Consider the following 208,039-nt stretch of genomic DNA (forward strand, 5'->3'; position numbering starts at 1 on the left):
TGTTGCCCCAATATTGCTGCTGCAAAACCTGAAATAATTAATACATGTTCTGCAATTTCTTTGCAGCAACATTGCCGCAACACCTTTCTGGCAATATTGCGGCAAATCTAATTTACATACGAAAAACGATATTGCCGCAATATTGCTGCAATATACTGCCAGAATGTTGCTACAGTATTGCCGCAATACTTTTCTAATTTACATACGAACCAGAAGTCTCTGTGGAGACTGAAGCTCTACTGGCTTGTACTTCAGGAAAGGAAGAGAAAAGTTGGAAACTGAAACTTTACCACAGCAATAAAAAGAATAATGATCCTTGATTAAGTCTCTTTATGTTCTTAGTGTAGTCTACTTGCATGCCACATTACTTAAACTGTATTTGGAGTAGAATTTTGAGAGTTTTTAACAGAAATTTCTATTTTTAGTAACAACGGCAACACCGTTCATCGAAATCTAAAACCGATACACAGAATTATGTATTTTAGTGTAGTCTACTTGTGTGCCAAGTTATATTGAAATCAGACCAACACTGTAGGAGGAATAGCATTTTGAAAGAATTTCTCAGAAATTTCTATTTTTAGTAACAACGGCAACACCGTTCATGGAAATCAAAAACTGATACACAGAATTATGTATCTTAGTGTAGTGTACTTGTGTGCCAAGTTATATTGAAATCAGACCAAAACTGTAGGAGGAATAGCATTTTGAAAGAATTTCACAGAAATTTCTATTTTTAGTAACAACGGCAACACCGTTCATGGAAATCAAAAACTGATACACAGAATTATGTATCTTAGTGTAGTGTACTTGTGTGCCAAGTTATACTGAAATCAGACCAAAACTGTAGAAAGAGTAGCATTTTGAAAGAATTTCACAGAAATTTCTATTTTTAGTAACAACAGCAACACCGTTCATGGAAATCAAAAACCGATACACAGAATTATGTATCTTAGTGTAGTGTACTTGTGTGCCAAGTTATATTGAAATCAGGCGAAAGCTGTAGGAGGAGTAGCATTTTGAAAGAATTTCACAGAAATTTCTATTTTTAGTAACAACGGCAACACCGTTCATGGAAATCAAAAACCGATACACAGAATTATGTATCTTAGTGTAGTGTACTTGTGTGCCAATGTAATATGTACTGTGGGTTCTCCAGTCATGGAAAAAGAAATATATATAATTTTCCTTACGTTGCCTACGTCAATAATTGATTGGTAAAAATAAACTAAACGAGAATTACGTGGAATAAAATTTACTAAATTTGTACAAGCAATGATTCTCTAATGATTCCTCTAATGTTCCTGAGCTATCCTAGTGCTTTAGCTATCCAAGGTCTGAAATCATTTAATTGAGCTTCCAAAGCTCCCAGACCTTATATCTCAGAGCAGTGTTTCCAAACACCCTCTATAAAACTTATATTATTCCAATAGGTTTGGGACCTAATGTACCCCAAATGGTATGTCTGCAGTATATTGAGACCCGCAAATGAGGCACAATAAATTCCTTACCTTTTTAACACGATCCACGCTGATCAGCGGCCACTGGCAGACTAACTACGAGCATCAGCGCTCGCCAGTATTTATAGTTACCCAAAGACCCTAAGTCATCGTCTTTGTCTTAGTCATTAAAACGTTTAATGTTATATAGCTAATACACTAGGAAGCATCTGATTGACAACTAATTTGCATATAATTAATTTGATCAAGGAAATTTCTACTACATTACCCACGCCTCCGAAACATATGCGTCCCGCATATCACTTAAATAAAACATTTTTTTTTCTTCTTTTACTTTTCAATACACATACTTCAAATTCCAGTAATTATTTACAATGAGTTTTAAAGGTAATGCAATATCTCTTGACATTCCCGCAAAAAAAATAATAATCGAATGAGTCCTATCAATAAACATTTTGCTCAATGTACTTGTTACTCGACAGAACACAAAGTGTCATAAAACACTATTCTTCACTCCAAATAGAAGAATTCCTCTTCTTCGACAGTTTCCACAATGTTCTTTTGGTCATTGGTGTACGTTGACACCACCTTGTGAACTTTTCTTTTCTTAACGTATCTGTCTTTACAACCACAATTGGTTTGCGTAGCTCTCGTGCATGTACTTGTAGATCCAAATGAAAATCTCCCAAGTGGTGTTGGTTTCTCAGGAAGAGAAACAGGGGTCCTTCTCTTGGGTGCAAACACGGGTGCTGGAGCCGTGGCTTTTCGAACTACCCGTCCTTTTTCTTGAGATTTTACTTTGATATCAACACTTGCTTCTTCATTCATGCTTTTGACATCTTGTGAATCTTGTTTGGTTTCACCATGATCTCCAATACATGCATTATTCATTAGCTCACCAGCACCTTTATCACCATCATCATCCTCGCTACTCGAATCACCAGATTGGGAACTGCTCTCGCTGACACTAAGGGTCTCATGAATTACATCTCCGGGATCTTGTTCAAGCCATGATTCATCTTCCTCGTCTTTCTTTTCTTCACCAACTTTAACCTTCTCATCTGCTTTTTGCTGATCTTCCGTTTGTTCGTGGAACTTCCTCTTATGATGAATCAAATAAAGCCTCTTTTTGAAAAGTTTTCCACACATTTTGCAGGGATATCTCCCTCCATTGCAAGCTAGCAAATGTTCCCTCCAGCGACTACCATCTACTTCGCCATCACACAAGGGACATTTGTTTTCCTTAGCTTTTGTAATTTTCGTATTTGGCATCTTGGCTGAAATAATAAAGAAATAAAATAGTTACATCTCTATTCTAAAAACAAAGCAAATGTACTTATCTCTGCTACTTCTTCACTTAATAATTCTAAGTTTCATAATCATTTAACCATTTGGGTTTTCTACGAATACGTTTATGGTCATTTTCATCAACCAATTCTTCTACAGAATCTACATTAATTGGGCTTTCATAGTCAATTTCGTCAGACTCGTCTTTATCTATAGATGCTTCGTTGTCAATATCTAAATTTTCAAAGTTTAAAACTTGTTCCTTCTTTTTTCGCATCCTATCACAATGGATGATTTGCCTTTCACCCTTTCTACCACATGCAACGGCATAAAGAACATCGGACCATTGCTCAAGAACCTCGAATGGCCCGCGCCAAAATGAGGTAAGCTTGGGCGAACAACCAATTTTCTTCTGTGGAAAATATACAAACACCTTGTCACCAGGCTTAAATCTTTCCCATGCCATTTTTATGTCATGGTACCTCTTTTGCCGATTCATGGCGGTTTCAATATTTTGACGGACAAAACTATGTGCTCTTTCTAGCCTTTCCCGTAGGATCCAAGCCCAGTGGTTTGGACTTTCTTGCTTCAGGGGTTCTGGCATTTCATAGATTAAGTCCAGAGGTAAAGATGTTTCTCGACCTAACATCAGCATATTAGGTGTTAGTCCTGTAGATTTATGTTCTGCCGATCTGTAGGCCATCATAACATATGGGATTTGTGCATCCCAATCCCTTTGGTTCTCTTGTACAAACGCACTTAACATTGATGTTAAAGTTCTATTAAATCGCTCTACCATCCCATCTGACTGGGGATGGTAGGCAGTTGTGCGTGTTTTCTCAATGTGTAGAAGCTTACACACTTCACCAAACAGCTCACTCTCGAACTGTCGCCCTTGATCGGAATGTATTATTCTGGGTGTTCCAAACCTGGAAATAACCTCTTCTACAATAATTTTTGCGACCGTTTTAGATTCCATATTTGGCATGGGGAATGCCTCTGTCCATTTTGTAAAATAGTCAGAGACTACGAGAATATATCTGTTTCCATTCTCGGTAAGAGGCAATTCTCCAAGGATGTCTGTCGCTATCCGATCCATTGGCATCCCAGATGGCACTAGCTGCATGGGTGCAACCTTTTTCTTATTCGGGTTTTTGCGCCTTGTACATATATCACATCCAGTGACATACTGCCTAACATCTTGTTGTAGACCGGGCCAGTAAAATCGTTGCTGTACTCTGGCCAATGTTTTTTCAACCCCGAGATGTCCAGCTGTCTTTTCGTCATGACAATGCTTTGAAATATTCCTTCTCTCAAAGAGAGGTATCACCTGTTGCAGTTTGACTTCATCTGTCTCCAACACAGTCCACTGTCTACAAACAATTCCATTTACCAATGTTAGTCTGTGCCATTGACTCCAAAGAGATCTGAGGAAATATCCTTTGCATCTAATATCTTCAAAAGCTGGCCTGGTATTTGTTTCAAGCCATGATTTCACAAGGCATATGTCTTTGTCTTGATCTTGCATTTCTTGCACAGACATGTTACCCTCCGATGTCTTATCCTCATGTATCGACCGAATTCTTGCTTTAGGGTGAATAAATTTGCTGGCACACGACTCATTTCCACATTGTTTGCAAGGGATTCTGCTTAGAGCATCTGCATTTCTGTGCAAATTGCCTGCTCTATGTTGAATCTGTATTTCATAGGTAGATAATGATTCGATCCACCTAGCTATCTGTCCTTCCGCATCTTTCTTATTTAAGAGCCATCTCAAAGAACTGTGGTCGGTGCGTACCACAAAAGGTTTACCATACAAATAGTGTCTAAAATGTTTAACAAAGTTAACAATCGAAAGTAGCTCCTTTCGTGTAACACAATATTTGCGTTCAGCTTTGGTTAGACAGCGACTTGCATAATAGATTACTTTCTCATCCCCATCCTTTACTTGAGACAAAACAGCACCAATTGCTGTGTCACTAGCGTCGGTGTCCAGGATGAAAGGTTTTGAAAAGTCTGGGTGCGCAAGCACAGGGGCTTTCACTAACTTATTTCGTAAAATGTCGAATGACTCTTGACACTCTTCCGACCAAATGTACTTTTTACTCTGCTGGGTCAATGCATGAAGTGGTTTGACTAAAGCAGCGAAGTTGGGTACAAACTTTCTATAGTAGCTACAGAAACCCAAAAAGGATCGCAGCTCCGTGATATTTTGTGGTTGAGGCCAATTTCGGATAGCGTCCGTTTTCTTTGGGTCTGTCGAAATTCCCTGTTCTGAAACCACATGCCCCAAATAGTCAACACTGTTAGCAAACAGTGTACATTTCTTTGCTTTTAGCTTTAACCCTGCTGCTGCCAATTTATCAAACACTTTGGAACATGCCTTCAAAGGATTTGGCGTAGACAATGATGTCATCGAGGTAAATGAGGCAAATGTCCCATTGTAGACCTGCTAAGACAGTCTCCATCAACCTCTCGAAGGTAGCCGGGGCATTACATAGCCCGAATGGCATTACATTGAAATGATACAAGCCATTTCGAGTGACAAATGCCGTCTTGGCTTTATCTTTTGCGTCCATCTCTATTTGCCAGTATCCTGAATGGAGATCGAGTGTCGAGAACCATTTGCATCCCGCTAGCTGATCTAGTGTTTCGTCTATGCGGGGTATAGGATAGGCGTCTTTCTCTGTAATGGCATTGAGGCGCCTATAATCAATGCAAAACCTCGTAGATCCGTCTTTCTTCTTTACTAGGACAACTCGTGAAGCCCAAGGGCTCTTAGACGGTTCAATAACTTTATTTTCTAACATTTCTTGGACATGTTTATCCACCTCTGCATTCATGTGTTCTGGGAGCCTTCTAGGAACTTCTTTGATGGGCTTATGACTTCCTGTATCAATGCTGTGTTTAGTCATAGCAGTTCGTCCCACATCTTTATCGGATTTGGTAAAGATGTGTGCGTATTTACACAAAAGCTGTTTCACCATCTTTGCTTGCCTTTTACTGTGATTTGCTATTGTTTTCTTAAACAATGATGTCATGTGTTCAGGCAAAGTCTCACTGGATTCTGTTTCATTTAATCCACCCTCAAGTATCTCCTCTACTGGTGCCAGTTGGACAACTGCCAGTTGTCCAACTGCAGTGCCAACATGTATTGTGATATTTCTTTCAGTTGGGTTAAGCAAACGTATTGGAACACATTTATTTCCTTTCACTAAGGTCCTTCCTACCAAACCTCTATCAGAATTTAAATATGAGCAGGAGGGTTCTACAACACCAAATTCTGAACCAAATTCTTGGTTTTCTGGAACAATGACCTTCCCAGTGGTGACTATTTCACTCTTTGAAGGAAGTGACAACGTTTCTGATGTAACGATTCTGAAACAACCTATTGTACCTTCAAATTTCAAACAATGAGTTTCATCTCCCAGAATAAGTGTCTTATCGTATAGATTGATTACACCTTTGTTATTCTGCAAACAGTCAAGACCCAAAATCGCATCTACATTAATGTCTGCAATTAAAGATGTTTTGTATATGATTTTCTTCCGAAATTTGAACTTAATAAGTGTCTTCCCCAAAATACTCAAAGGAGTACCTGTAGCTGACAAGATATTTAAGTCCGTTTCAGCCAACTCTATCTTCTTATCACGGTTTATGACTTCAAATACCTTTTGTGATAGAAGAGTTACTGTTGCTCCTGTATCTACTAATGTTGTAATCGGAACATTATTAGCAGTCCCCAAGACGTACATGCCTGGTTCGTTAACTTTTCTCTGTACTCCAATACTACCTTTCTTGATTGGTCTACTGTTTTCTGAAGCTAATTGTTTTGCGGTGCCTTCTTTAGAAAAACCTTTTTTCTTTAGTCCTCCAGGTGGTCCAGAACCAAACTCTTCGAAATTATCTTTCCTTTTCTCTGTATTCTGCAGCCTACAGTTTCTCTTGAAGTGCCCAGGTTTTCCACAATTAAAGCACTTTTTAGTAGTTGTATCACTTGCTTTCTTATTGAAATTCCGTGAGGAATACGAAGGAAATTCCTTGTTTGGGAACTTTTGCTGCCCATGCTTTATTTTGTTAACAGCTTTTTGAAGACTCAGGAGCATATCTTTCATAGATTTCATCACTTCTTCCAGAGTATCCGACTTGGTTTTAACTGGTGGTTTTTCACTGCCTATCTCTCGAGCAAAATCATCACTATGCTTTTTGCGCTCTGCACCTATGAAAGCATCTAGTTCCACCGCGTGCCTTATAGCATCGTTCAGACTTCCTGGTCTTGATTGTTTTATTCTAAGACGCATGTCAAAGCTTGTTAGAGCATCTATGAAATACTCTTTGGCTAGTGTTTCACACAAGTCCCCTGAGGCCGTCGGATATGCAAGACGTGTTAGGCGTCTGATGTCTTGTCCAAACTGGGGTATAGTTTCTGTTGCTTTTTGACGCCTCTCTTTTAGTTGGGCTCTGTAGAGTTCCGTTTGATTGACAGGAGAAAAACGCTCCTCCAGAGATTTTGACAATTCTTGGAAGTTCATTTGTAACCTATCTGGAAGGTTTCCAAGCACACCTTGGGCTTGTCCGCGTAGGGATACTGCCAAATACATTCCCTTCTCTTCCTCTGACCACTTGTTTAATGATGCACAAGCATTAAAATGGGACCTGTAGTCTAACCATGACGTTGTTCCGTCATATGTAGCAGGTTTTAAGCTGCTTAGTTTATTAGCCCTGTATCCTGGCCCTTCTTCAAAACCATGCCTCTGAAATCGTCCATCCTGGCTTCTCCGCAATGTAATGTTACCTGCCTCCCTGAATGGTGTTTCAAGATATATGCCAGAATTCCGTGAACTATCGTCTTTTCTTTCATTTGAGGCAGAAGCGGATCTGAAAGCATTTTCTGTACCAACATTAAACTTTACTTTGGGTTTGGCACCTCCATAATCTTCTTCATGTTTTGATTCCTTTTGTCCCGAAGCACCAATTCCAGAATCTCTAACAGTTATTGGAGTAGATATCTTTTGATGTTCCTTTTGTTGAAGTAAAATACTTTCATTAGAAAGCGCCTTTACTTGCTCTTCCAAATAGCTTATCTCTTTATCTAGCGTATCTTCCATGACTTTGACCTAAACGTTTTCTACCTTAAGACTTTAAAACACGTTTGAAACTTACAGTTTTAAACTTAATGCTATCTCTTACTATTAAACACAAATGAATAAAAAAAAAATGGGATATGTACTTCAAATGGTTTGTCTGCAGCAATTTGAGACCCGCATATGAAGTACACTCCCGTCCTTAAAAGTTAAGCTCAAAATAACAACAAAAATTTGCTTCTCTTTTGTTTAGATCATCCCACCGCTGCCACCAAATTTTGTAATATGTACTGTGGGTTCTCCAGTCATGGAAAAAGAAATATATATAATTTTCCTTACGTTGCCTACGTCAATAATTGATTGGTAAAAATAAACTAAACGAGAATTACGTGGAATAAAATTTACTAAATTTGTACAAGCAATGATTCTCTAATGATTCCTCTAATGTTCCTGAGCTATCCTAGTGCTTTAGCTATCCAAGGTCTGAAATCATTTAATTGAGCTTCCAAAGCTCCCAGACCTTATATCTCAGAGCAGTGTTTCCAAACACCCTCTATAAAACTTATATTATTCCAATAGGTTTGGAACCTAATGTACCCCAAATGGTATGTCTGCAGTATATTGAGACCCGCAAATGAGGCACAATAAATTCCTTACCTTTTTAACACGATCCACGCTGATCAGCGGCCACTGGCAGACTAACTACGAGCATCAGCGCTCGCCATTATTTATAGTTACCCAAAGACCCTAAGTCATCGTCTTTGTCTTAGTCATTAAAACGTTTAATGTTATATAGCTAATACACTAGGAAGCATCTGATTGACAACTAATTTGCATATAATTAATTTGATCAAGGAAATTTCTACTACACCAAGTTATATTGAAATCAGACCATAACTGTAGGAGGAGTAGCATTTTGAAAGAATTTCACAGAAATTTCTATTTTTAGTAACAACGGCAACACCGTTAATGGAAATCAAAAACCGATAAACAGAATTATGTATCTTAGTGTAGTCTACTTGTGTGCCAAGTTATATTGAAATCAGACCAAAACTGTAGGAGGAGTAGCATTTTGAAAAATTGTTTACAGACAGACAGACAGACGGACAGACAGACAGACAGACGGACGGACGACGGACGCATTACTATCGCATAAGCTCTTCTGGTCTCTGACCAGTAGAGCTAAAAACGATATTACCGCAATATTGCTGCAATGTATTGCCAGAATGTTGCTGCAATATTGCGGCAATAATGCCAGAAGATGTTGCCAGAAGGTGAGTATTTTGGTAAGGGTTTTCGATACTTTTCACTCTGGCATATGTGATGAAAAAATTAACATAAATTGAAATTTTTCATATTCTAGCTATTTTTAATCATTTTATTCCAACACGAAAAAAGTTCATAGTTTTTTACTCACTGTCTGACTGCAGTACCGGTATTACTCCTGAGCATTTAAAGTAAGTTAGAATTTCTTTCAAAGAATCGTACCTATTGTATGCATTCCTTTATTGAATAATTTTTTTAGATTTAATATTTATTTATGAAAACATTCAAAAACAATAAAATAAATGAGAATAACGTACAGCTGGCATTAGAGTTCAAATGTCCATTCAAACAAAATCAGGAGCATGCAGAGCTAACACGGACCTCCAAAACATCAGAGGTTGGATCGGGTGACAATACAACAAAACCTTCTGAAAACTGAAACATTTCATCATATTTATTTTATGCACAATCCATGTCCAACAGTGTTTTTTTTTTCGGGAAATTCTAAAATTATAGAACCTTGCTCAATTTAAAATTTAAAATGCATCCCAAATCCAAAACTGTGAAGTCAATCCACTGTCCTGTGGGTGAAACAGAACGCATATATTACACGACGATCAGAAAAAAGCCTCAGTACATTAATTACCAAAAGTAGTTTTTGCAACTTTAGAGGGTTTATTATATAAATACTGCATGTAGTTACACTCAACTATATGCAATATTTATTATATTATACTGAATGTTTTATACAAATACAAATAATAGTGAACCGTGCGCATAAATTCTGCGCAGTCGCTATTTCTTGGAATATCACCCGTCGTCAAGCAATGTTGACTGTTGCTACGCTGGAGGGCGTGGCTTCATTATTCACCGGGTAAAAGTGTTTTTTAACAAATGTTTCTCGACCAATCAGATTCAACTAATTTACATGAAAGTACAATACATGTATTTTAAATTATTGTATGAAGTCAGACTTAACATATATACTAATTTTATATTCCTTGCAAATAAATACAAAAAAGACAATTTTCTTCAAAATACGAGTAAAAATGTACATGTTTAAAGATTTATACTTAACTAATATTAACATGAATCAGTTTTTCAGCAATATAACTGAAACAATAGGGAAATCAAAGGATATTTAAGAAAAAATTACTTTAAGGATCAACAAATTTAATTATAATCGGTTTAGAAAGGTCGTATATATATGTGCTTTCAAATACATTTCTTTGGATCTAAATATTCATGCTGAAAGCAAATGCAAGACAAATGTTCTTTTGCATTTAGAAAAAAATGTTGCAATTGCTAAAAGTTTATTTTCTTGAATAAAGGAAAGATGACATCCGTGTAATACATTGTAAAATGGAAACTGATTGGATACTAATTTATTTCGTTAATTTGGTGTGTGTTTCAGCTGTCTTCAAAGGCAAGTTTATTTCTTAATTTAACCATCTCTTGATTGTTAATATACATTTTCAGAATAATTTTTTTATACTATAATAATTTAGAAAGATTGGGAGGGGGTTGTCACTCGCTCATTAACAGGCACACTCATCTGTTTCCACTTCAATTTGAAATAAGCAATATCCTTTTAATCAGAGAACTTTTGTACCACAGAAAACATATAGGGGATAGGGTGGGTGAATAACCCTTATTATGTTATAATAAATATCTTTGTATTATTTAAATATATAATTAATTAAAGTAAAATTTTGAATTAGTTTTTTTTAACTTATATTTTTGTTGATATCTTTAATCTTGATAATAAGAAGGGAAGAAAGAGATTCTTTGCATTAATTTATGCAACTTAATTAGACTTGATGATGTCCATCTTTCAAAGGTAGACTCAAGTTTCACTCAATGATTTTAATCCTTCTCTCTTTTTTATCCGACAAAAATATACAAATATACAACTTGAAACTGAGTAATGTTTAATAAAAATGACTGAACGGATTGTTCTTAATTTATTTTTCTTGGGACTTAAAAACGACGGTACAAGTATAAATTATCAATTTACGATACTTCATATTTCAAAACTTGGTTTAAAGTCATTTAAAGTAATCAAGACCATATATTGTGTTATAATGAACCAAAGGTAAAGTCATAGAACAATCAATTTCTAGAGTAGTCTGTTTTCAGACGTTAAATCGCTCAATTCAATACAGTGAATCATTTTTGGCAAACAAATTGCATATACATGCATTAAAAAGTGTACGCACCCTAAATCACCTGCTAATCCTAATTTAAATGTTATTGCATGCATAGACATCTGGCCTGGGGGCCATGAAACATACACCAACTCACTTTTGATCTAAGTCTCAATTAATAACGGAAAAGTGAGACCGAGTTCAAAAGTGAGCTCGTCTAAGTTTTATGGTCCCAAGGCTAGTTCTTTAATAAATTAAGTTGCATTCAGTCTTCGAGTGTGCCATTTTTATTAATCGACACTGAATTTCTTTGATGTATTTTGATGAATGCAAGACATGAGTAAAGACGTTATCGAATCCTGATTAAAACAAAACCATCACATGAGGAAAATCATGACATTCACATAAGAACATAATGACATATACATGAGGAGAATCATAACATTCACATGAGGAAAATCATGACATTCACAAAAGAACACTGAACATATTCATATAATGATATATACATGGGGAAAATCATGACATTCACATGAGGAAAATCATGACATTCACATAAGAACATAATGATATATACATGGGGAAAATCATGTCATTCACATGAGGAAATCATGGCATCCATATGAGAAAAATCATGACATTCACCTTGTCAACTGATCATGGGTCGAAGTCATACCACAAACCACCTTCATTTCAAGTCTTTGTCCATTACAAAATGATTGTCCAGACAAAGATGAAAATACCTCCAATTACTTATTACAACGTAAGTGCAATAATAATTTTTGAAATCTTTTCCAATAAAAAAAGGTAGAGAAGAACCTTTTGCAAATGACTTTGTCTGTTTCAGATAAATGATACCCATACTCTTTGGTCAGTAATAAAGTCTTAGTTTTTTTTTCCAGATACGTAAAGGGTTACAGTTGCAGGCATACAAGAGGAATGTCAAAATCATTATAACCTCGCCCATTTAATGCTTTCAATGTCGCCCTCCTTTAATATTTTAATAATCTATTTATTAAGCTGCTTATGGTGTTTGTGTATCACACCTTTTTCGTTACTCAACAGTTTGCTCTAAATATGATTTTTTTTAAACCGAGGCACACTTCTCACAGATAAGTTGATGATAGGGGGATTTTTACAACCTTGTAAGCATTTCGTAAATTCTATGGTCGTTATAAACAATCGATGAATCTTATTTTGGCTGACCTAATGTTATGCTTTTGTTTTTATTTAGATTTGACAACGAAATGCATCCTTGATCAATTCAAAGAGCTTACAAATGAACACTCCTAGGCACCTGATCCCACCTCTTAAGTTTGGGGGTGGGGGGGGGGGGGTGGGAGTGTCTTATTATTTTAATTAAATAGACAAATGAGTATTCTGTAACCAAAGGTATATTTATCGGTATAAAACTAAGTCAAAATAAGACCCACCGATTTGTTGCAATAGCAAACAAGATGATTGATTTTGCGTTATGCTGACTATAAACGAGATTGTTATAAACCATGTAACATAAACTTCTTTGTTAAGAGTTGTTCCCGTTAAACAATAGATCGTACTCACACGCTTCGCATAGAGCAACATAACACTATGTGTCCAGCAGGGCTATAAGTAAATGAGAGGACAAACATGAACATTTGGTAGGATTTTGTTTTAAGTAATCAATTTCTTATACCATTCCCCTTTCTTTTTTACGTAGCAAAGACGTGGTCTATTCTATAAGCACTGAGACAAGAATAAAAGTCCATTAATCTCACACAAAAATTTTATTTTTTGATTTTTTTTAAAACAGATGTAGTCTACATAATGGACAAATCTGGGAGTGTGAAGGAGACAGACTTTGATGAATCCGTGGACTTTGTGTACAACGTCACAGAGTACTTAGCAATCGGTTCATCCGACATGCAAGTCAGTATAGTGGTGTTTTCCTCTTCTTATACCGAGGAATTTGATCTTAATGATCATACAGCAAAATCAGACCTACTGAATGCCATAAAGAACTTACGTGGCACAAGAACCACAGGGAGAACCTACACGTATGACGCAATTGATTACGTCAGAGAATATTCGTTCAGGTCTGCAAAAGGGGGAAGAAGTGGAGCCAGTAGAACAGTTGTGATTCTAACAGATGGATTGTCCAATAGCAAAAGTCGAACAATAACAGCTGCAGACAACCTTCGGACCGAATTAGGTGCAGAGGTGTTCGCTATAGGAATTGGGTCAACATTGTCAAGGTCAAATGAAGAATTGAAGGGAATTGCCAATGACCCTGATTCTTATTATGTCCACTATATTGATACCTTTGTCTATCTTTGTAGTCTCGTTCCAGCTTTGGTTCCAAAACTTGGTATGTCAATACACGACTTTTGCTACCTGTTAATTCAAAAGAGACATAGACAAGTTTAAATTGATAAATTTTTACTACTGTTTGCAGCTGACTGTAAAGTTTCACGTTACGTCACGATCTAGTTGACAGCTGCACTCAAGTAAATTGTACACGCCTCCTAACCGCAAGCTTTACGACTGGAACTTTCTTCTTATCCCTGATTGGTTGCTCGTGCAACAGACTATTTCCATGTCAATGTTGATAATATGATTTGACCAATCACACAGCAAGGGTGTGAATTGTTTACGCTGGATGCATCTGACGAAAAAGATCGTGACGAAACGTGAAACTTTACAGTTAGCTGCAAACAATAGTAATGTAACAATAACATTGAGTTATAAGTTTAAGAAGATTAAATGAATCTTGAATTTTGATATTACTTGAGGGAACTTAACTTTCTAATGGTAAAGCTGACTTTTTTCAGACAGTACCGTGACCCCTACCTTACTCGCTGATTGTCCTACCCCGCCAGCCACAACCCCTGACCCCTCGCTTACAACATCTATAAAAACTACTGTTACATCTACAACATCAACTACAACAAGTACAACAAGTACGACAACAATTGCTGATACAACAACAGAAAGAGATACCACTATAACATTACAAACAACAGAAACGACAGTACAGACACAAAATACAGGTATAAAAACTCACGTGCAACGATTTCACAACAGCGGATAGTTGAAGGAGGTTGATAAAATCTTGATTTTTGTCGGTATATGGTATCACACAATATATTTATTTTAAAAAGAAAACTCTATAATAACCCTTAATTCTTACCATACTGTTTTCTCAGGTAACAGTTCATATTCCTCTTCTGTTGGAAGTGGATCAAGTAAGTGTCCATTCTAGAAGTTAAAAAATTTCGTCATATTATTTCTACCGCAGAATTACAGAGCAACGTTAACCATGTTTTTTATGTTTTAGGTAACACGGCGGCCATTGCAGCAGGTGCTGTGCTGGGAACTCTTGCAGCTGCAGCTACTGTTACTGCCGCAACTAGTCTTCTACGACGTTGGTATGCCATTTCACTTGCAAAGCGTAGTTATTTTTCTTAATGGAAGTTGTGTTGTTCCTTCAGGGAGCAGTCCCGTCTGTATACATAAAAAATATTGTTTATAAATGGAAAAAAAAATGAAATATTTTTGTATGTTATCGTTTACAAAAAGAAATACTGTTCTTATAATTATTGTTGTTTCTAGGCATCTACCAATAAAGGATGACCCAGTGGTTCTAGCTGCAGTCGAACAGTACCAACAAGCACCTATAGGACCCTCCAAGCCAATATTCAATATTACATAAAATTTCAAATCTAATTTGTGTTAAAAAGATAAAAAGTGTTTTTGATTTCAAAGGTTTTGAAATAACTTGCTTTGGATTTTTACAAACCTTTACGCAATACATACATATTTTCCAAGCTAAATAAAAATACAGTGACTTGCTGTTTGAGCAAACTACCCTTTCGTTGATTTTATGTTTACTTGTATGTATCAATTCTTATTACACGGGATATATGTATCAGTATTTCTCTTTTTTAATACAATAAATATGCATTCTAGCTGACAATGATCAAACCAAACTGGTATATTTTGCTAATGCGGTGAATGAAGAGCTAAGTACGTCATTCAAAGCTCCTTATCAGGGGGAGGGGTCAAAATCGTCTTCTTCTTTTGTTTTACTTTGACATAAAATATGTCAAATGCAACATTATTGATAACCGAAAATCAAAATTCACGCTCACATTGATCACTGTTGATAGTATACATGTAACAGTAGGAGCCGCTGCAATCTTGACTCTAACGTTAATTGAATCACTAGAAGGATAAAGGATTTTGAAATATTTTTCACATTTGTAGAGGAGACAGATTGTTAGAAAGTAATAGATAATATGAATTGGGCCAAAATAAAATTATAGTTTGTTTGGAATTGCCTCCCGCCTCTCTGAAATACCCCCCTCCTGAAAAAATTTTATTGACCAAAAGTAAGAAGATTTTTTTTTTATTTAATCAATTTTTTTTGTCCATTACATGTATCACATTCACCATACAAAACACTGAAATATAGTCTCAGATCCATGTAAAATTAGATTTTTTGTTGATGGTAGATGCTTTTTTTAAGTCAGAAAAATGTTTTTACTGTTTACTGAGATTTTTATTAAAAATTAAAATTCATCTTCAATTAAAAAAAAAAAATAATTTCCCTCCCTCCCTCCTGTGTCTGAAACCCTTCAGGCGGCAATTCCAAACAAACATTTTTTTAAGGATGGCCTTGGATTATAATTTTTTAAAATATGAAGTCTTATAACTGCAATGGTGTATGCCAATTGAGTGATGCACATTAGTGTAATAAAAATTTGTTTGCAGTCTTTCAAAGAAAGATAATTCAAAACTTTGTGTAAGAGCTACATTTTATCAATGAAGCCGTAGTTGAATCATATTTTACAAATTGCCTAATCAGAACAACATTGTAAAAAATAATTGCCAACAGTTATTATGCAATGCTATATTTTTCAAATTTCTTCACAGTATTTAAATCAGTTTGGATTTATAAACGTTTGCACCTTAATATGTTTTATGTACATGTAGTTTAGTACTTCATAAAATCATTTCTGGGTGAAATGCATCACCATATCCTCTCTGTAATTGCAAACTGAAATTAGTTTTCATAGTACAGCTGCAAGCATCCCCCCATCTTACATACAGATATATTTAATATTTTTCTCCTCTTGATTTCAAATAAAGCTCATCTGAATCTTGAGCACTGAAGTTATACAGAATTTCTTTCAAAGTAATGTCTTCCTTATTTATCTTCGAAAATGTTTCCAACTGTTATGAACACAATCATTAAAAATACTTCCTTCTCTAAAAACAAAACCTGAAATATTTTAATATACAATTGTTTTGTCTGCCATGAATAAAAATTCCTTTTTTGGCAAAATTTTTCAAAGCAATCTACCTTGCTAATATCTTTCAGTTTACAAGCATTTCAATTATAGTATAATAAAATAAATCACAAAGAATATATAGTTTTTACCAGTTTATTCCAGTTTGAGTTATCATAAAAATGAGACAATACTGTGAAATTCTGGCCTTCTTGTATCACCTGATCCATGCTCTGTTTTATACCAAATCTGATACCAAAAATGATTCTTTTGTCCTTTATCTATGAGTCACATAAAAACAAATGATATTGCAAATGCTTCTTATATTTTTTTAAAAAGTATCGAGATATTTTTCTTTTTTTTTTTTCAAACATTCATCATTTTCACACTGACATTTATCTTTTTTTTTAAGTTATATTGCCGAAGTTCTGAAATACATAAGTATTTTTTTTTTGTAATTTCAATGTAATCCTCACCCACTTTTACTTTTTAAAATAAATAGCACCATTATAAATATTTAAATAAATAAAACATGATTTCTACTAAAAGTGATACAGATACAATATCATATTCATCTTGCATTATATCAGACTGCATATGTGAGACAGTAAATGAGAGTGGGAGATTTTCATGTCATCTTAACTATAAATACTAAAGTCATTCTCTGAATTTCTTCTTAAATATTTTTAAAAGAAACATACACACCTCACTACATATAACTTTTATAAAATGTACAAACATGGCTATAAAAAGACATCATTTAAAATTGCTTGTATAAAATGGGCAAAAATAATGCAATGTGCCCAAAAAACTCCTCCAAAAATGACAAATGAAATAAATAATATTTACAGTTTTACAAAAAAATATCAAGTACTTATTTCGCAGTGGCCTTAGGAATTTTGGATTCCACTTTAGGCTTAGTTGTTTTGCTTTTCGTTGGAATTAACTTCCGAGGCAGTCTGGACAGTAATTTCTTGTCCTCCTTGATTTTGTTAGCACTTTTTTCATTGGTCGATGTTGAGTTAGCACTGTCCAATCCCTGAGCCTGTTTCTTCTCATTGTCCTCGGTTCCCTGAGACTGTTTTCTGAACATTCGGAACCTCCCGGGCTGGGGATTTACTTTAGTTTGTGTCTTTGATTTATTAGATATTGCCTTTGATGGAGGAGTGTCTTTCTTAGAGGACCCATCATCGGCCTTTTGGGTGATGGATTTTGGAGATCCTGTGGGTATCTGTTTCACAGTACCATTTTCCTTCACAGGCGCAGGTTTTTGTTTCTCGGTAGCTTTTTCAGCTACCTTGAGATTTTTCTGTACATCTTTTCTCCCTTCACTACCGCTGACTCCTCCTTTGTTTGGCTCTTTGCTCTCCTTGGCGACCTTGACTTGTATTTTATTCTGGAGACTATCAGGGGAGGGCGACATGTCATGTAAGAAATCAAAGGCAGCCACAGCCTCCTGTTCTCTTTCTCCGAAATGCGAAAAATATTGAGAAAGATCTACAGCTGGTCTTACTACTGGAGTACATCTTACAGCTCCATTGCCTTTTTCTATCAAAACAGAGAAAGAGAAATATTCATATACATACTGATTTTCTTTTCCAAAGTGCATTTCATATAATACCAATAATTATTTACCTCCAATAAGCCTTGAGCACATGACATGATCAACTCCAATGTTGTCATCCAAGCTCTCCATGCTCTCTCCACTCAAATGAACCATGGCATCCAGACTTGATGACCCAAGCTACAAATGAGAGTAATAATAAAATTAAAATTTATATAAAAACACTTTATTTAAATACAAAATGTTATGAATAAATCCAAAGCTTCAGGTAAAGATGAGAATGAAGAATAATACCTTTGGCTTCTTGTTTTCCACTCTCTGGGTAGGTTTCTCCACTATTTTGATTGGAATTCTCTCCTCTGAAATTCTTCCCTCCCCATTTCCTGCAGTGGTGACTGGGTTTATCTCATCCTCCATGATAGATTCACACAAGGACTTAAAATCATACTTCCCATTTGGATTAGAAGGTGGCAAATTCCCATAGTATTCAAACTCATCATTACATGAAGTGTCATCCATATATTCATTGACCCAGTCTGCACATGCCCCTGTTTCCGAGAAAGGAGATTCACCCATGATAATTTCTCCTCCACAAGGTGTCAAGTAGAACTCATCTTCCACCCACTGGTATCCATCATTGTCTCGGAAATTCTCTGCTGTTGTTGGGAAAAGTTGGACTTGCTCTTCATTTGACTCAGTGTCTGAATCATGGCTATTCAGACTAGTTAGACTTTTATGTAAGGCATTAACGGTTTTTGAAAGACTTGCAAGCTGACGTGAAATCTCATCAAATTCCTGAGTGTTCCTTGCACTGACGCATGCCTGGCAGTTTTTCTTGTCCTTGGTTTCTTTACAGGTGTGCTTCGGGGCTTGCTCTGGTTTGTATTGCTCATGATCGCCATCACTGCTCCCATTAAATAAGCTTCCCTTTGAGCCAACCATACACAAGCTGTAATAGTCACTACGAAATTTAGAATCCACCTCCTGGCATGAACTATCACTGGATGGTGTCCCCTGCCTTATAAGCCTCTGTTCCACAACCATGCTTTCACTGTACTGAGCAGCAGACAGCATCTGATGCTTGTCAATACCCAAGCTTGGGATTTGAGAGAGATCTGTGTAAGGGGGCATCTGGCTCAAAAGATGTTGGTATCTATGCTCTTTTTTCTGTTTATTGGCCAAGATTTGGGTATAGCTGAGACTCTGGAAGTCATCCTCTGATTCACTCTCCATAGACAACTGAAATGATAAAAAAGAATCATTAATATGAAACTGTTTTAATTTAGGAACAAATGAGAAGGAAGAGAAATATTTAAACACATCCTTGAATCAGTGCACTTACCTGATGATAAATGTGGGCTTTGATGATTTCTTGCACCTGTCCAATAACCTTGACCTCATCTATCACCATCCTTTGACCATGTCTGCTCAAGGGTGGCGTAACTTTGACAGAGTGTTTCACCTTTGCCTTCCTTAGATCATTGAGAGAAGTTGAATGTTCTAAGGAGAGGTTACCTCCCTTACCACTGTTCAAAATTTCATCCAAGTCATTATCAGAGGCAGAACCTGTACACTTGTGCAAATCTGAATCAGACAAAGCTCTTGAAAGACCTTGAAGAGAGGACCACATGGCTTTATGCTTTCTCCCTTTAAACATGTGTAAATACTCGAGATGTTTGACATGTGGCTGATGATATTTGAAGCTACAGTCTAATCGATTCACACTTGAAGCTGTCGACATTTCACACTCATCTTTCTCCTCTGGAATATCAGACAAGAAATTCTCTTCACTCAAATGAAGAGGTTGAAAACTTGGTGGAGTTTCAGGTATGACTGGTTTGAGTATAGGTTTGGATGGAGGGATAACAGGTTCAAACTTGACTTCCGAAACAAATGTCTTTGGTGGTGGTGGGGGTGGCACATTCACCTTGACTTTCACCTGTTCACTTTCTTCTTCTTGCTTTGATTGAGTATTGTTAAATAATGCACTCTCGTCCCCTAGGGAGTACCTCTTCAGATTAACCTCAGGGTGAGAACACTTAGAACTGAGTGTACTGTCTACTGATGGCGATTTCCTGAGGGGAAAGCGAGAATTTGGACTGTCGCTAGTTTTCTGACACTCTGCCTCAAACATTAACCTCATAGCTCTCACTCTTCCGAGTGAGCCATAAGCAGGAGACTGGGGGGAGGGGGTGCCAGAGAAGTGAGGGGAGGAAACACTGGAGGATGTGATCTCGTCACTCCCACTGGCATGTCCAATCATAGAGTCCCCTTCACTCCCAGTACTGGACTTGTGGGATTTATTGCTCTCAGTAGGTGTCACAGGACTTTTGTCCTTGACAACTGTATCTTTTCGGTCTATTGAATCCACATTTATTTGTGCACTATCATTGTATTTTTCCTGTAGTTCTGGTTGAATATCACTTGACATGGTGGAATACCCATCATCTTTACTCCCTGATCGCTCCACCCTGTCCCCTTTATTGCTTTCAAAACTGGAGTCGGATGAAGGCACACACTTAGGATTGAGTTTTGATATTTCTGGAGTAGTAATAACATGATGTTGTTGTAGTGATTCAGTGGAGTTAGAATTGTCTGTCTTAAATTCATGAGGTTTAGGTATCATAGTCATGTTTTCCTTTGATATCACTGGAACCACTGCTGGTTTATTTTGCCTAAAACCTGGAGACTGTAGACCCATTCTTATCCCTGGTGACTTTTTACCTGTACCTGGTTTTTTAGGAACAGGAGGGGGTGGTCCTTTTCTAGGAAGAGAATTTAAACTTTCATTGCTATCTGTTGCATGGTAAGCACTAATTACCTCTGATTTCTGCAACATTTCTGAAGACACTGAGTTGGTTTTTGGCAGTTTTGGCACTTCGGTGGCGATCGGAGTTAGTTCTTGAGATGATTTCAGTGATTGTTTATCTGAGACAGATGAGGAATGATATGAAGAACGATTAGAAGAGGAACTACTTTTTCGTTTCGGTTTGTGATGCGGTCTGTTTTTACGCTCCATTTTTGGAGACCAGGTTTCATCACTCTCCGTACTACTAAGACTAGATGAGCTATATCCATGATACATGAATTGTTTTTCTTTTGATGCTAAGACAAGTGAGTTTGGCCTTTGAGTTTGATGCTTGCGTTTGCTGGGATGTTGCATAGATCTTCTGCGACTCATGAGTGGACTTTTGGCTGCAACGCAGTTCAGAGTATCTTTGACAATATCTGGCTTGCTTCCTAAACTGGAAGACTTTTCTTTCCTCATTTGAATCTCTTTAGATGAAAGACTCTTTGAATCCTCAAATGATTGTTTATTCACAAAAGATGGAGAATCGAAGAAAGCGAAAGCTTCAGCAGTAAATTCCTCATCCAGCAGTGTGTCGGTGTCTTCGTCCTCCAAGAGTTCATTTAGGGACACCGTGGACGTAGTACTGAAGTCTGCCGACACTGGACGGTTAAAGTCACTGTCTTCATCACTATATTCATAAAAGTACTGAGCCTTAGGAAGTAAGGAAGCACTTGCGGGATGCTCTAGATTTTCTGTAACGGCATCTACCCTTTTATCTGTACTGGACTGATCTAACTGTCCTGAACATGCTTGACGCATTGATGCTGCTTTGATTGCACTGGAGATGCTGGGAGCTTTTGAGTGTTCCAATGCTTCTGATGAAGACATTTTTGATACTGTTCCTAAATCTTTCAAAGTTCTTTCCTGTTTCACTAGCGGTTTCACAACAGCCTTAGAGCTTTGAGGTAGAGATGGTTGTGATTTCAAAGCATGTTTTACTGGAATACTTGTTTTGTTCTGGACTGCTTTACCTGAGGGGATACTTGATTGTACTTTGACAGACCTGGTAGACAGGGTTTGTTTGTTCACTCTGTTAATATTGTCTGGCTGAGACACACTCTTTTTGGAATTCACATCCAACTGATCAGCAGAAATGGACATCACTCGAGAATTATGAACGTCTGTAATACTCTTGGATTGCACTGGCTGAGAAAGTCTTGTTTTTTGTAGAGCATTTGTAGAGTTGATTCTGGTCGGTTTGACTGGACCTTGTAGAGAGGACACAGAAGAGCTCCGTTTGGTTCGGACTCGCTCAGCAATACTGATGTGCTTGACCTTGGGACTAGAGGGTGTGGCGGGGAATTCCGTTTCTATTTTTGTGTGAGGCCCAGCATCCTCACGGTGAGAAGATGGCACACAGCTTGAGGTAGATACTGATCTTGGTCTCTGTTCTTCTATTGGCTAAAAATGACAACAAACCATTTATGAGACTTAAAATATAAAAACAATTTAACATATATGCATATGTTAACATATCTTTCTTGCTTATAACTTTGAAAAGTATTTGATGTATGCATGATTATGCATATCTTTGATTTATAGTTTGCAATGTCAGAGTGTATTTATTTTTTTACTTTTCGAGTTTTTCTGTCATAAGTATTTCATAACATTTGTGAGTGTTATGAAATACTTGTGACAGAAAAAATCATAGTCTATCTATCCTCTGTAGTGATACGTACAAAGTCTGATGAAATGCTTTGAAGAGACTCTGTGCTTTCAGGAATGAAGTGCTGAAGACATTTCTGTGCCACCGTATTTTGTAAAATATATTGTGACATTGGCGACAGGTGCTGAAAAAGTAAAATGCAAGTGTCACTCATGTGCTATCATACAAATCTATAATCACTACTGAATGTCTTATCAAAACCACAACACAAAGCTGTGAAAACTTCTGTATTATTTTCTTAAAAAAAATCTTTGCTCCCTCTTACAGTTCTCAAACTCTTTTCTTCCACACTTAACAGATAGCAATAGTAAATGAAAGCCCCAAAAAATGTGTAGTCAAATGATAAAGATTACGATACAAACTGATAAAGTGCTGAAACACATTTATCAATAATGATTTAGGGAAAAAATTGAAGGAGTATAAAAACAGCCTTATACTTCATGTGTGTCTCATCTCTCTTAAAATGCCTTTCTGATTTCTTAGATTAGATATACCTCCGATAGAGGCGTCAGAAAATTTTTTATCATTAGTGGAGCATAATGACAAATCTGAAGGTATAAAGAGGAGCAAAGCAGTAAAAGAAGCACACTTGTGCAATCAATGAGGTATCAGTGAATGTACCAATCTCACAAAAGTATCTATGTGTGATTGGGAGATGACAGTAGAGCTTTGGGCTTACCGTAGTTGGTGCAATTGAGATAGGCAGTAAAGATTGTCTGTGTTTGTGCGAGACAGAAAAAATGGAAATTTCAAGAGTGAAAAAGCAGTAGAGAATTGAGCTTACTTCAGTTTCTGTGTGTAAAATGGTAGTAGAGATTTAGCCTATCATAGTTGGTGTCAGTGAAATTGTAGACTAGAGATTCAAGCTTACCATAGTTTGTGTGTGTGAGATGGCAGTAGAGATTTGAGCTAACCATAGTTCAAGTGAATGAGATGGCAGTAGAGATTTGAGCCTACCATAGTTTGTGTGAGTGAGATGGCAGAGTTAGATGGTAGTAGAGATTTGAGCTTACCATAGTTTGTATGAGTGAGATAGCAGTAGAGATTCAAGCTTACCATAGTTTGTGTGAGTGAGATGGTAGTAGAGATTTGAGCTTACCATAGTTTGTATGAGTGAGATAGCAGTAGAGATTCAAGCTTACCACAGTTTGTGTGAGTGAGATGGCGGCAGAGATTTGAGCTTACCATAGTTTGTGTGATATGGCAGTAGAGATTTGAGCTTACCATAGTTTGCGTGAGTGAAATGGCAGTATAGATTTGAGCTTTACATAGCTTGAGCAAGATGGTAGTAGAGATTTGAGCTTACCATAGTTTGTATGAGTGAGATAGCAGTAGAGATTCAAGCTTACCAAAGTTTGTATGAGTGAGATGGCCGTAGAGATTTAAGCTTACCATAGTTTGAGTGAGTGAGATGGCAGTAGAGATTTGAGCAGGAAGACTGGTGACACTGTTGGAACAACTTTGTTGATCACACAATGTGGAATTAGACATGCTCTGACTGGACGACTGAAAACAAAGGCAAAAACATCATGCAAGAGAGCCATGATACTGTAGAGAGGGTAAAAGTAGTGTAAAAACTTTTTTTTTCCCTCTGCCACTTCATAGCAATTGTCTGAATTAAACATAGAAATAAATTTTGTTTGAAAAAAAAAATTGTTCACTTTTTCATGCTTTTGTACCTTTCTGAGAGTGCAATTATATGTACACTATGACTTATTTTCCCCTTCCAGTTTTCACTAAATTTCAGAAATTTGCCACAATTTGTTTTATCTAAATGAACACTATACTGGATGTGGGTTTGGGAGGAGAACTTAACCAATCCCTTGTTTTTTAAGTAAATTACATGGTTAGGTAGCAAGTAAACAAGCATATTAATACCTTGATGAGGGCCTGAGATGAATACTGACTCTTCTGTTGAAACACATGGCTGAGCTCCATGTTTTGATTTTCTAACTCGTTCACTTTTTTCTGAAGTTTTACGCATTCCTCTCTCAAGGTCTGTCAACAAATAAACAAATCATTAAAACTATAAAGCAAGATGATTAACTAGAAAATTATTGATAATAAAAAGAAACTTCAATTAAACTTCACAGACAGACGAGAGAATCCCTGAAATTCTGTACCTATCTCAGGGGTTTAGAATTTTTATCTTATCTATTTCCTTTTAAATGCAGTCTGCATATGCAACTGCCTCCCTTTTTTCCAAGACATGGGATTTAATCAACATTTCCTGCTTCCCATTTTATTGATAAGTTAAGACTCCAAAAGCACTCCAGGGATACTAAGTAGTCATTACCTTCTGAGCCAGTAAAGCTTGGACCACTTGGTTGGCGATTTCGTCCAGACATTTCTCGTACTGTTGCCGTTGTTGTTCATTCTCTAGAACTAAGGAGGAATTCTCCGCCTCCAGCATCTTAAGCCTCTCCAAGAGGAGTTTGGATCGCTCGTCTGTCTTACCATCCATCTGGGGGTAAAAAAATGAGAAATAAAAATCAACATGCTACATCAGCAAACAATTCCCATAATAAAAGATTAAATAACCTGTCCGTGCCTTGAAGAAAAAATTCTCACACTAATAAAACTTTTTTAAACAAAAAAGGCTATAAAATAACAGATTTCTTCTCTTATCAAGTAAAAAATCCGACTATATTTGTTGAATTGTAACTGAATGCGCTTGAAGGCTTTGCTGATGTTTCCGTTCAAGTAGGTCTATCTTAAATGAAATCTATAAATAAGGTTTTGCAAAATATGTGCATGCATGCAGGCATTACCTGAACTATGAATTTAAAGCCATGCTGAAATTTCACGTTTACCCCTAGTCAATTCCTTAATCAAACACTTGATGCCAAGAGGCATGCCAAAGTGCCCTGCTTGCAATATATTGAAAATGATTATGTTTGGAGAAAATGGCACATAATTCAGAGGGACATTAAAGAGTCTTTGCTTTTTCCTTCACAGAAAAACAACCATTAAGCAATCAAATGAATTCTTTAAGATAAAACTGCAAAATCACCTAGTCAAGACTCCATAGGCCAAAGTTCTAGAGCCTTTTTAAACAAAAGACTAGAGAAATAGCTGACAAACACAAAATATTTCCTACTTCTTCTTATCACACAGGTGTAAAATATATCTCACCTGGGTCTTGAATCTCTTGACATCATTCAGAAGCATCATGTTCTCTCTTTCTAGGTTACTGATGTAATTCCTATACTTCTGTAGGTTGCTCTGTAGAAATAAATCAAGAGATATCAAAGATAAGATTACCACTGCCATCTGTTTTCATCCTATCGTTTGTATCGCACCTGTGTTTTTAAGGTCTACAGGACAATTACCTCATACGTGATGGACAGGCTAGACTTCTCCTGCTTCATCTGTTCTATCTTGGTCTTATACTGCATCATACTTTTCACCATTTCCTCCATCCTGAAACAAAGGAATCAAACCATGTCAGCCATTCCTGAAGGAAAACTGGGGGATTCAACACAGGAGTGCTTTGTCAGGAAGTGCCCCATGCAGCTGACACTCTTACACTCCCCATAAATTAACATCAACACTGTCTCTAGTGTCTAACTGCTCAATCTTACAGACCACAGTGAACAAAGTTATATGGAAATAAAATGGGATAAATTCCAAGCATTGCTCTCAAAAACTTACTCCCTTTTAATGTCACTAGTAAATGTTCAATTCTCTACACAATAATGAATTAACAATTGCAGTGCTTGTGGGTAGATCTCGATAATAAATATATAAATTTATACCAAACCTTTCAAAGAATCCTCCCACAGACTGATAAATCAGAAGTCAGTGCAGGTATATATCAGACAGCTATTAAACTGTTTACACATGTCTACAAGATGAATACACTAAGTACAGTGGACCCTCATTTATCCGGACGCTTTGGTTCCCAGTCAATTTGTCCGGATATGTGAAGCATCCGGATATATGAATCACCAGTTAAACAAGACAGAATAACATTTTAAAATTTCGTTCCGATGAAAAATCGTCCGGATACTGAAGCATCCAGATATCTGGCGTACGGATATCTGAAGGTCCACTGTATTTAAAATTTCTTTAAAAGATTAGAACTCTTAGTTCCAGTCCCAGGATCATATAATTAATAATTTTTGTCAATGCTTTCCGGTGGTCAAGCGGTCAGGTTCCATTATAAGAAATGAAAACAAGATTAACCCTATCAAACCCTCAAAGTAATGTATGCCAAGCTTTGAAGTAGCATCTGGGACACAAGAACAATTAGCAGAAAACACACCTGTGAATTTCTAATCCTGGATAATATCTTTGTTATCAAAAAGTCTCAGAACGTTCCGTTCAGTTTAAATAATAAATATCTGTTGACACAAGGACTTCATTACTGCTATAACTGGAAGTGCAGTTCTCCAATCCTTACACAATGCCACTTAAAGGTTCCATTCACGACTTGTATTTTTCTGATACAACCCTCCTAAACTATCGTATCTACTTTCCACAGAAGATAAGTATATAGGTGTCACACAGTGTAGAGTAAATTAGCACATGTCACAAAACTCTAACCGAGACTCGTAACACATAAATGTTTTTTTTAAATTTTCCCGTTGACAATCTGTCACCTACACAATCAAAACATATCCTACTGGCACACTTGACATTGAAAAGATTCCTTAATTTGCAATCCAAATTTTAAACACAAAATAGAAAACATCTGAAAATGAGTTCCTTTCATAATACATTATCTTCCTTCCAAGCAGTTTATATATACCCAACATTAGGGGGAAGCGTAATCTGTAAGTCTTCATCGAATCCTCCCCTCACTGTTTTACTTCTAACAGAGTGAAGTCGTGATATAAATACACTTTTCTTTACAGAATTTATTGATAAAACGTTTTATGATTTTCCCACTTGAACCCTGGATAGATCTTCTATTGAAGGACGGATTGAGTCCATACATAGAACTAACAACACGATATCAAGGCGGCAGATAAAATTGTGATTCCCTGCAAGATGCAACCCATACTGACTCATTTCAAAAAACTAAGTAATTCTCTTGTGCTTCCTCCAAATTCATGCCTTTTCAATTACATTTCCAACTGCTTTAATTAAATATAAACATGCAGCAAACACATCTGATTCAAAGGATTTATGTCAACATGAATCAAACTTAAATAATTAAATGATCAAAGGGGGATTTACCTTTCACCTGAACTCCCCGACATTTCTTCAACATGTACATCCATCACAAATTATAAATTGCATGACACATACATCACACTGTTAACAAAGGTGTGAAACATTTCCAGGTGGTTGGAGCAGGTTATTATTATTAAGAAATTTCTTAATAATTGGATGATATGTCTCTATGATTAAAATCCATGCAGGTATAGAGGAGAAAAAACATTGAAACTGGGACAGGCCTGAAACAAGATACTTGTAAATCATAAGCACTTCATTGTTGACAATTGCCAAGGATATTCCACTCTAGGCACCTAAATGTTCGCTACCATAACCTGGACTTCAAACAGAACACAATAAAATGTATTGGCTTTGTTTGCTCTGATTCTACAGAGAGATACCAATGAGATTAAAGCAGTAGATTTGTTTACATCAAAATATTAACCCAGATAATTGATTATGTTTACTGCCACTAACATACTATTCACTGCAATAACAGAAGAAACAGAAGAATTAAGGAGGACATGAATTCAGACAATTCCCAATGCATGGAGCTTTATATGATACTCTATAGAGAACAAGGAACATGCATGAACTGAACAATTCAATTGGCAAAACTTCCAATTCTTAAGTGTATTTGGTTCAAACAATCTACTGGCCTCTGGGTAGATTCTAGTGATATAGTGCATTAGATATCATCCAATAATTAGGTCAAAGACAAGGTAACCAACAGACTATGTAAGCTGTGAACAATCTCAACAGAAACACATATCATTACATCACAAACAAAACATCATAAGCATTCCTTGCCAACATTTTCTTCTTTGGCCTTGGTGATAAAAACAAGTTCAGTTTACATATAAAAAGGTCAGTTTGCTCCTTTGGGGGAAATAAAGTAAACGAACGAAATACAAATATTATCACCCCCCAAACCTTCTCAGATTCCACATCAAGTATTAAAAATTCCCTTGACCAGCTAGGAGCTATAAATAAGTAAAAGCTGCATCATTAAACAAACACTAGATCATCCTGAAGTATTCTTTGTATATACTACACACTGAGTGATCATCACTGGAAACTAGATAATGGCCACAAACTTCCAGGGGGAAAAATACAAGTCCGCCTTTGTGGAGCCATACAAACTTGACACAAACCATTTTTCCTCCCTCTCAAATAGGGCAGGAATTCTATAGCCCGAAAGAAAGGGAATGGACATTCATTCAGATTTCTCCTACCCATCAAATCTATTTATCCATCAACTTTATCTTACAATTAGATTCTGCTTTGAAGGACTTGGAAATAAATTGTTGATTTTCTGTCATTATAGATCACACAGTTTTGGCCAATCTGCCAACATTTGGTATAATACACTTAATTTGGGATAATATGTTTTGCGTGCAGATAACTACAGTTCTTCTCCTAGTGCCACTGTAATTCAATTTATTGTAATCTATCAAGGCAGTAGTCTACATTGATCTAAAAGATAATATCTACATGTTCTATAACAGTCACAAGAAAAACCCGAGAATATATTCTAATTTGCAAGTCAACTAGAAATACATCGATCACGGGATATGGAGACACCACAATATTGTTGTGTACGGCAATTTCTAAACTTTTTCACCTGTTGTGAGCTAAATCTATAATACATTTTTTTTGAACCTCGCAAAAAAGAAAAACCTTTCTTTTAATCCTTTTCAACTTGATGTCACTTGTGTGCTGAGTTAAAATACTTGTCTTTGGACATTGCCTTGACTACTCACTTTTTGAACTCGCCCTGTAAGGACTGGAGCCGAATCTGACAATTCTCGCTCTCGGTGGTCATATCTTTCAGCCTTTTTTCCGCTTCATGCCTTAACATTCTCTCCTGCTCCACTTCCTTCAGTAAAGGAGCCTCCTTCTGAAAACAAAACCAAGAGAGATGACTTCATAACCCATCAAAACCATTGGGACACTATACAATTTATTAATTCTGCAGATCAGGTCAATTGAGTCATATTCTATTTCTCTGAGTAAAAATTTTCATACTAAAACTCAGTATTGTAACACTAATTTCTGAAATGCGGCATTTTATTTTGAGTTATGTTTTATTAATGCATTGGATATGCAACAAGCCCAAAAACTGATAGCATCGCTGTTTTACAGTGCATCAGAACACAATCATCTTGTATTTTGTAGGAGTTTTCCACGGCAGCGTTTTGCAGGTCTAATTGTGTGGGGCAGATGCTCTTACAAATAACGATAAACTGTGACTGACAGACAAGTGCTGCAATATCAGCTGCTGAATCGACTGGGGTCCGATATTCCCATGCATTCTGTTTTTGTCCTCTCTGTGGCTTGATGGGTATTGACTGGTTATGAAATATTATGTTTACTTTTATACAGTATACATTGATTTTTGTCCCCTTGATCTCTTGGAAAGTTGACCTGTGATCGGAGGAGGGAGATGGGATTACTGCTAATTAGCGATAGTAGGCCGCAAAATTAAATCAAGTCTTCTGATATTTGTGCCATTAAATAGATTAATTTGTCATAAAAAGCATTTACTTTGAAAATTAATACAAACAGAGGAAAATTGAGCTAACATAATTTCATTACAAACATTTTGAGAACTTGCTGCAATTTTATTTTGCTAATACACATTGACTCTATGTATCTGAATAACAAGACCAGACAAATTATTGACAGTAGCAAACATACTGGTAAGTAAAAAGCTTATATGAATTTCACATTCCATTCACACAACAGATTGAGCTTCAGATCAATGATTGTGGGTATTAACCTCATAAAATGACAATAACCGTTTTCTGCTTTGTTCTAGGGATTAGCAGCTATTTACTTCACTTCCAGCCAGCTGATGAACATTTTTGCAAGATGAGCATAAAATGTAACACAAACATCTCTGGATCAAGTTGTTGGATCATTAACAAACTTGGCCCATAGACACTTCAGAAACAGCAGCCAAAGTTGATAATTGATCCGGAGGTACCACACACACTGAGTAAGGACAATGTTTGAACAGAACCTTGGGGCTGGAATTTCAGAAATCTTCCTCACATCATCAACAAGTCACTATAGTGCCAGGCTTTTTTTTTTAGCATCAGCACTGTAAATTATATTTCCTACCTCAACTTAAACCCCCAGATTTTCAATGTGTCCCATGTTGTAAGCACTCAGAGGGGCCTCAGTTAACTCCTCTATTGAAAGATCCTCCATGACCTCACAGAGCTAATGGACAGAAACCAAACACCAACCTCTTTTTCTGCTATTTAATGTTACATTTTTTTTGTCTTTGATGATTGAAAGAAAATACTTAGCATTTCCTCTATTCTGACCACACACAGAAGTTACAGTTAAATAATCAATCTCTTGTAATTCCCACAAAATCATTAAGAAAGAATCACTGTGAACTAAAGACCTTTTGAACCGTTTTCTAAATGGGGACACAGGAAAACAGATCGTAATTGCCTCCTAATGTTTATAAGCACACTTGGTCTCTGTTTTGTTGTTTGCTTTTACTGCCTCGTGGCTTAAAAAACGAGAGAAATATATCACACAAAGGGCCTGAATGTGTTTTATCTCTAACAAAATAATTTGCAGTGAAAAATAATTGTGCCCCACTCAGCTGCATAAGAAGCTATAGTATGACCAATTTATCAGATAACCTTCAAAATCTGAAGTTCTCTTCATGTAATGGAATATAAACAGACAAAGACATGAGACAAATAATTTAACCAATTTCTCAGAACTAGCAGAATGTACAATAAGGTACTTGAGAGGCCAAATGTATGGCTTGCAGGAAATGCAATTGGCTGTTTGAACTAATACTGACAAATTGCAATTTTAGATCTTTGTTTTAGATAACTGAAACTGCATATGGTGGAACGTGTAATGTAAACTAATTCAACTGTAGGAAAATGATAAACTCTGCATTTGATACCTGTAATTTACTATACAGGCATCTGGTATTCAGAAAAAAGAAAAGGAAAAACTGTTCATTCTCAATAGCAAAAAAAATTATTTCCTATTGTTGTAGATTTTTTTTCTTCAACTGTACATGTTCCTGACTAATGGTTATGCTTTAATCATGACATATGCTTTGACAATTAATTGTTCTTTTCATACCATAACCTCCATATCAAAAGGTCATTCGTTAATTTATATGCTATTATTTTTCATACAACTAAAGATTGAATCAACACAACAAGTCATTTACACAATAAACATTGGAGGAATAAGGGCCTGGGGATAAAATCAACCCATTTCAGAAAAAAATCCAATTTTTGACACTGTGAACTAAATTAACAAAAAATTAATGTATTTTTAATGTGAACTTATCGACATTCTGCCCCGATCATTTAACCTACTGTATTTATGATAAGGTGAATCCCCGATGAATAAATCATACACGATAAATTACAAAACAATCTAATATCAAAGCCCCCAAGCTTTTGGAGGTTAACTGATCTCAAATTAGCCAATGTTAAAAAAGACCATAGCTAATTAAGGTCAAAAGTTCACACCCATCTCTTACTCTTCCGATAACCCGCTTTTCCACCCTCCCTCCTTTTTTTTTTTTATTAATCTGGATCTGGCCAATGATGAAACATAGCTGTATTTTAGGCACACATAGCAAGAAATATTGCTTACTGTTAATGAGTAATTCAGCCCACAAAACCATAAAACATACCCTTTATATCATTTGAATATACAAAGCCAAAATTTAATCATCAATAGATTTTAAATATGGGGAAAAAAATATCCCTGGTCAATGTAATGATTTTAACAAGAGGCCCATGGGCCACATCGCTCACCTGAGCACTAACCGTAGGAAAAAGTAGAAAATGGCTTTTTATTGTAAAGTTTAAATCCAAAAGTAGTCCCATGACCAATCATGGATTTGCTATTTTTTAGAAAATGATTTTTAAAGAATTTTCCTATATATATCTTTAAAAACTTTGGTCGGCCATTTTGGCCCGGCCCTACCCCTGGGGGTCATGATTTGAACAAATTTGAATCTACACTATTTGAGCATGCTTCCATATATATATATGATGAATTATGGCTTTGTCATTCTTGAGAAGAAGATGTTTAAAGAATTTTCCAATATATTTCTATGTAAAACTTTGGTCGGCCATTTTGGCCCCGCCCTACCCCGGGGGGTCATCATTTGAACAAACTTGAAACTACACTACTTGAGCATACTTCCATATATATATGATGAATTATGGCTTTGTCATTCTTGAGAAGAAGATGTTTAAAGAATTTTCCTATATCTTTCTATGTAAAACTTTGGTCGGCCATTTTGGCCCCGCCCTACCCCGGGGGGTCATCATTTGAACAAACTTGAAACTACACTACCTGAGCATGCTTCCATATATATATGATGAATTATGGCTTTGTCATTCTTGAGAAGAAGATTTTTAAAGAATTTTCCTATATATTTCTATGTAAAACTTTGGTCGGCCATTTTGGCCCCGCCCTACCCCCGGGGGGTCATGATTTGAACAAACTTGAATCTACACCACCTGAACATGCTCCATATAAATATGATGAATTATGGCTTTGTCATTCTTGGGAAGAAGATTTTTAAAGAATTTTCCTATATATTTCTATGTAAAACTTTGGTCGGCCATTTTGGCCCCGCCCTACCCCCGGGGGTCGTGATTTGAACAAACTTGAATCTACACTACCTGAGGATGTTTCTCCATATGTTTCATCTTTTCTGGCACAGTGGTTCTTGAGAAGAAGATTTTTAAAATATGCCACCAAATTTTCATTAATTCCCAATTATCTCCCCTTGAATGAGGGCGTGGCCCTTCATTTGAACAAACTTGAATCCCCTTCACCCAATGATACTTTGTGGCAAGTTTGGTTGAAATTGGCCCAGCGGTTCTTGAGAAGAAGTCAAAAATGTGAAAAGTTTACAGACAGACAGACAGACGGACAGACTGACGCCGGACAAAATGTGATCAGAAAAGCTCACTTGAGCTTTCAGCTCAGGTGAGCTAAAAAAGGCAAATTATCTTCCAATTATGTCCCTTTAATGTTTAATGACATCATTGCATGGATGTACATGTGTATCTGTATATGCATAATTGAGTACATGTATTGGCATTTTGAAGTGGAGGTACCAAAGAGTTTGCAAGTCATTTTGTATCTTAGTGTTACATTGGCAATTGAGTCAAAGTGGTTTTTGAAAATTCAGTAAACTTATGGACAATCAATTTTCTGTTAACAATCACTCCAAAAGGACACAGCTCTAAATCAAAATATTGAATTCACATGAATTAGAGCTTTTATAAAATGAAATATGGATTACTCATAGGCACCGACACATCTTATCATAGTGTACCATCATAGCTAAAGCATTCATAAGTCATCATAGCAGTGATTCAACTCACTTCCAGAAACTCACTCTATCATGTGATTGTCTAAAAGAAAAAAAATTTCCTATGTTGCTGGTTCCTCTCTATGTAACTTTTTTTCTCCAATAAAGTCTATTATCAAATTACTTTTTGTGAAATTAAAAAGCTTTTTCAAAAACCTTGCAATGAGCATACCAGTTTATTTTAAGTTGACAAAGATCTCCCACTGCAACCATTAATAATAAATTTTGTGAGCTTCTTTCCACAATCAGTGAAAAAACCTACACACCGCTTCATTATTAAATTTGATCTGTTCATCAGTTGGAATTAAAATCACATGAAGATGAAGATAAAAGCAAACAGAAGCTGCTGCTAGGGATGAATCACCAGGTAGTTATTATCTGGATATGCATCAAAGCTTCGGTCCTCTTTGTCACGCGTAGCCAGGCCAGGCCTATTGTTCAATGTGATGACAGAAGTCCGCATGATATCATATTGCTCGCTTTAATGCTATGCAAATAACAGGTTAGCTACCATGCACAGGTGAAAAAATTCAAAACCATGGAGACAAAGAGATTATCTTGCACCAAAAATTGATTTTCAGACCAAAAAATCTTATTTCTAATTATCTCACAAGATTTTGATATTAAATGTATCTCTCCAGAAAATTACTAAAGCTTTCATAGCTGATCTAGTCATCTACCATGAACACCAGAAACAAACCATAACCTTTGAAAGGCCTGATAAAGCTAGGAGGATAATATGGGTATCAGAGCATCTTCCTGGGGATGATTCATCCTTTTACCTGCATCATCAATTATGCTTAAATGTGGCCTAGAGAAATCTCACTTTAATTAAACCCGGCCATAATTAGCAGCGAATGTGTTATCTGGCCAACAAAGTAAAGCACCCTTCCCTCCATACCCCAGGGCTTTATGGTAAAGCTCTGGTGGGGGAGGCATTCATCTTTTTCCTCCATTACCTTATCTTAATCTAATAGACTTGGTCTTTCAAGTGGTATAGCTCTTTAATCAATGTTATCACAGTTTCTGAGAAATTATCCACTTTCCATTGGAATTATAAAGACGAATTTTTAAGATGATTAACAAATACACCAATGAGCAGATTAACACTGTTTCCTGTATCATACATTTTCTTTGATGGTTATAGCACAATGAAGCTTATCTGAAAATTATATACCCCTGGTATGCATTGATCAGAGCCTCTATATTGATCAGATAAAAAATGCTGCATAAACTTATATACTGAAAATAATGAATGCATGATTATTGATACCAGGCAAATTAATTGTTTTTGTTTTTTTAACTTTTTGCAGTTTTTACTTGTAGTGCAAATTGTTGTACATGTATTTTATAGTAACAGAAAATTTGCAATTTTTGTTTTTTGGTTCATGCAATTTGATCAACTTCTGTGAAGGCAACAATTTTTCATTCCTTCACAAATGCAAGGAAGACTAGAAGCCAACCAAAGAATTGTCAACTTCTTCACAATGAATAACCCTATCTATTACCAATGCTGCAATTGGAAGCTGTTTTGTGAAGAAAAGAAATAAATGGATTAGCATCCTAAATTTTTTTTAAAAAATAATACGATATTAAAACAGAAAACATAGAATACCAAGGACAAAAAGCACCTGAATCAACAATAAAAGAAATGACACTTGAAGGGGAGGATTCACAACATTTAAGTATCTCTAACCTTAAGGGCATTCCTATTAATCCTCCAGTGATGTTCGCTTGAAATACAAAATGGAAGAACATTTCAATACAATGTATCACCTAATCAATCTCAAAACTGGTGTGTGTGTATCATTTCCTGTCAAGAAAATCTGGTCATCTTGGAAAAATCTCAAGGTAACATTGTACCAAAAGTCAGAGCCAATTTCCCTCACCAAGAGAATTTATTCTGAGCATCAGGAATTGAAATGTCAGAAACTGACGGGTAATCTTGTCTGTAAGATGTTTGCAACAGATCCGGATGTCAAGAGTCAGGTCATAGTCACCTCTACTCTTTCCTGACTGGACAAGGCTTTTGCAGAAGACATTCTCTACTTTACATAAGTCAGTCGATAAGTTCTCATCTTCCAGCAGAAGACCTAATTAGCAAGACTGACAGAACTGTCAAAAAGGCTTGTCCATCCTTGTCAAAAAAAGAACGTCTGACAAAGAATCGGCAAATCAACACTAATGCATTCATTGCTGCACATGCCTGCAGAATATGTTTGCACAAAAAATTGGAGAACAAAGACAATTTGGATAATTCTATTGAGCAAAAGTGTCCTGTCTCCTTACTGATAACAAGATTAATTATGACTGCAAATGAATCATTGTTGACTTTGCAATCATCTCCAAACTTTGCTTTCTTTACTCTGAATTCAATTAAAAAGGTGAGTAATGATGCTTTGTTATAGAGTAGTTCAGCCTGGTCATAAAGACAGCATACAAAATTCACAGCAGGGCTCTCGATTCTCTATAATTGGGGCCGATATTCGGCCCCATTCCCAACGTGAAAAAGGTACCTTTTTTCCCAAATTTAAGGGTAAAAATTCCCAATTTATGATTGCTTCAAATTCATTACTGTAACAAACCAGAAGTCTCTGTTGAGACTGAAGCTCTACTGGTTTGTACTTATAGCAAAGGAAGAGAAAAGTACTTAAGCAGTTGGAAATTGAAACTTTTCAACAGCAATAAATAGAATAATGATCCTTGATTAAGTCTCTTTATGTTCTTAGTGCAGTCTACTTGCATGCCACATTTATATTATAATCAGACTAAAATTGTATTTGGAGTAGCATTTTGAAAGAATTTCACAGAAATTTCTATTTTCAGTAACCACGGCAACACCGTTCATCGAAATCAAAAAACGATACACAGAATTATGTATCTTATTGTAGTCTACTTGTGTGCCAAGTTATACTGAAATCAGACTAAAATTGTAGAAGGAGTAGCATTTTGAAAGAATTTCACAGAAATTTCTATTTTTAGTAACCACGGCAACACCGTTCATCGAAATCTAAAACTGATTCAAAGAACTGTGTATCTTAGTGTAGTCTACTTGTGTGCCAAGTTATATTGAAATCAGACTAAAACTGTAGAAGGAGTAGCATTTTGAAAGAATTTCACAGAAATTTCTATTTTTAGTAACCACGGCAACACCGTTCATCGAAATCAAAAAACGATAAACAGAATTATGTATCTTAGTGTAGTCTACTTGTGTGCCAAGTTATATTGAAATCAGACTAAAACTGTAAAAGGAGTAGCATTTTGAAAGAATTTCACAGAAATTTCTATTTTTAGTAACCACGGCAACACCTTTCATCGAAATCAAAAACTGATATACAGAATTATGTATCTTATTGTAGGGCTAGTGTGCCAAGTTATATTGAAATCAGACTAAAACTGTAGAAGGAGTAGCATTTTGAAAGAATTTCACAGAAATTTCTATTTTTAGTAACCACGGCAACACCGTTCATCGAATTTAAAAACCGATACACAGAATTATGTATCTTAGTGTAGTCTACTTGTCTGCCAAGTAATACTGAAATCAGACCAAAACTGTAGGAGGAGTAGCATTTTGAAAGAATTTCACAGAAATTTCTATTTTTAGTAACCATGGCAACACCGTTCATCGAAATCAAAAACGATACACAGAATTATGTATCTTAGTGTAGTCTACTTGTGTGCCAAGTTATATTGAAATCAGACCAAAACTGTAGGAGGAGTAGCATTTTGAAAAATTGTTTACAGACAGACAGACAGACAGACAGACAGACGGACGGACGACGGACGCATTACTATCGCATAAGCTCTTCTGGTCTCTGACCAGTAGAGCTAAAAAGCATATCTTTGACAGTCGTAAAAGCATTGTTAAGGGGGATGTACAAACCAATTGGGTCTAGTCTGGTGTGAAATAAGAAATGCCAAGTATGCGCTTAATACTCGTCTAAACTAGCCCAAAGTTACTCAAAGTGTTAATGCACTAGTTACCTACTGTTAGAGACCAAAATTAGTAAATAATTAAGTTTATTTTGTTTTAATTAGGAGGAAATTAATCATTGTAGAACTGCGCAGCTACAGCATTCACGAGATAAAAAATGCATTGAAAATGGTGTTAGTGTGATTCATTGATAATATGGCTACAACCATTTGTTTCGCTTTTTTCTTGTCATTATCTAGAATTCTTGAAAATTTGATTTTTCATATGTGTGTCTTCCTGAGGCCAACCATTCCTCTGTCACACAAGTTAATAACATGATTTTAGAATAAATTCCATAAAAACATCAAGCCAAGAAATTACTAAGTAATAATCATTAGGTTATATTACTTACTACTTTTATTTGTTGCATCGCTTCGTCTGATTAATGAAAAAACGCGATTTTAACCCCACTCCAGCAAATCGGGAAAAACTGTTCTGCTAACAGCTCGAGTTTCCTAGTAAATATAATACACTGAGCACGTGTTTGACATGTGCATATATCTGCTGTGCATAGATGCGTTTATTACTATGATTGTATTTAATTTTTCGTGGAACAAGTCTTGATAATTTGTTGGTTTCTTTAAAACTCAAGAAAAAAGCTAAAAAATGCCCTAAACATATGTGTTTACGTCGGCCTTTTTTTCTGTGGCGATAGAAGTTATTTTGAAATGGGGCACTGCAAGGAGAATGCTTAGCATTTAATTTGAAAATGTTAAACAATACGCGGTGCATGAAAAAAAAAATGCAATTAGATGTCTTACAATCGAAAAGTTGGTACATATGTCTATTTTGTTTAGCAGTTAGATAGAAAAAAAAGGCAGTTAAAGGATTTCCTTCAGGCACCTCACATAAATAGCTTGATTGTTTGCAATGACCAACACATCGTATGGAGTAATGTTTGGACATAAAAACGCATCATGTCTCATTATGTTGACTACATTGTAAGCTCTCGATCATTGAACATACGAAGCTTGATAAAATATATAGAGTTGTTTTTTTTTTAAATTTAGAAGCAATCACAATGTTTGCAAACAAAGGTCCATTGCATATGCTATGTCTATCATCGCAAAGAAATGAGAGACTAACCCCCCCCCCCTTCCGAAAATCCTATGTTCTTTTTTCAAAATAGTGCCAAAGATTAAAAAAATTGCATTACTAAGTATGTGATGGAACATGTTCTAGCCTTATAAGACCATTTGTTGTAAAAATATTTGGTTGCCCTCTCTCCCGATCTACTGCCTAAAAATGGCCCGACTCAATTTTATTTTACATCCAATTACAGGATTTTTTTTTTCTTCCGTCAACAAATATGTTTAAATTTTAAGGAATTTTTTCTCACACCATAAATACGGACCCAATAATTTTCCCTGAGTTGGGAGGTCCACCAAACGTCATTTTAAAGATGGTATAAAATATTTAATTTTGTTGATTATTTTCTTTACTCTGTAAAATTGTAATTTTGACAAAATGGGCAAATAGAAAAAAAAAATTATTCATTAAATCTCCTAAGCCACTCTGAATGATTTTATTCCTTTTCAAATGTTGCTCCGCTGTAATGAAAATTGTAAATGTTTATTTGACAAAGTATATGGGGGGGGGGGGGGGGGGGGGTGATCAAAAGTAAACGATATCTTAGGTATTTGATAGTTATATTATTGTTGAAATATTCAAGTATTTTTCAAAGTGTAAATTGGAGATCTTTGATAGCATAATGCTTAATTAAAAACAACCCCCTTTTCAAATTTGCTTTCACCGGGCAACATAACAAGTATCATATTCAACCATCTGCCTTCCTTCACTAAAACGGTCTATCCAATGATTGATTGAATTATTAGGAAGTCATTTGTCTTAATAAACTATGAACAAATTTTTTTACGTTACTTTAAAGGCAGTTTTAAGATATACCATAATTATTTTAGTCGTGTGTTGAATGAGTTCCACTGAGACAACCATTTTTCGTCACAAGTACCTGCATAATGACTTTATTTTCACATTGTGAGCAAATCTTTATTCGGCATATGCTATTTATAGAACTTGAGTGTGCATCAAATTTGTTTCTAATCTAAATTGTGGTTTTGTAGATATAGAGATAGTTCGAGAACTTTTTGATCACTCCTAGTAGATACTAACACAAGGTTTTTCATATCGATTTTAGGTGTTTAATTTCATTGGTGATAATTAAATATTTGATAGATATTATAAGTTATCTGTGGCAAACTTACAAACTCTTAATTTTAAACTTTGATGGTGCTCATTTTTCCTTACCTGGAATCAAAAAGTTTATTTCAATACGTACACTATTTAACAACTGTTCGATAATAATACTAAATAAATTACTTCAAGCCACACTATAACACAATTCCTCTTTGAAAAGTGTTCATATTATTTGAAATATTTTGCAACTGTAATTCTCTTCTACATTTAAAGATTGTTATGTCCCTCCATATTAAGAAGAGGTCTGGAAAACAAAATTCTGTGCTAAAAATAGACCACGTGCTGCTATCAATGAACTACTTTCAGGGTTCTTTACACTCTTTTTGAAGACAACGATACCTTGTTTTGCACTTAAAATTATCATTTAAAAGTGCAAAATTTAGACATTTTCTCAACAAACGGTTGTAGAGAGAACATTAATGCACACTTTGCGTATTTTTTTGGATTTTTTAAGGCTCTGCTGAATTCTGTAGCTGCGCAGTTCTAAGGAGCATATCAAAAGCATTTTTTTTGCAAAAGTATATATTATATATGCACAACATGCATTCAGTTATGCATATTTATTGTATCTTTATCATAAGGGTTTAGAATTTGATCAAAATATAATGTACTTTAGCCATTTGAAGAAATGTTTACATTTTGTTCTCACTGCACTAAATATGGCCGTACATCCCCCTTAAGATATGAAGGAAAGACGTTCGTGTTATGAACTGGTAGTTTGTTTATATGCTGGAACCAGTTTAGAAGAAAAACGAAAGTCGTCTGTAGTGAAGTAGGTACGACTTGTTCATTCACAACATGTGGCAGAATGTGAAGATCTATGATGTCAGGGCTCGAAATTAATGGAAAATACTCTTTGAATGAGAATTAAAATAAAAAATTGCGAGTTAAAAGCGCCCTGTGTTCGCCACCTTTTGTCAGAAAAAAAAGGTTTTGTAAAAAATTCAGATTACCAAGACTGAATGAAAAGCACTAGGCCTACAGGTATTTTATTCACTATTTTGCTATTAGATTCCCTAACAATTAAAAATAAATAGGTACCATGCGCCTACAGTTTATAAATCCCCATAATCTTATCCATTTTGCAGCGCTACCTGTCTTATAATTTACTTCCAAAAACGATCGTTTTTTTTAATCTGAATTTCCTCCACTCCTTTCTTTATGGGACTTTATGGTAAATACAATCAGATACAATGTAACGTTAGATATTCCATTAAATTATTTACGATCTCTAAAACAACTTGAGTAAGAAAGTTATGTAATTTTCCAAAAAATATATCCCCAGTGTATTTAATGATTTAATTTTAAATTTATAAAGATGATTTTTTTTCTAATTAAACAACTGATTTACTCTGTATCTGTTCAGATTTCATCTGTAATAAAACGGCCTAAATGCTTCCAAGAGGTTAATTATAATTATTTTTTTTAAATAGATTATTTAAATCTTGTATGAATCACTATAAGGAGAAAAAATGCTAAGAAAAGTTCAAAATTACAATTTGATAGTAAAAATAAATCTGTCTGATATTTACTACAGTGGTCAAAAAGTTAATTATCCCTGCAAATGAATCATTGTAGAAAAAATATTGCTACTAAGAGCAAGACAATGGTGTAAGTTTAAATTATGACTGGTAAAAATTTCAATTTTTATAAAGTAATGATGCTTTGTTATAATTTCAATGGCCCTGGTACCAAAAATGGGTGTGACAAAATTTATAGCCAAGTTGAATCTCAATGAAACTAAAGCTAAAACTATTATGTTATTTTTGGGGGGAAGGGGGAGAAAAAAATGTTCTTAGCATATTTTAAAGAGAGAGATAAAAATGTCCTTACCTTTTTATGAAAATTATCTGAATTTATGATCCATAAAATGTTGCATAATAACTAGTCCACAAAACCAATTTCATGTTTCATTCTAACAGTTGCTGTGTTGTTATTCAATAGTTTTCCATCATTAATTATTAATCCATTTCTCCAAATGTTCAACAAATGTCATTTACAGCATTTAACTGGAAACTTTAGATCACTGTAAAAAATCTATCACTTCACAAAATCAATTTGCCTTTGGATCTCCCTGAAACTCATTCAGGACCGATTTAAGACAAATAGCATCATTAACTGCAGAAGCTTATCATAACAAGCCCCATTAACTAAACAATTAACAAAATGCAATCTCTTTACACCCAGTGCCTTTTTTCTCTGGCACTCCAGGCAACAAGCAATTTACTCCGTCCATTGGTCATTTAGGACAAGTTTATTACAGGCCATAAAAGTCTGGTCAGCATCAATTTTTTTCCGCCCTTCCCAGGGCAAAACTTTCCCTGCACAATCTCTTTCTCCTCATACAAAACCCTGCAGACACATGGTAACTGAGACAGTAGCTGTGTAGAAATTAATCCATCTTTACGGTAAATGTGTCCCTTGTCAAGAGTCTGACAGATGTGTAACACAGCTTGTTATAATCAACAAAATGTTTAGATGCAGAATATTACTCACTCTGTTCCCATAGTCAGGGCTGCACAAAGAATCACCAAAAAGTAAACACTACAGGCACATGCATAAAAAATTTAGGAAGAAAAAAGATCTTATGACAACGGATTTACCTAAACATTTGAAAAGTACTGAGAATATCAATCATATGTATGGAAAGAGAATGAAAGAATGTTAAATATGACAGATGGCTCTTCAACAAGGAGTAAAAAACTAGTTGATATTTATAAATATGATTAGTAAAATGATTATATGCTGGGGGTTAGAATACTAAAAAGGATTATCATTGGTTCATCCATGCATTATTGATTGCCCACATGCTGGGGTGTGTTCTCATGCTTCAGATGAAAGTTAAACCTTTATCGCACACACGAGTGACGATTGTCCCGTGTTGACAAAGACTTGGCTGGGTAGAACTCCTCAGCTTATTGATTATGCAAAAATCAGGAAAAATTGCCTCGGGCTTCCTCAAATGAAAGCTTCCTCCCCCAATGATAGCATTTCCTCTCATTAGATCACATGGCCTCCATAAAACAACTCTCCAAAACCTAATACAATCATATGGAACATTACTTTAACACATTAAAATGGGTTATTTAAAGGACAGTAAAATTTCTATAAATGTTTTAACAATTCAATGAACGGAATTCATTGTTTAAAAGAAACATTTCCTGCTATCAATACCTGGAAAAATCATAAAGGATATCATTCCCCCATCAACAAGAATGGGGAGAAATTCCTCACTGGAGAAATATAGATGCTGGGTACTAATCATAGAAAAGTGTGGGAATCATCAGATATTCCAATTATTTCACCAATTTCTCTCTGCTCTTTCCTTATCTCCCATAAATCTTAATGCTCTTAGAGGGACCATGGTAATTGACAGTACAAATTATTCACACTGCATGGAATTTAAAGTAAAAAAAAATACAATCATTTGACAGAAAGCTTACCTACCTAACAGATAATATTGAAAAACATATATCAGAAGCAGTCCATAGGACCACCAGAAAGATCCTTGTTCTAATGTCCAGTGATACAAGAAGTAGATAATATACAGCCAATCCTTGTCTTGTAATGACCAACGAGTAGCAAAGAGTGACCGAGGGGAAGGGAAGGATAATGGTTAATGGAATTCTGGTGTCTTTACACGCTGTGAGCTGTAGGAGCAATATGATAATTGTCCAGAACAAATGTTTTGTCACTGAGGCAATGGACGGAGGCGTCAACTGGAAATGGCCAGAAAACGGACTGGACCACAGGTGTTGGGACAATCCCTAGGGGCAAATGTCATACAATAAACAGGTGGCAAAGGACAAATTTCACCTGGACTCCAACTAATCTTTTTTTTATTATTAACAATATTAATTTTTTCTCCTTTATTCCTTTTCCTTCTTTCCTTTAAATTCAATTAATTGTCAGATTGGTTTTGTATTTGTTGAACTTATAAACAAAAAAAGTTTATGAATGATTCAAAAAACAAAAACTTGGCATGACCTTCGATGTAAAGCAACAAAGCATTCTTCTATGCATGAGGGAGAACAGAAATCAAAACAAATCAGATACATGCATACAAAGTGCAGAAGAAAACAAGTTTTGGTGTCAGAGGGGCTTGTTGATTTCCTGATTTAGTTCTTTTTTCTCCCTCCAAACTTCTGGTAAAAATACAAAAATAAAATAAAACAGCTTGGCAAGTGTTTTGACATAAACATCAACATTAATACTACACATCTGAGTCATATAAACATGAAGAATGTAGAAAGATCTGGTACAGAACAGAGAAGTGATGACCAGGGATGCTGAAAGTTCATCTGACCCTCCACAGTAATAAGGAGCCTATCGACCAATTACCCAGGAACAAGTGACCACTCAATTAACAGTGGGTGGAGTGGCTTAATTTCTGTCCAAATTCCACAGATACCTACCCTGATCCCTCTGGCTTATCTGCCCAGGACAAGTGCTGAGAGAATTCCCCTATTTAGATCCTCCAAATGGGGAGACCAGTGTCTAAGTCATCCCAGGCATGCATCAGGAATCCCTGATTGGTCATTAAATGCACTTAAACTAGCATTTTCTCTCCTCTGTTGTTCTTTTTCATTACTCTGTAATGGATTTTACAAGCAGAGAATGTGCATTGGGTTTTATGTGTCTCATATGTTACAGACACATAGTTACCTCTCTTTTATTTCTTGCTTGATGCAAAGCCAACTACTTGTATCAGCAATCAGGACTATATAGAATGCACTTGTTACTTCAGCAGTGACAGTAAAGGTTTTGGGATCCTATAACAATGCAGTATTGATACAGACTGCTTCTTTGCCAGACTTCCATACACTTCAATCTAAGTAGCTTATCCACTGCTGCAAAATTGCTTATTATAAAGCATTCCAAGAAGGAGAAATGTTGCCAATAATCATTCTTTTTTTCATAAATTAATGATATTTATACAGAAATAAAGGACCCCACAGCAGGAACTTCAGACTTTTTCTGATTGCTGGTCACTGCAGACAAACTTATCTGTCATTGGAGGGGCAAGCCTAATCAGGGGAGAGCACCCCCACTCTGCCAAATCGGATCATATGGAGAGTATCAAGGAGGGTTTATCATAGTTATCCTCCCTAGCTAACTCTTCTGTGATAAAGAATGACCAATTTCTACAACATCTGTATCAATTTGATAAAGTATGTACACCAGTGTCAAAAAGTGAATGCATACAGGCAAACAGCAATTCTTAAAGTAAAATCTTGTTTCAAATAACTGCCATGAAGAAATCATGTTTCTTTTCCACAAAGTATGCATTCTTCCCTTAGCAAAAACAAATGCTATATTTGCATTGATTTTTGATTTTATTTGTCTTGAAAATACATTGAACATTGGTTATGCATTTATTTTTGATTGAATCCAATTCAAAAATCTTCAGACCATTGATTTTGGAATGATTGAAATTTGATTTTTTCAATAAATGTTGTTTCAATGCATTTATTTTACATTTATTTTGAATTTATATGATGTCATACCAATAACAAATTACACATGAAGTGATCTCTTTGGTAAATCCATGATTGAATTTGTATTTATTTTCTGAAGCATTGATTCAGAAATAAATGGTAGCTTTATCAGCTGTGTATATTGCTGGTTATATTAGTGCTGACCAGCTGTAAACATATCCAGGGAGAGGCTGATAAAAATCACGTGATTACTCTACGTCACTTTATCAGCCATTTCAAATTCTACTGGCACTGCATCCAGACAAGCTAGAAGCCATGATGTACTTTGATGGAAATGATCAACATTTTGTTGTGTTCTTCCCTGTGGACTAAACTAATCATGTTATGGCAAAAAGTTGTGTTGAATCTAAGAATGATAAAGACAGCTAGTGTTGTTTTGTGACAGACAAGTAATATTGAAGGTGATGAAAAGATGGTGCTGTTGAAGTAAATGCCATACAAATAATGGATACCGGTACATTGTTTTCTCAGGAAGTAAGTTATTTCTTTTTTTTCTCAAAATTTATTCTGAATCACTGTTTATAGCATTATTTTACCCATCATTACACATTCTGTGGAATTTCAGAGAGGGGGAACATGCCAAGTATTAAATTTCACTCTCCAAGGAAGTCTTATGTAAACAAAGATCGGGGCTTAATTTCCATCACATATGCTTTCTGATCAAATTAAGTTAATCTATGCTCTTTGTTTAAGCAACACTGCTGGTGTCCACTGCTGAGCAGATAGTGCATGTAATAAACTAATTAGTCTACACTACAGAATTACTAATTATGCACCAAACCTCGAAACACCATGCAGTCTTGACTCTCATTTCTTTCTTATTTAAAAGATTCATTTATTTATCAAATGATAAATATCTTGAATGTGCATGTTTTTTTTTTCAGGGTATGTACATGCTACAAGTGCAAAAATTTGAAGTTAGATGCTGTGCCACCGAAAATGTTCAATAAATTTAATGCAGTCTATAGTTAAATGGAAAAAAAGATTAACTAATGCAGTTCCACAAAAACTACCAATAACAGTCCAGAAAGTGAGAAACTTATTTGCTGAGTAAAATAGGAATGGAATTCAAGGAAGTTCTTCAAATTGTGCCTTTGTGATATGTGATTTGTGTATGAAACTATACTGTTATTGTGTCAGTGATTTTGGGGTTTTATTCATGTCTCACACACATTCAAGTGTAACATTTAATTAATTATAAGTTAGTAATTCATTTAATTGAATTTATAACTGTACTGGTGAATTTTTAACATAAGTATTCAAAATTTTGGTAAAGATACATGTGATGGATTATTAGTTTGCATTGAGCATGATGCTGGATATTGTTTGTTACCAATGTATTTATTCTATGTTACTTCTCAAGTTTCATAACATCACTTAAATGTTTTTAATATATTCGATCAATGCATACTATTTATGCAAGATATATTACTGTATTCAGCGGCGGCTCACACAAATCGGTCCGACCAAAATAGTTCCATCATGATAAGTAGATACAACATTATTGTTCATGATAAGAATATAATGCTGTGTATTCATACGTACAAGAAACCAAAATTAATGTAAATTTTTTCTCCAAAGATCACTTTCACCCCTAAATGCAAATAAAAAATATTAATATTCCTACGCTCGCTCCCTCCTCGGCTTTTTTTTTAACATGTTTGATAACAGAGAATATCTAGGTCATTCTTCGATTGATATCTTTTCACCGATGAATTGATTATACTATATCACCAATTGTAGTATAATCATGTTAATTGTTCGTTAATCATCATATAGTTTCCTCTTAGAGAAAAAATTAATCATTCTATGTGTGTGTTATATTAATGACGGAATTTTCGATCCCTGAGCAGATACCTGCACTTGTGTAGACAAACTGTATGGAGTACCTATAAAATGTGCAACAAAACCCGAACTGGGCCGGAGATTTCTAAACTGACATTCGGGATTGTATAATTTTTATTAATCAGAATTTGTATTCATTTGATCTAATTAAGAAAAAAAAGTTTTGAATGCCATCATTACTTCTCGGCAAAACAAAACGCGTAAGACTCTTCGAGCTCGGTAGATGCGTTTGCCAACTCCATCGCACGTGTGTAGACCAAGGCTAACTGGTCTTGCGGACACAGGTATGTGTACTGTTTGTTTAGAGACTGGGTGACCGTAATGCTATGGACTCGCGAAATTTACACAAGTTCCAGTTTTTTTTATAAAAGTCATTAAACACTGTTTAACATATTAAATCTAAAAGTCGAATATCTTTGGATATGGGGTAACCCATATCCATTCTTGTTATATGTATTACTTAACATTTTTCTGTGATGTCACAATAATGCTAAGTGACATCAAATAAATGCTTCATACTGTATTTCATTTGTTTTGCATTGATTTTGCATTTTTCCGTGATGTCAAATTAATCCTTCATCTCATTTACATATTTCGCAAAAATCCAGCCATTTTCAATCAAAAGTCAATGCAAAATAAATCAAAATCCAATGTTCAATGCTATTTCAATGCTTTTTTTCCATACAATTAAGCATGGAGGCACAGTTGATTTCTTTGCAAATCAAAAAACAATGAAAATCCAATGCTCAGAAAACAACTACAAAATAAATCAAAATTCAATCAATTTGATTTTGCTAAGGGTTAGAGATAAAATTACATTGTCAGACATTTTTTTCTCGATTATTTGTTTTGATTTGTTGCACATTTGTTTATGTTTGTTCACTTTAAGATTATACAAGATTCTCAGCATTCATATTTTAAATCACTTATTATGGGGAAAATGAATTAAGACAAAGCATGGTGTTTATTTTAATATCAAATTTAAATTTCTTCAATCTTAATTTTCAATAACCAAAATGACATATTCTGACTCAAATTACAGAGATATTCTCATAATTCTATGAAAATCGTAAAACACCACAATTTTTTTTTTTTCAGCATTGCAAATTTACAAAAATTTCATATTGATTAGGTCACATGCTTTTTAAAATTATACTTTTAATGAAAATTGATGTGCAAGCTCCTTATCGATAATATATATGCATTCCGGTAATTAGCTTTAGATTTCAAATGTTCTAATAATTACTATTTACAGAACACTTTTTGAATGAAATTGGGTGTGAAAAAAAGTTCCCTATGACATGGATTTATAAGCTCAAAATAGCTGTTCTAAATTAAGAACCATATATATCCCCCCCTTCAACAATTATTTCTTCACCCTATACACTATAAACCAGAAACTAATGGAGACCCTCTGAGGTATAAATGGAGTAGAAATTTTGCTGGCAAAATCTACATGAAAAAGTAATTAAATATAAACAGAAAAGCTGACAAAATCCCCCAGAAACCTTTCACATCAGAGGGTGGAAGACAGCACTCCAAACAGGATTAATTATCTCCATGATTTAATGTTGACTCAGAAACTTTTGATTCCAACTAAAAAAAAAAAACTTGCTCCATTTTCCCAGCTGTTTATTTCTTCTTTATTTCCTTTTTTTCATTTTTATTTGGGGAGGTTATAAAATATCAATGCAAAATATATTCCAGAGCCTTATGTTGATTTAAATTACCTGAGATTCTTTATTTTTACCCAGGCAGGAAAATTGCTTACCTGTTGACCATCACAAAAATTATCCTTTCTTAGTAAATTCTCCAAAATGCACCAAACTGAAGAAAACCAAATACAACTTCATCAAGTCATAAGTTTCATAGTTCACAATTACATATAGAAGGTCTTCTCTACATTTTATGTCACAGCTATAGGAGAAGTACAGGGAAGACTGAAGTAGATTGAGGGAAGACTAGAGCAAAGGCTGGCACGTTGATCCTGGAAGTTCAAAGAGTGTCCAAATACCTGCAGGAGGGCTCCATGTTAATACTACATAAACAATTTACACATTATTTCAAACAAAAACTGATATGCCTTTAGATTGATGGTGCACATAAAAAGCATTGAATGCAAGTGTTCTTTCTCCTGGTCAATATAAAGCTTCATCATCCAGACAGACTTTATTAACAGTGATAAAAGCAGATTTTATTATGAAGAGAATCCTCTTAAATATTGAAATAAAAATTCAAAAATCTTTTTATATTTGTACTCTTTGTATTATTTATATAGCATGTATGCATTTTGTTCTTTGAGGTTGTGATTCCATTTTCATTATTCTTTCAGGTTAAGAATTCAAAAAATCCCATTTTCTTGCATTACATATTCAATTTCTCCTTCTTTTAAAACTGAGAGTTGATCAAACCTTTTAAACACTCGAGTTAAAAGGACCAAAGTTTGTCTGATACCTGATCAAACCAAAGTATCAGTTTAGAGGCAGAAAATAAATCGCTTCTCTGTTGGGCAAACACAAACTTAAGTGAGTCTCTCTGCATGTCTTTCAATTTAAGCAGAATGGCTGCTGATAAGCTGACTCAGATTAACTGATCCAGGAATTCCATAACCAATTAATGAAATCTTAATTAAAAAGTAATGAGCGTCACTTTTCTCAACTGCCTGTTATCTTTTGCCTCTCTTTGAAAACTTAATAAACTAGAGTTGAACCAAAGACTCTAGGGTTAATGCTTATTCTTTTAAATTTTTTAATCACAAATAAAGGTTTTAAATGCAAGTAATAATATCAAAATGCAAAAATAATTATATTTATATGCTACTTATTCAGGGGAAAAAAGTCAGTAGATGTATTTCTGAATCTTCATGTTTGATGTTTATGAGGTATTAGAGAGAATTGTGTTTTGACATCCTATAGGTCTATACAGAGCATCACTTGTACCTGGCTTTGATTAGCCCTAATTGTGCTTATACTCTTCTGATTATTTTCCCTGGCAGGTACAAATTGTCTGCCCTTTTAACAGAAGCACCAAGAAAAACAGAAAGCATTCCAGCTTCGCCACACACAAGAGAAACGCCACTGACCACAGTCAAAAGACGGAGACCTCGTTCTGTAAGTGAAACCCTCAACAAATGGCTAGGAGAAAGTAGCTGATCCATACACCATATGTTTGCATGAAATCAAAATGGGGTTAAAAGGACACATGTCACATTAGCAGGGGACAAAAGTTCAATTAAATACACAGTGATCACCCTAAAAAGAATATTCAATTGGATTCAACCTGTTACATCAATTTCTGCATCTCTTGGCAAGCTAAACCCGAATACACAAAGTTGTGTGTTTTTAAACTGCATTAAAGGCTTAAAAATAGTTATTTTCATGTTATATGAAAAAAAAAAAATCGAATTAATAAATCTAAAGCAGCTTTCATAAATGGAAGATATCTCTTTTTTGATATAAAGCAAGGACAATTAATATAGATTTTTTCCTCTGTTTGATTAACAAGTGCCCTTAGTCTGCACATACTTTATCTAGCACTTTAACAATAAGAAATGTCCTATTCAATACTTCAAAAACAATAAGCTCATTACACAAAATGGCCTTATATTCCTATAAAACATTATTATGTGGAGATACCAGCAAAGCATCCAGAGAAAGTGAGTAATTGAAATTGTCAGAATATCTGTTTAGGACTCCATGAAGATGCAATCAGACATTGATGATGGGGAGGACATGCAAAACCCATCCAGTCTTACCCCCTGGGAAAGATCAATACCCAATAAATTACGGGGAAAAAATAAACAGCTGCTGACTTTACTGCTTCACTGGGTGCTATGAATAGCTCAAAGGATATAAAAAATACTCTCTTCTACAAGTTTTTTATGTTTGGGACACAATATGTCAGCTCAAATCAGTGGATGAATTTTTCTCTTTTTTTCTTATCCTAATTTGGGGGGTGGTGGTCGAAAAGGGGGGGGGTATGAAGAGAGGTATGAAAATTAAAATAACATCATTTGCTTTATAAACATTAAATGTAAGTGTAGAGAAAGGCTTGCTGAAATATGGAAGAATTCTCCACAATGAATGGGCCTGGACTTCGCTTGAAATAACGCCAAAGTTTGAATGAAGACTATTAGAGTTATCTCTCTTTAACTTACAGACAAGATTTTCTGGCTGTCACTTTTGGCTCGGGTGAGTTCTCGCTGTAACTTGGCAACCTGTTGTCTCTCCTTTCTGTGCTGTTGTCTCTCATTGGTCAACTGTCGACTCAGGTCCTCAATTTTCTTCTCCAGCACATCCTGAAATTGATAAAAAAGGATGTATAATGGTTAGGATTCCAGTACCATAAGAGTGTGACATTATTTTCGTACATATCTACATCTTCCCAATGCCAGGGGTCCTGAGACAGGGTCCCATGGCAACGTGTTGACTCTGGAACCCTGGCATTGCAAGGATGACATATCCATAACATATTACATACATGTACATAAATAATCAAATTTATATACCGGGGTAATTTGAACTATCGGTATTTTATAACTTTAAATATTTTTTCACTGACATTTTTTTAATTCAATTTCATTTACCAATGTAAATCACATTTCCAGTTTAATTTTATTTTATAGAGTAAATGCACTGATTGGAGTCAAGGACTGGTATTGGCAACACATCTGATGCAGTAATTGTTTAGAAATCACACCTCAGACATGCCAAACGGACATGCTGCCAAAAATCAGGGGTATGAAAGTGATCACTGCCGAGTTTATTTATCCAAGTAAACCTGCCGCAAAAAAAGCACATACACGAGGTGCAAAAAGTCTACAGAAATCTGTTTGATTCAGTCACGACCACATTAGCATGTTTGTTTGTGTGCTGATAATATGCAGACCTTTGGCATCCAATGTGTTAAAGAGTTCTTTGTATCTGAAATGCTCAAAGAAATTAGACTAAATCGTCAGTAAACTGTACTGAAATTCCACAATTTTCTGATTTATACCTGGGCCAAACTTTACTGAATGGAAAAACTCAAAGCAGAAACCCACACTGGTACTTGAATTAGAACAAAGAACAGGAGCACCTAAGGTTTAATGTAATATTTTATGTATACATACTTGACCTTTTCTTAAAACTTTCCACCTTAATACATGTAGTTTCAAACCTAAATTATGTAATAGGCATTTAAGTATTTGAAGTTATCTGTAGAACAAATCAGTGAAAATTGGCTTGAACAGACATTCAATTCCCAATAATCTTGTTCCATCTTATCTTCCTCTGTTGGAAATGAAAAAATCAGACACCTATTTCATAATCTTGCAGACATCTTCAGGAATCCCTTACCTAATATATACTGTGATAGGTATAGAGAAATCTCGACAGATAATCTTTTTACCATGTCAGCAACTATAAATATTACAAAATCTTTCAATGTAACCGTGAACCTTACTAATCCCTCTCAATATATCCACAGAACATCAAAAGCGCAAATACCAGGTAAATGAGTATTATCATGATTATAGACAAATCTGTGTACAAAAATACTTGTACACTAAATTCACCTTGCAGACTCAAATTTCCAGATGAAAGAGCTTCTTAGGTGTCTCTAAACACCTAATTTTTTTTATCTTCAAATTTTCCATTTCTTTAACACATTTAAGAATAAAAGAAGATTTTAAACAGACTTTAATCTACTCCAAAATCAAATGTAATATCTCTGAGAATTGGGAGAAATAGGATCAAATGGGAAATAAAAATTGCATACTGACAGAAAAATAATTATACATCAAACATTGGGTATAGCAAACATGAAGAGACAACCAACATTGCATTGGGCTTATCTGTATTTATGCATCTCCATGGCACCTGTACCACTATTAGAAACTTATAGTACTAACAGAATGCTACAATACCCATTTTCCCTTTTTACTCAACCATTAGGAGATTACCATAAAATAATTCCTTTAATTTACAACCGAGTAAGCTCTGTAATTTTATTCACTTGAAAGAAAATCTCTCATTTGCCTTTGTATTCTTTTCTTTTAGTTTTCTTACTGCTTCATGAAACCTCAAACTACGTGAAAACTAAGCTACCATCCAAATTAACGTCCCATGGTTCATTTTAAATGAGTTTGAGAAATTCATTATGACAATCATAAGCATGATAAGCATGCAGTTATTATTTTTAAATTACACATTCCATGCTTTTTGTGTAATTTTTAACTTCCAAAATAAGTTGACAACAGCTTTTATCTAATTATACATGTACTGTATATACTCGCCTATAAGTCGGTTTTTTGGGAGTTAATCTATGGTCTAAAACTCTTTGTCCGACTTATAGGCGAGCTATTAAATGTATGGTTTTATAAAAGGTCAGTCCATCCGATATATCAGCTTATTAAATACAACTGACTTATAGGCGAGTATATACGGTACATGCAATTCTATATCAGTCGCAAATTCCATAAAAAAAAAGTGTTATTCATTACCCCTAAAATACAACTAAAATTTCATTGTTTATTGAAGGTGATAAAAAAAAATCCTTAAAATTCAACATAGATAGGTATCCGCTAAAGCTAGATACATTGTTAACAGGTTTTTCTGTAAAGTTTTAAAGTTCATGCAGTTTTATATCATTCACTAATGGTCAGTTAAGGAAGACAGCTGGGAGGGGGGTCAGGTGGAGAAATGGCTGCTTACCTCCCAGTCAGTACTAGAATCAGTGGAGGAAAAGAAATCAAAGTCAAACTCCGGTGGATAAGGTTTTCTAGGAGGCAATGTCTTAGATTTGGGAACATTTTTATTCCTTTTCCTCTCCATTGAATTGTATAATGATTAATGGCAGGAGATGTTCTGTCACATAAACATGATTTACACATCAGCCACAGATAAATTTGACTTATCCCATTTGCTCCTGCTCACTGCATTATGGGTCCTCAGGTTCCTAAATCATACAGCACAGAGATTCTGAAGAAACTGGTGGGAATCTTCATAACTCAGATACCAGTGATTAGATTTTCTCTGAGGCTTCATTTGAAAAGAGAAATAAGATGACTACCAGATTCTGTCGTTATTCTATGCACTCCATTCCTTAAATTCTTGCTCTCTGCGACATTCCTGGCACAGAAATCTTCCCCCCAACATCCACCAATGCTGACTGACCACAGTATGTCAGAAAGGAGCTCACACCAAGTGATTCTGGGAAATGTGAGCCCTCTGTGTACAGATGTTCCCTCAGCGAAGGGAGGTCTGATTCATGTTTACAAACTTCTACCTGCCCGAGGTACAAAGGCTTTCTATAATTACTATATGTAATGTAATGTTCTTTAAAAGCATTTAGCATGTTCACAAGCTTTCACTCACAGCGTGCAGATGTGAGGTCTATAGTTTGTTTTACAAAGAGGAAAAAAAAGTTGGGGGGGGGGGGGGATTTGTACCTTCAAAAATTATGAAATGACTATATATATAAGAAATGTATGTTTAATTATTTGTTAAAAAATATTTATCAATGCAATCATTCATTTATCCACTTATACATCAGCAACAAGATTAGAATTACAAAATGATGACAAAATTCAAACATTGGTACATGTTTTACAAAAGCCATCCATCAGACACAATGTGACAGAATTATTAATATTTTCCTACTGTGCCTTACGTCAATTGAATTCGATAAACACTGAGGTACATAATATTTATCTATGATTGATTTGGATGATAATGTCAAGTTTACAATCAAATGGTTTTTATTATCATTACCAAACATCAAATCATATCCAGATTGGAATCAAAAACTATATGACATAAAACTGCATGATAAATTGTTACATTGCCCAATGAATTTCATACAGTACACAAGACCAAAGTGGACTAAAAAAGTATGAGGGTGTCTTGAAAGTCTATTCTTGTACTGTTAACAATTAGCATGATTTGTCAGGTAAGAGTGCATCAAAATAAAATGACACTTGAAAAAAAATACACATCAAAATCAAATAATGGAATGTATTTCATATATCTACGATGTCCCATTGAAACAGACTTTAACAATCAGGTAAAAAAAATATTCTCTAATTTTAAGCATATGAAGGGAGAAGCCTTGGTGAATCTTTTTACATTACGAGACAGTATGAGATCTTTTCATCAAAAGGCACTTATCCCTATCTATTCCTGAATGTCTCCCCCCACAGCAGGATTCAGTTAATTTAACGAGTTTTACTAATTAAGAAGATCTCCCTCCACCGTGAGTCACCGGGCTACTGTAACGTGTAAAAAAGAATATGAACCTTCCTTCTCTTTTTTTGTAATTTGGTTAATAAGAAAATAAGAGCGTGAGAAAACCTCGTGCTAAGGGACATAACTCAGTGGGACAAGTGAAACACCAGTGCTGTTGATTTCACACTTGATCAATTTTTACTGTAGTTATCACAGAACCACTTTTTCAACATCTTTATCGGGTATATCTATAAATAAATTAACATTTGAAGTGTTATATTCCTAACGTTAATACAGCCAATCTGTGTGGTAAGCTGTGCTTAATACACAGGATTTAACTACAGTATAATCTTTGAATTAAGTCAGAATTTTGAAGATTAACTTAGGTAGTTAATTTACTCATTTTGTCTACCCTGTAGAAACTTTTACCCAGATGTTACATGGAATAATACAATAATTACTAAGAGGGAAATTATAATCTCTCTTATAGGGTGAAGGAGTATCAATTAATTAAATTCTTTGTAAAGTAGAGAATTATTTCAATATATACTGGCACCAGATTTGTTAATAAGCATTTAGTTTATCTGAAGTGTTTGCTAGAGGTATCAACAGGCCTTAAATAAATGAACGATCCTGAGTTTGGCATTACAGAGTTCCAATCCTTAACTCTTCAAACAATGTTAAAAATTTCATTTTGAGAATTAATTATAAATACTGGTTGCATAAATAAGTTCTAAACTTCCAGTACTATCATGCATGCATGTAACTGGTGAATTGGAATAACATATGCTTTTTATAATTCAGCCAAATGGCGAACATATTGTAAACATGACATGCTTTCCATGGGAAAGATATGCTAGACAAATAATCATTATATGAAACAATAAATACAAGAAGAAATTTTCCTCATCATCATATATTCAGAGATACAACATGAAATCTTCCGCAGCACATCTGAGTCACTTTTATGCTTCATTCATATTTTACTCCATCATATCAAACCTTATTTTTCTCTCGTTAGCTCAGCTAAGTAAACTGTTCTGCTGTACCCAAGTGTTCCTGTGTTACATTGCTATAATGAATTTAATTAAAAACCGAAAGTTTAACAGGTTAAAATGTATAATAATTTAAATCAGACATGTCTTTTTAATTTCAAAAGTAAATAATCAAACCTCGCCTATCTGATTAAGAAAGGATTTCATGAAAAAAGACTATTTACATCTCAATAACTGACAATTACAATAGCCCTCTCAAATCCACTCATATAACAAAACCTGATCAAGATCTTCATTTCCTTTGACAAATACCAAACAAAATTGTTAATTCTCTTTACATTCAAATTCATAGTTCTTATACTCAGTTTTAACTGCAGCTGTGACACAATGCCTCAAACATGTACAGAACTGCACCAGAAAAATTGATATCTTTTTGCATATGGTGGGGTATTCTGTCTATATTCATTATTAAAGGTACTTTAATCCAAAGCAACTATCATTTCTAACTTTGATCAGGTTTCCAAAACAGATGATAAAGATTAGGTATTCCGATAAATGAACTTACTATGTAACAGGGTCATTTCAATTAACCCTCCAAAAAGCAGATACTGCAATGATTCCATGATAAGATTGTTATTACATATCTAGGCTAAAGGATTAAAGAGAAGTCAGATGCAGTAGAGTTGAGGAATGTGACATGCAATCTTTTCAAGAATAGGGGGTACAGACACTTTGTCCCCAGATTATAAGTATAGACAATGTCAATAAAGAGAGATAATTAATTCTTACACAGTTGAAAAGAGGGATAAAAATAATTAAGGAATGTTAATGTTATTTTATAAGACTTGATTTTTCTTCATTTTCGAAAGTAAAGAAAGACATCTTTGACAATGATAATGCCTTTACATTAACAGTTTAACTTCTGATATCTCAATCACTGTCAAATATCACTATCAAATATCATGGATAATATCAAAGTGATTTGGAAGCCCTGACGGCTATTCTTTAGTATTTCAATTTCTGAAGTACGTATACCTCAACAACAAACAACAACTACAGATAATGAGGTTTGTCTGTAAATCATACATGTACTTTTAAAAATAAGATATTGTACATCCAAGGGTCCAGAATTTATTTGAATATGACAAAAATAATTTTTACCTATTACATGTTCATTTCCAGTGCATGTATTTAAATCTATGCAAGAGTAAAATTTTACATAACTTGATTTTTGCAATTCTTGATAAACAGAAATTCATTTGAGATTGGGAAAGCTCAAACAGAGTACTTCTATCAATTAAATATAGTCCCTTGCAGAAAAAAATCAGTAACTTTATGAGCTTTATATTCAGACAATGCTGCATGAATTATGAATATTTCTTCTTATAATGATAGTAGAAATATATCAGCCATGTGTTTAAAATGCAAAGTCTGAAGTAAATTATACAGTAAAATTTAACAATGCAGAAATATTTTTCACCCTTGAGTGTACAAATATATGTAAAAAAAATGAATATGCAATTCTGCGCAAAATATACTTATTGCTTACAAACCCAAGAAAATTTCACTAAGTGACCCACCAAAATGAGGACGATCTCTCAATAAACAAATGGTAAGAACAGGTGATTTGATGTAAAATTCTCCGTCAGCTGAATTAAAGATTCTCAATTAACACCTAATCCAGATGTAAAAACGTGTTAACGATCTATGTGTCGCCAAAATGTCCATGAGCTTCTCGTCATATTAGCTTTATGGCATATACCTTTTTTGGAAATGGCATTAAAAACTATTTTAAACAAGTCATTATGGGTCATGCACTAACTTGTAGGTCTAGTACATGTTCTGTCAATGATTTACATGAAATGTAATGTATGATAACTAAAACACTTCCCTACACCTGAAATTAAAAAAACTATTTATTACATCGACAAGAAATTCACCTGAGTACCTTGTTTTCAGAATTTTTCTTCACATTACAAATTTTTACCAAAATTCTAAGAAGTTCTTCAACATTTCAAGAATATATTCATACACATTTACAACAATTAGTCTCCTACACTGGTAACAAAAATGTAACTTTTCCTACTGATTAATGTCCTTCCTCTGTCAGATGGCTAGTGGTCACCACACCAAATTTTGTGAATGGTAAAGATCTCTTGAAATAGCCTGATAACCTTGACAACAGCACAGGAGGTAACTGTCAGCCTTATGATTGACATTAATGAGAATATCAATTTCCTGCAGTGTCACATCATGTGGTGACTACTGGTATAAATTAAAACAGCTCTATTAGTATAAGCAGAAAGGTGAGGATATTTCCGATGTTCTTAAATCAATTCTTTTAAATTATCTTCTTTAAAATCCTCCCACCCCCTCCCCCAAAAAAGGGAAACTGCAGCAATTTGAAAACAAATTCTCTTTTTCATTCTAAACAAAAATCTATGAGGCAAGCATTGCAAGAAGAAAATCTGTTTTAGTCAGTGATAATTCATAATTCAAAAGATCAGAAATTAAAATCTTACCACAACTCCCATAGTTTGAAAATCTTTTTAAATACATGTATCCATTATTGCAAAGCATATCCCTCAAATTCTTACACAAGATCGGTTTAGAGCTCAGTTAATCTACTACCAATCATTTTACTTGGACAAACTTTGTTTGCATTTAAACAACACAATGTGTTTGATCAAGCAATACCATTGTTTCCAGTTAAAAAATCATATCACATTATCAACATAATACATCTGCCCAAAGATCACTTTCCTATCTATCAAAATTTTCACACCATTAGAAGTCTGCTTTTCAGGTTTTATGGACCTATACAAAATAGTGTTATGAATGGGTGGGTGTTGAAATGAGACCAGCCTTTAGATAATCCCTCAGTAAAAGGGAGATTACTACGGTCCCTGCACAGGTTGTGCCCCCTGGTCAAACATTTTGAATTGGTGCAATACAATCCGTTTCCTCTGTATGTAACCATGAACTTAACTTTTGTAAATGCTTTTGTTAAACAAAGTCAATAACTTGGAAATGTCAAAGAAGATGACACACATACGTATTTGACATACATCTGTTCAAAGCCTTTCTATTTTGACCCAATTAATAAAATTTATGGAAATCATGTGCAATAAATCTTACCTAAAATAATTAATTCTTAACTGGATTAAGTTTCTTATTAAGAAATTGAAATGACCTTCCTATCAAGTTTTGTATCAAATGTTAATCTCTATCTATTGTCTATATCCAGACTTGTCAAGACAACTTATTGTAAATACACTTATGTATCAAATGAGTTTTCTTATCGCCTTTCAAATCACATTATTTTTTCGGAAATGAAGACGTGAAGTGATCTGCAAAATCTACTCTAAACAATTTTTAAACATAAAACTTTGATTTATGATGGGTGGATTTCAGTGTATATATGACTGATCTGATCTAACTATTGACTGAAAAACAATCATTACACTTTCTGTCAGATACCCAAGACAATGCAGAACATTAAAATTATCTAGATTAATAATATATGCAAAATTCAAATCTTAAACAAGGTTCATTAGCTGTGAAATTCTATATCAGTTCCTAGAGCCCACATACGTTAATGTCTATTTTGTCCTTCAAGCAAGGTGGTTTCGTTTACTTTAAAATCTACTTTTCTTATAGATCTATGTTTCAATACTTAAGTGCAAACAAGTCATATCAATGTTAATGATATAACATCCCATCATAATTGTCAAGTTTCATGAAAATGAATAAATCACATTCTTTGATTGAGAGGTATTTCAAAAACTTAAAGAAAAAAATTAAAATATAAAAAAATTTCACAATGTCATATTGACAAAAATTTTAAGGATCTGTCGTTAAATAAACAAACACATTCAAAACAAAGCATCTCTCGGGACATATCAAAAGGTCAAATAAGATGAATTTTAAATCATACATTTACCTGACAAACAGAGAACTCCATCAGAAAGTCACAAAGTTAGTCGTGTGACAGTTGCTTATGTCCGTACCATCATTCTCTTAGTTTGACATCTTAGTACTTATCATTGAAGCAGACAGTGGATGCATGTCTTTAAAAGTTCATTCAGGTATCTTAAAAAATTTGATTTATAATAAAAAGGTGAAATTTGTGTTTAAATGGTCTGAGGGCGTTGTATTACACCCAAGGTAAACACAAGCCTTGAAGGAGATTACTAAAATTTGTAGCAATCAGTTAATACTAATTGTTCATTTACAATAATCCAAATTTACAAAGGATTTACGCAATTGAAAGGCAGTATGTAGTGTTAAGACATCACATAATTGTGCACTTAAAACTCACGAATAAAGACCTTCCCATAACTGATCAGAACACTGACTGACTGTTTTAAGTGGTTTAAAACAAGCCAGGTATGAATCAAATTCCTTTTTCTCCTATACCCAACTTATCTCAGGGAGTATGGACTCTAAAATACAATAAACATGGCAATGTACCCATCATAAAATCAGAGAAAAGTGACAGATATCAAAATAATGTTTAGACAATTGAAGCAATTTTCAGACTCTATACTGTCAAATGAACATTCGCCTGATTAGGTCACTAAAGACTTTAAATACCTCCCTCTCCCCTTACTTACTCCTCCATACGGTACCCCCAAAAAAGAAAACCTGTCCAGCAGGTCAATTAAGTGATTACCAAATTAAGCCAGCTGTCTGCCTCTTGCAGCCATATTAGAACTCCTTTAATTGTCATCATTATCATAGATTATCATTTTCTGTCAGGTAGAGAAATTTGATCAGTATACATGATCTCTATGAATAAATGGCTAATTGCTGGCATTGTTAGATGAATTTAGGCACTATCCTGTGTGTTCTCCCTATGTCATTCTGACAGACATTATAGGTGTCAAGACCATGAGAGACTTATCTAATATCTCCTTCAAAATTATGTGATCGTTTCCTGTGCAGGTATCCATATGCCAGTTCTCGATTTGTCTGTCCACTTGAAATGATATCACAATTGCATTGCATGACCCCCCTGAAAACTTGACGTCAACCTCAAAACCACAGCTTTACATCTTATATTGAAGAATTGAAAGACATCTCTTAAGCTAAAATGGGGTTTAAGAGAAAGCTACTAACTCTATGACAAAGAACCAGAAAAAAAGCTGCCAAATATATCCTTATAAAGTCAGTGCCTCTATTTCCTATAGAGCAACAGAAAAAGGATGTACTTTAATGTACAGGTGACAATGAACAGAGAGGATGTCTATGTCAAACCAAACTTCATAACCTAATTTAGCTGGTTCAATCAAAGCCATAAAAACAGTTTCCTACCAACCATTCTGTCCACAATTTCATACTTATGACTTTGGTACAATAAAACTTGGAAATAACAAAGTCACTAGGACCTATGAAATTACATCGCTATATCGATCCATAATTTGTTATATCTATATAAGGAGTTCGTTATATTCATATGGCTGGGGATCCAAGAAAACTTCGCTATATCCATAAATTCACAATATAAGTGTTCATACTAAACAAGTTTTACTGTAATAAAGTAGTAGCAGAAGTGAGACTACCGGTATATTAATAGTGCTAGATATCAAAGACACATGACAATACTACAGTACAAAAATTCTCTTATTTTTTGGGAGAATTTTCAGATTACCAGAAATAATATCTGACCCAATTCCATCACAAAACAAAGTGGCCAAGAATTATTTTCTTCCAGTCACTGTTTATCATCATAAACACTTATAATTAGCTGTTATGAAGATAGATATCAAAGGAGATGCCTGCAGGACAAAAATTCTCTTTATTTTTTTGGAACATTTTCAAACACCTGTGAAAAACAAACCAGAGAAGGGCCATAAAACACCTGTAGGCCCCCTCCACCCTTCTTTTTATCTTCTACAAATTCCTCTCCGAATTCACAGTGGGAAACAGATACAGGAATCTGGCAGAGAACTATATCACCTACCTGCACTTCTATAGATCTTTAGTAGCTAAATCACAAAATAAAGATTATCGGTATATTTAGCATCACTTTCATCAATATCAAGAGCCGTGAAGTAAATTAACCTTTATAAAATTCAATCATCGCTCTGTCTCTAGATTTTGTGAATCCCTGCTAACTTGTACTTTTTCCATTCAAACAAAATCTCCATTCAAAATTTCAAAAATGGGTGACCTTTGTTAATAAAACAGGTTTATCTTTGACGGCTACTTGACATTTTACAGATATTATTAAAATGTGCTGATGTCACAAATACAAACTGGTATACATTCAATGTTATTTTGTGCATCACAGCAGGTATTAATTTTTACATTTAAAATTTATGAAGGTAAATATTTTAAGAAACAATGATCTTACAACCATCTTTTTAAGTTGACTTCAAATTCTAATATGACATAACTGCCATAATAATAGAATACAATGTGTGAAAGATATGAAATATATGACACATTTATGATCCGTTCTATTTAAAGATTACTTAATGGAAAATAAATGGTATTATGATCACTAAGAACATGAAAAAGTAATTTTAAATATTAATTTTTCCCATACACATAAGAATGAAAAACTTATGAGAGATTATAAGTATAAACTTCTTAGTAAAAAAACTTTCTTTTTATTCTCTGCCAATATTGCATCACAAGCCCTCTGCAATAAGTCACTGACTTGTTCTAGTAGATTAAAGTTACTAGAATTAATAAGATTAATTAAACCAAAAGAATGAAATACACTTACTTACACTCAAAGCCAATAGTACGTACATGTACTTCAAAAATGTGTCTTATGAAATAGTTATAGAATAGTTGTCCTTACCATGTTAACCATGCTATTGTAAATGTACATAAAAGATTACATTCAAAAGAACTTCCAAAAATTAATAAACGTAGCTGCTTTTGCATAGTGGTTAAATATACACCTATGCTGATCATCATGGTTTCAAGATCATAATTTTATCAATCAAACCACAATTTTTCTGGAAACATTAAAGATGAAGAAACCAATTTCAAAGTCATATTTTGCAAAATTTAATAAATTATCAAATTATTTCTTCAAAAAAATTATGAGATAAATGCATTTTTGGGAAGTGGTAGATATTAAATCATTCAAATGTTTTGCTCCATGACTTTGGAGAAAAGGACTGGAAATAAAAATCAATGTTCCAAGCCTCCTTGCTCTGAATGACACCTACTTATTGACAATCTTTTTATTACCTGTGGTATAGTCATTTGATATACAAAATAGGATAATGGCTCGAATTTCATCAAGTTTCTGACAAACACAATTGATAAAAGATGTGGGATTTCCTTTAGAACTTTTCTCCGATGGCAATACCAGCCAGTGTAAACCCTCATTTTATACAAAACTGGTTTAATGCACATTCTAATTGCATTAGAGGAGAATTCAAATGACTTTCAACACCTCTGAATCGGAATCTAGAGACATTTGTGTAAGAAATGTAACAGATGTTTGGTGCCAAAGTCACCAACAAACACTGGTACCCAGGTAACCAAGAAGAACAGTACATAAACTTATCTTTTACATACAAAGACTGCATTTTGTATCTGTCTACTGCAAGGTACAAGATAAAGAGGGACCATTTCTGGAGATAAATTTGGTCTGACTTGTTACTGGTATGTAATCTCTGTGTGACATGGTGTGGGGTAAATACTCCCTATATATCACTACAGGACAAGCCTGTTGTCTATGTTGTAAGGTCTCTAGCTGGAATCCCACACAGGAAGAAATATGTCTGACACCACCAGAAATTGAGGAATTCTGTCAAAATTGTCACATCTGACTTGAGATAATTTGAATTGGATAGTCTTGAAGTTAAGTCACAGGAGATTAAGTTTTACCAAACAAGTACGTACCAACAGGGCAACAGACGAATGTACACCTTCAGACACTGGTAAAAGAAAGGGCCATTATGGCAAAGTGTGGGATCATGTATTTAATGACAGCATAATTTTTTTAAGACCCTCATTTTCTTAACAAAACTCCAATGTTTAGAACATTGAGCCTTCACAAATGAACTTTCAAGTACCCCTAGACTAGTCAGTTCACGGGACTAAAGGTGATTGGGTGATCAATCACAGAACCTCACACCGACCACCAAAGACAAAGGCTCACATCCTTGCTATTCTTACAGCTCCCTTCTACAACATTAAGCAATCTCTTGTGCTTTTTTGCACCCAGACAGAGCCAACACACAGAAAGCACCAAAATCTCACCTGTCCATCCATCCAAGCACACCAAACAGTCTGTCTGCTGAATTTCTGTTCAAAACTATGGCAACTCTATGATAAATGATGACACGATAGCATTCACACCTTTGTTCTCATCAGGTATTTAGACAGAGGAATTACTCTTGCCTAGGAAGCTGAAATATTTCATAGTTTCCTAAATCCAAAAAGAAATCTCGTCAAATCTTGACAAACTTGGGGAGCTGTATAAACGCATCAAAAGTCTTCTTGTGTTGGCTAGCAGAAGCTGGTAAAACAATGCTGGTTAACCGTTATACATGGGTATTTAACCCCAAAGAAAAAATTGTTTGACAAGTGTTTAACCATCAGAAACATATCTGATTTTTCCGAATTTATAACCTTTGAAAGAAATACGAGATCAAAATAAAAAATTTGTTTCCTCAAACCTCATATAATACCCCTAAGAACAAAAGGTCTATTTGACGGTCACTTAATACAAACCCAAATAACCTCAGAACTGTGATATGTAAATTGAGTTCGGTATGAATCTGTCAGCACAACGGAAGGACAAAAGGGCCACAAATTCTTTAGGTTCATCTGATCCAGTGTCATTGAATCCACCCAATTAAAAGCACACCCCGCAATACAAAAGACACCCCAATAAAATTACTTCTAGCTAGGATATATAGATGAGACTTTAATTTGATTTCTTGAATTATCTACAAAATATCTTGATCAGATTGGTGTCTTCTGTGCCATGAAATTTGTTTGATGGTTGGCACACATATAAGCCTGGGTATACCCATTGCTACCACACAACCAGAAAGGCAACCAAACTTGTATTCCAAACAAAACTGCTAGTAACCTAATGTTACACTGCCAAAGTGTGGTCTGAACTCTGAACAATGGTTCAACAGACACAGAACTGGCCACACATGCTTATTTAGCTCATCAAGAATGAAAAAAAAAGTTAAACATTAATGATCATAATGAACATGCATCATTTACAGAATCAAGGAAAAAGTTTCCCATAGCCATAAAAACTCGCAGACTTTCTGTGTTTGAGCAGTCAGGTGTTGTACCTAGACACCCCTAACAAGCCTCTGACAATTAAGTCACAATGCGATCTTGAGGTCTGGGTCTAACAAGCCATCCACGTGACCACAATGTACCCAGTAATTAGCCAACATCAGGATGCAGTCCTCCCCCAGACCCCCTCAGCACCTGCCAGAAGTAAGGGGAGGGAGTTCTTTCTCTTTCATGTGAGACCTGACCTTCAGCTACTGACAGATTTTCTTATATTATTTTTATAGGCATGGGTCTTGGATATAATGGGAAATAAATCTATGAAAGAAAACAAGCTCTAATGAGAGTCATGTACTCTTACCGAGTCTGTCAGCTGATGCCAAGGTCATAGGGCATGAGAAAGACTTACGAGAGTTTCTACATCACAGAGTAATTGAACTCATAAAAAAAAAGAATATTGCATATGCATCATCATAACAAATACGAGGCAGAAATTCAATATAATGTTCCTACAATCCTAAATTTATGGCCCAGCCTCAAAAGTCAAGATATCACTAGGCAGCCTGCATTCTTGCCAGCTGATGTGCTGCATACCTGTACAGGACCTGTACATATGTGTCTAGCTGCTAAAACTTTGATTAAATGCAGCTCAGACTTTATACGACATATGTAACATGCTATAACAGGTCGTATAATGTGTCAATCACTCCCATGCTGAGAGGGTTAGGCCAGACAGGTAAATCACTCACACTTCTAATAGGCCTGTTAATTAGTCATTACCAGGTATATCCTACACATATTTCTGTGAAATATGACCAGGTACTTCCCTTTCTCTAGCTTCTATTTCATATATATTACCAGTACATGAAATATCAGAGCAAATTTGAAATGAAAACTTTTAGCAATTATAATGTTCTACAGTCAAGTACTTAAAAAGAATTTCATTCCTCTTGGCAGTCATTTACACTTGGAAAGTAAACTTCCATTCAAAAGCAAAATTAAGTCTCTCTTAAATCTCACTTACCAGCGTGTTGTTAAAGTACTGTTCACGCGGGACTAAAAAGTCCTAAATCAGCAATGGTATAAAAGGAGAGGAAAGTGACTTTTCTTTAAACAAATATCAACAAAGGCTCGCTACATTAGAACATTGACTGAAGTGACCCGTTTAACCCTGTGGTCATAATAACTCGCCTCAATACCTTTCTACCTGTCAAATGATAGATATCTAGGGACTCCCCATGATTTCCGACAGGTAGTCAGACCATGTACAATAAGCCCAAATCTTCTTTATTAATTTCACCATTATTAAAACAAGACCCGTAGAACTTCTATTGATGTAACCTAGACTAATATCTATGTTTTCTCATTTAATCTTTTTTCCTCCTGTCCTCTCGATGTCAGAGGGGAAGTGTGTACTGAATAGAAGGGGACAGGAACTGATTGAGGCTCTCTCTGATTTATAGGATTAAGTTTCTAGCCTGATTTATACCTGTTCAAAAATATGTCAGCTAGACTAGTCCCTTAAAGAAGTCGGAATTTATCAGGTGATATGACCCTAGGAAAGCCCCTGTTTAAATTAATGTATGTCTTTTTCATCTTGACATACTTAGTAAACCTAGCATTATCTGATTCAATATGATTACTGTCCTCGCATTCTTTGGAGTTTCTCATCAAACTCCCATTTTTCACTGTGCTCCTTCGTAATACAACTCTAAATGAAGAAGAGAGGTTGCGACATCAAAAGGATGAGTTAACCAGGTGTGAACAGGTAAATGTCCCTCTAGAACACCTGAGTCGTAAATATTCCTTGTTCCTGCATCTGTAATCTTAACTTGAACTGATTAGAACCTGAAGCACTTCAGAAGTATCCTAGACAGCAGATAGTTCTATATAAATTTAGTGCTTCTGTGGTTCACCTTACAGGTAAGATAAAGGTATTGGACAGGTAAAAAATCAAAGCAGCTCTCACGAGGAATCTGCTCCCCCAGAAAGGTCATCTTTTGAGTGACATCAGAAAAGAGTTAAATACAAGGAATTTGATTGATAATGTGGTCTAAATTATTCCATTCACTTTTTTTCTGAAATAAATATGCAATGTAAAAGGGTGTATTTGAGAGGTTTTTATCAGTTTTTCTTGCTATGTGCAATAAAAAATAAATAAAAAATGCACTGTAGAATATAAAGCAAAATCATTGAATTCACTTGTCAAAAAGCTTACAATTCCAGAAATGAGTCCAAGGTCATTGAAAATGTATACAAAAGGACATCACGAAAAGGAGAGCAAGGACTAGGGTAAGGCTTAGGGTTTTGAATAAAAATAGGATAGAGACTGTTTAAAAAGCTTTAAAATACATCCTGTGTTTTTCTACCTGTCACTCATTGAAATGACACTTTTATTTAAGACAAGGATTTTTTCACAGAATAATGAACAAATCACTGTATCACATCTGAAGTTATGTCGAGAGAACTCAAAGCTTGTATATTTAAGGACAAAAAATAAAATTCAATTTTAATTCTTTGATCAACAACTAACAATAGAATTTGGACACAGAACCCAGAACTAGGTTACCCCACACAGCCGGTACCACCGAGAACCAAGGGATCTGTCACTGTCATACATCTCAAGACTTTATTTGTTTGTGTATGAAGCTTTTTGATGAAGATATCAATCTTTTTAATAAGATACTCGATTATGAAATTATGATACAGCCAAGATATATGGGGCCGTTTGATCAAACTACAGCCTTATAAAGCAGGCATTGTTTTTCCCTCCACCTTAATAGCTATATAGAACTCTAAAATGACATATTTTATCATGTTAATCAAAGACATATCCTTATACATGTGATGTATATTATGACAAATTTGAAACCTTTCACCTATATTAGGAACGGCTGAGAAGTTTAAGGTTCCTTTAAGTTAAATTTGTTTTGTGAATCATCTAACTTTATCAAGTTATTTTATTGGCAATAATCCCCTCAGCGTTGCAAGTACCTGTCTGAAACATGCACTTGTGACCCTTTATCACTTAAGGGTTATCTCCCTTTGATTTCTGGGGTGCAAGGCCCTTAATTGTAACCCTTAACATTGATTGGGTCAACTATAGTCATGTCAGGTTGACAAATGATATACCCAGCTTATTATAAACAGGTGTTAATTAAATCAGAAAAACTTGGTATCACATAATGATAATATTACTATTAGTAATCTTCCAAAGAGTCTCAAGTTTTACTTTAAAATTAGAGGTACTGTGAGCACTGCAGCTCATAAAATAATACCCCTTCTTATAATAGTACGAGATTCCAGATACCGAGGATAAAATTACATAAAATACATATAGCCTTAGGAAAAAGTGAGACTTGTAAAACCCTTTTTTGAAATGGGAAAAACTATAGATATCTGTTTGATCAAAACATAAATAGGACATGCACATTTACACTTATATGCATTAAAGATTCTTTGAAAGTATCATTATATTTTGTTCAGTGGTAAAGAAGAAGTTGTGGATAGGAGATGGGTTGTTAGAGGTGTCATGGACGTACAGTTGGAAGGACATGCATTCAGATATACCTATCACTATCTCTAGTAACCCTCTGCTTTTCAGGTACGGACTCTTATATAAGAGTATTCCAATAAATCTTCAATTAATTTTAATGAAGACATATAAACACTGAAATTATTACCCCTCCCCCCAAACATCCTAATTACTACCAGAATAATTTGCCATTTTAAATCATAAAAAAAAAATCACGCATTAGCAGAAAGAAGGTTTCCTTTTGTACATGTGTGCATGTGGTTTGCAACTAGCTATTAAAACTTTATGAATACCTCACAAATATAATGAATGATTAGGGCAAATCATGCCAAGTCTGAATGACATTCTTGTAATACAAGTATACAACAGGATTAAAAGCAATCACAAGTCAAAGTGATGATGTATAAAGTATACCTGTACGTGAATGGCACTTACAATTAGTATTGAGAAATTCAAATAGAGAGTTCAAAAAAGGAACCGTTTTCTAAAACTGGGTTCAATGATTGACATATAAAAAGCTTTTCAAATCTGCTGACACATCCTCATATATGTCCACAGCTGGAAGCTTACATGTTTAAAAATTAACCACATTGTGGTGAAAGAGAGACAAAGATATTGTGCAAACTTTACACATCAAAGATGACTATCTTTTCAAACACTTCGGGTGCTGGATACTTTCAATATTTACCCCGTACAATATGTTACCCTGGGTTTTATCAATGACCCTCGATCCATTGATATTGACGAAGTTCGCGGACCTGACGCCACTCTGTAAAAATCGTCTTTCAGAATTTATTTACCCTTGGAACTTGATACAAATATTTATAGTCTGAATCTGTCAAAAAGCTGGCTTCAATATTTTCTGCTTTTAAAAATATGCTTGTGTTACATATAAATATGTCATTTTAATTAACTCTCACTTGTGATTAAGTGAATATACAATATCTTCAGTCAGTCTTATGAAATTCAGTCAGTTAGATGTGTGCAAAAATGCCCAATTTTGGAGCCTGGCATATTATAATTGTCATCGGAAATTACACTACATGTATATAATAATTCTATGTTTCCTTCAAAGAGGATATGTATTACTGGTGCTAAGCACAAACCCTTGCCTGGTACAATAAGAGACCCTGCATAATAGTTTACAGTCAGTTGTGAAATTTGTCATGTGCACCCATATTAATTAAACTTTTTTCAAGCTACAATTACAACACAAACTTCCTTCTCCCATTCAGAACTTCAATAATGGCTCAAAGTAAATTGAAAAAAAAATTACTGGATCATCAAAACTAGAAGTGTATTCAATATATTTGCTTCATCTCTAATTCTTTAATATCAAAAAAATATCTTTATTTCATGATGTATAGGAAAACCGCAGGACATTAAATCAGCAAATGTTTAACAAATTTTGATAATATGAAAGATAAAGAAGGTTTAACTTTATTTTAAAGCACTTAAAAGTCAGAGGAAAACACTTAAAAACCCTCCCTACAGAGATTGAATGAGATCAATAACCAAACAGCCTTATCGCTGTGACATTACTGTTGCTCAACAAGTTTGTCTCCTTACATATCAAAATTGGCCAGTTATCAGGAGGAAAAAAGATCTCTCTTTGAATTTGAACTTTGTTCTGTCTAGAAATACATTTCAAGCACTGCTTCAACCACTATAGTGTCTCAGGTTGCACAAATCAATGTTAAATACAGAAAACTTCAAGGATTTATGCAAATGAATATAATCTTTTTTCAATGAGATATAACAATTTTTTTCAAACAGCTGGTTTAAATTCCAGTATTTCATACCTCTTGCAACTTAGAAAATATATTTTTTCTGGATGGAAGTTCATTTCAATTGTTAAAATTACTTGTAAGAGACTGATAAGCCTACCTACTGACATTTTAACGTCATTTTATAGCAGGTGCTTTTTATTCAGACATCATTATAACTCCACTCGAATCTTCTCTGCTAACAAATACCTTCTGTCTACATGTATCAGTATAAAGTTGTATATGAACAACTTACCTTCAATTCATTTCCGAGCCTTCCATTCACCCTGCCCTTGTCACTTTGCCTTAAACTCATATCTGTTCCTCTTCATGTGAAACGTTCCCTAAAAATACATAGTCTACATTACACCCTCATTATGTCCATTTCATTTGAATTAATGGCATAGACATGTTCTGATGGACCGAAAAAGTGTCAAATTTATTGTCTCTTTTGCTGAATCCATGCTATACTAGCTCCCACTACATCTCAAAGCCATCAGAAAATTTAATCCAAGCATTTACATCCAATTTCCATTCAGAGATTTTCTCAAGTGTCTTTTCTTTATTCTTTCGTTGTGTCATTTCCTTTTACGGCTAATTCTAGTTTAAACAAGCAATTCAATCAGTAACTTAAAAGTCCCACTAAGCTAATCGCTAGTGTCGAGTCCTACTGAATGGAAAATTGTCGTGTAGATTGTGAAAGTGGTGATGTCCCTTAAGGCAAGATATATTATCTCCGAAATATCATGTAGCTTTGACAAGGACCGATGATAGACGTGGTGAAACCTATCATAGTAATACTGCCCCCTCCAATACACACGTTCAGAATGGAATTAAATCTACAGTCCCATGCACTGAATATTTAAACCCATGAACTTTTCTGAGAGGATTACCTACCAATCATACAATACTGGTCCTGGTCAATAACTTTTCCCCCTAGAAGGCAGGGGTTACACTAACTAATCTCAGACAGTCTAATTCTTAGATACCCATCAACTCCAAGACAATGTCACAACGTAATCAGCACTGGTGATCTACTTTCATACCAATAGCAAATATTTGTTCAAAGTTTGATTAAGTTGAATAATTTTTGACATGCTAACATTTAACAATAAATTGAACGGGCATTTGTGTGAGATAATATAGTGGTTTTAATCCTCGGTTACAAGGTCTTTATCACTCATTAAATACAACTTTCATGTCAGCATACCTGTTTACAGGGGCTGCTCAGGCATAGGTAAACACTGCAACTCAAACTAATCTGTGGCTACTCAAATTAATTGACCAAGCGTTAATCCTTCTTCTGCATTATATTAGAATAAACAACTCCATGCCATTCATAATTTTACATCTTTCTAAAAACAAAAATTGAGATAAAATTTTTGACACTGAACATAGGAAGAATTTTTGCAAGATTAGAATTTCCATTGCAAATTATTGGAGGATATCTATAGATTCATAAACCCAACAAAGCATTATAAATAGGTGGGGCTCGTTTTTAGAATGAAATAAAACATTCAACAAGATAAATTTTAAGTACATAAGATAAAATATAGTCATAGAAAAAATGCAGAAGAGTAAATGTTTAACCATCCACTTGAGATTTATACTAAAGCTTAAAATTGTTTCCAAATATCTTTTAAAAAGTGCATCTTAATAGTACATGTTGATAATTCAACTTTTCAGAGACTCCTAGCTAGCTAATGCTTATGTTATTTTTTATTCTGACAGAGGATAAAAATTTGTAAATAGAAAAATTATTTCCTGTAAAAATTAAACAAAAGTATAGATCAAATTAAAACTTAATTTACAGCTTACAGTAAAAAAAAATTCTTCCAGAAGAAATTAAATATTTATAGGCTTTCTTGATGCAGAATGGATAATATATAGGTATCCTAAAATAGGTGACAATAGAGCTTCAGTTCTATAAGCAATCTTGTCACTAATTTGAATTTTGTTGTTGCTTAAATTCTTTTATTTTTCATACTTCTAGTTATATATCTTATTAGTTCTGATTGTTTTATTATCAAAGCCAACAGTTTCTGCCACAAAATTAGGCAAAATTACAAAATAAATATTCAAGTTATGCAATTTTAGTTTTGAATTCATGATACAAAAAGTGCATGTGCATCTAGAAATACCCATTATCAAATGAATAATTACACTCTAACCTGAATATTGACTTGCAACAAAAAATAGACATAGTCAATTTCTAGTCTTTGGGATGATGCTAAAAGCCGGCCATTACTATTACTTAAAGTTTTTTTGACAAAATATATAAATATAAATACTATGTCATTGCTTAATATGTTTGTAAATGTTTTATGACATATACTTCCTAATATATACATGTACTGGGTATAAAATTAACATAATAGAATTTCTAACCATAATTCTAATTCAGAAATTCAGAAATTTTACTCTTTGCTCATGCTAACAAAGAGATTTTTTCTATAAGTATGTAAATATCACTGCCTGCTACCCAAACTTCAAAGTGAAATATTCTACCTTACTGTAAAAGTCTGGTTCAGTTCCCACGTAACAACTAAGCTTAATGATTAAACGTAGATGATAAACTTAACCCGAAAACCCTCAGATGGTGTAAGCTATACAAAGGTATTATTCAATATAGGTGTTGCATAATCTTTCTTTCATGCTTTTTTGCCAGACATATAATCGGGAGATCAATGGAGCACGGGCAAGCTTCAAACTTCAATGGCATGGAAACTAAATTTTACCTTTAAAAATCTCAGGGTAGGACTTCCATGGTCCAATGCCTAGTTATATAGGGATCTGCTGTGATTGACCCTTTTCTTTGTTTATCGCAAGGAATCCAGACCACTGGGGTAATCTCAGGGTACCTCAATCCTTTGGACTTTTGACTTTTTAACACTTACCAGATCCTTTAATGAATTTCAGGAAGCAATGAAAATCTTTCCATAACTCAGAAGGATTCAATTTTGAGATGATATCCATAGGTAAAATTGATTGCTGGTAGTTGGTGGTCAATGGAAATATTTACTTGTCAATTACTTTCTGTAAAATATCATTTCAAAATTTTTTTTTCTTAATAGATTCCAGTTTCATTTTATTTCAAATACTTCTCTGTAATTTAGAAGCCTATATGAATCCATATCTGACTGTGACATGAATCCAAATGACACAATTCTTATCTGAAAACAGAGGACCAGTACAGACCAAAGAGACATCACAATTATACTGTTCACATGTGTTCATGTTTTAAAAAAATTAAAAATTATCTGATGTCGATTAAAAAAATTCAGTAAAACTCTAATCATGGTAAATCTAAGAAATGTGAAATCTAACGAAAGGATATATACATGTAATAAATTTTAACCTAAGTGTATGAAGCAACAGATGTAGACTGTACTAGTAAATTGAGGTGAACACGTAGCTATGAGAACAACCTTCACTTATGAATTTGACTGAAAAAAGTAAAATATCATTGTAGTCATTATGCACATTCAAAATTAGAACAAGGATTAAATCTGGCGACAGCCTATAGCAGTAAAGAGGGGTATGACTTATCCTATGAGACAAATAATTATTATGATATCTAGATACAGAAATATTGGTATAGATTTCAATTTGATGAATTTAACATAGATAAGTGTAGTAATGGGATAAAATTTGGCCACATATTGCCCAGATTTTATCTGTGAGACCGGAATTTGTCTATTTATATACCCTACATAAATACTGAAATGATAGGTCATTTTAACACCGCTGGCAGACGTCCCTCTGTACAGGTGAAGACTTTGGTCGCGTTTTCACTTAATATGTACACTTAAGCTTCGAGTGCGTGCAAACACATAGGTAAATTTACCTGCACATATATATCTCATCATCACCTGTCTGTGACTGTCTGTCTCTGACCGCTGTATCGTCATGACCTGGAAACATTAAGGGGCTGGATTAACATTCAGCAAAAGAATTAAAACAAATTTTAACATCAATACATTAACTGGAGTAATTTGAGTTTCAGGTATCCAGAATATTTCATATTTTGAAATTATTGTTAAAAGTCAGCACATACTGATATCTTTTTACAAAAGATAGAACATGTAATGATGTTTTTACTTATTTTTTATTAATACTTGAATACTGCAGAGACAATTCTCTAGCTGACAGCATCTTTGCCACTCTGTTTTTCTGCTTCCTGCATACACCAATGACTGAAATATATAGTAACTATTCTGTACAATGGAGTCTGACATTTATTTTGTTTTTATTTTAAAAAAAGTATATTTTAGGATTTATCCATATGAAGAATATGTACATTACAATAATCATTAAGATTCAATCTGAAATGTATAAAACCAATCTCGATTCTCTACTTTTTATAAACGAAAAATCTTCATGATTATAAATGTACTCCATTTATATCTATGAAAAATTGGTTCAGATTACCTACCTTGGCATGAACACAGTATTTAATTATATCATTTTAATATTCAGAGGCACCTTGATGGAAACTGTGCACTGTATATATTCAAACAGATTAGCCTTGAAATACAAACACACTAAATATCTTTTTTGCCTCATATATTCCCAAATACTGGCTGAGTTTATTTAATTACTGCATACTCTATGTCATTTTAACAATTTTGAAATTTCAACATTCATATATACATGTATCCCTCTCTACATTTTGATACTTTTGATAACATTTGACATATATATCAGTTCACATTAACTTCTCACACAAGGCTTACGTAATTATCTCCCTTACACCTCCTCTTGCAAGCTACATGTAGCTTGCACTGCCACATGGTGACTGAAGATTGCCTCCCTTTCCCCACTACAATGTTTCTGGAAATGAAAGATATACATATATTATATTAGACAAAAATTGCAATTATATTTTTATTTTATTCTTAGACATATATCCACATCATAGTTATGCGGATGCAGACCACTGAATGACGTTTGATAGAGATCTTTATATGCATGTTCATATATATGCACGTTACATAAAATTGGACGTGTACGACAATTGACAGAAATTAATTTTTCAATAAGTTAGCATAGATTTGATTTAGCTCTTTCTGAATGTGCTAGATGTAAACTTTTAAGGTATTCCATCCCTAATAGCAACAACAGATTCAATGAACACATAATACCTGATGTGTAGCCTTAAAGCTGAATACATGAAGCATGAAGTAAATGGGGTCACCACATTATTAGCTCCTTCACGATAACTGCGGTACTACTCTTTTGCAGGCCAATTTATAACGTTTGGCGATTTTTTTATTGATAGATAATAAAATCAAGTATGCTCGTAAGACAATTACTTTTACGTCATATTTCGCCAAATACCATTTTGCCCTGCAAAAGAGTAGTCCCACAGTTAGTCCTAGAAAAAAAAATATGTTTGTTTCCGCTTTCGGGCTGAAAGAATATAGGGTAGGTAGGCAATTCTTTTTTTTTTTTTTTAATTTTTTTTTTGCTTCCTTAATCAAAATGTGTATAATAGTAGTAACATTAATGACTAGTGATGGGGAATCGGAAAAAAATCAGAATCGATTATCGGTAATAATCGGCTGGGCATAATCGATTATAATCGAAATTTTGAACTTTAATAAAATTAATATAGAAAAGTTGAAACTTATTCAGATTTCTGTCAGACTTTTACAAAAAAAAACATTTACTTAACATAAAATATTCAAAAATGTTAATTGAAATTTCTTTTATAAAAAGTGGAAAATAATATTTTGTTTACTTTAAACAATATAGGACTATATAAGACTATTGAAACAGAATGCGAATTTATTTTAATTTTTTTTTAAAGTCCATGCAATGGGCATTTTACTGATATTAGTCCCACCTTTCATTTAATACATGTATATTTTTCTTAAAATTAGTTTTAATTAGTTAAAATAATAAAATTGCAAGTCTTAAAAGTAATTATCCAGAAGTTAGACTTGTATTTATGATAATAATTACGTTTAAAGATTGACTAGACTAATTATGTTTTTCTTTGTATGGTAAAACCTTGCAATATTAGCGTTTCCTGGTACATGTATTAGTCTAACCCCAAATTAAATCATGGGGGTAAAAGTATCAACAAGACACGGAATCCTTCCATGTTTTCAACGTTCATCACTACTTTTATGCTCTTTGCACTTGGATTTGGTAATAAAATTAAAGTATACATGACTATTTTATTTTTTGTTAGCGATGTTTATTTTATAATCGATTAGTATCATCGAAGAGCTTCTAACGACTGACAATCGATTGTCGGTGACAATCGTTCCATCACTATTAATGACAAAAGAAATGGTGTTTTCAAGCATTTCTGTGAGTTAAAACTTATAATAGAAATTAAGGTGATCCAAACTTCTTTCTGTCTTGTAAAGCTTGCAGAGTTGGAGACTATAATTCCCTAGGTGAAATCTTGCACATCATCATGATCATGGGCCAAAAGCATTAAAAAAATATTTAGGGTCGGCACTATAAATTAGGGTCGGTCGGGAAAGCGGAAACAAACATATTTTTTTTCTAGGCCTTATCATGAAAGGGTCTAGCTATTCTTGCAGGGGGAAAGAGAAAGGCACTTTAATGCCTTAAAGAATAGGGGCTCCCCTATATTTTTTTGAGAAAAGTGATTTCTGTAGGAAGTATTCATATCTATCGATCTTATTTCATATACAGAAATCAAGTGAGGAATCACAGGGACTTGTGACAATCTTAGAAAAAACAAGAGGCCCATAGGCCACATCGCTCATCTGAGCACTGTGGCTAAGAAAAAGTAGAAATTGGTTTATTATTGAAAAGTTTAAATCCAAAAGTAGTCCCATGACCAATCATGGCTTTGCTATTCTTGAGAACAAGATTTTAAAGAATTTAGGAAATATATTTCTATGTAAAACTTTGGTCGGCGATTGTGGCCCCGCCCTACCCCCGGGGGTCATGATTTGAACAAAGTTGAATCTACACTACCCGAGGATGCTTCCATATAAATATGATCAATTATGGCTTTGTTATTCTTGAGAAGAAGATTTTTAAAGAATTTTCCTATATTTCTATGTAAAACTTTGGTCGGCCATTGTGGCCCCGCCCTACCCCAATAATAAATTTTCAATAATAAACCAATTTCTACTTTTTCTTAGCCACAGTGCTTTCAAGTTTGTTCAAATTATGACCCCCGGGGGTAGGGAGGGGCCGAAATTGATCATGTTCATGTTTTTAAAATTTACAAACTGTCATACATGTTAACTCTCCCGATTTAGGCGGGAGTCTACCGCTTTTTCACTCCATCTCCCGCCTACCGATTTAATTCTGAAATCTACCGCTTTTCTACAAAAACTGCGTCTAAAGTAGTTTTGGTTCGCTTGGGTATCCATTTTTGAAGCCACTCTCATAAAATCTCGCTAGATATCGCGTGATTTGACTCGGAATCATACAAACGCTTTTTTTGTATAGATTTCAAGCACGGATTTGACAACGACAACAACATAAGACTACCAGTGATTACATTGGTTACGATAAATTAATCAACATCCCTGCCATGAAAAAGGAGATACAGCTTTTAAGAATTAGATGAAAACATTTGACATCGTCTTTAAAAGCACAGAAGCTCACAACTTTATCAATAAAGTCAATAGAAATCCCTCGATTGACCAAGCCATACATCTCTACTTTCGTTTTCGATCATCGCGGGAAATCTGATTTATATAACGAAAAATACGAACTTGTTTTAGATCTAGATTAAACCATGCCATCATTTGTTTTGTTTAAAAACTGAATGAATATTCAGAATTATTGCTTCTAGGCTATTTCAGCAAAGATCACTCTTCAAAAGGCTAAGTAAAGCAGCTAATCCAAGCAAAATGATCAGTCAATAAATCTCCAAATCTCATTTTGCATGAAAATATTTGAATTTGTACAATTTATGTCAAACTAAAGGTGTTTCTGTCTTCTTCTTTGCTGTTGATATTTAAGATTTATTAGTGTAGGTACCTGATTTCATTTAAGGCTTATAGTATACATGTATATTACATGAAAGATATCGATAATCCAAGCGTTAAACAACACGCGCGCAATGCTACCGCTTTTGAGGTCTGAATCTCCCTCTTTTTCATCACAATAGGTTAACATGTATGCAAACTGTATTTATAATTAATCATTCCTCACACAGGGGCTTGAGACAATCTTAGAAAAAAAAATCGGGTATATTATGATAGGGGATTATTACATTACTATCAGGCGCGGATCCAGAAATTTTCTCCAGGGGGGGGGGGGGGGGTTCCACCCCAGTCCAAAAAAAAATCCAATCCCAGAAATTTCTTGACAAGCAAAAAAAAAAAAAAAAAAAAAAAAAACACTAAACTCGCCCAAACATCAAAAACCTATTTCGTGGTGGTGGTGGTGGTGGTGGGGGTAGTGGTGACTTCTATTGCCTAGCTCAAATCTTTCACTTTTCAATTTTCATACCCATTTCGCACATATTCGCGTTTACCGGGGGGAGGGGGGGTGGGGGGGGGTCAGCGTTTTCCAGGGGGGGTCCATGGTTTTCTTGTTTTAGTACATGTATATACATTTTTTAACCTGGTAAATTCCAGGGGGGTCCTGACCCCCCCAAACCCCCCTCTAGATCCGCGCATGACTATTATACTATATACCCGATTTTTAGCTCACCTGAGCCAAAGGCTCAAGTGAGCTTTTCTGATCACATTTTGTCCGTCTGTCCGCATATCTGTCTGTAAACTTTTCACATTTTCGACTTCTTCTCTAGAACCGCTGGGCCAATTTCAGTCAAACTTGCCACAAAGTATCCTTGGGTGAAGGGGATTCAAGTTTGTTCAAATGAAGGGCCACGCCCTCATTCAAGGGGAGATAATTGGGAATTAATGAAAATTTGGTGGCATATGATATTTTAAAAATCTTCTTCTCAAGAACCACTGTGCCAGGAAAGATGAAACTTATGGGGAAACATCCTCAGGTTGTGTAGATTCAACTTTGTTCAAATCATGACCCCCGGAGGTAGGGCGGGGCCAAAATGGCCGACCAAAGTTCTACATAGAAATATATAGGAAAATTCTTTAAAAATCTTCTTCTCAAGAATGACAAAGCCATAATTCATCATATTTATATGGAAGCATGCTCAGGTAGTGTACATTCAAGTTTGTTCAAATCATGACCCCCGGGGGTAGGGCGGGGCCAAAATGGCTGACCAAAGTTTTACATAGAAATATATAGGAAAATTCTTTAAAAATCTTCTTCTCAAGAATGACAAAGCCATAATTCATCATATTTATATGGAAGCATGCTCAGGTAGTGTACATTCAAGTTTGTTCAAATCATGACCCCCGGGGGTAGGGCGGGGCCAAATTGGCTGACCAAAGTTTTACATAGAAATATATAGGAAAATTCTTTGAAAATCTTCTTCTCAAGAATGACAAAGCCATAATTCATCATATTTATATGGAAGCATGCTCAGGTAGTGTACATTCAAGTTTGTTCAAATCATGACTCCCGGGGGTAGGGCGGGGCCAAAATGGCCGACCAAAGTTTTACATAGAAATATATAGGAAAATTCTTTAAAACAGACGGACAGCTAGACGGATGCCAGACAAAATGTGATCAGAAAAGCTCACTTGAGCTTTCAGCTCAGGTGAGCTAAAAATGTAACAGAAATGTAACAGAACTTGTCACACCAAGAGCACAGTTTTCTCATTAGGCGTAACAAAAAAATATGTTTGTTTACGGTTAACCGACCGACCCTAATTTTCATCGCCGACCCAAACTTTTTTTTCGTCGTAAAAATCCGGAAGTTACTGGCCGGTCAGTTTAACTTTTACATTCATCTTTGAAATCGAAATTGAAAGTACAAAAACAAAACCAGCAAGTTGGCTAATTGTATTCGGCGCGTCAGCGCGCCAGCGCGTCCATCTTATCCCAATATCACACAAGTATTTTCTCCCTGCATTAAAACACTCAAATGACAGCGATTTTATTTATAATTTAAGCTTTATCGGATATATTCAAGTCGACACCCCGAGCCCGATTGTATTTTTTTGATTAGGTGGATCCAGAAAATTTTCTTTAGGAGGTGGTGGCTCAAATCGGAAGGGGAAAAGGATTTGAGACATAGCTTTAGTATTTTTACTATGCATTGGCGGATCCAGAGGGGGGGTTCCGGGGGTTGGAACCCCCCTTTATTTTTTGGAGAGTGAGAGGGGATAAAACGTTTTCCGAGATTATTTACATTTGTATTTGTACGTCCCACTTATTTATTGAATACAGAGATTCTCACACATTAAGTTTCCTCCAGTCACCTTCTCTATTATACTTTTTTATGAGAGAATGGTAGAAAATATTCTACTTAATTTTATATATCTAGATCTTGTATGTAGCATGCGAAGTTTAATATGATATTGGATTCCCGCGATCTTTGGCTGTGTTGGCTATACTTGTACCGTTTTTTATCATATCTAGATCTATTGAAGGAACTAACATGTAACTCTGTTTCAAAGCCCACCCGCATCCCACCCCAAAAAAAGTTTTTCAAATTCTTAAAGAAAATTCTTTATACTCTTCGGAAATGATACAAATCCATTCAATTTTAAGGCATCCGTAGTTTTTGAAACGTGTTTTTTTTTTTTTTGGTTTTTTTTGTTTATTTTGTATTTGTTGATTTGTTCGTACTGGGGGTACGCTTTTAAAAAAAAAAAAAAAAAAAAAAAAAAAAGGCCATAAAACAAAGATAGTATTTAGCACAACCTTAGATATTTCCATACAAGTCTGTGAATCTTTGCTTGAGAGTAGGTATTTGGGGGGGGGGGGGGGGGAGGGGGGTAGAGGGGAACAACCCTGGAACCCCTCCTTTCAAAAATTGCTGGATCCGCCCCTGCTATGTCAATTAAAAAAAAAATTAGAATTTTCCAGGGATCCGGATCCCCTTTGATCCATGCATATCTAACCACGATTTGAGCAAGTGTAATCCGAAATTTACTGCATTTTTTTAGTTGACCTATTCTCTTTTTTCTCTCTCTCTCTCTACATACATATTATACATTAATAGTTATATCTCCAAACTTTAACTATAGCATTAAAAAAACATTTAATGCTTTTGTTTTTATAAATCAACTATATGCATAACACACAGGCATCGGAATCGGGGGGGGGGGGGGGTGGCTTATAAAGATGGACATCATCAAGGTATTCAACATTGGGGCGTAGGTTCATTTAGTCCCCCCTCCCCCAACTCTCATCAGACAAGGAAGTGTTGTCCTAGAAGAAGGGTAAGAGATAGTGTAAGTGGCAATGTTTGAAAGAAAATAATTGGTACTGAAAGAAGTTCGCCCCCCCCCCCCCTCACCCCTCACAAAATAGGATTTTCTTGTTTGGACAACAGACACATTTTACTTTTTTTGGGGGGGGGTTGCTTGCTAAGATTTTTCAGGTTCGAAATTTATTTTTTCTTTCACTTAACCCCCCCCCCCCCCTTTCAATTTGCTTCCGACGCCAATGTAACAAATTAAATTTACCAGTATTACATTATGACCCTATACTCTAGAGTTTAACCTCCTTTTAAAGACTAATTGTCTTGATTTTCATGGCAATAAGCTACCATACATTGGTATAAGTGTTTGAACAAGATGCCTTTTTTCTTTTTAAAAATAATACTACTAAAAGATTAACTTGTCTTTATTAGAGGATGGGGAGTAACTTTAGTTACAGAAATGTTTTTGCTATTACTAGCCCTTTTAAACAAACTTTAGGTCAGAAAAATACTTTGAAATTTATTGAAAATAACAGAACAGAGGAAAAGTCTTACTTTTTTTGGCATATCATTCTAAGGTTATAGTGATCAAAACAACCTTACCTTTTTGACTCTGTAGAATCTTTTTTCATTTATTCCTCACATCTTTCTTATGGAGCATAAATGAACATAATTTGAAAAAGTTGTGAACAAAGTATCAAACATTAAATGTTATGGAAATCGTCAAAATCAACTCCTATCGGTACTTTCAGTACTTTGATTAGTATAGAAATATCGAGTGAAATATCGAGCCCGATGCTGACAAATATTGTATAAGCGATAAATTTTATTTACAAAATCTGTTGCGCGAGCGCGCCGACGCGCCGAATACAATTAGCCAGCAAGTTCAATTTCTACACCAACGTCGAACGAGTTCGTTGCAATTTGCCTACCATTGCATGGCAGTTGCAGAGGTGTGCAACTAGCATCGCCTGATGCCCTGTGCTACCGTTTTTTGGGTAGTAAAAATTAAAATTATGCATATAAAACATGAGAAATACAAACGGTATTTTCACTCATTGTTTTTCTATTTAATTTCCAACTAATGAAACTTTTCCAGGCAGCATGCTCCAACTGTTCTTAAATTACTTTAACCTTATCCATTTTGAAGTACTACAACTTATATACTTCAAAAACGATCGTTTTTTCCTAATCCGAATTTCCTCCATTCCTCTTTTAATTAAGAAATAAGGTATCATTTTTTGAGTGTTATTGGGATGTAAAACGGGTTGGTCACGTGATCAAATCCCATAAAGCCCGAAGGGCTTTATGGAAGATTTGATCATGTGCCAACCCGTTTTACATCCCAATAACACTCAAAAAATGATACCTTATTACTTATATTTACATTTGAGACTCATTCATACTTTAAATTTGCCTGATTGTGACTTTTAACGTGTGAAATGCATTATTTTTCAAACCCAACGGCATGTATGTAATCCACTGAACGCGCGTCGACCCTTTATGACGTGGCACACGTAACTGAGAAATTACGTCGAACGTTTATCCATACGAACATCTATGACCTCTTGACCCCATACTTGTATTTACACAGTTATAAAAACGCTTGCTTTCAATAGTGTTATATAAAGGAAAACATTTGCAAATGTAAATATTGATAAATACATGCAGATATCTCTTTCCATTATTTACGGTCCCCCAATCAACTAATAGCTAAGTGCTATGTGGTTAAACTTTAATTTATATCAATTGTATTTAATGGTTTGAAATGAAACTAAAATGATTTTGCTTCATTTTAGACAAGCTTCACTGCTAGCTCACAATATGTTCAGAAAAGAAAAGATAATATAATTTCTTAAAATTTTTAAACTTCAACTTTAAAAGGGATGGCTTAGGACCCTGACTTTCTCAATAATGAACTTTTTACAAAATTTAACTTCGGGCTAGTAACTTTATTGCTGTTACAAGCCTGCGGGCTAGTACTTGATTTTTTTTTTATTGCACACCCCTGAGTTGTACGGCAGTTGGCAAGAAACTACCCATATTTCAAGCCAAACAAAAGTGAGGCACTATACAATGGTAAAACTGTTTTGTAATTCAACCAATTCATGTGAATTTGTGTATAAAAAAATTCAATAAAATAAAAAAAAATTCCTACCTACCGACCCTATTTTATTTCAGCATGTAACAGTAAACAAAGATATTTTTTTGTTTGGCCTTAAATGATTGACTAAACTACATTACCAAATATAGACCCAACCTGACAGAAAGCAGTCCCAGGAACTGTCTCTTCGACTGCTCGAGCAGTCCTACTGAATTAGTATATAGGCATCCCAACTTCGAAATAAAAATGATGAAATTATACGCAAAATACGTCCATTCTTCCTACCAGACGAACTCTGAGATGTGAGATGAAGATTTTCCCGCCAAATGTTGGTTTGAGAAACCGTGCCCGATGAAAATTCAATGCACCATATATGTCTCTGTCTCTCTATCTGAGAGTGTCTGTGATTGTGATAAGACCTTTCAATGAGTAAAAATATTTTTTATCTTTCGAGATTGACCTTAGAGTTTGACCCGCTTTCTAAACACTTTAGTCTTGGCCACAACTTTTTGAACACTGATTTTTTTTTTACCCGAAAATCGAAAATCCTATTTCGTGGTAAGTAGGTAAACTTTTTCTCAGTGGGGGGGTACCAATTCTAATTAACCACAGGCACTTGTTTCGTTAGCTGCAGATCTGTAGAGCTCTATGGTTTTATATATTTGTCTTTGACCATAACGCTACAGATCCCGTAGGTGCAATTTACAGCTACCTTTCACTCCCTAATTCTAGGCACATTATTTAACTAATCTGTATATTTTATCCATCTCCCAACCCTTTATAGTGATCTCTACAAGTAATAAACTCACTTGATTAAAAATATTTGTTAGATTGCTGAAAATTCACTTTAATGAGTTTATTGCCTGTAGAGACAACTATAAATGGTTGGGAGGTAGATTGGGCTGTTTATGCTATAGGAAATTGATGTAAGGGAAATGTAGTTTTGAATACCAAAAAAATAGGTTTTGAAAGAAGTTGGCATTGAAAAAAGTTAGCCTTAAACCACCCCCACCCCCACCCCTAGGATTTTCGAGTTTGGGCAATTTTCCCGAGTTTGGGCAATTTTCATTTTTTTTTTCAAGTAAGTAAAAAAAAATTTCTCTGGCTACCCTTCCCCATTTTCAGAAAAGATGCTAAGTGGCTGAGCTGTCTGTCTACCTGTCTTTATCTAGCTGTCTGTCTGTTTTTCCGCAAAAAAACCTTAACCTTGCCCAAAACTTTTGAATGGGCGGGGCTCTGCTTTCATATTTCACAGGTGTATTCCTTGTAACAAAACCTTTCTTCGGGTTCCATCAAAGAACTATGCACGATTACTTTCATTTCCCGCCTACATTTTACCTCCATTTTACAATGTAATGACAATTTGGCCATGAAATCTTAGTTTATAAGGGGGGGGGGGGGGTGACGATGTTTTCCATTGCAATTTGGCTTCGTATTGCATGCTGAAAAGAAATGAGCATTTCTGTTATGATTTCAGTGTTTGTAAACATACCCCCCCCCCCCAGTGAAACATAAAAAACATGGTATGAATTTGTGAAATACCGATCCGTCTTACCTGTAAAACGGAATTTTTATATCACGTTGGGGATGTTTAAAAAACTTTTTCTGGTTTACGTTGACTAAACAAAGTTTTTACAGATCTTTTAGATTGACTGGGAGTCAATCTAATTAAAATCAGACTTCTTAGATCTTAAGTCCAATTTTTTAAATTTGATTATCTAGTATTTAATTTTTTCTTTTTTTTTTAAGAGCAAACAAGCATACATGGTAGCTACACCACTGGAGGGTAAGACTGCATTGGCTCTCAAAATCAAGAACGAGTTGTCTATAACACGTATTGTTGCGAGGTGAATTACTTAACGTACGAGTTACTTAAGAGGTTAAGGACAGTGGACAGTTTGACAATGCATCTCCGTGTTTATTGTCCAAAAACAGACGGTATGTTTAAAATCTGAAGGATTTTTTTAGTGGATATAATAATTTCGATGTCATGTTATATTTCTAATGTTATACTTACAAGATAAGATATTTTAATGTGGACTTAATGTAAAAAATGAATCTTCGATGGGTCAATCCATATTGGATAGCCTACTTGCATTTCCCTGTTTTCTGGGGGTAATGTAATTAATAATGTTTGCAAATTATCGCTCCAAAGGAAATACTTATGTTACAAACTAATTGTAATTTGTCTTGGGTTTCAAAGTTGATCAAATCTCCAGTAAAGGTGTGTGTTATCTTTAACCAATACCTGGTATGTATGGTATAATATCCTATAATATCCTGGTAATTTGTTGAAATAAAATCCCTCATTGAGTCATTCCCTGTAATAATAGTAAGTTCTTGTTGATATGATAGGGTAAATCCTTGTGTTTGTTGGTAATATTACATTCTACAAGCAAATAAGACTGAAATTTAACAGACGATACTTTCAGTTTCAATAATATGAAGGGGAAGAAATAAATACAGATGGCTAGTGGATAATTAGATAAGTAAACAATGGTTTTTAGTACAATTGGTCCTACATTCAGTCTTAAATCTGCCATTTCTTGTCTGTGGTAATATAAGTTCAGTTGCAGCATTCAATATATTGCATAGTAGTAGTTAGTTAGAATAATCTAACTGTGTCTCGGTACAGGCCCTCACCACAGTTAGAATACGTCCCATATACTTGCAATGTAGCAAATCGGAGCGGATCCGCTCCGAAACGATTTTGAAGAATATAAAATGATTTGCACTGGGAATAACTAGCAAAATAATCAAAACAATCCTTCTTGAGATTGCTTATGCTTTTTATCCCAAAAAATAATCCATATAAATATGTAAATCCAATTAATTTTCTCAACGTTTTTCTCTCAATTCAAATTACCTGCCATGTTTACATTCGGAACTCTCTAGATTGTTCCTAGTAAATGCACTATGCGAGTTATCGCCCGTGTTTCTTTCTGCTACATTACGAATACACGGAACGAATTCTATCGTTAAATACCGTAGGACAATATCATTTTAACGATAGAACATTCTATCTAAGTAGTAGTATATTTAGTACTGTATTAGTATTGCAGTATCATCAGTGATTGATGGTGGCCGTAGAATGGTAGAAATGACATTAGGGCAACATAATTTATGATGATATTAATTTTATTCTTTTCCTTCAGAAAGAATGAGTATAGCTAAAACCATAAACACTTGGTTTCAGAACAGCATATTTTGTGTAAAATGTGTTTTATTTGGTATTTTTTTTAATGCTGAAATTTGCACTTTTTAAAAATACTATATTACTGTATTTAAAATGATGAAAGGTTTTACAGTTACCACCCTGGATTCCAGAGGGTGCCTCAGTTTATGCTTGATGAGATTCATTAAATATCTACACTATAATCAATATCCATACTTTTCGTATCAGTGTCAGTTAACATATACATGTAGTTTCAAAAATGATTGAATAACTCCCATTTTATCATGGCCGATTTGCACTTGCCATATTAAACATGAAGTAAACCAAAATGTCCTCAATACCAGGCACTGAAACTGAAACCAAGGGAAGTAATGATTTCAAACCACATCAAGTGTAGTGTAGAGGCATTCCGGAATTGCATGATGATGCAGAAAGTCTATAGTGGTTACAAATTGTGTCAGACTTCAACCTGTTCTTGCTACACTTTCCATGTGCAATACTAGAATGCTTCTACACATTTTTTCTTTTCATTTTGTCTTTTTTATATATGCAGTAAAATGATATTTTTAATAAGACATACCTAGAAAAACACATGATTCTAAATACACACCACCCTGAAACCAAGCGCTCATGCCTATAACAGTAACATGATCCAAAGAGCCAGGTTACATTCAGAACCCAGGTGTGAATTGCCAGATTAGATGAGGTGTTCCTGCTATCAGCATGAAGAATACAGAATGTATCAATTATTAACAATATTTATCATGTTTATTGGGAAAAAATTCCATACTGTAAGATGACCTGAAGTGATGTGAAAATTCTCTGAAAAATCAATTATTTTATTAAAATTTCACAAACAGCACATATTCTATTATTTACAATCTAGAAATAAAATGGTACAGTATCTATGTAACAAACACTCGGCAAACTAGCATACATAGGCCAATTAAGTTAATCATGTAAGCAGTTAATGTGAAATCGCAAATTTTTTGGTGGGGGGTTAATTTTTGTTGTTTTCGAGGTATAAAGCGACCACCATGAAATGTAAAACATTACAATCATAATTACTCAACAATTTTTTTTATACAGGAAATCAAATCCCCACGAACCAAGGGTTTTTCCTCGAACCACCAAAGTTTGACCCCATGAAAATATGTGATTTTACAGTCACTGTTAACAAGCAAAATAATTATTATTCCTACCCATATTTAGTCTCTCTATATCAAGTAAGACAACAGTTTACATAAAGCATAAATTGGGTAAAACAGTAATTTCTCAGAGTAGCTGTGCATCTGTTATGCTGCACTATAACAAGAAAAAATTGTCTCTTATTACCGGTACCAGTACATGCCAGTTATTATATGATGAAAATTTTGTTTAATGTACAAATAAGAAAAAAACTCCTAATAGGTCAAACTTCTAGATCATGTTGAAGGAGTAAATAATATTAGTATCACAGGAAAGGTCTTATCACGTCATTCACATGTTATGCAGATGTAAAGTATGAACACCCTAGCTTGGATCAAATGTTTGAAAGTTACAACTTATACAGCAAAACTTGTTTAGTACGAACAGAGATATTGCAAATGGGTAATGGGTTTAATAAACTTTAATTCAAAAAGTTGTGAACAAAGCAAAATACAATGTATACTTATCTTTATAAGATTTCTCTTCCCTTCCATATTTTTGTACTTTTTTGATAATTTTCAAAGATTCATCTGTAAGAGAGCTAGGTCAAAATATTACAAATTTTTATTCTAGATCTAGTCAACCATGGTTTTATATATGTCACATTTGTCTTTATGCCAGTTTATGATGGTTTGAATTTGATCAATAATGACATTATACAATACAAAGTATTCATGCTTAATTTGGCATAAGTATTGGATTGTAGTTTTTATTGTAAAAATCATTATTGAACTTGCTTCATAACATTGTTCTGACTCGTAAGTGTATTTATAAAAAGGCAAGTTTTAACATTAATCAATGTTAACTTAAAAGGTCAATATTTAGCATTCATTTGTAAGGGGCTTTTGTTATTAATGGAAATTATTGATTTCATTTTAAATTTATTGTTAAAAGTGCATCTTTTTTTTAAGATTCTGGTCTATTGTATATCTAAAGAAGGCCTACTTTTGCATTGTGGAGTACATGTATCAGATGAAAATTCTGTACATGTAAATGACATACATATATTTCCATTTCTAATTTTTTTCTCTGTGATAACTCTTTGAAAGTTAGGGGTAGTTTATTTCTTGATAATTCTGCCGGAATGTAAATTAGGCAGGTCGATAGGTCGGGAGCTAAGGAGGCCTAATACGCATGCAATTCTCGTGCGAATCTGTCTCTGTGTCTGACGCTAAGGAGGCCAAATATGCATGTAAATCTCGTGCGGCTGCCTTTGTTTTTGACGTCGGTTGGCGAGGACTATTGAAACTGGCATGGAAGTCATCATGTGATTTAAATCTATTTATCTACATTTTTAAAGTCTAAATCTACAATTTTATTTCACAATGAAATGAAAATATAAGGAATCACTGTCTAATGTTAAAAAGGGTATGTCAGGGACATCAACAATAGTGGGAAACGTGGGATAATTTAAGCATAACGGGTTTCGCCCGTTATGCAAATTATCCCATGTTTCGTAAACTATTGTTGATGCCCTGACATACACTCCTAACTAGACAGTGATTCCTTAAATTATATATGCTTTGTTAATTAATACTTTTTTTTTTATTAAAAAAAAAGAAAAAATGACAGAAAACAATTGTTGCAGAATATGGCATTTAAGTTGATCTATTATTTAACACTCAAGTTTGTAATTTGCATAAAAGCAGCTATAGTTCCTGCATGATCAAAAACTGGAATGCTTTCATTCCAGTCCCCTAGCTCTTTTGATATTTACATGGATCTTGTAATCTGGTGATATTTGTATAATGAAATGTTTCCTTAAAACCTGCAATTTTATCACATAATTAGATGGTTTGCTCTGATACCTTTTGGTCTATGCTGTGAGATTTTGATTTGGATTTGTGTGTTTTAAAACATTATATAAAGAGATCCCTGGTCATTGCCAATATAAATAAATGATTTTCACTTTGGAGGAAGTAGTACATATCTTTTAAAAAATTGTTGGTTGTTTGTGTGGCTGTGGTCACCTTTGTCCTCTTCATTCTTTGTTGTGGTAAACTTTTTACAATTTCATAATTTTCATCAGAATCATGAGACTTGACACTTCAAGCACTCCTGGGTGAAGGGAATACATGGTGTTCAAATGGAAGTCCACACCATCTTTCAAAGGGAAATCATTAAAAATTAGTGAAAATTTAACGGCATATTTTAAAATTCTACTTTTCAAGAACCATTATTGGGCAAAAGATGATGGGAGATGGGTATCATTTTGTGATCTAATTGAACAGAACCTTTAGTAATAAAATTATCAATTTTTTGCTGTTTAGTCTTGCTTCATGAATATGACAATGTGACATAGATGTGGTTTAGGATTAAAATCTCATGATCTTGATCTCACAAAGCTTTTAACCCCTTATTTATTCATGATCTAGACGTTTGATTCTGAACATTTCTCTGTTATGGTTGGGATAGAACATAAAACATGTATACAAGACAAGTATTCGTTGATGTTTGGTTTGAAGACAGTAGTTAAATCCTACATTTTTGATGATCTGAGCTGTACATGGATGTTCCCCACTGTATCTCCCTCCATTCTCTCTACCTGTGTATTGGTGTTATGGGATTGATTTTTACCTTGTAATTGCAGGTACATGTATGTATCAGTAATTTCATCTTAGTGAGGCTACATCCAATCAACAACTGGAGCTGCAGTGATAAAACAGTGGATCAGTGTTCAGGAAAAGTTGAAATGGTAAGATATCATTTATATCTGTAGATTAACAAATATGCACATTTGTATATAAATGTACCAAATATTTGATGAATTAAAAAAAAGGAACTTTTTAAAACGTTTAATATATATGAATCCATGAACCTGCACTTTTAGTGTAAGTTGTACTTTAAACACAGTATCTTTTATATGAAATAGTTTTTTAGCTCACCTGCTCAAGGGAGCTTTTCTGATTGAAATTTTTGTCTGTTAAATTGTTGTTGTAAGTATTGCCATAGTCATTGTAAAGTTTTATCTTCTCCAGAATTTCTGGGCCAATTTCAACCAAACTTGGCACAGAGTATCCTTTTGTGTAGGGGATTCAAATTTGTTCAAATGAAGGGCCACACCACCCTCTAAGGGGAGATTATTACAAAGTAGTGAAAAATTAATGGCATCACATTGCTCAAAGTTGCGAATAAAATGGTCGCATTTGGGACTAAAAAAATTATGTTGTGACTAGAAATTAAAATTAACTGGCATTTTGAAAAACTCCTTTACTTTCGTTTTTTCCATGAAGTAGCTTTAACATATGAAAGTAGAATTGTCTTAAGCACTCTTATTAAAACAATAAATCTGCAAATTCCCATGGCGTAAATCTTGTGGAAAAAATTATTTGTTGGAGGAATAGTTAACATGCACCTTTGGTTTTGTGCAGTCTTTGTTTAATAGATAAAAAAATTTGATCCTTAATTGTGTAAACCATGGGCACAAAGTGTTAAATACATATCAATCTGAAATTTTTATGGTCTGTGAATACTGAATATGGATTTCCATTTTTAAAAATTGGTTTTCTCCTTCTCTCTCGATTTGAAAATCTATAATTATCCATATCAAAGAAAATTATGTAACATAAAATTATGGTCTAAAATTATAATTGTCCATGAAGTAAGATTTCTGTCTCAAAGTATGGGTTCTCTTTTTCTTTCTCGATTTTAAAAATTCATTTCTTTATTAAAATTTTGGCTGTATAGATGCTGCAGAAATAGAGTTTGGAGAGTGAAAGCAATGGTATCTCCATGGCGATTGCGTTTAATTCCCAACAGTCGCCAGCTCTTGGTTCTAGCCTGTCTCCTGTTTTTGTTCTGGTGTATGACGCTCTATCGAGTCGCCAATATTAACCCCGCCAGGCAGAAGGAAAGTGAGGTACTTAAGGTTAGTATCAACCAACTGCATAATCAAAAATTGAACATCCTTGTTATGTTGAATATTGATGATTGAAAAATGTTGAAGGCAGGCTCTGGGGACATAAATTGAAGCGAGCTCACTTTTGATCACAGTCTCACTTTTTTAAAAGGGATTATTGGTGGAAGAGTGAGACTGAGTTCAAGGTTGAGCTCATCTAAGTTTTATGGCCCTGGAGCAAGATCAAAGTAAATCAATAGGCCATTTTCAAATTATTTCCATTGCAACTTCACCTTTTAATAAAATAAATGCAAGAGATAGAACATATTACTAAGAAAAATGGTACACTTCACTGGAATTGATAGTAGCTGTATTTTATTTTATAATTTAGAATTGAAGGGCAAGTTAAAATTGAGTTTGCATGAGCATATCAAATTTGATCCTTGTCTGTGGGCAAGTGCTTAAAAATTTATTTGTCACCCCATGTACCTCTTAGTATTGATAGAAATGATCAAAACATTATCAGAAAATAACTGGTAACTGCAGTGGAAATTTGGAAAATAATAATTAGCATTGATCTTGTCCTTTATTTATATCTTATTGTTTAAAAATTCATACTTGTCAATAAATGAAGCAGGATGTCATGTGGACCTAAAATAGACTTTTGTAAATGTTTGCCAATGTAAACACATAAATAACTGAAATTATTGACGATTTATTGATAATGAAGCCACAAATAGAATGAGCAGCACTTTAATCTTTGTAAATATTTGATAGTGTATTTTCAACATCCAGGAAAATAAACAGAAATGCATTGTTTCTCTGACTTTTATGAAAGTAGGACAGTAAAGTATTTTATGAACTTTAAAGAACTAAACAGTAGTTGCATATGAATTGGGCTACAAAAGAGCAAAAATTTTACAGTGGTGCAACCTCTTTTTAAAAAAAAAAATATGCAGTCTCAAACTCAAAATGTCTATTGTATAATCATTCGAGTCTCACAGACAGATATACATGTACAGTACTAGAATTTATATAAGCTGGTAGTTTAGTCTTTGAGACAGATTCTACAAATCATGGCTACCAGGATGTATGGCCAAAATAATGCTCAAAGTTTCCAGTATTGAGTGTATGCCAAACAGTAAAGGTGTTCTGTATGATTTAAAATATCAGACAGAGGGTCATTTGGGCCAAAAATTGTGTGATATTTTGTCATACAGAATTGTTGACTCACAAGAGAGTTTGATGAAAACGATGAAAACAACAAAAAATGATCAATCTTAAAAAAAATTGCATTCTGCAGACTGGGAATAAACATAAACCCCAGTTATCAATTGGTCAGGATGCCGTGCTTTATGGGATAATTTTTACACTTGACATACATTTTGTAAAAAGAGCAGATAGCTCATTTAAATCTGTTTAAAAGATAAAGACTGTGAAATTATTTATAAATTTCAATCTTGCTCAATGTATTTTACCTAACAGAATGAAATCATCAGTCTAAGTGAGAAATATGTCCGAGCACTCTCGCGGGAAAATGCTGATATTGTGGATGGGCCATATGCTGGAAGATTTACTGCTTATGGTAATTATATACAGTTGTCATGGTTACACAATACCTTGACCTATAGTTATATTGAGTCTGTATATAAGAGAAAAAACACATGTATATGACTTTTTCAGATCTCAAGAAAACAATGGCTGTATTATTGGAGAATATGTTAGAACGTCTTGGTCGGTTAGAGGTTCAAGTCCATCATGTGATGAATATATCCAACTCCTCCCTGGTCAATCTGACCCGCCCCCTGATGGCTGACCAGAGTGAGGACTCCCTCCACGCTGAAGGTACGGGGGTATACACTCATGAAAATAATGTGTAATAATTATATACTGTATGGTAATTTAAAAAATCGCGCTTCATATTTTAGTGGCTTTAGTGCAGTCAAATATGCACTAATTCATGACTATACAGCTAAGAAATCATCTATGAATCCTTTATATGGCAAATCAGTGTTACACCCTAATTCATGAATATGCCAAAATCTTGATATCTTTTGATTGTGATAAATGTTGAATACATCAATTTATGTACATGTATACAAACAAATCTGGACACAAAGTTCAAATCAAGTATGGATCTTCACATAATCTGCTCTCAATCATAAAATGAAAAATTTATTTCTTGTTATCTAGTTTACAATCTGTTTCTAATAAAATGAAAAAGGTCCGTACGTTGAAAAGCTTAAAATAAAAAATGAATAGATTATGACAGTCAAAATTATCTTTGCTGTACCTTTAGGCAACATGATATATAATTAATAACTTTTAAGCATATAACAGTTGGATACATGATATTGCCAGTATTTTGTTACTGCAAGGTATTTGCAGAATCGATTTCACATCAGATACATATCAAAATATTATGATAATAATATAATATCAAAAGTCATTGATAAAATATATCTTTATCATCTCAACAAAGTGAAGCATATTTGCTGATCAGGTTTCTTGATTTTTAAAAGTAAAATTATATAGGAAGTATATTATTTGTTTTAAAAAAGCACTATAATTTTCAAAATAAAAATGTTTTGAAGGAATAGCAACTGCATGTATATTTCATTTGGCTTCCAACGTTAGAAAGAAAGTAATGATAGCATGTGTTAGTTGAAGAATACTGTATACAGGGTTATTGTTGCCCTGTCTTATTTTTGCCTTTTCACTATTGCAAACAATTTTGACCTATTTTAAATTCACCCAATCACAATTTTTAATTAACTTACTGTTGAAAGGGCAAAAGGGGCGAAAATAAAATTGGGTGAAAAATTTCCATGTTTACAGTATTTGCATGTGGTATTGAGATGCATAACTATTAAATACATACATGTACTACGAACTTTCACATCTTAAATATATTCATAGTTTTAGTCAAAGGTGTTCTGTATTGTAAACCAACTATTATTCAAATCATCTTTTATTTGTGATTCGTCAGTTTGAAATCCATCCACCACAATTATAAGTTTTTGTGATGGAGGAAACATTCTTTACAAATACTAAGCAAAATGATTGGTTTCCGGCGATTGATATTCCTTAGTTAAAGAAGGTCACAGAAATTGCGGATATTTATATCACTCACCAATAAAAGTTGGTTTACAATATTCATGAAAGCTTGAGTTCTATTCTGATGATGTAGTAAAAAAATTATATATTTTTAGTCCCCATTTATCCATTGTGACTATTTTGTTTAATAAACCTTGGCTTTGATAATGCCTGTGGGTAATCTGGTATCAAATTTCACTTGTTAAAAAACCCCCTGATTTTGTTGATATATAAGAACAGGGAAAGCTATCCTATGTGGTAGAATTTGTAGTTATTGATCATTAATTTTCTCTGGCTTAACCATGGAGAGAACGTAAATTGGTGTTTAACGAAAAAAAAAAAATGAAACTATACAATATATACCGGTAGTTTTTGGTTTATTTTATTCATATTTTTCCTTTACAATGGAATTTTAAAATATACCAAAAATAATTTGTAGTGACTAGGTCTTCAGCCTTACAAGCAAATACCAGAATTGTTAAAATAAGGCCTCTGATTAGGAAAGAGAGTGTCCTAAAACATCAAAACAGCAGGGAACAACTTGGTATGGTGTGCTGTAGAGAAGAGCTTTTTCTCTTTTTCTGAGCATTAACATCCTAGCGATCACTTTAGCAAACAAATTATGCTCTTTTGATCTAATTTTTATATTTTTTTTTCTTAATTTAATATTAAAGTTCTGAATTTGACCACAGATCTTGTATTTTAAGAGAAATAAAAATTATAATTCAATCAGTATAAAAAGTTTCAGCTTTTATAAAATTATACATTCAGATGGACATACTTTTAAAAGATTCAATGTATTAAACTTTCCAAAGGAAAGGGAATGTGATGGGTGGGGGGAGACCTCAAAGCAGTATAGCTCATTTGGCACTAATGCCAAACAAAAACGTAATATTACAAAACAGGAACTTCACTTTTATCACCTCAGGACATTCCTATTTTAAAAGCTTTTAAAGTTACATGATCTGTGCATTTAAATATTTAGAATGTTTTTATTTTGCGAACACAAATTTTGACTGAAAATAACTAAATAAAGTAATTACATATTTATTTACATATGCATGCATATGTAATGCTGTTAAGGAAAAAAATAGGAGTATAACTCAACAACATTAAATGACTTGATTTCAATAGACCACTATATTCATTATAGCATTGATCAGATTTGATTCAAATGATATTAAGTTCATCATTAAAGTTACTAAGGAAGTGAAGCCTAATCTTTATAAAGCCATTAATAAAATGCTTGTATTTTCAGCATGGACAATTTTGATTGTGTTTCACTAATCGGATGGTAATTCAGGTGGTTAATAAATTTACAATTGTGTTTACTAACATAAGATTATAGGAAAATTATTAACATGTTTACTAATATGCACATTTCAGTCTATATACATGTAAATGGTAACTCTCTATACATACATACTAAAGTGTGGAAAAGAAGGAATGATATTCAAAAAAGAATTACTGCAGGTGTTAACTTTGAATACTTTAAGTTGTTTTTTCAAACTCTTGTAGAGCTTATATTACTTTGTTATTAATTGAAAACCCTAATGTAGATAAAGGGAACATTGAAAGATTGATTTTACATTCACTGACAGTATAAATGTCAAAAATGAGAATTGTTTATCAAGTCTGTAAACTCAAGGATTTGGGCCTATTAGGGAAGGGGGCCTATTAGATGGTAAGGGATCTGAGTAACTCTTATAAAAAAACAGTGTCCAAATAGAGGGAGGGGAGGTCTAGGGGCAACCCCAACCCCCATAAACCCCTGGACATTGGCAATTAATAATGAACACTGCTTTTGACATATAAATAAATGTAATATTTTTCTTGAGTACAATGAGTGAAATCTATCCGAATTTTTTTTTTTGTATTTGTTTTTAAAGGGGGTGCATGCCAGGAGCACCCCCAATGGAATCCATCCCTGGTAGAATATGATTTTGTCACCTCTTAATGCCAGTAGTTTGTTATTAATCTATTCTCTCTCTCTTTCTCTCTATCTCTCTCCCCTGCAGTGTGAGTCTTGGTACTAGCTGTCACCTGATCAGTTACTTGCGGTTTTCTCACTATAGTGTTCTTACCTCAATCAATCTTTCACCTCTCTTCCCCTGGATTTTCTGTGTATTATTTAAGGAATGTTTTTAAGTTTTGTGTGAGTTATTGGTGTGTGAATTACACAGACTTTTCATATACTAGGCATATTTCATGAAGCGCGCTAGCTCTTCATGAAAAAAATGCCTACGTGCAAGTCTGTGTGATTCACAAACAAATAATTTACACTAAACTTAAAAATATTCCTTATATTTACATTTACAATGTCTTAAAGCATTCAAAATTTACTCTATATTAGAATTTTTTGCTGTCCTATATCGTTGCATTTTTACTAACGTCGTTGTAGCCTCATTGTGACGTCACGTTAGCGCACGTTTCTCCGTGTATATTTCTACACGTGAGTATACACGAAAATGGTATTCAAATCAATTTCACCATTGGCTTACTAGAAAAACACAGCTAATGTAAATATTTTATTCTATCTAACCACATCAGAGATAATGAAATCCATCCCAAGGGGAGAGAACTGTACAAATAATACATCACTACACTTCTGTAAAATTTTAACATTCAACTATGATTCAGCTCACAGTATGATATCATACACTATAGTAGTACGATATATTGTAGGTGCTTCAATCTCCATCATAAATTATCATTTTCATCGAGCAGAGGATCCTTTTTCTATTTAAAAATGTAATAACTCAAGATATAGATTTTAATTTAACGCATTGGAAAAAGAAGATAATTAATCTGATATGTGTATAGTGACATTAGATTTGCATGCTTGTCATAAAAATGTAATCGTTTTTTTCCAGTACATATATAAATGCTATGATCATAAGGTAACTTTGCATGAATAAAAATTTTGATTTATCATGTTATTTAAAATTATAAAATATCTTCATTTGTTTGATTTATACAGACTTAATTCTTGGAAGGACGGAGTCTTGTACCCTTACTGAACAGGACAAACAAGTGTACACAAAATGTGAAGGAAAATTAGAGGTAATAGTTACAGCTTTAATAAAAGCTACAGGTTACATGCTGTAAAATCTCTCAATTTTCTTTGGGTCAGACTCAAGTGGTTTGGAGATAAAATATTTTTTTTTTTTCTTCTATTTGATTTCATGGTAGAAGAAATGTTAAGTTATTATATATTTGAAATATTATGTTTCATGAAAGACATGACTTTAAAAAAAGGGAAAAAAATATGAAAAATAGAATTGATATTCATCATTAAGAAAAATCCATTCTGACGTTCTGTACCAACTATTAATCGTGTCTGTACCAACTATTAATCGTGTCTTCTTTTATTCGCAATTTATCAGTTTCAAATGAATACAGGACAATTATTTTTCATGACTAAGGAAATATTTTTATAAATACAAAGCAAAATAAATTGTTTTCTGGTGTTAAATATTTATGAGTAAAAGTAGATGGCAAAACTTATGGATATATTTCTCACACTCAAATAGAATTGGTTTACAAAAATCATTGCTAAGATCCATGACCTCAATCTATAATAAACAATGAAGTTAACTCTGTAGCTTTAAAAATGACTAAATTCAGAAAATGATTTTAAAAAAATTTATTGTTTTTCACTTATATACAAAATATAATTTCTAACCTTTGCAGTGGATGAGACAGATGTGGCAGTCAGACCCGTGTTACGCTTCGTATGGAGTGGACGGATCAGAGTGCTCTTTTCTTATGTATCTTAGTGAGGTAGGTGTTAAATGTAAAATAGATGTCATCCCCAATATACTTTTATGTAAAAATGAAACAAAAAATATTATTTGGATCCTAAATCCAACTAAAGCTTTCTGGTTAATTTTGTGATTTTTAAAAAATTAATAGTCCTCGTTTTGTCTTTTTGCACTGACAGGTTGAGAGCTGGTGTCCCAAGAGGACCTGGAAGAAAAGTGTAAAAGTACCGGTAGAAGACTCTTCTAAAATCCAATATGTAAGTCATTGATTTCACGGAGAAGAGATTTAAAAATTAAGTAAATCATTCCTTTGACTTGCCTTTTGATACTGGTGCAATTCAAAGTAAATTTTGTCTGTTGTCATGTTATATTTTATGTGAAAAAACTGACAGAGTTTTACAGAGTATTGTACTTTTTGTACTGGATTACATATGAAACTTTTTAAAAGAAATAAAATTCAATATGGAGTTAAATATTATTTGATTAATAAACAATGATGATTTGTAGGTTGACATAAATGATGATATTGAAGATTTAATGAAGATTTTGGTGGATCCAAATGAAAGACAGGGTTATGCTTGGATACGAATGAGGATCCGCAAAATGTGGCCCAAGTGGGTGTCTGCTGCCAAAAAACTCAAATCAAAACAATATATGAAGAAACGCAGGCGGAAAAAGGTAACATTTGAAGTATTTTTAATACCATTATCCTCGCAATGCAAGGGGTCCTGAGTCATGGCATTGCTGTTTGACCCCTGGCATATTTTATAAGATATTCATGGCCCAACTGTAGTAACGTCTTTCAGAAAAATTAAAAATCAACTGTTTTTGATATCTCTCAGCCATATGATTTTAGAGTAGTGAGATGATTTGGAACTGTTTAGTTTTCCATGAAGTGGTAACTCCTTAGACCAGTTATTGTTTAATGATTTGTAAGAGATTTATCAGAGTTTTTCTTTTCCAGATTCTTGTTCATTTGGGACTTCTTTCCAAACAGTCTGGTTGGAGGTTTGCAGAAAATCAATTCAAAGGTAAAGCAGTATATTCTTAGATATGTGTCACATAGGCAGTGAAAAAATTTTTACCCGGTAATTGGAAACTTGTTTCAAATGAGAAATTTTGTTTTGCACTTTTTTTTCAAGTTACAAATGTAAATCACATGGTTTTAAACATATGCATTGCATGGTCATTTAACAATTTTAGCAAAATTTGAACTTGATTTTTTTTGGGTATTCACTATTAGTACATTGACCTTGAGTTGCAATAAAGTGATCATGCATGGGTTTATAAGAATGTTGAATCATTTTGATTGGAAAGGGGGGGGATAAGAACAACCAAAATTTTACTGGTTTTGAAGGAAGTTTTTCTTTGGTTCAAAAGATTCAATGTGGGGATGTAAATTTGTTAGTGAAGATGACCCACATAACCGTGAATCACAAGGAGTGATGATTCTTCAGTAATATGTGTTTTTACCTGTGTTAATTAATCAGGTGGTCCCCTGGGAGAACTTGTCCAGTGGAGTGATCTCATATGTACCTTGTATGTGTTAGGACATCAGCTGACCATCACCAGTGAAACTTACCAGCTGGAAAAGTAAGTTACATAACTACATGTAAATGAAAAAGTAGCTTTTTTACATTTTCTTGTTTGTTTATTTTTGCTAATGCATGTCTGCATCATACATAGTGGTTTTAATTGATTCTGTATTTCAGAGTTTTAAATTAGAAAAAATAAATGGTTCTCCATAGGTAATTCGAAACATTTCATTTTATCATGGACTCTGTATATGTCCCTTATTTTATATACCCTTTGATATATATTTAAAATTTAATTTTAGTTATACATGTAACACATTATTTGATTGGATAAAAGATTTTCTTTATATGTATAACATAAGTTGCCTATGTCACTTTGAGTTACGTCAAAAACGTATTACTCCACTTGACGTTACTTTCAAAATATGCTTTAAAAAAATTGTCTCATTGTTTCCACTGGAAATAAATTATAAGGAATGAAGCTTATTTTTTAACCTACCATATATACTCGCCTATAAGTCGGTATTTTGGGAGTTAAATATTGGTCTAAAACTCTATGTCCGACTTATAGGCGAGTCATAAAGAGATTGGTATTTTTCTGGTGGCTGAAATGTAGTATCTTATTTGCATATCCGATGATTTTCGAAGAAAATGTCTGAATATATGAGATTATTTATGTATTCTTAGATTATATAGATAGAGTTTAAGTACAATGTATTTACATATTTTAATAATTTTAAGTGGGCATTGCTTTTTTGTTTTATAATTTAAGATTAAATATCAGTGTCATTTCGAAAAATATTAATGGAAACCAGTTTAAAATATTAATGAATTTACATGAAATTGTCACTAGATTTTGGAAAAATTATTGTACCGACTTACAAGCGGGTCAATAGCAAATCCCCCCAAAATAACGTCAAAAAATACAACCGACTTATAGGCGAGTATATACGGTATGTTATACAATATAACTTAACTTGGGGTGCTTTTTTATAAACCGCTTTGCAGTTTATTAAGCATAAACTGCCTCAAGTTGTATGTTATATCGTAAACTTAAAAAAAATCAGCTTCATTCCTTAAATGTATCATTTTGTTTCTTTAGAGCTTTAATTGCATTGCTTTATTTACTCTTAGTTCAAATGGGTCATCATCTAAGTAAGAAAACTGCTTTTATATTTGAAAACTTCTGTTCTCTTATTTCTCAATTTTGTTGAACATTTATAAAATCGTTATGCTGGATTCAATTTTTTATAACTTTTATACATGTTTTATATGATTGACTTTATATTAGAGATATAATGAGCGACCACCATGACAGTTTTATTATATGAATTCTTTGTTGTCTTGTTTTAAATTTTGTATCTGTTTGGATTAAGATTATCATTATTACCATTGAATTATTATGTTCATCAAAGTTTATTAAAATTTACAGATGCCATTTGAACATCAATGCCAGTCAAGTGTTTCAATTTATTTCATCACATTAAAATTAATGAAATTTTGAAGGAAAAATCATAGAAATAGCTATTAATGAAAAAAGAGATCTATGGATTGATTATCATATTGAATTAACATTGTTAAAAATGAACCATATTGCTAAGTCAAATGATTTTTCTCTCACTGGGATTTTACCATATTTTTATCTTTGGTTCACATTACAAGACTGGGAGATCCTTATAATCATCATATATCATTATACATGTACAGTTAATTCTCGATAAACCGCCACCTTTTGTAATTTAGAAATCATGGCGGTATAACGAATTTGGCGATGAATTGAATTTTCCATCTTTTAGGAAATAAGACGTAGAGTTATCGTTCTTCGAAATACCATTTAGCGTTTCTATTCTTATTATCACGTACATGTATATATAAACATATTTCTAAATTTGAAAGTACTTCAAGTAATTTTTTTTATGTACAATTTCGCTAAAACAAAGTATTCAGTTATGAAATTAAGACAAGTATATGTGTATGTATGTAAATCTGCACGTCTGATATTGAAAAAAAAGTTGGGTCGATCGTCGTTATATACTCCCCGTCAATGAAAACGCAACACTCTACTTTTAGGGTGAAAAATTATATACGGGATATAACTATGTACTAAACAAGTTAGACATCTTTTACTTTGCCAAATCAGTTATTTAATGGTTGAATGGTTTTCATTCCATTACCGAAAGTTAATTTTTTAGCCCTCTTAATAGATAACATTTAAATAAAACACCCCCCCCCCTTCCGACAATTTAATCAAAACTTGCTAGTCCGCCATGAACAACATACATGTACGCAGTCCGATTTCTACCATGCATTAGGTTTATCAATGTCTTTATCTGAGCGAAATAAATATTCTTGGGCATTTTTAATTGCCTATTGTTCAGACCAAACTGCGGTCGAATTTTCTCTAATTTGGCGTAGTGTAGTAACTCTTGGACTTCCGGTCAAGAAACTGTTATTTATGCTATTGAAACACATGAGCCTGATGAGTCGTTAAATAGTGTACATTTGCATCGGCAGTTCTTTTTGTCTTTATTTTGAGAATCTCCAGCATTAGCAATGAAAATCAGTCATTTTGTGGACATAAAGGCATCACATCCGTTAAAGAAAGAAGGATTTTTCCCTGGATTTTAGTACAATACTTATGATAAACAGCTACAAAACCTTGAAAACTCAAAATATTGTTAAAAATTTCATTAAAAATGCAAAAATTTGATTTCTGTTAATAGGGCTGAAAAACAACTTCCGGTAGAGGAAAGAAATTCAGTCAACCGTTAAATAACTGATTTGGCAAAGTAAAAGATGTCCTAACTGTTTTGGTAAATTGTTATAACCCGTATATACTTTTCTCCCTAAAATTAGAGTGTTGCGTTTTCATTGACGGTGAGTATATATTGCCTAAAGTACGTACAATAAGTTCTTGAATAAATTCATTGTTTATGAAATCATTGTTAATGAAACGTTCACAATTTCTGACTTATAATTATCTTTTAAGCAAACCTTGCATTGTTTTTAAAAGCAGAGATCATCAAAATAATATCGTTATCGGCGAACTTTACAACGACCGCTTTCGTGGTATTTCTTTGACTAAATGATTTTATTAAACAGAAAACAAAATTATTTTAACAGTTCATGTTAAAATCAATTTTAGTTAATTGCATGTACCTTGATTGGCTTTGCATGCTTTATAACAGGATAGCGTCAACCAATTAGACGTGCTTCACTGACCACATACACCTGTGGCGGTATTATCGAGATAATTGACACTTAAAAATGGACGTTTGTTGTGAAAACAGGGTGGCGGATGGCGGTATGCGAATTTGGCGTTATAAAGAGAATTTTATATAGCAGGAAAAACGTTCTTGGGAAATCATGGCGGTATTGCGAAAATGGCGATGAATCGAATGGCGATAATTCGAGAATTGACTGTAGTTTCTTTTTTTATATGACTATGATCAAATTTATATTTCAAAGTTTACTAAACTATTTCAACATTATAACTATAGTATCTTAAGGTATATAGTTGTATATTCTGAAAAAAAATCTCTTTTATTATATATGTATATATTAAAGTAAGGGCTACAATAAAGAATCAAAGTTATGCATGTATATAGTCCTATTTTGAAAATAATGCTTGGGCCCCAGTCATAATTATATACCCTGATACTAAAATGGGGCCGTAATTTGGGGGGGGGGGGGCACAAAACAAAGGATAAAAAATGGCAGAAGTGTATTTTAAAAACCTCTAAGGGATAGAAGAGACATAGTGAATGAAATAGCCAAGTCCAGTTGATGCATATTTGTTATCTCCAGAACTGCTTGGGCAAGGAATTTCGGAATCAATTTTCAATAGAGGAATATGTTGATATTTACAAGAGCAACATTGCCATGATTTGTTTAGTTGATATTAAGCCTTAATGAAAAGTAAAGTAAATTGAAATCATTGATTATAATATATGGAGACTACAAGAAATGGATTCCTATGTATTCATTAGAGAATGCCGATTTATTGTTATTTTAATTAATAGACCTTAACATTTTATGTGTAAACAGAAATTCTTATGTTTTTGAAAATTTATATGTAATCAAAACAGTGAAAGTGAATATGAATTTCTAAAAAAAAAATTATATAAAGGACAGGAACCTCTAATTGTTCAATGTGTTGTTCTGTAGAATTCTGAGCCAGCTGCCTGCGGCTAACTCTCCCTGTCAGAGTAGAAAAGATCTCCCTGTCCATATCATCTACACAGACATTGTAGGGCTCAGGCAGTTCAAAAGATACATCAAAGGAGGCTACGGCAAATTCAGGTGGGTGAAGGAAGTCTTATATTGCAAGGAAAGTTAAACTTGGTGTTCGTGGGAATGATATTATGATATACGTGTAAATTAAGATGAATCAGAATTTTTCAATTAAAATCATCAATAAATATAAATGGATAAATAAGCTGTGAGACTATAGCAATTAAATGCAAATTGTTTGTCAAAGTGCTTTTATATTTCGCCTTTAAAAGTATGACCATAATAAGACTGACTGTGACAAGTCACAATACCAAAATACTCTGTGATACAAACATTCCTTTGTTTCAATTTCTCAACTTTTCAATTTGAGAAAAGCCTAATATTATTGAATATTTTTGTGATGTGTAAAATTTCAGTTGCTTGCTGAGGATTGTGGACTCCTTTGGTACAGAGCCGGCCTATAACTTACGAGCCTATGCCAAGGCCCACAAAATGTTAACCTCCTGGGGTGGACAGGACCTTTTACCTCAACAGTTCTTCACCATGTTTCGTAAGCTGATTTTTTAAATTTGAAAGATACACTTTCCTCTATAATGTCTTTCCACAGCATTCAGAATTTTCTATTTATTTACATATTTTTTTAGATCACCTGAGCCAAAGGCTCAAGTGAGCTTTTCTGATCACAATTTGTCCGTTGTCTGTCGTCGTCGTCGTTGTTGTCGTCGTCGTTGTAAACTTTTCACATTTTCGACTTCTTCTCAAGAACCGCTGGGCCAGTTTCAACCAAACTTGCCACAAAGCATCCTTGGGTGAAGGGGATTCAAGTTTGTTCAAATGAAGGGCCACGCCCTTATTCAAGGGGAGATAATTGGGAATTAATGAAAATTTTGTGGTATGTTTAAAAAATCTTCTCCTCAAGAACCACTGAGCCAGGAAAGATGAAACTTATGGGGAAACATCCTCAGGTAGTGTAGATTCAAGTTTGTTCAAATCATGACCCCCGGGGGTAGGGCGGGGCCACAATGGCCGACCAAAGTTTTACATAGAAATATATAGGAAAATTCTTTAAAAATCTTCTTCTCAAGAATAACAAAGCCATAATTGATCATATTTATATGGAAGCATCCTCAGGTAGTGTAGATTCAAGTTTGTTCAAATCATGACCCCCGGGGGTAGGGCGGGGCCACAATGGCCGACCAAAGTTTTACATAGAAATATATAGGAAAATTCTTTAAAAATCTTCTTCTCAAGAATAACAAAGCCATAATTGATCATATTTATATGGAAGCATCCTCAGGTAGTGTAAATTCAAGTTTGTTCAAATTATGACCCTCGGGGGTAGGGCAGGGCCACAATGGCCGACCAAAGTTTTACATGGAAATATATAGGAAAATTCTTTAAAAGTCTTCTTCTCAAGAATAACAAAGCCATAATTGATCATATTTATATGGAAGCATCCTCAGGTAGTGTAGATTCAAGTTTGTTCAAATCATGACCCCCAGGGGTAGGGCGGGGCCACAATGGCCGACCAAAGTTTTACATAGAAATATATAGGAAAATTCTTTAAAAATCTTCTTCTCAAGAATAACAAAGCCATAATTGATCATATTTATATGGAAGCATCCTCAGGTAGTGTAGATTCAAGTTTGTTCAAATCATGACCCCTGGTGATAGGGTGGGGCCACAATGGCTGACCAAAGTTTACATAGATATATATAGGAAAATTCTTTAAAAATCTTCTTCTCAAGAATAACAAAGCCATAATTGATCATATATATGTGGAAGCATCCTCAGGTAGTGTAGATTCAAGTTTGTTCAAATTATGACCCCAAGTGGGGCGGGGCCACGATGGCCAATCAAAGTTCTACATAGACATATATAGGAAAATTCTTCAAAAATCATCTTATCAAGAATAACAAAGCCATAATTGATCATATTTATGTGGAAGCATCCTCAGGTAGTGTAGATTCAAGTTTGTTCAAATTATGACCCCAAGTGGTAGGGCGGGGCCACGATGGCCAATCAAAGTTCTACATAGACATATATAGGAAAATTCTTCAAAAATCATCTTATCAAGAATAGCAAAGCCATGATTGGTTTTGGGACTACTTTTGGATTTAAACTATTCTATAATAAACCAATTTCTACTTTTTCCTAGCCACAGTGCTCAGGTGAGCGATGTGGCCCATGGGCCTCTTGTTTTGTACTTTGGTGTAGCTCACAGTCCAGATAATTCCTTCATGGGGTTTGTTGTGGAGCAGCATTTAAATGATTCAGATGTGAAGGGAATCAAAAGAGAGAACTGGGCATTAGTGTATGGAAAAAATGATTACATGTATGAGGTAAAAATGTCTTTGATTTGCTGTAAAAGTAATGAATAAGCTGTAAGAAAAATATGGGGATCAATCTAAATGTTTTAGATGATTTCGTTTGTGCAAATTGGAAGGAAAAATGCATATTAGAATTTTTGTTCCAGTTTTAACGAGGCCTTTCTTTAACTAAGGTGAATAAGCAATTTTCTTAATGCAGTATTGAATCCATCATGTAAAGAATTAAATTTTAAAAAATCAAACAAACGAAACAAAATGAGTATTTTAAACATAGAAGGTACCATTTACAGTATGTTGTTGTGGTGACCGTATAATAAAATCTCAAAGAAAAGAAAAAATAAATTGCCAATATGAATTTTTTTTTATTTATGATGTCTAATATTATTACAGGGAAAGGAGAATTACCTGAATACAATCAAAAAACACTTGGAAGTTCACGGTACAGTTTATGTTGATGAAAAAGCTAAAGACATCAAATCTAATGTACCCAGTTTTGTCAAAAACCATGGTCTACAAAAGCCAGAAGATTTTCACATATTGCTGAGGAAGTCTAAGGTAAAGATGTCTTAATTTTTCATTTTTATATTTAAGATGTTTTCAATATGCTAGTTTAAGTAATATTTACTTACATATATGACAGCAAATGAATATCACTTTACTTTGATTTAAAATAACCTGAAATTTGCTGAATTTTTTACTGTACATGTAATCAAATATGAGGTGTGAGGTGAAAGTTCAACTTGAATTTGTTATTATCCTGGGCAAGTTCATAATGTTGCAACATAAACAGACTATATCTTAAATTTATAACCTTAGAAATTGTATGATCAAAATATTTCTGATATATTTTTTTTAGATGAAAATTTCTTGTTTCAGGTTTTTGTTGGCTTAGGTTTCCCCTATGAAGGACCTGCTCCTTTAGAAGCCATAGCTAATGGTGCTGTTTATATCAATCCAAAATTTCCCACCCCTCATAGCAGTAGAAATACACCATTTTTTAAAGGCAAACCAACAGCCAGAGAGGTAAGATTATAACATTTCCATAATCTCGTAGGCCAGATAAAATTTTATGTTGGATTCCCATCCCTGCATACCCCTCTCTAAGAATTGTGGCCTGCTGTGTTTTTACAAACACAGCAGGCCAAGATACTTTATCAAAAGTTTGTATTCCATGCAATTGACATTCATTTAGAGTTATCCCTTTCCCCTCATTGTATCAAAAATAAAACAGCTAGAAAAGCAATGTGTATCAAGAATCTTGCTTAGAGTAAAATTATTTTTAATCTGAAATTAGAAAGAGAAGCATTTTGAAAGTGAATTATCATGTGTATCATGTTGGTATCTTATTTTCCAGCTGACTAGTCAACACCCGTATGCAGAAATGTTTATAGGTGAACCTTATGTATATACAGTGGATGTCAGTAATCAAAAAGAAGTGGAGAAGGTGCTGGATAAGATACTACTGGAGAGGGAAGTAAGTTTATCCACAAGTCACTCAGTAATTAAAATGTGTGTTCAGTTACCTTATTAGTGGAATTTTTAGCACAGTTTTAACAATTGACCACTAAAAATCACTATTTTATCAATTTAACCCCTTACATGGCATATACGCATTTCTACGCTTCTGACTTGAAGAACAAGTATAGTGTGAAAAAACATTCATAACTTTGTTAATACTGGAAATATCAGAATAAATCTTGCACCGTTGGAAAGAGAAAATAAATACGGTAAAATAATATACAGAGAATATTTTTATTGGTTGTACCAGGTTTTTGCTAGCTTGAGTAAAACTTTGCGCACTATTTCAGCGATTTTACCATTATCGAAATCAATGCGGGGGTAACAAGTTATATGTAAATATGCTAAATTTTGATGTTTACATCCCAACCCTACCCAATCCCCCAAAATAATTACAATTGGTTTGTAAAAAAAAATGTACAACATGTTCATAATTTTCAACACAACAATAAAATATTTTTGATGTATTTAACTAAGTAAAAAAAAACTAGAATGAAACTCATTATTTAATAAATGGAAATTCCAGTATGATTATAGTGTATTTCGTTGCCATGGCAACTGAAATGAAATTTTTATAATCATTTTAGAAACAACACAATACTTGCTTTCGTAATATATATATTTTGGTATATACAAAAATTACAAGAAATACCCCAAAAAATGCATTGAGATCTTAATATCAATTTATCTAGAAATGCTTAAAATCTTTGCCATGGAAGGGGTTAAGTGAAAAGTAAATCTAACAAATTTAAATTGCATAAAGATAACAGTAACCTCTAATAAGCAAAAAATTTTGAAGTGTTTTTAAATTTACTGATTTCAATACCCTGTTATAAAATACCAAATTGAATCCTTACAAAATTTCAATGTATATAAAATAAATAAATTGAGAGGTTTACAGATCAAATGACTGTATACAGAGAGTTAAATGACTGAAGATAAATTTTATTTAAATTGGGAACTTCAAAGTCATCTGAATAAGAGTAATTCAATATCTCACAAAGGTGTCTTGTCTTTCACTTTTTAAGTTTGATGTTTTTATTTTTTATAACAATTTAATGTAGAATAAGAAAAATCACGTAAGTCGATATAGCACCAAATTCACAATTATGCATTCTGCTTTATATTCTTATTATTTATTATGCTGACGCTTTGGTGTGTGTTTTAATATTTTTTACAATGTATGTGTGAGTCCAAGAAAAAAAAGTATAATGTATGTGTGAGTCCTAGAGAAAAAGTATAATGTATGTATGAGTCCAAGAAAAAAAGTATAATGTATGTACGAGTCCAAGAAAAAAAGTATCACAGTAAATACAAAGGCAACATTTAGCATGTTTGATTAGGAAATCTCGTAATATATATTTACATGAACATGATAGAGGGTTATACACATGTATATGATATTTTATTGGTTATTTTGTTTTACCAATTCCAACTTGAATAATGTGTGTGTTGATAAATACTGTATATACACATGTACTTGCCTTTAAGTAATTTTTTTGGGAGTTAAACTTTGGTCCGAAATTCTATGTCCAACTTATAGGCGAGTCATAAAAGACTGGTATTATAGAAGGTTAATCCCTCTAATATAAGCTTCAAAAATACAACCAACTTATTGGTGAACCAACTTATAGGGGAGTATATACAGTATGATGAAGTTCACTTCAGGTAAATCACAGTAAACCAACAATTTAGTATATAATTCTAAAATTTAATTTACAATAAATCAGTTGGAAATCACTCCAAAACTCTCAGTTTTTAAGACTGAGGAAACATACTTATGACAGTGCATTAACACACAATTATTTAGCTTATGCAGCATGAAATATTTTTGCGAGTAAAAACAAGACGGTGAAAATTGCAGACATTGGATATTTCAAGCACACAATTAATACAATACTGGGCTTAAAGTTTTTATACAATTGCTATCAGCTTTGTATGGATTTTTAAAAAATTTAAAAATTATATTTCAAAGACAGCTTTATATGGTGGGCTGAAGATGGTACACATGAGGACAAAAAATGCACACTTTATTCAATACATAACAGAGACTCTATGGACAGTTGGTCAACAGGCTGAATCTTATATTGAAATCATATTGCAATATTTAAAAGAGAATTGGCACTGACCTGTGAAAGTAAAACCTTCAAGTTTTTACAAATGCAAGGAGAGAAAATTTTTATCCTAATAATTCTTTTTTCTGTTATTAAGACTCAATAACAAGATGTACAAATGTACTCAGGATTTGTGAATTGTTTCAGTTCAAACCTCACATGCCATATGAGTTTACAGAGGAGGGGATGCTCCAGAGGATGAACGCCTACATAGAACACCAGAACTGGTGTCATTTCCAGAAACAAGGGGCAAAATGGCCGCCAGAGTCAGCCATTACTTATATCATGGGGGAAGACGGCCAGTCTTGTAAAGATGCTTGCTGGGGAAAAGGTATAGCTATTTTATATGTGTAGGAGACTGAGTATCTAAAAGTGGAGACAATATTGGTTTTATGAAGTAGAAAGAGTTTGAAGAAAAAAAAATTGCACTGACTTAGAACTTTCAATCTTTTATGTTACGTACCGTTTTCATTTTTTAAAAAACATCATTTTTCTTCCAGGGTTAATTTGCGATCCTAGTCATTTCCTGCAGATTAACTCAGCTCGTTCCTTGAAGCAAGCTCAGGTGGACTGCAGTCGAGAAGATTATGTGACAGACATTTTTGTCCCAGGCTACGATCCAAGCACCATGGAGTGTGCCTTCCAGCGAGAGGAGTTGTTGTTTAGCTGCGTAGGCAAGAAAAACAGTTTCCGTCGATACTGTCCCTGTCGAAATTACATCAAAGGACAGACTGCTCTCTGTAAGGAATGTGTTTGAGCCATATGTGATTGGTCAAAATATTATTGTTAAGTCATGTGATTGACAAAAATAATGTGTTTTAGTCATTTGATTGGCTTAAATATGGTGTTGTCTTTCCTTGAATCCAATGCAGCATTTAGCAGCCACCTGCTAGATAAGAGTATTTGTTCTTCCAATTAGTACGAGTCTTTTTTGTTGGTTATATTCAGCATTTGGAAAATATTTCAAAAGATGTAATTTTCAAATTATAGACAAATTATAGCATTATTTGCTGTTATTTATATCATCTTAAATCATTGTGTGAACATTGATTTCTTTTTTATATTCATTTATTTATAGGTTAAGATTTTAGGTTAATATAAGTACTGTAATGTCTGTTTTAAAGAACATTTTCTATCACAGATTCTGCAGAATTTGGGAATTCAGTCAAAGTTTGGAAAAATAGGGTTGTAAAACCTACCCGGTACATTCACGTTCGATTTACAGTAAAACACACTTGTAGCAGACATTTATAATGAATTTACGCTCATTATGGTGATATGGTTTTCATTCCCCTTGAATTAAAAATAAAAAATTACTGGATATTGTTCATTATGCTCATAACAAAGCAAAATCCTCCGTCCCTGGCACTTCTATATAAGTGCGATTCACTGTAATTTGGTATTATACCTGCTGTGTAGATTGGAATGAAATTTGCAAAATGCAGACATTTGAGTTAAACTTTTAAAAAATCAAATGTAAAAAATGCAAACTTCAGATCAATAGAGCTTATTATGTATATTATAGTAAAATAAGTGACTGCTATTTTTGGTTTTTAAATACTCGTAGCATAATCAAGTAGTAGTTAAAAAAAAAAAAAACAACTTTTAATGCATAATTTTTTTGTTTTTAAAATTGGTTTCTTTGTCAGATTGATCTCATGAAAGATTCTTGGTAGAAATGAAATTCTTATCTGCATTCATAAATGACCAATTTAAATGTATGAAATAGGTGTTTGCTCACAAAAATGTCTCATTCATGTATTTTAGTTCATTTAACATATTTTCGTATACTTTTAAGTACAAGTTTTAATTGAAATTTTAATCAGTAATGTAAACTTGTAAAAAAAAAATTGAAATTATAATCACTAATGTTAACTTGTAAAAAAAAAAAATTAAGTCGGCATTTATTTTAAAACATTTAGAGAAAAGTTCAAATCATGTAGTACTGTAAAATCTTTTGATTAATTTCAAGGGGTCTAATGTTTTGGGATTGAGAGAAAGATATTGGTTCTAGGGGATATGAATTCATGGTAGAAGGATACGTGTTAAACATATTATTTTATATAATGTCCTTTCATACCCCCCAAAACAATGGAAATTACCTGCCCCACCCAACCCCACCACCACAAAAAAATCAGTGATTACACAGGATTACTTTGTTACATACTTCACATAATAAGATGATTCTGTAAATGCGTAAAATTCAGTGATTTCAAGGTCTTATAAAGCTAGTCAGTATATATTACATTCCACAGTTTGTTCTGTAGTGAAGAATTATATTGTTCTGAACTATGGAGTATATAAAGTTATGCTGTCTCATTTGAATATAGTAAATGTATTTCAAAAGTTGTTCAGGTTACATCATTATAGGGAAAGGGTATTAAAATTGGGGAAAAAAAACTATCGAGGGAAATATTAAAAAAAAAATGTTTGGATTGTATTTTTCTTTTTCTGTTTTTATTCTGTTTTGATATGAAGTAAATAGGTTTTTCCAAAGGAGTGTATGATAATTGTGATAATATTGTTGATTGTGATTTTATTAGCATGTCTGAAAGTAAGCCTTAAATGTCAGTACCTAGAATGCTTTAATATAGTACTTGAAAGCTTTACAAACTTGTTATTGTTGTCAGAATAAATTGTTATTATTCTTTTAATATTCAATCAGTGCAATTTTTTTTTCCAGAATACTGTACATTGTTTATGATATTCATGCTGTTAATTTATATCGCTTGTTTTTTTGTAATGCATGAACATCAAAATAAGATGAAATTGTATCTGTGTTGTACCAATGTAATCTACAGGAAATATGTTTTGTAACTACACAGCAAACAGAGAAATAGATCCTTCTGTTTGATTGGAGTCATTTGAAATTAACCCCTCCTCCAGAAAAATTACTTTGTTTTGAAAGATAGGGGAGGGGAGGAAGAAAAATTGTACAAAAAATATTTAGATTATTGTTTATTTATAAATGCATGTTTAAATACGTGCTTTTTATAATTTTTGATTTGTCATATGGGTGCTACAAAATATATATGCTTAGCCTTACATTGATTTATTTATTTTCTTTCTTTCTTCTTCTTCTTTACAAATTAAATCATTTTAACAAACAGATTGAAACAAAGTGTTACTCTGACCAAATCTTTAATTTCAGTACTTGAGTTCATTTTTATATACATGTACATGCTTACCCACCATTCCTGGTACATATTATATTCTTAGTTCTTAGTCATAGAGTTGTAGTTTTTATTGACCATCAAGTCTTCATGGTGAATGTGCATGGAAGACTACATGTACCATTTTAATTTTTCTTCTTTTTTTTTTAAATATATGACCAAATCATAGAATTGTTGCTGTATTTAAATATATATTTTTAATTCTCAAATTAATTGTTCTCTGCTAATTATGAAGCTACCTCATAGTGCTCTGATCTTAAATGTCTAAATCTGATAAATTTATAATCTACTGACAAATCAAAATCAGGTTTCACATTAGTGCATAAAAAAAATCAGATTTTTATTTTTTGCAGGGGGTTTGTATGAATTAATGAATATCAATTTCTGTAGGTATAAACAGATAACATACAAGTTTATTTATTTAATTTTCATCAGAGAGTCAGTGGATCTCGATTTCATTGAACTAATTAACATTTTCATTAATTCAGCATATTTTCTGGTTAAAGTTGACTTTATGTTTGAATGAATACCTACATGTAGTACATGTATGTATATATCTGAAGTTTCCTGTGTCATTGTTATGTAGCCATTCCAATTTACCTGTCTTGGTACACTGAACAAATATTTTGTTCCTTGATTTATACCTTGGGTAGACATGATTTTTATTTGTTTTAAATTTAACAAACACCAGATAGGTGTACATTATACGTAATGAGTGTTCCTATGTAATTGTTGGTTTGTTTGAATTATAGTACCATACCTGTGAGAAAAAAAAATGAGAATCAGCATTCAACTTGTCACAATATATACATGTATCAAAATCTGATTTTTATTACTGAGAAATTGTCATGATTTATTGTAAGCATTACACTGAAAATAAAGTGGTTGACAATTATTTAGTTTTTGTTGTTGTTGATTTTACACTTAACAGTTGAAAATGAACAGTTCTCCACTAGAGACATAAATTTAAGTGATTTATGTACTGTATATGCACTGTTATATCAAAGATCCTGCAGATATTTGTCAGTACAGACCATCTTTACACAACTGAAAAACGTTTTTTGTTAAAATGTGAAAAGGTGTAAAACCTCATTACATGTATATCAATTTATATTCAACTCAAAAGAAATCTGCTACAATGGTTTAATATACTCTAAGGAGAAATGCTCAAAGCATTCTTAGGTCATGAAGTACCCCCAGGGTTGATGATTTGAATAGTTTAGAATGTGCAAAACCTCAGCAGGATGCTTCCACATAAGTTTCAGCTTTTCTGTCCCAGTGGTTCATGAAAAGATTTTTTAACAATCCCCCCTTTTTTGTCTTTTCTTGATTATCTCCCCTTGTATGGAGGCCTGACTCTTCATTTAACAATAGCCCCTTTCACGATAACTGCGGTACTGCTCTTTTGCAGGGCAAAATGATATATTTTGGTGAAATATGACGTAAAAGCAATTGTTTAAATAGCGTCATTTAATTATCTATCAATAAAAACTCCGCCAAACATGATTAATTTGCCCTGCAGAATAGCAGTACTGCAGTTACCGTGAAAGGGCTAATTTAAACTCCCTTTTACCAACTTTAATTAAAATTGGCCTAACTGTTCTTGAGAAAAAGTTGAAAATGTGAAAAGTTTACAGAGAGATAGACAGACAGATGGATGGAGGAAGGACACAATGTGATCAGAAAAGCTCACCTCTGTCATCAGAACATCTGACCCAGGAGCTGTAAATTTAAAGATTTTTTGAAGAAGCTCCCTTGCTCATCATAATACTTTTCCTTTAGTGCAAATTTAAGGCATTATTTAAAGCTCACCTTGTCTGAAATCTATCCAAAAAACTGTAAACTTTATTAATAATCTGGGCCGATTTCAACAAACTTTGCATAGATCACCTATGGATAAACTTGATCAAGAGTTGTTTCTATGAAGAGGGCCTTGTCTCTTTCCAAAGAAATGTATTCAATAAAAGGCAAAATTGGGTTGGACCAATATTAGTAAATTTGAAGAGATGTACTTTTTCACCAAGATTAAAACAGAAAAGCAGTAAATTCATATTCAGTTTAATTCTTCACAAAACTGGTTATAAAATTATACATCAGCTATTCAAAGTATGCTTTAGTATTAAATATTCACTGTGACGAGATGCTGAATTTTAAATCTGTCTTTATCAAAGTTAATACTGTACTTTCATCCAATGTAAATTAAGGTTTGTACACCTGGCACTTTGTACATGAATAGACTAACATCAACAGAACAGACACTTCCATCAATATATATGTCTCTACCCTCTACCATCAACAAGAAAGTAAACACATCAGACAGTACAACACATTTTGTTCATTAACACCACATATCTGGAATGCTTTTGAGATTCTATATTATGATAGACATCTGTGGAGTGCTGTTCACTTTGCACACTTCTCTATAAAGTTAGCTAATGTTACATCCCTGTGGGACAGGCCTCCATAGTCATGAGTACTGAGTGTTATTTGTACCTGTAAGTAAAGAAAGTACATAAAAAGTAAAAAAATATAGCACAGACAGGTGTTAAGTCTGATCTCAAAGTGAGGATGAGTTCATACATGTAACTAGGCCATTCCAAGTTTTTTCTCTGTTTAGCGTCCACCCATCTTTCAAAAACCTACCTACTATTTGCAAAAAACACACAAGCCAAAACATAAAACACAGGCTTAAAAGTCATAAAAATGACACCCTTCAAATGATTTGATCTAACTAAACTGCTTTAATAGAAGAAATATCTATTCTTAAGCAAAAACAAAGGATTAAATGCTTAAAATACACCCAATATAACTTACTGTACAGAATTATTTGGAGAAATTGACAAAATTAAAAATTTTGACTAAATTAATCAATTTCAGGACTCCTGATGTTGTCTGATTTTTCTTGTATGGGGTGTCAAAAACCAAGGCGCACGCAGACGCTAAACATAGAAAAAACTTGGAATGGCCCTATTACAAGGTGTGATAATGTTCTTGAATCACATATAAAGATTAAAGCGGCAATACGGCTGCAAATCGTGTGATTTTTCATTCAAATTTTAGGGTTTACAATTATAATGGAATATTAAGTAAAATCAATTCTGAGAATCAAAATATCTTAACTCTCCGGTAAATTAATAATACTTAACATATTAGTCTGCATTCAGACGAATTTAACATGATTAAGTACAAATGTTGACGTTTTGTGTATTGGGGTGCAGGAAAGGAAAATCCACCAAATCATACATCATCGCGGCAAAATGTCAAACATAATACCTTTCTGTAGTTCCAATACAATGTGCACTTCAAATGGCAATAAATTTTTTATGTCATAAGTGCATTTTAACGTTGAGTTTACACTGATTTTTGTTTCTTTGAAAGCCATGGAGATAAGAGAAATGATAGCATGTATCAACAAACCTGTAAAACCTTCGCAAGCCCCACGTGAATGTCGAGATCCCGTTTCTTCTTCATTCAATGATTATATTAATCTCCCAACTAAATTTTTGCCAGCAAAGTTGCTTTTTAATTTCAAGCCCTATTTTTGGTTTTGTTTTTCGTTTTGGTCGACTTTGTCAATGTAGCAGGCCTACCGAGCTTCCCTCTCTTACCATGCTGTTTTGTTTATGAAAACTATACGCATGCTTGATAGCATGGAATGTGGAACCTCGAACAGGTTTCGATATATATATTTATGTACCATAAATAATTATTAATTTTAATGAAATAATCAGAATTATTTACTTATGAAATTTGTAATTTTCTGAAAGTGTATACATGTATGAGTATGAAAAAAATTCCAAATCCTATAGGAAAATTTTAACAAGTCTGTTTTTGAAGAGATGCGCTGTATTGTCACTTTAATTTTGATGCATCATATTTGTTTATATAAGATATCTAACAGATTAAAATATAAATAGAGGAAATAAACCTCTATATTTACATTTGCAAATGTTTTCCCTTATATAACACTATCTGAACATGACAAATGTTCTCCCTTAAATAACACTATTTGAACACTGCATTTTTACATCTCTATAAAACACGTTCGTCATTTGACCATAAATTGATGTTTAGTCATAAGCGATCTACATAATTTCATAATGACGTCATAAGCGATCGACGTTATCATCACATTCAATTTATACCGTTGAGTTTTGAAAAAAACAAAACTTTTATGGATTTAAAACTTTACTCAAGTACCTTACTATTTGTAATAAATCAAACACAAATGTATACAAATATAAGTAATAAGGTATCATTTTTTTGAGTTTTATTGGGATGTAAAAACACGGGTTGGTCACATGATCAAATCCAATGAAGCCCTCCATTCGGGCTTCATTGGATTTGATCACGTGACCAACCCATTTTTACATCCCAATAAAACTCAAAAAATGATACCTTATTTCTTAAATATTTTCAGGCTCTTTTTGTGTTATATATACACTGGGACATACTTGAAGAAATGGTTGAGGACTACGACCTATGTGTAAATGTATATAAACTTTCTCAAATACCCCAACTAGACATTTAAATCTTGAGTTAATATTCAACTTTCTTGCTAAACATACCTTATTATAAACATTGAACCACTCTGGGTGATGATCCATCTTGTCTGCCTGTATTGCTACTCTTGTCATAAATCCAAAGGCCTACAGTCAAAAATAACATACAGAACATGGAATACAATGTATACATAACTAGAAAACTGACCAGTCAGCAATGGCCCCGCCTTGGGGTAGAATTAAAAGGGTGCAGCTTACGGAATGATTAAAAAATGTACGAAGAATAAGCAACAGCAACTGTATTCTTAAGATTTCAAGATAATTCCTGAATATTCAAAAACCTGAAAATAATATCCTTGTATTTACATTAGGCAGTAAAGAACAACTTAACATTGAATGTATATTTAAACAATTATGAAGCTTGTGTTATAATTAGAATGCCAGCCTTCAATGAATGCAAATATCATGAAGACTTGACCTTAACTTCAAACAAACAGCAGTTGCAGACAAAGGTTTTCATTAATCTTAAAGATAAAGAAAAGCCTACTAAATTTTCTGCAGCAGGCTAGATAATTAATCCCAAAGGATTAATTGTACCTCTCTCATCATTTTCTTCTAAAGTTACAATAAGAACTTTTTCAGTATTAATGATAGAATGGGGTTTTTATACAACTACCTTAAAAATTAATTAACATATTAAAAGTGAAACAAGAGGCCCAAGGGCCTTGAATCGCTCTTCTGATAAATTGTACAATCTATCACTTCTATTAGAAGCCTCCAACTCTATTAGTATCATAAGACCCAAAATGCATCAACTTACAAAGTTTGATAATATTTAGCCAGTTAAGACTGAAGATATTATAATGTAATTATCAAATACCATAAGTAGGTCAAAGTGACCTACCTTTTGATTGGAATTTTCTGAGGACTCAAGATACATTAATTGACAAAGACTGATGATTCTAATTAAATAAGTACCTGAGATATTCAAAAGTAGGTCACCATGACCTACTTTTTGGTCAACATTCTTTGAAAACCCAAGATGCATCATCTGACAAAGTTTGACAATTCTAAGCCAATTAGTTCCAGAGATAATTAAATATAGCCATCAAATGTCAAAAGTAGGACACGGTGACCTACTTTTTGGACGACGTTATCCAAACATCCAAGATGCCTAAACTGAGAAAATTTGCTGATTCTAAGCCAATAAGTACCTGAGATATTCAAAAGTAGGTCACCGTGACCTACTTCTTGTTGGACATTCAAAAAAACCGTAAGATGCCTCAACTGACAAAGTTTGATGATTCCGAGCCAATAAGTACCAGATATAATCAAATATAGCCAAAAAATGTCAAAAGTAGGTCACAGTGACCTACTTTTTGGTCGACGTTCTACGAAAACCCAAGGTGCCTAAACTGACAAAGTTTGATGATTCTAAGCTAATACGTACCTGAGATATTCAAAAGTAGGTCACTGTGACCTACTTTTTGGTCGACATTCTCCGAAAACCCAAGATGCATCATCTGACAAAGTTTGATGATTTTAGGTCAATAAGTACCAGAGATACTTAATTATAGCCACAAAATGTCAAAAGTAGGTCACTATGACCTACTTTTTGGTTGTCACTCTCAGAAAACCCAAGATGCATCAACTCACAAAGTTTGATGATTCTAAGCCAATAAGTACCAGAGATACTTAAATAAAGCCATAAAATGTCAAAAGTAGGTCACCATGACCTACTTTTTGGTCGTCACTCTCCGAAAACTAAATATGCATCCACTCACAAAGTTTGATGATTCTAAGCCAATAAATGCCTAAGACTGAAATATAGCCATAAAATGTCGAAAGTAGGTCATCGTGACCTACATTTTGGTTGACATTTTTCAAAGACCCAAGATGCATCTACTGACCAAGTTTGATGATCGTAGGTCTGAAGGTAATCAAAATATGCATTTTAAACAATTTGAAAACAAATGTCGGCAAAATTTAAAAAGTAGGTCACAGTGACCTACTTTGTTATAAATATGTTTTAAGGTCCCTAGATGCATCAAAGTACAAGATTTGATGATTCTAAACCTCCCAGTGTCTGAAATAATGGGATTTAATGTTTTTGAAAGGATAAGTCATAAAGTTCAAAAAGTAGGTCACAGTGACCTACTTTTAAGTTGACATTGTTCAAGGACCCAAGATGCATCAACTGACAAAGTTTGATGATCATAGGCCTTAAAGTGTCCAAAATATGCCTTCAAATCAATTTGAAAACAAATCCCCGCAAAATTTAAAAAGTAGGTCACCGTGACCTACTTTTGAGTTAACATGATGTGAAGTCGTAAGATGCATCAACTTACAAGATTTGATGATTCTAGTCCTTATGGTAAGAAAAATATACACGTTTTTATTAATTGTAAATTTAGGTCAACTTTGAAGTGACCTTGAGACCACGCCCTTTGCCCCAGGGTCATGCCTTGAACAATTTATAATCTTCAACATATCCTGATCCTTGTATGTAAGTTTGGTGAAAATCTGCCTGGTGGTTCTGGAGAAGAAGATTTTTTAGCAACCAGTACTTTTGGTTTTGTTTTCCTGATTATCTCCCCTTGTTTTAGGGTCCCAACCCTTATTTTAGTATAAATGGTAGCCCTTGGGCCAAGGATACCCTGTGACAAATTTGGTACTGATTGGCCAAGGGGTTCTTGAGTTATGGCCCATATTCTAAAAAGTTAACGCACACCGCACACCGCACAAATGGCCATAGCATTAGCTCTTTGAGCCTTTGGCTCAGAAGAGCTAAAAAAGTAAATCAAAAAATCTTCTTTAATCTATTTCTTGTTTTTAGAATTCAATGAAATTATAACTATTAAACAAAAATAAATTATATAAATTTAATAATAATATTTAAATCTACATTTCAGAGTGTTCATAGCATTCCAAATTGACTTAACTTCAAAACAAACTTCATTTGCAGACAGAGGTGGTAATTCATCTCAATGTGACAGATAAAGATAATGCTCTGGATTTTCTTCAGGAGGAAAGCTAATTAATCCCAAGGGACTCATAGCCAGCATTCAGTTTACAATGGGGACATCTTCAGCAGTTATCTCTCTTTGCCAATGCATTCTTATATAAAGTTAAAGAATCTACCCCACCACCCCAGCTCCAAACCAGGGGACATAGAGAACCAAACTTAGCATCAAAATATGTATTTCTGCCTACTGAACTACCATACAAAATTTGTACTTGATTGGGCAACCATAAAAAAGTTGCCCATTCATTCTTATGCATAGTTAAGGAAACTACCCCACCACCCCAGCTCCAAACCAGAAGACACAGAGAACACTTAGCATCAAAATATGTATTTCTGCCTACTGAACTACCATACCAAATTTGAACTTGATTGGGCAACCATAAAAAAGTTATTAGAAAAAAACAGAAAATTTGTGGACGGAAGAGTGACAGACGGACAGCTAGACAGACAGACGGACAGACAGACAGAGTGATTACTATAGGGCACCCGCAAATCCTTGCGGGGCCCTAATAACAGAATACACATTTAACTTAACCATACACACCATATATATTCATGTTTTTAACATTAAAACATTATAATTAAGGGCTTTATGGGATTTGATCAACCCGTACTTGCATCAAAATAAAAGTTTTCAAATGATACTTTATTTCTTAAATAAAGAATGTAAATTTTTTATACAATACCTCATTGAAATCTTTGAACAGGAATTCTTTGTAAATTGCATCACGCCCTTCCACCATTGTCCATCCCGCTTTCTTCAGAGGAGATAAGACATCTTCTCTCTCGTCCGATTCCAACTTTGTTCTCTTAGGGGTTGATGCCTACAATGGATATCAAAAGTTGTTTGTGAAAACATTGAATAATACATAGATGGGAGGGGATGAGAACCTAAAGATTAATTTTATATGGCCTAATAGGTTGCTATTTGAGACCAAATCACATACTCTCAAATATTTCAATAACAAATTTGTGCTTGCAAACATCTTTCTGTATGAATGCAGGTTAAGTGTAAGTCAGGGGCATAATGCAAACAAGTTATTGTCAAAAGTAACTCAAATGAGTTATTTTTTTGTCACAATTAGTTACCTTTCTTTGCTATGACCTACTTTTTCCCAGCATTAGTAACTCAAACATGTTATCTTTCCAAAACAGTTTCAATGAAATAATAACTTGTCTAATTATTTTGTGTCATTTCTCCCTAACTTCACAACTTGTGCACTAATTCAAAGTGTTACGGGAGAGAAGAAAATGCAGCGGACCAGACCAGGATTCAAACCTGGGCCCCCTGAAACTCCGATCAGGTGCTAGATACCAACTGAGCTATCTGGCCACCGGCGATCAAACCTGGCTGACCACCACATTCCTCCCTCCTTAAAGGTCTTTGGCCCCCAAAGACCCCAACCCACACTCATTCCTGGCAGGCCTCTCACCTGTCAGTTCCAGGGCATGGCACAGAACCAAATGCAACAGGAGAGGTGAAAATCCAGCGGACCAGACCGGGATTCGAACCTGGGCTCCCTGAAACTCTGGTCAGGTGCTCAACCACCTGAGCTAACTGGGCTAAAAGGTTTTCGCTCATGCACCAAGACAAATACAAATGTTTAATCAAATCCATAAAAAATGTTCAAAGTCTTGGGAAAAATCAATTGTTATTTAAATATAAAAACTTTACCCAAACCTTGTAGATAAATTAAACCACAAATTAAGGAGTAAAATGCTTTTTATTTCCACCTCCTAACCAATTCTCTAATGAAGTCAGTGCACTCCATATAGTTTCACATAATGGAATCCAAAAATGCAATACAATATTGGTCTAATGGAAATACAGAACTCCCAAGAAATCAATGTCCAAGTGGGATATAAGAACAGGAACCTTTATACTAACATAGGCAGGTCCAGTACAATCACTAGATTTAGCTACGTAGGTAGAATTACCTACATAGCTTTATTTACCTACCTGAGGTAGCTTTATTTAGCTACCAAATGGGTTTATTTCTATTTAAAAGCATTTTTCTCAGGGTGTGCAGAAAATATCATTTTGATACAGTGATCATTTTCAACTTTGAACTCATCTGAAAACAACTCATGAAAAAATCCCTCTTGGAAAAATGTCTTCTTCTGCGCAATTGCAATCAAAGTTCTGAAAGTTTTGGGGCTATGTATGACAGTTAGAACAGTTACCACTTGGATGAAATGACAAAGAAGTCCAGTTCCGGTTAACACGATACGGTAATAGGTCGGTAATTATTCAGTACAATGTGAAGTAATCATACTCAGTCATGCCTCACCGCACGGACAGCTAACCAAACAATGGAATTACACGTTTTGCTCTAAATTGTCCAAATGCAGCAATGTATAAACTATCTCTGCTTTGGATTGTTTTTTTAAGCCTCCCCAGTATAAATATTAATAGTCATTTATTTGCGACTTTTTGTCTCTTTTTAATAAAAAGAAAATTTTTGAAAACTTACCTTGAAATAGCTAAATAAAGCTACCTGAGGTAGGTAAATAAAGCTACGTAGGTAATTCTACCTACGTAGCTAAATCTAGTGATTGTACTGGACCTGAAAGGTCCCTGATAAAATGCACTTAAATAGGTTATCATAAAAAAAATATTGCGTGTGTGTAAAATAACTTATACCAGGGACCTATATACTAGTATATAGGTCCCTGCTTATATAAGGTATTTTTCAGATAACATGTTCACATTATCCAGGTCCAGTCCAAAGACTATTTCTACCTACGTAGCTATTAATAGCTACCTAGGTATTTAAAGCTACCCAAAGTAGCTATTTTTACCTACTTTCTGCTTTACTTGCATTTTGTGGCCAAATGCAGGAACGGCACAACACGATGAGCACAGAATTTCTCGATACAGTCACCTGATGATGAATATGACAAAAAATTGGCCCAAAAATGATTACTTCGTATATTATCAATTTTGCATAGAAACTAATGTAAAATTGCCAATTTAAGAAGTAATCTTTTTGGGCCAAAATGTTGTCATATTCATCATTAGTGTGACCGTATCAAACAATATGATATTCACCATGTTGCGCTGTTTGGCCTTTCTGGCGCAAAATGCAGAAAATATATAAAGTAGGTAAAAATAGCTACTTTGGGTAGCTTTAAATACCTAGGTAGCTATTAATAGCTACGTAGGTAGAAATAGTCTTTGGACTGGACCTGTTATCATCAGGTTGGGCACACACCCCCAAATGGTCATTTAACCCCCGTTTGGTGGTCAATCGCCCATATCGGCGTCTTTTTTACCTACCAAATGGTGGTCTTTTTTATTCAAATCCAATTTTCATTTAAATAAAGCAAAAGCGCATTTACTTAGGCATTGGGGAATTTTAATTAACATATTCATCGCGCATTTAATACAATTTAGTCAATTTTCCATGTGGAATTTCTGTGGAACTTCGTAAAAACGAAACCCACAGCTGTTAGTGACGGCCGAACTATTAGCTCAAACAATACAAAAAATTATTTTGTTGTGTATAGTTCGGTAAAAAATACATTTGAGCAAGAGGTGTTAGTCTAGAGAAGTAACTTTTCAAACGATCTTTCGATCTGCGTCTATATAAACCTTAATAAAATCTCGTTAAACACGAGCTCCTCGAATCTTATACGTATGGTGGGCACTTAGTGCTATAATATTCATTTTTCCTACGTTTGAATACAACATTTATTCTCTATTTTCTTTTAGGATGAAGTTACGATTTCTGTGCAACCCTTTGTGGTTTAGTATGCATATCTATGTTGTATCTACTATATTTATTAAATATTTTTGAATAAAAGATATACAAAGTGACATTTACAATTATTCCTGTTCTTATTCCAAGATTATAGTTTTCGAGTGATTATTTTAACATGAATTCACTGCATATCGCATTTTTATAAAGAATAAAGCCATTGCTTACGAAATAAACTAAATAAAAGCGAATTCTTACCATTCCTCTTATTTTACTTATTGAAAATTAACACTTATGGGCCTCCGTAGTTAATTCAGTCTTGGAAAAGATCGTCATTTTGGATTGGTTTAAATAATTGATCGGTTGCCCGGATGACAGAAATATGAAGTGATCAACACGATTGATAGGCTCAACTACGCGCGAGACGAAGGGAATTTTTCTTTTAAAGTTAAAACAGAGAAACGTTACATTTGTTTACATAGGTGACGATTTTGTCAATTATTTGAACAACACAGCGCAAAAAAGTCCGCGTTGAATATTTATATTTTATTTCCCGTGAGTTGAAATTATGCGCCATTTCACGTCATTCCAGAGAACTGAACAGAACGTTTTTTCTCTCCCATTTGGTGGTTAATAAAGACGCTGATATGGGCGAATGACCACCAAACGGGGGTTAAATGACCATTTGGGGGTGTGTGCCCAACCTGATCATGCCCATGACTACTGACCAAACGGTTTACCAGAATACTGAGGAAATTCAGATTGACAAGTAGTTTCATAAGTGTCAAGAATTTATCTTATTAGCATAAATAAGTAACTTAACATCTTTTTACTAAACAGCCGATTGGTAGAAAGAAACAATGGTCTTCTCTCCTTGCAAAAATGTCCCAGAGCTTGTCGACAAATCAATTGCAGCATGAATAGACCTTTTCTTGTTTCCAAGAATTAGAGAGCTCTAAAAAGGGAGGTCAATATAACTCCCACTGTTTTTCACAGGTGCTTTAGAAAGTTTATATTTACAATTTTACAAAATCATTCTAAATCTGAAAAAATCTACCCCTAATCAGGTTTTATATGGTGAACTAGGCAGATACCCAGTAGAAATTTCTATTAAGTCCAGAGTTATTGGATTTTGGCATAGACTTGTTTGTGGCAAACAAGACAAAATATCTTTTCTTTTATATAAATTGTTATTAAAACTTAGAGAACATGACTTAATGCAGTCTAAGTGGATTAATTATGTTGAAAAAACACTAAATGATTGTGGAATGTCTGAGTTATGGTTGCAACAGTTTTCTCCAAAGAAAATATTGGTGTCAAAATTGGTAAAAACTAGATAAGCAGAATTGGTATGCCTGTATTTTTGAGATGCCAAAAACCCTTAATTATAGGATATTTAAAACAGAACATTATTTTGAAAATTATTTGATATATCTACCAAAGGATTTGAGAAAAGCTGTATGTAAATTTAGATGTATGAATCACAGATTTACTATTGAAAAGGGTCGATTTTGGGGAGTTGATAGAGATGATCGTATTTGTGATCTTTGTTCCTCTAACAATTTAGGAGATGAATTCCACTACCTTTTAGAATGTTCTTTTTTCAAGAGTAAACGAAAAAAAACTTGTTCCAAATATTTTTTATGCTAACCCTAATGTTATCAAATTTCATGACTTATTAAATTGTAAGGATACCAATCTAATTAAAATTAGATGTTAGATCCGCTCGCATACTTGCTACACTGGTGTAGCGAGTATGCGAGCGGATCAAACATCTAATTTTAATTAGATTGTTAGGATACTAAAGTTATTTTTGGGCTCGCCAAACTTTGTAAAATTTTATTGTCAGTAATATGTTAATATTAATACCAAAACTACTATTTAACAAATGTTATAAATACATATAGTTTTATTTTGTATAAGCAGGGGCCTTCTATACTTTATTATTTGAACTATACATGTGAATTGTACATGTAAATAACATTAGTACCACTCATTCTTTCATGCATTCTTGTTTATATGTAAAAACTTGTATTATTTGTATTCATATACCCCAGTTGGGGTCTTTGTCTGAAATAAAAACTTGAAACTAGCCCCCCCCCCTCGATATAGACCCCCGGGGTCTTTTAGACTTTTTCACATAAATTATATATGGATGACACATGTTTGATATAATCTATCCTATCAATTCAGAAAATTTGCTTAAGCTAACATTCTATAAATTATAGTTGATTTTTATATATAGAATATATGTAAGAAAAATTTTAGAAAACGTTTGGTTAAGGTAATTTTTCGAATTGATGGTATAGATCTTATCACAAATATGTCATTGAAAGATACTTTATGAAAAAAAGTCGAAAGTGGGGGGGGGTGTCTTGTCCTCAAGCACCTGTGCTGTTTTCTTTCAAAAAGGATAAAAAGGCGAATCTTTATTTATGTTATTATGCCCACGTAAACGACGTTTTGGGGATAGGCCTTTATAGTTTTTGCCCTGTCCGTCCATCTGTCTGTCTCTTTGTTTTTCTGTTTGTCCGCAAAAACTTTAACCTTGCCCATAACTTTTCATTTAGTGGACCCATGACTTTTATATTTCACATGTATATTCCTTGTGACAAAACCTTTCTTTGGGTACCACCAAATATGACCTCTTGACCTTGGAGTTTGACACACTTTTACACCAAAATTCATAACTTTTCCTTTGGCCATATATAACTTTTGAATGGTTAATTGGTGCTTGGGCTTTCATACTTCACATAAGTATTACCTATGACAAGACTTTCCACTGGATACCATCAACTTTGACTTTGACCTTGGAGATCGACCTACTTAAAAAAAAACTTTATCCTTGGTCATAGCTATTGAACGGTAAGAGCTAGGGCTTTCATACATCACATATCCTTGTGTAAAGACCTTTCATTGTCTACCAAGAACTTTGTCCATCTGACCTTGATCTCAGAGTTTGACCTACTTAAAAAAACTTAAACCTTCGCCATACCTTTTGAATGGTTGGTACTAGGACTTTCATACTTCACATATGTATTATTTGTGACAAGACCTCCAAGTACGAAAGCCCTAGCCCTAACCATTGAAAAGTATTTAAAAGTAGGTCACACTCCAAGGTCAAGGTAAAAGTTCTTGGTATTGGATGTATGGTCTTCTCACAAGGATTAAAAATGTGAAGTATGAAAGCCCTTGCCCTAACCTCTCACAAGTTATGGTCAAGGTTTGTTTTTAAAAAGTAGGTCAAACTCCAGAGTTAAGGTCAAAGAGTCAGAGTTCTTGGTATCCAATGAAAGGTCTTCTCACAAGGATTACATATGTAAAGTAAGAAAGCCCTTACTGTTCAAAATTTATGATCAAGGTTAAAGTTTTTTTTTAAAGCAGTAAGTCGTCAAGTTTAAAAGTTCAAAGTTGTTGGTGTCCAATGGAAGGGCTAATCGAGGGCATAAAAAATCACTATTCAGATTAATTACACATATATGCAAATTTTATTTTTCAAAGTAAAGGTTAACAGTATCGATCACTGTCAACATGGAAATTTGATAATTATACATGTATATAATTCTCTACATTTACTCTCTCCAATTGCTGCTATAGTCGGAGAAAAAAAACCCAAAACTTTTATTTATGTTAAAATATCTATTTATCATAAAACCTTGAAGAATAGCAGTTTTATGTTTTAATTTGACAAGTTCACTGTATATAGATTCCAGTATAGTATGTTATCCAAAATTGTTTATTAATTTTTAATGTTAATTTCACATTTTTATGAAGATTCACATTTTATTACACATACTTTGAAAAAAATATATATTTTAAAAATCATATAGACCTGAAAAAGCTGTAAGAAGCAAATATCACATACTGAATAGTACATTAGTACGTATGAATTAAAATGAAATAAAAGTACAGTGTACACATAAAATTCATTACAGATTAAGAGATGTGCAAACTTCTCTATACATGATGCCTGCACACACACTTACAGAAAAAAAGCTCAAATTGCATCACAACATATTTTGTAAGTTTACACAATATTAAGGTAAAGTATTTTCCAGAATAACAGACAAAGCTTTTGATACAATTAAATCATAGAATATTTAAAACAAAATGTATTTAAAAATAACATAAACCTCCTCTGCCGCCCAGGAAAAACCATAAATTATTAACTTTGCAAATTTATGGAAACATGTGTCCGTGGCAAGTGCAGAGTAAGCAAAAATTAGAGTGGCGGATCCTCACTCTTGTATTTAACTATGAATCACTGTAACATTTTTAAGGATTTTGCAATATAAAAATAAATTTTAAAAATGTTTATGAAAAAACTTGAATTCCTCAAGAAACATGTATGAGGAAGTTAGATAACAAATCCTTCATACAATGTAAGTTGATCTCCTCTGAAGATCACAGATATCCTTCACACAAGGTCATAGATCCTCCACACAAGGTCACAGATATCCTTCACACAAGGTCACAGATATCCTTCACACAAGGTCACAGATCCTTAACACAAGGTCACAGATCCTGTTTATTGAACATCAAAACCAGTCCAACCCTGCATGTATGAACAAAGAAATCTATAGGTCTAAGAAAAAAGTATTTCCTTGACAATTGTAGTGTATTTGTCTTCAGAGAGTCAGAAGAACTGTGTTTTACGTATCAAATATCTTACCATCAAATCTAAGGTTGGCTGCCCTTGATTCCCCTAACACTTTGCACTTTTTCAGGCTGATGAAAGACGCCTCTTTGTTTCGGGACCCAGCATAATCCTTATCTATCAAAAGAGAATATGAAGTAGTAAAAGAAGTCATTACATTCATAAAGTGGGAAAAGATGATAAAAAGTCAATGGAATACAGGATCGGCACATTGCACCTTACCATAATTCCTAGGGTTTGCTGGTAGTTTGCCTAGGGTTTGCTTTCCTAGGATTCAGTCCATCTCAAAAAATTCAACACTCTTGCTTTCAGATGACAGTCTTCTCTTTAGGACTCCAGAAAGAGGTTGTCTTAATCTGCTCAATAAAAGGAGGAAGATAAGAGACCAAGAGAAGTTTACTGTGTAGATGAAGTAAAAATTAGCCAATTTATTTTAGACACAACAGGCATTATGAGATGAATCTTACCCATTTTTCTATGGTTTGCCACAATTGATTCCTATTCTTGAGACTTCTGCTAATAAATGATAGAGTTGCCTATTTAGGCTTTGGATTGAAGCTTGTTTAACCACTTTCCTGCTAACACAAAAAGTAAGAAGGTCAGTAAAGTAATACTATTTTGAACAAGTTACAATTAATTAAAACAAAGGATCAAAAAGTGCAGCACGTTACTTACCATATTGGCCGAAATTTTCTGATGGTCAAAACTGGGCAATGGTCACCCCTTCATCTGTTAGCCAGTTAGTCTCCCTGTGTCCGGATCTAATCTTATGCATACTCTAATGATTGATGCACTTGAATTCAGGACATCCTTTTTCTCAATAAGGGAATATGGCCAGCTTAAAATTGCCTTCTGCTAACAAAAGAAACAAAAAGTCAAATGATTTATGAATATTGCAAACCAAGGATGAAATTATTTAACGAATACTGCAAACCAAAAGTCAAATGATTTATACTGCAACCCATGGGTCAAAGGAATGCTATAAATGACCAGTAGTCATTTCAATGACTTGCTGATAAGCTCAATAGGGTTTAAACTTTAGTATTACCCCTCCCCTTATTTTCCAATGAATTTAAAGATCATAGGTAATGATAATCTGAATATGTTAACAATAGTAATGTTTTTATCTGATCTAATTAAAAAAGACTGCATGATTCACAAAACTCTCAGTATAAAGTACTTTTCCAGTGTGTTTTACTTGCATACTTTTCCAGAGTGTTTTAATTGCAACACAAAAATTAAGGTATTATTTAAAAAGTTTGATCAAGGTCCAGATTAGCCTTGCAGATAAGAGGAAGAAGTTTTCTTTCTTTAAATGACCAATTTGTGCACTGTTTATATGATTTATTCTAAATCATAAATGCAAAATGTATATACATTAATGATAATGCAAAGAACTCATAAGCACTGACCAGGGATTTACATTTTGTTTCTTATTTTCTGTTACAAAGACTTTCAACAATATTGATCTCAGAAGGTACACTCTGACACAGAAGAGAGAACTTCTCCTTACATTGCTTCTTCAGAGTAGGAATACAAGTAATTTAAGTGAGAAGCCTTATAAAATTTGGAAGACCCAAAAATATCACATTAATACAACTTTTATAATAGGAATCTCAAGCTTTCTTTTAAAAAGTGCAGAAATAAATTCAATGCTCCTACCCTCCTGCAGCTGATGAACTGGATGCTCTTCTGATCCTTGGGATAGTTCCTTCCTTTTGACCTTTGGGAATGGTCCTTCTCTTCTGATACTTGAGACTGATCCTTTTCTTCTAATACTTGGGATTGGTCCTTTTTTTCTAATCCTTGGGATTGGTCCATTTCATCTAATCCATGGGATGGGTACTTCTCTTCTGATCCTCTGGATAGGTCCTCTTCTGATCCTTGGCATTGGTCCTTCTGTTCCGATTCTATGGATGGGTCCTTTTTGTTTGCATCCTGTCAATGCAAGTTAAGATATCAAGGCTAAAACAAGTAGGTATCATCTAGGTAAAAGATTGTCAAAGTGAGGAAAGAGTAGATTCTTATTCTTACCACATCTTCCAGCGATGGCTGCAGTGTAATGGGATGCAGCTCTCATCCATACCAGGGGATGAATATCCTTACTTCCTTTGTTAGAAAAACTTCAAGATAAACACAAAAAACAGATAAGAGCTGAAGTACAACCTAAACAGGATCAGGGAAGGGGAAAGGTGTGTGTTTAAAACATCGTTTTTTCGTTAGTAAATGATAAGCAACTTTATGTATTAAATATGAAAAACACATATATTTTTACAGATTCACTTTATGGAAGAAAATATATTAATTTATCTCGAAATTTATAAAGGGAAAGAACATTCTGATTAACAATCTTATAAATGTTTAGAAAACCTTTAATTCCAAATAACTTCTCCCACCTCAATCCCAGGATTAACCAAAACTTAATCTTATATGTAGAGAGTAGCACGGTCCTCCGGGCTGCAATAAACAAAATAAACAGATAATGGGGTGAATACAAACTGTACAGGATCAGGGAAGGGGAAAGGAATGTACTTAAAACATGAAGTCAAAAAACAAAACAAGAGGCCCAAGGGCCTTGAATCGCTCTTCTGATAAATTGTACAGTCTATCACTTCAATTTGAAGTCTCTTACTCTAAGTATCCTAAGATGCATGAACTGACAAAGTTTGATGATTCTTTGCCTGTTAGGACTGAAGATATTTCAGTATAGCTATAAAATACCATAAGTACATGGTGACCTACTTTTTGATTTGAAACTTTCTGAGGACTCAAGATGCATTAATTGACAAAGATTGATGGTTCTATTGAATATGTACCTCACATACTAAAGTAGGTCACTGTGACCTTCTTATGGTTGACATTCCCCGAGGACCAAAGGTGCATCAACTCTCAGAGTTTGATGATTCTAAGCCAATTAGTACCAGAGATATTTTAAAAAAGCCATAAAATGTCAAAAGTAGGTCATCGTGACTTACTTTTTGGTCAACATTTTCCGAGGACCCAAATGCATCAACTGACAATGTTTGATGATTCTAAGCCAATAAGTATCTGAGATAATTAAAAGTAGGTCATTGTGACCTACTTTTTGGTCGACATTCTCTGAAAACCCAAGATGCCTAAACTGATGTTTGATAATTCTTAAACAAAAAGTACCTAAGATATAGCGATAAAATGTCAAAACTAGGTCACAGTGACCTACTTTTTGGTCGACATTCTTCGAAAAACCAAGTTGCATCAAATGACAAAGTTTTGATAGTTCTAAGCCAAAAAGTACCTAAAATACTTAAATATAGCTATAAAATGTCAAAAGTAGGTCACCATGACCTACTTTTTGGTCAACATTTTCCGAGGACCCTAGATGCATCAACTGACAATGTTTGATGATTCTAAGCCAATAAGTACCTGAGATACTCAAAAGTAGGTCATTGTGACCTACTTTTTGGTCAACATTCTCCGAAAACCCAAGATGCCTCAACTGACAACGTTTGACAATTCTAGGCCAATAAGTACCCGAGATACTTTAAATATAGCCATAAAATTCAAAAGTAGGTCACAGTGACCTATTTTTTGGTCCACAGGTTTCGAAAACTCAAGTTACATCAACTGACAAAGTTTGATGATTCTAAGCCAAAAAGTACCTAAGATACTGAAATATAGCCATAAAATGTCAAAAGTAGGTCACAGTGACCTACTTTTTGGTCGACATTCTCCGAAAACCTAAGTTGCATCAACTGACAAAGTTTTGATGATTATAAGCGAAAAAGTACCTAAGATACTGAAATATAGCCATAAAATGTCAAAAGTAGTCACTGTGACCTACTTTTTGGTCGACATTTTCCGAAGACCCAAGATGCATCAACTGACAAAGTTTGATGATCATAGGTCTGAAAGTATTCAAAATATGCCTTTTAAACAATTTGAAAACAAATGCCTGCAAAATTCAAAAAGTAGGTCACAGTGACCTACTTTTTAATAAATATGTTTCAAGGCCCCAAGATGCATCAATTTACAAGGTTTGGTGAATCTAAACCTCTCAGTATCTGAAATAATGGGATGAAATGTTTTAGAAAAGATGAGCCATAAAATTCAAAAAGTAGGTCACGATGACCTACTTTTAAGTTGACCTTGTTTAAGGACCCAAGATGCATCAACTGACAAAGTTTGATGATCATAGGCCTTAAAGTGTCCAAAATATGCATCCAAATCAATTTGAAAACAAAAGCCCGTAAAATTTAAAAAGTAGGTCACCGTGACCTACTTTTGTGTTAACATGATGTGAAGTCCTTAGATGCATCAACTTACAAGATTTGATGATCCTAGTCTTTATAGTAAGCAAAATATCAACGTTTTTATTAAGTGTACATTTTGGTTAACTTTGAAGTGTCCTTGAGACCACGCCCTTTGCCCCAGGGTCATGCCTTGAACAATTTTAAAGTTTCAACATATCCTGAACCTTGTGTGTAAGTTTGGTGAAAATCTGCCTGGTGGTTCTGGAGAAGAAGATTTTTTAGCAACCAGTACTTTTGGTTATATTTTCCTGATTATCCCAACCCTAGTTTTAGTATTGATGGTAGCCCTTGGGCCAAGGATACCCTGTAACAAATTTGACGATGATTGGCCAAGGGGTTCTTGAGTTATGGCCCATATTCTAAAAAGTTAACGCACACCACACAAATGGCCATAGCATTAGCTCTTTGAGCCTTTGGCTCAGAAGAGCTAATAAACAGCTAAGGGCTTAAATACAAACTTAACAGGATCAGGGATGGGGGAAAAGAATGTACTTACAACATGAAATCAATAAACAAAATAAACAGATAAGGGCTTAAATACTAACTTACCAAAATCAGGGAAGGGGAAAGGAATGTACTTAAAACATGAAATCAATAAACAAAATAAACAGATAATGGGATGAGTATAAACTGAACAGGATCTGGGAAGGGGTTAGGAATGTACTTAAAACATGAAGTCAAAAAACAAAATAAACAGCTAAGAGCTTAAATACAAACTTAACAGGATTAGGATGGGGAAAAGAATGAACTTAAAACATGAAATCAAAAAACAAAATAAACGGATAACAGGTGAAATACAAAATAAACAGGATCAGGGAAGGGGAAAGGTGTGTACTTAAAATATGAAATCAATAAACAAACAAAATAAACAGATAAGGACTGAAATACAAACTATACAGGATCAGAGAAGGGGAAAGGAATGCACCTAAAACATAAAATCAACAAACAAAATTAACAGTTAAGGGCTTAAATACTAACTACACAGGATCGGGGAAGGGGAAATTAAGGAATGTACTTAAAACAGAAAAAAAAAAAAAAAAAACAAAAAACAGATAAGGGCTGAAATACAATCTAAACAGGATCAGAGGAGGGGAAAGGAATCCTGCGTTTGCAATGCCTACAATGGCGGTGTGTGCTTGATGGATGTATTTAGACAATTGCATTCATGTGATTGCACCTATCCAAAATGAACAGATAATGGGTTGAATACAAACTAACAAAAATCGGAGAAGGGGGAAAAGAATGTACTTAAAACATGATATCAATAAACAAAATAAACAGATAAGGGCTGAAATACAAACTTACCAAAATCAGGGAAGGGGAAAGGTATGCACTTAAAACATGGAATCAATAAACAAAATAAACAGATAATGGAGTGAGTACAAACTTAACAGGATCAGGGAAGGGGAAAGGAATTAATGAACTTAAAACATGAAATCAATAAACAAAAGAAAAACAGATAATGGGGAGAATAACAAACAAACCTCATAACAATAACAATTAACAAAATCTCACAACAATAACAAATAACTAAAAATCTCAACCAAATCAAATAACTAAAACTCATAACAATAACAACAATAAACTAAAACAATTAACAACAAATGCTCATAGCTGTAACAATAATAAATAACTGAAACTCATAACAATTATAACTAATAAAACCTTATACAAATAAGAAATAACTAAAACTCATAACTATAACATTATAAATAACTAATATCCCCCTATACATGTATACATTACAAATGACTGATCCTCACACCAATAACAAAGAACAAACATATTCAAAACAAAAGCCAATAACTTATATACAGATAGATAACAAATATCTATCAATAATAACAATAACATTATGACTCATTACAAAACCAAATAGCATACATTTAACAACACTAACAAAAGCTAAAACTTAACAGTAACAATAACCAATAACATTAAAAACATATTGTAACAAATAACAAATAAAACATGAAAATTAACAACTTTTACAACCCTCATAAACAAAACACTATAATAACAACCTAATAAGCAAATAACAATAATGACAACCTAATAAACAAATAACAATAAAAACTAACAATCTAAACAAAATAAAAAAACAATAAATAACTAAAATAACATTGAGACATAACATAAAAAAAAATACAAAGAAAAACCTCACTTCAGTGTTGTTGGCATGCTGTTCTAATCCAATATGCCCAGCCTCCTCCAAGTCCTTATTCCACCATCTCCAACGATGAAGAACCAGCGCCCTCCAAGTCCACCATCTCCAACGATGAAGTCCCGGCAAAATAAGAACAGAGAATATTAGACAAAGAAACAAAAACACAACAAAAGCCAAACTGAAAGAAACACTACAAAACAATAGGCCCAGGGGCCACACTGTTGTAGCCTTCGTCTCAGGTGAGCTAAAAATTACTCAAGAAAAAAGATAGCAAAAGAAGACATATACTTTGGGAAAGGGGCATAACACAGGAGAGAGTAGAGGTTGGGAATGGAGATGGTTAGTCTGTTAGAGTAAGGAGGAGACAGAAAGAGGGACAGAGGAATAAATCAAAAAGCTTAGCTATCAGGCTCTCCGACTGGTGAACTGGATCCTCTTCTGCACCTTGGGATGGCTCCTTTTCTTCTGCATCCTGTCAGTACAAGTCAAGATGTCAAGGCCAAATTAAGTATCTCATTTCTTACCGCATCTTCCAGCGATGCTTGCAGTGTAATGGAAGGCAGCTCTCATCCACATCTGGAGCTGCAGATCATTCTTCCTGCCTTCTGTTGATAGAAAAACATTAAGATGTCAAAGGAATTTTCAGACTTCATTTCAACTGAACAAGAGACAAAGAAATCCACACAGGATAGAATTTATCATATGAATCTTACATTTTCTTCTCTGCTTGTCCACAGTCAATTCCCCGCCCTCCTCCCCACCCTCCTCCTCACAAACAAGCAAGTTGTTCCTAACATTGGGATCCAGGCATCTCCCTATTAACACACAGAGTCAAGATGTTAAACAAATATCCACAATGTTCTGATCTAGTTACAATAAAGACAACAGGGAATCAAAATTGCAACAAATGTAGTATGTTCTTACCACTCTGGATGGCCAATCTTGCTTTCTACTCATAGCTGGGCAATGGAGTCCTCTTCTTCTGTAGGCCGGCCGAGCTCCTCTTCTGTCCTCCTCTGAACCCCTGAAAATACACAACTGACAAACAAATTAGTTCAAAATCAAAACAGATGCAAAATTAAATACAAATTCACTAAACAATTGCAAAAATTGACAGAAAAATTACAAAACCCTCAACCAAAAAAAAATAGACAAAATTACTCCAGAAAAAAAGATAGCAAAAGGAGACTCATACTTTGGGAAAGGGGCATAACACAGGAGAGAGTAGAGGTTGGGAATGGAGATGGTTAGTCTGTTAGAGTAAGGAGGGGACAGAAAGAGAGACAGAGGGATAAATCAAAAAGCTTAGCTATCAGGCTCTCCGGCTGGTGAACTGGGTCCTCTTCTGCACCTTGGGATGGCTCCTTTTCTTCTGCATCCTGTCAGTACAAGTCAAGATGTCAAGGCCAAATCAAGGAAACATCATATAACAAGTACAAAATAATCAAAGTGGCAAAAGAGTACATCTCAATTCTTACCGCATCTTCCAGCGATGCTTGCAGTGTAATGGAAGGCAGCTCTCATCTACACCTGGGGCTGCAGATCATTCTTACTGCCTTCTGTTGATAGAAAAACATTAAGATGTCAAAGGAATTTCCAGACTTCATTTCAACTGAACAAGAGACAAAGAAATCTATACAAGATAGAATTGATCATATGAATCTTACCTTTTCTTCTCTGCTTGTCCACAGTCAATTCCTCACCCTCCTCCTCACAAACAAGCAAGTTGTTCCTAACATTGGGATCCAGGCATCTCCCTATTAACACACAGAGTCAAGATGTTAAACAAATACCCTAAATGCTCTGATCTAGTTACAATAAAGACAACAGGGAATCAAAATTGCAACAAATGTAGTATGTTCTTACCACTCTGGATGGCCAATCTTGCTTTCTACTCATAGCTGGGCAATGGAGTCCTCTTCTTCTGTAGGCCGGCCGAGCTCCTCTTCTGTCCTCCTCTGAACCCCTGAAAATACACAACTGACAAACAAATTAGTTCAAAATCAAAACAGATGCAAAATTAAATACAAATTCACTAAACAATTGTAAAAATTGACAGAAAAATTACAAAACCCTCAACCAAAAAAATAGACAAATTACTCCAGAAAAAAGATAGCAAAAGGAGACTCATACTTTGGGAAAGGGGCATAACACAGGAGAGAGTAGAGGTTGGGAATGGAGATGGTTAGTCTGTTAGAGTAAGGAGGGGACAGAAAGAGAGACAGAGGGATAAATCAAAAAGCTTAGCTATCAGGCTCTCCGGCTGGTGAACTGGGTCCTCTTCTGCACCTTGGGATGGCTCCTTTTCTTCTGCATCCTGTCAGTACAAGTCAAGATGTCAAGGCCAAATCAAGGAAACATCATATAACAAGTACAAAATAATCAAAGTGGCAAAAGAGTACATCTCAATTCTTACCGCATCTTCCAGCGATGCTTGCAGTGTAATGGAAGGCAGCTCTCATCCTCACCTGGGGCTGCACATCATTCTTACTGCCTTCTGTTGATAGAAAAACATTAAGATGTCAAAGGAATTTCCAGACTTCATTTCAACTGAACAAGAGACAAAGAAATCTATACAAGATAGAATTGATCATATGAATCTTACCTTTTCTTCTCTGCTTGTCCACAGTCAATTCCCTGCCCTCCTCCCCACCCTCCTCCTCACAAACAAGCAAGTTGTTCCTAACATTGGGATCCAGGCATCTCCCTATTAACACACAGAGTCAAGATGTTAAACAAATATCCACAATGTTCTGATCTAGTTACAATAAAGACAACAGGGAATCAAAATTGCAACAAATGTAGTATGTTCTTACCACTCTGGATGGCCAATCTCGCTTTCTACTCATAGCTGGGCAATGGAGTCCTCTTCTTCTGTAGGCCGGCCGAGCTCCTCTTCTGTCCTCCTCTGAACCCCTGAAAATACACAACTGACAAACAAATTAGTTCAAAATCAAAACAGATGCAAAATTAAATACAAATTCACTAAACAATTGCAAAAATTGACAGAAAAATTACAAAACCCTCAACCAAAAAAAAAATAGACAAAATTACTCCAGAAAAAAAGATAGCAAAAGGAGACTCATACTTTGGGAAAGGGGCATAACACAGGAGAGAGTAGAGGTTGGGAATGGAGATGGTTAGTCTGTTAGAGTAAGGAGGGGACAGAAAGACAGACAGAGGGATAAATCAAAAAGCTTAGCTATCAGGCTCTCCGGCTGGTGAACTGGGTCCTCTTCTGCACCTTGGGATGGCTCCTTTTCTTCTGCATCCTGTCAGTACAAGTCAAGATGTCAAGGCCAAATCAAGGAAACATCATATAACAAGTACAAAATAATCAAAGTGGCAAAAGAGTACATCTCAATTCTTACCGCATCTTCCAGCGATGCTTGCAGTGTAATGGAAGGCAGCTCTCATCCTCACCTGGGGCTGCAGATCATTCTGACTGACTTCTGTTGATAGAAAAACATTAAGATGTCAAAGGAATTTCCAGACTTCATTTCAACTGAACAAGAGACAAAGAAATCTATACAAGATAGAATTGATCATATGAATCTTACCTTTTCTTCTCTGCTTGTCCACAGTCAATTCCTCACCCTCCTCCTCACAAACAAGCAAGTTGTTCCTAACACTGGGATCCAGGCATCTCCCTATTAACACACAGAGTCAAGATGTTAAACAAATATCCACAATGCTCTGATCTAGTTACAATAAAGACAACAGGGAATCAAAATTGCAACAAATGTAACATGTTGTTACCACTCTAGATGGCCAATCTTGCTTTCTACTCATAGCTGGGCAATGGAGTCCTCTTCTTCTGTAGGCCGGCCGAGCTCCTCTTCTGTCCTCCTCTGAACCCCTGAAAATACACAACTGACAAACAAATTAGTTCAAAATCAAAACAGATGCAAAATTAAATACAAATTCACTAAACAATTGCAAAAATTGACAGAAAAATTACAAAACCCTCAGCCAACAAAATCGACAAATTACTCGAGAAAAAAGATAGCAAAAGGAGACACATACTTTGGGAAAGGGGCATAACACAAGAGAGAGTAGAGGTTGGGAATGGAGATGGTTAGTCTGTTAGAGTAAGGAGGGGACAGAAAGAGAGACAGAGGGATAAATCAAAAAGCTTAGCTATCAGGCTCTCCCGCTGGTGAACTGGGTCCTCTTCTGCACCTTGGGATGGCTCCTTTTCTTCTGCATCCTGTCAGTACAAGTCAAGATGTCAAGGCCAAATCAAGGAAACATCATATAACAAGTACAAAATAATCAAAGTGGCAAAAGAGTACATCTCAATTCTTACCGCATCTTCAAGGGATGCTTGCAGTGTAATGGAAGGCAGCTCTCATCCACATCTGGAGCAGCAGATCATTCTTACTGCCTTCTGTTGATAGAAAAGCATTAAGATGTCAAAGGAATTTTCAGACCTCATTTCAACTGAACAAGAGACAAAGAAATCCACACAGGAGAGAATTTATCATATGAATCTTACCTTTTCTTCTCTGCTTGTCCACAGTCAATTCCCCGCCCTCCTCCCCACCCTCCTCCTGACAAACAAGCAAGTTGTTCCTAACATTGGGATCCAGGCATCTCCCTATTAACACACAGAGTCAAGATGTTAAACAAATATCCTAAATGCTCTGATCTAGTTACAATAAAGACAACAGGGAATCAAAATTGCAACAAATGTAGTGTGTTCTTACCACTCTGGATGGCCAATCTTGATTTCTACTCATAGCTGGGCAATGGAGTCCTCTTTTTCTGTACACAGTTGACAAACAAATTAGTTCAAAATCAAAACAAATGCAAATTTAAACACAAATTCACTAAAGAATTGCAAAAAGTTACAGAAAATTACAAAATCCTCAGCCAAAAAAAAAAAAGACAAATTACTCGAGAAAAAAGATAGCAAAAGGAGACACATACTTTGAGAAAGGGGCATAACACAGGAGAGAGTAGAGGTTGGGAATGGAGATGGTTAGTCTGTTAGAGTAAGGAGGGGACAGAAAGAGAGACAGAGGGATAAATCAAAAAGCTTAGCTATCAGGCTCTCCGGCTGGTGAACTGGGTCCTCTTCTGCACCTTGGGATGGCTCCTTTTCTTCTGCATCCTGTCAGTACAAGTCAAGATGTCAAGGCCAAATCAAGGAAACATCATATAACAAGTACAAAATAATCAAAGTGGCAAAAGAGTACATCTCAATTCTTACCGCATCTTCCAGCGATGCTTGCAGTGTAATGGAAGGCAGCTCTCATCCACACCTGGAGCTGCAGATCATTCTCGCTGCCTTCTGTTGATAGAAAAACATTAAGATGTCAAAGGAATTTTCAGACTTCATTTCAACTGAACAAGAGACAAAGAAATACACACAGGATAGAATTGATCATATGAATCTTACCTTTTCTTCTCTGCTTGTCCACAGTCAATTCCCCACCCTCCTCCCCACCCCTCTCCTGAAAAACAAGCAAGTTGTTCCTAACATTGGGATCCAGGCATCTCCCTACTAACACACAGAGTCAAGATGTTAAACAAATATCTTAAATGCTGTGATCTAGTTTCAATAAAGACAACAGGGAATCAAAATTGCAACAAATGCAGTATGTTCTTTCAACTCTGACCAATGTTGCTTTCTACTCATAGCTGGGCAATGGAATCCTCTTCTTCTGTAGGCCAGCCAAGCTCCTCTTCTGTCCTCCTCTGAACCCCTGAAAATACACAACTGACAAACAAATTAGTTCAAAATTAAAACAGATGCAAAATTAAATACAAATTCACTAAACAATTGCAAAAATTAGCAGAAAAAGACAAAACCCTCACCTGAGCAATTGGCTAGAAAAAAGAAAAAACACAGACACAGAGAGAACTGAAAGTAAACTGGGAGGGGGGGAGCTTGAATTTTACATCCCTCCCCCAAGGGGGTCATGATTTGAACAAACTTGTGAATCTAAGTACCTGAGGATGATTCCCTATAAATATAACGAAGCCTGGCTTTGAAGTACTTGAAAAGAAGATTTTTAAAGATTTTCCTGTATGTTCCTATGTAAAACTTTGATCTGCCATTTTGGCCCCACCCTAGCCCGGGGGGTCATAATTTGAACAAACTTGAATCTACACTACCTGAGGATGAATCCACATGAGTTTAATCTTTCCTGGCCCAGTGGTACTTGAGAAGAAATTTTTCCTATATATTCCTATGTAAAACTTTAATGGCCATTTTAACCCCACCCTAAATATGGGGGTCATGATTTGAACAAACTTGAATCTACACTACCTGAGGATGATTCCACATGAGTTTAATCTTTCCTGACCCAAAGGTTCTTAAGAAGAAGATTTTTAAAGATTTTTCCTATATATTCCTATGTAAAACTTTGATCCACATTTTGGCCCCACCCTACCCCCGGGGGTCATGATTTGAACAAACTTGAATCTACACTACCTGAGGATGATTCCACACGAGTTTAATCTTTCCTGGCCCAGTGGTTCTTGAGAAGAAGATTTTTTAAAAATGCCATTAATTTTTCTCTAATTCATAATTATCTCCCCTTGGAAAAGGGCCTGGCGTTTTTTAATTATAACTTCATATTTTTTTTATATGAAAAAAAACTTGAATTTTTTTTCCCCTTCACCCAAGGATACTTTGTACCAAGTTTGGTTGAAATTGGCCCAGTGGTTCTTGAGAAGAAGATGAAAATGTAAAAAGTTTACAACGACGACGACGACGACAACAACAACGACAGACAACGGACAAATTGTGATCAGAAAAGCTCACTTGAGCCTTTGGCTCAGGTGAGCTAAAAATTACAAAACCCTCAGGTCAAAAAAAAATTGACAGATTACTCCAGAAAAAAGATAGCTAAAGGAGACACATACTTTGGGAAAGGGGCATAACACAGGAGAGAGTAGAGGTTGGGAATGGAGATGGTTAGTCTGTTAGAGTAAGGAGGGGACAGAAAGACAGACAGAGGGATAAATCAAAAAGCTTAGCTATCAGGCTCTCCGGTTGGTGAACTGGGTCCTCTTCTGCACCTTGGGATGGCTCCTTTTCTTCTGCATCCTGTCAGTACAAGTCAAGATGTCAAGGCCAAATCAAGGAAACATCATATAACAAGTAAAGTTGGCCAAAGTTGGAAAAAGAGTAGATCTCAATTCTTGCCGCATTTTCCAGTTTGGTTCAGAGAGGCCTTATAGTTTCTTGGTAATGGATATTAGCCAAAAACCTCAATCTGTTTACTCATCTGAAAAATGTAGGTCAAATCCATCATTTAAAGCATTGAGGTAGAGAGCAGGTTTTAATATATCAGCCTTGCAAGTTTTGTCAAAGTGAACTTGCTCCAAAAACTTAAGCCTGGTCCCTCATTTGGACAATGTAGGTCAGATCCAGCATCTAAAGCAGGCCTGGTATGCATCCTTACATGTGTCATCCAAGTAGGTTTGGTCAACATAGATATTATTACTTTAGAATGAACATGCTCTGGAAAAAGTAGGTCAGATCCGGCATCTGAAGCAATCCTGTCAACACATGGCTTCCTTAGCTGAAATCGCAGCATGTGAAACCTTAATCAGTACAAAGAATTATACTTGCAGCATCATCCTTGCATCTTTGATTAATGTAGGGCATAGATATACTACTTCGAAAGAAAATTGCTCCAAAGACTTTACATGTAACCTGGAGCACCGACGTCAACAACCAAGGGTAGTGGTGGATTCACGGGGGTGGGGGGTCGGGAACCTCCCCACCCCTATATACCCTGCTCAATGATTTTTACGTGTCATTTTTTCAACTTGTTGCATTGATAAGACTCTAAAACACATGAAGCCATTGTGCAACTGTGAAACATATACATCAACTGCGTAACAGGAAATCACTGTCCACTTGAACGCACACAATACACAGGTAATCAACAGAAAGATCAAGATAGCCCGTGCATCTCGTGAAGTCACAAGATCTTCTACATGTACAATATGTATACATGTATAGTCAGGTACCACCAACAAAAAACTGCTTATAGTTACGGTGCTTTACTCAGTAATTTTCTTTTGCTAAAATTGAATGTTTTTTAACTCTCTGAATAAACTATTATGGTTTTAAAAATTAAATTAATACAATTATTTAAAATCAATTGTGACAGATTCAAAAAGAACTGAAAGCTAAATTGAAATGAATACAAAATAAGCATAGAAAGTTGAAAAGAATATTGTTTACTGAAATACAGTATCTTATTGCGGTAATTGATCAGTCAATAGTGAATCAGTTAATTTATATCAGTTCGAATTCGCATTATATATTCAGAGCCCCACCCAAACATTAGAACCTGACCTTAAAATTCATATTTTTCTCCTTTTAATACCCTAGATACCATTCCCAAATATGTATGAAAATGGTTCAGCAATTTCAGATAAAACATTTGTTTTATTGAAATCTGAAGAAAACTGTAGAAAAAAGTTCTTTTTTAAAAGAATGTCGGGTTTATTTTTATTTTTAGTAACTTTGAGAAGTCCATTCATCAAAACCTAAAACTAATAAATAGTATATTTATGTGTCTACGTGTGGACCAAGATTTATCTAAATCAGAAAAGAATTGTAGTATAAGTGCATGTAGCAATATAAAAATTTTAATCCCTGTCTTAGTGAACTTCTGTGTCCTTGTATAGGCCTAGTGTATTCATGTACCAAGTATAATTGAAAAGTTACAAATCACTTAATTCTTTTTTTTTTATTTTGATGAACCAATACAGATTTATTTATCTTGCTGAAATATTTCTATAAGAATTATGTAAACAGAACACACAGAAATTGAAAAAAAAATTTCAGGGAGACCTAACAAAACCTCTTATGACCCCCCCCCCCCCCCCCAAGGCAACCCGTTCGTACGGGCTTCTTGAAAAGATGGCAGTAGATATTTATTGCATACACCATATAAAACAACAATTAATATTATGAATACCCACAAACAACAGTTTTTACTTCTTTATTTAAGAATAAATCATTTCTTTATATCGTCGGACAGTGAAGTGAGAATACTGTTCACGGTATACCGGAAGTGTACAAATGCGCACTTTTTTGCAGTGAACGTTTAAAGTGACAAGTCAGTTCAATTCAATAAAACTTTGGGGGGATTGGTGTCAGGTTCTTTTAATTGAACTATTGAAACGTTTTCTTTGATTTCCTGGCACTGCAACCCAGATAATTTAACCTCTAAGAAGCCATGTTTCACTAGTACTGGATAGAGAGAGGTCATGATTCAAAATCCGTTTGTTCTAGCTATTTTAATGCCGTATTTTCCTCTATAAGATTTTAATAAATGTATTAAATAAAAGAATGCATTTGCGAGCATACCTTTTTAATAAGCAACTTACCCTTTAAATAAGCAACTCGAAACGAAGATTGTTTATATATTGCTGCTTTAAAAACAAAACTAGATAATTTTCTTTGGAAATATCAAGAATTTACGAGCGATAACCAGGGTGAGGTTGGGGGGGGGGGGGGGTCATAGTATTGTTAAACTTACCTCAGACTTTAATCAAATGTTCTACCACTTGTCTAGTAGGGTTAACCCGCCAAATGCGCATACAGTGAAGCTATCACTTAGCTTTTGGTCAACATAACCACCTTGTATTCAGTAACGAAATATTTGATTTACATGATCTACATTTAAAAAAAATTGTGCTCTCAGCAAACCATTTTCTTATTTCATCTACACCAAGACTTTTTTCCACTCACCATTATTTTAAAACATTTTTGTTATGTAATCCTTTGTGGTTTATTCATAATAGATTTGGTATTTAAAACCTGAAGATCACCACATTGGATGATGCTGTTCGTCTAACTCTATCGTTAAACCAACAAATAATTTCACATTTTCAAACAACAATTTATATTACATGTTTAAATACTCACAAGCGGCATTATTTTCCCCTTTATGCGTTGTAAATAAAATCTTCAGAGACAGTGGACTAAGCGCCATTTACGCCATTACACCCTGAACAGCAAGTGAAAACTGTTCAGGGCACAGGGAGTGTGAACAAGGCGTTTTAATATCTCGATCCTTTAAGGTTAAGAAATCAAATTGTAATAAAGGAATTAAGATTAATGTATTATTCAACTATATCCGAAATGATAATGAAAATATTTCTTTTTCTTGAACAGATTTTTTTTTTATATTTCGATGACTTATACGAGAGAGAGAGAGAGAGAGAGAGAGAGAGAGAGAGAGAGAGAGAGAGAGAGAGAGAGAGAGAGTACTATTGTTTATATTATAGACCTCAATTTTAATGTATGGATGTAGATTTCATAAAAGTATGATCAACGTTTGTTTTGATAAACTACATAGGCTTTGGAAGCAACCCAATTTTTAAACGCATATATTTTGTATATATTTATGAGAGAGAGAGAGAGAGAGAGAGAGAGAGAGGGGTTCAATTGTTTACCCCCCCCCCCCCTCAGTTTAATATATGGATATAGATGTCCCCCAATGAACTAGCACTGCATTTGTAAAACTTTGTAAATGCAATGCTATATTCGAAAGACCCTCTGAAAGAGATTCAAACACATTGTATAACTACAAAGAGCAAACGTGGTTATTAATTAAATATTATAATTTTATACTTTTGTATTCATTATCTCTTTATTAATTAACCGCAGAAATATGTAAAAATTAAATATATGTATATTAATGGCATTTTAATATGTAGACCATCTTTAACCAAAATATATGTAATATAATGAGCATATAAGTAATGAATAAATCCAATGCACCTTTATGTAAAGAAGTGCATTTATACCAAAATAAAAAGTATTATTTGACACCTTTTTGCCATACTCAGTATCGGTTTTTAAAAGAGAAAGGAAAATAAATTCAACTAACCCGAAAAAAAAAAATTGACCCCCCCCAAAAAAAAGTCTCCGCATAATTAAACAAACATTATTAGTCTTGTTGATTTAAATTTTTGAAAATGTACTTTGGAAGCTCAGAAAAAAATGTCAAGAGCTTAAATTTTATAGGATAGGATTTGAAAGAAAAATTACAACTGAAAAAATTCTTTATTAGCCCCAACAAAACGAGATTTTTTTAAATTTAAAATTTTGCTATGGGGTTCTGGGTGGGGTTAGAGGTGGGGGTTTGAAGTTTATAAGTGAGGGATCTACATACAAACGAAAAGATAAAATCAAAATCAAAATTAAATTTAGAATGCCCCCTCCCCCCCTCGGAATACCAACCCAAATCAATAAATTCGATCTCTGATGTTATATTCATTCGATTGGAAGTCAGGAGCAAGTACAAAAGTTTTTCAATCCAAGCTTTTTGTATCGATGTATAATCTCCCGATCTTAGATCAATGTTGAAACTTGAAAAAATAAACCCTTTCATTATATAGTCTATTTATAGTTTTTATGTAATCTACATAAGCGCAAACATTTTATAACACAACATATTCACCGGATTTGAGGCTGTATTCACCGGAGGGTCAGTGCGCGGGCAGCGGCATTGTGACGTCACAATCAACACTTCGGTCAATATTGATATTTTTCTTTATTTTTATTTAACAAACCATATTCAACTCCAAAAGAGTCCATAATTGTATATATATTCATTTTCACTACATTGTTGGGTCTCAGCCAATCAGAGAGATAGGAATAAATGTTATGATTCAATCATATATAATAAAGTTTCTTATTTCAAACAATGGAGGGGGCAACACCCCTCTCTGTCCTCGATATTGCGTCATTGTATGCATGCTGCTGTTGTTGTTGTTTTTTCTAAATTCCGAAAACTTAAAATTCCTTCAGATAAATCTATCTTAAAATTATCTATGTGTCTGAATATATAAATATTATGATTTTTTAACTTTTGTTGGAGGAAATGCGAACTGATATTGATTACATTGATTAGATTGACACAATAAGATACTGCATTTCAGTAAGCAATATTCTTTCAACTTTCTATACTTACTTTGTATACATTACAGCTTTCAGTTCTTGTACTGAATTCATCAGAATATCAATTCATATTAAAATATTTATAGACCTGCCTTCGTAAAAAAAAATGTACACTGTATTTGTTCGGAACTCAACTAAAGGGAGGTAAACAACCATCTCCTACATTTTTAGAGTTGTTCCTCTTTGATCAGTGAACTGAAAATGGTATCGATAAGGAAGACATGATTTCTTTATTTTTATTTATAACTATTATAAGATTGATTTGCCTTTTGAACACAAAGTAACATAATTTTTTTATCATACATTTTAATTTTGGTTGTTACACGTCATTTGATCGGATAAAAGATTTAAATAATCTATGTCGTATTAACATAGGTTGCTTATGTCACAACTTGATATCGCGATTACTTAACTTAGCGGAACTCTTTCGCGATGGAGGTAGGACACGTCTGTTGGGTGGGGGCAAATGTGCTATTTTAATAATATAATGCAAGATCGATCATTGTAGCATTTACAAGGACAGATAAGTAAAAATTCCTGGTGGAAAACTTTGCTAAACAATCGTTGAACCAGCCTAATATATTTTTGAGAGAAGCCAATCCTTAATTGTCACATTTTTTAACGATATTTTTAATTAAGCTGACTCTTCTAGTTAAATTTTCATTGAAAATCGTCACATTTTAAAGCAGATAAAATATTCTAAACTTTCTTATATGACAATGTACTATTTGGAGTTCAATATCTGGCAAAACATTGTGATTTCGGCATTAAATTGTTGGAATCAGTTGATTACCGTCTTCCTTGGAAGACGGTATTATATAGTTGAAGTTTTTTACAGTCTTCGGACTATGCACTTTCTCTCTTTTGTGATTGGTAGAAATTGCATGATGAGAAAATTTTCAATTATTTCATTGGTTGAAATGCTGTTCAAGGCAAGGGAGATAACTTTCTTATGGTCTAATTTTCGTACGACTTAACAATTTTTCAATATTTCCAATCTTAAAAAAATAGCAAAACGAACAACAAAATCAGAAGTAATTAATTCTAAATAACAATATTTTTAATAGAAATAACTATAAAGGTCTCTTTATTTTCATCAAGTTGCAAATAAGATTTAATGATTGACTTTTATTGCATGTTGGCTTTACAATTTGCATTTATTCTTTTCCCCTTATTTGTTTGAAGAATGTAACATTTAACGGAATCGGCCGGGGTTTGCCGAAGGTCTCGGTCAGTTTACGGAGATGACCGAGCGACAAACGCGGTAGGGCTAATACCAGTATAAAGCTAATTTAGAAATACGAAATCAAGAAATTCAAAAGAATTATACGACTTAAAAGATGTTAATCAGTTAACTGTTTAAGGTTGTTGCTAAAGACAGTAAGCTTTTTTGAAAAGCTCTACTTGTTGTCACTACTGTAAACAATGTCATGTGCCCCAGAAATTTAGACCTTTCTCGACTCCCCCGCAAAAGAGCGGTAGTAAGTTAGATAACTGCGAGGTACTTATTGGTAGTCGAGATATTACGTAACGTCAAGAACGTATTATTCTGCTTCACGTTACTTTTATTATCAGTCATAATAGTAAAGAGGTTAAAATAAGCTTCATTCCTAATTGTATGTCCCTTCCTATACCCTTGTCCCTTACCAATGACGCTGGCAGTGAACGTTTTCATTGTACTCCACATTCTATATAGGTCAATAAAGGGAGATGAGCTCCAAATCGTAGAAATTGTTTGTCTGTTGATTAAACGCGTGTTGACGACTGACAAACGCATCGGGGTAAAGAGAAATGATAATTAAATAAATTAATGATTTAGAGTCCTGAAATTTATAGGCGCTGAAGTGGGCATGGGTATTTTTTCCAAGATGAGAGCCTTCGTCCCTTGTAGGGTGTGGTATCACTATGTCTTTTTTAAACGTGGTTTTTTTTTCTAGCCTGAAAGTATCAGAATCTTTATTATAACAACTTTTAAGTGTATTTAAAAAAAGATTCAAAAATCTATTAATTTCTTTTACTTTTAACAATCCGGAAGACAAGCCCCCAGGGGTAGAAAACTCTGGTAGATTAAAAGTAGTTTTGAATCTCAAAAGTCAAAAAACAAAGGAGTACAATTTAATTATTAAAGACGTACAGTCAGAATCCTGATTATCGGGAGAAAAGGGGGGGGGGGGGTTATTGGCAAAGCAGTTCCATATACATGTAGGAACGGAGGCAAAGAGGAGGGTGGCGCGAGCCCCCAATAATAATACTACTTACAATAATCAATAGAAACAAAGCATGCTCATTAAATTTGGTTATTCTTCTATTGGCTTTAAACCCCCTTTTTCCCACGCCCCAAGCTCTCCAGCTTCAAGTTTTTCCTAATATGATGCAAGACAAAAACGTTTCGTTATATGAAACAAACGAGAATTAAACATTTATTTGACACTCAGTTCTCTGCTCATTATCCAATGATGTTCATCAGTTCATCATCACTCAATCTGTAAGAGAGGAAGGGATATCAATCATTATTACAAGTACTATGTATGTATGAACCAGACTTACATTTTTTGAAAAATCGACGAAAAAAAAGTACACTAAGTCGACTTACTCTTTCTCACAGATGTAGTAGAACATTTGGTGACAGGCGAAATCGTGCCACTTGATCGAAGAGTCCGTGAAACAGTTGTAGGCGACACAATCCTCGCTGCCACCGTTTGGTTGACTAGCATGCCAGTCAGTGAAGGTAAAAGGTGCTCTACTTTTTACCCAAATGTAGGAACCTTCGTTTTCTAGGTCATTACCACCCGTCCAGTAATTGACGTTATCAGAAGTATCTGTGAATATGAATACATATTTAAGACATCATTCATATTTAAGGGATAAGGTGAGTTTGATCTAAGGTACTCCGATCCCCAGGTTCTGAAAATCAGGCATTGAATAATTGCAAACGCTGAACAAAAATGTCTCTGAATACTCAAAGTAATGTGTTTTACCCACGATAATTCTTCAAACTTCATCTTTAAAGTAAATCATATTATATAAGGAAAATTATTAGTCTCCTACCGGTGAAACAGATCAAGTTTGAACAAACACATTTTAGAAATAAAAATCAAAGGTATCAGGGCTTTTGAAGAAATCGCACAATTTTTTTTACGAGGTACTTAGTTTTCTCTATTTATTTCGATCATTTTACAGTGCATAGATTATAAGGATTTTCCTATCATTACAAAACACCATAAATCACTTCTAATTTCATATCATGTTAATAAGCATTGGTATCTATGGTTAGATTAAAAGAACGTCAATTTCTTTGTAATTTTACAATACTTTTATGGGATAAAAACTTCAACTTCTTATACAATCTTTCAGAGAACTTCAAAGATCCTTGAAGCACATTGAGAGGTATAAAATGAAAATTGTTGCACGATTATCCTTCCTGGTTGAGGATCGGAATACCTTAATATAATAAATATTAAAAAAGAAAAGAAAAGATTATTACATGTGTATTTGTAATCCCTGTGTTTCTATGTAAAACATCTCGTTTAAGAAATTATACACCGACAAACTGGTCAAGAATTAAAATATTCCAGAGAAAGAGAAATTGGGTTTGATACTATATAGCTATATATGTCAGGTTAACTTACGGTTTGGATGAAGATGAGATATTCGGTTTTTCAAAAACTTGTTCTCTACAGAAGATTCAACCTCCACCAGTTTTCCTTGTAAAGCAGTGCATATTGACTGTTGGTACAAAAGTCAAGGTTTAAAGTTTCAGAACACCAACAGAATACTATTAATGAGTGAAGTAATAGTGTGTGATTAAGATAGCAGTCACTTGTAAACAGAATACCTCTATATTAACATTTTTGTGATTAATAAAGGTCTAATATAGAGACAAAGATGAACATAGTTGTCAGCAAAAATAGGTACACAGAAATTGGTTGTTAGCAAAATTTTTTGTCGGAAATTTACTGACCCCTGCTGATGCCCAGTTCTCAGTCTCATCTTTGAAAAGGTAACACGAGGCCTGAAAGTGGACCCATCCTGGATCACATCCGGTGGTATGGCCACCTTAACAAAGGACCACAATTCTATTTTATATATAGTGGGATAAAAATAATGCGGAAATGTACAAAATGTAAAAAAGCACACTAACCGCTAAATGACGTAAGTACAACTCCAAAGAATAAAAGGTGTTGAATTACCATTTTGAGACTAAGATTATTTGTAGGGCACTGTGATAAGGAACGATTAAAGAATGATAAGAAGCAAAAGTGCAGAACGATATATATGAATAATTCAATGTACATGTATGTGCACTCTTGTCAGAAAAGACAATCATCCCTTATCATCTAATATTTTTGTAATATATAATGTTTGAAATGGTGTTTCTCGTCTCTAAGTTAAAAAAAATCATTATTCCTTTAATAAAAAAAGACATGAACGTTCCACGCTATTAAAGTAAAAATTTTCAACATAAAAATATCTAAAAGAGATATTTCAGTATTTTAAAAAGATATGGTTGCATATTTTCGGAGTGCAGTTGGGATTGGTCCAAACTTGCAAATTGTTCACCTTTAAAACCCAACTGAAAAAAAATGACTCGTGGAAAAACACCTAACTAAATTGTTCCCACCTGAACTGCACTGTGTCCTTTCTGTTGTCCAAAGTCTTAAATAGCTTTTAAAAAATGATCGAAGTACTTTGAGGGACAGTTTTGTTATATAGGTCAAGGTTTTCAAGAAACCTCTCCTGATGACGCTCAGAGCTTGTAATACTGAATATTTCATTATTCAGTTTGCAATTTATGTCATATTGTTGATTTTAATTGTTTTATCATTGATTCAAGTTTGTTATATGCATATTTTCAGAGTGCAGTGGGGATTGGTCCAAACTTGCAAATTGTTCACCTTTAAAACCCAACTGAAAAAAAATGACTCGTGGAAAAACACCTAACTAAATTGTTCCCACCTGAACTGCACTGTGTCCTTTCTGTTGTCCGAAGTCTTAAATAGCTTTTAAAAAATGATCGAAGTACTTTGAGGGACAGTTTTGTTATATAGGTCAAGGTTTTCAAGAAACCTCTCCTGATGACGCCCAGAGTAATACTGAATATTTCATTATTCAGTTTGCAATTTATGTCATATTGTTGATTTTAATTGTTTTATCATTGATTCAAGTTTGTTAAAATTTAGAAGGGGTTCGGATCACAGAGAGTGATCAGAGTTTTACAAAAAATACACATAGAAGAAGTCATTGAATTCTTCCGTTCAAGAACAGCAAAGCCATGATTTGTAAGCATACTGAAGTATTGCAAAAACTTTTCAATACTGAACCGATTTTTTTTCTCTTGCGAATGTGCTCAGATGAGCGATGTGACCCATGGGCCTCTTGTTAGCATGTCTCTTGATATTTTTCTTTCCAAGATTTTTTTTACCTATATATATAGTTTACATATACATATAGTTTGGTTATGATTGATCCCCCCTCTTTTTTATTTTTACAAAAGTTTACTAAGGGGCATCAAATCTAAAAAATTTTGAAGTCTCAGTTTTAGAACTATAATATAGTATCAATATACTATCAATAGCGATGGTTAATACAAACTTGGATATCCACTGCGACTAAGCAAATTTTACAGTTCCTGAGAAAGATTGCTTTTATTATCTTCATTACGTACAGGACTTCTAAGCTGCATGTATGGTTTCTAATTTTTGTAGGTAAGCTAGCATACTTTTCAGTATTTAGTTTGATACTGAGGTACACCAAATCTAAAGGAAACAGAAAAAATACAGACATATTTTCTATTTATATTTATTCAATTTTGGCAATGAACCTATCTGTTCAGATATACAGTGTACATATTTTTACTTTTTCGTGAACAGATATTTCCATGAGATATACGATGCCCAGCGCCGCGGAACAAATTCCAGACTCTGGCTGTAGGGCGTACATCCTTGCTGCTGGACACGGTTCCAGTAGGACATGGTATTAGGATTTCTACATCCTCTTGGTCCGCCATTATGAATTCTCGCATAACTCTCGCAGTTGGCGGGACAACCACTGCTACCAATGTAGCGGTTCATGTAGGCACGCACACATCCGGCGGCACAGTTGTAATCATTGGCGCATTCTTTCCAACCTATCATAAAAATAGGACCGTTTTCAAATTAATTTATATGAAATAGTGACATTTACTAAAATCACCTCTCTCTCTCTCTCTCTTTACCAGTTCCAGGTCGGCCACAGTCCTGCCAGTAGTCGTATTTGATTTGGAAATATCCACAGGAGTATGAGCTGACGTCCCACTTACAGCCGACAGGCCGACAGCCTGATTCTACCTGTAAGTATATATTAATACTATATCTTTCCAATGATCAAAAGATCCCATGTAATCTAAGCAAACTAAATTGATACTAGTTGCATTTTTGCAAGGCCTATTGAACAGCGTTGTATCATGTTGTAAATTTTGAATTTACTAGGGGGAGGTAAATGCAAAATTTACAACATGATAACTAGTAAATTCAAAATTTACAACATGATAGTTGCTTGGATTGGTGGGGAAAATTATAACAATTTCGAAAGTTTCATCGTCGGAACCTACGGGTTTTCTCTCCATTACACTAAACGCAGACGATGGAAAGTTTATTAAGATAATAAATTTTGACAATAAACTTTGGATGTGTTTTAAGATAATGTTTTACGCAAATTTTTTCTTTAAGAAAATAGTATATTGTAATACTCTGACAGGTCAAAAAGTTACACAGTACGGATTATAATCTACTCACCCTACAAATGCATCCCAAACACTTGTCAGAAATGCCACCTGTGTAATATAATTAAAAAAATTATAATTAGCTTTTTGGGAAGAAGGTTTTACTTCCTATTTAAAGTAAGATCATACAGTGGAAATATCTTCCTTCTCGAGCATTTTTTTTTTTCAAAAGAAGTCTTCAATGCTTGTACCAAACCAATACATTAAATACATGAAAATTATTGTAGTTTCCGCAAATAATGTTAATTTGAATGCTATTTCCTTAAAACAGAGTTTCAAAAGGCATAAACATGATGAATGCCGACTTCTGTCAGCGTACATACCTCACTATACCATTTCAGTAATGAGTACCTAATTTAATGTTCTCTGCCTCTACAAATTTAATGCAGTACATTTGCTGTTCCCAATATAATTCAAATCATTTATTGAATTTTTATCCACGAAATGAAACATTTTAATTCTAATTTACTTATATTTCCTTCACTCCTTTCAATGCCATTTCATTTGCCGTTATCCAAATAAAGAAATACATGTACAATGTACTGTATACAGGGTTATTTTCGCCCTGTCACAATTGTAGACAATTTTGCCCCGTTTTAAATTCGCCCAGTCATAGTTTTGTTAAAGAAATTATACTGTATATTTTGAAAACTCCCCGTTCGCCCAAATGATACTAGTAGTAGGGCGAATGGGGCGAAAATAAAACGGGGGCGAAAATTTCCCTGTATACATTCACAGAACTAATTTAATCCGTAGCATTTATCTTGTCAATTTTTTATCCTATACATTAATGTACCGGGTTTTTCAGAGGCTTCTAAATAATAAACACTTTTTAAAGAGCGTAAGAAAAAGTTTGTTTAAAAAAGAAACTCACCATATGCCACAGACGCCATGACGGCGCAAGTCAAAAGAGCGAATATCATTCTGCCGGGCTGTTGTGAAAATGGCATCTGATGTGATAGAACTTTCTGCTTTATATACACGTTAAGGTCCTCTACCTACTTCCGGCTTTTACAACATCCGTGAAATAGCAATTTTATTCATATGATGAGGAAATATTTTTAAGAGTACATGTCATCCACTTGTGTTTATCACATTTAATTTTTCTTCTCGGATAAGTACCGGTAGATATATATAATATATTCAAAACCAAGAAGTAAGAAATGAGAAATAACCATAAAAGTAAAGAGTAAAATGCAAAGTAAGAAATAAGCATAAGAAATGAGTTTTTCTGTACTGAAACTTTATTTTTAAAGAAAAAGCACATATGGCAAAACGAATAAAATAATAAATAAGAGCACTGTAAGCACAGCAGATCTCCACATCAAAATAATATATATGAGTTATTATACCCCTTGCTTGAAAAGTGGGAGAGTACATGTACATGTATATAGTAATCGGGATGTCCATCCGTCCGTCTGTTCGTCTGTTACGTTTTGGGGGTACCCATCTCTTATCCGCAACTTTTCTTTTTACCACTGAATGAAATTTTCACAGAATCTCTGTTACAGAGTGCCAGTCTGCACCTCTTATTTTACTTTTTGATCCGACACATATTTGGGGTTTCCCAAAGCAAAACATGGACACTGCCATTCTTTCTATAATATTGAAGGCTACCCATCTCTTATCCGCAACGACTCCCATAGCACCGAATAAAATTTAATGATACTTTCACAGATTCTTTATTGCATAATGGCATGATGCATCTCCTTTTTACTTTTCGATCTGACACTTATTTCGGATCTTCCAAAGCAAAACATGGACTTTGCCAATATGTTCATATGGGAAGCGGGGGTATCATTTAGTGAGCTCATTGCTCACAGTACCTCTAGCTTCGTTTCGGGAATCCGAATTATTGCGAAATAAAACAAAATGATCTATTACTTCAAAATATTACTTTCGTTTTCAAATTATGCATACTGTCTCAACTAATCCGAGTTGTAAGGACGCTTGACAATTTTTAAAGATTTGAAATCTTGAAAAAAAAAATCAATAAGATGATCGAACAAAAGAAAAATAAATAGAAGAAAAATGACGCTTGATTTTTTTTTATAGGCTTTTAGTTTATATCCTCCCCTAGTTTCTATGGCAGGGCTTATGTTTGTGAAATTTTGATGTTGGACTGAACCTAGAACTAAAGTACTCAAAAATAAATCGACCTTATGGTATATGTCCTTACAATTTTAAGGATGTTGCTCAAGACGGAAAAGTTTAAAGAAAAAAAAATGTACATGTTCCAAGAGGCAATCGCATTAGATTTAAGAAATACAATTACCCTATCGGCAAATATAGTCTGGTTCCCCTTATAATTAAACCCAATAAACTGCCAACCAATATGCAAACTGAATCCGTGAATCTTTACATGTAACATACCCTCGTACTAGTTTTTCTAGTGGACCAACATACCAAAAATCAACTGTTTTTTTTTTTTTAAGAATAAGGACAAAAATCCAGAAAACCAAGTAAAACATCCTGACAGGTGGACAGGGGACAGATGGACGACAAAAATGTCGTAAAGAACATTTTAAGCAGGGGACCTAGTCTTTACCTATCTTTACGTCTTAGGTTTGACACGGCTCCGCGAACGAGAATCGAACCCGGGCCTCCCGATCGTGGTAGAGCGTTCGATTCTTGATCGGGAGGCTCGGGTTCGATTCTCGTTCGCAGCGCCGCGTCAAACCTAAGACGTAAATATAGGTAGTGACTGTTCATTCGCCAAGCGCTCGGCATCAGAAGTGAAAGTCACGGGTTTTCCGGATATCCGAAAAGCGTAGGTCCCGTGTCATGGTAGGCGAGATAAAGAACCCGCACTGCTCAATGGCCCTGAATGCCGAGTATACATGTAGGTCGAAATCTGAAGCCCTTTACCGGCATACAGTGACGTCTCTATATGAGTGAAAAATTCTTGAATGGGACGTTAAACAACATACAATCAATCAATCAATTATTACAAAAATTGCATGTACTCGTATATCCGACAAGAATTGAGTAATATCTGAAGGGTAAAAGAGAAAGTAAATTTTGTTTGAATTAACATACCCCTGGCGAAAACTCGCGACAATCTTTTGTTACATTTTAATATTGCATAAATAAAATTTTTACAATGTTTTGATAGTACATACATAGGGAGAGGGATACTTTATTACACAATGTAGACCTTAGCAACTGTAAATCATTGCACAAACTTCTATAATATTTCATGTTTTATATCAAAGGGCTTTATCTTAGGCGTGCGTGACTATCTAAAGCACATTCATAGGGCAAACATCCTCACTTCCTTATTGTTACATTGTGTAGTTTCTAATGAATATAAACAATCGCAATCTTTATGGACATTTTGATAAGGCATAAAATAACTTACAAGTCACTACCTCATACAGCTATATCATCATGATCAGGTTTATCGAAAGAGTCGGAAATTAAAGTTGTTTAATACTAGAACTAATTTATCAAAAAACTAGTCTAGATCGGTATGTTTTTTGCAATGTGAAATAAAACAAACGAAATATGGGACAGGTGTCGAGATACGACTTTGAATGGGGTATTGAAAAGTAACTAAACCCACAAAAAGCTCTCCTTTGATCTCATGGTAAATTCAATTTGTAAGATCAACTGTATAATACGCCAGTTTCGAGATTGTAACTCTTCTACGATGGAGGCGCGAAAAGTATCCATTTCAGCATGGAGGTGGGACAGGTTGTCTCTGTATACAAACGACGTGCATACATTAAAGAACGATGTTTATGGCTTTTAAAATTTATTTAATGTTATAGAAAGATGATAACGTTAAGCAGTGATGCATTCGATGATTTTTATCAAGCTCAACTATGCATATTTACAAATCTACTATCAATTATAGGGTACTTGAAAACGAAAGAAACGTCGTAGTCTTTATTAAAAGTAACCGATTTTCTTGATTGTACGAACATTTTCTAAAAAGTTAGATTATATAGACAACTCGTTCTTGGTTTTAAGGGGATGATATACATGTTAAACGTTGTTAAAATCAACAGTTCTTGTGTCATTTTTTTATCCTTAATTCTAAAATCGTTTTTTAAACATTTAATTTTAGAAATTATTATTAATAAAATTTTTAAAGATCTTGCCATTATTTAGATATTGTGAAGTTTCCCAATCCACACATTTGTTTCTCTTTACCCTGCAGTCTGACGTCAGTGACGACATAGACGTAGTGTTTGAATTTACAGTGCAGCGAGAAAAACTATACACACCCGTCATGGTCAGTTTTATTTCATAATAAACAGGTCACAGTCAATGTATCATGATAAATTTCTGAAGCAGATTTTTTAAAATTAATATTTTTTCGTGTTTAGTAGCAGAGATTCTCTCTATTTAGATAATTTTGAATGTTTATATTTTCGTGTGACGTCACAATTGATTTCCCGCACTCGGAAAATACAAACATGAAGCGTTTTTATCATGCTTACGTCTAATTCAACGATGTCCTGTGCGATATTGAGGTAAGCTTCACCTTGTGATATTTATGCAGCAAATAATTACGATGAAGGACTGACATTCAATCGTAAATTTAGAAATATCTATTGACAGAATTTTTTCCAAATGAGGTTTTCGTCGTTGAAGCTGCTTTGAAAAATGCAGAAATTATCCCACCCAAATACTATATAAAATTAAAACAATTGCTTTCAGATAATTTTAACACTATGAATATTATGAAATATTTGAGTATATAGTGTTACCTATCATATTTATCGTTTGTGCGTAAAAATTCGCATTATGGGCCCGTAAACATGAAGTATCTAAACTCCATACAAACTCTAAACAGGGCGGTATTTGTGGGGCGATATCTTTTAAATGAGTCAAGAAATCCCATGACAGGACCGTTTTAAAATGTTAAGTACATATTATATTAGTGATATAAAAAATACGAAAAAAATTCATTGACAGGAATTTTTTCAGCGAAAGATCCTGTTCCTCCTTAAGTTGTAATAAGGAAAAAAATCAATAGTACCGTATTTATTAGAGGTCCATATCCATCGTCCGAAAAGTCTCACATCCACTGATATTTTCTATTTTGTTACGATTTTTTTGCTTTAAAATATGATGCCTCTACTTATATTCGGTTATTCTCAAGTTGTAGAGTACTTTCTGACAATCGCGTAGTTATGATAAACCGGTATATCGATGATGCAATGTATCCAATATACACAGTATTAAATATCTGTCCCACCTGTCTGTTTACGCGGCAACGAAACTCCCCTCCTCAACGAAAGAGCGCACCAAGGGAAATAATATCGAAACTTGCGTATTGCATTGTCTTGATCTATATAAGGCGATTCATTTTTGCATTTTACACTAATATACATGTATTCTACACATACTACAGCTATAATTTTTAAGTTGTTAATATTTTATAGTTGCCAAATATAGAACATGTCATATTTAGTCTAAACTAGAATTTTAAATCACATTCGTGTTTCTATTATAAAGGACAAGTACGGAAGCGTATTAGTGCCACTTGGACATTTCACTTTTTTTTAATTTTTACACTTTAAAGTGTAAATTTTACACTTTATTCTGTAAATTTTACACATTAATCTGTAAATTTTACACTTTAAAGTGTGAATTTTACACCTTAATCTGTAAAATTTACACTTTAATCTTTAAAATTTACACTTTAATCTGTAAATTTTACACATTAATCTGTAAATTTTGCACTTTAATCTGTAAATTTTGCACTTTAATCTGTAACTTTTACACATTAATCTGTAAATTTTTTACTTTAAAGTGAAAATTTTACACTTTAAAGTGTAAATTTTACACTTTAATCTGTAAATTTTACACATTAATCTGTAAATTTTACACTTTAAAGTGTAAATATTACACTTTAAAGTGTAAATTTTACACTTTATTTGTTTATTCACATTAGTCAATTTAGCAACATCACACATTCCCAGTAACGCATTTTAAAGCCAACAGACTGTTAATCATGCAAGATAATTACAGAAGCGTAATATCTATCTGAACTGCAAATTAAAAAATTTTGAGATTAATACGTTACTCCCGTGTACACCATAGTAAAACTAAAGAAAAACATGTATATATACTGAAACAAAAGCAGATCCCCGATTTCTTATGCTGGGGAAAATGACGTCCTATGAGGAAAAATTCTTGTTTATCATATACGTAATAAACAACATACATGTAAAATAAAAATATACAAACAATTGCAAACATCTCAGTTTAAACTTTTTCTCAAGTGTCAGAGGTAAAACATCACAAATTTTGTTCGATCATAATCTATTGCATCAAAATAAAGTGAAAGGTTGTTCAAAATTGTTAAATTTTACAGATTAAAGTGTAAAATTTACACTTTAAAGTGTAAATTTTACACATTTAAGTGTAAAATTTACACTTTAAAATGTAAAATGTACAGATTAAAGTGTAAAATTTACAGATTAAAGTGTAAAATTTACACTTTAAAGTGTAGAATTTACACTTTAATCTGTAAAATTTACAGATTAATGTGTAAAATTTACGGATTAATGTGTAAAATTTACAGATTAAAATGTAAAATTTACAGATTAAAGTGTAAATTTTACAGATTAAAGTGTAAATTTTACAGATTAAAGTGTAAAATTTACAGATTAAAGTGTAAAATTTCTTAATGTGTAAAATTTTGATAATGTGTAAAATAAGATTAAAGTGTAAAATTTACAGATTAAAGTGTAAAATATCATTAATGTGTAAAATTTACAGGTTTAAAGTGTAAAATTTACAGAAATGTGTAAAATTTAATATTAAAGTGTAATTTTCAAAAAAAGTGTAAATTTTACAGGTTTATGTGTTTTTGCAATGTGAAATAAAACGAAATATGGGACATGTGTAAAGTTTGAATGGGGCATTGAAAAGTGTAAAATTTACAGATTAAAATGCTAAAATTTGATATGTGTAAAATTTCAATTAATGTGTAAAATTTACTGTCTTGATCTAAATTTTGCGATTCATTTTTGCATTTTACACTAATATACATGTATTTTACACATTTACAGCTATAATTTTTAAGTTGTTAATAATTTATAGTTAAATATAAAATGTCATATTTAGTGTAAAATAAAAAAATCACAGTGTTCAAGTGTCACTAATATAAAGGACAAGATTTCGTACATCTGCTGAATTAATTTTATAGATCAATGGATGAAGAATTCAATATCCCGGCCCTCAATGTCTGATAAGACTTCTACCCCTGAACGCCAGGCAATGAAGGAAATAATCTAACATGGAAGCCAAAACCTGTTTAGGTCATGATGTCACAATAAGGTTTTGCATATGATAGTGTCGCTGATCAACTTTCATAGGATGGGAAGTCGCGGGGCAAAAGAAGATTTAACAAATATAGATACTGTTTGTCCAATATGGGTACATTTAGGCGTAAAATAAGGTACCATGTCACCAACAAACCGATACATTTGCTTCATTAAAATAAAATAACCTTCGCAAAGATAAACCCCATGTCTTAATTTGTACCATTTAAATCGCAAAATTTTCACCCGTGAAGATATCGACGTTTACAGTAACTGCAGAGAATGTCTTTACCTTTTGCAGAACTTAGAATATTAATGGATTTATATTATGTACAATGTAAACACTGAAAAAAGACCTGGGGTGCAATAAATTTATACTCCTCTCTACAGACGTACAATCTTAATCTTTCGGAAAAGAGCAAACTTAGAATGAACCTTTGACAAGAATATTTATCTACAAGTACAAGTGGAAGTCAGCAAGATGCAGAGCTATTCTGAACAAAGAGGGAATTAATGTTGAGAAATCGAGAAGGAAGTTCTCAAAGATTTTTATTTCAACGGAGGCTAGAAACTTATCACGGGGGATTGGAAATAAAACCAATAGTTCAATATCTGATTGATAAGAAATATCGATTATCGCTGCGAATAAATTCACTGCTATATCTCAAAGGTATTTTAAGATTTTTCGCCTGTTCTGCTAACAATTGATAAGAATGAGCACTTGTGCGATTGACTATGTTATTTTCAAGAAAAAGGAATCTAATTTTTGTTGATTAAAAACAGATACATGCATGTATTAGAAAATATAAAAAATAATGACGGACAATCCAGAGCAGGAATTGGATGGCAACAGAACCTTACCAGGACAAGTGAAATCCCAGCCAAACACGTATGTTAGCGAAACTTTAATTTAAAATACATACGCTAATTTTGGATTTGAGTGAACTTCTAATTTTGCGATTAAAAAAAAATCGATTTCTTCATTTTAATTTTTCTTAACGTGATTTTATGCATGGATGTCATTTTTATTTGTACAAAATAAAATATTGGCATCAACTTGATAGTATAAAATATATAATTTGTTTTGATTCAGATGTTTGGTTTAAGGGGTTGTCACATTGTTTGATTAACCTGAGAAACCCTCTGTAAAGAAGAAAATCCCAACATATTTATATGGTTAAATATTTTCTTGAGTTTAATGATGACAGAGAAATATTTTTTAAAACTAGAAATGCAAAGCCACATATTCATTTTATTACTTGTATCCTTCAATTCCTATAATAATTTAACCGTATATGTACATGTACATTTCTATCATCAATGTTCAGAATGTCAAATACCATTTTTTTTTGCTTTAAAATTTGAAAGTAGCTATATTTTGCTTTAACTGTTTAATCAGAAAAAGCCTTTGATCGAGTAATGTCTTAGAACAAAATTGTTCATAAATTTTTGCTTTAAAATTTGAGCTTCCTTTCAAACGTGTGTTTTTAGCTCACCTGAGCCGAAGGCTCAAGTGAGCTTTTCTGATCACATTTTGTCCGTCGTCCGTCCGTCTGTCTGTCCGTCTGTCTGTTTGTCTGTCTGTAAACTTGTCACATTTTCGACATTTTCTCAAGAACCACTGGGCCAATTTCAACCAAACTTGCCACAAAGCACCCTTGGGTGAAGGGGATTTAAGTTTGTTCAAATGAAGGGCCACGCCCTCATTCAAGGGGAGATAATTGGGAATTAATGAAAATTTGGTGGCATGTTTTAAAAAATCTTCTTTTCAAGAACCACTGTGCCAGGAAAGATGAAACTAATGGCCGACCAAAGTTTTACATAGGGAAACATCATAATTCATCATATTTATATGTAGTGTAGATTCAAGTTTGTTCAAATCATGACCCCCGGGGGTAGGGCGGGGCCAAAATGGCCGACCAAAGTTTTACATAGAAATATATAGGAAAATTCTTTAAAAATCTTCTTCTCAAGAATGACAAAGCCATAATTGATCATATTTATATGTAAGCATCCTCAGGTAGTGTAGATTCAAGTTTGTTCAAATCATGACCCCCAGGGATAGGGCAGGGCCAAAATGGCCGACCAAAGTTTTACATAGAAATAAATAGGAAAATTCTTTAAAAATTTTCTTCTCAAAGATGTCAGAGCCATAATTGATCATATTTATATGGAAGCATCCTCAGGTAGTGTAGATTCAATTTTGTTCAAATCATGACCCCCGGGGGTAGGGTGGGGCCAAAATGGCCGACCAAAGTTTTACATAGAAATATATAGGAAAATTCTTTAAAAATTTTCTTCTCAAGAATGACAGAGCCATAATTGATCATATTCATATGGAAGCATTCATATGGAAGTTTGCACCTCCTAGGGCAGGGCCAAAATGGCCGGCCAAAGTTTTACATAGAAATATAATGGAAAATTCTTTGTTCTCAAGAATGACAGAGCCATAATTGATAATATTTATATGGAAGCATCCTCAGGATTGTAGATTCAAGTTTGTTAAAATCATGGCGGGGGGTCACACAATGGAAAATTCTTTAAAAATCTTCGAGAATAACAAAGTAATAATTGTCATTAACATAGCAATATATAGGAAAATTCTTTAAAAATATATCTTCTTTAAAGAATAGCAAATGCATGATTGATCATGGGACTACTTTTGGATTTAAACTTTTCAATAATAAACCAATTACTACTTTTTCCTAGTCAAAGTGCTCAGGTGAGCGTTGTGGCCCATGGGCCTCTTGTTCATATATAACATAACATAACATGAACATTAGACTAGTCCTAAAACTAAAGTGTTTAATATTTTCGGATGGAATATATAGACTTCATACTTATGTATACACCCGGAAGTGTTGTTAGCACAATGAACAGAAAAAATTCAAATAAGGTACATAAGTATTTCTCGGTATTCAGCGATAAAGACTTGTATTATCTTGCATGTTTCTTTCTTTTTATGCACTACCAACGGAGTTTCTTAAAGCTGTGCAAATATTAATAAAACGGCATGATAAGAAATATTGAACTCTTAAGAGATCATCTATGACTTTTCTGTTCCAAGTTATTAAGAGTAAAATCGATGATTATGTAAGATATATATATATTTGATGATATCCTGAAAATTTGATTATGATTTTAAGAATTTAAATTGTAAGATAGAGCTCATAGAGAAAAAGACCCCCCCCCCCCATTAAAAAAAACATTTTGAAGAAATCTTTATGGTACAGTGTTAGGTAGTATAGGTACATTGTACCCTAAGAAGGTGGAAAGCCCTTGAAAATACAAGAAGAGCTTGTACATATACTCTTCTTATAATCACTGTCTGATTATAAAAACTATTATATCTGTACACAGGATTCCAATTCAGAGTCCACCTATCACATCTAGAGCTAAGGACATGGAGGCTTCGACAGGTATCCCGTAAGTAATATGAACCACAGACAAGTTTATATAGAGAAATGACGAAAACATTATTATTTAGGAAAAAAACTTCGTTTTTAATTTCTAATTTTCTTGAAAATGTATTTTAGATTTTCTCATAATCATCATAAGATTAACTACAATGATTAACCTAGTGGTTCTAAAACTATGGTTTACAATGGAGAAACCTAGTTAACAATCACCAAAAATAGGTTTTTCCTTTGTTTTTAATGAATTTCTTCCAAAAGTACATCTGAATGTCCAGTATCTTTTTGATATATTTTTACACTTCTATATGCGGCCAATATGATTTTATCGGTGTATAATATTTTTTAAAAATTACAATAAAGGATGTTTTTGATTTCGTTTTCTATTTTTTTCCAGAGAAGAAATGACTGAACCTAATAATTCAGGGTAAATTTTAACACATCTTTGTATATAACATAATTATAGTATTAAATCAGGTTATTATAAATCTCATACCAAAGCAGCATCGAAGATACATTGTAACTAAAAGGAAGTTGTCTAGATTATATCATATGGGAGTGTTGTTCTATAACAAAAATGACCTACCGTAAAATGAATTTCTAAATAATTTGAAATTTGCATCGAACAACTACTTTTAAAGTCTGTAATCTATGAAGTATTAAATATAAAATCTAATTTTATTTTTTCGTACGAATCTTTGACAGTGACGATGACAATGAGTGGGACTGTGCCGAGGAGAAGCCTATACATGGTGCTAACGATGACTATGGCTCGTGCTGGGACTCTGTGACAAAAGTCGGGCTCGTTATTATAGGAATATTCCTCTTCATAGTTGTTTTCTGGTCGGCTTGTCTGTCACGAATCATCATTCACATCATGATAGGGAAGCTGAACCCGCCCCAAACCAACAACAGCTTCACACTGAACAAATTGGGAGGAGTCTTACAAATACAGGCTGATAGGATGAGACTTAATGTTTGTGGCAGCAATGCCAACGGTTGCATAAGAGGTCAAGTTCTGAGGAAGGGACTCCCGGAGTCGTGGGAGTGTCATAATGAGACTGGTACTTCCTGTTTGTTGTGGGAGGAGACCCCCTCTGTTAACGTAGGCTGGATTTGGGGTCTTCTAATCATCATGTCTGTACCATACTTATACACTATGACCTTGTCTCTATGGAAATCATGTTTCAAGAAAAACAAAGTAGATAAATTTGACCTGAAAGTATTTTTATTGGTATGTATGTTTTATTTTCCCCCTATTTGTTTCGTAGAAGATTAAATTATTATTTTATGTTTAACAACTTATCTTCATTGAACTGAGTTTATATATCACAAAAGATTTTCATCTTTGCAGAGTTTGATAATAGAAATAATCCATTCAACTGGTCTTTGTGTCTTGGTGTTTCTTGTGATGCCAGCTTTCGACCCAGTGTCTGCCTCTGTTCTTCCGTTCTTTGTATGTTTTATTCCTGTTCTCTTAAGTGTCAAGTTCCAAGTTAAACAAGAGGAAAACACAAAAATGAAAAAGAACAGAAGCAGACAATTAAACTCAACAATGAATGGCAAGGTGAAAACAATAAACGTTCGGGAGGCCCCAGATGCCGCGAAAGATAATCGCTTCATGTATGATATAATCCCTTTCATTGGAGCTGTCATCTTTATTATGGGGATTGGATTTCTAATTTTATATGTATACTATAATTCGGAAAAGGATAACTTTGTAACAACTCTTGTTTTGCTGCTGGTATCAATCATCATGGTGTCCGTCATTTGGTGGGAAAACTTTGTAACATCAAACATTACAAAAAAGCTAGAAGACGTAAAACAACAAGAATCTTTTTTGATGAACTATGTAAAATCTAAACGAGACACCGTGTCTATCCTGACCTACTTTCTAAAGATCGGTTGGACATTCCTTACCACTTTAATCATCTACGTAATTCAATCCAAAGAAAGCACTCTGGCTACAGCAAGAACTTTACTGTATTTGGACGATGCGGCAACAGTGTATACTTTTAGTGGGAGCATCCGCTTAGAATCCAGGTCATACATAACGTACGGGTGCATGACCTTTAACCCTTATCTTATGACAGTAGTGTGTTTCATTCTCACTTTTGTATTTTTCAAAGCCTCGCGTTTTGCGTGTCGGATCGTTTTACAAAGGAGATCTTTTGCCCCTCCTATTGCTCTGAATCTCTTGCTGGTGCCCTTCATGTTTGTTATACTTATGAAGTACCCGTTATCCTTTACGGTGGAGGGGTGTAGCGTTCTACAGCCTTTGTGGGAGCTGGACTATGGTAATTCTGTGGAGCGTTTATGGCCACTGATTGTTTCCGGTTTTCTTGGTTTAGTCTCCCTGGCTATTTTGACATTGTATGTTTGGTCAACCGACGGAGCAAAAATGGAGAAAGTAGAGAGGTATTTATAAAAAATACTGGAATCAATAACTACGTTGAATCATAACTCATGGTATTTTTCTAAGCTAGTTGAAAATGTTGTTCATTCACCATAACAGATTATTTATGAAACCTGCATACTGTGGAGTATTCCTTGACTTGTTTCTGTTGCTATCAAGGCGAAGATATCTATTTGATGTTGACTATGGTAGAGAGAGAAAGGTAACGGAAGAAGAACACTACGAATTCGGAACTTTTAATTGATATCGACTCACTGTGCAATTGATTTTCAATTTTCTTTGTAATTATTAGGCAGACGATAAACCGAAAGAAGTGTATTCTCCATTGGTCTATTTCTGTGCAACGATGTGGCATGAAACAGAAAACGAAATGACGCAACTTCTTAAATCTATATTCAGGTGACGTTATAGTTAGAGAATCATTCGTCATCTTAGCTGGTTTTCTTGTAAATGATCATTGAGATTGAAGTGTAATTTTTATTGTACAGGGTTGATATGGACCAATGCTGGAAACGTCAAGTCCAGGCGATGCGACAACAACATGTAAGAAGTTTCTACGACGAGGATATTTATGATTTTGAAGGCGAGTAGTGGAACTCTTCTTTATCTTCAAAGTTGTTACTGCTAAGTGCTTGGTATTGAATAAAATGCTTTCACTAGATTTCAAGTGTAATGAAAAAAAATATAGATTTAATAAGATATGAATAATTTCTTTGTATTTTATTGTTTATCTTTAAATATTGTTTTGTCAATGTAGTTCACGTTTTCTTTGACGATGCTTTCAAACCTCGGAAAGTGAACGGGAAGCTTCGAAATGGAAGGAAAGTGAACGATTTTGTAAAGCTTCTTGAAGAATGTGTCCCGAAAACAGCTAAGTACGATTTTGAATTCATGAAATTGCAAGAAGCTTATAAATACTCATTACAAATTCAAGATAAAGCTAACTTTTATTATTCTTTCACAATCCTTGTAGATCCATATATGGAAATTATGAGCTCGAACCTGTCAGAAAGTTTGAGACCCCCTACGGTATGAAGTATGAATGGATGCTCCTTACCGAAGATGCTAAATTAATCGTACACCTTAAAGATAAGATGAGAATAAGACATAGAAAGAGATGGAGTCAGGTTATTTTTCAATTTCCTACATAAGTCTCAGTTGTACATGAAAACTTTGAAAGAAACCATACTTACATGAATTCGTGTTATAAATATTTAGGTGATGTACATGTACTATTTACTGTCCTTTGAGTTAAATAAGATGAGACCAAGACTAGAGGGTAAATGTAAGGAGCTTTCAAAAAGTATGAAAGAAATGGTCCACAATCTCTCGGAGAACACCTTCATTCTTGCGCTGGATGGTGATGTCGATTTCAAACCGGAAGCAGTGACGCTGTTGTTAGACCGAATGAGAAAAAATGCAGATGTTGGGGCGGCTTGTGGAAGAATACATCCCATTGGATCGGGTTCGGAAATCAATATAATTACCTAAAATGAGATATCTTTCCAAAAGATTTTTGGAATGCAACAAATCATATACATTGTTTTTAATATCAGGGCCAATGGTGTGGTACCAGAAGTTTGAATACGCCGTCAGTCATTGGTTGCAGAAAGCAACAGAACATGTGATTGGTTGTGTGCTTTGCTCACCCGGATGTTTCAGCCTCTTTCGTGGGTCTGCCGTTTTAGCGGATAATGTCATGAAAACGTATACCAGAACGGCAACAGAGGCTAAGGAGCATATACAATATGATCAAGGTACGTTAAGCATATGATTTAGAATATCGTAAAAGGTAAAATGAATGGCCTGCTAAATTCAAATGAAAAACACTGGATCCGTGCAAACCTAATGAGTGCTTTGAGGGCATTGGTCTCTATTCAATCTATTATAAAAGTATTTAAATGATGCACACTGTATAAGTACTTGTGAAATCTAGTTTTAACAAGCTATTTTTAGATATAGTAATTCTCTGTATGTTTCAGGCGAAGATAGATGGCTATGCACACTTATGCTTAAGGAGGGATTCCGAGTAGAATACTGTGCAGCTTCTGATGCATTGACCTTTGCACCGGAAGGATTTTACGAATTTTATAAGCAAAGGCGACGATGGGCTCCGTCAACCATGGCAAATATTCTAGATTTGCTTCTAGACTGGAGATATGTGAAGAAAAATAATGACAGCATTTCAATGCTATATATCATTTACCATATTTTCCTTTTTGTGTCTTCAATTTTGACCCCCGGTACTATTTTCCTTCTTATCTTGGGCGCCATTATAACAGCTTTTCCCTCCATAGAACCGTGGTTGGCATTGGTTCTGAACTTGGTTCCTGTTATTGTTTTAACGTTGTCCATCTTCTTAGCTAAGGAAGATACACAGGTAAGTTATGCCAATAATGTACTTTTTTTGCAAAAGAGCAAGAATAAACTCACATTATCTCGTTGTATTCAATTTAAGACTATGTCAACAAATAAGTGAATGACCATTCCTTCCCTTAAACAGCTCACGTTGGCAGGGATCATTTCCACGATATACAGCCTCGTCATGATGGTGGTATTAATCGGTTTGATAAAAGAGGGCGTGGAATCACAGTTTTGTTCTGTCACCACGGTCTTTTTCTGTTTTGTGGCAGGGGTATTCGTCGTTGCTGCTTTAATACATCCTCAGGTACAAATTAACCTCGCTGGCGTAATGTTATTTTTACATTTTAATTTCTGTTGTACCTGATATATGTTTATACTTGAAGGAATTTACGTGCATATTCCATGGACTGTTATACTTTCTGGCGGTACCTTCTATGTCAATGCTTCTGATTCTTTACTCTCTCGGAAATATGCACAATATTAATTGGGGAACTAGAGAAAACAAGACGGCCTCAGGTCAGGACGAGGTTATTCGAAAGAAAAATAAATTGGAAGGTCAGACATGTTCTATTGGAGACTGGTGTCGGTAAGTATCAAAGCAGTAAATCTTTTTACTCTTTAGGCCTCTTTATTTTTTCCCTGTTGATAGGATATTGCATGTTTTAATTTATGGATTGTGGGATATATTATTTTAATAGCTGTATGCTCTGCGTTCGAGAGATTGAAGACCAAAGTCTGGTGGAGACAAAGAATGAAGCACCCAAAGACACACTGGATACATCAGATAAAAACAAAGTAGACACAACGCAAACCCAAACGGTTGGTGTTCAGAAAAAGTCTTCAGCCGAAAAGAAACCTACCCCCGTAGCTACACCGAAAGTAGAAGGTAGGAATGCCTTATTATAACAAAGGTGAAGGATTTACTAGTATAATGCAAAGTATTTTCACATTAAAACTCATAATGCAATGGAAAATATGAGGAATAATATTGCATTTGCAAATGGCTACTTGGGAAATTATAATATACAATTATGGACTGTTTAGAAGGGAGACATCACCAATTATCAGGTCTGTGTAGGGTTGTCACCCGAGGGCGCTTGCGCCCGAGGGTGACTACCCTACTCAGACCTGATAATTGGTGATGTCTCCCGTCTAAACAGTCCATAATAGTTTTATTATCCTGAAGAATATACCATTATAAATTAGATAGAGAAGAAAATAGTAATCAAACCTCTTATTTTCTTCTACACTGCTCCTATTCCATACTTTCAAAATATGTCAACAGACAACTTTGACGTAATCGTTAGAGAATTTATTGTTTACCAATCCCGCATATTTAGCCATTGTACTTATAAATAGGAGTTATCTCGCTTAAACCACTGTAGTTTTATTCAAAGGGCGACAACACAGTTGTAAATGCTCGCTTACGCTATTTCATTGTCATCTGAAGGGAGATAACAGTTGTCACCCTGCGCGTGAGGGAGACATCACGAGTTGTCTCCCTGCACGTGACCTGCTCTAAACCAATCAGATTGACTGTATAATTCTGAAGGATAATAATAATTTAATATATATTAATTAGATGGAAGATGGCATATTCATCGATAAGAATATTTTAATTCATTTTGTCATTTTTAACGGAAAGTGTTCACTATCAAATTTTTCTTGAATGATATGTATACTATACATCCCAAAGTTAATATCAGTTCGATTTTTTTAGATAAAACAAAGCACGGTGATTTCAAGAACTGTGAGGATATTTCAGAAGAGGAAAGAAAATTCTGGAAGGGTTTGATAAAAAAGTATTTAAAACCAACCGATATAAATCCGGAGGAACAACAGAGGGTTCAGGAGGACTTACTCGAACTGAGAAATAAGGTTTTCTTCTTTGTTTTTATACTGAATGCTTTATTTGTAACGATCGTCTATGTGCTTACACAAGTCAATGCCTACCAGGGGACACTCCAGATTCCTCTTCCCTGTAATGTGGCAGGAGGCGAACAGGGAGTCATAGAACCCATCTCTATAGCCTTCACAGTGACCTTTGGTCTATTACTACTTATCCAGTTCTTCGGGATGATTTACCACAGAGTGTCGACTCTGACTCATATAATCGCATCAACCAGGCTAGAAAAACAGACACAAATTAAAAGACCGACGTTTGGTGGAGAAGTGGGAAGGGAGCTGTCAACAGCGATAGATGGGGATCTAGAAAGTACGGAATCAACGAGTAAGGAACCAGAAAAGTTCGGCGGTGGAGCTAGGAAAGGCTGGGGAAAGTTAAGGGCAAGCGTGCAGGTCAGCTCTGCTCTACGAGCAATATCTGGAGAGAGAAGGAAAAAGCCAGAGGCTTTGGAAAAACTAAGGAAAGTGATAAAAGCAGCAACAAAAAAGCCTATGAATTCCCTACAAGATGAGGGAGATGATGACATTTTTAGTAGGTATCCCAATACACCTGTGGTTATACAGAGCATCAGAAGCCTTCGGAAGGAAGAGGATGAAAAGCCAAGCACTTCAAATGTGTAACAAAGAGGAAATCATTTGAAATATAACTTTTGAGGAGAAAACACGTGTTCTTTTATTTTTTCTATTTCAATCAATGTAACAGCTTGAAAATGTGAACATTTCTTTTAATTTGTTTTGCATATGTTATAAAAAGAGTAAAACACATGGAAATCGCTTTGTTGATACTATGTTTATGTACTTCTTCTCGCAACTGAAAAAAGTGAAATGAAAATGAACCTAGGATGATAAGTGAATACTGCAGTATAGTCTAGTACCTTGTTTAGAAGGAATGAGGAGGTGACCAAGGATAAAAGATTCGTTTCATTAAAAGACGGTTTTTTATATAAAAAAATAAAAGGACCATACTAAAAACTTTTCGTCAGGTATGCTCACTTCTAAAATTGTTTTAGGAATACCGATATAAGGACAGAGACAAAAATAGGAAAGTATAAAGAATTTTTCTAACAATGAACAAATAAGTATTGGATTGCTTAAACTTGTAGGACAAATGTCTTTTTTTTTATTTAACCAACAGAACAAGTAAATTGAATCACGTTGAAGTCGGCTGTATACATATTTAGGTATTGCAAGTTAGACTATTTCAAATGAAGAATTGTGTGGGGGACGCAATTCTATTGCAATGTGATGCCAGCATTACACAAAAATATATACACTTTAAATCTTCAACACAACTGTTTCTTTTCCACCTGCAAAGTACCAGCATAATATTATCTTGCCTTAAAAACCTTTGCTCATATTGAACTATATCTAAAATTAATGCATTTTTCATACAATTCTGAAATCATTTTAGTACCAAACTTTCCTTTTTTTTTCGTTTTATTTTATTGACTCGTAGGAAAGTTTTAAATGGTGATTAATGGTAAAAGGTAAGTCTCTTTTGATATCACACCGCTTAGAAATACCGAATATTGTTATTTGAGTTCTTGCAAGTAATTATTTATACTGAAAAACCTTAAGTTAGTCACTATAACCTAGAAAAAAAAAGTTTGATTGTCCTCCGGGTGAGGGTCATATTATGTTGGACTTGTTTGATGGGGCGAGAAATATCACACTGAAGACTTGATAGTCAACAGTGACTAGTTGATGTTCATCATGAGTAGACTAGCAAGTTAATTTTGTCATTATGTATATATTTAATGAAGGGAGCTAATAAGTTTGTATTATATTTTTTCATCCTAATCTTTAATATTAAATAAGCAGTTATTTGCGATCTACAAAGGCAAATAAAACATACTGTACTTTCATTTCAAATAAAATTTGAAAGAATTGATTACAAACTTCAGTTATATGTTGATATGTATATTTCAACTTTCTTGACTATACAATAAAATAACATTTCATGTTTGAAACCAATTATATTCTGATATCAAATTAATATAAATCGACTATTTAACGGAATATTGTTACGTTCTCATGCAGTCAGCAAGGAAAGATAAAGATATTTTTAACTCGATTATAATCGAAGTGTTCTAAAGATCATTGGACAAAACAGTGTCAATATTCGTTAAATATTTAAATTTAACTAAAAGAATGCACATGTTTAAAATCCCAGCATACATTGGGACTTCTATTCCGTCGCTTTAACGACTATGCAGTAAACAAGTGCACTGCAGAATCTTTTGAGCCTGGAAGACTTTTATGTTTTATTACAATCAATATGGAGAGCAATGGCAAAAAGACGGAAAATGGTGAAACAACGATACCGGGTCAAGTCTTGCAAGAGCATAAGAGGTAATTCTTTTGATTTTGTTAATAAATACATTTTCATTTTCATCTGAAATATTTTATACAGCATATTCTTACCAATCAACAAAGAAAAATGCAATTTTTAGATAATAACATCATGAATATGTGATATAAAGCAGATATATTTACCACATACTTGTTCCATTTTTGTATTAAAAAACTACGAAAAAAATGCGAAAAGAGTATCATTTTGCTTTCATTGATTGAAATACCTTAATTTAGAGTAAACATATTTTTAAAAAAAAACACCTTTGTTTGATTACTTCCAGGAATTCTAAAATTCTTTTTTAAGACACCTACATTTTTATTAACTTTCTGTGTCGATTTCATCAACAACATGAATTAAACATTTTTATTCTTAATGAACATGTGTACTTCAAACAAAATACCACACTGTCGGGGGTTAAGCCTCCAGTTTAATATTTTTGTTATAAACTGCTTAGCCAAAAATTTAGAGGAGTTTAAGTGCGATATTCCAAATGATACTCTTCCTTGTAAATGTACTGTGTGTCTCTAATAGTTCGGCTGTATGCCCAGTGCTTTACAAACTCAACTGTGTTAAATGGAACTGAAATACTCATTGAATTTAGATGATATGAATTATTTATGAATAGAGACACGAACAATACTGTTTATACGTAAGGAAATAAAACTGAGGAATAAGCAAGTCTCTGAAATATGTGTTTTTGTTTGAAATTAGATGCCAATTATTAAAAAAATATATTTTTTAAAAAATGATCCACTATTTAAAAAGAGTTTTCTTACCAAAATATGTGCCATTAATTTTTTGATGGTCTTTGATTAGTTGATAATATTTTGTTTTCCACAATAACTATGCATTACTTCATTATCCTAATTGACATTATGATAAAGGTCTTTAAATATAATCTTAATACTCCGTCAAACATCCCCTGTCCCGATTCAAATTCGATCAGTGTAAACACTATTTAAAGAGGAAGCCTATGCAAAATTGGGCAGACAATTAGAGTATACACATTGACAAATTATCAAGTGGTTCATCTCACAGTGAGCCGAGCCATTCTGTATATTCTTTCAATGTGTAAGAGACACAATAATTGTTGGCACGAACTTTAAATAGAGGGCAATTTAAGCGGAATTTTTAAAAAAAATTTATTTAAACTTCCCATCTTGATCGCAATCTTAAAAAAAAAAAGTTAAAGATGGTTATGAAGATTGCAGTTCATTTACTAGTATTTGTTTCATGAATAAATCAATTATGAGGGTTTAAATGAGGAATGGTTCACTCATACGAAATTTTTTTGTTTCATATATATTGTTTAATCTAACGTTTATGAAAATCTTATTTCTAGCAATAATGGTAAAGTCCCGAACAAATCGGACGGTGGAAAGAAGAAAAAGAAATTCGGAGATGTAAAGAAAGAGCCAGAAAACCAACAGTAATAATATTTTTTTTTTACATGTGTTTAAGTAAGAGAAATCTAGTGTCCACAGTTTTATTTCAGTATTAAAAATCCGTTAATATGCATATGTCATTTAAGTATATATTTTATGATGTATTATTGTATTAAAGCCACGAATTTTCCCCCAAATTTTGTACACCAAATCTTCGATTACTGTTCAGTCTTTACCCTCTGTTTGTAGGAGTGAATACTGGGACTGTCCCGTTGAGAGACCGCCAATAAGTTCTGATGATTCAAATACCTGTTGGAACATTTTAACAAAGATTTGTGTTATTATATTCAGTGTCATCCTGTTTTTAATTGTTCTGGTAACAACAGGATTAACACGAATTATCATCCATCTAATGATCTGGAAGCTGAATCCACCACAAGCTAATTCAACCGCAACTATCAATAAATTGGGAGGGCTTCTTCATCTTGTGGAAGACAGGACCTTCCTTAAGTATAACTGCACTCAAAACTCCAATAACACTGACTGTGCTTCTTCATTTCTTCAAAGAGAGGATTTTCCGGCAACTTGGGAATGCATTCCAATAAGTTCCCATTTATGTCAGTTGATGGAAGAAACACCTTCGGTGAATGTGATGTGGATTTGGGGTCTCGTTATTGTTATTGTGGTTCCGGACATCTACACAATTATTCTTTCACTATGGAGAATATGGTTCAAGGAAACCCAGAAATTTGACTTCAGAATGCTCATATTGGTATGTTTCATTGCGTTGTTGTAAAAAGTTTTATCATTTAAGAAGAAAAAGATATAGATACTATTATCCAGTTTTTGAACTTTCAAGTTAACGATTGCACATATGTACTAGTAGTTATATGTATAGTATCTAGCTCAGATAAAATGACGAACACATATACAATGGATGTTTCTTAATTATCTCTCCTTTAAATTTCATTTCAGAGTATGATGGTGGGGGCGCTTCATACGACAGGCCTTTGTCTTCTTGTTTTTCTTGTGCTGCCCGCGTTTGACCCAATCACTGCTTCTCTTTTGTCTTACCTAATCATTTTCTTTCCATTAGTCTTTAGCGTGTTCTGTGAAATCAAGTTCTCTAAAAAGATCGTGAAAGCTTTAAAAATAAAAGTGGGTAATAACCCCCAATCTACAGAAGTGCTTCCGGAAAGTAAAACGGAAAAGAATGGTACAAATAATCGTGCTTTTGCATATAAGTTTACACAAATACTTGGTCTTATTTTTTTCCTTGTCTCATTGGGTCTTGTGAGCTGGTATATTTACCGAAAATCTTTGGAGGAAAATTTTGTTTCCATCTTCTGTTATTTAATACTTTCTTTGATACTCGTTTCAGTCACTTATTGGGAAAATTTTCTAATATTTAGTTCCTCTGTTACTTTAGGGAAAGATGCAAATCAGCGAAAAAGTTCAAAACTAGGACGTCTTAAAATTTTTCTTAGAGAATATATCCGGTCTAAAAGGGAAAAGGTATCACTCTTAACATCAATATGTAAAGTGGCATTGACAATCGCGCTTCCGTATATCATTTTTTCAATTAGGTCAACTGATGATTCGAATGCCCTAGATACAGTTATAGCAATTTCCTTATTAGGGACCTCAAAAGTAAAAACTTTGACTGGTGAAGTTGTTCTTGAATCCAGGTCTTATTTCTCTTACGGCTGCGGACGAAATGATATAGATTCTCTTATAATAATTTGTGTTGTTCTCGGCTTTGTTGGATTCAAAAGTGCACGATTTGCATGTAGAGTCAATCTTCAGTACTTTTGTTTTTCTACACCTCTCATTCTAAGTCTGCTAAGTACCCCTTTTATATTTGTGCCCATTTTGAAGTTTCCTCTGTCGTGGACGAGCCAGGACTGTAATATCGGACAACCATCATGGGAATTAAGAGGCACGGACAGTGAAGATATATTGCTGCTTATTGTTTCTGGTTGTCTTGGATTTGTCGCGTTTGTCTTACTCACTTTGTACATTTGGAAAAACAATGGATCCAAGCTAGTTAAATGCGAGAGGTAAATCAGCAGAATGTGAGGTACATGTGGTGGTCAATTCATTTGCCTTTTTAAAATTGTTTTAAAGCATAAAACAACATTTGAATAAAAAGGCCCAACATTACATCAAATGGTATCCTCTCATACGATCGAGTATACCAGTACCTTTTTTAAAATATATATATAAATAGAAAAAAAATAAAACTATTGTTTGAACAAGAGATCCAAGTACCCAATGGTTACATGATTAAGATACATTACTTTAAAGAGCCATAGAGGTAAAAAGTATTATAAAACGAAAAAAACTGATAAATATGTTATTATTTATTTATAGTAGAGTAAAGCAACAAAAATATTGGCTCTGAAAAGCTTCATTTATTTTCCCACTATGGATGAAGCTGTACAAGCTGCAGTTTATTATCCAAAAGAAAAAGAAGACCATCATGAGTTAGCAAATCCTAGTACTCAGTGACAACTCTTCAAGTAGTACTATTTACTCTCTTACATTTTCTCCCCTTTATTGCTATCTATATGAAATCCATAGTCAATTTCTTTAATTGACTTTGACCTACTATAGTTAAGTATAGTACTTTTTTGTAAGGGTTTATCCGCATTCCTCGGGTCCAATGGGGAGGGGCCATGAAAATAACAATTTTTGACCCCCTTCAATTATAGATGCTATAAGTTGAAATTGAAGTTTTTCTATAGAAAAGGCTTTTCAATGTTAATGCACGACGGATAATGACGGCGGATAAAAACAGATGGCAGAATATTATTTAACTGACTCTGGTAACTTAAAAATATCACTCTTTTCCAAAGAATTTATTTTGTGAAGACCTTAAGTCCTCCTTCCGTCTTTCTCCTTTTAATTTATTAATTCATAAAGATTTTACATTTTAAGTCAAATTTTCTCATCTATATAAAAAAAAAAACAAATATATCTTGAAAATAAAGAGTCGCAAAAATATATATAATTTACAGATCATGTATTAATGCAATTTAGTGATTTTTGCAGCTTATTTAGAAAACCGCCATACTGTGGAATTTTTCTCAATATGTCCCTACTTCTAACGAGATGTGAAGACACAGAGGAACAGACAGAAGCGGAAAACAATAAGGTTGGTCGTTTTTGTTATTTTTAACTGTTTTTGAAAAAAAAATGCATATGACTAGATAAAAAATTTAAGAAACACTATTTACAGGAAGCAGAAGAAGAAATCACTTTTACTGAAAATAATGAAACGTATTACACGGTCCCAAATGTGTATTTTTGTGCAACGATGTGGCACGAAACTGAAACTGAAATGACACAGCTACTGAAATCTATTTTTAGGTGAGGTTTTTTCCTTGGTAATAAAATTGATGTAAAAATGTTTTCAAAGGTTGACTGCACTTAAGGAGGCGCGAAACTTGCAACAAATAACTTTCAAAACAATAATTTTTCTATTTATTGCAGAAATGAACAATGTCTACTCTACAACTTTACGTAATAACATTAAATAAACGTATTTATTTACAAAGTGAAAAATTAATCTGTTTTAAATGACGATCACAATTTCATATAATCTTACCTAAGGTAATTTTGTAAAGAATTCTGTCACGTGACTTGTAACGCAGCTTGTTTTGTGCTATCTAGGACACTGTGGTCAAAAACGTCACATTGTTAGGCATCAATTTTACATACATGTATTCTTTACCTACTTGAACGGCCGATAATGTTAATTACGTTTTCTGCCTTTGTAGAAAATTATGTACCATACAGACTTAAAATGGAGGATCTCATACTTTATCAATATATATCCTTGTTAATTACCTATATTTATGTTAGACTCGGATAAGTTATTCTATCCGTTATAACAACATATTCATGAAATACAGTAGTATAACAGATGTGTGGATGTTGAATACTAAATATATTTAGACATAATTCCCATTAATTACTATTAAAAGTTTAAGGGTGAGTGTTTTGATTTAATATCAGAGTACTGTAGAAATACTTTTTTCCGCGTGGTATCGATTTACGCTATGTAACGCAGTCAAGAATTTTCCGCTGATATTTTTCCATGCGTTCTTAATTGGAAATATGACCCCGTGGGAAAAAGTACATCTACAGTATTGTGTGTTTTTGATGCACATTTAAAGATAGAGAATTTGGTCTTATTAGGGTTGAAAATCCTTTAAAATTGTTCTCAAAAAAAAAAAAAAGTGGTAAACACACAAAAGTAAAATAAGGGTAGGATTTAAGAGCAACCGAAGCTACCGAAGAAGGCCCAAAAGACAGCGGTAAATGCAGTCATCCTTTTCTGTTAGAGTCGAGCGGAGATTAAGATTTTTCTTTTATTTTTAGGGTTGATTACGAACAATTTCTTCAGAAGGAGTATGAAAATAAAATCAACGAAAAGAGGAAGAAGATGAAAAAGCCACTTTACACAAACAAAGAGGCTTACGACTTTTCGGGTAAAAATATACCTGTAAAAAAGTAAAATGTTTGGTTGCAAAGATTAATTAACACAAGTTCATACTTTTTTGATATTGTATTTAGTACACATCTTTTTCGATGACGCTTTCAAATCCCGGATGAACAAAACTGGTACTAAACAATTGAAAGGCATATCAGTTAATGATTATGTCAAGACACTTGAAAGTGTGATTCCCAAAACAGCAAAGTAAGTTTATTGATATAAATTGGTGCAAAAACTTAAACATGTAATTCAGTATCAGTGATGTGAAGGGGAGGGGGTCGGCAATATACTGATATTTTTTTTAATAATACAGGTTAGTGTATGGTGAATTTGATTTGGGCGAAGTAAAGCGATATGAGACGCCCTATGGAGCTAGATTCGAGTGGGAGCTACTAACATCACAGAAACTTGTCGTACACCTGAAAGACAAAACAAAAATAAGGCATCGTAAACGTTGGAGCCAGGTACAATTCAAAACTTACAAACGCAGAGAGAGAGAGAGAGAGAGGGAGAGAGAAAGAGTTGTAAATGTTTCCTCATTGTATATTCAGAGATTGAGCTTGATTTGGCTCATTTAGAATAAAAAATAATCAAGTTATAGTACACATTTAATTTAATTCGACCCCAACTTTCAAACCGTTTATTTTTTACTTCACTCTGTTCATCCGCTAATAAATCATTTCTTTTCTAATCCATAATAAAAGTCAAGAACATATTATAATTGACAGTGTTTGTTAGATATGAGTTGTGTGCTCAACTCTTTTAACTTAATTCTTGTAATCTTACCTATGATATACAGTATTAATGTACTTAAATAAAGTCTTCTTGGTCTCTCTCTGCATTATGGGTGAATTCTTTTTAATATCGATATACATATGTACATGATAAATACTGTAAAATCACATATTTTCGTGGGTTCAAATTTTCTTGGTTTGAGGAAAATCTCTTGGTTCGTGGGGATTTGATTTCGTGGATCAAGAATTAATGAGTACTTATGTATGTGACATTTTACATTTCATGGTGGACATAAATTCGTGGGTCTTGCCGTACCTTGAAAACAACGAAAATTAACCCCCCAGGAAAATTTGTGATTTCACAGTACTGTTACAAATTAAGTTACCTATAATATACAATACAATCCTATTATGCCCTTAGAATTTCTTTAATAAAAAAAATTGGACTGCAAATTCTGGACATTCAAAAAACTGCAATAGAAAATATATCATAAACGACTTATAAATAATGTAACGGTCCAGTGATTTGACAGATTAGTTTTATACAGAGTTATTGAACCTGATTATTGTTGACATTTTAGGAGACTTAAGATGAGTTTGTATGTGTTAAAGTTACTTGACATTGCAGGAATATGTATTAATTTATACTTGCATGTAGTTGATAGGTGATTATTGACAAGTTTAAGTGATTTACATGAGTTGAAATAAGTTGTGCACATGTTTTGAGTTACGTAGAAATCAGCTGATCATAGCAGTAGTAAAGTTGTGGTATTATTTTAGCTTACTTCATGTTTCAGGGACTTTAATGGGTCTTCTGTAGAAGATAAACCATAGATTTATAGATGAAATCATGTTTTCTTGAAGTTTAACTTGTTTTCAGTTAATTATCGGCAGTTTATTGTCCTGTTGTAAACTGGTAGATTTGTTTACGAACTTGGCGGTCGTAAATTGTGTAGGTCGAGCCCGATCGTAAAAGTTACGATAGTTTTAGGATTTTTGGAGTTAATTGTGTTATTCGTTGATTTAAATGGAGATTAATTTACGTATTCTATTTGAAGAATGTATTTAGAGATTACTTTCATTCAGAAAAGTTGTCTTGTATGTAGTTATTAGATTTTTCTATAGACTTTGCCGCTTACGGGAAATGTCACGAGAGTTTCCAGCAATTACGTCATATTATTGTATAAAAGAGAGAGATTCAAGGAATTTTTGCTCTTCTGCTAGGTTGAATGGTATAGAGAAGATGTGTTTTAGGGGTAAGGAGTTAGTATGGGTTGGGCGTTTTGAATTTAGATTTAATAATGACTTTTTAGTTTTAGTTTAAGAAGAGCCAGGGTTATTTTAAGGATTTTTAGGAACTTTTGGATTATTTGTGGAATTTTATAGGAAGTTTTGATCAGGTTTTAGTGAATTTTAACTGAGAATTGGACTTGGTTAAAATTTGCTGTTTGTTTGAATTTTTGGTAAATTGCTGATAAATTTTAGAATTACTTAAGATTGTTTAGGTATAATTTATACATTTAGCTAAGGAAGCTAGTGTATTTCTAAATTTTGCTACTGTTTTAACTGGAATTCAGACTTAGGAAATTTTCAGGAATTACTGGTATTTCAAATTTGGTAGTAATTAATTTAAGTTTATGGGATTAAGTTTTAGTTATTGGTTTTTACTGTCGTCCAGGAGGTCTGGGAGGAAGTTTTGAGAGTTAGGAGTTTTGTGAGCTGCATTGAGGTTGGTTTTAGACAGATAAGTTAGGACTAATAGGTGACAAAAGACAGACTGAGACAGAGGTTAGAATTTATTGATTGTTCGTTTGAGAGATAATTCTTATAATAAATTGTAAAACTGTATTTTGTCTCATTTCAAGTACAGAGATTTACAAGATTCTATCAAAGTGTGATTTTCCAACAAGATGGAAATTGTGGGATTTAAAAGAGTAAGAACTGAGTAATGAGATAATGAGTATTCAAGAATTTGTAGTGACTTCCCTAGATCTAGGTAGTAATGAGCCTGACAAATAGAGAATAAAAGCTGAGAGATTTCGTGTATTTATAAATTTAGTGTAACTTAGAGAGCGCGGGTTAATAATAGGAGGTATAGGTTTTGGGCAGTGGCGAGTTATCCGAGTTCATTGATTAAAGGGAGATAATTTAGTGTTGTGATATAAGATTAAAGAGTTTTGAGTTTTGAACCACTGTGCCATACTAGCCCTCCTGAGCTCATGTTGAGCTGTGTAACGCAAGCCTTGCCACGAAAGATAAGACAGCCCCTATAGATAGAGGGAGAGACGGTGGGTCCAGTAGTAGTAGAGGACCGCCGTCCGTCCCTCCCTCCCTCCCTCCCCTGTTACAATAAACTCCCTTAAAAAAATCGTGTTCGATATCAATGTTCATAGTATTATTTGCTATCTATAGCTGAGTACTAACTCGAATGACCAAAACGGCCTAAGACGGGATTTAAATACCTTGACCCAAGCACACAGAAATAAATGCGCAAAACTTTACTCTTAACATGAACAATATTATGAAAACGAAAAGAAATTTAAATAAATTGACCCAGTTTATTTTTCATTATTTGATTTTGTTTTCAATTAAAGGTAATGTATCTCTATTATCTACTAACGTTCAAAATGAATGAAACAAAAGAATCACTTAAGAGGGACCCAAAAAACAGTGAGAAGATGGTACAGCAAAAAATGGGGATGTTTGCTGACAATACATTTATACTAGCATTGGACGGGGATGTGGATTTTAAGCCGGAGGCGGTAACCCGTTTGCTTGATCGTATGAAAAAGAATCCATTGGTCGGGGCTGCTTGTGGTCGCATTCATCCTATAGGTTCCGGTGAGTATTGCGCGTAATAAATGTTGAAGTCGCTGCTGAAAGAAAATTATTTCCAGATTTTCTCACAATGTCGTGCATTGTAAAAAAAATTCGTTTTTTTAAAATAGATCGGAAAGAGTTAAAACATTGAGTGGGGACGTCCAAACGGATACTTCATCTGGATAACTCCTTTATTTTTCAAGCTTTTTATGTTTTATGTCCACATTTTTTAATGAAAATTCGGGTAGATTGTTATCGGGGTTATCTTCTTCCTCAAAATACTTTTACATTTAAAGCAGAGGTCAACTCAACTTTTAACATATGATTATTGGTGCCTGAAATGAAAATATGCAAAAAGACTTTAAAATTTTTATTTTTTGAATCGTGCAAGTAAAACAGTTTTCTTCTACAAAAATTTGGATTTCGAACTCATCTCATTTTTACTGTCACCAATGGTCTTTTGAATACTGAGTAATGGCTGATGGTGTTCTGAAGATGTTAAATAGATTTTATAATTTCATGCTTGTATTATGGGGGCGATTGAAGACCAAAAATAAAAACGTCGTTTTCTTCTACAAAAATCTGGTTCCCCGATCTCCTTATGCATTTGTTGTTCATAATTTTTTTCTAGGTCATTAGTAATGTCCAATAAGGTTTTGGAATTACAATTTGCACCCTGGGGGCAATTAGGGCTCAAGAGACGTTTTATCTACTAAAACCCGTTCCCTTACAACTCCTAAACATTTTTACAGTGACCCTAGATATTTTGGAATGTGATTTTAATTATAAGTGGTCTGTAAAGTTTGAAATCAACGTTTCAATTTTTATCTTGGATTTGTTGAGTTTACCAAAATACGTTTTTACGACAAAACTGCTTTCTGGTTCTCCCTACATTTGGCATAAGCCAATTTATATTTTGAAATATAATTGGGACCATCTTGTAGATGTGCAATAAGGCTTCTGCATTATGATTTTTACTTTCGGGGCGATTGGGGCTTAGAAAACATCCATTTTTTTTTTTAACAAAACCTCGGTTACCTTTATATTTTTTGCATATAGCAAGTATATCGTGTAATATGAGTGATTTTGTTCTGTAGATGTGCAATAAGATTTTCAAATTTCGATTCTAACATGGGGCTATTACGGGTCCAAAACTGAGATTTCTTATTTACAGAATTACTTTTGCCTCTTACATTGTTATCTTAATATGAGGTGAGTAAAAATAGAGCCATGTAATAGGAGCACTTATTTTAGCACTTATTTTAATAGTTACTTTTTGGATAACATATGAAGAAAAATTACAGATGTTGAAGTTTTTTTTTTTGCAAAATATTGCAAAAGAAGGTACCATGATTAAAAAGAAATTTGACACTCTTGTTTGAAATATATTGTTCGGTATCTCTTCATTTAAAAAATAACATTTAACGTTTATATCTATTTTTTATATTCAGGCCCTATGGTTTGGTATCAAACGTTTGAGTATGCCGTAAGCCACTGGCTTCAGAAGGCTACGGAACATGTGTTTGGCTGTGTATTATGTTCTCCGGGATGCTTCAGTCTGTTTCGTGGTTCAGCATTACTAGCAGACAATGTTATGAAAACCTACACAAGAAAGCCAACTGAAGCTGCTCATTATGTACAGTACGATCAAGGTTTGTTTCAAACGAGAAAAAAACCTCTATATAGTGTAAAGTGAGAGTTGGTGTAGGCATAATATAAAGAAAGTGTCGAACATTTTTAACACCCAACAGTTGTTAGTATTAATTTAGATTTATTCACATTATGTAGTTCTTTTTTTTTTTAAATCACTTCATTAGAGTTCATATGTTTACTTTTTTAAATGAATTTTTAATAGAAGATAATTAATATCAAATGATTGAAGATTTTTTTTCTTAATACTTCCTACTGGCTGGAAAATTCAGATGAGGGTTCCATGTTCTGAAAATTATAAGTTCATGTGATTTTGTAATACAGGTGAAGATAGGTGGTTATGTACCTTGTTGTTAAAACAAAAGTACAGGGTAGAGTATTGTGCTGCTTCGGATGCTTTGACCTTTGCCCCGGAAGGATTTTACGAGTTCTATAACCAGAGGAGACGCTGGGCTCCATCCACAATGGCAAACATTTTGGATCTTTTAATGGATGGAAACAATGTCAGGAAGACGAATCAGAACATTTCAAGACCGTACATTTTTTACCACATCTGTTTATTCATTTCCTCAATACTGACACCAGGAACAATTTTTCTGTTGATTCTTGGTGCCATCATAACAGCCTTCCCACAAATTGAACCATGGCTTGCATTATTACTAAATGGTGTTCCTGTAGCCATCTTTATTATCTCAATTTACGTCGCCAAAGAGGAAACGCAGGTAAATCGATCTCTTCCATTACCCTTTCCACATGTTTTGATGCTTTTACACGTTATTATGAAACACTGTTTATTTATGTTGCAGCTTTTGTTTGCGGCAATATTGTCGACACTTTACAGCTTGGTCATGTTGGTTGTTCTGATAGGGTTGCTAAAGGAAGGCGTCGAGGCACAATTCTGCTCAGTTACAACTGTGTTCTTTTGCTTCGTGGCTGGAGTCTTTATAATTGCTGCAGTTTTGCACCCAATGGTATTCATACATTTATCAATTTTTTACGTGAATATATTCTCAGACCATCTTTAAAAAGTTGTTTGTTTCTCCTTTCACCGATTGAATCAAAATGGCTCGACTCAAATAATTTTTAAACTTCAAGAAAGGTTTTATTTTTGTTTCTGGTTTTTCTTTTCCTGTCAGTGTGTATGTTGAAATGTTCTAAGAAAAATTGTTCCCACCTACGTATCGACCTAATTATTTTACCCTGAGTCGGGAGCTGTCAAACAAAGATTAAATAAAAAGGATGGTCTCACTGATTTTGTTTTACTTTAAAATTCAAAAAGAAAGTATTTTAGGGCTTGATATTTTAATATACATTGCTTGTTAATGACATTTAAGTTTTTTGATTGTAGGAATTTGCCTGTATTTTTCACGGTCTTCTTTATTTTCTGTCTGTTCCATCAATGTCTATGCTTTTAATCTTCTACTCTGTTGGGAATCTTCATAACGTTAATTGGGGAACTCGTGAAAGTAAAACAGCAAAATATGATGACTCCTCATCTCAGAAGATGAAGAAACGAGTTCTAGGCCAATCGTGCTCTATTGGAGACTGGTGCAGGTAAAGTATGAAACATATAAACATTTCATTGAAAAAATATCCCTTTTTACCGGTTTTAAATCTAAATCATGGAAAAAGTTTTGTTATTGCTCAAATATCATCTAAAAATTTAAAATATAAGTTTAGGAAATCGTTAAATATGAATGCTATTCATTACAGATGTATTTTATGCTTTAATGAAATTGAGGATACGAGACGTGCTGTATCAGAAGACGAAGGGGAATCGGATGAAGAGAACCAGGCAGATAAGGAGTCTGATGATAAACAGGATGAAAAAAGTTCAAGCAAATCCAAGAAGAAGGAACACTTAGCTGAAGGAAACGAAAGCAAATCGAAGGTCCAGGGATCAGAGACCACAAAGAATGAGGGGTCCAAAGATAAAGCAAAAGCAACGGAAAAGAAAAACACAGGTATATCCTTGATTTGAATCATTTATTTTTAATTTTGAAATTAGGAAGACACAGATAAAATATATTTTTTCCTCTTCAGGACAAAAGGGAAACCAAAAACGTGGTATTTACAAAGAATGCATTGCCATTGAAAATGATGAAGAGGATTTTTGGAGAAAATTTATCAAAAAATACCTCAAACCTCTGAACGAGAATAAAGAGGAAAAGGCTAAAATACAAGCTGAACTAATTGATCTGAGAAACAAGGTGTTTTTCTTTTATTTTATAACAAATGCCATCTTTGTTACAATTGTTTATGTTCTCACTCAAGTAAATGCTTATCAGAACACACTTTCAATCCCTCTACCATGCAGTGTTGGTGAAACTCAAGGCGTGATCGAACCCATCTCTATCGCTTTTACGCTTGTCTTTGGTATTCTCCTTTTAATGCAATTTTTTGGAATGTTAACACACCGTGTGTCAACAATTTCTCATATAGTAGCTAGAACAAAAATCTTTGATAAAAAATTGGACACGAAAATTCCGATCAAGAAATTAAAGAAACTAGTAGCTGCTGAAGAAAGAGAGGAAAAGAAGGAAAAGGAAGATATCAGTACTCAAAAATCGTCCAAATGGAAAATACTTAAAGCAGGAGTCGGGCTTCAAATTCTTTCCGGACAAATTGCATTGGAACAACGAACCATTGTTGACCTTAGAAAGAACATCGAAAGCAAGTTAGAAACGATTGGCGAGGACAGTGAGGAGGAGGAGATTCTCAATCGCTTTCCAGATAAACATGTTAAGAAACTGAGTGTTAGGGGCATGCAGAATTTCCTAGAGGTTACATCTCCGCCCCTGGATACAAGGAATCCTGGATCCTCCCATGAATGAATTAAGGGATGGAATATTTTAGTTGGAAATTTTTAAAAATAATTAGTTTTCTAATATATGTAGCAGTAGGAAAACGCACGTATACATAAGTATTTGTAGTTTTTTGTTTTTCCATTGATGGTTTAAAAAGGAATGCAGATTGGTTGTTTATATATGTTTTGTTTTACTTTGGTAATTAAAACTCAGTCTATGACATTAAAGCACTTTTGTTCCCGTTGCATGTCAACTCTTTATAATTCATTGAAAAATTCATAATTCAACAATTTTTGATTTTTTATATTTATTACAATTACTGTGTGCAGACCAATCTCAATAGAAAAAGAGGAAAAAGGAGCTAAAGAATAGCATTTATAATTTGAACGTGTTAAAACGAATGGCCTATATTATGACATTTAAATTTCATCTCACTTTGAGAATTTTATTACGTGACAGTAAATTACAAATTTGATGTCAAATTTAATCTAGAATTTGAAGTTTTAAAAAAATATCAGATGCACATACTATCAAAAAATATTTTGACATGGTATCCCCCATGCAGAAAATGATTGAATAATATGACGCATTTTAGTGGGGGTCTAGAATCCATTGATTGAAAAATATTTAGGGGTTGTCTCCAAAAATGCGCAAACATATTCAGTATTTTGTTTCACTCATAAAATTTAAAATTGTTATACATCTGATATAATCAATATTTTTGAATGCTACTATACTTTTAATGAAAATCTCCAATAAAATAAACTGTCCTCTCAGTATTTTATATAATAATCTTTAGTGAATAATGTCCTCTTTATTGAAAACTTAAGCCATTGTACGTTTTAGCAGTTATTAAAGCGATTTATACTAGTATTGCACAAATATGTTTTACATACTGTAAACCAACTTTTATTCGCGACGACTTTATTTCGCGATTTAGCAGGAGTAAACTAGTTCGCGACGATTAATTTTCGCGATCACGCCTATTTAGGTTCTCCTGTTTATAGACATACAGACTATAATGACCGGTTCGCGGCGAGAAATATTCGCGTTGACGAGGTTCTCGCGAAATTCGCGAAAATTTCTCGCACGCGAATAAAAGTTGGTTTACAGTAGTATATAATGTGCAGTTTTGTACATGTACTCGATAAAATTTGCTTCATCAGAAAAAAAGTGTTTTCCCTGGTGTCAAGATACTCTGACATTAAAGAGTACAACTGAATATACATGTAAAGATAAATGTAGACTTTCCCTCCCAAGAGGACACCTTTCGAATGTCTCCTTTCCCAGGCATAGCGATCACAAATGACGACGTTATTTGAGTTTCCTCTTCATCGAATCTCCTCTTTTCCAGGAAACCTCATATGAACCAGGGTATATTCTTGAAGTCACGAATTCTCAAGAATGTATTTGAATCTTCTTTTCTCATAATCTATCATGGAATCTCTTCTCTTTATTTGAACCTCCTTTGACCATAAGACATTACTATATAAGTCTTTTCTTTCCCAGAGCACATTAATTAATTTCCTAACTTGAAAGTAAGTACGTAATTTGAATATCTCCATAGCCAGGCATATTTTACTGTAGTATCCACTGTATCTTAAAACCCTTTTATCCAAAGCAATTTATATAAATCTCGATCGCCTTTCTTTGAGCACACCTTTTGAATATCTTTCCCCAGACAACATTATTTGAATCTTCCCTGACCCAAGGCTTAAAATTAATTGCTGGATCTCACCTTACCTATGCAAGAGGCATCCATCTTTGAAAGGAAAAGAGGCCAGCACCATTTGGATGAAATTTATTCAGTCCTTTCACAAACAAACTCAAAAATGTGACACATTGATTGTTTCGCAAGTGGTTGAAAATTATTCTTGTACATGTAAAAGCTTACTTGTCTTTGTCCAGGTTAGCTGAATTGCAGCCATGTGAAATATGATATAACTTAAAAAATAATTTATAATTATAACTATTTATATAATCGATGATTGATCAATAAATACAAACACTGAAAAATACTTGTACCAAACAAATTTTATTTAAAATACTATAATATATATTAAAGGTATTATATTTCCCTTAAATTTCAACAGCGTCGATAGCATAGCAGTTATACCGTTCGCCCTATGATCCAGAGGCCCCGGTTTGAATCATGTCGGGGACAATTTTTTTTCTTTTCAGTCATTTTTAAGGTATGTCACTCGTCAGCATTTTAGAGAAATTTTGCCAGAACCTATAACTTGAAAATTATTTTAATTCAAAAATTTCAAAACATTTTATTCAAACAATAAATGTAAAATTTTCAATATTCAATGAAAAAACTGCTCTAAAAATCACAAAGAAGTATGATTTATAGGACTATTTCTTGTGGTGGAAGGATATTTAGCAAAAAAAAATCTGCAAATCTGCATATTTTTAGAATTTAATATCTTGTATCTTTAGCCTCACAACTTTTACTCGGAGAAAGTTTTTCGTTATGATATGCTAGAAATATTAAATATGCGGGTCTCAATTTATATTTTTAGCATAAATTTTTCACCTTCCCTCAACAAACTTTGCCAAGAAAAAAAATATGTTAAGGAAGTCAAGATAAAAATTACACCATTTTTTGCCCGAAAATCGCATATTTTGACCATTATTTAAAAATTTACATCACTGACCCCAACTTTTTCTTTCATTATTTTTAATTACGAAATACCTTGTGACTGATCAGCACTTAAGTCGTGAAAAGTTTGATACAAGAAAATATTTTATTTCAAATTTAGATTTTTAATATCCCAAATAGTGCAAGAAGGTCACATTAATTTGCAATATTTATTCAATGATAAATATTATTCAAACTATTTCATGTAAAGTAAGATTATATTCATTGCCATTGTTACATCTGATAAAATATGACAAAGGTTAAAGTAATTAATAAAAGAATAAAAATTTAAGTGCAAAATGGTAATCTTAATTGTACCGTCGCTAAGCTATGTGCACACTGATCCCCTATTTCCTCTGCGGTTTTGAGTCTTACTATTTGAGTACTTATTCAAAATATACTTCTCAAAAAATTCTTTGATATAACAATTTTCACGAGTGACATACCTTAATTACTTCTCCTTTTGTTGTACATTGTTTTTGCTATGTACATAGTTATGATGAGGAGGGGTGTCGATTTTCTAAAATTGTGAATTTTATGACCCCTTGGATAGGAGCACATGTGTTAAGGCGGGGTTTATTGTTATGTAGTGAAAATGCATTAATTCTTATTTTGTATTGTTTTAGGGACTTTTGATTTTGTATACTGTTCGTTATCTCCATATGTTTCATTGAAAATCTTCTCCTCTGCTCCTGGGTATAATGCAGATGATCACATTACTTTATGATCTAATTACATCGTAGTTATGATTAGCAAGGGTGCTCCTACAGAGATGTGAATTTCATGACCCTAGGGTCTATTAAGGTTGGGGGCTCTAATGGTTATATACTGATGTTGATTTATGATTTGAAATCTGCTCTTTGCAAAGGTTTATAATGTGCAATGGTCAGGGGATAATATGGGGCGGGGCACTATTGTTTATAAAGTGGAAATGCATTTCTCCTTCGTTTCTCTGCTCAATCTGCCTCTAGGTATTAAGTTATCAAAGTAAGTATGTTAAGTGTATATTTATGATGAGCAATTGTGATCTTTCAAATTTCATGATCATTGATTTCACACACGAACCAAAAATTAATTGTTTTTTAAGTTGTTGCATTGATACAAAGGTGACCTTTATGGCCTGTGGGCCTTTTTTTCTTTGTATAATAGGTCTTTCACATTTCGATTTTCAATATTAAACTAGTAATTACTTGCGATCTTCAAGTTGATATGGACTCGAAAATAAAACAAACTGTTCCAGAAGTTTAATTTATTTTTGCATAAAGAATAAGCATGAGTGCATTGAAGCAATTTTATTTAGTTCTCTTGTAAATTTTCTACCCAAATGGTTCCAAATATCTATTGAAATGCATAAACAATGGGGGATCTACTTTACTCAATTATTTTTTAAAAAGTGTTCAAAAGATCATATTACAGAACAGTTTCAATACTTGTCAAATATTTAAATTTAACTTAAAGAATACGCATGTTTAAAATCCCAGCATACATTATTTCGTCGCTCTAACAACTATGCTGTAAACAAGTGCAGCGCAGAGTCTATAGAACCGCGGGGCTTTGGTGTAAATATTATAATCTAATCAATTGTGGAGAGCAAAGGCAAAAAGTCAGAAAATGGCGAGGAAACAACGATACCAGGTCAAGTTGTACAAGAAAGTCAGAGGTAGGTATTTTGAGTTAGTAATAAAACTCAATGATTTTTTTTTTGCAACAAATTATAACTAATTAACATTATAAAACGAAATTTCTCGATAATATACATGTATATATAATTTATATACCGATATGTAATGAATGTAGAACTTTTAATGTCAGATATATTTACTAGATATATGTACTCCTCCTAGTCCATGTAAATGTAATGAAAAGATTCGAAAAGATTAATTTTACTATCATGCTTTGAAAATCTTTGAGCATATCATACCTTTTTCAATACCTCAAACATAATATGCAGATATTGTTTGATTACTTCAGTGTTCCAAACTTTGTTTTTCAGACACCACGATTTTTTGTATGTTCAGTTGTAATTGGGATTGGGAAAGGGTTGTGTTTAGACTACGTATGTAGAAGCTAAAATTGTAACTTAAGAAAAAAGCATGGATAAATCGTTCTTTTAAAAGGGGGTGCGTTGAAGGGATGCAAATAATTCGCATAATATATTGTATTTTTAAAAAGTCAAGAACGTATAAGTATATACCATTCTAAACAATTATGTGGATAATACCTATCCAAATAATTACTAGTTTTCGAGGGTTTCTGGTCGTTTGAATTAATATATTTTTATAATAGCCTTTTATATTTACTTCATTGTTTAAACTGGCGTTGCAGTAAAGATCTTTGAACATAATCTTGATATTCGATTACGTACATATATCTTCTATCCTGAAACAAAGTCGACCAAAGAAATTAGTATTTAAGGAGGAATCATATATATGCAAAATAGACAGATAATTGCAGTGTACGAATTGTCAGATTAGCATGTAGATTACTTTGTAATGTGCCAATGAAACCAAAGAGACGTGATTGGTTGTAAGAACTTTAAAAGAAGGTCAATTTATAAGGAATTTTGGATTTAAACTTCCGCCTTAAAACCCATCGAAGATACGACCTTGTCTTTACAATTCAAAATTGCTGACAAAGCTTACGATGTTTTAATGCATTTTTTGGTATAAAATAAGTGAACCTTAGCACTATTTGGTGGTTCTGAACCATAAATATTTCATTTATTCAGTTTTTAATTGTTTCATAGCACATGTGTAACAGATATAATATCTTACAGTTCTAGCAGTAATGGTAAAGTTCCTCACAAATCTGAAAGTGAAAAGAAGATAAAGAAATCCGGAGAAACGAAGAAACAGCCTGAAAACGAACAGTATGTAGATTATCGAAAAGGCTTACCATTCAGAATAACTATACATCTACCATAAAAAGATCATTAAGGTTTATAAGTGTTTGGTTATAATTGAAGGAATTATCCAAAAGTTAAATTTTTTCTTTAAAAATGTCAATGAGTTTTTCCATCATTATGTACATTAAATATTTTAATTTTGTGATGGATTTTGTTTATAAAATACTGTTGTAGGAATGAATACTGGGATTTAGTAGATGAAACACCGCCAATAAGTTCTGATGATTCAGACACGTGTTGGAACATTTTTACAAAGATAGGTGTTATTTTATTCAGTATCACCCTGTTTTTCATCGTTCTGGTATCAACAGGATTAACAAGAATTATTATCCATTTAATGATCTGGAAGCTGAATCCACCACAAGCTAACTCAACCACAACTATAGATAAAATGGGCGGTCTTCTTCGTCTTGTTGAAGAGAGAACTTACCTTAAATATAACTGCACTCAAAACTCCAATAACACTGACTGTGCTTCTTCATTTCTTCAAAGAGAGGATTTTCCAACAACTTGGGAATGCGTTCCAGTAAGTCGTCATTTATGTCAGTTGTTGGAAGAAACACCGTCGGTGAATGTGATGTGGATTTGGGGTCTCGTTATTGTTATGGTGGTTCCAGACATTTACACAATTATTCTTTCACTGTGGAGACTCTGTTTTAAGGAAACTCAAAAATGTGACTTCAAAAGGTTAATATTGGTAGGTTTTGTTCCGTTTTAAATCATACACATTTTTCACAACTAATCGTTAGTTAAGTTGTCCGAGTTGCTACAAAACAGAAAGAAAAATCACAATTGTAAGATAAATTAATAATTTTCTTTTATTATCCCTTAATATCTTTCAGAGTCTAGTGGTGGAGACACTTCATACAACGGGTCTTTGTCTTCTGGTTTTTCTTGTGCTTCCCGCGTTTGACCCAATCACTGCTTCTATTTTGTCTTGCCTCATCATTTTTTTTCCAGTAGTTTTTAGTTTGTTTTGTGACCTCAAATTCTCTGGAATGGATATAAAAACCATGACACAAAAAGTGGCCAATAGTTCTTGTATTGAAAAAACAGAATCGACAGAAAGGAAAAAAGATATTGATATTGAAAAAAAGTTGCAAGAAAGTAAAAACGATTCTGATATAAAAAAGAATTGTCCGAGGATAAAAAATTCTTCTAGTAGTGAAAAAGGAAAGGACTCGAAAGAAAGTAAAAATGAGTCTGATATTGAAAAAGATGTGCCAGAAAAAGAAAAAGACTCGAAAGAAAGTAGAAATGAGCCTGATATTGAAAAAGATGTGCAAGAAAGTAGAAATGTATCTGGTAATGAAAAAGAAAAAGAGTTGCCAGTAAGTAAAAATGAAGATGACACCAAGTTTTATGACGTTGTCTTCAATATTACACAAAAAGTTGGATTTGTCTTTTTTCTCATTTCATTGGGTTTTGCAGGGTGGTATATTTATAAAAATTCAGGAGAGGAAAATTTTGCGTTAATTTTTTGTCTTTTAATAATTTCATTGGTACTGGTTTCCATAACCTATTGGGAAAATTTTCTAATGTTTAGTTCCACAATAACTCTCGAAAAAGATACAAATCAGCTAAAAAGTATAAAATCAAGGCTCAAAACTTTTCTCATGGAATATATCCGGTCTAAAAGAGAACTGGTATCGCTTTTCACAGCTCTATGGAAAGTGGTTTTGTCTATTTCGTTTCCATATATCATTTTTTCAATAATGTCGACCGATGATTCGACTGCCTACGACACAGCTAAAGCCATTTCTCTATTTGGGACTTCCAAAGTAAAAACCTTGACGGGTAAAGTTATTCTTGAATCCAGGTCGTATTTCCCTTATGGTTGTGGAAGACATGATTTGGATGCTCTTATAATAATATGTGTTGTTCTCGGCTTTGTTGGATTTAAAAGTGCACGATTTGCATGTAGAGTCAATCTTCAGTACGTTTGTTTTTCTTCTCCTCTCGTGTTAAGTTGGCTGGGTACCCCTCTTTTGATTATACCAGTTATGAAGCATCCCTTGTTCTGGACTACCCAGGACTGTAACATTGTGCAACCTTTATGGGAGTTAAGAGGGACATTCATTAAAGACATATGGCAGTTGATTGTGTCTGGGTGTTTTGGATTTGTTGCATGCATTCTGCTTACTTTATACGTTTGGACAAACAATGGATCCAAGCTAGTTAAGTGCGACAGGTAAGACTACAAAATACAATGTTTATGTCTAGGGTCTTAATAACTTTCATTTATATTGTTATATTATATTACAAAACGGTAGCATGATCTTATGTATATATTAATGTTTGCAATTTTGTAGATTATTCCGGAAACCGCCGTACTGTGGAATATTTCTAAATACTTCTTTACTTTTAACGAGGTGTAAAGACACAACGGAACAGAGAGGGGAGGAAAAAAGCGAGGTTAGTCCTCATTATTTAAGGCTGGTACAAAAATTGTCTTTTTTTTCCAGATAAGATTTTGATAAAGATACTGTTTACAGGAAGCAGAAAAATCTACAGGCTCTATCGACAGTGAAAAATACTATAGGCCATTTGTGTATTTTTGTGCAACCATGTGGCACGAGACTGAAACTGAAATGACGCAGCTACTGAAATCAATCTTTAAGTGAGTTTTTTGGTCAAGGTAACAGAAAAAAAATCAAATTTTGTGTTAAATTAGAGTAGTTCTACACATGTAAAATTTCTACATATTTGCAGGGTTGATTATGAACAATTTATTCAAAAAGAGCACGAAAAAACTCTAAAAGCGAAGAAAAAGTCGTATATTAACGAAGACGTTTATCAATTTGAAGGTAAAATATTACATTTATATGTTAAGAGAAAAAAATCATCAGCAGTAAAATTCAATGAAATATATCAAATCATATACGACATTCATCCGTTTAAAATTTTCTCTAGTACACATCTTCTTCGATGACGCTTTCAAACCCCGGATGAACAAAACTGGTACTAAACAACTGAAAGGCATAGAAGTTAATGATTATGTCAAGACACTTGAAAGTGTAATACCAAAAACAGCAAAGTAAGTTTATTGATATAAATTGACACAAAATCTCTTCAATGACAACGTTTAGAACGCTACAACCAAAAATGAGGACGACAGCGTATTAGCCACTTACATTTATTATTAAATTTCAGATCAATATACGGTGGATTCGAGTTAGACGAAGTAAAGCGATATGAGACGCCTTATGGCGCTAGATTCGAGTGGGAGCTACTAACATCGCAGAAACTTGTGGTGCACCTTAAAGACAAAACTAAAATAAGGAATCGTAAACGTTGGAGCCAGGTACAAAAACACACACATCCTCCCTCACACACATGCACACAAAAGTAGAGAAAGAAATTCATAGGGAAAAGGTAATGACGATAACGAGCAGTGATGGGGCTCAAAAAACATAAAAAAGTACATTCTGTGAAAAGGGCATAAAACACGGAGCCATGGCTATTGGAGAGGTGGAATCAGGTGACTTTCCCTAGTCAAATTTAATACACACAGAAAGGTTTTACGATAAGTATGAAACAAATCAGGTAAAATACGACCGGTGTAAAGACGAATAATGATCCCCATCGAATAATAAACGGGGGGTCATTTTTCAACGACAAAAAAACGACCCCCACCCGTAGAAAAAAAATCATTTTTTGTTGAAAAAGAGTCCTAGGGGTCATTATTTTATATGTTAGTCCTATAAAAAAATGACCCCCATTGAAAAATGACTCCCTTTAAAGTGATATAAAATTTATAACAGGTGAAAGGGAAAAATATGCTGTATATTATAATTGTTCTTCCTTCGAGTAATTCCTGCATTTGTTCGAATAGATTTGATCCATAATTTTAAATGTATTCATAAACTTTATTAAGAAATAAAGTTTATAATATTTTTTTTCACAATATACCCACTTTGATATCTTTTTTACAGCGAAAATAATTTTTACATTTTCTGTAACCAGAAAAATACAAAAAGTCGTATGAAATAATTAAGAGATCCACGTAGTCTTACAATGCTAAAATTTTGTTTGGAAAGAGATTCTTATCTTTAATTGCCAAGTAAATAAAATTTCTTTTTAATATTCCTCCTTATAATGTTTGCTTAAAGAATGATTTTTCACTTGTTTTTAGAAATCAAACCATGCAACAATCAGGTTCAAACACTAGTACTCTTTAATAGGAAAAATTAATTTTTCCTTCATTTCAACTCTTAGCTTGTTAAGTTTGGCAAATCCTATTTGACAATGAAAGAGGAGGAAATTTTTACTACCCCCCCCCCCCCCCCCAAAAAAAAAAGAACATTACGTTAAATCAAAACAAAACAAAAAAAAAATAAATGAAAAGCAAAAATATAAATAAAACTCTATACCTTTCAATAATACTGAAAGAGGCTCTAGATAAAATATTGAAATGAAGTTAAGCCTTCAATTAAGTACTATCATATCATAATTAATTCGCCATGATTAAAGCTTACTTTAAATATTGGTGGGGGCATACTTGAAAGTATTGTGGCAAAGTAACAGTTGAAAATTAGTAGAATAGTAGATTATTTTAAGCTTATTTTTAGTCCCTCCTTATAGAAAAATAAAGGTAGGGTAGTTTTTTGTTTTGTTGCTTTTGTAGATAATCAACATTCCTCTTAAATAAGTAAGGGGGTGGGGTGGGTATAACACCTAAAAATATGCTCTGTAAAGCTATGGGCTAGTGTAAAATACACATTCTAATGCAAAAACTATAAATGTAGACAAAACCTTTTGATTAAGCACACAGTATTCATTACATTTCTTAATTCTTGTTTTACTCCACCCTTTAACTCAGTTCTGAGTATATTTTTCAGAGAATTTAATATTAAAATCAGAACAAACATTTTCATTTTTGTAACGTCTTCTTTAATTCTGAAAACCCATTTTTATAAATTAGCTTTTGATTAACTTTTTAGATTTATCTATCTAGTGATTTTTATTTGTTTTTCTTAACCATTAGATTTTTAATTCATCGTAACTGTATTTTTTTTTAAATCTTTTTTACCAAAACAAGACATTCTCAATATAAGAATAATTTTATTTTTTAAAGTGATAATAATATATTTAATGTTTTATGTACATTCTATGTAAAGCGCCTTAGGTTGATATTTTTATCATATAGGGCGCTATAGAAATTTATTATATTATATTATTATATTATATTATATACTGTATCATAATATGAAAAGTTAATTGAACACCATTTCTTTTTGTCCCCGTAATGGAAGATACGGGGGTACCAGGGTATATAGTTTTATCGTGTCCGTCTGTATGTCTGTCTTTCTATCTGGCAGTCTGTTTGTCTGCAAAAACTTAAACCTTGACCATAACTTTTCATTTAGTGGAGCTATGACTTTCATATTTCACATGTGTATTCCTTGTGGCAAGACCTTACTTTGGGTACCACCAAATTTGACCTTTTGACCTTTACCTTGGAATTTGTCCCATTTTGCACAAAAATACCAAATTTTTACTTTGGCCATAACTTTTACACGGTAGATACTAGTGCTCTCATACTTCACATATGTATTTTGTTTGGCATGGCCTTTCATTGGATACTAAAAACTTTGACCTTGGAGATTTCCGTACTTAAGAAAGAAAACTTTAACCTTGGCCATAACTTTTGAACGGTAAAGGCTAGGGTTTTCATACTTCACACAGGTAATACTTGCTACATTAAACCTTTCTTAAGAAACCATCAACTTTGACCCTTTGACCTTTGAGTTTGACCTACCTTTCAAAAACTTATCCTTGGCCATAATTTTTGAACAGGTGATGCTAGGGCTTTGATATTTCTCAACTGTATTTCTTGTGAGAATTTAAGACCCTACTTTGGGTACCAACATATTGAAATTGCATTTAAGAAAAGTTTAATCTTCGCTATGTTGCCATATTGGGGCATCAGTGTTTCACAAACACATATTTTTATATATAAGAGGAGTTGCGGATAAGAGATAGATACCCCAAAGCGTAACAGACGGACGGACGGACATCCCGATCACTATATACCCTCCCGCTTTTCAAGCGGAGGATATAATAATATATAATACTGCTGATTTTTTTCTGTCAGTACGATGATTTCCACCATCGAAAAACAAATGTTTACCTAACCCTTAAGCCTCGATAAATCTTTTACTCCTTTAGATTCTGAATCATCGCATTGACCTTAAAATATAGCTTTAATTGTATAATGTTATGAGATCAACATATCATCAATTTATTTCCCAATTAGCTTAGGTGAGCATTTTGGCCAACAGGCTTCTTTATCTATTTTTTTTTTTTTGCCCCCTAAAATTTTTTAGCTTTAATCCACAGGGAGTCATTTTTCTACGGGGTCATTTTTCTTCACGTGGGTTCTGCAAATTTTTAGGGTGGTGACCCTTTTTCTACGGGCAAAAGGGTCATTTTTCGACGTTGAATAATGACCGGGGGTCATTTTTCGCCGTAGAATATTGACCGGGGGTCATTTTTCGCTGTCGAAAAATGACCCCCGGTCATTATTCGATGGGGGTCATTATTCGTCTTTACACCGGCTATTGGTTATATTTGCTAATAGGGTATATATAACAACAATAGAATTTACAAAATACTGACTTTAAACGAGTTTTACTAACTATAGATTCTGATGGCCAACTAGTATCTAAAATGTCCGACAAACTAGAATAACCATAGACTGTAATCATCAACCAACAACTAAAATGTATGGCACATTACACATAAAAAACCGTCATGGGTCGTACCTTAACCTTTGTTTCAAGCGGAGGATATAATAATATATAATACTGCTGATTTTTTTCTGTCAGTACGATGATTTCCACCATCGAAAAACAAATGTTTACCTAACCCTTAAGCCTCGATAAATCTTTTACTCCTTTAGATTCTGAATCATCGCATTGACCTTAAAATATAGCTTTAATTGTATAATGTTATGAGATCAACATATCATCAATTTATTTCCCAATTAGCTTAGGTGAGCATTTTGGCCAACAGGCTTCTTTATCTATTTTTTTTTTTTTTTGCCCCCTAAAATTTTTTAGCTTTAATCCACAGGGAGTCATTTTTCTACGGGGTCATTTTTCTTCACGTGGGTTCTGCAAATTTTTAGGGTGGTGACCCTTTTTCTACGGGCAAAAGGGTCATTTTTCGACGTTGAATAATGACCGGGGGTCATTTTTCGCCGTAGAATATTGACCGGGGGTCATTTTTCGCTGTCGAAAAATGACCCCCGGTCATTATTCGATGGGGGTCATTATTCGTCTTTACACCGGCTATTGGTTATATTTGCTAATAGGGTATATATAACAACAATAGAATTTACAAAATACTGACTTTAAACGAGTTTTACTAACTATAGATTCTGATGGCCAACTAGTATCTAAAATGTCCGACAAACTAGAATAACCATAGACTGTAATCATCAACCAACAACTAAAATGTATGGCACATTACACATAAAAAACCGTCATGGGTCGTACCTTAACCTTTGTTTCATACCAAATCTTACTTATGATTATTCAGTGGAAATAATTAATGTATGGGCCCTCGTCGTGACGCAGTTGTCAGAACATCTGCCTTAAAATCGAGGAGTAAAGAGCTGATCCTTACATCGCGGGTTCGATACCAAGGTCAACTTTTGCAGTATGTGTTCTGACGATAAGCATCCATCACTGCTAAATGGGCTGCGTGCTGAGTATAGAAAAAAAATTGCAGTCCTCCACTGACAAGAGATGGCGTCTCTAATTGACTGAAAAATTCTTAAGAGGAAAGCTAATCAACAAACAAATAAACAGGGTCGACGACGGATGTTACTGATTGACAAGGGTTATTACCCTTTATTGACACCTGGTCCGACTTCTGGATTTGCCAGGGATCCATATTTTATGCTCTCCTGGAAGTTTTTTAATATTTGAAAGTTTTAAATCAATTACTGTTCTCTATCTTCAGCCACCTTATTTCTAGTTCATATTGTGAACAATTCATCGTAAATTGCAAAATATGCCATGTAACCTACTTATTATTATTTTTTATTTCATTTTTGTTTTGAATTGAAGGTGATGTACCTTTTCTATCTTCTATCATTTAAAATGAATGAGACTAAAGAAAATGAAAAGGAGAAACTGGAAAACAGTGGTGGAGACTTAGAGGAAATAATGAAGAGCTTTACTAACAATACATTTATACTAGCATTGGATGGGGATGTTGATTTTAAACCGGAGGCAGTATCACTTCTGCTTGATCGCATGAAAAAGAATCCATTGGTTGGGGCTGCTTGTGGCCGTATTCATCCCATAGGTTCCGGTGAGATATAACACGTTATAGATTACCAAACCGGGACGTAGGTAGCATCGTTTATGAAAGTACTAGTGGCAGTGCTAGCCAGAGTAAAAGGCTGAACAAATTTGAAAAGCCAAAAAAAAAAATGGTCAAAACTCGTAGAACAAGGTATAAATTCCAAGCTTTTTCAGTTCTTTCACATACTTGACCCTTAATTAATACACTCTATGTACCAAAAAAGGATGGGAATCTGCCTCTCATTGAACATTTCCAATAATGAAAAGTAATGTTAGAGAAAAAGAGGGTGGGACAGGCCCTTCTGGCCCCCCAGATGCAATATGTCTGCTAAACTTGTTGCTGAAATCGGACTTTCATTTTTGAATAATATACTTATTTATTGTCTTAACAATGTATAAAGTTCAGTCAATCGTTTCAAGTTTGGGAGCCCAAGATTCACCTTTTCAACCATAAGTTTTCATTTACATATTTAAACAATTGGAGAAACTGTCACTGATTAACAAAAAATGTGTACAAAAAAGTTAACAATTCCTTTTCTTGTTCCTTTTCATTCATCTAATGTATGTATCTACGAAAGAAAGTTATTAGAATTTTAGGTAACTTATATGCTTTTTTAAAAAGTACAATTTTAACAAACATTAAAAAACACCCGACTCCAAAATATTTCATCAATTACTTTCATATTTAGACTTATCCCATTTAGAAGAAATCAATATTTAATAAATACTTTTGAATCCTTTTTGACTCTTTGAAATTGTTCTATAAATTGAGAAGGAAGAATCATTAATAGTATTATTCGCACAATGAGATAAATGGAATATCTTATAGTTAAAAAGACGCCAATTGCAAAAGGAGTAGACAGATTCTACAAATCGCATTTTTTTTAAAACTCATAGCTGGCCATCAGGAAGACAAATGCTTTTAAATATTATGCTTGGCGCTGGTTCATCAGTTCAGTTATTTAACAGAAGAAGCAGAAAATGTTCCAATTTTTTATAACGACCGACGCACGACGGAGCCGACATCAGACAAAACAGCAATACCTTAAGCTGTCTGAATGATTCGGGTGGGCTGAACAGTTTGCACGCTGAATGTAATTTCCTTAATAATCGCAATAATGATTTGATAATTTTTATATAGGCCCTATGGTTTGGTATCAAACGTTTGAGTATGCTGTAAGCCACTGGCTCCAGAAGGCTACGGAGCATGTGTTTGGCTGTGTATTATGTTCTCCTGGATGCTTCAGTTTGTTCCGTGGTTCAGCTTTACTTGCAAATAATGTTATGAAAACTTACACTAAAGTGCCAACTGAAGCTGCTCATCATGTGCAGTACGACCAAGGTACGTTTTGTTTTTATGAGTCATAGAAATTTTTTTAGCTTTACAGTAGTGTAAAATTACAGTTGGTTGCATATATATTATATATTTTGCACGAAGTCTTTCTGTTCCAGGTGAAGATAGATGGTTATGTACCTTACTGTTGAAACAAAAGTACAGGGTAGAATATTGTGCTGCCTCAGATGCTTTGACCTTTGCCCCGGAAGGATTTTACGAATTTTATAACCAGAGAAGACGTTGGGCTCCATCGACAATGGCAAACATTTTGGATCTTTTATTGGATGGAAACAATGTCAGGAAAACGAATCAGAATATATCAAGACCGTACATTTTTTACCACATTTGTTTATTTATTTCCTCAATACTGACACCAGGAACAATTTTTCTGTTGATACTTGGTGCCATCATAACAGCTTTTCCACAAATTGAACCATGGCTTGCATTATTATTAAATGGGGTTCCTGTAGCCATCTTCATAATCTCAATTTACGTCGCCAAAGAGGAAACGCAGGTAAACAGGTCTCTCTCGACATCAATCTTTCCACATAACATTATACTTTCACGAGTTATATAATTATTTTGAATTCTTATTAATTTATATTACAGCTTTTGTTTGCGGCAATATTGTCGACACTTTACAGCTTGGTCATGTTGGTTGTTCTGATAGGTTTGCTAAAGGAAGGTGTCGAGGCACAATTCTGCTCAGTTACAACTGTCTTCTTTTGCTTTGTGGCTGGAGTCTTTGTTATTGCTGCAATCTTACACCCAAAGGTATTTATAAGCTAATTATAACACAGTCAAATGCATAGTACATCAATACTATATACAGGGAATTTTTCGCCCCCGTTTTATTTTCGCCCCTTTCGTCCTACCCTCAATAGGGCGAATTTAAAACGGGGCGAATTCAAAATATTCAGTATAATTTCTGAAACAAAACTCACGAATGGGCGAATTTAAAACGGGGCAAATTTGTTTTACAGTGTGAAAGGGCGAAAATAACACGGGGCGAAAATAACCCTGTATACAGTATTTACAAGACAGATCGTACATGTCAGAAAGAACCCGAGAGTTATTTCAATAGTGTTTTTTTACATTTTGATTTTAGTGCTAAATGTTTCTCATTCACTTTGCATGTTTAACTAAATACTAGTATGTTGCCCTTTTTATGTTAGGAATTTACCTGCATTCTGCACGGACTGCTTTATTTTCTGGCTGTACCATCGATGTCTATGCTTTTGATTTTTTACTCTGTTGGCAATCTACATAATGTTAATTGGGGAACTCGTGAAAGTAAAACAGCAAAAAAGGATGACTCCTCTACTCAAAAGATAAAGAAGCGAGTTCTAGGCCAATCGTGCTCTTTTGGGGACTGGTGCAGGTATTTATGCAAAGATAATAATTTCAAGTGAATAAAGGGCTTTCTTTTGGTTTTGTATTCAAATCACTGGAAATATTATATTACAGTTTTGATTTATTTATATATATATATATATGTAATTCTTCATTCCATACAGATGTATTTTATGTTTTAACGAAATTGAGGATGTCGGACCTGGTGTATCTGAAGAAGAAAGGAAATTAGAGGAAAAGAGAAGCAGCTAAATAAGGAAACTGACACTAAAGAAAGTGGTAAAAGTCAAAAGAAATCTAAGGAGGAAGAGCAAGTAGCCGAGGAAAACGGGAAAAACTCAAAAATCCAAGGATCCGAGACCATGAAGAATGAAGACGCCAAGGAAAGCGCGAAAGTAACGGAAAAGTCAGGTACATATATCCAACTTATGAACATTGTGTTTTTGTCATGATAAAATGTAGAAGATACAGAAGATAAAAATGTATTTTTTCTTCAGGACCGAAGGAAATCAAAAAACGTGGTATATTCAGAAAATGCAATCCCATTCAAGAGGATGAACAGGACTTTTGGAGAAAATTTATCAAAAAATATCTAAAACCTTTGAAGATAAATGATGAGGAAAAGTCAAAAATGCAAGCTGAACTAATTGAACTGAGAAACAAGGTGTTTTTCTTTTATTTTATAACAAATGCCATCTTTGTAACAATTGTTTATGTTCTCACTCAAGTAAATGCCTATCAGAAAACACTTTCAATCCCTCTACCATGCAGTGTTGGTGAAACACAAGGTGTGATCGAACCAATCTCCATCGCTTTCACTCTTGTCTTTGGAACTCTGCTTCTTATTCAGTTTTTTGGAATGTTAACACACCGTGTGTCAACAATTTCTCATATAGTAGCTGCAACAAAGATCATAAATAAAGAATTGGACAGAAAAATCCCGATCAAGAAGTTTGAGAAACCAATAGCTGATGCAGTAAAAGAGGAAAAGAAGAAGACAAAGAATGTCAATATTACCAAATCGTCTAAATGGAACACGTTATCAACAGTATCAACCGCGGTCAAGATTCTTTCCGGAAAACATGTAATGAAACATCAAAGCATTATAGACCTAAGAAATTCTATTCAAATGAATTTTAAGTTGGATACGATTAAAGAGAGCACAGAGGAAGCGGGGATCCTCAAGCGTTACCCAGAAAAGCCTGTCCCCACCATGAGTATTAGAAATTCACCTCCACCTTTGGATACAAAGAGTCCCGAATCCTCGAACCAATGAATATAAGAATGGATTATTTTTTTATCATGAGTTATTTTTATTAGCCCAAGTTAGCTTTTTGATCAATTTTTGCCCGGCGTATGTCTGTCCGGTTGTAAAGTTTTATATTTCCGATTTTGGAAAGAATCTCTTTGTCAATGTAAACTAAATTTGCCAAAAAAAATTCTTACGGTAAAGATGAGTGTAGTTTGTTCAAATAAGAGACCGTACCTGCTTCTTAAAGAGGTAGGAATATCTGGGGAAAATATTTAATTTTTTTTTGGTCAATAATAGAGAATGTTCTATCTGACGTATCCGTATCCGTATACGTATCCGTATCCGTATCGAGATATGAAAGGCATCTCGATCCCGATGTCTAAACCATTCAATACAATTCCATCTCTGTTCATGGTTGCTTAAATAAGCCACAGTCTTGCATTGAAAAATAACAAATGATATTTTTTTTGATAAAAATACTAAACTGCTGTAAACTTCTATCATTTCGAAGAAAAATATTGATTAAAAAAAAAGAAAAGAAAATGACACCAAGTTTAAAATTAATTTCATTTTGTTTCCAAATATTTCTTGAAAAATCCCCTTTCTCTTTTTCCTCAGTCATAATATCAGGATATTTTATTGATTCATTCTGTATTTTTCACTATACCATTACACGTAACTGATAACATTATAGATACCCCCACACACACACTGAAATACATAATACCTTATCATCAACGCGATCAATAAAACTCTGTAGCCGTTTTAGAGAGAGTTTCAGATAGCAATACGTAGTCTAAATGTTTAAGTGTAACAAACATAACATAAC

General features: G+C 33.9%; 9 protein-coding genes and 3 long non-coding RNA genes across 27 annotated transcripts; 5 read left to right on the forward strand and 7 right to left on the reverse strand.

Annotated features, from left to right (window-relative positions):
• The first annotated feature begins 10,456 nt into the window (after nt 1-10,456).
• Nucleotides 10,457-14,932, forward strand: LOC134275766 (collagen alpha-1(XIV) chain-like). The gene is made up of 6 exons (XM_062758061.1): nt 10,457-10,520; nt 13,034-13,588; nt 14,052-14,270; nt 14,427-14,465; nt 14,558-14,648; nt 14,833-14,932. Exons 1-6 carry the CDS (start codon nt 10,457-10,459, stop codon nt 14,930-14,932), a joined length of 1,068 nt encoding a protein of 355 aa, XP_062614045.1.
• A 1,721-nt stretch (nt 14,933-16,653) lies between these two features.
• LOC134275760 (serine-rich adhesin for platelets-like) lies at nt 16,654-72,233 on the reverse strand. Of its 5 annotated transcripts, none has more exons than XM_062758051.1 (13): nt 71,664-72,233; nt 51,833-51,973; nt 29,519-29,655; nt 25,925-26,015; nt 25,728-25,817; nt 24,889-25,056; nt 24,471-24,590; nt 23,985-24,098; nt 22,606-22,716; nt 19,418-22,327; nt 18,370-19,314; nt 18,147-18,255; nt 16,654-18,059 (listed from the first exon to the last, which is right to left on the reverse strand). In XM_062758051.1, the coding sequence occupies exons 1-13, from the start codon at nt 71,721-71,723 to the stop codon at nt 17,386-17,388; spliced, it is 5,670 nt and encodes a 1,889-aa protein (XP_062614035.1). In that variant the 5' UTR covers nt 71,724-72,233; the 3' UTR covers nt 16,654-17,385. The 5 variants fall into 5 exon arrangements, with proteins under 5 accessions (XP_062614035.1, XP_062614034.1, XP_062614036.1 ...); XM_062758050.1 differs by lacking the exon at nt 71,664-72,233 and adding an exon at nt 54,369-54,896; XM_062758052.1 differs by lacking the exons at nt 23,985-24,098; nt 71,664-72,233 and adding an exon at nt 54,369-54,896.
• A 14,393-nt stretch (nt 72,234-86,626) lies between these two features.
• On the forward strand, nt 86,627-115,618 carry LOC134275762 (alpha-1,6-mannosylglycoprotein 6-beta-N-acetylglucosaminyltransferase A-like). Of its 2 annotated transcripts, XM_062758055.1 has the most exons (20): nt 86,627-86,697; nt 91,713-91,817; nt 92,810-92,990; nt 94,446-94,545; nt 94,644-94,805; nt 99,037-99,119; nt 99,750-99,839; nt 100,000-100,077; nt 100,328-100,498; nt 100,785-100,851; nt 101,311-101,413; nt 105,523-105,657; nt 106,005-106,138; nt 107,806-107,930; nt 108,309-108,473; nt 108,795-108,941; nt 109,273-109,392; nt 110,501-110,515; nt 111,698-111,881; nt 112,051-115,618. In XM_062758055.1, the coding sequence occupies exons 3-20, from the start codon at nt 92,844-92,846 to the stop codon at nt 112,305-112,307; spliced, it is 2,283 nt and encodes a 760-aa protein (XP_062614039.1). In that variant the 5' UTR covers nt 86,627-86,697; nt 91,713-91,817; nt 92,810-92,843; the 3' UTR covers nt 112,308-115,618. The 2 variants fall into 2 exon arrangements, with proteins under 2 accessions (XP_062614039.1, XP_062614040.1); XM_062758056.1 differs by lacking the exon at nt 110,501-110,515.
• Nucleotides 115,619-116,765: 1,147 nt separating this feature from the next.
• On the reverse strand, nt 116,766-126,877 carry LOC134275763 (pterin-4-alpha-carbinolamine dehydratase-like). Its single transcript, XM_062758057.1, has 4 exons — nt 126,766-126,877; nt 122,937-123,066; nt 119,292-119,372; nt 116,766-117,216 (listed from the first exon to the last, which is right to left on the reverse strand). The coding sequence occupies exons 1-4, from the start codon at nt 126,867-126,869 to the stop codon at nt 117,127-117,129; spliced, it is 405 nt and encodes a 134-aa protein (XP_062614041.1). The 5' UTR covers nt 126,870-126,877; the 3' UTR covers nt 116,766-117,126.
• Nucleotides 126,878-129,868: 2,991 nt separating this feature from the next.
• LOC134275748 (uncharacterized) lies at nt 129,869-132,721 on the reverse strand. 4 transcript variants are annotated; one of them, XR_009993895.1, is made up of 7 exons: nt 132,643-132,721; nt 132,271-132,546; nt 131,275-131,460; nt 131,076-131,178; nt 130,826-130,964; nt 130,624-130,720; nt 129,869-130,506 (listed from the first exon to the last, which is right to left on the reverse strand). It is a non-coding gene; the product is annotated as an uncharacterized LOC134275748 (long non-coding RNA). The 4 variants fall into 4 exon arrangements; XR_009993896.1 differs by having other exon boundaries at nt 131,076-131,183; nt 131,284-131,460; nt 132,271-132,693; XR_009993894.1 differs by having other exon boundaries at nt 131,076-131,186; nt 131,284-131,460; nt 132,271-132,693.
• A 4,701-nt stretch (nt 132,722-137,422) lies between these two features.
• On the reverse strand, nt 137,423-141,790 carry LOC134275764 (uncharacterized). 8 transcript variants are annotated; one of them, XR_009993901.1, is made up of 13 exons: nt 141,774-141,790; nt 141,563-141,660; nt 141,374-141,454; nt 140,824-141,274; nt 139,670-139,767; nt 139,481-139,561; nt 138,931-139,381; nt 138,732-138,817; nt 138,543-138,623; nt 137,989-138,443; nt 137,778-137,875; nt 137,589-137,669; nt 137,423-137,536 (listed from the first exon to the last, which is right to left on the reverse strand). It is a non-coding gene; the product is annotated as an uncharacterized LOC134275764 (long non-coding RNA). The 8 variants fall into 8 exon arrangements; XR_009993900.1 differs by lacking the exons at nt 140,824-141,274; nt 141,374-141,454 and adding exons at nt 139,881-140,336; nt 140,436-140,516 and having other exon boundaries at nt 141,774-141,788; XR_009993904.1 differs by lacking the exons at nt 140,824-141,274; nt 141,374-141,454; nt 141,774-141,790 and adding exons at nt 139,881-140,336; nt 140,436-140,516 and having other exon boundaries at nt 139,481-139,558; nt 141,563-141,744.
• Nucleotides 141,791-141,933: 143 nt separating this feature from the next.
• Nucleotides 141,934-142,871, reverse strand: LOC134275749 (uncharacterized). The gene is made up of 4 exons (XR_009993897.1): nt 142,683-142,871; nt 142,469-142,573; nt 142,280-142,360; nt 141,934-142,180 (listed from the first exon to the last, which is right to left on the reverse strand). It is a non-coding gene; the product is annotated as an uncharacterized LOC134275749 (long non-coding RNA).
• Nucleotides 142,872-151,412: 8,541 nt separating this feature from the next.
• LOC134275750 (perlucin-like protein) lies at nt 151,413-153,282 on the reverse strand. The gene is made up of 5 exons (XM_062758023.1): nt 153,150-153,282; nt 152,970-153,064; nt 152,638-152,734; nt 151,602-151,827; nt 151,413-151,491 (listed from the first exon to the last, which is right to left on the reverse strand). The coding sequence occupies exons 1-5, from the start codon at nt 153,199-153,201 to the stop codon at nt 151,455-151,457; spliced, it is 507 nt and encodes a 168-aa protein (XP_062614007.1). The 5' UTR covers nt 153,202-153,282; the 3' UTR covers nt 151,413-151,454.
• A 1,537-nt stretch (nt 153,283-154,819) lies between these two features.
• Nucleotides 154,820-156,797, reverse strand: LOC134275751 (lysozyme-like). The gene is made up of 4 exons (XM_062758024.1): nt 156,643-156,797; nt 155,782-155,819; nt 155,223-155,334; nt 154,820-155,135 (listed from the first exon to the last, which is right to left on the reverse strand). Exons 1-4 carry the CDS (start codon nt 156,716-156,718, stop codon nt 154,861-154,863), a joined length of 501 nt encoding a protein of 166 aa, XP_062614008.1. The 5' UTR covers nt 156,719-156,797; the 3' UTR covers nt 154,820-154,860.
• Nucleotides 156,798-166,417: 9,620 nt separating this feature from the next.
• Nucleotides 166,418-173,777, forward strand: LOC134275767 (chitin synthase-like). The gene is made up of 16 exons (XM_062758062.1): nt 166,418-166,477; nt 166,862-166,891; nt 167,170-167,698; nt 167,819-168,882; nt 168,980-169,082; nt 169,173-169,279; nt 169,369-169,463; nt 169,638-169,755; nt 169,854-170,007; nt 170,099-170,345; nt 170,437-170,637; nt 170,863-171,260; nt 171,384-171,548; nt 171,628-171,830; nt 171,943-172,130; nt 172,965-173,777. Exons 1-16 carry the CDS (start codon nt 166,455-166,457, stop codon nt 173,768-173,770), a joined length of 4,431 nt encoding a protein of 1,476 aa, XP_062614046.1. The 5' UTR covers nt 166,418-166,454; the 3' UTR covers nt 173,771-173,777.
• Nucleotides 173,778-175,229: 1,452 nt separating this feature from the next.
• On the forward strand, nt 175,230-189,605 carry LOC134275765 (chitin synthase chs-1-like). Its single transcript, XM_062758059.1, has 16 exons — nt 175,230-175,501; nt 176,848-176,934; nt 177,140-177,662; nt 177,866-178,950; nt 179,945-180,047; nt 180,132-180,262; nt 181,277-181,386; nt 181,472-181,595; nt 181,705-181,855; nt 184,720-184,966; nt 186,397-186,597; nt 186,920-187,317; nt 187,402-187,566; nt 187,944-188,149; nt 188,309-188,559; nt 188,639-189,605. The coding sequence occupies exons 1-16, from the start codon at nt 175,428-175,430 to the stop codon at nt 189,427-189,429; spliced, it is 4,647 nt and encodes a 1,548-aa protein (XP_062614043.1). The 5' UTR covers nt 175,230-175,427; the 3' UTR covers nt 189,430-189,605.
• Nucleotides 189,606-193,657: 4,052 nt separating this feature from the next.
• LOC134275768 (chitin synthase chs-2-like) lies at nt 193,658-207,234 on the forward strand. Its single transcript, XM_062758063.1, has 16 exons — nt 193,658-193,706; nt 194,807-194,915; nt 195,126-195,648; nt 195,794-197,142; nt 197,264-197,366; nt 197,447-197,571; nt 197,664-197,758; nt 197,865-197,988; nt 198,105-198,255; nt 203,030-203,276; nt 204,411-204,611; nt 204,722-205,119; nt 205,215-205,379; nt 205,781-205,986; nt 206,123-206,202; nt 206,456-207,234. Exons 1-16 carry the CDS (start codon nt 193,658-193,660, stop codon nt 207,232-207,234), a joined length of 4,704 nt encoding a protein of 1,567 aa, XP_062614047.1.
• The last annotated feature ends 805 nt before the right edge of the window (nt 207,235-208,039 follow it).

Source organism: Saccostrea cucullata, unplaced genomic scaffold (assembly GCF_032062105.1).
Source record: "Saccostrea cucullata isolate Sc308-1 unplaced genomic scaffold, CSIRO_AGI_Scuc_v1 ctg543, whole genome shotgun sequence".
Lineage (NCBI taxonomy): Eukaryota > Metazoa > Mollusca > Bivalvia > Ostreida > Ostreidae > Saccostrea > Saccostrea cuccullata.

Excerpts from the sequence above, each read along its gene's own strand:
- LOC134275766 (XM_062758061.1), top strand. The coding sequence starts at position 10,457 with ATGGAAACTGATTGGATACTAATTTATTTCGTTAATTTGGTGTGTGTT. Across the intron at positions 10,521-13,033 it reads TGTTTCAGCTGTCTTCAAAG|ATGTAGTCTACATAATGGAC; the intron begins GCAAGTTTATTT and ends TTTTTAAAACAG. Across the intron at positions 14,649-14,832 it reads ACTAGTCTTCTACGACGTTG|GCATCTACCAATAAAGGATG; the intron begins GTATGCCATTTC and ends TGTTGTTTCTAG.
- LOC134275760 (XM_062758050.1), bottom strand. The coding sequence starts at position 54,488 with ATGGAGAGGAAAAGGAATAAAAATGTTCCCAAATCTAAGACATTGCCT. Across the intron at positions 29,656-51,832 it reads ACAGCCAGAAAATCTTGTCT|AAGGAGGCTCCTTTACTGAA; the intron begins GTAAGTTAAAGA and ends TTTTGTTTTCAG. Across the intron at positions 25,818-25,924 it reads GCCTGTCCATCACGTATGAG|AGCAACCTACAGAAGTATAG; the intron begins GTAATTGTCCTG and ends TTATTTCTACAG.
- LOC134275762 (XM_062758055.1), top strand. The coding sequence starts at position 92,844 with ATGGTATCTCCATGGCGATTGCGTTTAATTCCCAACAGTCGCCAGCTC. Across the intron at positions 99,840-99,999 it reads TTCTTATGTATCTTAGTGAG|GTTGAGAGCTGGTGTCCCAA; the intron begins GTAGGTGTTAAA and ends TTGCACTGACAG. Across the intron at positions 111,882-112,050 it reads AGATGCTTGCTGGGGAAAAG|GGTTAATTTGCGATCCTAGT; the intron begins GTATAGCTATTT and ends TTTTTCTTCCAG.
- LOC134275763 (XM_062758057.1), bottom strand. The coding sequence starts at position 126,869 with ATGCTGCAATTGATTTGTCGACAAGCTCTGGGACATTTTTGCAAGGAG. Across the intron at positions 123,067-126,765 it reads AGTAAAAAGATGTTAAGTTA|CCCTAAGAGAACAAAGTTGG; the intron begins CTTATTTATGCT and ends GTAGGCATCAAC. Across the intron at positions 117,217-119,291 it reads GGTTCAATGTTTATAATAAG|GTACAAATAACACTCAGTAC; the intron begins GTATGTTTAGCA and ends CTTTACTTACAG.
- LOC134275750 (XM_062758023.1), bottom strand. The coding sequence starts at position 153,201 with ATGGTAATTCAACACCTTTTATTCTTTGGAGTTGTACTTACGTCATTT. Across the intron at positions 152,735-152,969 it reads AGAACTGGGCATCAGCAGGG|TCAATATGCACTGCTTTACA; the intron begins GTCAGTAAATTT and ends TTGTACCAACAG. Across the intron at positions 151,828-152,637 it reads ATCTCATCTTCATCCAAACC|ATACTTCTGATAACGTCAAT; the intron begins GTAAGTTAACCT and ends TCATATTCACAG.
- LOC134275751 (XM_062758024.1), bottom strand. The coding sequence starts at position 156,718 with ATGCCATTTTCACAACAGCCCGGCAGAATGATATTCGCTCTTTTGACT. Across the intron at positions 155,820-156,642 it reads CATGGCGTCTGTGGCATATG|GTGGCATTTCTGACAAGTGT; the intron begins GTGAGTTTCTTT and ends TATATTACACAG. Across the intron at positions 155,335-155,781 it reads GTTTGGGATGCATTTGTAGG|GTAGAATCAGGCTGTCGGCC; the intron begins GTGAGTAGATTA and ends ATATACTTACAG.
- LOC134275767 (XM_062758062.1), top strand. The coding sequence starts at position 166,455 with ATGGAGGCTTCGACAGGTATCCC. Across the intron at positions 169,083-169,172 it reads ACTATGGTAGAGAGAGAAAG|GCAGACGATAAACCGAAAGA; the intron begins GTAACGGAAGAA and ends TGTAATTATTAG. Across the intron at positions 170,638-170,862 it reads GCATATACAATATGATCAAG|GCGAAGATAGATGGCTATGC; the intron begins GTACGTTAAGCA and ends TGTATGTTTCAG.
- LOC134275765 (XM_062758059.1), top strand. The coding sequence starts at position 175,428 with ATGGAGAGCAATGGCAAAAAGACGGAAAATGGTGAAACAACGATACCG. Across the intron at positions 186,598-186,919 it reads TTATGTACAGTACGATCAAG|GTGAAGATAGGTGGTTATGT; the intron begins GTTTGTTTCAAA and ends TTTGTAATACAG. Across the intron at positions 188,150-188,308 it reads TCTATTGGAGACTGGTGCAG|ATGTATTTTATGCTTTAATG; the intron begins GTAAAGTATGAA and ends TATTCATTACAG.
- LOC134275768 (XM_062758063.1), top strand. The coding sequence starts at position 193,658 with ATGGCGAGGAAACAACGATACCAGGTCAAGTTGTACAAGAAAGTCAGA. Across the intron at positions 195,649-195,793 it reads ACTTCAAAAGGTTAATATTG|AGTCTAGTGGTGGAGACACT; the intron begins GTAGGTTTTGTT and ends AATATCTTTCAG. Across the intron at positions 197,143-197,263 it reads AAGCTAGTTAAGTGCGACAG|ATTATTCCGGAAACCGCCGT; the intron begins GTAAGACTACAA and ends GCAATTTTGTAG.